We start from the raw sequence: 288,358 nt of genomic DNA on the forward strand, positions 1-288,358 counted from the left end.
CTTATGTATTTCCTGGTTTTTAGAGGTTTAAGTGTAGCTGAACTCAGCACTCGGGATCAAACTCTACCCCAGCCCCTCTTGCAGCATACCAGTTTTCAAGACACTCTCCCTACACATATAAGTTCTAGAGCCCTTAGATTATCATCGTCATCATCTGCTTATTGGGAAAAGAGGGGATTGTATCTGAGAAACCCCTTGACCAAATGACCCAACTTGCACCACTAACTCATTTCCTATTCCTGGCATGTCCTTCTACAAATAAACTTCTTTCACTTGATGAGCAGCCAAGAGACATATATCAGGGTGGGTTTTTTTTTACTCCGGACTTATCCAATATGATCTTACTGTAGATATCCCCCTCAGCGGCTTTGGCACTGCACAGCAGCAGTCTCTTCTGTGTGAAATGGAGAGTATCTGAATGTAACAAGGTGCTGAGTGATTTAGGGAAAGCAGGAAACAAGGAGAGCCTGCTGGAAGAACTGGTGGCTTCTTTCAGTCCCTTCACAGTCAAATATTCATAGATGCCTGTCCGAACGAACTTCCAAACACTGTGAGGTTTGCCGATTGCTGGAGAGAAAGCAGAGAACAGACTCCCCTCTCCCAAAATGAGTCCATCTGATTATCGGCTAAACATTTTTTTTTTAAAAGAAACCTCAAAACAAGGCAGCCCCTTATTTTTCCTCCATGCCAAGTACTAGTGCGGCTAGTGCCTCTCCTACAGTCTACGTTCCAGTTACCCTGAAGCATCACAGGTTGTCACAGCACAGCTCATCTGCTCTGCACAAGGCCAGCATATCCCCAAGGTTGGGCCAACGTGAGCCAGCAGTAAAGTCATGCACAAACAGAGCTCTCTTGTAGGTTTTTATTGTGAGGAAGCCACAGTTAAACAGATTTAAAAAATAAACAACAGGAGATTTTATACCAAGAGGAAAATAAGGCCATTCAGGCTAAACAAAAACACAGGCTTTCCAAGCTCAGATACAGAGCCACTTTTGCTAAAGAACCTAAGTTAGATGATTCCCTCACTTAAACTGTTTTCTCTTGGCTGAGTCCTCACTTAGGAAGCCTCATTAACTCAACCCTTTGCACCTGCTCCAGTGTGGGGAACAAGCTAGATTAGCCATTATCTCCCTCTCTGCTGGGGCCTATATGAACAGCTTGTGGTGATGTCACAGGAATGCAGGTAAGCAGAATGGCTATGTTAATAAATCTTAAGACATGTACAAATAGGCTCATCTACACTGTAGGTTATCAGAACATCTGCTCTCTTCTCAGTGATCAAGTCCCTGCTCAGGGGCATGATACCTGCAAGCCTCACAAATAAGTCAACCAGAATCAACATTCACTACAATACCCACTGCTCCACAGGCCTGATGCTAGCCTCACACTGGTATAACTACCATAGTTACCCTAGATTTACCCCAGTGTAAATGAGATCACATTCAGACCGTGTTTGATCTTCTCTTGTTCTGGTTGGTTTCACTTTTGACACTAGTGAGCAAACCTACAACATGCTGAGCACCTTCTGCTTTCATCCACAGAAATAGTTTGTATGGAAGAAGTTAACATAGTTTGGTGGCCGTGCAACATGGGACCACCCTTGTGCCTCTGGTCTATTCAAGTCTTTGAAGGTAACAGACACCGTACCAAAGTGCCTCCTGTGGGCTGACTTACAGACCATCTAGGAAACTGAGGGGGGGAGGAACAGATTAGCTCCAAACCCACAAGGAGTCAGCAAAAGATAGAACTCTTTCCCATCCACCACAATATCTTCCCTGGAGAGCTATTTGCAGTATTCCCGGTACATATTTTTCAATAGCGCATACATCTATTTTGATTGTAATTAGTGACAATGTTAAGCCATTATCCCCCGCACAAAATGACAAGGTTAATCGTTCTGTGAGCTCTCTCTGCTGGAGGAAGCCATTTCCCTCTCTAGTTACCATCTGTTTGAATGATCTCTAGAAACGTGCATGTGGCCAGCTGAGTCACGTATAATTATGCTCTCTAAGAGATGCTATTGTTTTATGCATGTGATTCCTGCCTGTGAACCAGAATGAATAATCATCTACTGGTCAATTTTCATTGGAAATTCTGATGCAGTAAACAATGTTGCTTTTATTATTCATAATTTATATAGTGCTATAGAGCACACTGCACTATAAAGCTGTGGGTCAGTGCCGAACAGATGTCTGCCCCAAAGGTCATACAATCTAACGGCCTAATCCTGTGAAGTGATGAGTACCCTCAACTCCCTTTGATGTCAACCAGAAATCAGATGGCTGAGAATTATTCTTTTCTGTTCCGTAGGCAGTGTTCACATCCGTCAATTGACAGTGTCTCTCAGGAGCTTTATTAAAGGTGACTCAGCAGGATCAGACAGATGCCTTGTACAGTATGATGGTTTGGGATTTGTGTGCAATAAATACTATATGTGCTATTAGTTGTCTTAGTACTGTCAAGTTGTGTACTGTATTCATACATTGTGATAATTCACTATCGGGTTTGTCAAGAAACGTTCCCAGAAAAGAGGGACAAACATTTGAAGAACAGTGCTGCAATGCACTGGCTAGATCCCCCTGTAGGCTTGCTTAGCAGGTTTCTCCAGCAATGTCCCAGTCCTATGAGGAACAGGGGGAGAACAAAAGACTCACTAGGGTTTAAAGACACCAAGATTCTCAAGAATTCAGGTGACGAAAAGGGAGTCCAGGAGAGGTTGGAGATGTCTAGGAAGACAGACCTACCAGGTTCCCTATGTAGAAGATGGAATGACTCTTGCTAAAATAGATGTGTGCATAGGCCTTTTGTTGTTTTAATTTTTTTCTCCTGTTATGCTGTGTTCTTACAGTTAAGATTAAATAATAGGGCTTTAGAAGGCTGTTTGGGTCTTCGTATTCACTACTGGCCATAACCCCTGAAGGGAAGAACTGCAGGTACACTGTCCAGCTGGCCATGCTGAGTAAGCGTGGATGGTACGCAGGGGAGTTGTAACCTAGTACCCGGATCTAAGTGTGGGAGACTCACAGGATTCCATCCCAGGGAGGTAAAGACATGTTCCTGAGACCTCAAGTGGGGGGCACTTGGACAGAAAGGGAGAGGGAATGAGAGGTACAGCTCGTCCTGAACTGTGACACACAGCTAGAGCCCAAAAAAAAAAGAAACAGTCTGTCTTTTTTCTGATCTGATGTTCTATGGGAATTTTAAGAGGTGGTCTGTCCCTCCCTACCAACCATCCACAAATGAGTTTCTTGGATTGCCAACTCTGGCACTAACCAAAGGCCTAGCAGGTTTCTGAAGCTCCTCTATATCCTGGGACCACAGCTTCAAAACTCCTCCTTAAGCTCTACCTTGGAGGGAAGAGATGTGCTGTCTACTCAACAACCATTACCACTGTGGTTTTGTGAGTTGCCCATTAGGACATGCTTTTGCAGAGTATCTTGTTACCTTCTCAGACCTGGGTAGATTGAGGAGACCCAACGCTGCACTTAAACTCAGGTTCCTGTCATGCTGCACTGCCACCAAATCACAGCCTGGCCTCTGTTATAACTTTTAAAAGACTTGCTCACTTCTGCTATCTGACCAATTGCTAAACCAGGATATTAAAGACACTCCAGTGCAGGCCACATGGTAACTGCTAGTATCCCACAAAACAGTACATATTGACTGCTACACCAAGACATTAAAAATAAAAACAGCACAGTGTGGAAGAAAACAGACTCTTCACTCTCAGGTTGGTTACAACATGTCAGAGACAATTTATTTTCCTGACACTTGCAAGGGGAGAGTACACCTAGACAGGGGTTCCCCCCGTCCCAGGCAGCTCTCTGTTAGGTAAACAATTAGGGCAAGCATTTTTTTTTGCTACCTTTGTTACAGACAATAATGATCCACAACCGCATCTTGTTTATACATATTCCTTCAGATATCTTACTTTTCTCAGCAGTTCCTGTTACAGTCTGTATTCCATTCTTATCTAACACAAGTTCAAAAAACAGTATCTCTTACAGTTTTTTTGTTCCACTCGCTTTTCACTTGCCCAGGCCCTGCCTGAAATCTCGCATTATTAGAGCTAGTGTTAGCCTGATTCTTACTTTATTCCTAAAACTTAAGATAGCTGCATTCAAATTCCCTTTATCCCTTTCTCTGCTTCCACAGGCTACATAGAAGCTGTTAGCTAACCATGAAATGGTGTGTAATGGCTAAGACAAGAGCAGGTGGTAGGCTAATCTGCTTTCCTCTTCTTAGAATAAACATATCATAGAATCTCAGGGTTGGAAGGGACCTCAGGAGGTATCTAGTCCAACCCCCTGCTCAAAACAGGACCAATCCCCAGACAGATTTTTACCCCAGTTCCCTAAATGGCCCCCTCAAGGATGAACTCACAACCCTGGGGTTAGCAGGCCAATGCTCAAAACGCTGAGCTATCCCTCCCCCGCATCTAGGTTAATTCTGTCAGTTTCAAGCAAATAGAAATAAAACCACAAACTACACAGTTAGGGACAGCTAAGCCAAATGTGGAAATATTTAAAGATATTTTTGCTTTCAAAAAAAATGTTTGAAGTCAGTGGTCATTTTAGTGCTCAGAAAAGACAAGGACTGAGGTGCTGGCTAGAGCCAACCACAGGACAGGCAGTTGTTAAGCAAACTTCCCACGCACACTGCTCTGTAAATGCAATTACCTCTGACTTGCTATTCCAGTCTTGGGACTCCACATTGCTATGCAATAAATCACAATCCCGACCTCCAACAAACCTGCTCTGTTCAACTCCAGATTTGCCAGTGACTCAAGACCTTGAACACTGCTACCATTCTAGTTCTTGTACTCTTCTGAGCAGGCATCGCCAGTCATGCCACCACAGTGCAGTGATTTCTGATGCGGAAATAGTCCATCAGGACCTAGTATGAGACCTAGCAAACTATTTTTTTACTTGTGCCCTAATCAGAATTTGAAAACAATTAACCCAGAACTGAAAGGCATTAATCTGATTTTTAACCTTTTGTTCTCATGGGACTCTGAAGATCCCAATGGAAAACACAAAAGCATTTTGGGTTACTAGGCCATACAAGAACCTTCTTTGTTCTGGGTGTGGGGAGGAGAGTCTCTCTCCTATAACCATTCTGCTTGTTTACATGGTCACCTCTGTACACACTTATGATTCCAATCGGCAAGAATCCACACATCCCATTAACTGACTAATAGGTGAGAGCAACAAGCCTGCCCTACTGTGTTAAATCAAACAAGTACAAGCGTGCATGCATCTGAGGTGCTTTGCCAACTTCACTCGCAATAACCAGAGTGAAGCCTCCATTCAACCACTTCTATTTTCAAACTAGTTTGAGACTGTTAAAACCAACTCGGCATCAAAACAACAAAGAATGCGATAACAATACATAAATTATAGACAATCCAAACTAATTTTCTCCAGCATATTTACATTTAGGCAAAATTTGAAATGAGGATTCTGTGGTTTATTAATCTAGGAAAGTCCAATTTTGACAAGTAGTCAGCAAATCCAAGCTAGCTGCACAAGCAGGTGGTTGGGTCATACAAGAGTGCAAAATCCCTAAATTAAACCAGGAGCAAACCATGGCAATCTCAAAATTCAGGACCCTCAAGATCCATCCCAGCTCACAGACTGAATTGCTTTGCTTCTGGCTGGTCTTTGATATTGGAGCTCTCAGGAAGAGTGTGCAATTCCTGTACAGAATCCTGCTCTAGTCAGCCTGATCCTCAGGAATCATGTTGTTCCTCCATCATATTTTTATAGTTTCTTTTGAAAAAGCCACACTGAAAGACATCAAGAAGAGCATTAAAAACATTAATTGGGTCCCTCTGTGTTTGTGTATGTACATTATAACAATGAGCTAAATTCTGAGTTCCCCTTATTCAGTTAAAGTCGCAGTAAGTCAGTGGAAGTTTAAGGACTGAGCAAAAGCTGAGTAAGGAACTCAGAATTTGGCCCAATTCTAATTTCTTATAGTTCTATAGCATCTTACATCCTTAAATTCATCAAAAGGTATAGGTATGTAGATATGGAATCACCCCCTGCCACAATTTTCTCCCCCCGCCTCCACATACCCCCCACACTCTACTAAAATGAAGCCACTTCTGGAGTGGAATCTGGGAGCTGTTTAACAGTTTAAGAGAAAATGAAAATGAATACTGTCTCCAGCTGAAACTGTGGAGGAAATTTTAAGAGGCTGTATTCATTTGCCTGAGTTGTAATCTGGCCAGGCCAGTAAGGCCTTGTGAAAGACCTTGGGATCCCTCAGGATTTGTTTGTTTTTTAAAACAAGTTATTTCATAACTCAGGGAAACTTTAAAAATATATTAATACACCTGCTGAAAAAACTGTAAGGGAGAACTCCAATGGTCCTGCATTCCCTCCCTCAGTAAAACATATCAGAATATCCACAGCTGAATGTGAACTCTCACTGAGGGCAGTATAGTTGCTGGATTACTGGGATCTTAACCAACAAGAATGACATGTGCTTGTAACCATGTCAACAAATATATTTACCTTAAAAAGGATGAAAATAATGAAAGCCAACAGCAAAAATCCACCAACAGAGCTTCCTATGACAACAGGCAAGGTATTGATTACTTGTGTTTTCAACAAGACGACAGTGATCTAGAACAGAATCAAGGGCGGTTTAGCAAATGCTCCAGTATAATTGCTGTGTCTTAACTAGAGGAGAGAGTTCACAGATTATAATGCCAGAAGGGACACTATACATTTGGCCATCTTAAGCTCATAATATCTGCTTGTGCCCTACTTACTAAGCAATATAGATCACTCTGTATCAGTAACCTGTCCTCTTCTTTATTTACTGCTCCCTCAATCTCTGTCTCATCTGCAAACCTTCTCAGTTTTTATGTTTATCATTTTATGGTTTCTTCAAGGTCATTGATAAAAAACATTAAGTAGTGTAGGCCAAGAACCAGTTCTCACAGGCCTCTACTAGAATAACACCTGTTCGATGACGATTCCCATTTCCAATCTGAGTCCTTTCAATTAGCCAGTTTTAATCCATTTAATGAGCACAATGCTAATTTTGTATCATTTTACTTCTAGTTAAACTCACTCAGACTCCTTAACATGTCTCTGGGTGAAGTGACTGTATCAGTGTCCCCTAATGACAACCACTACAATAAAGTTTTTCTCTTCACTGGGGGAAAAAGGTATAACTTTAAAACATGTTAACTAACGCATATTGAAATCCTAGTGAAGATAAGGCAATTGGACCTTTACTACATTAGCTGAAGCCTAGCAAGGAGCCTAGTTAACGTGTTAAAAATACACCTTTTTTTCCCCAAATACAAACGTGGCCATATTTTGTGGAAGGAGTAAATACCTCAAACTCCTCTTGCTGCAATGCTGGCAAGAAAGGAGATTATACTGAGCTGAGCTCACTGGTAAAGGTTTCCACTAATGGGAGGAAAAGGCTCAAGTATTTGCTAACTAAAAAGAAACATTGAAAAATAGAGACAATACAGTTGAGTGACAAAGGTTACTATGTCTATTGAAATGATGCTCCAGTACCACCATATATGCCCCTTGTCTTTCTTCACACTAGGCATCAGAGCACGAACAGAGCTCTATTTCCGATAATCACTCTGTGATGCTACATAGTGCATCTCTCAATGCATGACAGTTATACACTGCTTAACTGAGTTTCTCTCACTACTTTAACAGCCTCTGCTGAAACATGAATTTTCTTACATACACTGATGCAATCCCACTGATTTCCCTGGTGTTTCTCCTGAATTACACTGACGTATGTCAGCGGACAAATGGGCCTATTAAATATAACTGTAGCAAGTGGCCAATTTCCCACCTGACGTATAAAAACGTTGGGATTTCGATTCAAACAGATGATTAAGAGGGAACATGAATGCAGCTCATCTAAGATGAAACAGCTGCTCACCCTAACTGGCTGTATTTCCCACTCCCCCACCCCCATCAGGCTTCCAGGAGGTGCTTAAATCTATCTACTATAATTGAACCTTCTTTGAAGCTGACTTATATATTTGTGTTTCCAAACAGAAATTACCTTCTGGACTTAGGATCTCTCTGTGTGACTGGAAATATAGTGGGCATATTCCCAAGCAGGCAGATAACTTCTCTGTGTGCACCAATACAGGTCTGTCGCAACTTACGCGCATTTAACATGCATGATTTCAACTTTACGCGTAGGTCCGGAGTCGGGGGGCGTGGCCTCAAGCAGGGGTGGGGCATGGCCTCAAGATTTAAAGGTCATGGGGCACCAGCTCTAGCTGGGAGTCCCAGGGCCTTTAAATCACCCAGGGGGCTCCCAGCTGCAGAGATGGCTGGTAGCCCCTGGGGCGAACTAAAGGTCCGAGGCTCCAGCCACCGTGGAGCTCCGGGCCCTTTAAATGCCAGCCCCAGCCCAGCTGCCAAAGCTGCGGGCAAGATTTAAAGGGCTCCTCCGGGCTCCCCACCGCAGTGGGAAGCCCGGTGGAGCCCTTTAAACCCCGCCCACAGCTCCGGTGGTGGGGCCGGGGTGGGGGGGCATTTAAAGGGCTCCTCACCGCGGCGCGGAGGCCGGAGAAGCCCTTTAAATGTCGCCCCGGCCCAGCCGCCGGAGCTGCGCGCGGGGTTTTAAGGGCTTGGGGATATAATTTTGACTATACGTGGTTTTCGCTTTACGCGATAACCGTGGAACAGAACCCTCGCCTAAGATAAGACTTGCCTGTACATTCTCTACATTCCCTTTTGTTCTCTTTGTGGTCTGAATCCTGGTTCAGTTGAACTCAACCAATGAGTCCAGGCCCTCCTAAATCACTCTATTTTAAGAGTTCAGCAAAAACATTTGCATTTCTCCCCTCAGCTGCTTCTTTCATTTCCATCATGAGAAAGGGCCCTAGCTGCCTACATGGTGCTCGGATTGATACCTCAGCTCTGTGATTCTCTTCCTTCAGGCCCTCATATAGATGTTTGTTGAAGGTGATTTCTCCAGTGACCAGAAGATCAGTTCTATCTTTTAAGATCTACAAAACAGGGAAGGAAAAGACAAAACAAATTATTATTTTAGACCTTTCAGTTCTTCAGAGAAAATCTGGCACAATGATAGTCTAGAAAAGAGGTCCTCTGCCTTCTCCACAAACATGATGGTTTTCCAAACTCAGAACTCAGCTGTGTCAGCCAGTTCCCACTGCATCCCAATCAACTGAGTGTGTTTGAACCCGTGCTGGAGCTCGGACTGCCCAAATTCCAGATAGGATTGCACCCAAGATGCCCAGATTTTGCAGTTCTAGTTATGGGGACTGCTCATCAATTTAAGAAATTCACAAAAGGAGCATCTCTTCCCCCTACATCTCAGACCTCTCACCTCCAAATCTGTTAAGACCTGCTGGATGTTGTTCTAGCCAGAGGGTTAGAAATGGGGTAATTGCAGTCCACTCACACAGCTGAGACTCTAATGTGCTGAGGTTGTGTTACCCAGCATCCCCCTGCTCTGTTTGGACTTATGGCAGTATCAATAGTAAGACGGTACCTAGAAAATCAATGTTTACAGCACTGGAAGTACCATCCTCTGGAGGAAAAGCCTTTGTGGATAACTAGAGGAGATGGCAACATGTCTCGTAGGAGCAGAGCCTCTCCTGAGAACTGAAAGCACTATGATTAAAACTCCACCTTTTCTCTGCAGAGTCAGGAGATAACTTAGCATCTAAATGTCATTCAGGGTAAGGATTTCATAGGTGTCCCTGCAGAGATTCTATCCCACAAATGTGGATTAACAGATTTTTAGCAAGAAGAGAGAGAAGCACAGCTTCTGTGTATACCTGCTGAGAATCAATTAAAGGCAACTCAGCTATCACAGTAATATTCTCTCTGTCGGACGTGATAACGCAGTGCACACACTGGCACTGCACTTCATTGCTAGCCTGAAAGAGAAAGGGATATCAACACTGAAAATATTTCTCAAAGCAAAATTTATGGCATGGAATCAAACTATTTCACTCTAAGCAGGGGTTCACAATTGCAATTTGCATGGAAATAGTTTGAGACTTCTAGAATGTACAAGCCATTTCACACAATGCATGTTGTGTGTCTATTAAAAGCAAACCATTCTTGGTTACAGCATGCAACACCTGTTACTCCACTTTTCAATAATGCCAAGTGACTCACTGCATTGGCCACTACAAAGCCAATGTCCCAGCACAGAATCATAGGACTGGAAGGGACCTTGAGAGGTCTTCTAATCCAGTCCCCTGCATGCATGACAGGACTAAGTATTATCTAAATCACCCCTCTCAGGTGATTGTCTAACCTGCTCTTAAACATCTCCAATGATGGAGATTCCACAACCACCCTAAGCAACTTATTCTAGTGCTTAGATATGCATGGCACAGCAGATGCTGCACAGCCCTGCAGTGGTTGTCAGTACTGCCAGCAACCCTAATATCATAAGCCAAGAAAACTAAAAGGCTACATACCAAGCACCATGACAGGCTTAAATCAAGTAATCAGATACACACAAACAAGTGCCCCAACACTGAAGTTACAAGCTCACTATGTGGATCTAGGAAAATATAGACCATCAGGTCAGGACTTTCCATTTTTTTTAAATCATCCAGAACCGTTATGCGCCTGTGCGTTAAAGCCAAACTAAACTGAATCTTGGACTGAGCACACTGCTTTCACCATAGAAAGTCTATGTAATTACGTTCTATGTAAATCGACTAACAGAGTATCTGCTGGGTGCTGCAGTTCCCATTTCTGGAAAGACCAACAGTAACTAGTTTGTGTTTCCCTAGTACATCTGTGTAACAGCAGATACCAAGAAACCACTCACCTGTACTTTGGTCTCTCCAGTGCCGAAATGACAAAATTTCAAATTCTCCCTGATCGTGCAGACTGTTGTATTCTGGAAAGAGAGTAGTGGACAGTCCTGGTAGTTTCCCACACACCATTTTCACAGAGCATGCCTAATAAAATGTACAAAGAATTCCAGAAGCCCAGTCCCATTGTCTGCCACCTTCTTCCGACACAGCAGAGGAAGGGAGGCTCAAGATCAGATTGCTCACTACAGCACCAACTGGTCAGCTTAGGAGAGATGAACTCCAAAGCGTCCCTGGTCTGGTTGTCTTCACCTAGAGATGTGTGGCCACAACCTACATGCAGTATGTGGGGCAAGTGTATTGGAGGTCTAATCCCCAAGGCTTTACCTAGAGCACAAAGGACTCATCTTCACTGCGGAGTCCGCAGAACTCACTACAGCACAGACTATTTCTTGGATTACATGGTAAAGCCAAAGCTCAATCAACACTTGGGCACTCAGTACGCTCGGGGTGGGCGCTCTGTCGTTTATACAGTGCAGTACAGCCAGTCCTGCAGACACAGCTCTCTGCCCCAGGCGGTGAGAGCCTGGAGGCCTTAGCTGCTCCGTTGTCAGCAGGGCCTCAATGGGGCGGGACCAGCGAAGGACCAGTCCGTCTCCTCCCAGCGCCCCAAGTGCCCTGCGGGGAGCACTGGGAGCGAAGGCGCCTCATCATCTGAGGAGACAAAGTCACGCGGGGCACCCAGGGGCGACGGGCACGGTGCGCGTGACCGGCGCGGAGCACCCAGGGGCGACGGGCACGGTGCGCGTGACCGGCGCGGAGCACCCAGGGGCGACGGGCACGGTGCGCGTGACCGGCGCGGGGCACGGGGGAAGGTGACGGGGAGAACGGACCGGGCACGCCCGGCGCCGCACTCCTTTTGGGGGTGGGGGGTGATGACAGCCCGGGCCCAGACCCGCCCCGCGCTCGCTCCCGCCAGCGGCTGTGGAAGGAGGGGCCTGGTGGGCGGCACGCAGCCTGGCCGGTCTCGCGAGACTTGGTTTGAAATGGCGGCGGGCCGGCGCGGCGGTTCTCCCTGAGGCGCGGCCGCGCCATGGAGCGGCCTGCGAGGCCCCAGCCGCGGCTGCTCCGCACCTACGCGCGCCGGGGCGCCTCCCGGTACCGGCTGCCGCGCCCGGCGCCCTGGCTGTCGCCGCCGCTGGACTGCAAGCGGCTCTTCAGCTCCAGCTCCGCCTCCGTGGGCTCGACTTCCACCGCCTCGTCCCCCGGCTCCGAGGACCCCGACTTCCAGCCCTATCGCCGCGGCGCGCCGCCCCCGCCCGGCAGTCCCGCCCGCCTGAGGCGGCGGAGAGGCGGCAGCGAGGAGCCCAAGCAGAACCGGGCCCCCGCCGGGCCGGGCCCGCAGAGCGGCGGCTGCGCCCTGCCCGCCTCGCCGCTGCGGAGACACGTCACCCGCCGGCGCCGCCGGGGGGCGCTCCGGTCCCGGGGGCGCAGGGCGGGGCTGCGGGCGCGGCCCCCCCTGCTCTGCAGCACCCCGCAGCAGGCGCCGCCCGGGGCGGAGAGCGGGCCCCTCCCCGAGGAGGAGAGCATCCTGGGGGGCTGCCAGGAGAACGGGACCCCCGATCTCGGGAGGGCGGCCTCGGGCCGGGCCCCACGGCACGGGCCCCCCCGGAACATCCTGGCCGAGCTGAGCTCGATGGCGCCGGGGAGCAGCGTCACGGAGCCCGCGGCAGGGCTGGAGGGCAGCATGGAGCTCTTCTCCCCGCCGCTCTCCGGGGGCAGCGGCCGGGTCTCCCGTGGCCACCCGCATCGCACCGCCAGGTCAGGCAGCCCCCTGGGGGAAGACGGGCGTGGCCGGAGCCAGCCGGCGTGCACCGCCTCTCCCCAAGGTGCCCAGAGCCATGTTACCTGTAGGATATCTGGGAGCCAGTACGTCCTCCTACCCTGCGCTGCTTGGAGTCAGCCTGCAGCAGCCCAGGGAGACTCGATCCAGCTTGTTCCCTCAACACTTCCAGGTATCCACAGCCAGTCTGTCCCTGTTCTGGGCCAGCCTGTGTCACCCCATCATAAAACTGTGAGTACAGATCATGTCCAAAGACTGACCTCACAAAAGGCTCAGAGGACTACCCAGGGACCTTGCCAGATAGAAACTAGTCTGGGCCTGCAGAAAAGTGTTAAGCATCCTGGGCCTGCACTGCCCATTACGGGGAAGCCCCATGTCCTGGTACACGATAATACCAGTTCTTATGAGCCACATGATGATTTGAGAGGATACTCTGAGGAAAAGAGCAGGAACCTTAGCACAGACAAAAGCAGACACCAACTTCAGCCCTTGGTGCTCTTGAGCTCTCAGGTGGTACCAACTTGGTTAGCTAACAGGAAGATCAATAATAATAAGTTGAATGCTTGGCCCTCCTGGAGGGAAAATGATTGTCAGCAGCCAGTTTCCCCCTCTGCTCTGTCTGTAATCTCAGTAAAGAAGTCCAGAAGTAGCAAGGTCATTCCCAGAGATGGTGATGGAGGCACCAGTAGAAAGGCCTGTATCAGTGGGTTCAGCTCCAGTCGATGGGGGAAACAGGCAAGGCGCCGCCCTTTCAGACGCAAGAATTCAAAAACTCCATGGCAGCAGGCTGAGGGCTCCTTCTTTCAAGAACAAATGAGGCAAAGAGGAACAGAGAAAAATGCCCCAGAGATGTCATCTTTTCTGTGTGACTCTTCTTTCCTCAATGACTCCCAGTGGTGGGCCAGGGCTCGAGCATCTCTCACTCTTCACAAGAAAAAGAAAGTTTCCATTGAGGAAAGTGCCTGCGGCAGCATCCCTTGTACGCCTTCCTCCAAATCTCAGCTTGCAGGGTACCGTAAGTCCCCATTCATTCAAAGTGTGGGCTGCTGTAATTGGTCCACTTCCTCCGTGCTCCTGCTGACTCCCATGAAGTCTCATTCTGTTCTGGAGGTGATGCTCACAGACGCAGAAAAGGTGTATGGGGAATGCCAGCAGGTGGGTCCTATCTCCTTTGACGAATGTATTCCCCCAGATAAGATGAAGAACTGTTTGAAGATTGGAGAAGGAGTATTTGGGGAGGTGTTCCAAACAAACAGTGAGAGAGGAGCTGTGGCTTTAAAAATCATTCCTGTTGAGGGGACTGAGAGGATCAATGGAGAAGCTCAGAAGAGCTTCAGTGAGATCTTGCCAGAGATGATAATCTCAAAGGAGCTCAGCCTTTTATCCCAGGAGGTAGAGAATAGGACTGTAGGGTTCATTGACTTGTACTCTGTGCACTGTGTCCAGGGGTCATATCCCAAGCATCTTCTGAAAGCCTGGGACAAATATCACGAACTGAACGGATCTGAAAATGATCGGCCAAACCTGTTTGGAGAACAGCAGCTGTTCATGGTCCTGGAATTTGAATTTGGAGGCAGTAACTTGGAGAATATGAGGAAGCAGCTAAATTCAGTGGCAACAGCAAAAAGCCTGCTCCATCAAGTTACTGCTTCCTTGGCTGTGGCAGAGGAGGGACTGCACTTTGAGCACAGAGACTTGCATTGGGGGAATATTCTGGTGAAGAAAACCAACTTGAAAGAGCTCAGTTATACTTTGAATGGGGCAGTTTATACAATCCCCACGAAAGGAATTCATGTGAACATCATAGATTACACTCTCTCTAGGATGGAGAAAGATGGGCTAACGGTCTTCTGTGATATTTCTACTGACAAAGAGCTGTTCCAAGGAAGAGGTGACTACCAGTTTGATATCTATAGGCAGATGAAAAAAGAGAATTCCAACAACTGGGCTGACTATCACCCCCATAGCAATGTCCTGTGGCTGCACTATTTAGCAGATAAACTTCTGAAAGAGGTAAACTACAAGAGAAAGCTATCATCCTCCTCTGCCTTGAAAGGCATACAGAAACAGCTCCGAAAGTTCCACAGCGAAGTCCTGAACTTTAGCTCTGCAAGTGATGTTCTGCTCAATAGCAGCCTTTTCCACTGATCAAAATGGACCTTTGAATGAGAGATCACAAAATGGTGTCCTTGTACTGTCACTCCCTTTGCTGTATTTTTGGAATATTTTAACATTGGCACATTTGGCATGGTGCAGATAGTAAATGGTCTCTTATGTCCATGAGTTAAATATTTTTTAAGTGTTCAGCTAAAATATGTGAAGATCCATTGTTGCAAACAAAAAATGTGAAACATTTCACAGTTCAAATATTAAAATGGTTCTTCTATATGTTAAGTCCTTATTTTTAACTTTAAGCTCCTTTGCCAGCTTTAATCTTAGATCATTAAAACTGATGACTTAAATAAGCTGCAGTAAAATATAGCCTATTTTTCATTTCTCACTATGGAAAATGAAGACCTGATACATTTGAGGCATACCCTTATTGTAAAAACTTTTCTTTAAATTAGCACTTGTATAGACTCAGCTTTAAACACATGCTCTTAGGTTGGCAAACACTCTGAATAAGCAGAATGAATTTGACAGGTTACAATATGTGAACCCTGAAATAGAAAATTAGAGAAAATACTCCTGGATTCTGTAGGAAAGCCACGCTTGAATATGTTTTATCAGTAAGGCTCTGATTTGGTCATGGATATTTTTAGTAAAAGTGATAGACTGGTCATGGGCAAGAAACAAAAAATCATGGAAGCTGTGACCTGTCCCTGACTTTTACTAAAAACATCCCTGACAAAATGGGGGGGGAGGGTCCAGCACCCTGTCATCATCCCCTGCAGTGGCTGGGAAGTGGAGGGACCCCATTGCCCAGTGGCCCCTGTGGGAGAGTTGCCCCCTTGCCATCCATAATGGCAGGGGAGCTGTGGTGAGGCATCCCCGCCTGCAGCCACTGAGCAGCTTGGGTACTTCTGCCATTGCAGGGGGCACTCCAACTGCTCGTGGCAGCAGAGCTGCTGGGCAGCTCGGGTCACCGCCAGTGACCAGTGGTGTCCACTGCGACCCATGGAGGCTGGGCTGCTGCTGGATCCCCTGATGCCCACAGCAGCTGGTCTGCTATGGGGGGCCCCTGGAAGTCACAGATTCCGCAACCTCCGTGACATAATCTTAGCTTTATTTATCAGTAAGGGTCTAAACCTGCTCTCCTGAAAGTCTGTGGAAGAGGAATCGCACATTGAAAAAGTTAAAAAAAAAATAAATACCTGTGTTCCTGTTACATTTTTCATTCTTGTAATAGAATGACCTTGTATGCGGATAGGAACCAAAATCTCTAATTCGATTTGAGCTCTAAAGCGGTTTTCCCCATTGATCTACAAAGGCAAATGCACAGGATGAGAAAGTGTGAACTGTTGGCCCTAAAAAATCCAACTACATCAATGTTATTAACTTTGTACCTACATTAAACTGGAACTCTTTGTTCTCAGAGTGTCCTTGACTAACATTCACATATACTACTGGAGTTGGCCTGCAGACAAAAAGATAAATCAAACTAAATGGATCTTGCATTGTTATTGCTGCAAATTAATTCACATTATAACTGATAGAGACAGATCCCTCAAATAGAAGGGAAGGGACGTTATCGCACATCCAGTTTTAGTGAAAGTCATGTTTATCTACACTTATTTTAAAGTGACAGCATCTTGAATCTATTTAAATAGTTTCAGGTAGTAAAGATGCCCCTGAATTTCCCTGCCAATTAGGTGGTCTTACTATCACATTTTTCAGTTTCTCCCTTCTCTGTTGATACGTGAGACTCATACAAAATGAGAACCACCAACTATCTATAGTCTTGTTAAACACACAAAGTAAGAAATCTTAGGCTCTATCAATTACAGTAATCTTGTGATTCTAGTAACAATAAGGTTAATTAACATTTTTATAGAGGAACAGCAATTCATAAATAAATTATACTATAGTCTTAACGAGGTTCCCCTAATTCACTTTACCTCCAAAACAGGATTGTAAATGTCATAATAATAGCAATAGCACTTGGCTACTCCGTAAGACTTACCTGGTGAGAACTGCGGTGAAAGCATATCTGACATCAAGTATGTGTTCTTCAATTAAAGCAGTGCTATTTTCATTTACACTAAAAATAAAAGGTAAAAGACAACACATTTAGTTACCTCCTGTACTATACTTAATTCTTTTCCCTGTCACTAAAGCTTCTAAAGTTTGACATTTGCTGACAGTGACTTTATACAAGGAGAATGAAGAGAATTATTGCCACTGTATAGTCAAGAGCAGCTTTCACAGAGCTACTAGCAGTCTGAACTCCATAAATGTAATATAGTAGGAATTCTGACCTTTCCTTTAGCACTTTCTGTTTCCCCATATTTCAAATACGAGTGTAGTATGTGAGCATACAGCAATGCTCACATCTAGCATAGTTAAGGGTGTTCCCACATGTGCAAGAAGCTTGCTGGCATGGTAGAAACTCATACAAAAACCTTCCCCTTCAACTATGCTTGCGGTAGAGTTGAAAGGCAAAAAATCCAGATTTAGCTGCCTAAAGCTAGTCAAATAAAATCTTTAGTTTCCTAAAATCAGTTTCCTGATTTTCAGAAATGCTGAGCGCCTGCTCATTCCTGTGGTCTTATTTTCCACACTTCAGTCCAGCTGTTTAGGTGCTAAACTGTAGGTTTAGATTCCTATCTTGATTGAAAATGTTGACAAATGGGTCAAGTACAACTTGGTGCCCATTACTTGGGTATAAATATGGCCTTGGCTTTATTTTTAAAGGCTTACTTGCCTTCCCCCCCAACCCCCTAGAAAGCAGTCACAGATTTCCCTTCTCTCCCCCCGCCCCCCTATGAAAGAATAGGAAAGGACAGCAAAGGACTCTGAAAACGCGCTTTCCCAGGCCCTAGTTAAGTGAGTTGAGGGAATTAGTACCCACCACACCATGCCTCCCCAAAATCAATTGGGCCTCAACAAAAAATCCACTCGGCACATAGCTGGGCCTGTGTTTTTGAAAAAAGTATACACTATACACTTTTCCCTACTGATGAAGAAGGGATACTAGGTGTCCTGCAGGAAAAAGAGGGAAATCGGGACTCTGCTTAAGTAATAAGTAAATTTGGTGGCTTTCCCATTCTCTAATTTCCAAAGAGAAAATAAATTATTATCCTCAGCAGGTAGGGGAATAGTTTGTACATACATGGACATTTCTAAAAGAAGGGAGGAACAGATGAGTAGGGTTTCCATGGAGCTGGCTCCTACAGGCTGATTAATAGAGAAGTATTAAGGAAATAGAAGGTGACATATGATTTCTGTCTATAATATGACGGGTGGAAAAGCGCATTTCTTACTTTGTGACGTTAATAGTGATGTTCGCAGTCTGATCTGGAAATAAAGCTTCATCTAATTGCCAAATCACTGAAAAATGTGCCTATTATGAAGAAAAAGATTATTAAACAAAAAAAGCAAAATGAATATATGCAATTTTTTTTTTATTCTCACTGTGCTATTTACAAAATAGATTTAGTTGGGTAATTTTATTGTCCAACTTTCTCTCCAGTATGTGATACATATTACTATGTATAATGGAAAAACAGCTGAGAAACAGATATATGCAAATAGCTAGTGTGACAGTCAGGCTCCAGACACTCCACGGGGAGAATAGAGGGTTTAAACCCCCAAAAAGAAGCAGTTAAACCAAATGATTGCATACTATGTTATTTTGCTGTAAAAGTATTTTGAGTGTGGTATTTTACAGAAGCTTTTACTGTTCTGAAACTGATGGTCATCATGAGATATATACATTCATAACCATAGTGTCCATATGTATTTGTGTATAGAGAGAACTGTGCTTTGGCTCCACCTCACAGCAGGGAGGTGAGCAGTCAGATAGGGAGAGGCACCTCCCAAGCCAGATGTTTACACAAAACCGGACTCAAGTAACGATTCATGGTACAACCCAGGAACAGATAAATCATGGGCCATTAGAGTTTGTGGTAAAACACTGAGACAACTTGGAATTTCCCACTTTTCAATATCTATAAGGAACTGAAGAATAAAACTGTAAACCCTTTTAAAATAAAAGGGGTTTGAAGTGAAATCTATCCAGAAACAGGAAGAACTGTAGGTGGGAAGCTTTCTGTGAATGCTGGATTCTCTCCCCATCCAGGCTCCTGCCACAGTAGTTAGAGGGGTATGCGATAGGTAAATTGTATTAGAAAAAGGGTTTTTTATCTAATATGGATATTTAAAGCCTGAGGTTGCATCTTTATTTTTACTGGGTCACTTGCATGTTTGCTATCTCACTATTTCATCTTTGAATCTGTGGGTTTTCTATGAAGTAGACATTTATTTTTACTCCAAGCAGGTCTCTGTTGTGCAAACTGTGTGGGGACCAAAGTAAGATAGTATCTGTGGGACTGATTTCACACCTTCAGAGGTGACAAACCAGGAGGGGAAAGTCTGAGTGTTTGGTAGTTAAGAACTCAGAAATTTAGGGAGACTCAGGACAAGAAGGGCTGTTGGTGTCACTCTGCAAGGAGTAACTAAGCTGCTGAAAGCCAGAGTGAGACCTGGTGTATGTGGGCAGGCTACTGGTGTCAGGGATCTGAGCCACAGCAGCACAGCATTAAGGCACTCCAGGGTTCCAGGGCAGGCAGCGACAGAACACGTTACTGGCCTTGGGTGATCCTCAAAATATCACAGTCAGCTAGTGTGATGACCTCCATACACGAGAGTTAGTTGGGGCTAGAACGCATTACTGGCCTTGGGTGATCCTCAACATATCACAGTCAGCTAGAGTGATGACCTCCATACACGAGAGTTAGTTGAAGTTATGACCTACTTGCAAAGATAATGGTGCAGGAGCAGCTGTTGAAAATAGAATGAACACTGAGAACAGAGCTGGAAACTGACATTTGACTTACCGCTGTTTTTCTGAATATTGGATGTCCAATCTTGCAACCCATGGTGGAGAGTAAATGTGCGAATAGTTTCGGCTGATCGCAATGAATCACAGTAGAGGATGGCTGTCAAAATAGTAGGAATGCTTTTTAATATAGAAGCAAAACAGACTGGAAGATTCAACTCATTCTTCTGTGCACTCCCACAAAATGAATTTCTAACCTAGGTGTGAATAGCTCACAAGTAACATCAGGCATTAGGTGTCTTGGAGATCACAAGAGTTCTCCATTTAGGCACTGATAACATCATTGAGGTGTTCCGTTTACGGTTTCTTTTCAGGCCTCGTTTTAGGCATTTAGAGCAGGTATTTTCAATAGAGGCTATGAGTGTTGTAAAAAAACGCCTTTTATAGGCAGGCAAAGTTGATTCATCAAACTGCCAGAACACCTTATTTACATTAAAACATTGGATTGGTGTGGTTGAGATCAATAACGAATACCCACATTTGACTGGTTTTAAAAAAAAGTTCAAGTTACTCTATAGTCTCCATATATTGCACAAGAAGAACACTGCAACAAATCCAACATACAAATTATAGCCTTGCCCTGAAGACAGTCCAGTCCTTCAAAAGCTCCACTAACTATCTCTTATAAAAATTGATAAAGTAATTTAAATGTCTCATCAGTTTTAACTTGAAAAATGGGGAAATTAACTGACCCAGACTCTTTAATTCTGGCTATATTTTAGCAATAGCAAGCCCTCTGTGCTGCTGTAGTTTAATGCATTAAAACACTACTCACTTTTCAGCTGTTCCATTTTATGTATGCCATTGCTGAATACACCCTAATGTGGCTGGCTTACTCATGCAACATGAAGCAGTGTTTGAATTTTGTTTAATTTTTTTCATCATGCTGTAATTATGGCCTGTGATAGACCCAGGCCAGTTGGGAACAGCAGAGTAGTCAAAAGGAGATATACTGGCCACTGGATAAGCAGTTTTCTGTTCCCTGAGTGACCAGGGCAGGGACTGCTCCAGGCTAATGAGAACACATGACTCAAATTAACCTGCTAAGAGTCAGGTGAGGCTGTTAAGCACCTGACTCCAATTAAGGCCCCTCTGATGCTATAAAAGGGCTCACTCCAGTCAGGCCGGAGGGAGCCAGAGGAGAGGAAGTGCGTGTGAGGAACTGGGAGCAAGAGGCATGCAAGAAGTGGAGAGTGAGCAGGCACACTGCTGGAGGACTAAGGAGTGCAAGCGTTATCAGACATCAGGAGGAAGGTCCGGTGGTGAGGACAAAGAAGGTGTTGGGAGGAGACCATGGGGAATTAGCCCAGGGAGTTGAAGCTGTCGCGCAACTGTACCAGGAGGCTCTCTAGACAGCTGCAGTCACAGGGCCCTGGGCTGGAGCCCGGAGTAGAGGGTTCCCCCGAAACCTCCCAACTCCTGATCAAACACAGAGGGAGTTGACCGGACTGTGGGTTCTACCAGAAGGGAAGGTCTCTGGGCTGTTTCCTGACCCACAGGGTAAATCTGTGAGGCAAGCAAATCTGCCAGTAAGCGCAGGACCCACCAATGCAGAGGAGGAACTTTGTCACAGGCCTTAATATACTGAATAAATCCAATGCTTATAATAGCCCAAGCTCTGTTCTCGGTAATTCTGAAGCTAGAAAGTTAGTATTTGCTTTCGGTGTTCCTGATCTCAGAAATAACCTTCCTATATACCCTAAACCTTAATTTAATCTGTTAACAGGAAGGGCCACTTGACTAGGACCAGAAAAATGCAGAAAGTCTAGGAATCTATGCTGAGTATCCTGTACCTCCTTGGATTGGATCTGGAGCTCAGTTGCCACCCACTGCAAGAGCTCTTGATACTGCCTATAGATGTCAGGCAAGGATGGCAAAGACTGAATAACCACCTCATCTAGCATCGGGAGGATTCACCTGTCCGTACCATCAGTCTCAGCAGATTTGGCTCAATTTTTTTTCTTTTTTGTACCCTGAAGGAGCTGGTTGGTGTCAGCAAGGAGAGGGTAGGTGGGATTCATGCAGAGATCTAGAGTGTCTAGCATAGGGATCCCATGGACCCCAATGATGCCAGTATGAAGAGTCAACTGGTTGAGGGGGATCCCATGGCGTTGGGTACCACTGGTCCCCTGGATAATCATATCTGGGTGGAGGACAGATCTAAGACCTTCTGGAGCCTCCAACTCAGCAGATGAGAAGGTAGGTTCCAGTTCAATCGGCAAGTCATCAATACTGGTGGATGAATGCTCCAGCTGCATGGAAATAGGGAGTATTTCCATCTCCTCCAAGAAGTCTGTCCTGGAGTGCAGGATGTTCCAATGGCTGGGACTGACAGATCCGGTGCACCCCTAGTTATGGTGGACAGTGGTTCCTTGCAAGGCCAAGCCAGCACCAGAGCAGAGTCTAAGTCTGTAGCTCCCAGACAGTGCTGATTCTTTGGGTTAGTGTATCGGAACCCAAATTAGTACCAACGTATCTCTACTATTTTGTGCTAGACCTTCATGCCTAACAGGTCTGAGCAGACCTAAGTCCTTAGGACTTGTGCATGAGAATTCACCAGACTTGGACAGAATGGGGGAGGGATCTTTTGGTTTAGGAGCAGATTTTTCCTTGCGTTTGAGAGTGCTCCTTGCTCCTAATGAGAAGCCTATCCATTCTTAGCAGCTCTGGCCTCAACTCCTCTGCTCAGGCTCAGAGGGGCACTGCCCACTCACTGAGGTCATTGTAAAAGTTGGTCACTTGGCCCAGGTCTGGGTCTCAAGGCTTTCTCCATGAAATGCTTCTTTTAGTCAGAGCTCTTGAGAGGGAAGGAGCGACAAATGTTGCACTTAGTGGAGATGTGAGCCTCCCCAAGGCAGTGTAGGCAATACTGGTGTTTATTGCTCACAGAGAAGGAACCAGGGCAGAAGATCCCCCTTAAATCGCTGGTCTCTGGCCATAGTCGTTCATTGGGAGAAGCTCCCTGAGTCAGGGACTCGAGTAGGACTAATTTACACTAACTAGACAAATGAACACCACTAAGAATAATAAAAAACTATTTACAGTATATACACAGGTTTTGAAGAATAAACACCAAAGTAGCTTCGGACACAGGATTCCAACTCAGTCCATGCAGCAGTTAAGAAGGAACTGGAGCAGCATTGGTCTGCACCACTCCGTAAACGCTCTGTTCAGAGCACAAGGAAAACAATGGGAGGCACGAACCAATGGACCCGACTTGCTAGAAATGTTATCTCAAGCACATGGTGTGCATGCATACCCATGTATGGAATACATGTAAGGACCAACACTCAAAGAACTATCTGGATCTCAAATCACTGAAAGGTTCTCTACAGCCCATAAAAGGAAAAAAAATTCTCTCAACATTTATCAGTAGTTAAATAGCCTCGCTAGGAAAAGTGAGACAGCTGTTACATGAGTTGGTCAAAGTCCCAGCAAGTCAGAGGCAGTCAGGATTATAACTCAGAAGTTCCTGACTCCCAGTCCTGTGTTTAGTCCATTAGGCCACAGGGCTTCTGAAAGAATACAGTTTACTCATGCATAACTCCTGATAAAGTATACAAGAGAGCGTTACCTATTTTTCTGTGCATGATGTACCTTAATAAAGCACCTGTAGATGAGCTTTACAGGCTGCTACCTTGCCACTGGCCAAAAAGACATCCTTAGTAAATAAGCATTTATTTCAAGAGAATTTTCCTGGGCAGTGAGTGAATAACAATGGATTCTGACCCTGGCAGTCCCTTACCATCCTGGTTTTGAACCAGACAGCCACTCCATGATCTCACCTTTGGGATCATCTTTTTAAACTGTAGATTTCTAGGGTATTTCAAGACCATGGTTGTCATGTAGGAGTCATCTCCACTGTTAACTAGGGAAATGTCCATGGTCAGCTCCTTGGTGTCCCCTACCACTAATTTCTTCCTATAAGCAAGCATGAGAAATAAAACAGATGTGTTATACTTTATCAATGTTAATGTAACAAAGGGAGACAAAAACACAAATTATTTTAACAAAGTCCATATGTCATTTTATAGCAATACCCAAAATGAAATCTATAGTAAAACCATTTCAACTCACTGAGTCTGACTTCTCAAGGTTAGGTTCGCAGCACAGATAGCTTTGTTATTACAGTCCTTCTTGTAAGGCACCTGAAATTAGACAGAGGAGTGGGAACCACTGCAATGGAATCAGACTAGTTGGTCAGAACTCCCTGGTTTTAATGGGACTTTTTTTCCTCTCTTTTTTTTTTCCTGGGAGGCAGCATATTAAAAACCACGTACACTCACATGTACAAGAACCCTTTCCCCAAAACCAGGGATTCGCATAACCCTATCTAAGGGGCAAACCTCTTGCAGGACTCACTAACAGGTAACTGTTGAATTATGATGGGATTGCCAGAAAAGGGACTAATAGGAGGCTTCACAGCAACATGAAATACCTTCAGTGGGGACAAGGTCAGAATTCTGGTAATTTCCTCTGGGTCCCTTCACAATCCAGCATTCTCAGCACATTAGAAAGAGATGCTAGTTGTTAATCCTTCCATTCGTCCACTAGGAGTCATCTGAACCATTCTGTGGCCAAATCGTGTAAGTTACTTTTTTATTATTCCCCTTTCATTGCTGAAATATTATTCTAGTTTTTGAATCAGTCTGACCATATTATTTTTGACTTACTTTCTCCTTATCTTAATTTATTTAAATGCCAATATCACTTTCTTACAAGGTAAAGAAATGGAAAAAAAATAAGTAGAAAAGTTCATTTCTAGAAATGCTATACAGACTTAAAAACGAAAGTTTCTTATGTTCAGGTCAGTTCCAAACACACTGCATGTTTTACAGATGAGTCTGATTTGATTTTTCTGGAAGAACCAAATCAGGGGAAATGGCCAGTATTTTTTATCAGCAATTTGATCCTCCAATATAAATCTGGCATCTATAGCTGATACTGTCATAGCAGTCCAGTGATAATTAACCATTAGGTGATGGGTGCTTTGGTTGCTAGCAAATCAGTCTATCACCACTACAACTTAGATGATCAAACTGAATAGAAATATAATACTACGTAATGGTGCATGAGCACTCATTGCAAAGTATTGCCATGATTCATCTAGATGGCATATTTATTAGATATTGATTTGTGACCGGAGTTATCATATTAATAAACAGGAAAATGCTGCCTCATCATAGAGCTTTGCTGCATTTGTCAGAAACTGATTTAAATTCCAGACTGGCTAGTTTCAAAAACAGAGCTAAATTAGCTAATAAGAATTTCCCCTGCTCATAAAATATAAATGAGAGACCATGAGACAAAAACCACAGGTTAAAACCAGTTAATTAGAAGCTGAAATGCCCCAAATTCTGATTTAGATTTTTTTCAAAATATAATTTAGAAGATATTGTAAAATACCTCTTTTAAAATAGAAAATTATACCACTTTGTTAATAAAGAAATCTTCATTCAAATAATAGCTCTTAATAATACTACATAACATAGAGCTTTACATCTGCAAAAGCACTTCACAAACATTAACTAATGACTCCTCACCACCTTTCCAATTGAGGTGGGTTCTGTCCCCGTTTGGTAAATGGGTAAACTGAGGCACAGAGAAAGAAATAACAGTTACCTTCTCGTAACTGTTGTTCTTCGAGATGTGTTGCTCATATCCATTCCAATTAGGTGGGTGCATACACAGTTGTCAGAAAGTTTTCCCTTAGTAGCGCCCGTTGGGTCAGCTGTGGAGCCCCCTGGAGTGACACCTCTATAGCGCTCTATATATAACCCTGCCGACCTGGCGCCTCCTCAGTTCCTTCTTGCCGCCTGTGATGGTCGTTGGAACTTTGGCGTCTTGCTCAGAAAGCTCTCCACGTTTCCCGAGCTCTATTTATTTAGTGTTTGTTTTCCTTAGTTAGTTTAGCACAAGTGCATGTCAGTCGTAGCAGCCTTCCCTCGCAAGAGACAGGTGCAGGTATACCCCTACCTCAATGACTGGCTGCTCAGGGGGCGCACCAGGGAGCAGGTGCTGCTAGGTGAAAAAGTTTCCGACATCCATGCATGCAGCGCGTGCACACCTAATTGGAATCGATATGAGCAATCACTCAAAGAAGAACATCACTTGTCCAAAGTTACACAGTGAGTCAGTGGCCGAGTTGGGAAAAGAACCTAGGGACCAGATTTTCTCCATACCAGATACAGGTAACTCCTTGGAGGAAAATTGGGCCCCGGCAAGTACCTTTTTCAAGTCTTCTTAGGTCATATTGCCTTTAGCCAGGCGTAGGGAAAAGACATGCATTTGCTAAGAAATGCACAATGCCAAGATTTCTTATGATAAAGGCTTTGAATGTTGGGGCGCAAGAGGGCCAGTTGCTTCTAGGAATGTATTTTATTACCTGAAAATATGCCTCAGGTTCCCGGTATATATCAAGCATGGGAGCTGGATGATCCATGTTCTCATTGCTATTAGAGAGCTGGTAGCTGACTTTGAGAGTAATGCTAGAGAAACAGTCATAATCACACGGCTGTAATAAAACAAAATTAAGAAAAATGTGTAGGCATGACAGGTATATGGGGCTGTTAGAATGTAAATCAGTGTTTGTACATCAGTGATTCTTTGTATAACTGGCCTATATCCTAACGTGTAACTTTCCAAATGCCATCAGACAATAAAGCACAGAGGGGTAAGAAGCCAGAGATGTCTGTTTGCTTCAGTTCTTAAAATCCCTTTTTCTAACAGACATGACGTTTCACTTGAACAGAATCTCATTGCAGAGGCAGTCTTAGGCACATTCAAATGGCTGGGCACCGTTGCTGTCAACTGTATAGGGACTCCTAGGCAGCTAATGCCAATATCCCAGAATTCTAGGCATAGCCTTGGAATTACATTTTCCCGTTCAGTTATTCAGAGATTCCTTTATTCATCAAGTGCTGCACGCAAGCTGTGAAACCTACACAAAATTATACTGGAGTCCTGTCTGCTTCCAGTTACTTACTGGAGGAGGGCGGGGGGGGGAATGTAACACTTAGCACTTGTACAGCACTTTTCATACATAAATCTCCAAGTAATTTAGAAAGGCAGGTAACTGTCGTTAGTTCTCTTTTACAAATAGAGAAACTGAGCCATGAAATGTTGATCTGATTCAAACCAGATCACACTGAAGTCAGTGGCAGAGCTGGGAATAGTCACATGTACCATCCTTTGTCTACACCACACAACCTTCTACATCTCTTAGCGTTACAGGTGCAACACACAGCTCTGAGAAGGAGCTGTTTCCCCTTGGCTGTTTTACTTAGGACCTGAAAGCAAGTCTACCTGAAATTAACCTCCATCCCTTCACAATCCATCTGCTGCTTCAAGATAGGTTCATTCTGAGGCAGATTCCATACCTAGCCCTTTCTGTTCTGTTTTTTTTCTGAAGCATTATGTGGAGGCGCTCCCAGGAGAGCTACCACAATTGTCTCCTCAACAGAGATGTGCAATGCAGGGGTGGCATCATTCACTGTGGTAGAAGTGACTCCATCCCAGCTTCGGAGCTAAGCACCTAAATCACCTACCAGTATGTTGAGCAGCAGCTCAGCACACACAGGTCCATTGACCTTCTTTGCTTGGCTCAGAGTGGATTTCTGATCCTCAAAATGGGCTCTCTTTTTCTTCATCCTTACATCCAAGTCCACAGTGTAGCGAATGGATAAGTGCCAAATCTCTGGAAGCACAGATTGGGATTTTTTGTGAATTCAGAGACACCCTTCATGGGATCAATGAAACTGAAGTCTGTGAACAAAGTGCAATCAGAGCTCTAAATTGGATGGGGAAAAAGTGATGCCCACAAACCATGGGAAACAGATGCATTATTAGGTTTAGGCACGTTGCTAAAGGAATCCTAAAGGGTTAGACTCTAAGACACAAGTTGAAGTAGGAATTAAAGGATTAAAGATGCATGAAACAAATTACCAAATGTGCTAAATTGAGTAATGGGATGAAACAGTTACTCACCCCGTGCAGTAACTTCTAGATTTGTCCCCCTACGGGTGCTCCACTCTAGGTGCACCAGTGCCCCTGTGCCCAAATGGAGCATCCGCAGGGGCGCTACCCAAAGAACTTCTTGCTTTGTGTGTGGCGTCAAGCTGCTGCCAAGTGTACCTACCACAGCTGCACCTCCGGGATGTGAGGGATAAGCAATCATGAAGGATTGGTGGGAAAACAAGTAGTACAGCAACTTAGCACCACATTCTCTACTGGATTAACCAGGTGCAACTTCACCAGCCACAATAGAGCTGCATCTGCTTATGCCAGCAGCGAATTTGGCTCCTTGATTTTTAACAAGAGAAATTATTTCTCTGCATTAATTGTATATTGGAATGTGGCCCTGAAACATTATACTTCTACTGTGCAGAACAGCCTCTAGAGTCAGAGTCCCAAATCCTCATGACAGCCCTGGCCTGCAGCTTATGGTCTCATTATTATTCATATTTCATTACCTTGCTGGGATGCTTCTAAAGGTGAGCTCATATTAAAGCACAACTCTGCAGTAATGATGCTATTGTTATGGAAAACGAATATTCTCTCCGGGGTGAATCTCATAGTGACATCAAATCTGACAACTGGTCTGGAGCTGGAGGGGAAGAACAGGAACCGATAAGCAGGTAGACAAGATGGACATAAGTATAATTTCCAGACTGATGCTTTACAGGGGAAACATTCCAGGAGCACCTATCAGCAAGGAGCAAGAATTGTAAACTGGCTCTATACTATTTCACTTGATATTCTCTGCCTTCTTGAAATCTCAGCAGACAAACAGCGCTGGGCCAGACTGGTCTATTTCTAAAATTTCCACCTTTGGCTGGGAATGTCAAGAACGCAGTGAAATCTCAAAATCCAAAGGAACAGATTATCTAAACCCACCAACACTGTGGACTAAGGGTACGTCTACACTACAGGATAAATTCGAATTAGCTAAAACCGATTTTATAAAACAGATATTATAAAGTCGATTGTGCGTGTCCACACTAGGCACATTAACTCGGTGGTGTGCGTCTGTGGTCCGAGGCTAGCGTCAATTTCTGGAGCGGTGCATTGTGGGTAGCTACTGTAAAAGAATGAGGCCAATAACGTCGATTTGCGTCCACACTAACCCTAAATCGATATAGTAATATCGATTTTAGCGTTACTCCTCTCGTTTTGTAGGAGTACAGAAATCGATTTAAAGAGCCCTTTAAAGCGATATAAAAAAGAGCAGTGTAGTGTGGACGGGTGCAGCGTTAAATCGATTAACAGCGTAGTGTGGACCAGGCCTAAGAGTTTCAAAACTGGGTTTCCATTTTTGTACCTGTAATTGAATTGCAGGTGTAAATCTGGGTACTTGTACCTCTTCCAGGTTTTCAGGGCAACTCACATAGATATTGGTGCAAATTCTCTAATTTTCACGTGCAGTTCATTTTCCAGGAGCAAAAATGCAGGTGCAAATTAAACCTCATGCCTTGTGAAATGTACCCACCCTACATAAGATCATTTAGATGTCCAGGTATTAACTGAAGTTTGTAAGCTATTTACATGTCTAATGGACCTAAACTGCACATGCAGGATTGTGAGCACAAAGATAGGGGCCAATGAAGCCCTACATTACAATTGATTCAAGTTTAGTAACTAATACTTGTTCTTTCTGCATTAGAAGTTCAAAGGCAGAAGGTTTCTAACTTAACCTAAAGCCTTTACATAACAGAGAAAGATTTAGGAAGCTTCTTTATCAACAGAATAACTAATATATGTCCCAGCGATACTTTGAACAATAATGGAATCACTAAACAACATCTAGAGTACAGGTGTAATCGCTACCTACCGGAGCACAGTTACATTTCCAAACGATCCCACGGTGATATCTATGAGACCATCATCAGTGAAGTCAAAACCACCATCAATGGACTGTCCAAAATATTGGAGACCTGGAGCAACTTCAGCTGCTCTTATCCTCTGTGGGAGGAAAAGATCAACACATCTAAGATGGGATATTTCTCCAGTTAACATGGGACTGCTCTGAGTGACACCCTGTGACATTTTTGACCTATCCAGGATAGGGAACCCTAACAACTTAAGAATGGCCCTACTGGGTCAGACCAAGGGTCCATCTAGTCCAGTATCCTGTCTTCCAACAGTGGCCAGTGCCAGGCGCCCCAGAGGGAATGAACAGAACAGGTGATCATCAAGTGATCCATCCCCTGTCGCTCATTCCCACTTTCTGCAACAACGAGGAGTCTGGTGACCCCTTAAAAACTAATAGATTTATTTGGGCATAAGCTTTCATGGGTAAAAAAAACCACTTCTTCAGATACACTTCCTGCAACGGACAGGCAGACTTGCTAATGGAGGGTGTTTAGTCAGTAGGTGTGGAACCCACATTCTCAAGTGGGCATTTTAGAATCATAGATCTATAGGGTTAGAAGGGACCACAAAGGAAATCTAGTCTAACCCCTTGCCAAGATGCAGGACTTTGCCAGCCAGCTGAGCTTAAAAAGCAGCTCTGCTGAGTCAAACCTGCAGAGTCTCTTTCACACAAGTCACCTGGCACAAATCTTCACGTTTCTCACCCATACCTCCAATCTGCATTCACCACAGATGGAGTATCTTTTGATCCACATACAATGAGATTTTTGAGTACCAGTGATATACTCTGGTGTCTGCAGCATTTTTGGTAAGCAGGAAACTGCAAACCTGAGAATGAGCTGAGTCTGGTGGCTCTCATGAAAATTAGCAAATTCAAGCTGGTTTCAGATTAAAAGAAAAATCCCCAGTGCTTTATCAAGCACGCCACTTCTTTTTTCAAGGCTGATTCACTGTTTAATTAGTAATAAGGTGATTTTCCAGAGTAAAAGGAACTGCTCGTGCAAGAAGTGGAAAGCCAGGCTGGATAAAAGCCTGGATTAGATTGCCAAAACACCCCTGTGAGGCAGGAATTATTAACATCCCCATTTTAGAGATGGGTAAATCGAGGCACGGGGCAGCCAGGTGACTTGCTACTAGCTGCACAGAGTGTCAGTAATTAAAATAGAATGCAAGAGTCTTGACTCTGAACCCTCTACCAGAAGAGCATGCTCTTCCCCCCACCCCCCATTAAACCCTCAGTGCACGTATGATTCACACTGGACTCCTCCCTACCTGAGAAAAGGTGCTCCTGATCCCATTCTTATCACCATTATAGATGTAAATGCTGCCAAAGGTAGAAGAATCCAAAAGCCAATCCTCAAGCGGGGCTCCAACTGCAACGTCCACATATTCATCCTTATTGATGTCCCCAATGCTGGCCACAGTAAACCCAAACCTTGCAAAAGCAGATGGTGCCTGGACACTTAAATGTCCCACACAGGAGAAGAAACCATTCTGAAAAACACCAAGAGGTTATTCCTACTGCTCCTGAAAGCAGGGTTTTTTTAATAGTAAGGATCGAAGGTGAACAACAAAACTTTAAACAATAAATTAAAGGACTCCTCTGAAGGTCTGCTACTGGAGTCAATGAGAGCAGGAGCCAGGGTACATCTGCACCCTTACAAATAAAAATAACCAAAACATTGGAAATCAGCTGCTCCTGCACTACTCACCAACATCCAAACACTACAGATCCACCGTAAGATTTTATATTGCCATCTCCATAGTATCTGAGTGCCTTCCAAGTAAAAGCAACAGCCAATTCCTCAGGTCTGCAGTCTGCTCTACAGTAGCTGAAAACATCACATTTCCCAGACTGCTTCGTAGAAATAAGCCTCAATGGGGAGGTGCATTACTTGGCTATTGACAGATGTCTTGAACGTGCTGTGAGGCCACCAGCTGCTTTCAGCCACTCTAGAAGTGCCCTACGCAAGTCTCATTAGCTGCTTCTGAAGCGATGCTGAACATGGTTTGTCTGGGTCTACATTTCCAGTTAAACTGTCGTTCAGTTCTGGTTCAGCTAAAGGTATCAGCAGCAATAGGTCACCTTCCTAGTGTAGACAAGACTTACGTGGTGTCAGCAATGTCATCAGCACTTGCAAGGTATACACAGAACAAAAGGGTTCAGTGAGGAAACAAAGGAGGAAGTGATTGTCAAATATTTTGTTTTAAAAAGCATATGTATTAGTCTAGGCTAATCAGTCCCCTGTGTTCTATTACTGATTTGCCAGCTTCAACCATTTTTCTTTTTAAACAAGAGTTTTGCATTCACTCTCACTTTGGTTTCAGTTTAGTTTCTCTTTAATAACTCAGTAGGTACAGCATGTTTTATAACACCGGATTTCAAAGCAGAGATGTAGCATGAACCATCTTCCTGAACTGTATGCTGTGTATCCTGTACATGAACTCAGCAGATGGGCATGCTCACTGATCTACTTTTGGGGAACTCCCCTGGAAGCTGTTCCAACAGCAGTTGACATGTACATTAATATAAAACAATCATTATAAGGAATGCTGTTTCACAGAGTGGTTATGGGGGATGGAAAAAAACGGCTACAAAATAATCAGAACAGAAAGTGCTCCATTCTATGGGACAGGGTCCGTAATAACAGGTGGGATGGGAGATGGAAACAATTTCACAAACTTTTATTTCTCATCATGCTGTGTAATAAATCTACAAGAGGCCACAAAGATATCGCCATTTCTGTTACAGAGTTTCTCTTTCACAGTCTCAGCAGTAACTGAGACAGGACTGATCATTCTGTGGTCTTCTGATACAACAAGACAGTCCACAAGTTATGCATGGGCACCAAATGGATGTAATTGAGAGACTATACAGGAAAAGCACCAAGGATAAGGGTTTTATTTGTCACCATTAGCATGTGGTAACAGAAGTATTTCAAGGAACTGTTGGGAAAGCTCCCACCAAGTCAGAACTGCTGAAGCCAGTGTCTTTACCTTAAGCTGATACACATAAACTTGTCCTTCTTCCCCATGGATGTGATAAAGCGGGGCTCCCACAAGAAGGTAGTCTGTCTTCCCATCCTGGTTCACGTCCACAGAGCAGAGTTCAGAGCCAAAATAAGACCCAACCTGCACCCCAGAAAGAGTCAGGTTTTACACTGGAATTCTCAACAAACAATAATTTCATAATAATAGCCTTCTCTGGTGCCCTTTGCACCTGTCAAGGTGCTTTACAGAACTACAAATTTCTGCATAGTCATCTGTCCCTCTGTCTATATATGGATCATTTCATGACTCCTATTATCACAATGAGCCATCTTTGAGGAAAGCCCCAGTAACCAGAGTAACAGCACCAGTATCACTATCCAACAATTTCACAACGGGCGGTGGAGGATACCTTTTCCAGTTGGAGTAAATGGATTTTTTTTTGAGGGGTCAGGTATCAGAATGTACTGATAGTCAAACCCCATTTATCTGAACTTCTTTCAAACCTCCCTCTTATCCAAACTGGGCTTACATTCTTTCCCCAGTCGTTTCCCTCAGCTATCTACAACACTAGTTGTCTGAATTTTTCTAACATCCCCAAAACTTTATGGATGAACAAAGGTATACAGTCTGCTTCCTATTCTCTGCTCTTGCCATCTCTAAAGTCTACAAGAAGTCAAGGAAGGGGACAAATCCTCAGCTAGTGTAAGTTTCCACAGGCCCATTGAAATCAAGTGTCCTCTGATACTTTACACCAGCTGATGATCTGCCTCTAGAAGAAAGCAGAGGAAGTTCTGATTAGAGAAAGCACATGCTGAAAAATGGTCTGTAATGGCTGCATTTCAATAAAGACACGTGGAGTCCATCTATTTCCACTGGACTTAGTGCTTTGTCAACCCACTTGATTGGCAAAGATTGAGCAAAGCATGGGTACCTGATCTCCTTGCAGGATTTGCTTTGAGCCATCTTTCTTAAACACCAGCACTTTCCCTGTCATGCTGTGCTGTGGAGCTCCAGCCACATACCAGGCACCATCCTGTGCATTCACCACAGCCACACTGTACCCTGTGCATTTAGACAATGAGCAGAAATGACACATGATCAATACGGTGCTTTATCGCTGAGCCAAAGAGCCAATGACACAAACTTTGGATCTGGGATTTTAGCTTGGCCCATGCCCGCCACAGGTAATGGAATTCAAATCTAGATCTGGAGCAGGAACCAAAAATCCACAAAGTTTGAGGCTGTTGTGGTCCATGGTTTTGGTCTGATACCATCTCACTTAAAAGACTGATTAGGAAATAACAGGTGATGGTTACTTGTCTGAGAGAAAAAGCCAACAAAGCTCGTAAGTCTTCCCTCTTAACAGCTTGTGATGCCTAGTCTCTTGATTGAATTTGAAGCCGCAGTGCCCCAATGGGCAACAACAACTGTAGCACCAGCGTGTAAATGGCTCTGCAGTAGCAACACTCAACAAAATTTTGAACACATCCCTAGCATTTAATCACAGATCCTGAATGGTTATGTGAAATATACACATGTTGGTCCTGGCTTTAATTGCCTCTCGAGGCTGACAGGTTAAAAAGCCATCATGAAGGTGAAGGAAGCAATACTCCCTGTGGGATGCAGAAAAATAAAGTTCACTGGGTTTATGTGACAGGGAGAAGATAGCACAAGCATTATTGTGTGGGTATATAAGACACACAGTCCAGAGCACATAAAACTAAATTGAGAGATTTTTGAAGCTAAGTCAAATATCAGGAGGTACAGGACTCATGATGCTATAAAGAACTTGTGTTAATAAGCAAACATTTTACACCATTCCAGGCCAAGATTTGTAATGGTTGAGGCTCTGTTTGCTCTCCAGTATCTGCTGCACATGAAATATTTACCCATAGGCTCCAAAAAAATTCCAATCATTCTGAGAGTCGTTATACAGTAAACACATGCATATTAACAAGATGCAAACGATGCCATGGTGTATCATAATATATCAGTAAAAATGACCACTATGCTGCTGGGTAAGAAGGAAAGTGCTTCCGGCAGAGTCCCTTTCCCAGCTGCAGGAAATAAAGATCCAGCCAGTTCCTGTGAGATTTGCTGTTCTTTGGGTTAATGCTTTCAACGCTAGCACATTGTCCACTAAACACCATCCACACATTGGTATATTTGGCCTGATCCTTCTCCCATTAACTATTCTGGGAGGAGGATTGGAGCCACCACCTAATCAGATTGTCCCTGGGGTGGCGGGGGTGCTATTTACCTAGGTAGCCGTATTTTGCTTCTTTTGCTTCTTTAGTTTCATTCAGGAAAGTGGCTATCTTGGTTACCCAGTCGTACAGCAAAACTCCACCAGACCAGTCATAGGCCCCCACAGCTCCAACCAGTATGTGCTGCTGTAGAGTTCACATACGGAAAGATAGAAGAGAGGAATGAATGATAATCATTTGCCCTTCTCTTGCACCTTGTGCCCAAGGACCTCAAAGCACTTTAGCAAATATCAGTGTTTTCAGCCCTACAGCTCCCCCCGGATCTAGACTGGCACTTCTAGTCCCATTCCAGAGAGGGGAAATCTGAGGCACAGAGGTGAGGCAATCTACCCTAGGGCCAAATAAAAACCAGCAGTGTGGGAAACAGAATCTAAATCCCCTGACTCCAAGGTGTCTGCATGAAATAGAGTTAATTTTGGTAAAGATACAGCAGTTACTATCAAGTACTAGTTGATACACGTGTTAGACACTGAAATCAGATATACCAGCTAGCGAGCATACACAAGCGAAATCTTTATGTAATCAAGAGGTACCAGTGAAACAGGCTCTGGGGTGCAATGGAGATTTGACTCTTTTGGTTCTCAAACTGTAGTGTGTGTCATTACGTAGGAAATACAGAGAATCAATTCTTTCAAGCCTCTCAAAAGCAAAATAAACAGCACCATGCGCTCATCTACCAGAGTGAGATTGCAGCAGGCACTTGCCTTGTCCAAGATCTGTGCACTGAAACCAGTTTGCGCCAGCTCATATTCTGTAACATCGCCTGCCGTGCCTGAGAATCAGAAGAGGACGTAGTGAGCCATTTTCCCATTATTACTCAGACAGGATGACAAGGTACAGAAGTTTGCCCTCACCTTCTATTGCAATGATTTTCTGCTGCAGGGTTGAAAGGAGCCCATCTAAAGCTGAATAGTTGGTCACCCGGAATAAATGACTTTCATCGGGATCAGAGGCAATCAGCCGCAACTCACTTATGGCATTGGGCTTGTTAAATGCTTTTCCCACCTATGACAGAGACCAAGATCAATGAAGAAGAGCAGCACTTTGATGGAAAAATGGTGACTTTACCTAACTGCATCTGTTTGGGGGTTATAAAACCCCAGGAATCTGCACTGGGGCTCAGTCCAGTGAGTTTCCTAAGAGCTCGCGGCAGCTGCAATTTCGACTGACGTCAATAAGTTGGATGTTCTCTGTGCCTCCTAGGATCAGGCCTTTAGGAAACAGTTCCACATAACAGGCTAATGTCATATCTGCTGAAAAGTAGATTCTAGCTTCAGAGAAGGGGCAAATTTAAAAGCTAAAACTTCTCCATATAACTCTCTGCTAAAGACTTACTAGTCTGAATTTGTTTAGAAATCAGACTATCCATTAGTTTAGTCCTGCTAACAGAATTAATGTGTCCTGATTTCTGGTGTCTCGGTCTTGTAAAAATTCCGTAATAAACTTTTTATCTCCTTTCTGTAATGCAAACTCCAAATGTTCTGCTCCTGAAACCCATGTACAGAATAAAACTTCCTTCACCTATATATAATGCCTTTTGAACCAGTCTTTCTCCAGAGGTAATTACCAGCTAGAACAAAGGTGTTTTTGTTTCAGATAACTGATGCCAGTGGCCCAGTTACCAGTCCCTGGGGAGCTGCTATGGATAATAAGAATATTGAACAAAGTTGAGCTCCTATTGCTACATTTTGTTTCTTTGAAGATGAAAATAGAGTCAATTTAAAATTAAAAAAATAGTTCATTTCCATTAAAGCCCCTTTTTATTAAGCTTGGTACTGAAGGGGAAATATTCTGCCAAGTTTAGAGGCACTTTTAGCTTGAATAAGATATATTTTTGTAGACAGCGAAGATGCAAAATGCCTCAAGGCTGTCCCTACCTCTCTAAGGACCAAACAGCAGCATTGACTGATAAAGCTGATTGTGATGAACTAAGAAAGAATTAGTATTTCCATTTGTTTCTTTCCATGGGAGTTGTGTGGCTAAATTCCCCCCACTCAGCTGTGAAAACCATAGATTTTCAGGAAAGGTTTTATAAACTTTTATCTGTTCACTGTAACTTATGGCCTTCCAACATCCTGTGGAATCATGATGTACCATTCCCCTCTTTCAATGCCTTGACTGAAGGCAGCGTCTGGACTTGTCTTACCTTAGTGTGTTTTTTAAAATATATACTGAACGGATCCCACTGGCTTTACAATTTACAGTAAACTTTGCAGTATGAACACAATGCAGTGGGCCCCTGGAGGAGAGATTTAAATGTTGAGATGGAAGATGCCTGACACAGGGCAAGCAAACCAAAATGGTCATATGTGAGAGAAGGTGGGCAGGAAATGGGAGCATCAAAGATGACTGGGCATAGCAGACATCAGAACACAGCAGAGGTGTAGGGAGTCAACAAGGGTGGGGATACAAGTGAGGATGGAAGTTGCGTAGGCCTTAACGGTGAGGTAGAGAAACTTAGCTGTGACATGGAAAGAGAGAGGAACGAGTGAAGGCATCTGAGGAAAGGGTGATGTGAGTGCTGGGAGAGGAAGTCTACAAGAGACTTGAAACTGCAGCACTCCACGGAGTTGAGTTGGATTTTATTTACCTGTTGATCATATTATTAACTTGGTGAGGTAGTTTTACTTTCCACCGATTCATTTTTATACATGCTCCTCATTTCCATCACTTACCAAGTTGCCATGTGGTCAGTTTTTTCCTTTCTCTCCCCTTTGTTGCTCTCTAATGAGGGATATCAGCTACGTTCAGGGGAACAGATTAGAACAAGAGCCTTTGGATATTCCAAACTTACCCCAATGGCATAACGGTCAATTCTTGCCATTTTAGGTGAATTTATCACCGTTGTTAAATTCATTGGATCCAGGAATATTTCCCCGTCTGTCAGCACAACCATTATTTTAGCAGCATTTTTCTGGGACCCCTGGCTCTCATTGAAGATAGAATCCCTGTTAAAATTGTCATACACAGGATGAGTTTCTTGGGGCAGGGGGATGACCCCACAGATCTGTTGAAATTCCTATGAATTTCTGGCTAATAATTGTACCAAGGCCCAGAGCAGAAACTTAATTCCTCAGGACTTTTCCTTTCATATATACATAACTCAAAAATGACCAGACACCCCCTGCCCCTCCCGCAGTGAATTTAGTGCTGAGGATAATTGCCAAGTCAACAGCTCTGGAGACAGAAAGTATCTCTGGTTAGTCCACACTCTCAGATCCCTGTTCTATCCATTCGAGTAAAGGTAGTGGTATTGGAAATGACATTGCCCCGCCACCTTCCCCCCCACCATACATGCTAATATGATTGCCAGAGGGAGATGGCACTCCTCATGTTTACTCAGTTCTTGCCCTCTGTGTTGAGGCTGTGAGAAGGGAGTTAGTTTATTCCAGTTGGGGTGGTGGCTCTTGGGATGGGGACATGTATCCCAGTACGGACTGGACAGATACCAATATCTCAGTTCACATAAGCCTCTTAGCAGCCACTGCTGCTTTCACACATGGTAAAGGCTTTCATAGTCACCCCCAACCTGGGCTGGATTTGGTCCTTCAGCCTAGAGTTAAAAGCTCCATATACCATTCCCAGAGCTTTCCACTGAGAACATGTAACAGCTTGATTAACTGTATCCTGATTAGCTCAAATCCTGGTTCCATTCTTCAGGTTTGTATTGTGCATCTCCAGATGCTTTCCAGGTTTTCTTTTCATTGTCTTCTGGGTGCCCCAGGCCAGGGATTAGGTCTCACATTGTCTACTGGCTTTTAGCAGGCCAGATGACATTCTCTAAAATAGGAGGTGCAAGCCAGTAGCACAGGCCGAGGGAAGACAAATCTCCTAGTCTATTGGCCTGACTCCTCTGGTTTCCCAGTCCCATGGGTATCTGCAGCCTCTGGATAACCAGGGTCACTGAGGCAGCCCCATCATCACTGGTAGAGTCAGAAAGTGCTATAACATGTAAAATATGTTCAGTGTCCTGTCGAGGAAGGAGTGCCTCACACTGCTCAGTAGAGACCCTTCTGGCCAGTTAAGGAAATGTGACCAGATCTGGGCCCCAAATGTTCACGCATCTATTCAGAAAGTGCCTCAGCAATACAGTATCGCCATTTCTTATGTTGTTACTTACAGCACATGTTGAATGGCAGATGCTGTTTTGGTCACGTTGCACAACTGGGTGATGTTCTGAACATTCTGGAGGGTAGCGTTAGCGTTCCAACTGTCTTGCAGGTTAAACTCAGTTCTGATATCAGATCCATACTGCACCAGGGCAAAATCACACTGGAAAGAAGCATCAGGTAAGAGTTCAATACTGATAGCTGATCCAGAGGACTGGAGCTCTCAGAAACAACCAGTAAAGAAATCCCAACGAAGAGAACGGCATTAATGGGAAAAGACAAATTCAGACTGGAGATAAGGCACAATTTTAACAGTGGGACAAATTACCAAGGGTTGTGGTAGATTCTTCATTACTGGCAATTTTTAAATCAAGATTGGATGTTTTTCTAAAAGTTCTGCTCTAGCTCAGACAGGAATTAATTCAGATACGTCCTATGCCCTATGTTCTACAGGAGATCAGATCAGATGGTCAAAATGGTTTCTCTGGCCTTACAGTCTATTATGAATCTATAAAGGAGGGCCAGAAAGTAAAATCTTTTCCAGCAGAAATTGCACCTATATACTAAAGAGATGAACACAGAGAAGAAAAGAAAAGTTATGTTAGTTCAGAAAAATTAGAGCCACCATCAGATTCATATTTTGTTCTGTATTTAGTGATCAGACAGAGGAGAGCTTTAGACAAGGACAGGAAGGTTTGTTTTTTAAGTTCTTTTGTTTTCATCTTGCTTTTTTGCCATACATTCCAGCCTGCAGAGGGAATTATATGGGACTGTCCTGAATCATCAGCACTCTTTGCTGCACCATGGCTTTCCTTTGGAGCTCTCCCCTCAAAGGACTAACCTGGCCTGCCGCTGATGAGATCACTGCACAAGGTAAAGCTCTTCAAGGCTACGTTTGTACAGCACCGAGCACAATGGGGCCTTTGCCTCCAGGAGCTACCACAACACAAATAATAAATAGAAATGGTGTTATGCAGAAAGGGGCTAATGGCTGCCGGCAGGGGACTCTTGGATCCAATGACATTCACTGATTGTGTTAGAACCAATGGCTGTGCCAAGCTCTCTTTCAGGCTCAACAGAGAGAGCAATCAAGACCTTTTGGTACAATAAAACAGCTGGAGACAATGGGGATGGTTGCCCAAGGCAACAGGCTGCATGGCAGGCCAGAGCTAAACCAGATAGTTCAACAGGGGTTTCCCTGGGTACAAAGGCTGGGGCTAAGATATCAGTTGCAGGACGTGGGTATTGTAGGCAGGACGCCAGGAGAAGCAGTTGTGAGTCTGATCCTATGAGGAACCAGAGGGACAGAGATTCTTGAGCACAAAGTTCGCTGAGGACCTGGGGACTTCTGAGCCAGGAAACGGCCGACTGCTGTTTGTTCCTACTGTGTTCAGGGAAGCAAGACTGTGTGTGCATTTTGTGTAAATAAGGTAATGACACCAAGAACACACCTAAATCGTATCACTGATATCTTATCCTAACAGAAACAACCCTGCAATGCCCCGAACTTTGGCTAGTCACTCGGGCCAAAGGGGCAATGCTAATAAAGTGCAGTGGCCGCCATATTTGCAGACCAATAAGTGAAGAAGAGAGTACCTCAAAGCACTTCTCATAGAACGCTTTCATCATGTTGTAGATGAAAGCCTTGGCTCTTTCAAAATCCTCAGGATCGATGCTCCCTGATCCATCCAGAACAATGGCGATTTCTGTCCCTGAGTCTGCCAGGACACGAAAAGAATGATTTAGAAGGAGGTGGTCAGGAGTTCAGAGGTCTTGACTAGGACCATCGTTATTCCAGCATTGTGAGAAATGCATCTCATTAACCATTAACCAGCTAATGGGCGTGAAACTGCAAAGTTGCAATTGCCGTATCAGCATCCAGAGTGCAGCTGTCCTCAGCAACACAGGGAGACCCTAGGCTACGCTAATCATTGGCTATGTCTTCACTACCCGCCGTATCGGTGGGTAGCAATCGATTTCTCGGGAATCGATATATCGTGTCTCATCTAGACGCGATATATCGATCCCCGAACGAGCTCCTATCGATCCCAGAACTCCACCAACCCGAACGGCGGTAGCGGAGTCGACATGGGGAGCCGCGGACATCGATCCTGTGCCGTGAGGACGGTAGGTAATTCGATCTAAGATACTTGGACTTCAGCTATGTTATTCACGTAGCTGAAGTTGCGTATCTTAGATCAATTTCCCCCCGTAGTGTAGACCAGCCCAATTGATATCCAACAGCACAATCCCTTGACAAGATATTTCATCGCTTACATGAATCATTGTCATCATCCTCCATGTTGTTGTTATTGTTATGGTTTTCATAGCCAGATCCTGCCTCTGGTTGATATGCCGCTAGAAACAAGAAATGAAGGGGGAGGAGGAGAAAAGAAATAAAAAGTGAAAATATGCTTTGCAGCAGTGCCCTGGGCCAGGACGCCATGAAGAACCAGCCCCAGGGCTTCACACATTCAGCATCTTTCAGCCCATAGCGGGTCAGACTAAAGTACGGACTTAAGACAAGGGTATAGTAGCTACACTGCAATTGGGAAGTGTGGCTGCAGCATGGATAGCCATCCCCAAGATAGCTTTGTTTGCGTTAGCTCGCTAAATAGAGCACTGAAGGCGCAGCAGCATGGGCGAGCTGCCAAAGGATATACCCAGGGACCTGGATGGGATTGTAATTGGGCTGACACCCTGTGCTGTTGCACCTATACCGGTACTTTTACCGAGCTAGCTTGGATGCCCCTCCCAACAGCAGTGTAGATATATCCTAGGTGTGAAACCCTGGTCTCATCTAAATCAATGCATGTTTTACCATTGACTTCAGTGGGAGGAGGATTTCACCTTAGAACAGAAATGGAATTCTGAGTTGTTCAACCACTACATAGCTCCAGGTGTAACTTACCTTACGCTCACAGCAGACATTCCCGGCAGCACGTTAAAGGATCTTATGGAAGACATGTCTCTGAGAAGGAGGGTTGGTAGTAACTCTGCAACCTACTGTGTACAAGGCGTACATGACAAGGACTCGTGGCAGAACAGCATTCAATGGAAGCAATCTGCCCAGCCCATGATTGAGAGCAGAGGCACCTTGTCACAGAGCACTGGATCTTGGGTGCACGTGTGCATCTCTCAGAACCTGCTAAATCCTCTGAGTCCCTTAAAACTGGAAGTTGTAGTTACAGGTCACTTGGGGCAAAGTATAAAAGGAAGGGGAGGTTGGCTCAAATGGCAAAGGATCTGTCTTCTCCCCTTCAGGCTGCCTCAAGCAAGGGAAGCCTCTGGGGAATTATTACCCAGGGAATTTCAGCTGATTTGATTTTTGTTTTGTTTTTGTGATGCTTTGGCAGATAACGAACAAGGTCTTTAGTGGTCTGAGGGTTGGAGCTTTGTTTACATTTATTTACAAAATCACAGCACTCTTCATTGTGAAGGCTACAGAGAACGGGAGCATTTGTTTGTGGCAGGACACTGCTGCCTTTTACCTGAGGTACCCAAAATATTTCTCTCCAACACCGACAGGAAGCCGTCCAAGGCTTCATAGTCAGGCAGCTTGAACAAGTAATCTTCATCAGGGTCCGAGGCAATGAGCTGCAGCTCTTTCAGGGCCCTTTGCTTGCTGAAGACGTCGCCGACCTACGGAGAAGAAGCCAACCCCTAGGCTACAGCAGGGAAGTGGAGCAGTTTTCACACAGAGACACAAAACAAACAAATGCCCAAGAGATCCAAAAACACTCAGGGCAACAACAGAGCAAGGTGTTTGCAGCCAGGAGCCTGGATTCCAGAGGGAATCCTCATTCTGAATGATTCATCTGCAAGGAAATAGCTAATCCGAGCCACCCTTATACCAAAAGGCAAGGGAGTAATCCAGTTTCACAGACCACTTCCAATTTAGGCCCTAAGCCAGTGCAAACCCTTCTGCCCAAGAATTCACCTGAGCTCACTGGGTCAGCAGACTTTATTCTACACCACTGTGAGTGTAACCAGACTGAACAGATGGGACCATAACAATTAGCTAATGTCTACATCTAAAATTTTGCAGCGCTGGTTGTTACAGCTGTATTAGTACAGCTGTATAGGGCCAGCGCTGCAGAGTGGCCACACTTACAGCAACCAGCGCTGCAAGTGGTGTTAGATGTGGCCACACTGCAGCGCTGTTGGGCGGCTTCAAGGGAGGTTCGGGGAACGCGAGAGCAAACCGCGGCGAAGCTGGTCTCCTTTCCCGGTTTGCTCTCTCGTTCCCCGAACCCCCGAACAAGCAGGTCTCCTTCCCTGCGGTTTGCTAGGTGGTTCGCGGAACGCGAGAGCAAACCGCGGCGAAGCTGGTCTCCTTCCCCGGTTTGCTCTCGCGTTCCCGGAACCACCCAGCAAACCTCAGGGAAGGAGACCTGCTTGCTCGGGGTTCCGGGAACGCGAGAGCAAACCGGGAAAGGAGACCAGCTTCGCCGCGGTTTGCTCTCGCGTTCCCGGAACCACCCAGCAAACCGCAGGGAAGGAGACCTGCTTGTTCGGGGAGCGCGAGAGCAAACCGCGGCGAAGCTGGTCTCCTTTCCCGGTTTGCTCTCGCGTTCCCGGAGCCACCCAGCAAACCGCGGCGAAGCTGGTCTCCTTTCCCGGTTTGCTCTCGCGTTCCCGGAGCCACCCAGCAAACCGCAGGGAAGGAGACCTGCTTGCTCGGGGTTCCGGGAACGAGAGAGCAAACCGGGAAAGGAGACCAGCTTGATTACCAGAGGCTTCCTCCTTCCACGGAGGTCAAGAAAAGCGCTGGTAGGTGTCTACATTGGATTACCAGCGCTGGATCACCAGCGCTGGATCCTCTACACCCGAGACAAAACGGGAGTACGGCCAGCGCTGCAAACAGGGAGTTTGCAGCGCTGGTGATGCCCTGCAGATGTGTACACCTTCAAAGTTGCAGCGCTGTAACTCCCTCACCAGCGCTGCAACTTTCTGATGTAGACAAGCCCTAATACACTGATCATTATCACCACCTCCTTACATTGATAAAAAGGTTTTTCTCCCGGAGGATCACAAGGATTTAGTCGCACACCTTGAAGTGTGAGGGTAGGGAAAGTTTTGCTCTTCCTTTGCTTTTGTGAGAAGTGCCATGTGGACTCCAGGAAATCCCATGGAGCAGATAGCGCCTCAGGTTTTAGGATCTCATTCATACACAATAAACTCTATGGCACCAAGAAGAATGGAAGGCTGGCTGGGTCAAGGAAGTCTGGGTATTTCAGACTGGATGCTTAGGCCACCCCAGATTTCCTCTCCACTCACCCTCTCCTTATTCCCCAGCTCACTACCAAAGTTTCTGAGTACACACATCAGCGGAGGGATGTCACTCTAAACAGATAGCCCTTACACGCATGGTTATCTGCAGAAGTTGCTGCTCCCAGCAGTCCTTTCCACTTCCCTCCGTCTAATTGCTTTCCGCCTTTGAAATGAGCTACAGCAAAGGAGTTGGGCTCGCGCATCACTTCACACCTACCCCCAGGGCGTAACGTTCTATCGTGGCCATTTTTGGGGAGCTCATCACATCCGTTAAGCGCAGTGGGTCCAAAAAGATCTCCCCATCAGTCATGACAAGGATCATCCTGTGAGCACCGTTGACCGAACCGCGGCTTTCATTGAAGATCTCATCTCTGCAGAAACACAAACCCAGATGTGTTTTATGGAACACACTACATGTGCCCAGCTGCATGTCTGTCAAGGTCATCAATGGGCTGATGGTGGCTCTCTGAAATTCCAGCATGCGAGAAAGTTCCCGCTGCACTAACACATGTGGAGGACACAAGGTCATTAGCAGATGGGTTTGTGCTGTTCTCCAAGGTAATAACACTTAGCTCTTAAACAGCATGTCTCATCAAATGATCTCAGAGCGCATTACAAAGCAGGTCAGCATCATTATAACTGAGGGACAGAGAGGGGACATGCTTTGCCCGAGGTCACCCACCAGAACAGTGGCAGAGCCAGGAACAGAACCCTAGTCCTGTATTCCTGAGTCCTAGTCCTGTATTCTATCCACTATGCCTCACTCCTCCCTCCCCCAACTAGGCCAAGGGGAACTGGGAATCTGAAGGCAGGTTCTAATGTTCCTAAGGCAGCTGGGAGGGGACCCCAGCTTTGCCCTTTAACAACCCCTCTGATGGAGGATGCCTGGAACAGACCTGATGGATTCCAGGGGGAGCCACATCCAGACCCCCTCTGACCGTGGGATCTTTGCAGGAATGCATTATGAATGGAGGAAAGGGAGAGGCTCCAGGCTGGGAGAAGAAGACACAAGCGGGGGATCAGAGGGTGTTTGCAGGGAGCAATTTAAGGCGAGATATGCCACGAGCATGAAGCAGAAGAAATCCCTGGAGTTCTCGAGGGTATGTAACTCACAGCACATGCTGCAGGGCAGATGCAGTCTTGGTCACAGAGCCCAGCTGCGTTATGTTATGGACCTTGGAGAGAGCACTGGACTTGTTGCTGCTTTCCTGCAGGTCAAATTCAGTCCGGATCGCTGCTCCGTACTGTACCACAGCAAATGTAACCTGGGGAAGGCAGAATTGGTTAGGTCAGGCAAGAGACAAGGCAGCGATCCCCAGACCCCTTTCTCCAAGTGTCATGCTTAGCATTAAGTACAGTCTCTCCTCAGCTATTCTTGGCTCTACATGGAGCACACAGTAGCTACGTTTTGGATCCATCTCCCTCACAGTTTTATCCCTTTGCTTTCATCACACCCTGTATTCTGGCAGCCCCTGCTGGGACAGCTCTGCAGGTAGGAGAACAGGGTGCAGCTTCCTTTGACTCGAGAAAGGTGCTGCTGCCATTTTATCCATCTGAACTTCTAATCTGACCCAGTCTTTCGTGGCCCTGTAGGTCAGCCTCTCGACATTCCCGAGTACTAGGTTCAGTGTAATTTAATTTAATGGCTGAGAAGTCTTTTTTTCTCTTGTAGTTTATTTTCCTCAGTTGTGTTTCAAAGTACCATGGGAATTTTGTGTGATGCGCTGTCTAAAGCACCTAGACTAACCCACAAGCAAGAACGAAAACCCACCCCCATGCTGATATAGTTGCTCCTCCAACCAGCCTCCACACTCCAATTCTCCTTGTCTCTGTGTGATTTCACTCTTGCACTAAACACCTCAGGAGAGACAGATTGATACAGAACCTCTGAATATTTCAAGATCCATCATATTAAAATGTAGTTATGAACTTTTAGTTTGCCCTTTAATTAGCACCACACATCTGAGGATCTGAGAGCACTTTAACAACGAGCAGTCAATCAGCACAACAACTTTGCAAGGTACAAAGACAGAGCAAAATGCAAACTGCACTGCTTCAGCAGAACTGTTCCACAATCAAATCGAAACATGAGTAGGAGGGAGGGCAAGGAACACAGATCCCATTAACATAATTTCTCGTTGGACTTGTAGAGTGCTCAGACAGCATGGAGGCAAGCATAGTATAGAAAGAATCATCCCATTTTACAGAAGGGGACACTGAGAAACAGATGGTAAGTGAGTTGCTCAAACATTAAGTCAGAGGAAGAGTTGAGGCTAGAATCCAGATTTCTTGACTCCCAGCCTTGTGCACAACCCAGAAGAATTTCCAGTATCACTGGGAAATCACAGCCTATTCTGTCTATTGAAACATGACAGGACTCTGAGACGCCTGCCCAGGTCAGGAGGAAGAGCAGAGCACACACCTCTGGGCATTTCCTCCAGAATGACATCATCATGTTGGAGATGAAACCCTTGGCTCTTTCAAAATCCTCAGGCTCAATGCTTCCTGATCCATCCAGAACAATAGCAATCTCTGTCCCTGAGTCTGCTAGGAGAGTTAAAAGTAGACATTTGAAAGGACAACAAGACAGAGCAGCATAACGCCAAGGACAATCCTTCCCCAGTTTTACCAATTGGGAACCACATAATTAGCAATAACGAAGAAGGGGAGAGGAACAGGAATTATTTCCCCAAAATCCTATGCAACACCAGGGGCTCTGGAACCTGTGTCCAAAATGGCTGCATTTTCGCTGAGCTTCTGTTTATGCGTCTCCCCAGTCTGCAGCTTCATCAGTACTAGCAATGATGGGAGCACCATTCTGGTGTAGCTGCCGATTTTACCAGCATGTCATCCAGCCACGCTCAGAGTAGATCTAGTTGATAGTGTATTGTGGTTTACACTTGGGAACTCCACCAGTGCTACACCAACACTGAGAGACTTCCAGGAGAAGCTCGGTTACTAAATTACTACTATGAAACGCACATCACCACAAGTCAGCCTTCATCTGCCACCTTTTGAATATCACCCCTTTTCCTACCCGGCTCACTCTCAATAGTGGGTTGAAAGTTATTCAGTTCCCATCTAACACACCTCTCCACCCTGCTCCCCTGACTCATGAGACCACCTTGCCTAGTACATACCTTTGCATGCATGGTTGTTTCTTGAATTGTTGGAGGTGCTATTGCCAGCTGCGCTGATGAAGTTGTCAGTGTCAGTAATGTTGTTGATGATGTTGTTGTTGTTATTTTGGTCTCTGTTGTTAAATTTGGTCTCAACTACAGAACCAAAATAAAAAAGTTTTTAGAAACACATATTTTTAACTAACACATGTGTTGATGCAGATATGTTTCTCTATCACAACCCACCCCCAGAGAAGCTCCCAAACCAGCATTTTGGCCTGAGCACCAGAGGACAGATTTTTAAAGGTATTTAGATCCCTAAAGATTTAAATCAGTGGGAATTAGGTGCCAAGACACTTCTGAAAATCCCACTAGATGCCTGCTGGAATCCTTAGTCACCTAAATGCTTTTAAAAATCTGTCCCTCGGTGCCTGATCATGCAGGATGCACGAGGCATGTAACAGAACATAAGTACACACATCTATTCAAAAATGCCTAGGGCCAAATTCTACCCTGACATCCCCCCTGCATAACCCCAGTGAAATCCACAGAGCCACATTGGTATAACAGAGGGCAAAATTCAGCTCAAACTCTGGCTTCAGGGGAGTGGAGCTGGAATGGAACTGATGTCATGGACAGCACAGAGGCAGTTCCCATTGTCAAGGTCCCTCCCCACAGACAAGTCGCTCGCTTTGCTTCCGTACTGATTTTGCCGAGGTTAAGGAAAGCCTCCTCTTGGAAGTCTGCTGTGAGCAGGGTACAAATTCCATTCAACTCTTCTGTGACGCTAAGGGCCCGGCGCCGCTTTTTCTGCAGGCAAGCCTGTGGGGGAAGGGAGGGCAACGCTGATAAGTAATGAGCAAACTGACCAAGGACGTGCAAAGAATCCGACCGGCAACACTTCAGAATGAAGCAGACCAGGGGACCAATAATCATGCGGGGTTGTGATGGACTTCAATGCTTAACCAAAGCAAAGGGTGAGGCTTCAATCAAGGACAGCCAAGAAGTGGTGTTAGATTTAAAACATACACAAGTCAATAGGGCTCCAGAGGTAACAGCAGCACATCAGCCAAGTCCAAGTTTCTGCCAAGTTCAAACACCTTCTGCTTAGCCTCCTGTCCTCCTCCCTCTCGGGAGGGATGGCTTCTGCCAAGCACTGTTTTCCCTTGATGACTCAAAGGTACAGCCCTCCCGCAAACTGAAGAGAGGATCCTGTCCTCAAACCTTGTTACCTGCATGGCAATGCAATAACGCTCTAGCCTGCAGGCCCGCTGACTGCTAGGATGTCATCAGTACACAGCAATATTCGTTCTGATCCATTATATATCACAGCAAATGGATACTGTACATTACAAACAGATATTCCAAGCTCTGAGGATCAGCCAATCACTTACCAGGATCCAGTCTGTGCTTCTGGCTATAGCTATGCCACCATCCTGGATATTTTTTGACTTTAGAATATTTCCTAAACAGTGTTTAAAAAAATAAAATAAATCAAGCAGCAGGGGGGCGGAATTTAATTACATGGAAATTTGCCTCGGTAGGTTTTCTAGGGCCGCTCATCTCAGTGTTTCTCATCCTGGGGCAGACACGATACACTCAGGCAAAGGCTGCTAATTCAGTATGAGGGATTTAGGAATAGCCGATACAGTTAGTCCATTTGTTAATATGTTAAGTTCAACTACTATAGTGATGGGCACCCTAGAAACACACCGAGTTTTTCCATTGATTCCAATGGGCTTTGAAGCAGGATTCAAATTAGACAGTCTCCAAACACTCAGATAAGCTTCCCCCCAAACCGTGGCAGTGTGCGTTTGGATTTCTTTTCCTATCAGAGCTGAGTGATGACCTAGAATCCTTCATGTGTAAGGAACTGCTCTCTGCCTCCTGCCTGAGTCTCTCTGTGATGGCACATGCTAGTGATTGTAACATCCCCATCCTGTTCAAAATCAATTCAGAGCAACAATTGGGAAGACTGAGCCAGACTGTACCTCTCAGGCCAACTTCCTCACAGTGGAGCTCATTCGAGGTAAGACTACACTTATTCAGCCTACCAAGCTGCCTGCTTGGCTCGTCTTCTACTGTGGAAGTGGCCAAAACCCTAAAGAAAATGGAGAAATAAGAAGTAGGGGTGGGAATGAGGAAGTGGGGTCTGTTCTCATTGCAAAGTACATGGGAGAAGTCTATGTAACTCTGTCAGCTCAACCCAACCATGATGTCTTCCCCTCTACATTCCCATATGTCACGGTTGTGTCTGAACCTTTGGGTGGACTTAACTAATCACCATCACAGCCAGACAGATATGGAAGTGGGAGGTCTTTCACTCTCACTTCCCCTCTGCCTTAGCTTGGCGGCAGCTCTCTCAACCCAGATTTTAGTGCCTGGCCTTACAGCTTTTCCAGTTACAATGGAGTATGTGGACAGTGTCAACCAGTGGCTGGTCATATAAACCACCATCACTGTTCTCGATAGCTATTCTGCAAGATGCAATATGGTGTAAGACCTAAAATTTCCCAGTTTAGAGAAGAGCCTGGGATTGAATTGCCTATGGGAACATCTACCAGGTTTATCCAATTTTCTCTTGCAGACTATTGGGGAGGAGGGGACAGGGGGAGTCTTCCCACCATCCCGTTATTGTCACCAGTAAGTCCCTTCCTGTTCTATTAACAAGAGATGGGCAGGGAAGGCTTCCACCTTAATATGCTCCACCTCACCCTAGCCACCTGCACCTCCAGTCCAACTATTACCTACAGCAATGCCAGTTGCCTTAAGCTGGCGGTATGGAGGGAGACATTATTAATCTGATTCTCTACCTCTGCTGTGCTGAAGTGTCTGAAACACTAAGTCAGGTCAGGTGAGCCACGATAAAGCAACAGGTCCCAAGGTGACATGCCCGATTCCTTGGCTGGAACTGAGGGAAGCCCTACTCATCTATGCAGTGGGCAGTAAGCAGGGCAGTCAGGCACATCCCCCAGTCCCAAGAGATTCCTGCGCTGCATTGGGAAATTACAAATGCTGGGAGTATTGTCTACTTCACTCTCTGCTGAAAGAAGCAAGGGAGTTGTTGGGGTGGGTTTATTTATGTATTTATTTATTGCACTCCAAAGCTAAAACCAACCCTTCCTGCTCTATAGATACACCACTACTCTAGCTCTCTCCCCTACATTTTCTAGGTTGTCTCCATGACAACGCTTCTATCCACCTACCAGCACAGACACCTACTGCTGTTCCCCCACAAACCCAAGAGAACAAACACGGCAATCTCTGGCCAGTTACGCCGTCACATCTCACGGCAGCTGCTGGGGCGTAGCGACTGCTGCTGCTGCTGCCGCCTACAGATCAGGCCCAGGCCCTGGAAATACACATTATGGCAGGTGTGCAGCAGGAGACCAGCTGGCTATGTCTATAGTGGGGTGGTCTGGTGATGGAAGTCGCTGTCTCTACAGTGCCAGGACTTAGCTGGGGCTGGGGAAAGGGCAGTATGGAATCCAGGGGCACTTTCATGAAGAGATTAACTGAAATTGCTTTTAAAAAATACTCAAAAAACTTTGAGGTTCTAATCCATTGCCAGGTTTAAATTGTACAAAGAATTACATCTCCACACAGGCAAGATGGTGCTGTGTAATTTGCTCACAGGAGCCCGAAAGAACCAGGGATGGGCACTGGGCCCCAGAAGGGTGCATAGGAGTTCCAGAGGTGGCAATGCCTCCCATACTACAACCGCTAGTCCTACACGCCTGGGAGGAGCTTCGGGCCCTTACCAGGTCTTGTGCCCATCTGAATGCTGCAGAATCTTGGGCCAAGAGAGTGGGGCTGTGGGCGGCGTAATCCACTTCTTGCGGGTATCGATATTAAAGCTGCTCAGGGGTGTTACCGCTGCAAAAGCAACATCAGAAAGGTGACTGGCAGGGTTAGCAGTCACAACACAACCTACCAAGCTACTATTCTCCCCCTGACCTCTCTCCCTGCTCACTCCCTGCCCCCACGCCACGTGGCTGGTATAGAAACAATTAACAGTAGCAAGATTCCCCCAGTTAGATTAGATTAAAGGGAACAAACAAGGCCTTTCTTCCTCAGCTCATTAGAAAAAGGACACAGTAACTCAAGATCCTATTATCTGACACAATTTGCCCCCCCACACTTCACTTTAAACAATAAGATAAGTAGCCCTAGGGTGACCAGACAGCAAGTGTAAAAAATTGAGATGGGAGTGGGGGGTAATAGGAGCCTATATAAGAAAAAGACCCAAAAATCAGGACATCTGGTCACTCTAAGTAGCCCCTACTCAGAGACTCATAAAGGGCAGGAGGACGTGTAGTGACAGTAGGGTGACTAGACAGCAAATGTGAAAAATTGGGACAGGAGGTGGGGGGTAATAGGAGCCTATATAAGAAAAAGGCCCAAAAATTGGGACTGTCCCTATAAAATCGGGACATCTGGTCACCCTAAGTGATGGTGACCCTGAAAAATATCATGAGACAAGCCTGTAGTGTCCTGCAGAGCTCCAGACACAACCTAATACCAGGCAGCTGATACCTGGCCACAGGGAGCATGCTGAGAATGAGGAGGAAGGGAGGTCTGTGTGATTTTGGGGTAGGTTACGCACTGGGCAGCAGGAAATGTTGAAATCTAGTTGCATTACAGCTAGTTCCCACTGTCGCTTGTTGAGGGCAAGAAACCACTAGGCAAGCACTGCATCACAGATGCGTCTGATGTCCTTGATCAGAGGATTCAGTGCTGGTGAAAGAGGCTACTCAGATACAGCAGGGACAATGGCAGGATCTGCTCCCCCACCACAGTGTAGCTGCCTACAACCCACAGCTAGCTAGACCAGCTCCAAGGAGGGGAAACCCTGGATTTCAAGGGACATTCAGATCTCAATCTCTCTGCTGAGGCTGAGGGCAAATTTGTGCCAGGAGTGGTGACGCAAATGCACACCCAACCATCAAAGGGACTGAGACACAACAGCTCATTTCACATCAGGTACTGAACAGCCAGCAAAGGAGAATAACCTCTGTCCAGGATTGGTGCCCTCAAGGAGAAACCCCTTTACGTGGGCACACCACATTCTCTTCCTCTTCTCTTGGAGATGTTCATGCCAGCCAGCAATGTAGCCTACAGCACAGAACACAGAGACATGCTGCTGTGGAATCTTCCCCATGAGTTGCTGTGACCATTCGAGCCTTAAAACAGCCCAGACAGAAAACACTGCATGGTCGCCACTGATTTGTTGTATTTCACTACCCATACAACCCACAAATGTCACATCTACTCGACACTATATAACAAACTGGAAATGCTAGACAATAGGCCAACCTGAAAAACACACAAAACGTAGCCCCGCAAAGATAAATATTGTGAATTACATTATTTGGGGTCTACTGACCCATCCTATATTGACATGCTAAGAGAATTTGGAAAATTTGGCTGTATTCTGAGAGAAGAGTTCAAACCAACTCTGGATCCAAATGCAAGCGGTGTCTGAAATCCAAACCCAGGATATTATAATACCTAACTCTAACATAGCATTTTTCACCACTAGATCTTGAAGCATTTTACAAAGCAGGTCAACATCTTCTGGCACAGAGAGGTGAAGTGACTTGCCCAAGGTCAGCCAGCAGGCTAATGACAGAGATTAGAACAGAACACAGATCTCTTGAGTCCCAGTCCAGTGCTCTATCCTTTAGGCCACACTGGTCTCAGAACTGGAGCTCAATTTTGCAAATGACTCCAAACCAAAACTCTCATAGCTTGGAACAACCAAACCTCCAAACCCAGACATTGCAGTTTGAGCCCACTTCCAAATATTCATCCTAGGATTTGGCCATCTTCCCTCATGCTTTTCAGAGCGCGGGAGAGCCAAGGTCTGTTCTCTTTTATACCCACTCTCCTCCCACTGCCCTCGACTCCAGTATTATTGGGAGTGGAGTTTGATCCTGTAGCTGTGCAACAAGTTGGTGTCATTTCATAAGCTGGCTACTACAATGTAGCTGGAGGGAGAAGTGAAACATTGTGGCCAAAGCTGTTTCCCCGCCATATATCTGAATTCTGATTGCTACTTCTTCATATATAGACACAAAGCAGCTCAGGTCTCACAGTGTGGGGGTGTTTTAGGCCTCGCTTCAGCTTCCTCAGTCATGCTTTAGCGAGTGGCATGCCATTTCTTTGGAACTTAGTGGCCGGACTCACCACCCTGCTTTGCACCCTGCAGTAGCATTAACACACCTGACTCCTGCATTAATGCATCAAATTGCAGCTATTGTCACTCCAAGGCTTTTGCTCCTACTGCAGGCGGGCTTTACACCCCTGCCTCTGATGGCTGCACTGTGTACAGTTCAATCTGGGGGGAGGGGGAGGTCTTAAACTCCTAGCTGAAGCCAGCACAGAGCCCTACCTTGGTTGCTGATTTGCTGTTTGCACCAGTGTAAATGCTCTCTGATTCTACAGCTCAAACTGTCAGAAGACGGAAGCCACAAACCAAAACGTTAACTTGAAATGGCCCAAATGCACCTCTGTATTACAATATGCAAGCCTGCTGAAATCGATGGAGCTACATTGATACGACACAGGCAAATATGGCCCCTTGTCACTATTCTACAATAAAATAAATACCTTAGGGCCCCATTCTGAACTCACTTATACTGGTGTTAATCTGGAGTAATTTCACTGATTTCAGGGGAGTTACTCAAGATTGATGCCAGTGTAATTTACATCAGAATCTGGCCCTTTGGGAGTATGCACGTGCTACACGTAATTAACAGGTACCTAATACGTAAACATATATTAAATCCATGAGGAATTACCAGTATAGAATATTACAAAATGGAAATACCAACTATAAAACTTCTAACCACACTAATTGTGCTGAGTATCCGCAATCCTCCTGGATTTCGTCTTGGATCTGCAATTACACATTACAGACCTTAGCACCTTGGAATCACAAATAGTCCTGGAGAGATATTTTGCAAAAAGAAAAATGTGCCCCGTGATGTTGGTATCTTCGCACTCACTGCTTTATTGCAGCCATTTACTGCAGTTCAGATTATTTTTTGAATGGCCAGAATTTGTCCCCATTGTCAGGACGCATCATTCCAAAAAGCGTTTACCTCCTTCACACACCTGGGGTTGTGTATTGGTTGGAAACAAAAAAATCATGCAGAAATTTATACACAACAACCTGTATGTGTACAGTTCTATTATTATTAATTATTATTATTATTATTATTCAGATTTATGCTGTATTTATGCTTGGCTGCACTGTGAGGCTGAAGTCCTAAGTATTCTTATTAGTAAATGACACACAGTCAAAATGCAACACAATGAGTTCTACAATGACGCCTACAAGCCTCTTAATTTGATAACAGAGGTGCTGCCTGCAAGTCCCAACACACAATGGACTGACTGTCTTTATCTGAGTGGCCAGGCTGGAGCAGTGAAAGCTGAACTTGTGTAGCTCGTAGAGATGACATCAGTATTGTAGGGGAAGGTGACTCCAATAGACTTGCTTTTATGCAAGTGAGTTGTGGCTTTCAGGCCCCTGGTAAATTGCTGATGTTGCCCTTAGTTGGGCAAAGCTTGACCAGGGGTTGATGTATAAAGCAAGACGGCAGCTGAAGAGAAACTTCACTGTTGTAGTTGCGTCAGCACCCTGTTTGTTGTCAGGGGTATTTTAGCCATCATGCCAGGGGAGATTTTTTAAGGAGAGACCTGAAGGTGAATAATGAGGTCTTTTTGAGGATGTTTACCAAAAGCTCCTTCCAACCGTGAGGGCCAGCATGAGAGAGAGCACGAAGGGGTTTGTTTTAAACTTAAGAAGCAGGCGATGGAGGATGGCATCATAGGGGACGTGGGAGTCAACATTTTGATAGCGAATGAGAGATGGTAGGTAGGGTGGAGTGGAAGTGAAGACAAGCAGCTTATGTTTGAGGAAACAGAGAAGAGGGACCCAGTAGATAGGTTCAAAGAAAGGGGTGATATGATCAAAGTGATGGGTTAGGAGCATGATCTTTGCAGCACCATTCTCAGTGGATATGAGCGAGGCGAGATTACACTTGTCAAGACGCAAGAAAAGGATGTTGCAGTAATCAAGATGCAAAATGATGAGCGCCTGGATGAGCATTTTAGCTGGGTGGACGGATAGAAAAGGCCATATTGTAGCTATTATGCAGAAAGAACCAGCAAAATTTAGACACAGCCTGGATTTGAGGACCTTCTATCATGCTGTGTCCCCAAAACTAGGAGCAGTCTCTCGGCTATCTCTCAGCTCCTTCAAATTAACCTTTTCTACCACTCCTTCCTGCCCTCTTCACTGGTCCTCCCTCTCCTCCTTCCCCATAGCCATTGTCTCATATCTTGGCTTAGGTTTGTTCTTGTTTAACTCAGAAGTCATGCTCCCAAGATAGGGAAAACATTTACTTATGTTGGGAGAGCTCTGTGGGAGCTTACCATGCTGTATGAGATGATCGTCAGTTCACATTGTGGGTTAACGTAACAGAAGCTGTAGTTTCTCAGAGGATCCTGGGGCCAAATTCAAAAAAGTGGGTCCTACTCCCATTGAAACATAGGAAATTTCACCCATCTACACCAGGCCTGAACTTGGTTTCTTGCCATTGAGAAGGTGAACCTAGTGTGACAGATATGGTAATTTCCTGCAATATCTTTGAAAAACCTTACTGAATTAAGTTTACGTAGCTTTGGAGTCCATTTATTCAAAATGCAAAGTTTATGTATTATTGTAGAATTGTATGTAACATCTCTAGGGGGTAGATGTGAGCAATGTAAACCCTGGAAAGTGTTTATGAGCTTCAAAGAACTATTTTAAAGAATGTGCTAGACAAGAAGAACCCTTTGGGACAAAAGTGAATGGGAAATACTTGGAAGGAGGTGAATGCAAATTCTCATCTCCGGACCCAAACTTTTGAAGCTACCCCATGAGGAGAAACATCATCTACTTATTGTGTCTTCCCAGACTCTAAAGATAAAACCCTGAGCTGCATAAAGGAGCTCAGATTAATGGATGTGCACGTTCTGAGCTATTACCTGTCATGAATTTTTAACAGCAAAAAAATTACTGAAGAGAGGAGCTCTGTTGTAGGCTAAGATGGCATAGAGGTCACTGCCAGTTATTCCATTTTAGTTCAAGTTTACATGAGTTAGATCTAGACAGGGTAGGAGTTTTAATTAGTATTGTAAAAATCTCCATGCAGTGTTTACATGGTTAATAAAGATTAAAGTGACTTATAACTCCACGCTTGAGTATGTTAACCTAATGTTAGTATCCTAAAATACACCTAACAGACAATATTCTAATCTTCAATAGTTGACCTATAAAAACTATTTCAGACGCATGCAATCTAACACACGCACACAAAAATTATGTTTAAAGATCATTAAGGTTGCAAAGCCAATCATTCAGAATTTAGGAAATGCCAGAATTAATGTTACCTGTACACTCTTAATTTTCCCTCCTTAGGATTATGCATTCTGATACACATACTTTTTTTTCCCAAGGGAACCCTGCCTCATTCGATGCACCAGGATGCTCACTCTGTGAGTAGTTACGCAATATTTCTTTTTATCCTCATCATCCAGGGTGTGGCCTCAAGACTTATTCACCACACACCAGCCAAACCCTGCAAATTATTTATTTCCTCATGAACTCTTCTAAGGTATCCTCACTGCGCTGAGTGCTTCACAAACATCTGTGAATTTATCTTCACACACCTGTGATGTGCAGTGGTAGGATTAGCCCTATTTTATTAATGAGGGACTGAAGCACAGAGAGATTAAAGCCAAAATTGTCCATGTCCACTAATTTTGTGTGCCTAACATGAGATGCCCTGGGCCTGATTTCTCAGTGTGTTTAGCATTTTTATAGTGTTTTATATGTTCAAAGCCCTCCTCCAGATAACTTCAGTTGCAGCTTTGTGGGCCCGGTGCTTCACAGTCTCAAGTTGGGCACCCATAAAATAAGGAACACAAGTGGCCAATCCAGTTTTCCAGGGCAGTATTCAACTGCCTTAACCATGTGACCATCCTCTCTCTTCCCACATTCTCCTGCCTCATTCACTACACACCTTCCAATTTCTGCCACAGATGAGGAAGGGATTCTATAAACAACAGTCTCCTACACAACCCTGATTCATCCCCAGAGCATGGTTCAAACAGTGCACTGAATAAGGCAGGGGGTCTTGTGGAGGAAATTGTATATGATCACGTCAAGACTGGAACAAAATACATATGCAGAAGGGGGATGAATTAAGGTTGCTACTCCCTCCCCTTTTATCCCCTACTTCCTTGCTTCATGCGAGTCAGGCTGATTCCACCTTCTCCTCCAAGCTGCTTGGGTTCCAACAGCAGGGACATGGAAAACACAGGAGACAGTCTCCCAGGTCTCACTTCTGGCACTTGGTGACAAAAGAGCTCCGAGCTCCTGCGGGGAGTAGCTGCAGGGAGCAGCCTGGAAATGAAGCATCCTCAATGGCTCTCTGCCAGTGGTTTTCAATCTGTGGTCTGCAGACTCCTGGCGGGCTGCAGACTATGTCTAAGATTTCCAAAGTGGTCCGCACCTCCATTCAAAAAATGTTTAAATTAAAAAAGGTTGAAAGCCACTGCTCTATGCAGATAGGGTACGTGCAGTCCATTCAGCACAGAGGAGCTGCACAGGGATGGAGCAGGATCAATGCAAATGCAATCTTCAGAAAATTTAGCTGACAAACTGCAGCAAGTCTCTAAAGAGTATGTGCAAACTGTGATTTTACAGAGGCATGTTGCTTGGACAAATTTGGGAGAATTTTCACAGGGATGGCAAACAAAATATCTTTGACCTCCACCAACAAATGTTAAGTCCCTGCTCCAAAACACAGAGGCACTCAACTAAACAGTTGTAAGAATTCTCTAAGCTGAGCAAAATGCCATATTTGTCACTAATTTCATTCTCAGAAATGACTGAACAAGTTTTACTGAAACTTTCACAAAATAAATCACCAGCTTAGCATGGAAAATGTCAACCTGAATGGTTAAAGTTTGGCAAAAGTTATAAGCAACTGAAAACAGGTTCTTATAACAGTCTCTGTAACAATGACATTCTGTGGCTTCTCTGAAGTACTGAAAAATGTCAGAAGTCTGTAGGTTTTTAAACAGCTATTTGTCCTCGTTTATATTTAACTTCTTACTTCTAGAATTTCAAAGTGAATTTTCTAATTCATATCTGCCTCCTGTTTATATTATTAATCCTTATTTCAAAATAAAGGGCTGAGAAAGAGGTTCTCTTTTTATTCTAAATACTAAGTTCAGAACGCTTGATGAGAGTTCAGCCAGTCAAACCTTCACGGACAATGGATTTCTGAATGCATTTCCTGATTGGTGCAGGGACATGTATCCCTAAGGATGTTTATAAAAGGGGGAGCTGATGGACATAAAGACATTGGTCCACACTCAGCTCTGCATTACAACCGTGGAAAGATAGTAACCTCACTGACTAAATATAGCTTTTTACCAATGTAAACGAGAGCAGAATTTTCTCAGTTGATTCATCATGATTATATGGTGTCGTCTATCAATAGACCCAGGCACTTATATGATCCTCACCACTATAGTATCTGAGCACCTACCTGTCTGTCCCCTTAATACAGCTGAGCCCAGTGGATTTCACTAACATTAACTTTTTCTGGAGAATTGCAAGAAGTATAAGACACTGAAATACTCACCCCCACCATTTGCTGATCATGCTGAAATACTAGAAAACCAATAATTTTGCAACAAGAAATTTTATAAAGTGTATCTACACAAGTGCTGAAATCTTGACACTTCCAAAATACGCTGCAAGCATAAAGCACTTTACTTGGTCAGATTAAGTGACCACCTTGAGTTCTCAGATTCACAACTTTCTTTTCACAGTCCAAGACTTACTTTTTCTAATTTAGGTGGGCAAAAAATAAACAAAATTCACTTACTTATTAAGAAGAGAAGGCATGGAAGGGACCTCATAACTCTGTTCCTGGCTTTCACAACGATGCAGGACTGAAGAGACAATATCTGCACTCTGCCTGCAGATGACTCTCTCAGGACTGCTGGTTGCTGAGACACAGGCAGGTCTGTTGTGGATTTCCTAGTGGGGTTTCAGTGCATACACTAACAAAATTACATTGTAATATAGAGACAACAAACTACAGACAGACCGTTTTTACCAGTGCCTCTATCTGTAGCCTTCACCAGGGTATCCTTGTGGGTTACCTTTGAAAGTTGCTAAGTGAGGTATTCGCACTATCTATCTTCACTTTCCATGCTAGCTACTTGGAGGTGTTATCATCCTATGGAAATGCCCTGGTAACAGAGTGGAATAAACTTCAACACACACAAACAGGGATTTAAAAGGTATGTCACCTTTCAGATGTGCCTCATTACAGACATCGCTCACTTTAGACCCAGTTTTTCCTCTTTCCCACACAACGCTGCTTCTCTCTCTCTGGTTAGTATATTGTTAGTATCAGAAATGTTGGCTCCTGAAAGGGAAGTTTACTGACAATGTAGAACATGCTAAAAAAAGGAAACCTTATCACTTCCACCGCCCATGCTGCCAATCCTTTGCTCTTAGTGTCCCTCCTTTTGGGGGGTCTGTCCCACAGTTCACAGGGGCAAGGCCTAGGAGTTGGAAGGGTCCATATGTGTTCAATACCCATGCTGCATTCTACTCTGACCCAGAGGCGGATTAGGAGTTTGTGGGACCCTGGGCCAGAGCAAACCCCTTCCACCTGCTGTCCCCCCCACTCTCCCTCCCGGTGCTCCTGCCAGGGAAATGGGGTCTGGGTATGGGGGCTTGCCCTGCCTCCCTGCTCTGACCTATTTTATGACTGGATTCCAGCTGCACAGAAATAGCCGCAAGTAACTGGTTCATGTTGGCAGAGACCTGGTTTCCCCACAGTCTGGCAATGCTCAGGGGCTAGAGAAGTTCCATGACATCTGAAATCACTCAGAAAGGCAGGGAAGTAGAGGGAGCATTTCTAGAAACAGGATGGTCTTTCCCATCTTGCAGCTTCCGTGTTTATTATGCCCAACATTCTTGGGAGAGAAAAACGTACCCAGTACCAAAGGAGGTTAGTATATTATTACTTTGCTCTTTCTTAGCTCCTGTACCCCAGAGGATCACAAAGTGCTTTATAAATGTTCAACAACTAAGCTTCATGGCATGGAGGGGCAGTATCATTCCAATTTCACAGATATTTGCCTGCTCTTTTGCACAGAGAAGAAATTACATCAGAAGAGAACATGAAGCACGTGTTAGTCAGTGGGTGTGATAGTCTCACACGCACACACAGTATCCTTGTCTGTCTGGCCACACTGTGACTCAGACCGTCAGCAGGTCTGAAGCCTTCTCAGAAATGAAGAGTTTTTAAAAGCTCCAGAGGACTCATTTAAAAACCCCCCAACCTTTTCTAGAATATAATTGTATTCCTGATGGTTGCAAAGCTCACTGCTAGGTCACGAGACAACTTGCATCAGAGGTCTGCAAGCTGAATTGGTGCAGAACTAACTCCCTGCAGCTTATGCAGACTCGGCTGCAGTGTCTAGCTTTTCAAAGCTTCTCTTTCTCTCAGGGGCTGAGCCCCCCTTGGCTTGTTGGGTTTCAAAGCTTCCTTCTGCTAGCCACAAACCAGAGAATGGAAAGTACGTTATGGTAAGAATGGGGGGAGCTCTCTGTGGCTCTGTATAAGAATAGCCAATCCTACAGCACTCTGACCTCCTGAAAGGAGAACTGAAGATCCATTCTCTCCTCCTTCACAGTTTTTCCTTAGTGATTTACTGATTTCTTTTTGGCTCAGAAATTTTCAGGTGAGAGGTTAAATGATGAAACTTGCTCTGACTTAGCATTCGGATAACTGTAGCTCCTAATAACTTCTTGCTCTGGTCTTCTTCAGAAGGCATTGGAAGCAGATTCCCTTAGAAAAGAGAGCTCTCCACCCCAGTTTATTGTGGGCTATGCTTTGTTTACAGAGGACGTTCATCCTGCTGGTGTGATAGATACACCTTTGGCTTCCTCCGACTAAGAGCTCAACTTGTACAATGTGAAGAATCAATAAAATAAATGAATGTGTAAAAGATTTAAGATTCTGCATGTACCTGCCTTTTCAAATACACAGCTCCATGGAGAGACAGGAACTAAGGAAACAGAGCTTTTCCCAGCACCAGGAAATCCTGCTAGAGCTTCTTGCCCTTAGTGCTGCCGCTAGCAATGCGTACAACTTTAAAGTGATTTTGCCACGTTCACCCATAGGAGGCAGATGACAGTGATGCCTGGGGAAGTGTGATCTAGTAGCTAGAGCAGGGGTCTGAGATTAAGCAGGGAGAGTCAGCTGAGAATGTGGTAAGAACACCAGACAGTTACGTACCACAAGGGTGGGGAGGGAGGGAAAGGAATCAATCCATGCCAGTATCACTTCAGCAAAAGGACTGAGGGTCGATTAATCTCTGTATGACAACTTGCCTGGTTTCACTGTTCCACCTCCAGGCAGAGATCTGAAATGGCAGGTCTTGCTTTGCCAAATCTGCCATAGTGCGTACCCACTTTCTCCAACAGTTTAGTATTAAAATGCTTCTTTGAGCATTGCCTCTGGCTGTTCCCTCTATCAAAGATGAATTGGAAACCAAGATGAGGCATTTACAATTTCAAAAGTGGATGCAGAAATTGGCTGGAGGTCACCCTCTGTCACATTTCAGGGCTCAGGAAAATGAGGATCTGATAGCACTGGTTTGATCCCGGCCTAGGGCAAGCAGGGGCTGCGCCCAACTCTACCAACACAGTCCAACCCTGACTCGGAGCACATCATCCCCTGTGCTCCCCCACGCTGGGTCTCCTGCTCCAGGTAGTGTGTATGTGGAGCTCTAGAAACCTGTGAGACAAACTCTTTCAGTGAAATGCCCCTGGTGCACTTGATACTGTATGGAAAGTTTTCAAGCTGCCACTTTTTTTATATAGAGGACTAAACTGAGACATTATTTATCTTCCTGCTTTCCAGCAGAATTTCACAGCATGCTTCTCTCCCTGTCTGAAGTGGTCAGCATGTGAAAATCAACACAATCTTAGCAACCATTTGGAGCATGACAGAAGTCCACTAAGACCAAACAGGAAGTTGTTTAACAAAGGTGAAAAAGGCACAGGTTGCATTAGTCTCTGTATCTTCAAGAAGCTCCGATATGCAGTGCTCAGCTGCTCTCACTTCAAGAAGAGCACATCTGTGGGGAAGGGATGTCATATAAATTTGCATTTCTAAGTCACAGTTTCAATATGAAACAGCTTTCAGTGCAGCTGCTAGCAAAGCATACAACTTTCAAGTGATTTTGCCACCTTCAATTCAGATATAGGTCAGTTGTTCCGTGGCTGTCAAAATGCCTAGATTTGCCAACGTTGCTGAGATAGAAGCTTTTGCACTTAGCTTAATGTTTCAGCTTGAATACCTCATAACATACCTCTTGAAGTGAGGCACACTGTTTTGCATACAAGCCAACCTCATGCAGTCAGAAACTCTGAACAACGCTTTATGCACCTTTAATTCTAAAGCACTTCCCAGACAGATTACCTGAAATGCAGTCACATATGGGACTGAGGATAACAGTGCAGAAGGGGAAATATTTTTGGCCACAAACACTAGGACAAACTTCTGTTCTCATAAAAAGTACATGGTATCTTATGCTGTCAGCACACAGGGCCTGTGCTTGGAAAAGTATCATCCAAAAAAGCTACACACACTGAGCTACATGGAACTAAATTTTTCTGTCTCACCAGCATGAAGGGTTAAATTGACCCAACTGAAATTTTAACCCAGGCTTCAAGGGAGAAATTTCAAACCTGAGGCTTAGATTACAAAGCCATCCCATCCAGGATACACACTCCCAATCTCTCTCACACACACATCCTCTTTTTAAGCATTGTAGGAAGAAAGTATCAGGCAGAAGTTGAACAGAAATGATTTCTTCAAAGGAAATACTTTGTATGCATAAAAGCAACAGACTGAAACACAGTCTTTGATGAGACACGTTAATACTGATTACTTTTTCATCTCAATATTAGTGGCACCATAGAATGAAGAATTCATTGGGATGGGAGCAACAACGGGATTCCAATCCGAAAACATGCTACAGTCTCTTGGCTTGTTCTCTTCTAGTGGCCTCATCTCAGTCACTGGCTAATGGATGTAACAGCAATTCTTCCTCCAGTGCTGCTGAGTTTGCTTGCCCCTGTGACATCCTGTCCCGCACTTTCTTCACTGTAACAGGAGACAGAACAATGGTGGCCCTTAGTTAGCAGGCAGATGACAAAGGTAAGGAGGAGGGTATTGAGCCGGTCCTGGGGCTATTGCAGATTTACTGAAAACTAAAAAAATTCTATTTGAGGTATTTTTGAAGTGCTGTAAACCTCCCTATCCCACTCCCTGTAGGCCAGCAGCTGGAGACCAACTAAAGACGAAACAGTGAAAGGGTCGGGTTAATCCTGATGGGGCTACTACACAAGACCTGGCAGATTAAAGCAAACAATATATTTTCATTGAAAGGAACAAATCACTGTTTTCAATGTAGGGCTGCTTAACTATGCACAGTAACGCTGCACCACAGCTTAGGACAGGAGGTGGTGGTGGTGGTGGTGGGAGGAATTGTATCCACTTGAAAGTGAAGAGGATGTTCAGGCAAGTAGCATGTGATTCTACAAGTTAGAATTTGCCAAGGTGAACACCCTGACTCTTGCTGAATGTGCTCTGGGACCTTTAGCAACACCTTGGGTCTGGACCTTATTTTTACATTTCTTATAAAGGGAAACACTTGGGTCATTGGTTTAGTTTGGACTTGAAGGCACTTAACTGAATCCTCAACAGCATTTACTACAGAACATTATTTTTCTTAAGGCGTCCTCCATTCAAGTATTGAACAGACCCAAACCTACTTAGACTGTGCGCGCTGACCAGATCACAAATGAAGGTGCTATGGCTGCAGGACACTTGATAGACAGCAGTTTCACTGGGTGTATTGGGGTTGAGGGCAAGCCCACCTGAAATTTCTGGCACACAGAGTCCACCAAATAGATAACAGGCAAAGTGCACAAGCATTTTCCCAGTAGGTAGTAGAAAAGGGGCTGACATCTTCTGCTCAGCCCTGGGATGTCTTACCTAGGGATTCTATTTCCAAGTCTCTGGAGTTCCCAGGATCCTCCTTGATGACTCCCAGCTCCTTTTCCCAGTTGGCCCAGTTAATCTCCTCCACTCTGGAGACAGAAAATAGAACAATTTCCCCCATCAGCCAGTAGACAATGAGGCACGGGGGAAAAACATTCTGATCGTACAGTTGCGTGCCAAGGCTGCATCTCAATGTCATCCATTCTGATGGATGGTGGTCTCATCAGCACAGCACTAATGACTTGGCAGCAGCAGCGGTGGCTGTACCACAAAAGGCTTTCTTGCCAAGGGAGTTCTTATTTAGCTAGTAAGTCCTGTGGAGTGCGTTAGTTCTGTATCTTCCTCTGTGTTGTGAACAGTGCCGGTGTTTAAATAATAACACCCCAGTGCCTGGAAGGGCGACACACTTAACTACAGGAGTTTTCCTGCAGCAAAAAGTCTGTATGCATGGAGTAACACAATGCAATCCATAACGTCCTGGTGTTATTATCGGAGTGCTCTGGATTTGGCCCCCTCTACTGAATGAGGATAAGGGACATTCCAAGTCCCAGTCTCCCACACTTTACATGAACAAAGGGAGTGCTGCCACTTTGTGGTTCACTTAGCATGTTGCAGAGGTGTTACCAAGCAGCACTCACACAGCCAGGAAACTGAGGGTGCGTCGACATTAGTGCTCTTCCCACAGCTGGTCTAGCACCCGGACAGCTCCACCATTGGTAGTAACAGTGGAAGCGCAAGTGTAGATGAGCTGCCAGCATTTTTACCTTCTCAGAGCAGCGCAAGACGACACGTCAGTAAAATGCCTGAGGCTTGATTACACCACAGCATCCAGTATTGCTAACATCAGTGGACTTGCATGCATCCAAAACCAATGCTGGGAATAGTACAGTGCTAGCATAGACAAGGCCATGGGGAGTTTGATTCAGTAATTCCACTGCTGTGGTTCTGCAACTGACTGAAACCACTCGGACTGAGTTCAGCTGCTTCCTTTTAGGACCAAGCTTTCAGGTCAAAGGGCCCCATTCCAGGAGAAAGGGGCAGTGGAAAAGAGAATGACAGTCTCCTGGCTGTAACACAAGGCAGTAGAAGTACCAGCACTACATGATGCCTAGATACAAAGGTGATGGGGAGCATGAGAAATGCACCTACGGATACTCGACTATCTAGGAGTGAGTAGGATAATGTCTTGATTTCCCCCCAACCCAATCTCTCATATACATACACATTATATATATATATATACACATACACACACAAGAGACGGGGGGGAATCCAAACATTACCCTACTCACTCCTAGATAATCGAGTATCCATAGGTGCATTTCTTACATATGCAAGAACAAACTAGGCTCCCCCATTCACACATAATGCCAGCACGCTGACACAGAATTCAGAATGTGGGAAGCTGCCTCCACTTTCTATCTTACCTGAAACACCATCTCTCATCTTTCTTATCATCAAGGCTCACAGACAAGAAGCAGCCAGATCTCTGCCTCCTTCTTGGGCACCACAGACAGGACTTCTCTATTTCCACAATGGCAATGGCTCTCTGAGGATACAAGTCCATGTTAGAGCAGAACTGGTGCAGCCACAACCCAGGTGCTGAGCTAGCCTAAGTTCCGATCAAGTCTTCCCCATCCGCCAAGTATCGTGACTTGGAAAGGCACTTTTGTGAATGTTCCTTTGCTCTGTTACTGCTGTCAGGAAATACCCTAGGCCTGCGGGCTTAAGAAATTACTCTACACTCTGTAATCTTCTAGATAGAGAAAAAGATAGGACTGGGTTGCCAACAGTATAAAAGGGGATTTTGGACTCTGACAGATCCTGTAATTCTCTCTAGCTCCCAGACTGACAAAGCACAGCCTGTGCTGCCTAGTGGCACCCTACAAGGTCTCCCTTAGTTCAGGCAGTGACGAAGCAGTCATGGAAGGAGCTGCTAACCACATTAGAAATTCCTCCAAACCAGGGTAAGCCAACAGAAGGTATAAAACACAGACAAATCTTAATAGAAACATCTCAGGTAACAAAAGCATGACACCTGCAAAAGGGTTAAACATCTGTCTCCTAACATGGTTTTGCTCCCAGGGTGTGCTCAATCAATTAAAGTACTGTGATGCTGTCGGCTTTTATCCAGCGTTTTATTGGCTGAAGGTGCTGTCACTCAATCTGTGAGGAGAGCTTGCTTGCACCGAGCCTCTGGAAGACCAGAATCAGATCTCCCAGGTTGAGGGGTTGGAATAAATCTCCCCGTAAACTCAGCTGTTAATTTCCCTCAACAAGCACCATCTGCGCAGTGTCACTTCCTCTTCCCTTCCAGAGGCAGAAAAGTGACAAAGCACTGCTTAAAATGTACAGTCCCATCCATTAAGGTGGTGGTCACAGTCTTTACAAGTAGATCTGGAAGGCACATATCTCAGCACTTTAGATACTAAGGTGATGGGTACTATAGAAATGTGGAGAGAGAAAGACCTCATTACACTTTTACTACTTTAACTAGAACTTCAGAGCTCAGCGAAAACATGTGTCAAATCTTATATCCCAGCGCATGCCCAGCGGGAGAGAATGTGTTGTAAATGGCTCCCATAGGCCCACATTTAGCGCATATGTTGCAAGGCCTATATTGGAGACCAGGTGAGCGGTGCAACAGACTTACCTGCAGCTTCCAGACGCTCTTGCTGTAACCAGAGACATTGGTGACAGTCTCGCTCATGAGGGCGATCAGCATGTTGAGCAGGAGGATGTAGGTCAGGATCACGAACAGCAGCAACAGTAGCATGACAAAGTATTTGAATTTCACATGCTCCTGGAACTCCAGGTCCCCCATGCCGATGGTGAACTTGAAAAGCTGCAAGGAGGTGCTCAGCAGCCCACTGTACACAATGTGGCCTTTATCGCCATCCTCCGGGGTAACAGACTTGTTCTGGGAAGCCGAAGGGGCATCCCCTGTGAGGGTGACCAGAGCTGTAACAAAAGCAGAACAATTAATGTTTCTTGGCAAGTCTCCTCCTGGCAGGTCTGCCTCTAACACGGTGCAGAGTCAATCCTCACCTGCCGCAAAGCCAAAGAGGAAGATCACATAAACCATGAGGAAGCGTAGCAGGTCCCTCAGGATAGTCTGGAGACAGAGCAAAAGGCAGTGTTATTAATTACCAACAACCTCACATGAGGTTTATACAGCACAAAATCACCAAGAAAACAGGAAACTAGCGCACCTATCAAATAATGATATTTGGCTCTACATCAGTTCTGGCAACATTAACTCATTAATCCCCACAGTCCCTCGCAAGGGAGGCAGGTCAGGAAGTAGTTTTACTCCCATTCAATAGATGAGGATGTGATACAGAGGCCCACTGGTGGATCACTGCTCTGAGTCACCAACACTTATGAGGCCTGACAAAATCTGTACACCTAACTCATTGCTGTCATCATATTTATCTATAAAGAATGTTGTGAGGGACCAAAGGAAAGCTTACGCCATACTGCTCATCATAAGCATTGAGAGATGCAAGTATAGGTGTTATTTTAAAAGCTGTATGTATATACAGAAAATATTTTTAGAATCTGTGTTCCAGGCAGGTTTGATAAGCAGCTTTCACCAGACAAAGCGACGTAGATCGGCCTATCCACCCTGTCTCTAATGTAAACTAAGCATTTTGAAACCAATACAGAGGAAGTGCTATTTGCATATGAAGTCAACAGTTTGACTGGAGGAGGGAGGGAGTGAAACCAACAGGGGAGAGTGCACAGGAATCTGAGCACCCGGGGTTTTCCTGCCTCTAGAAACAAAGACAAACTTTGAAGGGAGAAAAAATGATATTTTGTGATCTATTTCACTTAGGAACATCTTTGGAGGAAGGGGGTGGTTCACAACAACCTGGATCCTGAATTGAATGAAGATCAGCAACCTCTGCATAAGGTCTTTGAAGGCGAGAAATGTTATGAGATACAGGAGAGTAGCCTGTCAAGGTTATATTAGTCTCTTAGATGCGTGTTCTGCTTCTGATTTATTATAACCATCTCTGTTTCCATAATTCTTGCTCACTTGAATCTGAGATTCTCTGTTCTTTGTAAATACACTTTTTCTTTTTATTATAAATTCATCTCAGGACTATGATATTAAGTAAAGAGTGCATCCTCAGCTGAATCAAGCAAGCTGGTGGACACGTGGTCTCTCTGGAAGCAGTGGTCCTGGTAATTACTGTGAATGTCCAGTGACGGGCTGGACACCACAGGGAGACTCTTCTGAGGTGTTTGGGGACTGCAATGCAGAGTAAAGGCTGGCAGAGTTCTGGGCAGATTGTTTGGGTGTCTAAGAGACTGGGGTGTCAGGGAGCCGGCACCCAGTTTAGCAGCAGCAAGTTTTTCTCCCTCTGAGGCAGGGGGTAACAAGATGACTCTCGGGCCTGAGTGCCCCGAGAAAGCATCACAGAGGAAGTGCAGATATAAAAGGCTGAGAGACTTGCTCAAGGTCACACAGCAAATAAGGTAACAGCGTTGAGCTCAGAACTCAGGAGTTCCTGGCTTCCAGCCCTAAGTTCTTTCCTTCAGACCCTGCTGTTTTCAAAGGTTGAATAAGACATACAGTAGAACCTCAGAGTTACAAACACTTCGGGAATGGAACTGTTCATACCCCTGAAATGTTTGTAACTGAACAAAACATTATGGTTGTTCTTTCAAAAACTTACAGCTGAACATTGACTTAATACAGCTTTGAAACTTTACTATGCAGAAGAAAAATGCTGCTTTTAACCATCTTAATTTAAATGAAACAAGAACATAAACAGTTTCCTTACCTCATCTCTGACATGCTTCTCCAATCCTGAGCACCACACACAAATCTACTCATATGGCTCAATCCAGACTTTCCAATGTTAGAAAACATTTCCTGAACAGACTGCCACTCTGTGTTATGTGTTGTGGTTTACTTTTGGGGGATTTTTTTTGTGTGACAGGCTGCTCTGAGGGACCAAGATGAGTCCCAACAAACTCATTTTTATTTGTGACCTGAGCCAGTATTTGAAAATCTGCTGCAAACTGAGCTAGTCGTCTGCCTCATGCAGCATTTCACCTCCCCCAAGAGAATACAGATACTCAAACGGCATGGAATGTCAGTGGTCACAACCTACGTATTAGCTTCTTGCACGTTTCTGATGATCCTGACAGGAGAACAGTAACTGCAGCATTTAGACAATGCCTCATGTCCCTGAGCATCTCTTACAGGGTGTTTCTCCATACTGACCTTCTGTATCATGACACAATAGATCCCAGTCCACTGGAAGCCCCGAGTGTAGTACAGCATGTTCACCCATCCCAGCAGTAAGGAGAATACCATTGTCGGCACATAGTCTTCTGAACCCACAATATACAGCACAGCTGAAAGCAGCAGCGAGAATGCCTGGAGCAAGCTGGGGGAAGGGGAGGAAGCAATCATAGTCACACAATGAGCTGAAAGTCTCAATGCCAAATCTTTTTTGTGCCACACTGGGCAAAGCCAGCTGCATCCTGCAGCGTTACCCAATGGGGTATAAAGTGGCAGCTAGTCAGACCCTGTAGTTATAGGTGAGTTAGTATCTAAATCCATCTGTAACCTACTTTCTGTACAAATATATTGTAGATTAGTTAGACGTTAGCAAAGTTCACATTATGGAAAATCTTTGAGATACTGGGCCTGACTCTCATCTCTTCTCCACCAGATACATTCACATACACCAGGTCTGATTTCAGTGGAGTTACACGCGTGAAACTGGTATAAAAATGGAGAGAATCAGACCTGTCACATATAGAAATACACACACACAAAAATTATAAAGTCTCATCCCCTTAACAAAAACACCTTGTTCTCATATAGTGCTCTTCAACCATCGATCTCAATGTGCTTTACAAAAGGAGGTCAGTGTATGATCCCCATTTTACAGACTGGGAAACTGAGGCACAGGAAGACGAAATGTAATGCCCAAGGCCATGACTTCAATGGGAGCCACTGGTGGAGCCAGAAATGGACTCCTGAGTCCCAGTCCAGTACTCTGTCCACTAGGCCACGTGGCCAAATCCCAGTCACTAAATGAGCAACTCCACATATGAAAAACGGTTACTCGCCTTTCTGTAACTGTTGTTCTTCGAGATGTGTTGCTCATATCCATTTCAGTTAGGTGCGCACGCCATGTGCACAGATGTCGGAAACTTCTTCCCTAGCAGCTACCCGTCGGGCCGGTTGTGGAGCCCCCTAGAGTGGCACCGATATGGTGCTCTATATATGACCCTGCCAGCCCAACCCCACTTCAGTTCCTTTGTGCCGGCTACTCCAACAAAGGGGAAGGTGTGGGGGAATGGAATAGATATGAGCAACACATCTCGAAGAACAACAGTTAAAGAAAGGTGAGTAACCATTTTTCCTTCTTCGAGTGCTTGCTCATATCAATTCCAGTTAGGTGACTGCCAAGCCTTACCTCGGAGGTGGGGTCGGAGTCAAGGTATTGCAGACTGAAGAACTGCCATGCTGAAGGCCGCATCATCTCAAGAGTGTTGGATGATTGTGTAGTGCGATGTGAAGGTGTCCACTGAGGCCCATGTGGCAGCCCTGCAGATCTCTTGGAGGGAAACATTTGCCAGAAAGGCTGCTGACGATGCCTGAGCTCTTGAGGAGTGAGCCGTGACAGCAGGCAGAGGGACATTTGCCAGGCTGTAGCAGGTACAGATACACGTGGTAATCCATGACGATATCCACTGTGAAGAGATCGCTGTGCCCTTCATCCGTTCCGCGACAGTGACAAACAACTGGGTCGTCTTGTGAAATGGCTTTGTGCAATCTGTATAGGGGAGAGCACCCTTCTAACATCTAGTGAGTGTAGGCGTTGTTCCCGAAGGTCGGCATGTGGTTTTGGGTAAAATACCAGCAGGAAAATGTCCTGGCTTACATGGAAACAGGATGCCACTTTCGGCTGGAAGGCTGGGTGAGGTCTCAGCTGAACTTTATCCTTATGAAAGATGGTATAACGCAGTTCACACGTGAGAGCCTGTAGTTCAGAAATTCGACGAGCCAAAGTGATGGCAACTAGGAAGGCGACCTTCCAGGAAAGGTAGAGGAGAGGGCAGAAGGCCAGAGGCTCAAAAGGAGGACCCATAAGGTAGGAAAGAACCAGGTTAAGGTCCCAGGCTGGCATGGGCAGCTTTGTCAGGGGACGGATTTTTTCCAAGCCTTTCAGGAAGCGCCGCACGACTGGATGTGCAAACACTGAGCGCCCGGCCACTGCAGGGTGGAATGCCGAAATGGCTACGAGATGAACCTTAAGGGAACCAAAGGATAGGTGCTGGTCCTTCAGGTGCATCAGGTAGTCCAGGATGCATGGGATTGAAGCTTGGAGTGGAGGCACCTGCCGCTGAGCGCACCAGATAGAAAACCTTTTCCATTTAGCTTTGTAAGTAAGTCTAGTAGAAGACTTACGGCTTTCCAGGAGCACCCGCCTTACTGAGTCTGAACAGGTGCGCTCAGCTTGGTTCAACCAGAGATCCTCCAGATCATGAGGTGGAGTGACTGAAGGTCCGGGTGCAGGAGACAGCCATGGTTCTGTGAGATGAGGTTGGGTCTGAGAGGTAAGCACAGGGGAGCCTGTATCGACAGACCCAACAGGATGGGGTACCAGCATTGACGGGGCCAGGCAGGAGCCGCCAGTATGACATCTGCCTTGTCCCAGCGGACCTTGAGGAGCACCCTGTGGACCAGCGGAAATGGCGAGAAGGTGTAAAGTAGTTGGCCAGACCATGTGATCAGGAAGGTGCCTGCAATCGCGCCTGGGCTGTGGCCTCGGAAGGAGCAGAAGGCTGGGCACTCTTTGTTGATCCGTGAAGTGAACAGGTCAATTCGGGGAAACCTCCAGATGCACAAAACAGAGTGAATGCTGTCCAGACGAATCGACCATTCATGCGTAAGGAAGCGTCTGCTCAAACTATCCACCAGTACATTTTAAACACCCAGCAGATATGAAGCTTGAAGAGTGACGGAGTGGGCTAAAACAGAATTCCCACAGAAGAAGGGCTTCTTGGCAAAGCGGAAATGACTGGGCTCCGCCTTGTTTGTTCAGATAAAACATGGCCGTGGTGTTGTCTGTCAGGACTGCCACACAGCGGTCTTGTAAGTGGGGAAGGAACTCCTGGCATGTGAGGTGGATCGCCCTGAGTTCCTTGATATTGATATGCAGGGTTAGCTCATTTTCCTGCCATAAACCCTGTGTTGTCAGGTTCCCGAGGTGTGCTCCCCATCCCAGCACAGATACCTCTGTAACCAGAGTCAGGGTGGGTTGAGGAGGATGGAACAAGACCCCGGCACCCACCATATGGGGATCCAGCCACCAGTACAGGGAGTCGAGAGTGTGGCTTGGGACTGTGAGCACCATATCTAGATTGTCGCGGCCTGGTCACTACACAGACGCTAACCACGTCTGTAAAGGCCTGAGTCTTAGTCTGGCGTGTTGCACCACGTAGGTGCAGGATGGCATGTGACCCAGCAACTTGAGGCACTGCCTCGCTGTGGTGGTGGGGAATCTGCAAAGACTGGTGACTACGTTGGCCAGAGTCAGACACCGGGCCTTTGGGAGGAAAGCCCATGCTTGGTTCACGTCCAGGACTGCCCAGATAAACTCTATTATCTGGGTTGGGGAGAGGACAGACTTGCTGATGTTCAGCAAGATGCCCAAGTGATTGAACGTGTCCGTGACCATTTGTACCTGAGATTGAACTTGATGAGACTGGCCCCATATGAGCCAGTCATTGAGGTACGGGATCACGTGCACATTATGTCAGCGAAGAAAAGCTGCCATGACAGCCATACATTTGGTGAAGACACAGGGGGCTGTGCACAAGCCAAACAGAAGGGCTGTGAACTGATAGTCCGTCTTGTGCACCACGAAATGGAGAAAATGTCTGTGGGGCAGGATAATCCAGACGTGAAAGTAAGCGTCTTTCATATTGAGGGTGGCACACCAGTCTCCCAGACCCAGTGAGGGAATAATTGTGGCCAAGGAGACCATGTGGAACTTCAGGTTGATATGTGCTTGTTGAGCTCCCTGAGGTCCAAGATGGACCTTAGGCCTCCTTTTGTCTTGGGGACGAGGAAGTAACGTGAGTAGAATCCCTTGCCCCTGAGCTCACGAGGCACTTCCTCCACTGCTCCTAGGGCAAGGAGTACTTATACCTCTTGGGTGAGAAGTTGCTTGTGAGAAGGGTCCCTGAAGAGGGACAGGGAAGGAGGGTGGAGAGGAATGGAAGTGGATAGAATATCCCGCCTCTACCGTGTGAAGGACCCAACGTCCGATGTAATGAGGGACCAGGCATGGTAGAAACGGGATATGCAGTTCAAAAAGGGATAGCTGTCTGGGTTGTGAACTGGTAGTCCATCCTCAAGCATGCTTTCAAAATGGGCGCTTAGGACCCAGAGGGGGCTTGGGTCTAGGCGGGAAAGGGCGCTGTTGGGTTGGCTGAGGTTTAAACGGCTTTCTTTGAGTTGATTTAATAGTGTTTCTTGTGTCTTTCAAGGTATGCAGCCGGGAATCAGTTTGCTCGGCGAATAGGCCTTGGAAATCAAAGGGAAGATCCTGGATTGTGTGCTGCACTTCAAGTGAAAGACCTGATGACTGGAGCCAGGTGTTCCAACACATGGTGATGCCAGATGCCAAAGTGCGTGCTGCTGTGTCTGCGGCATCGACGGAACCCTGGAGGGAGGTGCGAGCTACTAACCTGCCCTCCTTGGCAATGGCCCCCAGTTCTGCACAAGCCTCGGATGGGAGTTGTTCTTGGAACTTAAGGACCACAGAGCACAAATTATAATTATATCTAATATGGATTGCAAGCTGATTCATGATTCGGAGTGAAAGGCCACCAGTAGAATAAATTTTTCTGCCAAAGAGGTCCAGGCATCTGGCCTCCTTTGATTTAGTGGCCGGTCACTGTTGGCCCTGCCTCTCCTTTGCATTCACCGCATCCACCATGAGAGAACATGGTGCAGGATAAGTAAAGAGGTGTTTGCATCCCTTGGTGAGAACTAAATACTTGCTTTCCACCCCCTTGCTTATGGGAGGAATGGAGGCCAGAGTTTGCCAGAGTGCTTTGGCATTCGATTGAATAGTTTTGTTCATTGGGAGGGCCATCTTAGAAAGCCCTTCTGGACCTAAGATGTCTACCGTAGGGTCCTCCTCTTCCACAACTTCCTCAGCTTGGAGGTTCCTGTTTAGGGCTATGTGCCTGAGCAGCTCCTGCAGGACTCTAAGTCCATTGGGGGTGGGCCAGATGTGGACATGCTAGCCATGGCCTCATCAGGGGAAGACAAGGATGATGTTACTGGGAGAGCCAGATTGGAAGTGGTCCCTTGGTCTGTTGTGACCAGATCTTCCTGGGCGCCTGAAGTAGCCTCTCCTATGGGTGGGGCTGGCTCCATGGATTGGGCCTGGTCTGGAGGAGGGCAGCTGAGGGTTGCCTCAGGAGGCTGGGCACCTGATTGTGACAGCAGAAGGACAACAGGGGGGTGCCCTGGACCTGATGATATGCCGAGGGAGTCCAAAATTGCCACTGGGGTTGCCAGTGGGACGTTGAGGGGTCATGTTCAAGGCTTCCCGGGCCTGAATAGGGAATGTCCAAAGCCTCTGAAGCTCTCCCTGACTTAATGGAAGAGGATTGAGAGCGCGATGGCCAAGGGGGAGCAGTACGCGAGTGTGGCGAGGGAGGCACTGAGTCCCTTGACAGGCGAGGATCATACGGTGATGGGTGCCAGTATGGAGAGTGGTGCCGTAATGGTGACCGTGACTACGACCAGTGCTGTGTAGAAGAGCCGTTCCGCAATGGAGACAGCTGCTGCACCAGGGAGCAGTGCCGTGATGGAGACTGGTGCCATGCCAGGGAGTGGTGCCACGATGGAGACTGGTGCTGCTCCGGGGAGCAGTGCCGCAGTGGAGACCGGTGCTAGGCTGGGAACCTGTGTCGGGCCGGAAGCTGTGCTGGGATGATGAGCAGTGCAGTGCTGTGGATCTGTGCGCTGAATGGTGCCTGTCCAAACGGTGCCCCAAGGTCGCTTCAGGCCTATTGGAAGGTCCTCCCAAGGCTTGGTTTTTATGAGCGACCGGGGACTGGGAGCGGTGCCAGGGTGGACGCCTTTGGGGCCCGGGAGATCGTCGGTCCCGAGGGGAGCGTGGGATCTTCTGCAGAGCTGTGGACGGTACTGCTGGGGGAGCACTGCGCACCGAGGCGCTTGGTGCCGCATCTTGAGAGGGATGCAGGGCAGACTACATGAGGAGTTGCTTGAGGCGGATTTCTCTCTCTTTTCTTGTTCGAGGCTTAAACGCTTTACAGATTTTATACTTGTCAGCCTGATGGGCCTCCCCCAGACACTTAAGGCAGAAGTCCTGGGGATTGCCCATGGGCATGGGCTTGCTGCAAGAACTGCAGGGTTTGAAGCCCTGGGACAGCATGCCCCGGAGCCCCTGCAAGGCCGCTGTTGAAGGGAAGGACTCCCCCAACTACTATGCTACACTTAACACTAAGATAATTACTAACAATTAACTAACAAAGGAACTATGTACAAAGATAAGAGAAAGCTAGGGAGTAGTGGATAACTTGATAACAAGAGACCACTGTTCCAACAACTGTCACGGGCAGTAAGAAGGAACTGAAGTGGGGTCGGGCTGGCAGCGTGATATATAGAGCGCCATATGGGTGCCATACAGGGGGCCCCACAGCTGGCCCGTCGGGTAGCTGCTAGGGAAGAAGTCTCCGACATCCGTGCATGCGGCGTGCGCACCTAACTGGAATAGAAATGAGCAAGCACTCAAAGAAGTTCATATTATTATCATCTGTATTACGGTAGCACCTAGATACCCCAACCAAGGGTCAAGGCTCTATTGCACCAGGCACGGTTCAAATGAAAAAAAGAGGAAGACAGTCCCTAACCCAGAGAGCTCACAATCTAGGGTTATGACAAGAGGCAACTGGTGGAAGAAACAAGCAAAGAGTTGGCTGGAAAAATGACATAACAGCAGAACAAGCATGCTGTGTGTGAGAATGGGTCATTTCTGCTCACCACCTGCCTAGCTACCTTGTGACAGCTCAGCTGCGTCTTAACAGAAGTCTGATTTCACATTAACTTTCATTTCCCACAACCCAAAGAACGTACAGAAAGACCTCAATGCAGCCATCAGAGAACACGTTCTTCAGGCTCCGCCATCTCCTCAGAAAGTACAGAATCTATCCAAAAAGAGAGAAATCAACAGGGACAGTTCATTAACGCAGCAAGACACGTCTGAGTCCAGTCTCTGCTGGGATTATAATCTACTGCACAGCAAATGGTTTCTTCACAGCCTTTCTATTTATATCATTTGCTCCAATTACAGAAAAATTCAGACCATCCCTCTGGAAAAGGGCTCCTGGTAACAGAAAGCCAATAAAGAAATAGGAACTGAGCCACAGATTTTGTATATGTCTTTTTAATATAGTGTATCCAATAATTAATGTATATTTACCACTGTGTAACACAAAACCCCTCTTGTGATCTTTTACATTGTGCCCATCTTACAAATCCTTCCTTTCTGTCATCCTTTGCTTGCTAAAACCTGCTTACATTGCAAGCACTGATGGCAGGAACGTCTCCTTTCATTTATCTGTGAAGCTTCGTGCACATGTATGGTATTATGGAAATAAATAAGAGTGGTGTACCAGTGCCATGGGGATGGTGTTTTTACTTCAGAGCAGATAGGTTAGAAATCTTTGTACCTGAGCAATTATGAGATAAAAGCCTCCCAGGAAAACAATGATCTGTCCAGTGAGCTGCAAGAAGCCGATAGCTGTGAACTCTGCTCGAAATGGAGACTGCAACATAAAAACAAGAATATGAAGACAGCAGTGGGAGCTGTAGCCACTCAAAGCCCTTTAAACCCCTTAAACCATAGCCCCAGCATTCAAGATCACTCCACAGCATCCAAGTAAGCCAGCCCTACCTGTAACTGCAGGGGACGATGGTAAGCAAGGACCGTGAAGATGGCCATGAATATAAAATAACAGAAAAAACTTATGTAAAATCTCCTGGCAGCAAATGAGTCCCATTTGTGCTGAAGCAGTTTGTTCAGCGGCTCCAAAACCACCATCTTGTATCGATTCTAGGGTGAGAGGAAGAAAAAATAACACGTCATCAGAGATCCAGAATCACCATAAAGCTTTCTTGATCCAGTGTTGGAATTCAGTGGCCAGACTCTCAGCATGAAAGGATGCTGGCATCCTACTGGACCGGATACTGCCTGTGTCCCATAGCACTGTATTTGGAGAGATCCAGGCTAAGTCACTGCTCCATGCCAGGGAACAGAATATAAATGTCTCAAACTCCTACCTTATTGCAGATTAGCAACAAATCTGAACGGGTTTAAAAAATTAACCATATATGTAAAGCCCTCATTATTATTAATGAACAAATTCACAGACTATTTCCCTAAAATAAAACAATCTAAAATGCCAAATTAATCTGCATGATTTACATAATTTATGGTAACACTATAAAAAACTGGACAAAACCATTCTGTATTTGATTTTAAATAAGTTCTCAGGACTCACTGGTGTGTCACTGCTCTCAGCAAGGATCTCCAGGACAGAGTTTTTCTCATAACTATCTACAGAGGATAAGTCATAGAGAGACACATGGACGGGTCCATAGGTCCATTCAGTGAACTTGCGAGACAGGTGCCGGTACTCCGGATCCTTGATCTCTCTTTGGAGAATGTGTCTGAAGATCTGAAGGGAAACTTTATGTTTATTATACTAATTATACATTAGGATGTAAAATGAAATTCCCAGCATACCTGAGTTGTCTTCAAACCTGTAACCCTGCTTCCTGCATACACTTTGCAGATATGTCCTTGGTCACATATATGATCCAGCCAAGAACTTGAGGCAAACTAAGCACAGCTTCTATAAGCTCTGTCAAACGAGTAACAACTCATAACCCAGCCCAGAAGTTCCCAGCTGTGATCACATCAGCACAGCTTCTAATGGGAGGGTCTGGAAGAGGGCTTCTTCATGCCTCCTGCAGTGGCACTCCTGGAGAGTCTCACGTACAGTAACGTAGGATGCACATACATCAGACCTATCCTCTAAGCAGGGGACTCACTCCACTGTCCTCACTATTTCTAGCCATGCCCAGAGAATCACTCTTGTGGCATTTACCTCTACTTTGCCCTCCTTGGCAGCCAGTTTCAGTGGCGTTAACCCAGCCCGGTTCACTATCTCCTCGAGCTTCTCTGCTGGGTTAATCTTCGTGCCTGCCTTTAAGATCTCATCATACATCTTGCACACTAACTCGGTATTCTGCTCGGTGTCATCTGCGATCATCACCAGGGCATGGAGAACTGTGTTGCCCAGGGAATCCTGTTCCTGGAGCCTGGCTTTCTGGTAGGGGTTATCAAGGAGGTATTTTATCACATCAAACTGGTTGGTGCAGGCAGCCAAGGAGAGGGGAAGTTCACCTGGAAAGATGGAGGCAGGGTTTGGAAAAAAAACAAAAGTAATTTAAGAACATTTATTTATCTTAGTCTGCAAAGTCTTGTTACTGTAACAGTGGTGGGCTTTTTCTTGCTGAATCTCTGTATTCAGGCTTGGATGTTTTGCAGTTAATTGGTATAGAAAAAAATCCCTCGCTACTTCTGGGAGCGGCTGGACCACTTTGCCAGACTCAGGTTTTGGCTGCACCAGTCTCTCCATCTATTTTTGGGCTTAGTCCACACGTGGGAGGCTCATGTCCCTAGACAGGGACAAGTGCACACAACTGAACAGCAGGAGGCAAGCACAGTCTGGTGAAGAGGTTTAGCTACCCCAGCAGATGAGACACTTGGAGTTATGGGATGGAAGAGATTACACCAAATGCATGGAGTGGCAAATCCACATACTGCAGGGTTCCCAGATAGCAAGCTGGAGCCTGCAATGCTAGCTTACCAAAATAAAAACACACTCCTTCTTCCTTCTTCCTGAAGAATTCACCATGGGCTCTGGCGTGGACGTTGGCTTTATTCTCTACCAGCAGTTTCACTAAATCTAGGTGCCTCTTCTCTATGGCAATGTGGAGTGCAGTCTGGCCTAAGGAAACAGGCATTACAGTCAGAGCTTATGATAGTGCCAGGGATAGATGGAGCAGGAAAGGCCTTTCCAGAAACCCCCCCACATATCAAATCACCCACAGCAATACTGTCAATATGGTAAAATAATCATGGACGCCCAGACATACTGTGTGCAGGGAACTGGTGACAAATGCTGACGTTGCAACAGCGACGACTGGAAATGCAATCTGGACACCAAGCACATGAACTGTCAGACACAAACTCCCCCAAGACTATGAGGAGCTGAACAGTGTAATTTCTTTTAGAGCTACGATAAGATCTCAGATCTGACCATGAAGCAGCAATAATTATCTAGAAAGATAGAGGTAATACACATGCACACAGGGGTATGCTTCTTTAGAAATTTGCTGTTAAAAGGATAAATCCACTTGGCAGAACTCATTCATTTCTCAAATGTAACTTGTTTTCACTGAATAATACTACGTAATCTTTTTCCTTCTCCAAAACACTTTACAAACCTTAACAACAGAACCTCACCATAATCCTGGGTAAATAAGCCAGTATTACCCCCATTTCTCAGATGAGAGAACTGAGGCACAGAGAGGTTAAGTGAATTGCTCAAGGCCAGAGAAGTAGGTAGAATCATAGAATATCAGGGTTGGAAGGGACCTCAGGAGGTCATCTAGTCCAACCCCCTGCTCAAAGCAGGACCAATCCCGAGACAGATTTTTGCCCCAGGTATCAGAGACAGAATTAGAACTCAAAATGCCCAGATCCCTTTTCTGTGTCCAGGCCATCAGTATACGCAATCCACAAACAAAGAACTCCAGCATACTATCAATTACGCCTCCATCCAATTCCTGTTATTCTCCATAGCTGCTGCCTTGCTGATTATTGACCTCAAAGTCAGACACGCACTCCTGGAGAACCCTTACCTGCATAGTAACTATTGGTGCATGCAGCATTGACAAGTGGCCTTGGATTCTCAGTCTTCTGGTCTATTTCTAGCAACAGTGGGATAGTGGCATTTGTCCCATCTTTTAAATTGAGCAGTGCTTTCATTAAGCAGGTCTTACCCGTTTCAGCATCTGGTAGAGAGAAAGACAGCATGGAGAGGGCATAATTGTGCTTTGTACATGACTGCACCATCACTTTCGTCTTGCCCAGAACTTAACTGTCAATGTAGCATTAAATACATTAATTAAAAATCCCTTTCTCACAGTATTTCCAGACTGCATTAGAAGCAAAGAGCTTAGAAAAACCATACTGCTTAGCACTTTACATCCATAGATCTCAAAGAGCTTTGCACACAGGTGGGTAAAAGCAGCATTATCTTCATTTCACAGATGGAGAAAGTCGGACTGGGAAAAGGAAGCGATTTGCCTGACATAAGGCCAGTGGCAGAACTGGGAGCAGCACCCAGACCCCTGTGCTCTAGCCCTAGCCCACATCAACTCGTTTGTGGCTGCAAGAGGTTCAGAGTCCAAACTTTTGATTTGGAGGAAGGGCATATTGTGGGGAGTGGGAGTTGTGAGCCTGGAGACTTTTGGTTTGGTGCTTATTCAAAGTGAGCAACAAATCCTTTGAGCTATGCAGGTCACTATCAAGGCATGTCTGTGTTAAATCACCAGAGTACTGAGCCTGTATCTACCTGTATATCTTGAATCGGAGAGAAATTTAGAGGTCCTGCTCAAGTAATCAAGCAAACCATCCAGCTCCTCTGGGTTACCTCTCGAGACAGCACCAAAGAGTCGATCTCTATCAAACCGATTTGGGTCCTTTTGGCTACTGGAGAAATGCAAAGAGTTAACCATGCTTTAGACACTCCACAAGAGACTATGTACCAGTCTCCCGTGATGGGGGAGCTGCCAAGGTTTCACTGAAAGAAGAGTGATGGGCACGGCAGTTTGGCAGAAGAAAGAATTAAACGTTTTAAAGTTAAAGAACAAAGAGAGAGCTAACTCCCCCAACCCCTTTTTTTGTTTGTTTGTTTGTATTGGCCTCAGCACCTTCTGGTTCCAGACAGAGGTGCCCTCTCCGAGTGTGGGGGAAAGGGATAGTATGTACCCCTCGCCATCTGCGTACCACCCCCTCAGGAAGAATGCATTTTCACTCTCTTGCAAAGTTTCTGGCACCAGCTTGAATTTCACTTAGTAATGGAAGGCTTCCCAAGGGCAAATCCCACAATTACTTACTTGCTGGAAACTCCTGGTCGATAATTCAAGTTAATCATGATTTTTGGATCAAAATCACTGCTCTCTTTCTTGTAAGGAGTCTCCAGGGGGTGGGTTTCCATCCCTCCTTTGGCCCCTTTATTTTCTCCCTGTTCACCAGTTGCAGATCTACCTTCCTGGATGCTGTCATCTGTTTCTATCAAACCTATCAGCCTGTTCTGTGACAGGCCTGGCTTCTTGTACGTAGGCTTTGAGGTATCCATGTCTGGTAGGACGATACTTCAGATCATCAAAGTTGCTCCCAGTAAAAGCAGAGATCTGCAAAAGAGTGAGAGCATTCATTTGATATTGCAGCTGAATTAGCCCTCTCACTCGCAGTCCATCCTTGTCCACCCTGCTCCTTCCTTCTCTCACAAAACAACAGAGCTCCCCATAGGAGTGACCTAGAGGTTCCCAAACCATTGTCCAGGGATCCCTATGGTCTAGTGGCATCTGCACAGTGAAACGTCGTTATTTACTTGCTGAACACTTAGAGTTTACTCAGTGCTGTGCAGACGGAGAAGGTAGCACAGTCGTTGCCCCAAAGACTTTTACCATTCAAGGGCCTGTACCTGCAACTGTATCTATATGGGTGGGTCCCTTCAAAGACCTGCTGACTTCAGTGGGACTCTGCCCAGGTCTATGAGCTTGCCTGCACCCATCAGATTGGAGGATCAAGGCCTTAAATAGTCTTTGGGGCAGAGAAATAACCAAAGAGAAGTTGTAAAAGCAGCTTAGAGAGTACAGACCAGCAGGGTGTGCTTGGCAGCGTGTCCCATTTGGGAGATTATCTCATCTGCTATTGACAGATGGGGTCCTTAAATAAAATGTACTGCACAGAATCCCTTAGGACTCAGCAATAAGGGAAGGGGAGGAATACCAACATTTAGGACATGGACACCATTGCTCTTGTCTTAATGTACCCAGTAAAGGCTAGCTACCAAGTGGCCCCACGAGATAAGATTACTATCAACAGGCCTTCATCGGAAGGGAGCGTTAGGTTTGCTCAAGTTCTTTGTTTTGAAGTAGGAAAGGGGGATATATTTGCAGGGTAAACTCAGGCCTAACACACAGTATGTTCCTTGTGCACTGCTGCATCACATCCTGGGGCATGAGTATGTATGGCCTAACATCTCCTCAAAGCTGTGGCATGCTCCAGCCACTGCTATCCACAAGCACATGGGCTCTGACCCTCTGATCAACAATCTGAGCACATGCACACATCTTGTACAGTGGCTATTCCGGTAATTATTGCTCTCCTGGCCTGAGCACAGTGCAGCCTCATCGCTCCCAGCCAGGGAGAATTAAGCAAGATCTGCTGTACAACAGTGCTGAGCACTAGCCATTACTGTACCAGGCCAGCCCACCAGAATCTAATATTTCCAGCATTCTTTTTCCATCATTTTGAGCCCTCTCTTTACAAATATCTGGTTAGATCTCAGACCCATCTGTGTAAGCTCCCGCTGAACACACTGATCCACTAGAGGAGGAAATGACTGAAAGGAGCCTAAGAGGAGGCAAGGAAACACCCATGACCAATTTGAACTAAACAACATCCTTTATCAACTGTGCCTTCTGCACCTGTGCTGTCTGCAAAGAGTTAACAGGTCCTCAGGAATATCAATGCTGCAGGGTTGGAAAGCCAGGCTTCCTATTCTGTCAGGGCAGCATCACAGGAACACAGTATAAGTAAGCACTGTGCTCTAGATTAGGATGCAGAGAGCTTATTTAGATCTAGGCAGCGTATGTTTACAAGGCAATTTTCATGCACTTCACAGCAAGAGAAATGCAAAGGGACATGCAAAGAAAGTCTATATTAACCATTTTATTGTAAGTTGTAATAAGGCTTCAGTCATGCAGCTTAGGCCTCATTCTATTGCCAAGCCCCCCTATGCACATACAAACAGTCCCCTACACACCCTTTATGCCCTCTCCACAAACACTTACTGTGGCAGCCACAAAGCCTTCAGAGAGCTAAGTATTTATTACTCATACCACACCCAGGTTGCCTTTTTGTGGCTTCTTGTTCCTGAATTCTCTCTCAGCTGCAGTTTCCATCCCTTCTCGATGCTTTAAAGATGTACAGTCCTATTTACTCAGAAGGCATTTCAGGTTTTCTTTAAAAACGAAAGCAAAATGTGTCCTAAAAAGGACCTTACAAGAAATACACTCCCTTTCTGGCTCCCTGGAGAATCCAGGAGGCATTCTTTGGTCCCCAGCTGAGCTTTCCCCTGTCTATTCAAGCTGGGGGGCACCCCTTAGCTGGCTGCTAGTCAACTACCAAGCCACTCTGAATTGCACAGCACAAAGCAAGACCTGCAGTCAAATGAAGAGCACAGCACACACGCTGAGCAGGGGCTCCACCCAAGAAATGCTGCTGCCCTGATAGAGGGTTCCAGAAGAGCTTACAGAGGCTGACCCCCCCCCCAGTGCACAGGCAAATGCCAGTGATCACTAGCGAGAATGCAAAAGTGAAATGAAGATTTTAAAAAGCTCTTACGCAGAGGTAAGATTCATCTTACACTGCAGAAGAAACGGTACTCCTTTTAGCACTCACTACTGCCTGCTGCTGATGAGAAAGAACATCCCTAGGTGGAATCCTGGCTGGTGCCTGTGAAGAATCCAGGCTGCTTGTAGGGAGTAGCTATTGATTCTGCACTGGCTAGCCACTCAGTGAATAACGGAAGAGCAGCAAAGGCCTTGAGCAGGAAGTGACTAGATGGATTTTGCAGTAAGAAAGAAATCCATATTAGAGAGCCAATGAGGGCAGTTATACTGGCAATGTTTGGCTCAATCCGTACATTGCAAGTTGTATTCTTAACCCCTGGTTACTCATTCGGAGGGGTAGAGTTTTGAGGCTGTAAACCAACCACAGGAGGCTCAGGTCTGATGGGAGGTGAGTAAATTTTATCTTCGCTCTTTCTGTAGCCAGTGGTTTTCCTCACAAGTATGTCACAAGGCTTATGGATCAGCCCCAAGATGAGCAAAGCAGTCACGGAAACATCTACCACCAGCCCACTTCCTAGGAAAGCCAGTTTTTCCGCACATAGCTTCACATGCCCAAGCTGTGGCAAGGCTCGGATCAGAATGAAACAAGAACCAGCTTAACCACAATGTTAACAAGAAAGACCCACAGTATCAGCTGCACAACACGAGCCCAAGGGATAGCACAAAGGCGTCCCAGTTCTAAAGAGCTGGTCTCTGTTGCTCCAGTTTTCAGCAGCGCAGTTCAATGCGCCATTGCTCCCAAGAGATGCAGCATTGGACAAGACCCCTTGCAGACAGTCAGAGACCCCAACGCAATAATTATTTATTGTTGATAGCTGATGCTGTAATTCTGATCTCATCTACATGCTCCTTCTTGGCTGCATCATGATGGACAGCAAGGTGCTGGGACAACCGCTAGTTCCCACTCCAAAAATATGATGTATAGGGAACCCAGCTGCCATGCCAGGGCAGTTACACTGGGTGGCAGTTACACTGTGGGTGAACCCAGGACTGGAACAGCTGGAGGTGCTGCAAAGCAGTAATGAGGTGAGTTGGCAAAACTTAGAGAAGGTATTCTTAAAAACAAAATTAGTGCACAGGTGAAGGATTTCATGCTGATCATTCATTTTCAGCTTCCTTCCTCTAATGCAGATGGGGAATTTTGTTCCATTCCTCTCTCCAACATGGTCTGCTTTGACTCATTACAGCCAGACCTGAAGCAAAAATGCTGAGCTGCATATCCGAGATTAGGGTGGTAGATCCTGACTGTCGTCTTGTCTTTGTGGGTCATATCTTGCCCTGTCTGTGGGATAGTGGGGTCCTACTATGAGAAGGGAAATTCCATCCATTGACATCTTATTAAGGGAACCTTTGATGCAAGAATTGCCAGTGCAGCTGAATATGTGGTACACGTTGCCTGATCAGTCCAGCTGTAAGTTCCCAAAAATGGTATACTCCACATTCACCAGTCGCAGAGCACTTCAGCCAATGCCCTGTGGTCTCTTCAGTTCTTTCTTCTCCTCCCCCAGCAGAGTCAAAGCCTCTGGAGTTAGTGTAACCTCCATTATTTTCAGCAGTGTTGGTGCAGGATGACATTCAGAGCACCCCCCAACCACATCAGCACACCGCTTAGCTGGGCCTACAACACCCTTGAGGCCCAATATCTGGAGTGGTCCCTATTCTGCATTGCCATGCAAGATATTGAGCTCAGGGCTCAGATTCTGCTCTCTCATTACCCAACACTGCCAGAGGCCCAATGAAGTCAAGAGTAGTTCTCAGATGGAAGGACTGCAGGCACAAGACAGCATAGGGGCGATTTGGCCATTCCCCAGGGAAACATTCCAAGTTAGTATCTAGCTAGAATCTGTCTCTCACTGAAATTCTGTTAGAAGCCATAGTGCCATCCACCTGCTCAATGGTTCTGAATTAAGTCACAAGCCAGTTTCTCAGATGCCTGTGTTAATCCCTGGTGAGAAATAGAGCTGGTTCTATAATGATGTAAAGGTATTTCTCCTTTCCTTTCCTTGTTAGTAGCTTTGACTGTGCCATAGATTCCAGAAAATGACAGAAATCAGGCACAGGCAGAGAAATGCAAACAGGGCTCAGTTCTCCTCTCTCTTTCACACCAACTTTACACTGGTATAACTCCACTGGCTTTAGTAACATTACTTCTGATTTACACTGGTGTAAAAGTCCATAGAATCAGGACCAGAATTTGAACAAGACCAGGTCCTTCCGAGTTCTTTTTTCCAGGGCGACATATGAAATAGCCTCCCATCCCTATACTTTGTCATACCAAGGAATGGAACAAGTCCACAGAATTGCAATGCAAGATTTCTTTATATGAATCTGGTTTTAACATCGTACACAACAGGAGAGAGAGCATGCACAGGTATGCTGGGAGAGGAATCTCTGCCACCTGTTGGGTCAGAACAGCAAAACACACAATGCCCCAAAGAAGCTGAGGAAGGACGTGGAAAATAGGAACTTTTGGCACAGGATTTATGAAGGACAGAATTTAAACACTGAATATCACAATAGCAAATACTTCTCTTCAATCACTGCAACACTACACACACCCATAAACAACATCAGGGTATGTGTTAATATAGTTCACAGAGTGGGAAAGTTGAGGCAGAAAGGTTACCTGACTTGCCCAAGTTTATATAAGTCAGTGTCAGAGCCAAGAATAGAACCCAGGAGTCCTGACTCCCAGTGCTTTGGCTCCAGTCACAAGACTTGTCTGAGGGGAACTGATTTCTGGCCAACAAACTTATTTCACTAGTGAACAATTTCACACTTGAACTTGAGTCTATGGACGGGACAGTTTTCTATTACTCTATGAAAAAGGGTGGGGATGTAAGTAACAGAATGATAGATTATAAAGCCAGAAAGGATCATTGTGATCATCTAGTCCGACCTCCTGTATCACATGAGCCATAGAACTTCCTGGAATTAATTCCTGTTTGAACTAGAGCACAACTTTTAGTTCTTTTACATTAATGGTTGTTAAAGGAATTTAACAGACTATAAAGATTTCATGCCACTGTCCCTCTGCCCCCAGGGGAATAATTTCACAAGGTCATAGTTATGACAAAGACACCACATAAATATCCCCCACCCTCACTTTGCGAGTCTGAATGTTTCCATGTGACCAGCTGGCAGTTACACCACATCACTTGTCTCTGCTCTCCCAGACTCTAGAGACTGTGGGAAAAGGAAGCTCATGAAAGAATTATTTTTATTTGTTTACATTGTACTCAGTGCTCTGAGAGAGCAGAACCAAAGTGCACGTGCCAGGCAGAACCATTTCTTCTGCCTTGTATATGGTACTTTGCAGCTTGAAACATCAGATAAATAATTAAGAAAGTTATGATAGAAGATAAACCTCACATCTAGCATGGCTTAAGAGGGACAAGGAGAAGGGTTTTCAGATTCAGCGGTGAGCACTGATTCCTGTTATATTCCAGGGCCACAGTATCAACTAGAACTATTTTAAATAGTTAACATGAGCCGGTCTGGGCTTCCTGCTCATTTCAGTTTGTCTTGTATAGTCCAGAATGAGCAGCAGAAGAGGCCCATCACCAACAGGCTGCTGCATAACCCAATATCTGTATTAATTATTTGCAGTTAGAGGGGCAGGGGAGACACCCACTGAATGGGGGCAGAGATGCAGTGTGGTGCCCTGGAGTATGCAGCAAGCATATTATGTGGATGCTTCACCCCCAAAGGCAATATGCCCTGAACTTGACAGCTCTTGAGAATCACTACTGGGAAATGACTGTCTCAAGCTGCATTCGGATTGGCCTGTGGGCCCTCCGGATGGTGTCATACCATGCACCAGCTCCCGGTAATGCGTAGCTGGCACCTTGCCCCTGAAAAGCAACATTCTTATGCCTGGCATTGCTGGGGAGAAAGAGTTAACAGGAGGCAAAGATAATAAAAGCAGCCTGGAGGGATGAAAAAAGGAGCCATTAAACTGCTCATATTCTCCAAAGTGCCAAGCGGCCCTCTCAGATGCAAGTTGTGGTCCTGCTGCCATTTGTACTTGGAGGAAAAATCAGACTGTTCAGTATTTAATTTCACAGAAGGAAATTAGTTGAAAGTGGCTGTTGGGCCAAAAGCTGCTACTGAAAGGGCAGCCAAGCCTCTGGAGGACAGAGGAGGGCTTTTTTCTCAAACAAAACTATAATTCAAACCAGAAGAACTATCTGCACAGTGGAAGGATACATCACACAATCCACATCACACTCATACATCAATTATTTACAGAGTTTTCGTTTTTAAATTATTTTTAGTATTAATGGATCTCGTAGCATAAACCACCCCAGGGTGTGCAGTAATGGGCAACTGATGCAAGTCTTGGACAGCTGTCCTTTGACCTCATCCTACACAGAGAACCTAAAGGTGCATCAGTAGCTGACTAATGCAAATACACCCTGTCATTGCTTATTGCTCCAGTGAAGAACAGGAGATTTCAGTTTCAGGTTTCAAAGGGGCTATTCATATAAACCAAAGCAAGTTCACACAAAAAGAGCCCTTTAGGAGGATCCTTTTAACATCATAACTCTCAGTGTAGAATAAAAAAAATTAAAACTGGTTAAGAGATCGAATGAATTTAATTTATGCTGTAAAGCAAAGGGTGAAATCAACCAGCTCTTAGCAACTGATGTCAGTCAACAGATAACTAGAAGGTTGTGGTTTTAGGGGGCAGGGAGAGAGAGGGAGAGGGAGAGGGAGAGAGGTGAATAGACTTTCTAGTCTGGCTGCAGCACTAGCCACAAGGAAATAGCCTTGGTAAAGTCTGCTGTAGCAACAGGCCCTAGCAACGGTGAGACTCCTCTGCTGAGACAGTCCGAAGCAATGGCAGGTGGCTCAGGAACTCTGACATGGCTACAGAAAGCCCAAAATCATATTGAGAACTCACAGGTACTGTAGAATAAGGCACAGAAAGTCAGGACAGGTCCTGATGGGCCAAGAAGGGGTTTAACGTTTGGACTTTCCTGATCTTGTGCCAAATGCTGGAATTCCCATTTCCTGAGTCCACGGCCCTGGGAGGAGGGATTGTCTTGCAGTTAATATCAAGGGATTTGGGGGATGTGGGGCTGAGCTTCCTGCCCCTTGGGCTAAAATAACGGACTGTATACATGAGTCTTGTGCCATTGAGTCTGAATTGCAAGTCGGTTAAGGTTTCTGCTAAAGCCAGAGGCAATCTGATGTGAGTAAGCTTCAGAAACATAGAACAACCAGCACAAAAGCCAGAAAGCCCCTCTGCTAGAGAAACAAGCAAGACAATTGCCTGTAAAAATACCCAGTGATGTGATTACTGCAGAGGTTGGAGTCACAGAGGGACATTTTGGCGCTGTACTTGGGCAGCTGCTGTCCTGATGGAGCGTCTCTCTAACCTGCATGAAATCTGTGACCCCATGTGCTACTGCTGTGCCTATAGCATCTGGGCTATCTGTAACTCTGTTGTGCCTGTCTGTAATTAAATCATCTACAACACTTGAGTCCCCTAGAGGCCCAAGGAGAAAGCCTCTGCACTGCCACTTTCTAGGTCTTGTACACACTGTTGCAGTGTCAACACCCTGCCAGAGATGGCGGTTGACAGGAATACTGTAAATCTCAGGGGGATTATTGTTAGGCTTGAAGGAATGCCTGTCAGAAGGGAGTTTGTGGAGCACTTCCCCCATGCACATGTCCACCTCTGTATCCCTCTTCCTGACCCATGGAGAGCGTGGCTGTCTTCACACATTTGGGATGAACATCTAGGCCGAAGGGAGGCTGGCCTAACAGAATCCCATCTATGTCGGGCAGGAATGGCAAGACTTCACGGTGCAGTTATGTGATGCTGCCCAGCAGCAGATGACGGAGAGCCATGTCCATTTCTTCACTGACCTCTCTGCGGCAGAGAAGGCTTTCGTCCTTCAGCGAGCTGCCAATGCCATCCAAGGAGGTAACCACTTGGGAAGGGAAGAATATCCAGCCTCCCTCTTCCTTTAGCTTCTAGGTTACCACTCGGTTGTTTCATTTTTTCCCTTTCATCAAAGTACTTTATTTCGTTGTGCAGAACAAATAAGGTGCCCATTAACCTTTGGCTTCTCTCCTAGTACCTGTATGGGCATTTATACCGTGCCTATCACTGTTTTGTCTGCAAATTTGACACCATCAGCTCAGGATTAAACAAAGACTGTGAATGGCTTGCCAATTACAGAACCAGTTTCTCCTCCCTTGGTTTTCACACCTCAACTGCTAGAACAGGGCCTCATCCTCCCTGATTGAACTACCTCATTATCTCTAGCTTGCCTGCATATATATACCTGCCCCTGGAAATTTCCACTACATGCATCTGATGAAGTGGGTATTCACCCACGAAAGCTCATGCTCCAAAACGTCTGTTAGTCTATAAGGTGCCACAGGACTCTTTGCCGCTTTTACAGATCCAGACTAACACGGCTAACCCCTCTGATAATATCACTGTTGTATTTGAGTACATTGAGTTTAGCTGGGTAGTAATCAGGGCAAGATGCACACTTCTATTGCATTGGCCTGACAGCTTCTGCTAGTACTTTACTTGCTGTGTAACTCAAATGCTGCATTGCAAGAGAAAACGCCAAAAGGCTTGAGCCCTGCTGCAATAATATCTGGTGACTGTAGTTTTGTTACAATAGTTAAATGTTAGCCATACACTCATGGCTAAATCACCGAGTTACACCGCCCTATTTATTTTCCGGTTGTCTTACCATTATCCTGATAAACACTGAAGAAACCTTTTGACCGTTTCAGGAGACCCGTATAATGCCCTGATGTCTCAAGTTAGCACTTGCCTAGAGGAGCAGCTGTACATTCAAGTTGCTCATGAACTGCAAGATGGTGATCATCTGAAAAACAAGTCAGCCCTGGTTCTGGGTCACATCAAGAATGGAGTGGTACATTTACTTATCTTTTTCTAAAAGGGTTATTTTATTTGCATGAAAATTCAAAATAAAGGACTAATATGACCTACAGCTGTTCCAACCTGATGCAATTGTTGCACAGTCTAAAGACAAACCAGTTTCCTTTGTAGTCCATCTATATTGCTCCAATGGCATGAAATCTGCCAAGAATCCACCTTGTGATTTTGTCGTCAAGGTTGTAGACCAAAACTGCCGCTCTGGGACCCAAGTGGCTCAGGGCTCTCTATTTCTATGTGAAATCTAAGACGTGTTCAACGTCATCAGTGCAGAGGTCCCAGTTCAGTCCCTCTTGATTTACACTTTAGAAACTCCATCATTCTCCTCAAGAAAGACCAATACCTCCTCTCTCAACTCCAAACGCTGGTATGTGCCACCCTGTCCTTTCCTTAGTACTTGGCAAAGTCCCATTCTGATCTTGGACCTTGTCTCCATCCTCGCTCACCTAGGTGCACAGGTCACCTGCCAAACAAGTCCATCTGAAGGGACTATGAGGTAAATCAGTGCTTCCTGTCCCTTGAAACTCTGATTATCTCATCTATCCACAGCAGAGGTGCTGCCAGCAACCTGGCCAGTTCTAAACTATCAATGCCCCATGACCCACTCTCCAGCACAAAATGAACCAGAATAAATCCACTCACCCTTTCCCTGCCAAATCTTAAGCAGATGGAGCAATGCACAGACCTATAAACCAAAAGTCCTGCCTAGTGCCTGCATGTCATTCATGAAATTGCACACCAGCCTGACAGCTGCTGTATACAACTAACTTAGGCAGGAATGGGCAAACCAGACAGACAGCAGGCAGGATGGAAAAATCTGAACCAGGCTGATTTCCCATTGGCAGTCCTTATTCTTATGCTTGAAATGACTTCACTTTCCTCCTACTGTAACACTCTTGATTTTGAAAATTGTAAATAGTTCAGTGGTTATAAATGGGCTAAGTGTCTTGCCCAAGGCAGTACAGCAAATCTGTAGCAGAGTTGGGAATAAAACCCAGATGTCTGACTCCCTGTCCTTTGCTTTATCTATAAAATATAGCTGACGCCAGGCAGATCTGAAACCCTAGATTTAATTATCCTCCTTATTCTAACTGATTTTACAGATAAGGAAACTCATTTTCTCACTAGGCCTTCCACCTGAAGCAGATACTAGGGCTGCTTCTATATACCTCATGTCTGAAAACTCCCATTGAGTGGTTTCACTGGATTCCATGACTACAGCAGGGGTCCATATCATATAGAGGGAACACTTTGTACTTATACCGAAAGGCTTTAATTTAGAATTTAGCTGCTATCGGCTGTGCATTATTTTTCAGATGAATTTGCTGGAGGAAAGGCCAGCTATGAAGGTGAAATTACAAGCCTTTTTTAACAAGCCCCTCCCTGCAGACTTGAGAAGTCTCACCTGGAGGCTCTACCTGCCTAATACCAAAGGTATTTATTTATATCAATGGTTCCTTCTTTCGTTATAAAATATGTGACCATCCTAACTTCTGGGCACGTTCAGAAATCAGTCTATCCTATCTACGCCATTCATGTGTGGTATGACATCTAGGGATTAATATCTATCCACAACATATAAGACAGGGTACCTGGAGACTGATGTTCACAGTCTGAACAAATAAATGAATGAATGGAGATATACCTATCTCATAGACCTGGAAGGGACCCTGAAAGATCACTGAGTCCAGCTCCCTGCCTTCATTAGCAGGACCAAGTACTGATTTTGCCCCAGATCCCTAAGTGGCCCCCTCAAAGATTGAACTCACAACACGGGGTTTAGCAGGCCAATGCTCTAACCACTAAGCTATCCCTCCCTGTTTACAATTTACAATGACAAGTGTAAACAGCTCTGTAGTAAGATGAGGCCCTGAAACATAAACCCTGATCAGAGGCCCAGTATGAGGCCTGAGGCCTGAACTAAAGTAATGGTCAAGACTTTCCTAACATAAAGCAAAGTTAAGCTGTGAGCCAGGGGCAGGCCCTGCTCACAGAAGCTGGCAAGGAAAGGGCTGATGCTACGAAAAGAGACATACCTAAAAAGTACTGGACACCAGATATCAGAACATTCACATACTTGTACACTCCACACAGATAACAAGGAACAAGCTGACCCATCCCAACGACAGGGCCAAAAGGGTACTATGATGGATAGAGTTGTTTTGTTCGAACCAACATGTACAAGGTGAGAGGCGGCACCTTACTATGCAGAGGGGTTGTACCTTGCTACGTAGAGGGATTTCACCTCAATACGTCAGGAGTGATATGTAACTTGCTTGTACCTGCGTATAAGAATGCATCCCTGGGGCGGTGTCTTTGTCCAGTCTAGGGGGCAATGGAAAGTCCTGCCACTGACTGAGCTGAGTCCATTGTCAGGGAGCACATATGTACTAGCTAGCAGCACCTTAGCAGCACCTTGGACTTCTATGCCAGGGAAAGCTGGAGACTATGTTTCTCTTCGACAATAAACCTGGCTGACGTGCCTTCGTACTTACTAGAATCTGTGGTCATTGGGGGTTCTCTCAAGATCTGCTGTGTCAGCTATCTGTGCAGAGCTGGGACAGCACACAGAGGGAACACACGCATGCAGCTGAGTGAGATCAACATTGAACAGAGCAGAGCACCACACCGGTAGCGTCTGATGACAAGCTCCACATGGCTAGTGATGAAAATCCAGTGGTTTTTATTGGTCTGCAGAGATGTTGTTTCTTTAAATGACACACTTCAAGGGGCTCCTGGGAGGCCCTTGTTAAAATTCTGTCACCAAATTGAAGAGAGGTTTAGGGCGATCTCCCTCCATTATTTCTTCCAGGGGCTCATAAAATAGTTCTGAAGAGCACCTTTCTTGCCTTTAGAATGGATCGGTTTGCTCCAATTATTTTCAGAAGTGATCTTGCAGGGTAGCGCAGTCATTACACACATGGAGTCAAATTCTATGATAAACTGCATCCTCTGCAGCTCCACTCACATCAATGGCCCAGGATATATATTGGTACAAAGTTCAGAGAAAGATTATCATGAATGTTAGTGGATTCAATTGCACAGAGAGATCTCGTAATAAGATTAATCTGTTAATAAGAAATCTGGTGAAGAATGAGAACACATTAAAGATCAGGAAAAATTGAATCCTGTGGCTCCTTCATGGCCTCCCTTGTTCTTCTTCTTTTCAGCACGTATGGAATATCTGTCCCAAGTGGCAGTGAATAAAGCTAAATCCCCAAAGGACCAGGAGATTTTCCTGAGGTCTCAGGCTCTGCTGTCCACTGAACCCACTTTCCAGCACCTGAAAAATAACAAAGGTGAAGTCATTTGTGGTCATCTTGTGATTGTGAAGCCATGACCTTTACTTTTTGCAACCAATAAAAGATTGTGTACACCAGGGAAAAACGGATTTTGAAAAAGTTGGGGTTTTTATTTCAGTTGCAGCACGAGCCCTGCGGAATATCATCTCTTATTACCATAAACTTCAAGGCACAGCCACGAATCTGCCTGACAAGCTATTTTTTACTGGTGCCTCTGCTGCAAGTCGTCCTAGACGCTGCTGCCCCCGGCCTATCTTTGGACTCCATTTCTGCTGTTCTGGCTGAAGAGTTTATCACATTCATGAACCTTCGACCTCAGTTAATGAGGCTCTCCTCCATCAAGGTAGAGTCAAATGCCTCTCTCCTTTTCAGGGCTATCCACCTCTGGAGAAAGAGGATGCAGCTGTCTACAGAGAATTCATTGAGTCCATGTGACTGGGATCAGAGCCACATCATTCCTCTCCATCCTCCTCCATGGTTCTCCTACCCTTGGCTCTTCCTCACACGCATAGTCCCTATGCCACACGCATAGTCCCCTACAAACATATGATGAAATCTGCACTGGTTGTGCCCCACGTAGAATCAGGGGAAAGCTATGCACCCACCCTCTTCAGTTTCTCTCAATGACCTTTATAGACGAGGAGTTGCCACACACTGTGCCATTAGTTTGCCTTAGAAATTGTTTCCCTAGAATAAAACCACTTGGGTTAGAGAGGCTAATGGAGCATCAGACATTTTCCTTAGTTCTGTACAGAACCTTTTCTGAGAGCTGTATAAAGGAAAGATGTCAATAGGACATAGTTTCCCTTCTCCTCGATGCATTTTAATTTCTCACACAGATGCTGTTATTTCTTGTTCTAGGATCCCGCCAGCGCCAATATACTGGAGGAAGCAACCTCAATGTTAGAGCAAGAGGATAGGGACCTGGCCAACATCATTTGAGGCATTTACAGTCAGACAGGTAACTTTGCACGTGGTGAATAAAATAACGGAAGTATTATATGGTAATAATTGCCCACTCTCTAGGAGGTGAAACAAAAAGCCTTATCTTCCTTCACTTTGGGATTGATGCTCTGTTCATCATCTCAGAGGAAAGCTGTTCTATTAATCAGATCCTCAGCTGGTGTAAATCAGTAGAGCTCCATTGGATCTGGCCCTATAAAAGTTGTAGAATGTAAATACAGTTATCAGCTCATGAGACAACCAGCACATTAGTCTCTGAGCTTGACTGAACCTTCATATAAATTCCAACTGTTATGCAGAATCTTCTTACCCTGAACTCTTTCATTGTGTCCTAGCAGAGGAGCCTCAGGAACCTTTGCAGAGGGCATTGCAGCACATGCTCCAACCAGCCATCAGTACCGTCTTTGTGGGTAAGGCCCTTTCTGAGGCTTTCAAATGAGTCACAAGCCAACTTCTTCCAATCCTAAAATGAATCAGGCTTTGCCACATAAGGAGTAGCTTGTAAGAGAACAAAGAATGTTGTATGTTAAAAACAGTGGTACGAGATATTCCCTCCAATGGGAGGGAAGACAGAGAGATAGGGCCAAACGCATCACTGATATTAGTAAATGAAAGTCATTAATTTGGTCCTTAGGGTATAGCTACACTGCAGTCCAAGGTGTAATTACAGCACAGGTAGACATACTCGGATTGACTTGACCCATACTAGCATGGCTAACAACAGCAGTGTAAACACAGAAGCATGGGCTTCAACTCTGGCTGTATAAGCACACGGAGGACCCCAGACACGTACTCACAATGCTAGCCCATGCTGACGTCCATGCCATTGCACCGCCACTGGCTATTTTTAGCCAACCTTGCATGGATAAATCTAGCAGAGACAATCACACCTCAGATCATCTCTGGAAAGGAAAATAGAGTCAATTTGCCCACAAATCCACTCAGATGAAGCAATTTAGAAATTAACATTTGCTCAGCTATCACTCTCCCCTTTTCTACTCATTCTGGGGAACAACAAGCAATCAGTACCAAACAGAGACATAAAACAGGAGTCTGAGTTACCCATGGTTTCCTGGCAGAGGAGTGATTGTACAGCTCATTCCTGTAATGACCAGCAGACCTTCCAAACTCGGTGCATCTCATGCATACACACATCCCTGCCTGTAGTAAAAGGGTCACTCTGCACCTTTTCACAGGCTACCTGACCATGGATACACTGCTTTACATCTGGGACCAGGTAATCATTGGACTTGACCAGCCATCATATAACTGCCTCCCTGCATTCAGCACAGCCTTCATCTTATTGCTCCAGGACAATTTGAAGACATGTCAGTCGGTACGTGTCATATTTCCTTTCTCACAAAACATGAAGTTTCATTCATAAGATTCAAGTCCATGACAACTTTTATTTTAGAAAACATAGTTTGGGGTAAATAAAACATGGAGCTAAAGACACAAAGACTGTGTTTAACACTGAGGTTAGGAAGTGAGTCAGTGACAAAAAGAAAGATTAAAGAAATAATTTCAACAGAATCCTGACACAGAAGAGGGTGCAGAGATATAAAGGAAGGGCAGGGAGGAGATACCACAAAAGCTCACAGCAACTGCACTCCATTTTACTGGGACATAAATCACTGCCTATTATTTGGTTTAGCCAGGCCAGGTGGAAGCAGCTCTAAGGACTCAAGGGCCAAATTTGTCTGTGCAAGAATTTCAAGACATGATCAGAAAACACTTCTTCAGAGAACTCTCCAGCCAGCTACACGGAGATGACAGTGACCCCTTCCCAGTCCATGATCCCACACAAGGTGAGATCACATCCTGCACCGGGCACTGCACAAGACTTGCACTTGGAACAGGTGTCACAAGAACAACATACCCAGCTAGATGTAGTATGCCCATAAAGCTAGTGGATATTCCAATACTTAGATTCACCAAGCCAGTATAAAACAGCTTTGTTATTACCTTACTGGTTACACTCACAAGTCCAAACTACACAGTTCCCTTAAAGTGATCCACCCTCAGGCTTCCATCCAGGTACCCACATCAAATATGATGAAAATTTCTGTAAATCTTATTGCATCATATAAAAGAAAAGGTTCTACCAATCCCAAACAATTGGACACATTACCTCCCAGGTTAATGAATGTTTCAGATCTTACTCAAATACACGCTACAGCGAATTCTTATTAACTAAACTAAAATTTATTAAAAAACAAAAGATATGAGTTCAATTCATTGAGGTTCAGAGTCATAGCAGAAATGGTGAGCTTTGTAGTTGCAAAGAGTTCTTTCAGAAATAGTTCTTAATTTTATAGTCCAATTCTCATAACCAGGGTGTACCAGCATAACTGGGACCTCAGTCTTGTGACTCAAACTTCCCCTGATGAAGCCTAAGCAGATCTGAGATGACAAAATCAGGACTCAAGGATCTTTTATACAATTTAATATATTTTGACAAGTTGGAGTTCCTCAGGGAACAAAAGGTAATTAAGATGACTTTGAAGGAGGTCCATCACCAGTACTTAGCTATATGAATTAACATAAGGCCATTTGCTTATTCCTCCACCATTCACAGTACATTTAAAAAAGAGATGAATATCGAGATATCCCGTGTTTACAATTCATTTAAATGATATAATTTTTTTTTACCTCTGAATTATCAGAATACAGAACAGACAGGGACTGTTGATAACACTGTGGACCCTACTCATACATATGTAAATACACAAAACCACAAACATCTCCCTACTCTTTTGAGGGTTATTTATTTTGCAGGATGTTTAACCCTTTCTAGCCATGCATGCATCACAACTATCAAAACCACCACAGTTAAGGAGCTGTTACAGCATAGTCTGGTCTCACCTGTGCAGATGGACCCAAATTATGTTTTAACCTTGTTAATGGATTGTGCTACTGCTCCTATCAGATCTGTAAGACAATTCAATAACGGGCTCATACCAGGCAAATGCAGACCTAGTTATAAGGCAGAACACTACTATGATGTAACAAGACATGATAGATCTTGGTTTACAGACAAGTACTATGTTTCTCCTATATCCAAAAAAGGAACCATATGTTCTCAGTCTTATTCCAGATTACAGGAAAAACAGCAAGAAAGAAAAAGTAAAGTCTCTGCCAGGGAAAGCACAATACATGCATCTCCTCTATACAGGCTGCAGCAACTCAGAAGAAAATGGCCACTGCCTCTGCACTTAGGAAGAGTTCTTACAAATGTAAAAGTGCAAAATACATAAAATGTAACCAACACTACTGTCCCTTAAAAAACCCTGACTTTCTGTTCCATGGGAATGCTATCATGCCAGTAGAAAGGAAGTTGGTGAATAAATGCTCTTAAAACAACCTGGGCAGGAAGCCCCAGTAACTGATGTTGGATGGAGGAGCACTTAACATTACCAGTGATTTGTTAGCAGATTTCACAGTATTTTCTAAAAGCATCTTTCAGCCACAAGTATTTGGAATTTTTCCTAGAGAATTCTATAATCGGGCTATTGAATATATACACATGCAGATGAAGCAGTATGTACTCTGCATGGAACTTCTATCAACTCAGATCTAGATTCATGTCTAATATGTCTGTGGGAACTGATGCTGTTATCTGGCTCTCTCTGTGTGCTCCTCAGAAAGCTGACAATTGCCATGTTTTTGCTGTTTTTATTTTCCTTTCCACAGCTTTGCATCCCTGGAGCTACTTGTACAGAGTACCCGTACCTCCAAGAACCAGACCTCAGGACAGAAGACAGGCAAGGTAGCTCTAGTGGGCATTATACTGTCACCTGCATATCACAGGGCAAGAGCTTTCTTACCAGGACTTTGAGTCATATTTAGAGATGACAGTAGATGTAACTATACAGTACTCATCTATTTCTCTACATTACTGTCAGGGCTGTGACTATTAAAATGGGTAGTTCACTCCAAGACTGGTCAAGACTGCTGCCTTTAACATCTCAAATGGCCCTGAATGTACCATACATACCCAATGCAGCAGTACAGACCTGGGGGTGCTATCAATGACACAGCCCAGCAAGGGCACAGAGGGGAAGGCACCAAGAGCAGTTTTCAAAGGGGAACAAATATACACTTCTACATTACAGAAGAAACCATGTTTGCATTTTTGCAAGGGGCACTATACCATACATGAGAGTGGGTGCAGAGCAGCTCCATCCTTGCCTTGCTCTGCCTTCAGGGCTGGGATAGAAGAGATGCAGGGTGCCTATTAAAAAGGGTTAGAGAGCTGTAAACCAGCAGAGTCTGTCAGTGTACTTCAAAGACATGGGGTTTTCCTCCCAAGTGTCTATTGGCAGGAGTTGGAGGTAAACAGGTTTTAATCAAATGATTTTAAGCCAACAGCTATCAAAAGTCCTTGATATGCTACCACCAAAAAAATATCCTCTAAAGCTTACTGCCCAAATCCCCCTCCTTGGAGAGGCCTGACTTAGTCTGTTTGCTGCTAACCATAGGTCTCCTACTTCTGCCTGTGAGGCAAATTTATGGCATTGTGCTGCATTTGGCTCCTGATTGTTCCCCTCAGGAGCCCCACCTTATTATACCAACAGCTTTCACCTGTGCAGCTATGAGCCATGAGACTTGAACAGAGAAATCAACTCTCCATCTGCTGGATTCAATGTAGGACCTCCCAGCACCCTGAGAATTTTTGCCTGACTTTAAGGGATCAGCTGTAAAATGTATGGGTGGCGAGGGGGGCAGTTTGAGTTAGATTTTGACTCAAATCTTGCAATGAGCTTCATGCAAGCAGAGGCCTACAGAGAGCTCATTGCATAAGCCTGGGAGTAGTTTCACAGGGTTTTTTTTGGTAAATTCTAAAGAAGAGAGTTGAAGGGAAAGGGGAATTTAAATCTTTTCCTAAGGTGTTTGGGTCACAAACCCAACAGCACTGGGCTAAGTGTGTGTGAGAGCCAGAGAATGAAATTGATTGTAAACAGTGAAAAAGACGGTTACTCACCTTTGTAACTGTTGTTCTTCGAGATGTGTTGCTCACATCCATTCCAGTTAGGTGTGCGCGCCGCGCGTGCACGCTCGTCGGAAACTTTTTACCCTAGCAACTCCAGTGGGCCGGCAGGTCGCCCCCTAGAGTGGCGCCGCCATGGCGCTCGATATATACCCCTGCCGGCCCACCCGCTCCTCAGTTCCTTCTTGCCGGCTACTCCGACAGTGGGGAAGGAGGGCGGGTGTGGAATGGATGTGAGCAACACATCTCGAAGAACAACAGTTACAAAGGTGAGTAACCGTCTTTTCTTCTTCGAGTGATTGCTCACATCCATTCCAGTTAGGTGAATCCCAAGCCATACCTAGGCGGTGGGGTCGGAGTGAGAAGTAGCGGCATGGAGCACTGCAGATCCGAAGGCCGCGTCCTCTCTTGACTGCTGGACCAGGGCGTAGTGGGAAGCAAAGGTGTGGACCGATGACCAGGTCGCTGCCCGACAGATTTCCTGGATGGGCACACGGGCGAGGAAAGCCAGCGACGACGCCTGCACCCTGGTAGAATGCGCAGTCACACGGCCCGTAGGGACGTGGGCCAAGTCATAGCAGGTCCTGATACAGGACGTTACCCACGAGGATAACCTCTGCGAAGAAATGGGAAGCCCCTTCATGCGGTCCGCTACTGCCACGAAAAGCTGGGGGGATTTGCGGAACGGTTTGGTCCTCTCCACATAGAACGCGAGAGCCCTACGGACATCAAGCGAGTGGAGCTGTTGCTCCCTGCCTGAAGAGTGAGGTTTCGGGAAAAAAACCGGGAGGAATATCTCTTGGTTGACGTGGAAGGCTGAGACCACCTTGGGGAGAAAGGCAGGGTGTGGCCTCAGCTGCACCTTATCTTTATGGAAGACTGTATACGGGGGGTCTACCGTGAGAACCCGGAGTTCCGACACCCGTCTAGCTGAGGTGATAGCTACTAGAAAGGCAGTCTTCCAAGAGAGATAGAGTAGGGAGCAAGTAGCTAACGGCTCGAAGGGGGGCCCCATGAGCCGAGACAACACCAGGTTAAGATCCCAGGTTGGGGCAGGGAGTCGGACGTTAGGGTACAAACGTTCCAGCCCCTTCAGGAATCTAGTCACCGTCGGGTGAGAAAAAACGGAGCGGCCATCCCCACCCGGGTGAAAGGTGGAGATAGCCGCCAGGTGGACCCGCAAGGACGATATCGCCAGGCCCTGTTGTTTGAGGGACCAAATATAGTCTAAAATATTGGCCACCGAAACTTCCATCGGGCGGAGACCTTTCTCCACGCACCAACAGGAGAAACGCTTCCACTTGGCCGAGTATGTCGCTCTAGTGGAAGGCTTCCTGCTGCCCAAGAGTACCTCCCGTACCGGGGTGGAGCAGCGCAGTTCAGAACTGGTCAGCCACGCAGGAGCCACGCCGCTAGGTGCAGCGACTGCAGGTCCGGGTGACAGAGAGTCCCGTGTTCCTGGGTGATCAGGTCCGGGTGAAGGGGCAGGGGAACTGGGTCGGCTATGGCCAGGTCCAGCAACATGGGGTACCAATGCTGCCTGGGCCACGCCGGGGCTACCATGATCACGCGGGCCCTGTCCCTGCGCACCTTCAGAAGGACCCTGTGGACCAGCGGGAACGGGGGAAACGCGTAGAACAAGTGGGTCGTCCACGGAATAAGGAAGGCATCTGCTATAGACCCGGGTTCCCTGCCCTGAAAAGAGCAGAACGCCTGGCATTTCCTGTTCCCCCCGGATGCGAAGAGGTCCACACGGGGACAACCCCACCTCTGGAAGATCGAGAGGGCGACGTCCGGGCGAAGGGACCACTCGTGTGAGAGGAAGGATCTGCTCAGGCGGTCCGCCAGCGTGTTCCGTACTCCGGGGAGAAAGGAAGCCGTGAGGTGAATGAAGTGGGCTACACAAAAGTCCCAGAGTTGCATCGCCTCGTGACATAGGGGAGAGGATCTGGTGCCGCCCTGCTTGTTGATATAGTACATGGTCGTCGTGTTGTCGGTAAACACCGCGACACAAAGACCCCGAAGCTGGTGACAGAACGTTTGACAAGCAAGGCGGACCGCTCTCAACTCCCGCATGTTGATGTGCAGCTTCACCTCCTGCGGGGACCACAGGCCCTGTGTTCTCAGGGATCCCAGGTGGGCCCCCCAGCCAAGATCTGAGGCATCCGTCGTTAGGGACACCGAGGGCTGGGGTGGGTGGAATGGGAGCCCCGCACACACTACGGACTGGTCTAGCCACCAGCTGAGAGAATCCAACACCCCCTGGGGAATTGTGATCAGCATGTCTAGTGGTTGCCTTGCCGACTGGTAATGTGCGATGAGCCACGACTGGAGGGGCCTCATGCGGAGCCGAGCGTAACCGGTCACAAATGTGCATGCTGCCATGTGGCCTAACAGGGTTAGACATGTCCGTATTGATGTTAAGGGGGCTGCCCGCAATCGCTGAACGATCGCCGACAACGCCTGGAACCTTGGCAACGGCAGAAGGGCCCTGGCCACTGTGGAGTCCAGGACGGCCCCGATGAACTCCACCCTCTGCGTGGGGAGCAGGGTGGACTTGCCTACATTGATCATGAGGCCCAAGGTAGCAAACAGGCCGGTGATCCTGCGGACGTGGCTGCAAACCTGTAGCTCCGACATGCCCTGAATTAACCAGTCGTCTAGGTAAGGGAACACGTGGATACGACTGCGCCGAAGATGTGCCACAACGACGGCCATGCATTTTGTGAATACCCTCGGAGCCGTAGAAAGGCCAAATGGGAGGACTGCAAATTGGTAGTGAAGGCGGCCCACCACGAATCGAAGGAAACGTCTGTGGTGTGGCCAAATGGCAATGTGAAAATAAGCGTCCTGCATGTCGAGGGCGGCATACCAGTCTCCCGGATCCAGGGATGGGATAATGGTCCCCAGGGATACCATGCGGAACTTCAACTTCACTAGGTACTTGTTGAGCTCTCGCAGGTCGAGGATAGGCCTGAGGCCTCCCTTGGCCTTGGGGATCAGAAAGTAGCGGGAACAAAACCCCTTGCCTTTCTCGTTTTCCGGAACCACCTCTATAGCTCCTTTGTTGAGGAGCGTCTGTACCTCCTGCCGAAGGAATTGCTCGTGAGAGGGGTCCCTGAAGAGGGACGAGGAAGGGGGGCGGGAGGGAGGAAATGATATAAACTGCAGGCGGTATCCCATCTGCACCGTGCGTAAGACCCAGCGGTCCGATGTTATTTGGGTCCACGCCGGGAGGAAAAACGAAAGGCGGTTGGAAAACGAGGGGGAAGGATCAGTGGGGGAAACTGTTATTGCGCCCTCGGGCGCACCTTCAAAACGAAGGCTTGGGCCCAGGCGGGGGCTTGGAGGAGCTTTGATTCTGCCCCCCTTGGTTCCCCGAATGTCTACGCCTTCCATTCCTGCTGCGGCGCCTATTAAGGTCCTGCCGCTGGCGGAACTGGGGGTATGGCCTACGCTGCTGTTGCTGCTGCGGCCGGAAGGGTCTGCGCTGCGTTCCCGGCGTGTGCATCCCAAGGGAGCGCATAATGACCCGATTGTCTTTAAGACTTTTCAGTCTGGGGTCTGTCTTTTCTGAAAACAGGCCCTGGCCTTCGAACGGGAGGTCCTGGATGGTGTATTGGAGCTCCGGTGGAAGGCCAGAAACCTGAAGCCAGGAGATGCGGCGCATCGCTACCCCCGAGGCGAGGGTGTGGGCAGCCGAGTCTGCAGCGTCCAAAGAGGCCTGTAACGAGGTTCGTGCAACCTTCTTGCCCTCGTCAAGAATGGCCGCAAATTCTTGACGGGCCTCTTGTGGCAGCAGCTCTTTAAACTTGTCCGCTGCCACCCATGAGTTAAAAGCATATCTGCTAAGAAGGGCTTGCTGATTTGAAACCCTGAGCTGAAGGGCCCCAGCCGAATAGACCTTGCGGCCGAGGAGGTCCATACGCCTGGCCTCCTTGGATTTGGGGGCTGGGGCTTCCTGTCCGTGGCGCTCCCTCTCGTTCACCGACTGCACCACCAGGGAACACGGTGTCGGGTGAACGTGGAGGTACTCGTAGCCCTTGGAGGGGGCCATGTACTTCCTCTCGACGCCCCTCGCCGTAGGGGGGATGGAGGCCGGTGACTGCCAGATTGTATTGGCGTTGGCCTGGATCGTCCTAATGAAGGGTAGGGCGACCCTGGTGGGAGCATCGGATGAGAGGATGCTGACAACGGGGTCCTCGATCTCAGAGACCTCCTCGGCTTGCAAACTCAGATTCTGTGCTACTCGCCTAAGGAGGTCTTGGTGTGCCCTGAGATCTAGCGGAGGAGGGCTACTGGAGGAAGTGCCAGCCACCGCTTCGTCGGGAGAGGAGGATGAGGAGACCCCTGGCAAGAAAGTGTCCAGTGGGGGGTCCCCCCTCAGCCCTCGCCTCTGTCTCAGGAGCAAGACCAGGGTCTTGCTGCTTCGATCCTTCCTCTCCATCAGGGGAGGGAGGGGGGCGAGACAACGAAGCCTCTGGCACCCTGTGCTCCGCCGTTGCAGGCCTAGCAGGAAGCTGTTGGGGGCCCTGGGCTTGATGGTACGCCCAGGGTGTCCAAAACCCCCACTGCTGCGGACCCTGGTCCTGTTGCGGAGGGTCCTGGAATAATGCCGCCTGTCTGTCGGTGCCCAGCGCATATACGCTGTCCGCTTGAGATGACACCGACGGCTGTCTGGAAGGCCATGGCGGGGCCGACCGCGGCTGATAAGAGTCTGCGCGGTTCGGCACCGAAGATCTTCTCGGTGCCGGGGATCGGTACCGGGAGTCATACCGGCGCCGGGATCGGGACCGGGTTCTGTCTCGGTGCCGGGATCTGGACCGGTACCGGCCGCTGCTTCGGTGCCGGGATCGGGACCGGGACCTGCCACCGACGTGGTGCCGGGAGGTCGACCGGGACCGGGACCTGCCACAGCTCGGTGCCGGGAGGTCGACCGGCGCGGTGAATGACGGCGAGACTGGCTCCTAGAGTCACGGTGCCGGTATCGACAGCTGGAGTCAGACCGTGACCGTCTGGAGGTCGATCGGCGCCGCGAGTGCGACCGGTACCGCCAAGGGGAGCGGTGCCGGGACTGCGAGTGGCGGCGGGATCTCGAGCTACCGTGGCGTCGGGACCTCGATCGCGAGCGTGAGTCCCGAGACGGTGCTGTCATCATGGGCTTGCCCCTAGATGCTACCCGCACCGGAGGTACCGGGGGGTGGCGGCTGAGTTGACTCAGTCAGGGCGATAAGGTCCCGTGCCGAGGCGAAGGTCTCCGGAGTGGATGGGACCAATAGCTCAACCCCAGATCTTATGGGGGAGCTTGGCAGTACCGGACTCGACGGACCCACCGGGCCCGGAGTCGACGGTGCCGGTAGCGCCGCGGCCGATGTCGATGCCGGGCGCTCCATTCGAGTCTGCCTGGCTGGAGTAGCAGACGTTGATGGTCTCGTTTCTGCACCCGGTGCCGGGGAAGGTCGGTGCCGGGGAGTCTTTCCGGTGCCGGTGCGATCCGGTGCCGGCGTCGAGATCACGGCCTGCAAAGCTGCTGGGTCAAGTGCCGCTTCCATTAGGAGAGTCCTGAGTCTTTGGTCTCTCTCCTTCTTTGTTCTGGGCTTAAAAGCCTTGCAAATGCGGCACTTGTCCGACCTGTGCGATTCCCCCAGGCACTTTAGACACGCGTCGTGAGGGTCGCTGGTTGGCATAGGCTTTTTACAGGCTGCACATTGCTTAAAGCCCGGTGAACCAGGCATGAGCCCGGTGCTGGGTGCCGGGAAGGGCTACAGCCCAGACCGGCGAACAACTATATACAAATACTATTTACACTACAAACTAATTAACTAACTATACTTAACCACTAACTAACAACTGTAGTAACAACGGTAGTAACAAGGAGAGCTAGGGACGTGGAGGACAGCAATGCCGCGCTCCACAGTTCCAACGACCGACACGGCGGTAAGAAGGAACTGAGGAGCGGGTGGGCCGGCAGGGGTATATATCGAGCGCCATGGCGGCGCCACTCTAGGGGGCGACCTGCCGGCCCACTGGAGTTGCTAGGGTAAAAAGTTTCCGACGAGCGTGCACACGCGGCGCGCACACCTAACTGGAATGGATGTGAGCAATCACTCGAAGAAGAACTGGTCCTTCTAGCTTCATTATTATCCAACCTCCATGAACAGCAAAAAGTATACAAAGAGTCCCACTTTATACCTGGAACTGAAACAGATTTACTAGCCTTACCTCTAAGGAGCCTAGGGGATAATGCACATTGGAGGCCCTGCAATACCAGCCTGTGATATCCTACCCACCCTGTGGGTAGATGGAGTTAGAGAAGCTGTCTTAACCACTGACTTCAAAAGTTTCTCTCCCTCTTCCTCTTCCCCCATTCTCCTAGAGTGTCCTTCCGTAAATACAATCATTAACAACAAACGTTAGCACCATCCACTGGCAGCCTCCCATACTCCACTTTATTATCAATGCTATAAGTATGCTAATAAGCAAATCATTACTCCTCAAGTGGTTTGTCAGGTTAATGCTCTCTGCTAAGCAGATGACTGAGCTGCAGTCCTGATATTTACACACTTCTATATTTAAACCTAACACTAGCAGAACAATCAGAATGAAAGCGTTGCAGCTGTGTTGGTCCTGGATATTACAGAGACAAGTTGGGTAATATCTTTTATTAGACCAACTTCTGTTGGAGAGACAAGCTTTCGAATATACACAGAACTCAAAGAAGACCTGAAGAAGTTAGTCCAATAAAATATATTACTCTCCCACCTTGTCTCTTTAATCAGAATTAAATGCAGTTTTACTTAACCTTCTGAATTTATGGGAACTCCCTGCAAGCCTGGGGCATCTTAAATGTTCCAGGAACTAAAACAATGTAGAATTCTGGAGACCCATCCCAGCACATTTGGAAGAGGAAATTCACTCTCAACTAGAAAAGGGAGAAATTGAGAGTTTAAATAAAATTCCTTTTGTGCTTTTAAACTAGAGTCCACGCTTGCTCTGCGGATCAGTAGCTTCTTTTAAGTAGCACTATGCACTGTAGTGTCCTAAAGGGACATGGGAAAGCAAAGCAGCAGTAGCACTGGGTGTATGTGGTCAATTCAATTCTAAGATTCATCTCCTTGCTTTTAGAAGTGCTAATCGGTGGAACCTATTTACATACATAACTCCCTCACATGCACACACACATCCAGTTGCGATTGTATCAGGATCTAAGCTTGAGGCATCTGACTGATAGTGAGTGGTTGCACTGTTAACTCCTAAACATTTTGCAGTTAGTGGTGTATATCCCTACTGTTCTAGGGTATGAGGTGATAACTTCTTTCCTTTCAGGAGAAAAGGTTCTAAGGAAGACTAATGCATTCACTGGCATTAGCTCAGCGGTGTGCAGTTACCTAATGCAAGCACCACTAAGGAGAGCAAGCCCAAGAGCATACTCCTGGCTCCCCAGGCCTCTAGCCAGCAGTGCTTGCCTTCTTGAGGAGCAGACCAAGAAAAGACAATCTAAACAAGAACACCAGCTTCGAAGCCATGTGCATGGTTACTCTTGAAGCCAGATATGACTCAGAGGCACTGAAAAGAATAAAACAGTAGGGGGGAGGAAAAGGTATATTTGGGGCTGTGTCTCGGATGTAGGAGTAGAGGTGGAAATCCACACATACTTATTTAAAAAAAATCAGTATGTTCTGGTTTGCAGAGCGGAGTGTGAGATGTTTCAAAGGCAGCACATGGAGAGACTGAAACAGGAAGAAAGGTTGCAAAGGTTTAGAGAAGAGGAACAAAAGAGGTAAAAAGACAAAAGAAACTTCAAAACAATCCCAGTCTTCCCAGATATAGGACTACAATTACACTTTCCCATCACTCTGCTCCCCTTTATGACTCTCTCCTCTTAGCCCCTTGGCTCCCCATCATATGCCACCTCGTCTGATTCCCACCAAAGAATCTATTTTATTGCTAACTAGCAGCACGGAAGTGGCTGTACCCCTTCTCCAAGCACTCATTTTTCATATAATATGCAGGGGAGGCATCTTAAATACTGTCTGAAACTCCTCCCCTGTGTATGTTACGTGATCTATACTTTCTAAAAAACAGTCTCACCATCTGAAATTAACTATTTAATGAAATTATAGGCAACAAGAGGGCAAACTACTACAGCTTCTGGAAGAGACTAAAGGAACCTTTGAAGCACAAAGGGTCTATCTGGAAGAACAGCTATCACAAGTACTATTTGGAGAAATGGAGAGGAAGAGGAACTGCATGGCTGATACAGGATATGAGCCAAACTGGAGTTGTAATTACCTCCTTCCCCCCCCCCCCCCCATAGCAGTAGCTGTATGGAAATAACATGCTTTCAGCCATAAACCCTTACATTTCTACAGAGCTTTATTCTGAAGGATCCTAACCGGCTTTAGTCTGCAATATATCAGAGCCACTTTCCTCTTCATGGAAATAGTCTCTCTGTGGTGGGATATAGCAGTCAATCTCTAGCGGTAGCACCACACAACAACGTCCTTTGGAAGAGAGGAAAAGCTTTTCCAACTGAAGCTGCAGAAGGAACTTAATTACTGTAGGCAACATGCAATTATTTGAGTTGAAACGTGGCCTGGATATCTTGCAAAAGATACCATCAGACATTTAATGACAAGTTGCTAAGGCCTAATTTTTATGTATTGTCTAAAGAGGGCATCTCCAATAGCACATCAGCTCCCCTGTCCCCCACTGTCCTAATATGGAACTCTTAGCAAGAACTCCAGAAATCTGCCCAACATAATTTTAATTCCAATAGGATACAAACCCGAACATCATTATAGAAATTAGGGCTGACAATTAATCGCAGTTAGCTCACACGATTAACTAAAAAAATTAATTGTGATTAAAAAAATTGTAGTTTTAATTGCACTGTTAAACAATAGAATACCAATTTAAATGTATTAAATATGTTGGATGTTTTTCTGCATTTTCACATGTATTGTATTGTTTGTTGTAACTGAAATCAAAATGTGTATTATTTTTATTAGAAATATTTGCACTGTAAAAATGATTAACGAAAGTAATATTATTTTTCACTTAACTTCATACAAGTGCTGTAGTGCAATCTCTTTGTCATGAAAGTGCAACTTGCAAATTATATATTTTTTTTGTTACGTAACTGCACTCAAAAACAAAATGTAAAACTTCAGAGCCTAAAAGGCCACTCAGTCCTACTTCTTGTTCACCCAATCGCTAAAACAAACACGTTTGTTTACATTTACAGGAGATAATGCTGCCCTCTTCTTATTTACAATGTCACCAGAAAGTGAGAACAGGCATTTGCGTGGCACTTTTGTAGCAAGGTATTTACGTGCCAGATATGCTAAATATTCGTATGCCTCATCATGCTTCAGCCACCATTCCATAAAACATGCTTCCAGGCCGATGACACTCGTTAGAAAAATTAGTTAATTAAATTTGTGACTGAAGTCCTTGGGGGAGAATTGTATGTCCCTTGCTCTGTTTCCCCCGCATTCTGCCATATATTTCATGTTATAGAAGTCCTGGATGATGACCCAGCACATGTTGTTCATTTTAAGAACACTTTCACTGCGGATTTGACAAAATGCAAAGAAGGTACCAATGTGAGATTTCTAAAGACAGCTACAGCACTCAGCCCAAGGTTTAAGAATCTGAAATGCCTTCCAAAATCTGAGAAGGACGAGGTGTAGAGAATACTTTCAGAAGTATTAAAAGAGCAACACTCTGATGCGGAAACTATAGAACCCAAAAAAGAAAACAAACCCTCTTGTGGTGGCATCGGACTCAATGAAAATGAATGTGTGCCAGTCCACACTACTTTGGATGGTTATGTAAATAAACTTGTTAGTATGAGCGATTGGCTGAACAAGAAGTAGGACTGAGTGGACTTGCAAGCTCTAAAGTTTTACATTTTTTTATTTTTGAATGCAGATTTTTTTTGTACATAATTCTACATTTGTAAGTTCAACTTTCATGATAAAGAGATTGCACTACAGTACTTGTATTAGGTAAACTGAAAAATACTATTTCTTTTGTTTTTTTACAGTGAAAATATTTATAATAAAAATATAAAGTGAGCACTGTACACTTTATATTCTGTGTTGTAACTGAAATTGATAAATTTGAAAATGTAGAAAACATCCAAAAATATTTAAATAAATGGTATTCTATTGTGGCTGAACAGTGCGATTAATTGAGATTAATTTTTTTAATCGTGCAATCGTGATTAATTTTTTTAATCATTTGACAGCCCTAATAGAAATGTTTTCTGTGCTTGTTCTCTTGTAGTGTTGCAACAGAATTTTCACTGACCTTTGCCTTCCTGATCACTGCTGGTAAACTAGATGCCAAAAGACACAACTGGCTTTTGATGTCTAGATTATTTACTCACTTTTGCCATCCCAAATTACATCTTCCAGGAGAAACAATTGTGCTGTGAAATACAGAGGAAGGCAGAGGCACAGATCAATGGGCTGCAAGCTGAAATCAAAAGACTCATGGAGAAGAGGGTAATAAAAAAGCTGAATTTATTAAAATAAGCCCAATGGACACTGCTAAGTACTACGCGTCATAAAGAGCCCATGAGGGCTATAGCCAACTCTTAAGAACATTCTGTTTAGAAATGTTGATTCTTAAATAATTTATTTTTCTTCCCTCAGTATCATCAGGTACTTAATACATGAAAACAAGGTCTTTACTAATTAAGCTTTTGTTATTCTCCATCATATTTTTAATTCCACTTGTGACATAATCATTTCCACAGCAACCAGTTTATAATCCTCAGAAACTTGTGGTAACTTGTTTGCTAGTTTGGGTTGTTCTGATTAGCATCTTTGTCTTATGTCTTGGTCTTGAGGAATTCCATTCAATGGATAAACTATATTTGAATTAAATGAGCCTTTTATAGAGCTGGAGCAGAGGGCTGGGGGCTCAATACTCCTGGATTCTAATCTTGTCTCAGTATATGTCTTTTTGCAAGTCACAGATCCCTTCTATGCCTTAGTTTACACATCTCCAAAGTAGGAATAATAACTACTATGGCATATCCTACTGAGGTTATGAAGTTTAATATTTATGTGTGTCCTAAGATATCTGAATGAAGGGCACTACAGAAGAGCAATTTATTATAAATAACCTAATTTAACTCCTTTCAATATTCCAAATTTATTAGTCACTCATAGAGAAAACGTACTTATCTGGTGCTGCATTGATTCTGCCTTGTACTAACATTGATGCAAATGAATGTTCTGTCAACAATGCTGCCAAACAGCCCAACCTTCCAGAGGTAGCTCAGAGAACCCTTGTTCAATAGACTGGGAGAGGTACCTTTGTGGAAGAAGTGAAACTCTCCCAGGCCCACTCTGTCTTGTCTGATATTCAAAAGCTGGCCTGCCACAGCTCTGACATGGATCTTCAGGGGGAGACATAGTGAAAGCAGAGAGCTAATCTCAAAGCTGTTTAAAAAAATCTTGATTTGGGATGTTGCTTTCTGTTTCTCTTGTAGCTTTCTATTGATGCATACTCAGAGGGAAGGTAAGATACTGTGCGATATGCTACCAAAGAGAACACTGGGGGGTGGGGGTGGTTGTCTTAGTCAAGGTAACATCCCCAAGACTTTCCACAGTTGTTTTGCAATGCACCAGAGTAATTAATGCCTTACAAAATCCCATATGAAATACAGCAAACTACAATGTAACAAATATTTTAACAATTCCAGCCAAATATTTCTAAGTCATATGACCAAAAGTGGGAAGAGGATTCATTCTCTAGAACCGTGGGACAAAATTTCCATAGAACTGGAGGACTGAATGGCTCAGGGGATTGGTAATGATATACGGACACTTTCAGTCATTTGTTCCACTCAGAGACAGTATGGCCCAATGGATGGAAAACTAGACTCAGGAGACTTGTGTTCTATTCCTGGCTCTGCCATCAGTCTGCTGAGTGACCTAGGACAAGTCACTTCACCTCGCTGGGCCTCAGTTTCTCCATCTGTAAAATAAGGATAATGACACAAACCACTGGCTGGAAGTTGACGATAGCCAAGTTAAGACTGGAAATAAGGCATACATTTTTAACAGTGAGGGTAATCATCTATTGGAACAATTTACCAGGGGCTGTGGCAGATTCTCCATCATTGCTTTTTAAATCTAGATTGGATGTTTTTCTAGAAGATATGCTCTAGGAATGATTTTGGAGCAGTTCTCTGGCCTTTGTTATACAGGAGGCCAGATTAGATAATCACAGTGCTCCCTTCTGGATTTGGAATCTATGAATACACACCAAGATGAAAGCAGATCAAAATCATTATTATCTAAGTACTTATTGTACCTGATACATGTTTTGCAGCCCCTGTTAAATGAGCTGGTGGAATGGAGTCCTCCTCATAAACTCCAACAACATAAGAAGAGCCCTGCACGGATACAAATTTATATCCATGGATGCAGATATCCACAGATATAAATTGGTATCCACGGAACCGCAGAGCTCTCCTGGGAACTGCAGCAGTGAAAGGAGCAGAACGTGGGGCTGCTGCTCCTAGGAGCCAGCACCCTATGCCAGGAGGTCCCGCAGTGCGGCTGTACCGCCCCCAGCCCTGCCCCTGTCCCTTCCACGCAGCTGTCTGAGTCTCCCATCTGGGAGCGTGTGTGCTGTTTGAACACAAGAGCACAACTAGGGACAGCTGCCAGTGAGCCTGGTGCCCACCCCAGTGGGCAGGGCTGGGGGCAGTACAGCTGTGCCAGAAGAGCTTCCGGGACAGGGCGCTAGCTCCTGGGAGCAGTGGCCTCACATTATGCTCATTTTGCCGCTGCAGTTCCTGGGAGAGCCCTGAGGTTCCACCGATACCAATTTATATCTGTGGATTTAAATTTGTATCCGAACAGGGCTCTAAACATAAGTGGCACTAACTGGCACCTTTAAACTGATAGGTTAAGGATTAAGAGTGTGATTCACAAAGGGCATGGAGACTGAGCTATCCACTGCCCCTATATGTTTTCTTCCAGATGAGAGTTATGGTACACTAGTTGGGAGTGCATTGAAAGATTGCACTGCTGCTGCCCATGCTGTACCCATTCTATGGATAAGAGAAGACACCAGTTTTCAGGATTGTCAAGCCAATGTGTTTCATAAGCATCAAATTCACTTAAAAATAAAAACTGAAAATCTGTATTGTTTATATAGGTTCATTTTTATGTTATCTGTGATGTTATGCCTCAAGCAAAAGGAAGGACTCAGATACCATCTCTCTTCTAGCCTGATCTGGAATTAATTCACCTCTGTTATTGTCCCTCTTTATGCACAAGTATGTAGGACAAAGAAAGGACAGGGAGTGAAAAGGAGGGGATGGTCGGACAACGAAAGGCAGGTTGTCACCCACCATTCAGACAGAAAACACATTGCCTCAGTATCAGAAAAAAAGGTGTGATAGAAAGCAGCAGCAAAGGGACTTCAGGAAAACAAATACAGCATGTGTCACAGTGGAGTGTGCCTTTGGAATATAGAATGTGTCTCTACTCTCTTATAGCCTCATAGCACCTGCACCTTCACTGCAGTCCCTGACTCCATCTCAGACATTGCATCCTCAACCTTCCCCAGTACAACCAGCACCTCCTACAGGTTAGTGCAAGTTACATGGCTCTTATCACGTACACACCTATATCATAAAGGCTCTGATGGGGACATGAAGAGTACCCTAGGGAAAAATCTGATCAGCTCTTATTTGTACAATCAGTGATGCTCCACATTCCTTCCAGCTTTGAAGGGCTGGGGCTGAGCTTTGAAATCAGCTGAGGACTAGGGCTGCCTTTGAAATCAGTCAAACCTGCTCTTCAGTATCCCAGAGGAGTTAGCTAGGTGTTTCTCTTCCCAGGAAGGCCTAACAATACTGCACAATTAATTTGTGGAGCTCATTGCTACAACATATTACTGAAGCCAAGAGCTTATCAGGGTTAGGTTTTTTTAAAAGTATCAGGCATTATATATGAATCATTAGAACATCAACAGCTACCCTAGGCTGGACTTCCCTATCCCTTCTGTGGCATTTTTCCTTGGAGGGAGTTATTTAGTCTAGAGCAGGGGTTCTCACACTTAATTGCACCGTGACCCTGTTTTGACAACAGAAATTACTTCACGACCCCAGGAGGGGGGACAGAAGCCTAAGCCTGCCCAAGCCCCACAGCCCCAGGTGGGGGGCCAAAGCCCAAACTCCACTGCTCTGTGCAGGGGGCCAAAGCTGAACCTTGAGGGCTTCAGCCCCAGACAGGGGGCCTGCAACCTGAGCTCTGCCGCCCAGGGCTGAAGCCCTCGGGCTTTGGCTTTGTCCCTGGGCAGAGGGGCTCAGACTTCAGCCCTGGGCCCCAGCAAGTCCAAGCCAGGCCTGCCAACCCCATTCAAAGGGGGCTGCAACCCACTCTGGGGTCCCAATCCACAGTTTGAGAACTGCTGGTCTACAGTTACCAAATATGACCAGTATCAGACAGGTAGCCGTGTTAGTCTGGATCTCTAAAAGCAGCAAAGAGTCCTGTGGCACCTTATAGACTAACAGATGTTTTGGAGCATGAGCTTTCGTGGGTGAATACCCACTTCGTCGGATGCATGAGGCAGAGGGGCTCATGGGGGGGTATACCGTGGGTGAGATCAAGATACAGTCACCAAGCAATGAGGGTACATCACTCATACAAAAAGTTACAGACAGTCATGGGTATAAATAAGCAGGCCGGGTAATGGGGATAGGATGACCCTCACATGGTGGAGTTCAGTTCGGTTTGGTGGGTTCATGCATCTGACGAAGTGGGTATTCACCCACGAGAACTCATGCTCCAAAACGTCTGTTAGTCTATAAGGTGCCACAGGACTCTTTGCTGCTTTTACAAACATAACCAGGATAGCTCTTTAACTCACTCACCACCAGTGGCAGCTGCTTTAGCTACAGTATAGTGCACTATTTCACTAGCATGGAAAGATTAAGCCGGAGATATTTTTGAAGCACGAGAGAGGGACAAATAAAAATAAATATAAAATATAAACTTTCACGTTTTAGAGCAAAGCCAGAAACTAAAAGCCTGGGATTAGGAAAAAACTTTTGTGGAAGATCATTCCATAACTGTCTGTCAGGGAGTTTTGTGGAAACCTTTCCTCATCAGGGTTGAGCCTCATAACCCGTACGTTATTCATCTCTAAAGAGATTAAGAAATGTATTCCTGGACTGAAAGGTGGTGAGTCTACATTTGTACCCTTTGCTTTAGTTACAGATGGCACAAACAGGACCAGGGAAATTCATGGCAAAACAGCAAAAACCATAACATTGGATCTACTTGAACAGCTAATGCAGGCTGCAAACACAAGTAAGTAATATGGTTTTCTAAAAAGCTATAAATCAAATAAAGTCCCTGAAATATCTGTTGACTGATCATATTTCTCTTTTTACCTATGGTTTCAAATATAGTTTTCTGTTATGATTACTATATATATCGCATATGTTGTTTGCAGTACAGAAAAGTGACTTACCAGTAACTGGAGTTTAGGTATATCGCCTCTATCCATCCATACCATGGATAAGTGGTTCAGAAGCATCTCAAAACAGTGATTGCTATAGCCTTGCTCCACTTGTGCAACCCAATGGACATGTTAGACAAATAATTCTATACCTGGCGTGTCAGGTACATAATGGCTCTGGACAAATCCTGTTATAGTCACTGCACTGAAAAAAAAAAAGCTGATTTACATAAATATCAGGATATCCCTTTACTAGTACCAGTGAATGTCATATCTAAAATTCAGATACTACTAAATATATCCTCTGACAGGACTGGATTAATAACCAGGGCTCTAACTTCTCATGGTATTAATTTAAACTATAAAATTCCATCAATTTTAGCATTATGATATTTGAAGCTCCCAGGCCAAATCCTCTCCTAATTCGGACTTCTATTACTATGTCTATCTAATCTAGCTACATGCTAACAAGAATTATCAGTTGACTGAAGTATTTTGATAGAAAACTACTTGGCGAATTTGCTCTCTTCTGCATGGCTATCCAAGGAAAGGATTTATAAAGTAGAGCACATTATCCCAACTATTTTCAAGATGCTACAAGCTTCTGGTGCTGGGCAGTGCATATCTTAATAGACAAAGCCTCCAAGTCTTTCTAGGTCCAAAACAGCATTTCTATCTAGTTCTATCTCCTCAGCAATGATCCTGTTCTAAAGGAACCGCCCATCTGTAAAGTTAAGAGGGTACCTGCATTCTTCTCTAGGTGTAAATATCCTTTCACTTGATGTGTCTTTTCTGTCTCTGTATTTGTAGCCTGCTGAACAAAACTTGCAATGATAATCAAATGTCAGTGAAAATGTAAAAATCAAGCTTTTTTTTTTTTTTTAAATCAGCACTTCTGTGGAACAATGATGACATCCCGTGCGTTAAAATGTAATTGCTTCTGCTTAAGAAAATAGGCCCTCAGGGGAGGTTCTCCAAGCCAATGTGTCTAGTTAACCCGAAAGAGAGTTGCAGGCCTGCACTGAGAGAACCGGCTCCAATGATTTACATTAAGGTGGGTATTAACAGGGTATTAACAGCTTGTCTTGTTTAAAACAGCACTATTCCAAATAAGCTTCAAAAATACAATTATATTCCATAAGGAATTAAAATTGTTGTAAATTTACTTTTCTGATGCCCAGTGTCCAAAAGGAATTTATTTTGTGTTTTTCAGTTGCTAATGGGAGCAATGCAGCTGAGTAGGATTCTTTGAATGCAGCTACCAAAGAACATATTTGGAACTACAACCAAGACTGCAAAAATGCACACCCTTAGCCTCTCTCCCCTTAATGATATAACCCTATGGTTATGCAGTGTACATTTGAGAGGGAGAGTACTGCTTACCTTCTATCAGTGACTACTGCAGCAGTGTAAATGATGCAGCCACTTAATCCTCAATCATATTCAGGCCTGGACTACAAAGTTGCAGCAGTTTATATAAGGGTGTGATTTTTAAAAAAACTGATTTAACAGGGCACATATTTGTAGGTGGACTAGAATTAGATTTCCTGCTCGTCTCTCTCGCTCTCCAGGCTGGTCCCCAACATGGTGCTCAGGGGCACCAGGGCGCCTCCCAGGGCATCTATGTGCACCCACGTACTGGCTGGCAGACAAGCATCCGTCGAAATGCCACCAAAAAGCAGCGTCATCAAGAGGCGTCACCACCAAATGCCGCTGATTTTCAGTGGCATTTCGGCAGCGATACCTTTTGATGTTGCCGCTTCTAGGCAGATACTTGTCCGCCGGCCACGGTCCTCGGTGGCTTGTCGTCTGGTGCCTGCCACCTGGAAAAGGTTGGGGATCACTGACATATGCAGGGCATTCAGCTCTTGAAATGGTTAGAGTGTTCTATTGAAAATGGTGGACAATTTAACAATGGCACTGGAAGAATCACCCAATCATCTTTACTGATGTAAGATTATGACAACACAGAGCTCTGAAACATCATAAAGGATGGGGAAAGAAACCCAAGAAAAAGGACATGTGGCCCAAAAATAAGCCACCAAGGTCAGGAAAAAATCCACCATGTTTCAATACTAATGTCCTTCCTGAAAAGTAACAGTGTAAGGTAATGTTTTTAATTTAAATATATATTTGATATATATGTAAACAATCTTGCATTAGGAAATGAACAATTGGCTGGGAGAGTTGGTAGCTTAAGAGGGACATTAATGCAAGTAGGCCATTGATACGCAAGAAGAGACCACGCAAATAGATGTCAAATAAAACACTGATAAACAAATACCCTACTGCTTAGTTTATATTTTGAGATTGTTACAGAACAGTAAAACAGTCCTTTTTTAGAGGTTTCCAAACAAACCTTTTTAAAGGTGTTTGACTATTTCTACAACTCAAAGGCTTCGTTGAGTAAGATGTAAATTATTAAATATTGCTACAATATTGTGTCTCCAATTTAAGAGTTCCTTTTTTGCCTTAACAGATTGAAGTATTTGGGCACCAGATAAACACAGAAAACAGAGAAAGCATTCCAGAACCCAAAAGACAACTAAGGGAAAAATTAACTGCAGCTATCAAAAGACATGCAGACGCCCATTACAGAGCCCAGTCTGTAGCAGGGAGGATGTTATCAGAGCCTGATTATATGGGTGTGATGATCTGTACCTCAGGGAAACACCCAGCATCCCCGTTCATCCTTGTAAAATGGTTGTGTGGTATCCAACAGTTTGTCATGTTGGGTATCTTCAGAAGGCTTATGATGCACTGAGCATTGTTGTTACAGTAATGTTATAGGTTATAATTTCATGTATGCAGTTATGAGGCTGAAAATATATCCTCATGGCTTAAAATAAGCCCAAGCAAAAATTCTCCAAGAGCAGAGAGGCAGTTCACACCTCATCAGGGCAGGAATGGGACAAGCCCAGCCTCCCAGGAACAAAGAACACTGGCCTAGGCAGCAACAAAAGAATGTTAGACTCTCCAGGGAGTCACCCCCCTTCCTTTGGTCAGTTTGGAACTGTGATGACATAATGTTCACCTGACTCTGAAGGGGCAAGCACAAAGCCAAGAGGAAAGAAAGGCCATGATAAAAGGGAGACACATTTGCCATGCTCTTCCTCTTTCACCTACATCTAGACACCACCACACCAAGCAACTGCAGACCTGATCAAAGGAGAGAGCTGGGCTGAAGAGCAACTAGCCAACCTGGAGTGAGAAGCATCTAAGTTTGTAAAGGCACTGAATGTGTTACAATCAGCTTAGAATGCATTTTACTTTTATTTCATTTGACCAAATCTGACGTTTTGACTTATAATGGCTAAAATTTATCTTTATCTTTAATAAATCTGTTTATTCTACCTAAAGCAGTGCATTTGGTTTGAAGTGCATCACAGACTCCCCTTGGGATAACAAGCCTGGTACATATCAATTTGTTAAATTAACAAACTCCTAAAAGCTTACAGCATCCAGCAGGCATAACGGAACGCAGCAAGACAGATTCCTAGGGTTCTCTAGGACTGGAGATATGCGCTAGTATCATTCAGTTGCAAGTAGCTGGGAGCAGCTTACATACCAAAGGCTGTGCATGAACAGCCTAGGTGTGTGTGTGTGTTGGGGGGGGGGGGGGCGCGGCGGGTTTGAACAAGAGAGCATGGTAAGGCTGGCTCCCAGAGTCAAGGATTGGAGTGACCTAGCAGATCACTGAGCCAGATAATGCCAGAGGGGAATGTTACTATGTATTATAAATATTCCATTTTTTAAAATTAGCTTAAAAATTAAGGTGATTAGCAGTACAGAAACCAAATTCTGAGTTTGGCTACTAATCTTGTCAATTTAGCCTACTGTTCTTGTTACTGGGATCTGAGAATAATATGTATTATAGATGGGGCTGCTAGTGTGTTAAGGTTGTTCCTGTCCACTTCCCATTTTAAGACCCTGTTTTCAGTTGCTTGTAACTTTTATGCACATGTACATATCTCCAAAATCCCAGAAAAACTGACAAGACCTTTTTTAGCATTAATCTTTTGCAACAGCCCTATTATAGTGGGGAACAGTTTTGCTACGAACTCAGTACAAGAACTGTATCATACTACTATACTAGCTGGCTGTCACAGCACTTCACAAATTAAATGCTATCCCCATTTCACTTCTGGGAAAAGACAGCATAAAGTGACTCACCCAACTGCATGCAGCAAAGTCACTGACAACATAAAAGAAACCAACCATTCCCAGGTCAAGTCATTTTCAGTCATTTTAATTACGTCTGTAGAGGGGAACCTAATTTTCCTCTACTCTTGTGTAAATGTTTTGCTGAGATGAAAACTATTGACAAAGGGGAGTCACATCAAACTGTTTTACACTTTGGTGCAGAAGTTAAGAGTCTGTAGGCTGTAAGCGTAAATTACATGTATTTTGTTCATAGGATAATACCCTTTGCTGTTGACATATTGATAATGTAACTCCCCACAGAAATGTTTAAGGTTGAAATGCCCTCAACCTATAATTGTTATAGGAAATATCCCACCTATTTATGAAAAACCCACAAAATGAAAGTGACGTTTCCTCAACAGCAGCTGCTGATACTGTTACATTATATTCTGTAAGCTTTTTATTATGAGTTTTTAGTTGTGTGCATTTATGCCCTATAAATTACACAATAGGGAGTTACCATACAGTATATTTCCAACACCCACATTTGTTGAAGCAAACAACACTGGATCAGCTCTCATGTAAAGCACTCTTTTTACTCAAGGAAAGTATGGTTGACTGAAGTAATAGGCAAACTATTGGCACAGAAACACTCCAAATTATCTATCACACAACACCTTGGACTAGTATAATAGTAGCCTTTTATGAAATGTAGCACTATTAATGTACCAAATGTGAAAACCTATGGCAACATTAGCTGTTACAAAGCTAGGAAGACTTTCAGTCTCTGTTCAAAACCAGGGCCAGTTTCATGTGTTTTTAATACTACGTGTGCATGAGTGGTCTAATCACCTTCACTGATTTTTATTAAACTGTAAAAATCCAGTGATGCATTTTCTTCAGTATTGCTGATGCAATCTACAGATTGAAAGCAAGAAACAGCAAAGAACTGAGAATACATTCAGTTCTCCTAGTCCCTTCTGTTCCCATTAAGGAAACTCAAGTGTCAAACAGCAAGACTCACTTGGCTTTTTCCTTAAAAGATTAGTATAAGCAACATTATTAAAGTGGGCATAGTCCAGAGGAGAAGCAGCTTCTGCTACTAAGCACTGCATAAGAACACAAAAGACATCTATTCTATCGTGTATAGCCAAACAGAAGAACTAGACTCTGCTCAAGAGACTGGAGAAGGGTTATAGTAACATCCTTAAACATAGCAGTGCAAGTTCTGTAACAAGGGAAGAATAGTCTAAAATGAGAGTTAGAATCTTAGGTTGCATAATTCTGATATGTTGAAAGAAAGCTCAACATCAGTTATTAGTAGTGAGCCTCCAAACAAATTTCCATGGAACAGTTTTATTACCATGTGAAGACTGCTAAGTGAAACTATAGCACATTTTACCCAAAGACCACCAGGTAATGTGCAACAAAAATCTTTATTAGCATTCACAGACTGTTCAGCATTTTCTGCAACTTGTATTTAACTTACAATATTAAGACATTAAAGGGCTACAGTGCAAAAACAAATGCTATGGCAATAATGTAAAGCAAGGTCCACAATAACTAACAGCCACCCCTCAGACGCAGCACAAGGTGGAGAGTGGATTCCTTCTGGATGTTGTAGTCAGACAGGGTGCGGCCATCTTCCAGCTGCTTGCCTGCAAAGATCAGCCTCTGCTGGTCAGGTGGGATGCCTTCTTTGTCCTGGATCTTAGCCTTGACATTCTCAATAGTGTCACTGGGTTCAACCTCTAGGGTTATGGTCTTGCCAGTCAGGGTCTTCACAAAGATCTGCATACCACCTCTCAGACGCAGCACAAGATGGAGAGTGGATTCCTTCTGGATGTTATAGTCAGACAGGGTGCGGCCATCTTCCAGCTGCTTGCCTGCAAAGATCAGCCTCTGCTGGTCAGGTGGGATGCCTTCTTTGTCCTGGATCTTAGCCTTGACATTCTCAATAGTGTCACTGGGTTCAACCTCTAGGGTGATGGTCTTGCCAGTCAGGGTCTTCACAAAGATCTGCATACCACCTCTCAGACGCAGCACAAGATGGAGAGTGGATTCCTTCTGGATGTTGTAGTCAGACAGGGTGCGGGCCATCTTCCAGCTGCTTGCCTGCAAAGATCAGCCTCTGCTGGTCAGGTGGGATGCCTTCTTTGTCCTGGATCTTAGCCTTGACATTCTCAATAGTGTCACTGGGTTCAACCTCTAGGGTGATGGTCTTGCCAGTCAGGGTCTTCACAAAGATCTGCATACCACCTCTCAGACGCAGCACAAGATGGAGAGTGGGATTCCTTCTGGATGTTGTAGTCAGACAGGGTGCGGCCATCTTCCAGCTGCTTGCCTGCAAAGATCAGCCTCTGCTGGTCAGGTGGGATGCCTTCTTTGTCCTGGATCTTAGCCTTGACATTCTCAATAGTGTCACTGGGCTCAACCTCTAGGGTGATGGTCTTGCCAGTCAGGGTCTTCACAAAGATCTGCATCTTGAACTGTACAGAAAAAGGTATCAGAAAGAGTTCCAACTTCCTATACTGATTAACTTGCTACAGAGCACAATGAAGAACCTCATATACAGATACCAAAGCTTCACACCAACATTTCAGTATGAAAACTGAACCCAAACACACAAAACCAGTAAATAATCAGTATCAAAACCTCTTCCCTGCCCTCTATATTTAAATAAAGGACATTTTTGATGAGAGATTTCCATGACTGGTTCCCCACCACCCCTTATGTTGCTGGCTTGAGAAAATGTCTGTCTCCTAGCCACTAGGGAGGAAGTCAGACGTTATCAGGTTAAATGCTTGCCCCAACCGGGAACACTTCGCGGCTTTGCCAGCGCTCCCGTCGTCTAGGGAGAGAAAACTGTACCACCTTCCCACCCGCGTCCTCGGCACCTTTACCTACCCGGGCAGCCCGCCCGCCCCACCCCACCCCACCCACAGCAGGTCGCCCTCATCCCGCTCTCCGTGACCCTTCTAAACAACACACACAGGTTACCGGAGCTTGGGACCGTCCCGTCCCTCCTCAGTCACAATGACCCCCAATGACTCAGCACTCTTCCCTTCCGGGCAGGCAAAGCAACGGCAGCGCGCAGCCTCCGCCATCTTAGACCGGGTCCCCTCCCTCCATAACATGCTCAGACACAGAGAGGAAAACGCCAGAGACTGTGCCCGTAACTCCCCCCCCCCCCCCCGCAAGCGGCTCTGTGAGTTCCCTACACCAATCGCCCCCATCTCCCTAGCGAATAGGCTTCCTCAGTTTCCCCTTCACATAGCCCTGTATCGCTTCTTACCGTTAACCTCGCGCGGCCTGGACACTTTATGTGGAAGGCTGGAAAATTCGCCTGCCTGACACGAAATCACTCAGACCAGTTCTGACGAGAAACTACGCTGCTTGCGCCTCACCCGCTCCTATTTATAAGACTGCTGACGCCAAATGCCGACCCCTTCACGCACAGATAGTGTCAGTGCGCTGCAGAAAATAGTCCCAAGCAACGGCCCTGCACCAAAGAGGGATACAGGCTCTTCCCCCTCACAGATCCTTTTCTAAAGTCTCAGGGGATGTCTATTCCTCCCTGTGAGAAATCCACAGCTCTCCCTCCGAATAATCGAACTCTCTAAAGCGCGGAGGGATCTCGGGGTACGGTGAAAAAGCTACCGGACACCTCTAGAAGCTTCGTAGACTGTTGGAGGACGGTAGGCGGGGTTATGTCAGTTGTCGGCGGTGATTGGTGCAGAAGCAGAGAGACTGGTCATTGATTGGCTCACAGAGCGAGATGAGCGAGGCTACGGAGAAAGCTCTGGAACTGGGGGGGGAGAGAGAGAGGGAGACGGGTGATTCTCGTCGCTGATTGGTGCGGGGTGAGGTAAGCTTTGTTGCTAAGGCTCGCCGCCTCAGAGCCGCAGATTGGGATTGGGGGAGGGGGCGCGGGAGCGGGAAGAGAAGCGATATTGCGCGCGGGGAAAACAGTGGCCTGCAGTGTTGGGGGAGGGGCATGGGGGGCCCTCATGGAGGTGGTTTTCCTGAGGAGCTATGGGGTGGAGGCTGGGACGCAGCAAGGCCAATGGCTTTCCTCCCCTCCCCTGGCAGCCAGGCCGGGGGAGGGCTTAGGTTATGGCAGGGTCCGTGCTGTTATGTGGCTTCCCTGAGCAGGGGCCTGCAAACCATTAGTGCCACCTGCTCTGGCCAACAGCCACCTCCCAGGAGCCAGAAACTTTGGCAACAGCTGAGTGAGGAGCACCAAGGCGTGTGGTGCTGAGAAGCTGGGATGGTTTCATGTCCAGTGGGATGTGTAAGCCCATCCGTTAAACTGGCTCGAGGGGCCGCTGTGTGAATGTGCCTGGGTCTGTTTAAACTGGGCTTGGTTTATTATTTTAACTCAAATAACCTGCCCATTAGACGCAAATGAGAGTAGGGAACTTGTGGGTTTGCACTCACAAAGTTAAACTGGTGCAAGGCCTGACGCTGCTGAGTAGTGAAAAGCCAAGCCAGTCCTTCTCTTGGACCCAGTGTAGTCATGCCAGCACAAAGTTGGTGTGAAAGGCAATCATATATATGAGGCTTTGTGTACAGTACACACTTCAGTATAACTATGTTGCTCAGGGGTACAATGTAGTTATACTGAGTTTAACACACACAAACACCCCTGTGCAGACAGCGCTATGTTGGTGGGAGAACTTCTCCCTCTGACATGGGTACTGCCTCTCACAGAAGGGAGTTACTAAGATGAGACAGCTCTCTTCCATTGGCTTAGAACGTCTTCACCAGACATGCTACAGCGGCACAGCTCCAAATGTGTAGTAGAGACCTGCCCTAATAATGTTTTACACTCACACTGCATTCTAAACAAGTAAGTTAAGTCCGTTCATTCATGTCTGAATACTGGAGACATAGCAGAATTTTCATAAGTCTTCTCCATCCATCACTAATTTGGCACACTCAGCAGCTAATATCTCAGTGATCTGCTGCACACTATCTGTCCACCCTGCTGGTCTTCCCCACCTATGATGATCCACTACCATTACTTCCATTATTACTTTTTTGGAGTTACTTCCATCACTACACCTAATGGGACCAAAGTACATAAGTTTGTGCCTGTTGACTTTAGAGAGCAGAGTCTACTTCTCTCCATTAATGTTTCTAACACAAACATTCATATTTTTTCTATCCAGAAGATACACAGGGTGCATTCTGCAGTACTGTAAATGACTATATGTAGTGCAGGGAACTGGGGGATCAGGCCCCTTGTGTCAGAAACATGTTCCCTGCCTGTGTTTCCCCCAACATATCTTACTGGTCTTTAATTCTTTAGGCACATTTTTCTGTATATCTGGACAAATTCTTTATCATCTCTTTGTTTGTGCTTGTGTGTTTCCAGAGTCCTTAACAATTGTCAAGCTTACCCTAATTTGGAGTGTGTGGGGGGGGAACCTTTTCTGAACATTAGGGTAAAATGCAAAAATGGTAACTGTTGTGTCCTGGAATATTCTGTGTTACTATTTTTATGTGTGTTGCTATTGTGAAAAACACAAGCAGCCCAGGAACAGTAGAAGCTTCTTAGAAGAACGGGAAAATTTCATTATTTGGAACTTAGTCAGTTGAGTATAAGTATCTGTGCATGCCCATTTGTCATACTCATGATTCATGTCTTTCTAATCATATTAGCTTCTATTTCCTGGACTATTTTTCTTCCACAATTAAAGCATATTTCAAACTTTATTTTGTTATTGGGAGGTTATGAAACAGCATAGTGATTAAATGCTGCAATCAGACATTCAAACTAGCATTTACCAGGCTTTTTAAGAGAAAGTTCTGACCAGGTCATGTAACAACTTCCTCATGTGACCTGACATGAAATTGTTGTTCATATTAACTGAGCTTCATTCGGTCCTTGAACCTGGGTTCAGGGCCGGTGCAAGGACGTTTCGCGCCCTAGGCGAAACTTCCACCTTGCGCCCTCCCCCCCTCCACGCCCCTGCCCTGAGGCGCCCCCCCTGGCAGCAGCTCCCCCCCTCCGCCCTGAGGCGCCCCCCTTGCAGCAGCTCCCACCCTCCGCCCTGAGGCACCCCCCTGCCCCAGCTCACTCCTGCTCTGCGCATGAGCACCCTGAGCACGCTGTTGCTGCTTCGCTTCTCCCACCTCCCAGGTTTGCGGCGCCTAAGCTGATTGGCGCCGCAAGCCTGGGAGGCGGGAGAAGTGAAGCAGCTCACCCCTGCCCCGCCTCCTCCTTGAGCACGCCGTGGCTGCTTCACTTCTCCCGCCTTCCAGGCTTGCGGCACCAATCAGTTTAGGCGCCGCAAGCCTGGCAGGCGGGAGAAGTGAAGCAGCCACGGTGTGCTCGGGGAGGAGGCACGGCAGGGGTGAGTTGGAGCGGGGAGTTCCCCTGCGTGCTGCCCCTCCCTACTTGCTGCAGGTGGCCCTCCCCGCGCTCCCCTGCCCCAGCTCCCTCTGCCTAAATGCCGGTGGCGACCAGGGCGGCCGAAGATTCGGCCGCTGCGGTTGCTGCCGAACAAAATGGCGCACCCCCCCCCCAAATCCTAGCGCCCTAGGCGACCACCTAGGTCGCCTAAATGCTTGCACCGGCCCTTCCTGGGTTATACCAAGGGTTTGCTAGATCCAAAAATCTGTCACATGGTGGTGTTCAGTTTACTGCTAGTTCTTTCTGTGGACCAGAATTAAATTGTAGTTCAACAAAAACATGAGTAGATCTAGCAGAATTGACACTTTTTCTCACTCAAACACAAGCTGGAATCTGTACAAAGTTACACCTTTCATATTTTTTTTGCCTTGACTAATACACCTTTGGTGTTCCTTAATATAACAAGTTTTGCTTCTGCTGGAACCGACCTTCCCAGTTTACAATGAAAGGAAATGAACCTATCCAGAATAATACAATTAAAAAACAAACATATAGAAACACACAGTACACATTGTAAACAAAGAGGAAGAAAAGCTAGAAAAACAGTCACAGCAGGAAAATCAGAGAGAGACTTATTTAGGGCAATAACCACTGCCCTGAAATATTATATGTAGATGTATGACAAATCACAATGTTTAAGCAGTGTTATATTTTGTTTTCCTTTAACATTTCTGACTTTCCTCCATGGGTGTCTGTTTTGTTTGTGTTTCATTCCTAGTAGGTTATTATTTTCCTGTATATAGTGCTAAAAGTGGGCTAAATGTTTGATCCATGGGAGCCCTGTATGTACTGAACTAAATTAAAGGGTTTAAAACGCAGTATAAAACATAATGAGCAAGTGACACCTGTTCTGTGTAGACTGGAATAAAAATGGTAGAAGCAGGAAAGAGTTTTTAAACTGTTTTAATTTAAATATCCAGCCTCAATAAATAAAATTAGAACAAAGATCTTTGTATAGAGATCCAGAATCTATCAGAATAATACCTTGGAGCAGTAGAAAGGAGAATGAGGTTCAGTGTAAAATATGAAAAATTGTGGAAAGGCAAAGCTGCGAAGTTGGAGGGAGAGTCTCTAATTGTGAAATAATTTTAAGGTAGATTTTAAAGCATCTCCGTCTTGTGATGAAGAATTTTACAATGTGTTTCTCACCGATTTTTTTTTATCTCACTTTGATGAAGAGGAAAAGTGGATCTCTAGGGCTGTGGTAGGGATGCAGAATATCTGTGGGTGGGAGGTATCTCTGTAATTGTTTCTCTATGATGAATAAACCAGAAGACACCAGAGTCTCTTTTATTGTTTTTAGGTGTGGCTCCCAATAATATCAGCTAAACTGCTTCCACTCAGTTACTGTTGGTTTTCTTTTTACCTATTCAAAACAGTCTGATCTTAAAATAACTTCTTGTTGACTGTTTCAGAATAATTGATGCTTCATGGAAGTGTCATTCTATTAAGCTAGTACAGGGATATGCATGCCCACACAGAATGCAGACTTCACATTCAAAATAACAATGGTGTTTATGTGAACTATGGTGAAATTATCTCTCTCCCCAACGCACACACACACACACGCTCGCTCTCTCTCGCTCTCTCTCTTACTTTTCTCAGGTAACTAGATGTCCAAATAAGATAAACAATTACTTGGGCTTTGTGCAAAGAACTTGGGGGAGGGGGTGGAGGTTGGAGGAATGGAATTGACCACCACAACGTGCATGTGGGCCACATAGCTACCATTCTAGCTTTGGGCTGGATTAGCATTTGCTCTTGCTTTGCACCTCCTGGATTTGGTGCACTGGATTCACATAATTGTGGATTCAGTGGCCTCTTCTTTTGCCCTTCTACCTTGTCTTTCTACCATGTTCCATCTTATTTGGAGTCAGCATAGAACTCACCTCTGTGCTGGGCAGAGGGTAGAGGTGCCTCTCTTGTGCATCCCATCCACCCTTCTGTTCTTTTCCTCTCTGTGCAAAGCAAATTCAAGGCCTGTTCTATACTTAAAAATTAGATCAACCTAGTTATGTTGATCAAGACTGTGAAAAATGTCATGCCCTGAGTGCTGTCATTAGGCCAACCTAACTCTAAGTTGATGTAGATATGGCTAGGTCAATAGAAGAATTCTATTGCCTCTCAGGGAGCTGGAAAAATCCTTTCCATGGCTGTAGCTGTGCTACTGTAGCAGCTGTAGTATAGACATGCCTCAGGGCTGACGTGGTGCACTCTGGACCTGGACACATTCCCTATATACACAGAGGATTTAACTCTGCCCTTTTATTATCTTGATACTCTGGATGGCACTTTCTTGTTATGGCAGTCACAAGCCTGTGTTTGTTTTATGTGTAATATGCCAGATTCTGTTTCATTTACAACAATGTGAATCCAGGCAACTCAACTGGAGTCTGGTATATAGCTGAAAACAGAGTTTGGTCTCATGAGTTAGTAAATGACAGTTTCAGCCTTAGCTCAAAATTTCTGTTGGTGCAAGAAACAAGCTTTTGAGTTTACACAGCTTGTCTCAGGCTTTGTCTGCACTGGAACTTTGTCGGCAAAACTTTGTTGCTCAGGGCTGTTAAAAAAAACCACACTCACCTCAGATGACAAAAGTTTTATCAACGAAAAGCACGGGTGTGAACAGCACTTTGTCAGCAGGAGTGCTCTCCTACCAGCAAAGCTGTTGCCACTCATTGGGGGTGGAAGATTGTTGTCTGCAGGAGAGCTCTCTCCTGCCGACAAACAGCAGCTACCCTGCGTGCCTTTTAGCCGCACAGCTGTGTTGCTAAAAGGTGCAAAGTGTAAATAAAGCCTTAGGGCTAGTCTACACTGGCAACTTTAAAGCGCTGCCATGGCAGCACTTTAACGTGCCTTGTGGAGTTGCGTCTCTAAAAAAACACTTCCATGGGGGGCGTAGCTCCCAGCGCTTGTGTACTGTCTACACTGGCGCTTTACAGCACTGAAACTTGCAGCACTCGGGTGTGTTTTTTCACACCACTGAGCGAGAAAGATGCAGCACTGTGAAGTGTCAGTGTAGACAAGCCCTTAGTTTCTCATCAACAGAAGTTGGTCCAATACAAGATATTACCTCACCCACCTTGCTTCTCTAATATCCTGAGACAAACCTGCCTGTATACAAATAAGATAAACACAGATTAGGCAGGTCTGGATGTCCTTCATTCTTCAGGTAACATAGTTTTCTTTCTATAAAGTATAAGCATTTTTTTTCATATGTTGTACTGAAAATTTTATGTGAAAAAGTATCACCAACCACCAGCTGACTAATAATATATAAAGAATTGTAAGTCTGGAAAAAATCCAGATCTTGTGACTGGCTTGACTGCACAGGTGGCTACAACATTTGCTGGATCATGGGACATAGTTAGGAACACAGCTTCCTTGTATAGTGATTTCAAAAGTAGGTCATCGGGCAGTACTACAGAACAACCCACTTGCTGAAAAGAGGGCTCCATGATCACAAGAAATTTATCAGACAGATTTGTACATTCTGGAGCACAAGATGGTCAGTTATTTGGGTCCACTACGGGTTTCCTTCAATTAATCAAGTTCCACTATGGTATAAACAAGAAAATGCCTTTACAAATCTTTGTACAAGTATTTGTAGCACTTATGTTCCCAGTAGATTTATAAAGATGTCATCAATTTTATAACACAGTTCTGTGTTAATATTTTGTGCCTAAGGTAACCGTTACAGTTAGGGTGACCAGACACAAATGTGAAAAATTGGGACAGAGGGTGGGGGGTAATAGGAGCCTATGTAAGAAAAAGACCCACAAATCGTGACTGTTCCTATAAAATTGGGACATCTGGTCACCCTAGTTACAGTCCACTGTAAATAATTATTTTTCTCAATTTTCAGTTTGTTTACTACATGCTCTTGAGGGCATTTTGGATGTGCTCCAACTTGCTGCAGTTAGGAAAGACTTTTTGTTGACTTTAATGCAAGTTGGGTCAGGCCCTAAGTTTAATGATCACTTTAACTCTGTAGTCATGCGGCTCTTTTACCCAGCAACAGGAGACAGATATATTGTTAAAAATAGGAACATATTATTGTAAAACACACAAAATTGGGAGGGGGAATTGGGCAGGCATAGGATCTGAAACTATTTTAAATTTTTGTTAATGAACATGATTTCAAGTTGATGATACCTCTTTAACAATGTATAAGAGCTAGTCCAACAAAGTAGAAGAACTCCATTCAGAAGCAGCTTTCTTCCATTGACCCAGTGATAGGGCTTATGGAGGAAGTTGTATTTTATCCTCATGAGCCAGGACAGATTGACTCATAACCCTCTTGATGAGAGAGAATCACCCAAAATACTTCTGTAAAAGCAGCAAAGAGTCCTGTGGCACCTTATAGACTAACAGACGTTTTGGAGCATGAGCTTTTGTGGGTGAATACCCACTTAGTCGGATGCATGTAGTGGAAATTTCCAGGGGCAGGTGTATGTATATGCAAGCAAGAAGCAGGGATCTCTTTATATATAGATATAGATATAGATAGATAGATAGCTGCCCCTGGAAATTTCCACTACATGCATCCGACTAAGTGGTTATTCACCCACGAAAGCTCATGCTCCAAAACGTCTGTTAGTCTATAAGGTGCCACAGGACTCTTTGCTGCTTTTACAGATCCAGACTAACACAGCTACCTCTCTGATGCCAAAATACTTCCCCTCTCCCCCTCCCCATATTAAGGTTCAATCTCAGGCAATATTTTTCTCCACCAGTGTGCTGGTTTTGTAGTACTGATTTCCATTATTTATGCCTCTTTATATATTAAGTATATTGTTATCTATAGGCTACTTCTAATACTCTGGCCTCTAGAGTGAAAGTGAAAATCAGTATCTATATTTCCTAACTTCTCTTTAGCGCACTAGTACCCAGCTGCTTTCAGTGCTTTCAGTGCTGCTCCTCCAGTATAAATTCCCTTGCAGACAGAATCACAGGCTGAACTCCCAAGTCTGTGTTCTGCTGAGTCACCATTACATACTCAGAGCAAAGGGAGTACAGAAAGGCACCTTTGTACCTTTAATAATTAAACACATCAGCTATACCTGGGAGTGAACTTTGAACATCACAAGATACGAGGAGAGCGTTTAATGAATTTTCTGGACTGTTCTCCTCCATGGCCTGTAGGACATCTTTCTGAAAATGATCACTTTTCCTTCTTGGTTGTCTCAGATTTTATAGCAAAGTATTCCCCATCAGGCTATTGACTCCTGCATGCATTCATGGGAGTTCAGTGCACCCACTACTGCTTGAAACAAGATGGAGCATTGTGTTCTGCGCCGGGCAGTTGCTATGGGCCGCACCCCACATTACAAATGAATGAGGCCACATTGTAGAACTACTCCATCGACTGCATTTGGCTCATGGGCCCCAATTTGGCCCCACTGACTTTTCCTCCCAGAATATGATGTGACTAAAATGAAATCTAGTATGACTGTAGAAGATCTGGGAGTGGTTCAGATAAGTAGCTATAGCTGAGCAGTTCTGGTATGGGTCAGAATTTGTCACATGCAGTATAGTTACAGTGATTCAGCTGGGATAAACGAGTAACCAGTACATAGTTTAATACTAGGAATGAGAATAACAGGAAATCATGCCTCCAGTAACCTTTTCTGTCTGTCAGAAAAACAGAGCAGTTGAGCCATGGGGTTGTTATTCTAGTTCTGCCATATACTGTTTCAGGAAGCGATGCATACTTTGCAGGATCACATGTTTTTCAAAGCTGTTTTTCAGGTCAGGCAGTTTTGATGGTGGTTTAATCATGATTCAGTTGCTCAAACATATTCAGGATTGAGAAACTATGACAATTAAGCAGTGCCCTGTCTATATTACCTGTATATAGTGAGTATCAGACTGGCAGCTCAGCTGTGTTTAGTGCTGTCTGTTCCATTTCATGAAATTTTCAGGATCTTTTCAGTGCTTTTAAGTTGTAAACACCAAATTTTATTTGGGGTATAACCCAAGTGAGACAAATCCACTCCCCGCCAATACCTGTTACAGAAGGTTTAGCCTACCAGTGAACTTTTTTTCTGTTAAACCAGTTTGAATGCTGATAGGTTCTTACAGTCCCTCCCATCCACCCATGTTTTGTTGCATCCTATGTATTTTTGTGTTTCAGATATTGAGTCATAAGATTTTTTTTAATTGCACAATTCTGACTGGTGCTTTTTCATCTTCCTGTGCTTTTTTAAAACAAATTTAATGTACTCTCCTGATTGAGATTTTATTCTTTAGTTCTAAAGCTCTATTGACCATGACCATGGGAACCCTTGTATCAAGAATTATGGTTAAACACAGTTCTCTGGAAAGATGCCGACCTGATTTCTAATCCCAGAGTAGACAGGGCCAAAAGATTGTTTTTTCCTGATGTCCTGTCCTAAACTGCAGTTCAGTATTACTGTGTGCTATTAAAGAGCTGCCATGTTTCAAATCACAGGTCTCTGTATATCAGAGGTGGGTGAAATAATCCCTGAATGTAGTATGTATATCGCTTAAAGTTTGTAAAAAGCTTTGGAATTCTTCAGGATGTGAGGATACACTTATAATTAAAGTAAATACCCCACCCTAATGCTTACACAACGACAGGCAAGTGGCATTCCTGTCATTAACATGGGATGTGAGCTTATTGTTAAGAATTTCAAGATTAATTCTCATAGTCCTGGCATGTAGATCCCATCAGTGTTAATTATTCTAGCCCATTAAACTAGGCAAGTAGGCTTAATTTCTCGATTATGGTGAAACATGCTGTACAGGACTCCCTGGTGTCACCTGTTTTAAACAGGCTTGTATTCAATGTCAGCTATACGTAATGCTGAATCACCACTACCTTGCTAGATGTGTATCAGCATTAACCATGAGGGGATGTGACAAGTCCCCGTTTCTAGGATTAGTCAGGTAATAGACAATGGTTATCAGTTTGCAACAGATACCAAGGTGGACACTGCATAGTGACAGCCAGTGTGGAAAGGTAGCCAAGTGACGGGAGAGAGCAGGGTGTCTCTTGGGCCAGGATGGAGGGAAGGAGCTGATGTGCGTGTGTAAGGTGTCTCTAGCACCAAGGATTGAGTAAAAGGAAGGAGCTGAGTCACAGGAGGGAATGGGGGGGGTCTCTGGAACTGGAGATGAAGTGGAAGGGAGTCAGGTAGTGGGAGGGAGCTGATGAAGAACTGGGACAAGTTGGAGGGAGGGAACCAGGTCAAACCTAAAGTGGTCACTGCCAGGGCTGGTTCAGGACTGAGGGTTTATATGTGTGTACTGAATAAATCCAGCAATAGGAGTCACCCTCTCTTTACCGCCCAGGGAAGTTACTCTGAATTTGGCTCCTCTAGGGGCTCTGAACGTAGTACACACTGTTCCTTCAGCCGCTGCCCTGGGCTCATCTATAACATTTGCCTGTCTGGATCTGTGTATCTATAGCCTTCACTCAGGTTCAGTTGAGTCTGCAACTAAAAATACCTCCTGTTTGCTTGCACAGGCAGGTCTTTGCTGTTAGTGTGATCCTGTGATATTACATGATACTGCAGACACCTCATTCATGTAGGAGCTCTGTCTTTTGTTAGACTGTGTACAGCTCTCGCTAAAATAACTAGTGATGTGTCATCACTATCAGGTGGGGAGAATGCCTGTTGGTGGAGGTGTTATGCTGAAAAAACATGCATTTTCCCCCCTAATCATAATCGGGAGCTAGCAGCCTGCAGCAGCTGCTTTTATTCACAGAGTAGAGAAACTCTAGCAACAGACTGTCATGCTTTTACTTACTTATAGACTTTTCTGTTGTGCTCATCACTGTAGTGTCAGAGTATCTCATCCGCACTGATTAATTCATCCTCTTAGCCCCATTGACTTCTGATATGGTTGCCTTTCTGAAAAATGGGGCCTGGGTGTCTGATCTTGGACTCTCAAAAACTGAGACACCCCAAAGCAATGGCCCCTTCTGAACATTTTTGCCTATACATCTGGCTGAAGATCATGCACTGGCAGAGCTAAGAATACCGCTCAGGTCTCCTGAATCCTGGTCCAGTGCTTCGAACACAAGATCATCCTTTCTGTCCAGCAAGGTTTTGTAATTCACCAGGATTAATATTATACCTGATCTCCAGAAAAAAAACACATCTGTTTCACATGAGATATCACCTCTTTGGCTCTCAAACTTCCATAAAAAACTCTGATAACAGATCATTGCACCTACAAAAATCACTCCCTAGATAAAGAGGTGGCAGTACTTGAGATGACATGGGGATTTCTGGAGTGATGTCTACAACTTCTAAATTCAGGCCCAGCAAACTGGATTTTGCCCTAGATTTCACAGTATGTTTGGTGAAATGAAGGTAGAACATAAGAACGGCCATACTGGGTCAGACCAAATGTCCATCTAGACCAGTATCCTGTCTACTGACAGTGGCCAGTGCCAGGTGCCCTAGAGGGAATGAACAGAACAGGTAATCATCAATTGATCCATCCCCTGTTGCCCATTCCCAGCTTCTGGGACATCATCTGTCTCCTACTTCCTGCCTTCCCATTATATCTCTCCACTCTTTAGCCCTGGTAACCCCACACGTATCAGATCATGCAAAATAGAAGACAAAACAATACTAATACTTACCACTTCTATAACAGCTTCCATTCAAGGATCTCAAAGCCCTTTACAAGATGCGTATGTATTACTATCCCCATTTTACAGATGAATAAACTGGTATGGAAAGGTCTCTGTAACTTGCCCAAGGTCACACAGTGAATCAGTGCAGAGTCAAAGGCAGAACAAGGTTCCTGACTCCCAGTTTTCTGATTTCAAATACAAAGTAGGCAGACTCCAGATAGAGAGCAATGGGGGTGGGGAGGGGCTCATGGACAATGTGTGTCACAGAAGCCCACGAGGAAGCATTTCCAAGCTGCACCTGAGCTATACTATTTTAGGAGTATAAATTACACTTACTGGAAACTAGACATTGCATTTCAAACTGATCTTTCCTGGGGAAAATTTTGAAAACTATACACATTCCACCCTTCTTTTACAGTGAAAGAGGGACAGCAACTGCCCTTGCTGCAAAGCCCTGACTGATTCAGGTAACCCTCGGAGGAAAATAGTTTTAAATATGAGAATGTTTCCTTGTAAGGAATTGTCCAACTTGCTTCTGTGAAAAACAGATCAAGTCAAATCTTGCTGTGTGTCTGTGGAGATGTGGGCAGAGCTCAGCTCATCGGAAGAAATGGCTCTAAAATAATCAATGTGAATTTGTAACACAAGCTGGCGGTCATGAGGTAGACTCTAGGTTGGAGGGAGCTCATTCTGGTTTCCAATTAATTAGATTGTTCGCTTGGTTGGACCAGTTCAGTGAGGTGGAAAAAACGTGAGTCTCAGAAATATTTGTTTTTTTTATCAGAAGGGCTCAGAGCCTGAGCGGAAGCACCCTTGCTCTTCTGTGCTCTGAAAAGGGGTAACTTTGGTGCCAGATTGATTGATGGCCTTGAAGACTGAAATCCTCTTTCCTCAAGATAACAGCAGACAAAGCTCCCCGCCCCCCACTATGGCTCAGTCCTGACCACCAATCCTTCTAATCACTGCGGCTGATCTGTGAGTGGGGCCAACTTTGATGTAAGGCTTTGGTGATGATGGAGCTGGCATGAGATCCATGAAGCTGAAGTAACACAGGGCTCTGCCCCATGGGGTCATTACCCACTCAGAAAACGTTTAAACACTGGAGCCACCTTAATGTTACCAGATCCTGCCAGTTTGGGCCTCAGCATTCCATATTCTACTATCCAAATGGAGGACAAGTGTAGCTACTGCTACTGTACCAACCTCACACACATGGCCAAACCCTGGCACATCAGTGCTGCACAAACCTGGATGATCTCTGTATAATCAGTGAAATTTTAGGGCTTGGAGCCAAATATTGGCAGGATTGAAGTGCTAGATCTTGGTATTTGCAGTGGCCTCAACTGGGATGTGTTATGTGTTTGTTGTAAATGGTACATCTACCCTTTATGCAATAGAATTAGGGGGTCTCATCACTGTCTGGATTCCGGTGCCAGATCTAGGTATTGTGGCACTGTTGTACTGGATATGGGGGCTGGATGCAATAGGAGGGACTAGGTTTTGTTCTCTGTAAATCGTGGAATTTTGGGGAGAAGGGGGGCGTGTCAAAAACTGTCAGGATCCAGCTTTCTCCTTCCCCTCCTTTCCTCACTCCCCAGGATTTGGCACCAAATCCTCCCAGTCCACGTGACTCCGGACTCTGAAGCAGCAGCTCCGGAGTGTCCCTTTGCACCTAAACTCCAGATCACAATAAGGGAGCGGGGCCCAGCCGCCAGCTCTCTGGTTACTGGGGTGCAGGGCGCATGGGGAAAGCCAAGGCAGGCTCTGTCCGGAAATCTCGGGGGAGAAGCCCAGCCGCAGCGTCCCCGGCTGCTGCCGCCCGCTCCCTCCGGGGGAAGGAGAGCAGCCGGCTAGGCGAGCAGCCCGCGGCTCCCCGGGAGAGCCCAGGCGAGCCGCCGCTGTCTCCCCCGGCCTTCTGCCTGCTCGATCTGGGCGCGCAGAGGGAGCGCTGGGTGAAGTTTCAGGAGAGGCAAAGCCTGACTTGTGAGGAGGCAGCCAGACTCCTGCTGGACACCTTGTGAGTAAAGGAGGGGGACGGGAGTCCCCAGGCGCTGAGCTCTTCCTCCCGAGACAGGGCAGAAACGAACCCCACGCCCCTAAGCGAGCTGCGCTGTCACTGGCGCGCTGCTGCGGGTCGGTGGTGCAGGGTTGCATGTTGCTTGGGGCTCACCTACATTTTTTAAATCTCCCCTCCTGGCCCCAGGGGTAGGGCCCTCTCTGAGTGCAGCACCGGTTTGGGCAGGAATCTCTCGCGCCCCAGGATTTCTCTGGAGGCAACAATGTGGTTGTGCAGATTATTTTATTTGCGTTATTTTTTGTGGCCCATCTGCACGGTTTTGACACGCTCCTCTGAAGTCAATGGGAGCGGGCAAGTGATTGCTAGAGCTGGGGTCAGGACAGAATATTTTTCTTCCCTAGACCCCCATCTACCCTGTGGCTTTAAAGGGGGCTGCACCCCCTTGGGCTTAGCTGGGTGTAACCCACGACTGCTAGACCTCCTTCTCTCCATTTTTGCGTTCTGTGTCTGGTATAAACCTACAATTCGGTACTTTTAGACAAAAGACATTAATGTATCTATGTAACTAAACACCAAACCCTCACTAGGAATGCTGATTCCAGCCAGGCTAGTGCTGGTCTGAGAAGTGCCTGGTTAATAATAAATTGAGTCAGAAGGGTCATACATCTACAACCCATGCTTCTGTGGGTTTGGAGAGAGAGAATGGATTCTATGGGAAGTTAACAGCAAACTTTCTCTTGCTCAATAAGTAAGCCAATACATGGAGGCTAAGCCTTCCAAAAACATGTTTTTTTGCAGGACTCATCCAGCTACCTTTCTTTTGATTCTTAATGACAATGCAAATAAGCGTTATCTGGCAGTGTTATCCAGACATTTTGCATTTAGATTTATCTAAGTGTTTCTAAAATGCTTATCAATTTAATATCTAGATGTTGATTTTGGTAATAATGTGGGAGGCTCATTGCACACTTCTTACAACCACATCCAGAGAAGTTGTCATGGCTAGACATACAGCAGCTCTGACTGGACAAATATCTCTGCTTTGGATTCAGATTTAGGGACCAAGTACAGTGTGGGATTTAGTCAGACTACGTAATTATCTTCAAAAAGGCTTTCTTTTGTATTTCTGTAGTTTCTCAGCCCAGAATCTCTGCCCCGTGTCACATTTGCTGTACTTGAAGCTTGTCCATATGATTCTGCAATGTAATATTCCTAGTGTCAACATTTTTACAGTAATAAACATTGGCTTTCGTGGAGCCACACAATTTATTTTCTTTCCATGGAATTTATGGGCTGTTACTCTTAATCTGTTCATGTTTCAGGGACCTCACATCAAAGGGAAGTAAAAATCCTCTTATCCTGTTCTTTTCTGTTGTCTACAGTGACACATCTACCAAGCTCATATTCTAATCCTGCTGTCCCATCTGAACGTGTAATATAGTTATATTTTTGTTATTCCCATTAATAAATTTGAACAAACTGTCAGTACATGCAATTGATAATAGGAAAAGGGACTTCATATTTTTGTGTCTGACCTGGCATGTCGATTTTGCTAGGTTACCATGGTAAAGTCCTAAGGGAGTGAAGGAAATACACAAAGGAGAGTATCCTTGAGTCTGTGAGTGCAGCTGGGAGACTTAAAAAACATATTAAAATGTTTTAAACTAATTAAATCCTACTTATCGTCTCTGTTTCCAGCTCCTGAAATGGAAGCAAGTTAGTGATGCTTTCTATCTAGAAAGAACATCAGACTGGAGCAGAATTGGTGGGAACATGGGAAAATTCTATTCTTAATTTCACTGGTGTAATCCTGACATAATTTGACTGAATTCTATGAGTTACTCTAGATTTACTACTGTAACTGAGGTCAGAATTTGGACATGTGTTTGGGGGAAGGTGGGTCTGCTTCAGTTTGGCCCCCATTGCTGAGTGGATAATGACTCTGGTAGAGTTGACTGTGACACTACAAAATCTCAGTGCTTCCTTGGCCAACAAGAAATGTCTGATCACAAATCCTCTCTTTGTGTGCGTGTACCTTTTCTCCGTCCAGTGAGTACAGAGGCCTGGTGAAGCACACAGGAGGCTGTCACTGTGGAGCTATCCGCTTCGAGGTTTGGGCATCAACAGATCTGCACATTTTTGACTGCAAGTGAGTGGTTTTTATTTGAATCTGAATAGCCAAATACTTTGCCCTTCTCTAGCACTTCCCATCCAAAGATCTCAAAGTGTTTACGAAACAGAAATCCACTGGAATTTGGTATAGTACAGAACAGATGTCTAACCTATTTCCTGTAGGCTGCAGCCCCAGCTGAGTTCAGATCCACCAGTAGGTCAGTACTGTTGATTTCAGGTGCTGGTTCTGCAAGTGCACAATGTGCTGATTGCCAGAGAAAGGAAGGTGCTGTGCACTTCTACTTTCTGGGCAGCACAGTGGCAACTTCGTGTTTTCTTTATGCCCTAGCTGAAGGGGTGAGGCTGTGGCAAAAGCTGCAGTTGTCAGGGAGATAACAAGTGCTTGGAAAACAGCTCAGAACAGGGAGACTGTAGCAGTGTTGGGGCTACAGGGATCCTTACTGAGATCGCTACTTGGTGTGTGATTTCAGGCAATTTTAGCAGATTGTTGAGGATGGGATCTGCCTCTCATAGGCCAGAAACAGTAGGCATAAAAAAAGTCAAAGAAATTCCCAGTTTTTAAGCTTTGTGGAATACTAGCTATGGCCCTAATACAATGTGCAATTAAATCCAGAAGAGAAATTCCATTGACTTCAACTGCTCAATCTGGGGAAAATATTAAATGTCCTTTATGCAAGTGGAAATTCAGATCAAAGTGACTTGCTCATTACAATTTGGTAAGATGTGATGATTATTATTACATAGTCTACAACTACTACAGTTAATAATTACACAGACTTCCTCTGTGATCCTGGAAAGTCACTACATCTATGCCTCAGTTTCTTCAGCCACACAATGAAGACAGTAATACTTGCCTATCCTGCATGGATGCTGTGAAGCTAAATAAATTTCATGAGATCCATGAATGGAAGGTTCTAAACACATGCGAAGTGTTATATTTAGTATCATTATTAACAGTAATATCTTACATATATACAGAATTTTATTGTGGAAAGCATTTTACAAACTCCTATACATACAGGAACCACTTACCCCACTACTAAAATGTAGCCATATCTGGAGTAAAACATGGCAGATGTTTAACAGGATTCTGCACATCAAGGAGTACAGAATACCAGCTCCATATGGGACTGCAGAGGGAACTATAGGTAAGCAGAGTGCAAAAACTTACATTGGAATTCAGCCACAGTTTCATGATTCATACCTGTGCTTGTACAAAAATTGTCAAGGTTTTAACAACCAGAAATGCTGGGAACCTCTGTTTTATACTTCATCAAAACAAAATGCTTTCCAACAGTTCTCTCAAGGGTGTGGGGTTTGATCCTTTCTTGGCATTCTCTTATCAAATGGACAAAACATTACTACCAACATGTGGTGAGGGATATATATTCAAGTCCTATAAAATAGTCTAATTTCAGTATGGTCTTTCCACCGACTCAGAATTAGTTTCTCTCTATCCCAGATGTCACTACAAATCTGTTTCCCTTGTTTGCAAAGTAATTAATATTGGTAGCATTTGGATTAAGTTGGCAAACTTTACATGAATTTCTCAAGGCCACAATTTAGCGTTGATCTATCCACTGAGAGTTGTACTATGGAGAGAAGAGAGTTATGTAGCTCTCAGTGTAGATAAGCTTACTTTCCATATTACAGGAAAACATAAGTCTCTAGGTGAATACATGCACACACAAATACATATGCCATAGTTGCAGTCTGGCCACTCCTGGCATCAAACCTGATGTTTGCAATGTTGTAGCCTTGTTGATCCCAGGATATTAGAGACACAACGTGGGTGAATTAATATCATTTATTAGACCAACTTCTATTGAATCTCTTGTCTCTCTGATATCCACCCTGATGACAACCAGGTAAAAATAATTATAGTTTTCAGTGAAATCTAACTTGTTGAGAGCTTTAGGCTAGATATGATTGTTACATTGCAGGTTATAACTGCCTATAGAATAGTCATGTTTTTTTTCTTTTTCTTTCCCCTTGTACAGTTGCAGTATTTGCATAAAGAAACAGAACAGACACTTCATTGTCCCAGCTTCACACTTCAAGCTGCTGAAGGTAGGTTAGGGTTTATGAGTGCAGTGGGTGTGGGTACCTGTAAAGATATTTGATTCTGAAAGGTTCAGGTGGTGGTCAGCTTTGTATCATAAATTTGCCTGTGTCTGTCTGGAGAGATGTGTTTGGAGATATGAAAAATCCATTTGGATCCCAGGAGCCTGGCTGTATGTGTTTGTTAGAGTGTCTCAGAATGGAAGTTCCGTGTTTGAAAAGTGACTATACCTGTTCAAAAGATGAGGCAGGGTTGTATGTACACCCCAGGAGTGGCAGTGCCACCAGGTAAATGTGCCAAGTCCCTGTTACATTGACGACAAAGAGCATTACTGTCACACTCCTACTCCTAATGGGCTAAGGACCTGAGCAAAAGCCCATCGCAATCTGTATGAGTCTTGATTTATTGGGCTGTGGATTGGGTCCCAGCGCATTGCTATAAAGAATTCTGCCTCTATTTTAGATCAGCTTCAGACTCCCTTAACTTGATTTTTAAATTCTGATTACAGGCTTAACTCTTTTACATTTTAATTGTTACAAGGGCATCTTACAGGTTAGGCTCTTGGATTCCAAGTTTTCTGAGGACTGTAGCTCTTAGATTAATTTTTCTCGGCTTCTAGCACCATTTGATTTGATTTTCTTTTATAGTTGGATGGTCTCAGATAAACACAGAAATTTTTGTCCACTGCTTCTGGGAGGAAAACCCCCAGTTATGTTTACTTTGGAACATTTAAAAAAAACAACTAAGCACTTTATAATAGACCTGCTGTAATAGAGAGTTCAGTGACTGCATTTCAGTGGTCAGAAAGTAAAGCCATGGCAATTGTTAGGCTTGTCTGGGTGAAAGGTGTTTGTGAAAATAAAGCACAGAGGGTAGGGAAAGGAGATTAATATCTGGAACAGAGTAGCATGCATGCTGTATTCTTACCTCTAATTCACATAAAGACATAGCAGGTGGTATTTTAGACTAGTCTTAATTAGGCTGCTGTTTTTGTGCCTGCAATTTTACATTTATTAATTACAAGCCTGTGGAATGTAAGTGACAAAAAATGACCCATTTTTGGGTACGTGGCAAACCTTCATTGTGTATTTTTTTGCCTAGGGTGCTGATAACATAACAACGTACACCTTCAACACACACTGTGCTCAGCACACATTTTGTAAGACCTGCGGCGTGCAGAGCTTTTACACCCCTCGTTCTAACCCAGATGGTTACGGTAGGTAAACAGAACAGGGAAGAAACCTGGTAGATCTATGGCAACACAAATTCACCCCCCGCTGCACTTGTATAATGACCATGATGACCATCAGCACTCTGCCAAGAGCAGTAGCACAATAATTGTGCATCATACAGCTTGCTTCTAAAGTACTGAACATCTGAAGCTGCAACTTTCAATGGCACCTCCTTATTGTGTAAGTCTTAACTGTGACCAATGGGCCACTGGCCATCTCAGGTTTCTCACCTGCTGCAGCTGTATCGACACTATCACCACCTCTGAGACTCACTGCCCATGAAGCTGAGAGAAAAGCTCTCCTTGGCTTCAAAGGGAAAGTTTCTCTCTGTATTCCTCTCTCTTCTCAAGGAATAGCCCCCCACTGCCTGGATGAGGGCACTGTGCGCAGCACCATCATGGAGGAGATCAATGGCAAAGAGTGGGAGAAGGCAATGAAGGAACATAAGACCATCAGGAGCATGTCAAAACCATGATACAGCCTCAGTGCACCAAAGTGCTCAGCTTGGAGCACTGCCATTGGCAGGCCATCATGTAACCTCTATTTCAAGTTCTCCTGTGCCAAGCTGTTCAGGAAGTATATCTTTTTTGGTTTTTTTAAATAAATCTTTCTGTGCTGTTTTTTCCCTCCTTTCATTTTACATTCATTTGTCAGACCACACCAGTTCCATAACTTACCCAACAGCTGTGGTTTTCCCTCTTTGCCTTATTCTGACACTGCCCCTATCCGCAGCACAGTTCAAATCACATTAGTCAGAACAAGGTTCTTACATCTATTGCAAGATTCTACCATGTTGTCTTTGGCTCGTGCAGACACATCTCAGATGTGTTATTATCTGGTGTACACCAGTGGTTCTCAGCCAGGGGTCTGGGGCCCGCTGAGGGCCATGAACCGGGTTCAGCAGGTCTACCAAGCAGGACCAGTGTTAGACTCAACGGGGCCCAGGGCAGAAAGCCTAAGCCCTGCCAAAGCCTGAGCAACTTAGCTTCACAGGATGCCGTGTGGCACAGGGCCCCAGGCAGTTGCTCTGCTGGCTACCCTTTAATGTTGGCCCCGGCTTTTATATGCAGAAAACAAGCCTTTGTGGCACAGATGGGATGTGGAGTTTTCATAGCATGCTGGGAGGGCCTCAGAAAGAAAAAGGGTGAGAACCTCTGGTTTACACAACCGTACTACATGAAATAACATCTCCTTACCCAGGGAAAAATTCTGCTCTTACACTCGTCTCTCCCTAGATTTCACTGAAGTTACTCTGGATTCAGAGCTATACCAGGCTGATGCTGGCATTACAGGCTCCAGTTGAGCACGTTCTTATGTACGTGTTTAACTTTCAACACAAGAGTAGTGCCATAGAATGCATATGTGCTTAAGTGCTCTGTTGAATAAGGATGGTCTGACTCATGGACTTAAAGATAGCTGTGTGTAGGGTTGCCTAGTGCTGGCTCCGCAGCTCCCATTGGCCAGGAACTGCAACCAATGGGAGATGCGGGTGTGGGCTTGAGGGCAGCACGTGGAACCTCCCTGGTCGCCTATGTGCCGAGGGGATGTAGGGACCTGGCAGCTGCTTCCTGGGAGCCGCAGTAAGCACTGCCGGGACTCAGCACCCCGAACCCCCTGCCCCAGCCTGGAGTCCCCTCCTGCACCCAAACTCCCTCCTGAAGCCTATACCTTTACCCCCCCAACACCATACCCCAGCCCTGAGCCCCCTTCTGCACCCCAAACCCCTCATCCCAAGCCCTACCCCAGAGCCCACAGCTCCAGCTGAAGCCTGTGCCCCCTCTTCCACCCCAAACCCCTCATCCTCAGCCCCACCTCAAAGCCTGCACCCCCAGCCGGTCTTCACCCACACTTGCACCCCAACCCCCTGTTCCAGCCCAGAGCCCCTTCCTGCACCCCAACCCTGTCATCGGCCTCACCCCAAAGCCTGTACCCCCAGCCAGAGCCAGAGCCCTCCCCCCCTACCCCAACCCCATGCCCCAGCCCGGTGAGAGTGAGGGTGGGGGAGAGTGAGCAATGGAGGGGGGATGGAGTGAGCGGGGGTGGGTCATGGGGCGGGACAGGGGTGTTCGGCTTTGTGCAATTAGAAAGTTGGCAACCCTAGCTGTGTGCTTACGTACTGAGAGTACAGTTCTGCCCTAGTATCTTTTTAATAGCTATGTTTGGGAGGGTGTTGTGATTTGAGTAAGGAATTAGGAGTCAGTAATTTGAGCTCTGATCCTAGCAGTGCAACGACTTGCTCTGTGTCCTTGGGCAAGCTGCTTATCTCATCTTTCCACTGGGGTTTATAGTCTTTATATCCCTATCTCCCACAGGTGCGATGAAGAGTAACTCGATGATGAGTGCAAAGCGCTATGTAAATGCTGAGTATTATTTAGTTTGCTCCAGTGTGAAGTCCTCCTTTAAGATTCCAATTATTACTAAAATCTATGTAGACTTAAAAATTACAAGTCAATATTTTAAAATTGGCCTCTCTGTAACTTTCCTGCTGAATCTGTGGGTTGCAAAACCCAGAACCCAACACTTCCTCCTGGCAACTAAGAGGAAGGGGGCAGGTTTTCAAATGGTGCATCTGGAATTTTTATGTCTACATATTTATTCTCTCAAAGAACTGGCTGGCGCCCTCTCACTTGTAACTTCATTCGTACACCCCGCACATCCTGGTGAAGAACAGCTTAGGTTCAGCGGATCTCAAAGACTTTGTTTGGAAGCAGGAATAAATATTAGTGTTTCACGAGGTACGGTCCAGCAGAGTAAAGCTCGTATCACAGGGTGGCTTAGAGGGTCGAGATGGAAAGAACAATAAGAGTTCAGTGCAATTATATTAGTCTGTATAATTTTTAATATTTTATCCCTAAAATTTTGGCATTTTAAAGTCAAGAAACCAGCCCTCCATTAGCAGGAACTGGCTGACTGACAGGCAGGTCTGTGTGGTTCAGTGTTACAGCCTGAGGGCTGTGAGGATCCTGGTTCAAACCCCAAGGGACAATGTGTGTCCTTAGACAAGTCACTCCTGATGCCTGATCTTTACAGCAGAGGGAAATGGATAAAAAGCAGGAATCACCAGGTGGTCATCTGGTCCTGGTCTCCCTGGGGAAACCCATTGTAAAAGCACATACAATACATGCTGTATCCTAAACACCTCCAAAATTCTACTTCACTACTAATTAGACTCAGATCAATCTGATTTGCTGGTGGTTCTAAGACCAGTTGTGCTATTACAATGGGAGTTCAGTAATTGTTTGAACCCAGGCTGTCAGGCAAAGGACACCTAGAAGGATGTAAATACTGTATGTTTCAATCTGAAAGGCTGCAGGGAACCCAGAAGGTGGAATTCTGTCCTCTTCTTGAGACATTAAAGAAGCAAGAGCTTTCAATAGTGCTTGGTCAGGCAGAGCCTCTCTTTTCTTTGTTTCCCTTCTCTGGTCTCTGAATGCCCCTGGAAGTGTGTATGATTCTCCTTTCCTTTACAGAAGGCAAAGTGAATTGATCACCATGAAGCGTGAGAACAGGATATAGGTGTGGCGGAACCAGAGAAGCTGGCTGTGATGGCACCGCATGGCTCTCTAGAAAGATAAAAATATGCAAGAAAACATTATACCTTCCAAACCCATTCGGAAGACAGCTTTCAGGGCTTTCTGTAAAGTTCTCTATTAGATATACAGTGAAATCTGTCTTCAGTGACCCATCAAAGGACCAGCACAAACACAGCTTAGCAGCGGTGGGATTCTGACTAAACTCAAACAATGCTATACTGGAATCACTGGGGCTATTTTCAAGTGGTTGCATATGACCAGAAGTTCTAGTTGAGGCCCATTTCATATATTTATGACATGCCACTTGGAAAGTAAGTTTCAGTAGGAAGGTCAGATTCAAGGTTCTAGCCACTGTGGCTTGAAATATCAGAGGACTTTTTGTACTTGGAACTTTCTGTTACTACCCTCACAAATACAACAGTGCTATGAGTGTTACTTGTCGATTAGGAGCACTGTTTGCTCTGTAATGTTTACTTTAATATACTGTGGCGGGAGCTCTAATCATATGGTGATAAGAGGTTTCTTGACTAGAATGTAGAGAGATTTCACACAGCAGAATAACCCAAAGTGTGCCCAAAAAACAGGGAAACTTGCTAAAAGCCTGCTGCCACAAGTAGTCATACAACACAGAGAGCATATCAAGATAGAATCCTGCATGCTGGGAACTGTACTGTCCACAGTCCACATCACTATCAAATATAAGAGCGCACTCTGACCACCCAGGGTCTAAGAGCTGCAAATCTGCCCAATCCCATCATCTGAATGGCATACAAAGCAACTTGTCTTGACAAGTAAATATTCCTAGAAGCAAATCCACTGATGCTTCATAAATCAAAGACTGATTATAAATAAATCATAAATCAAAGAACTAGTTAAATGAATGGAGGATAGGTCCATCAATGGCTTTTAGCCAGGATTGGCAGGAATGGTGTCCCTAGCGTCTGTTTGCCAGAAGCTGGGAATGGGCGGCAGGGGATGGATCACTTGATGATTACTTGTTCTGTTCATTCCCTCTGGGGCACCTGGCATTGGCCACTGTCAGTAGACAGGATACTGGACTAGATGGACCTTTGGTCTGACCCAGTATGGCCATTCTTATGACTGTCTGAAATGTGCCAGTTACACTCCATGTGCAGTATATATATTTTTAAGTTCTACATGCATGAGGCACTTTTGGTTGAAGCCCTCACAATGATTCTGAAATGCTCAAACAGGCTGGGCAGGAAAAATGCATCTCACCTTGGCTTGTTCAGACTCCTCCTTGGTTAGTATAAAGAGAACATCCTGGGACTGGAGGCAGCTAATGGGCACATCCAGGATGGAGATATACTTCCGGAGGAGGTTTACTGACTTGAGTGTAAGGACCTGGCACCCTGAGCAGAGCAACAGGAGAAAGAATGCAAAACAACAAGATGATTACAAGCTCACAGCATCACGACAGTAGGCAAAGCTCCCAGCCTCCTGTGCGACAGCCCACCAGGAGTTCAAATTCTGTCAGAACCTACTTTTGTGCCATGTGAATTTCCATTCAATTCTGTTTGCGTCTTAGCTATTCTGCTGAGAGCAAACTTAGATTCCCAAGAAGGATACCTGGGTTTAAAGGGTGGATGCCTTTTTATGACAATCTAAATTATTTCTGAGCTTATTTAGGCACAGTCCTGTTCTCACTGAAATGCATGGGAAGGACCTCTGAATGCCAACACTGTATCATTTGAAGGTAGTTAAACAAGCAGCCCTAGCTTCATTTGACTGTCCATCCAGTCCAATTTTCAACATGCTTTGCTACATAAATGAGCGTTTTCAGGGTCCACCAATGATTGCATGAGATATTAACACAGGCAGGTGATTATATGTTAATAGGAGCTCAAAACCCATCACCTGGATGTTTGTCGTGCAGGGGGTGAAAGGAGCATGCAGAACAGATTCAGCTATGGTTCATATATTTCCCCTGATTCTAAGAAATCTTTGAACTCAAAAGTTAATTGCTAAATTTCTTTCATGGCTAAATTGTATTTATTGATAAGCTCAGCTGCTGGTCCCATTAAGGAATTGTAGCTCTTTGGGAAAGTGCCTTGAGATGTTCTGACACTTCAGAAGCTGACGTTATTATGTTCTTTAGGCATTACTTTGAGTTTGACAGATGAGAACAGTCACATTGTATAGATATAGTAGGATCTGCAATCAGATGCACTGCAGCATGCCCCTGCAATCTGAATGAAACGCGGAAGGGAGGGTGCAAAGAGAGGCCTGAACTGTCTCAACATCTGTATGTTGCAGAGAAACTAAATGGATTCTTTGCTTCAGTCTTCACGACTGAGGATGTTAGGGAGATTCCAAACCTGAGCTGGCTTTTGTAGGTGACAAATCTGAGGAACAGTCACAGATTGAAGTGTCACTAGAGGAGGTTTTGGAATTAATTGATAAACTCAACATTAACAAGTCACCGGGACCAGATGGCATTCACCCAAGAGTTCTGAAAGAACTCAAATGTGAAGTTGCGGAACTATTAACTAAGGTTTGTAACCTGTCCTTTAAATCGGCTTCGGTACCCAAATGACTGGAAGTTAGCTAATGTAACGCCAATATTTAAAAAGGGCTCTAGAGGGGATCCCGGCAATTACAGACCGGTAAGTCTAACGTCAGTACCGGGCAAATTAGTCGAAACCATCGTTAAGAATAAAATTGTCAGACACATAGAAAAACATAAACTGTTGAGCAATAGTCAACATGGTTTCTGTAAAGGGAAATCGTGTCTTGCTAATCTATTAGAGTTCTTTGAAGGGGTCAACAAACATGTGGACAAGGGGGATCCAGTGGACATAGTGTACTTAGATTTCCAGAAAGCCTTGACAAGGTCCCTCACCAAAGGCTCTTACGTAAATTAAACTGTCATGGGATAAAAGGGAAGGTCCTTTCATGGACTGAGAACTGGTTAAAAGACAGGGAACAATGGGTAGGAATTAATGGTAAATTCTCAGAATGGAGAAGGGTAACTAGTGGTGTTCCCCAAGGGTCAGTCCTAGGACCAATCCTATTCAATTTATTCATAAATTATCTGGAGAAAGAGGTAAACAGTGAGGTGGCAAAGTTTGCAGATGATACTAAACTACTCAAGATAGTTAAGCCCAAAGCAGATTGTGAAGAACTTAAAAAAGATCTCACAAAACTAAGTGATTGGGCAACAAAATGGCAAATGAAATTTAATGTGGATAAATGTAAAGTAATGCACATTGGAAAAAATAACCCCAACTATACATACAATATGATGGGGGCTAATTTAGCTACAGCGAGTCAGGAAAAAGATCTTGGCGTCATCGTGGATAGTTCTCTGAAGATGTCCACACAGTGCGCAGAAGCGGTCAAAAAAGCAAACAGGATGTTAGGAATCATTAAAAAGGGGATAGAGAATAAGACTGAGAATATATTATTGCCCTTATATAAATCAATGGTACGCCCACATCTCGAATACTGTGTACAGATGTGGTCTCCTCACCTCACAAAAGATATTCTAGCACTAGAAAAGGTTCAGAAAAGGGCAACTAAAATGATTAGGGGTTTGGAAAGGGTCCCATACAAGGAAAGATTAAAGAGGCTAGGACTCTTCAGCTTGGAAAAGAGGAGACTAAGGGGGGATATGATAGAGGTATATAAAATCATGAGTGATGTGGAGAAAGTGGATAAGGAAAAGTTATTTACTTATTCCCATAATACAAGAACTAGGGGCCACCAAATGAAATTAATAGGCAGGAAGTTTAAAACAAATAAAAGGAAGTTCTTCTTCACATAGCGCACAGTCAACTTGTGGAACTCGTACCTGAGGAGGTTGTGAAGGCTGGGACTATAACAGTGTTTAAAAGGGAACTGAATAAATTCATGGTGGCTAAGTCCATAAATGGCTATTAGCCAGGAAGGGTAAAGAATGGTGTCCCTAGCCCCTGTTTGTCAGAGGATGGAGATGGATGGCAGGAGAGAGATCACTTGATCATTGCCTGTTAGGTTCACTCCCTCTGGGGCACCTGGCATTGGCCACTGTCGGTAGACAGATACTGGGCTAGATGGACCTTTGGTTTGACCCGGTACAGCTGTTCTTATGTTCTGTATCATTTTAACTCCAGGAGAACCCGAGATCACACATCTAATACAGCTTCAGTTGGGGCCTGAGGTCCTTCTCCGTTGTCATTATGTTCTCACAGGGCACAAGGGTCACAAAGTGAACATGAAGCAACTTGATAGTTCTCAGATAAATGGGACATGATGCTGAAATCCAGGCGTGGCTCACTGTTCTCTGAGGGAAGAAGTTAGCTGAGGTTTGACTGACTCCAAGACAAGGAGAGAACAGAGACCTTCCTCCTAAAAGTCCCTAGGGAACGTGCATTCGTCATTCTGTGCCCAATAAAGTAGTTGGGAGCTTGGGGTGCTGCCTTTGTGCTATGAGTTCTCTAGAAAGACACATATTACTAACTAAGGGCCTGGTGCTGGGGGTGCATAACACTGACTTGCACTGATTTCATAGGATCAAGCACAAGTTAGTTTCACTGAAACCCACCATTCTACTGCCAAAGTGTCTCAGGTCCAGGGTGGGAAAGCAAGAGCTCTTGTGCATACACTGAGCGAGCTATCTGTGGAATTTCTGGAGAGGGGCAGGGGGAAAAGCCACACAGAGGTCTCTGAGGTGTAGAATGAGGGGAGCAACATGCTGATAAGACATTTAGAAGGAAGCTGTGGAATATTCTGGGCCGAGGAACAAAGAATGGAGACAGGGCAAGACCTCCGACTTTCTCCAGCCTCACAAATGAGTCGGTGCATATGCTTGCCCCTTGCCTATTCCTAGGAGTGGCACCAACCCACTTTCTAGCTTTGCTTTTATTTCATCAGAGACCATCAGTGAAAGAACATTGTACGTTTTCTGGAAAGCTCTCCTTCCAGCACCGCCTCCAGGCCCCTCAATTCCTCTTGCTCCCTCCAAAAGAAAGGTGAAGGGATTTTCCCCACCTTTCCACTCCATAATCATAATCGTAATTGTTCCTCCTTTTGCATTAGTCATTGGTTATTAGATGATTTTTGCTTAGATTATGACCAAAGCTTAGCCAACACAATTTAACTAGATCAGCACTAACCTCTCCCAGCCTTCTTTCTGGAAGGGTTTCAGCTGGATATCTCCTGAGGGGTTAGTCACTGGCAGGCTTGACAGAGCAGAGATGGCTTTCAGCATTACCTTCTGCAGCTGCAAGGGCACAGGGCTGGCAGGTCAGAGGGCAACAGCAAGTTTCCATCCTGACCCAGTGGTGCTAGAATAGAGAGTGACACAAGGTACGTGATCTGGAGTATTCACAGAAGTGTCACATTAGTTCACATTGCTGCAGGCTCTGACCTGACGGAGGAAGTCGGATGTTACCAGATAAGCCAGAGTAAATATTGTCCAGAAGGTGATCGATAGTTAATATTGACATTAGAAAAATAGCCAGGTCATAAAGAGACATTTCCAGCAGATGGCGCTCTCCAATGATAATTGTAGATGGAAGAAAGCACCCATCAGATACAAACTAGTGCTCCAATTTACCAGATGGCAGCAAGCTCAGAAGCCTACCTTTCAGCACATTCATCACGTCAAAGCTGTACCATGTACCTGGTCCATTCCTGTTGAAGTGGCTGCAATTCAGTGAAACACTGGCCTGTTGAAGGTCACTGCACCTTCTCTGCAGCAGGTGGCTGGTGCAGGGACCTGCTGTCTTTACCAGGCAACTTACAACTAGGCCACGTGGAAGTACTGGACACCAGAAGCCCTGAAACCTGTGTGCCAGGGATACTTTGTACCACTCTCCTTCCCTTAGACCCTCTGCTGTGCAGGAGAAACACTGGGTGAGAACGTGGGGCAGAGGCTTAGGCTTTTCTCCTGGACCTGACAATAAGGCCGAAACCCCATTTCAGACCTGAGTTTAATGTCTGGCTCATCTCACTGGTCATCCCCATCAACAGGGAAGGTGTGTAATGCTTTCCAGGCTGCTGAGTGTATTCAGCTCAATGCTGTGAAGGTGGCTCCCAGCGAGAGGGGATGGTAATACAGATTGAAGTGACTTGGTGGTGCAGAAAGTGGCTTCTGTTCATTTACCTCCAAGAAAGTCAATGTCTTGTTTCCAAGAAGTGAATTGTTTTACTGTTCTTTAACTCCAGGACTTGTCGAGCCTCCTTAAGTGCCCCTGAAAATCTGCAGGCACATCCATTGCATGTACGCAAACCAGCAGTGTCAACCCATTCTGCAGTCACCATTAAGGAGACCCGTGAAAGCCTGGCCTCTCAGATCCATTTGTGTTCAGTCAGTAGGGGATGTGGATGGAGAACTTGCTGGTTGTACCCAGGAGATCCTCTGGGCTGCTCAAATGTAGAAATCTGCTTGCTGGGTGACTCTGGCTGGAGAGGTCTGGATCATGCCCTGCTGTGTGGAAGGGCAGAGGACAGCCACTGAAATGGACTTCCTTGCCCTGGCGTTCCACATTTCCACCAGCCACCTGTTTGCATCTCAGCCTTTTCCAGTGGGGGTACAAAAAGCAAACATAGTGCAATGGGCCTTTTCTTTTCCTGGATCGCTGTTTACAAGCCTTGGCAGAGCCTCTGGGGCTCCTAGGTGCAAAGTCAGGGAGAGAGGGATGGCCGTGGGTTAAACACTGATGGACTGTGACGTCTGGGATGCTCCCCCATTCCCTAGTATTTTCTAAGAAATACTAATTCATCTGCAAGCACATTGCCCTTTGCTTCCCAATCCCTAGCAGCTGGGAGGGCTCACTACCTGCTACTGGAAAGCAAAATCATTGCAAGTGAATTTTGTGCAGGTGAAAGGTGCCAGTTTACCACCCTACAGGCTGAAGTCCTCTATGCACAGAGCGGGAACAGCTTAGGCCGGTCCAATTTAAACCTTAAGTAAAGGAGCTGTTTGCGTTAGCAATCCGACCAGGGTCATGAGGCACCACCAGCAGAGATCACTTTGAATGAGAAGGAGATAAAACGATGTTAGTAGGGAATGTACAGTCCAGCTACAGAGGGGAAGGGCTCAGAGACTCAAAGTCCTTCCTGCCAGCCAGGGTAGGAGAAAGGGAATGTCCAAGTAGAGCCATTGAGGGGCCTGCTCACCTGACACCCTCAGGTGAAGACCTGTGGAGGAGACAGTTGTGACTGTGACCCCAGGGTAGATTTAAGATTGTTAGTCAGCTGCTTTCCCAATTGGCTGGGCTAATGTGACCTCTCTAGCTAGTGGATCAGCTGCTGGAGGTCTGAAGCCCAGTCAGCTTGGCTTTCTGTTTCAACAAATGTATGCAACACGTGTGCCTGGAATGAAGTAGGCTCTTAGCAGAGCTGTCTCTGACAGGCGGCTCGCAGTGCTCCTGCTAGATGTTAGTGCACTGGCTTTTCTGGCTGGGAGCTGGTTGTAGGCTGCACCGTCGATATGTGTGTATCAGCTGTCCCCAGCTCCTGAATCAGGCCTACTTGCTCAGAGCTAGCTGGGAAGACACAGCTTCAGTTTAAAAGCTACCTGCTATGGCCACACTCGCTATGGGAATTAGGAAGCAAAGTGGGATGCTCGGGGTACTCATTTGCATACCCCTACCCAAAATGCCCTCCTAGCTCAGGGATACAGTGCAAGACTATTTGCAGAATGATTTTCTGTGGACTCTTTGATTCCATGGGCTTACACAGGTTCAATGGCACACAGGTCCATAGGTGGCGAGTTATATGGGCTCGAGGTGCCCGGGTTCCAGGAATATTCAGGGCCAGGTGCCCTGCTCCAGCAATATTTGGAGCTGGGTCTCTCCCCCGGCCCTGTCTGGATCGGGCGCCAGCCCCGGCGGGTCTCCCCCCACCACCCCGCCCCATCGCATCCCTGCCTGGAGCGGGTCCCGGCCTCCACCTTCCACCCCTCCCCCTGCGTCCCCCCTCCGCCGCGGTCCCTGCCTGCTCACAGATTGGCTCCCGGCAGAACTGCTGTCTGCTGCCCCAGGGTCCTAGCGCCCGCCATCTACTAATAGCAAGGCAGGCTGCCCTTACCCTGCTCTTCTGCCTTAGCCCTGAGCCTCTCCAACGCCTCAAACCCTCATCCTCAGCCCCAACCCTCATCCCCCTGCACCCTGATCCTCTGCCCCAGCCAGAGCCCTCATTCCCCTGCACCCGAATCCTCATCCCCAGCCACAGCTCTCATCCCCCTGCACCCTAATCCTCTGTTCCAGCCAGAGCCTTCATCCCCCCGCACCCTGAGCCTCTGCCCCAGCTCTGAGCCCCCCCCGCATCATGAACCCCTCATCCTCAGCCCCAACCCTCATTCCCCTGCAGCCTGATCCTCTGCCCCAGTGTGCACCACCTCCCCCTTTCTACCTCCCCAGCCGAGCCTGCACCCACACTCCGTCCCAAAGCCTGCACCCCTCATCCCCTCCTGCACACCCATCCCGCCCTAGCCCACAGCCTGCACCCAGCACCCAAACTCCCTCCCAGAGCCTGCACCTCACCCCTTCCTACACCCCCACCACCAGCCCAGAGCCTGCACCCCTCTCCCCTTTCTACACCCCCACCACCAGCCCAGAGCCTGCACCCAAACTCCATCCCAAAGCCTGCAGCCCTCACCCCCTCCTGCACACCCACTCCGTGCCCCAGCCTGGAGCCTGCACCCAGCACCCAAACTCCTTCCCAAAGCCTGCACCCGTCCTGCACCCTAATCCCCAGCCCAAGACCTGCACCCCAGACCTCCCCACTGAAACCCCGCCCAGAGCCTTAGGCAGGTGGAGGCGGAGTTTGAGGGGCAGAGTTGGGGGGGGGTGGGTTCTGGGCACCACCAAAATTTCTACAAACTAGCCTCCCATGCACAAGTCCCAGTTCCTGGCAAGGGAGCAGGCCATTTCCTTGGGCTGAGTGTGCTTTTTAGCTGTGCTCCAGACAGCCTAGGCAGGCCCCGACGTCACTCTCATTTCATTAAGCCCTTCTGATGCATGGCCCTGCATGCCTGCCAGATCAAATTATAAATACCGGGAATTTCAATGAGACTGGAACTATATTTGGAAAGGCTTAATGTAAGCAGCAACATGGGAGCTCCCTACTCCTTTGGCATTTGTAGGTCATGTAAGATGTGATGTAATCAGAGCAGCTAGCCTCATGCATATCTTCAGAAGCCCACTGGCGCTGCCAGAGAAACTGAGGCGCCATCTGTGCTGGTTTTATCCTGATTAGTTTTAGACACAGTCTGTCTGGCATGAGAGGGCAGGGCCAAACTATGCTTAAACCGAGCCTAGTCAAACTCATTAGCCTGTTGAAGTGGGTTCATCATAGATGGGGTCTGACATATTTGCCTCCTTGCAGCATGGCAGTAGGCACTTGTTTTTCATTGTTCCCAGCACTTTGCAGCTACCTCTCTCTGGGCAATACTCAGCACACACACAGCTCTTTGCCCATTTAAAATGCTGCATGGACATAGCCCCCCAGACCCCCATGGGGAGAGGGCAGTGTGAACATTCCCATTCGCAGATGGGACACTCAAGGCACAGCCAGGGGACGTGACCTGACCGTGGCCACAGAGGGGCAGAGTCAGGATAAAAGAGTGGGAGATTCTGGCTTCTGGGCCCACGCTCACTCCATTACATGGGTGACCTCGACCTTTAACCCAGGGGTAGGCAACCTATGGCACGGGTGCCAAAGGTGGCACGCGAGCTGATTTTTAATGGCACTCACACTGCCTGGGTCCTGGCCACTGGTCCGGGGGGCTCTGCATTTTATTTAATTTTAAATGAAGCTTCTTAAACATTTTTAAAAGCTTATTTACTTTACATACAACAATAGTTTAGTTATATATTATAGACTTACAGAAAGAGACCTTCGAAAAACGTTAAAATGTATTACCGGCACACAAAACCTTAAATTAGAGTGAATGAATGAAGACTCGGCACACCACTTCCGAAAGGTTGCTGACCCCTGATTTGACCAGTAGGGAAGCTGAGGCAACTCTCTATGACACCCACAACCCTTCTCATCCACAAAGTATTTGAGATTAGGGTAATGGCAGCAAAGTGGGGATGGTTTCTGGATGCTAGGTGGGGATGACCGGACTGGCTGGGGATCTCCGTGCCCCGGGGGCAGAGCTGACTCCTCTATGAGTTCCTTCCCAGAGCAGATCACTGGGAGGAGTTGGGGAGAGATAAGGGCTGAGGATCTGCTCTGGGATTGGGTAGCATGGAGTAAAAGCATCAGCAGGAGGGTGGTTAGGATGCATGTTGCTCTTCCTCTCCTCTGCTTTGGCTACTGCTGTCCCGCAGTGTGGACAGGGGCCTTTGCTGAGACCCCTGTTAGCCAAACAGTATGACAGACCATTCCTCCAGTTAGCATCCATAGCACAGTTTTAATATATGCTTCTCATAACTGCCCATGTTGGTGAGTGAACCTGAGCTAGGATAATATAGCTAGGACTGCGTTTAAACTTGGCTATAAAACCATTCTCAGGAATGATGTTATTGAGTTAAGAGTTCTCCATCTGTCTGCATTGCTAAAGCTCTTTTCACCTTCATGTCTAGGCCTAATATTGTATCTAAAAACAGACAAATCAAAAGAACTGGAGAGTGAGGCAGAAGCCTGGAAACAGCAGCCATCTGCACACAGCAAGAGGCCAAGAAGCAGAGCTGGTGTCACACAATCCAGACAGGACAAACACATAGGGTGAGAAGAGTGTGCCTTTGAGCCTAACCCACCTCCTGTGGGAGGCCAGCCTGAGTCACGCTAATGCCAAGGCCCACAAGAAGGGACTGCACAGGAGCATGAGCTCAGGAAAAAGCATGAAAAAGCAACCAGGAGTTCAGCTGCAGATTTCATTTGCATTGCAAAGAAGAGGTGGATTATTCCAGTGGGGACTTGGACAGAACATGAAAGTCAATAGATAGGTCATGTCTGCAGTGTCACTGATGCTATTGTTTAAACATGTGTGACATACCTTCAGGTAACTTCCCCTCTGACTGCAGGTACCTGTGAATTGAAACAGAAACCATGGTGAACATATAGTGAGGCCACTCGAATCCTTCTTTAAATATGTATAAGCACTAAGGGCTAAATCACACACAGCTGAAAACACACAATGGCAGCCCCTAAAATAAGCTTTCTGGAGCAGACACTGGATGTCTCAGCTCCCACTGACCCTGGAAGATAGCAGGTATGGTTCCCCACAAATGAATTTGCTCCTAATCCATCACTACTTTCCTTGGCCTCACTGCTGGACGGCTGGTGGGGCAGGGCATAAGCTCTCCCCACCTACAATATAGGAAACTCTGCAAGAAGCGACCAAATACCACTTGTTCTTTAGGGTCCTGTCTCTAACAACTTGGGACACTGGCTCAGCAGTAGCACCCCTCTAGCAAGCCATGCTGAATAGAGGACTTGCTAGGGAAGTGCTAGCCAGATTTCCCCAGCCCATGTCGACAGGACTCTGCATATTTAATCTAATCATGTCCCTCTGTCCACAAGCGCAAGTGTTTGAACCCACTTCTGTTTCCATTGTTCGAACCAGCTTGTGAATAGACACTGGTTCTGGCCTTGCCCAGAGCAGTTGCTCTCTTTTTCACTCAGTGACGGAGTCTGCGGGTTTAGTGACTTCGTTCTGGGGAGAGGTGCCCTACAGAGAGCCCTGCAGACAGTTATCTTCTAGTTATCCAAAGAGCGGAGACAGCATGGGCAACAGCAGGGCAAGCTTCCCCCATGCTGTCCCCACAGTGGGCCTCAATCCCAACACAGAAGGACTTCTCAAAAGAAAAAAAAAGTCTTTAGAAAACAGAGCAGATGGGGCTCAGTTCAGTGGTGTTATTTACATCAATAAGTCCGGGTGGGTGTCACATACTGAAGGAGTGGGAGGGTGGTTAGCCTCATTCCCCTTTAACGTTACTGTTTTTCCTGCTACAACTTTGCCATTCCCCCTCTGTGTGTAACTCACAACAGCTTACACTCATAACACCATTTACATCTCCACTGATTTTGGCCCAGCCTGCTTGTTGCTGGACCTGTAGATTTCCAGTAGATGGCAGCAGGAGTTACATAGCTAGGCTTGTTCTTGTTGAAGGAAAAACAAAATAGAAAATGGACCATTTGGGTGAAAAAAAAGGTTATTTAAGCCTGTGTAATATTTAAAGAGATTGTTATTGTCTCTTACTGGTGCATTTCATGTGTAAATCAACCTGGGCAAACGTACATTGTATGTAAACTACATTGTGCCTCTAGTCATTTTCAAACTATGATTATCTCTAGTTACTGGTTAGTTTCGAGGAAAGGGATTAGCCACACAGGCATAGACAAAATAGGAAGTGCTGGGTGATGAATACACAAAGCAATTCAAAGCAAAAGTCAAGCCAGAAATAAATGCAGGACATGGCAGTATTCAAAAGCAGTGATCAGGAGACCATTGCCCTAAACAGATTCTTCCAGGAATGTTCTTTCCTTCTCCAGAGCTAAGATCCATCGCACAACAGCTCTTGGTACTTCCAGTCTAGCAAACCATCCTTGTAATAATTCTTCAGTCACCCTCCTCTCCACCGTTAAAGTCCCACTATTCAGACTCCTCTCATGGACTTTCTGCTCTGCCACCAGAGCCAGAGTGACAGTCAGGACATTTACTATCTGTAAATAAAAGGCATCCAACATCCAACAGGATTCTTAAGGTAACAAACAGAAGAGCTGCCCCAGGAGTGGACTAGTAATAATCATCATCACTGGCCACAAACTATAGCAGCAAGGAGCCTGCCTGGAGAAGCCCCAGTTAAGAGCAGCAGGCACAATCAGCAGGGAAGGAAAGCAGCAGTAGCAGAATAGGGGATTTGTGCACACAAAGGTTCAGGAGGAAAAAGCACCACTGGAAATTCAAGTTCTGTTTTGATTAACATGGAAGGTCCTCAGTGCTGGTACTGCAACCCCTCTCTGCTCTCACCTGGAAGAGCTGCTCTACTGGTGACCTTATTACCTCCATCCTGAGCCAACACTATATCACTGGCTAGGCAAGGTACAGTGCAATGTTACTGTAAGGTACACATGGTTGTAATGCTGCAGAGAAATCAACAGGCTCATCCATTCATGCCTCTTAGGACTATAGATGGGAATGAACTGTGCTTGCAGAGAAAGCGAGAGAGAGAGAGAGAGAGGCAAAGCTCTACCTCCCACTCAAGCCCCTATATACTAACAAATATTCCTCCCGCAAATCAATCTTCTAGCTCCCTCCCACGCCCCTCCTGCAGCTCTCTCCAGGGAACACTTCCAAGTAGGGGAGAGGTTGCAGCGCTTTGCTGTTGCCATTTGGGGAATGTTGTTTTACAGACTGGACGTGCTGTGGTTTGGGTGAAATGTAAGAGTCTGGCATGAGGTCATGACAAGGGAAGATACAAATGGGATCCTTTGGGAGCTTTTTTCCATGGGTTGTTTCCTGAGAGACTTTAATTATTATTATTATTTTGAAGTGATGCTGCAGTGAGACCAACCACAGACGGAAGCAGTTGAAACTCATCCACTGAACACCAGAATGCCCCAACCCGATTTATAGCCATTTACCAAGTGACAGCGGGTCCCTGGCTGTGCTTCTCTGTTATGCTCCTGGCAAGTTCCAAGACAGGCACCTTCCATATCTCCTTCTGGGGGAGGGAGGAAAAGCAGGATCCCTGCAGCAAAGGATTCAAAGAGTCTCCGAAGGCCTGCAGGGAACCCAAGAAATCTCTCTGCATTAAAAGATTCCTGCAGCCTCAGCTCCCCTTAAAATCAATGGGGAATTGAGGGCCCTTAGCACATCATAGCTCAGCAATTTGCAAGATTAGGACCTCATTGTTTAAGCAGTTTCCATTGGGTCAAATTCTGAGGTTCTTATTTTTATTCAGTCAGTACTCCTGCCAGTGAAGTGTATGAGCCAGCTCCTGAGCAGCCCTAAGCACATGCAAATTCCACTGAAGTCAATAAGGAGTGAGTAAAAAGCGAGTGAGGATTTCAGGGGTTGGCTCACAGGGAACTTGGAGAGCAGGAAACTCCACTGAAAGGGAAGCATAGTCAGAGTCCCAGTGGGTAGATTGCTGTGTTGGTGACACTGCTCAGAGAGAAACTGTTCCATGAAATCCATGACTTCACTCTAAGAAGGTCCCATTGTGGGGAACTCTACACTGTATTCAATGGGCTATCTGCTAAGGCATACTGAGGAAATACAGTTTGCAGGAGCATAGCAGGGAATGCAAGGCACAGCTGGGGCTCCGTTTAGGTTCCTGTCCCCTAATCTGCCCAATTAATCTGATGAAATAGATGTGGAGCAGGAAGAGCAGCCAATCTCCTAGGAGTCCCAGGGATGTTACATACAGCGAGAGATTTGCCAGATGTTGAATGTTTACAGTCTGAAATATCTCCCCCACCCTAACTGGACTGGTCAGCTGCATTTCCCCTGCACCCTGAACTGCACTGTGTAGGCAAAGCACAGTTTAAAACATTCATACAATCGACACTCATTCATATTTCAGCAACAAAGGATGGGGCCTCGCCAATTCAGTGTAATCTGGAGAAGGGGTGACCCAGGGATCTTCCAGTTCACAAATGACGGAGCTGCTTCATTGCTCACACTGCCTTCGCCTCCGCACTGTGTGGGGGTGGAGTGTGGAAAGGTTACAGCTTCAATCAGCTACATGAACAAACTGCTAAAATCTTAATGATCTGGGGGAGGCCATTCCCAGAGGGATCTATTATTTTTGTTTAAGCATGGTCACTGTTACCAAGGAAACAGCTTTGCTGAGTACTAACAAATTTGGTGCCTTCTGCTCAGTTTATTGTTTGTGGCTCTCAGCTCGTGGGGGAGGCACCAGAACAACCTCGGCACAATAAAGAATGAGGAAGGGGCTGGAAGCAGAAGGAAAGAGGCGAGATTCAGAACGGGAATTTATAAGCTGGCAATCGGGATGATGTAATACAGCTGTGGGCTGACTCTCCAAGGAAAGTGGTGAAAGCCCAATCATTTGAGACCGCAAACACCAGGCTGGACAGAACACTAGAAAAACATATAGTGGGGGGCCATTTTACCCAGGCTCCATGGAGATGGGCTGCATGGACCTTAGATGGCACGCCTGTCTCTAACCTCCTTGATTCTCCCCATCCCTTGGAATTAGTAAAACTAGACTAGAAAAAACACTGGAACATATACAATACAGAACAACCTTGACTCTGCAAGGAGGGACTGCAACATGAGGTCCCGGCACCAGAAGGAAGACATTCAGGCCTCAGCCATTCCTCCTTCGGACTCTCAGAGCTAGAACACAGACAGATACTAAATCACTCAAAATGAATCATCCCAGGAAATCCTTCTCCAGGATGGAGTGAAGAGGCATCCAGGAAAGGGGAGGAGGGTGACATGGGAAAACACAGGGCTACATGATGTTTTCACTTACATGGGGTAAATCAGGAGTAACGCCATTGAAATTAATGGGGCACAGTTGTGTAAAACCGGTGTAAGATCAGAATCGGGCCCAAGCTCTCCATCAGTGTGGGAAGATGTCCAAGACAAAGGGAGCAGTGGGGTGCCACATACTATCATCCATCTAATCATCTGAAGAGGAACCTGCTATTTGCACATTGTATCTCTAAGCATGAGCTGGAATTCGTATGTCATAAGGAAATTCTGTAGAGTTTTGCAGAGTAAGGTCTGCAGGATTTGGCTGGATACTGGCCATTTTCTTTACCTATTTGCAATTGGCATTTAATTAAACCCCGTACCTGAATATATCCCAATACAATGTACATGGGACAGGAAATGCCCTTCTCTTTTGTACACGTCCCAAATACAAATCAGCTCTCCCATGGCAGCCATACACAGCACATAAAAGATCCAAGCAAGGGCACTTAACCATAACAAAGCATCAATGACACTCAAACAGCATCATTATCAGCTCATAAATGATAAAACACTAAGCTCCCAAATACCATCTCCACAGGGCTTCATTTAGAACCCACCGCTGAGTTTACAGCCATTTGGATGCAAACTGGAGGAGTTAGATCGTTTTTCCGAATGGAATTGACAATAATTGCTCAACTAATGATACCTTGATGTAGCTTTCTACGTGGCATCGTTGATATAAGTTTTATGGATGCAGTTGCTATAACAACATAATGCACAGTGTATAAATATAGCAACTCCTATTTTCCACTCAGTTTGCTCTGGTCTTAGCAGCGAAGGGATTGTTCTTTCATATTCTAAATGGGAAGAGATGGATTTCACTGGAGGAAGTGGGTGTGCAAACCCCAGTACAGAACGTTCCATTTTATCTTAAGCCAACAAAACACACATTCACTAGGCAGAAGGGTCTGTTTAAAATGGAAATGCCCTGTGACTCATGCAAACCAAAATCACCTTGATGCCATCCATGACATCAGTGTAAAACCCCATCTTTATAAAACAAAAGTGCTTCAAATCATCAACTTCTAAAACACAGGTTCTCAAACTTGTCCATCACATGCATCTCATCAGTAATCATGTTTATCCTCCTAGTGTGTAGGGACCAACCGAGAACCCAATGTACTAGGCACTGTACAGCAGAATAGTAGACAGTGCATGCCATGAACTACTTACAGGCTAAATAACTTCATGTTAAAAGAGGCTTGTCTCATTGTCACCTCCCCTCTTGTTCATGATGGGATGGAGCCACCTCTCATTTCCGATCCTAAAGCATCCTTGTGGCGACTGCGGCAGTAGCTTATGAGGAGGAGGCGGTGTATGAGGACAGCATAAATGTATTGTTAGCTGGCTTCAGTGTAATAAAATAGTCACATTCTCTCCTTTTGTTCTTCATTTTGTCTCTCCTTTCCACTGCTCTGTCTCTCTCAGGAGTAACCATTGTTATGTGACTAGCCAGCTCTTCATGGACCACCTACAAGTGCTCTGTGGCCACCAGTTAGCCACAGAATACAGTGGCACTTGAAAAGGTTCAGAAAAGGACAACTAAAATGATTAGAGATTTGGAGAGGGTCCCATATGAGGAAAGATTAAAGAGGTTAGGCCTCTTCAGCTTGGAAAAGAGGAGACTAAGGGGGGACATGATAGAGGTATATAAAATCATGAGTGATGTGGAGAAAGTGGATAAGGAAAAGTTATTTACTTATTCCCATAATACAAGAACTAGGGGCACCAAATGAAATTAATGGGCAGCAGGTTTAAAACAAATAAAAGGAAGTTCTTCATGCAGTGCGCAGTCAGCTTGTGGAACTCCTTGCCTGAGGAGGTTGTGAAGGCTGGGACTATAACAGTGTTTAAAAGAGAACTGGATAAATTCCTAGTGGTTAAGTCCATAAATGGCTATAAGCCAGGATGGGTAAGGAATGGTGTCCCTAGCCTCTGTTTGTCAGAGGATGGAGATGGATGGCAGGAGAGAGATCACTTGATCATTGCCTGTTAGGTTCACCTCCCTCTGGGGCACCTGGCATTGGCCACCGTCGGTAGACAGATACTGGGCTAGATGGACCTTTGGTCTGACCCAGTATGGCCATTCTTATGTTCTTATGTTAGAAATCATGCTATAAAACTAAGCCAATCAGTGCCATTTGATGGATGCAAAATGAGTCTGGTGAGTCTTATCAGCCACAGATGTCACCCCTGCCCCTACAACAGGCTGTGTTCTTGTCAGTCTCCCCAGACTGAATGGGTGATGAAGCTTCAACCTCACATCCTTTAGAGGCTGGTGCAGGGGGCCGGATGGGATAACTTGCACTGCTGCTGTCCACACCATGCCTGTTCTGTGGAATGATTTCAGCCTCCAGCACTGTCAAACTAACACTTCTCAGTAGCAGACTCTTGTATACTTACACATTTAAAAGGCAAAAACTTGGATAAGGCAGGTGGCTTAATCACTGGGCCATTAGGGCATGTAGCTTTGCAAACAGGGGAGGAACCATGGTTTGTTTCTGGAGCCACCTCTTCTGACAGAGACATGGGAAACATCCAGCCCCTCTTGGCGAGAGGGCGAGTTCCTGGGACATGGGAGCTTTAAGCATGCTGGGGAGAAGAGAGGACTCTCCCAGGACTTCCTTCCAAAGAATCCCAAAGCACTGGCACTGGAAGATGGTGGGTGGGGCCCATTACAGGGACTGTGTCCATCACTTCATTCTTATGTGAAAAGAAATCTGTAAAAAAAAAAGTTACTTTTCTGTTGGTTTGGGGCTGCATTCAAAATCGCCACAGGAAGATTTCAAGCAAAACGCTAATGTATGCTTTTTATTTCTTGCTGAAAAACAAATCCTCCCCACAAGTCCTGAAATTGTATAGCTATCCACAAATCTGGGGCTTGGACACATATGCAATAGCAGCAACTGGACCAGCCACAAAAGCTGTATGTTGGGAGACTGGTGTATGAGAGAATCCTGGGGTTGGTCATGCAGCCAACTCCACCCCTGCCTTTGGAGGGCATGGGGCAGAAGTAACAGGGTCAAACGGGGTGCAAAATCATTTAATTAATTGGAATAGCACCCCAATTTACCTTTTCCATCTACAAGAGTGGTGGGGGGACCCTGCAAGACATGGTTTGAAAGACTAATTGTGTTAGTCCAATGAAAGTACCATACGTGGTACTAGCTGACACGGAGACAGGAAGGGAAGAGGGTTAATTTGATCTCTTTCCTGCTTTTTTCCCCATACAATTATATGGGGGGTAGTGGCAGGCAGGAACATCAGTGTGTGTGAAAGGTCACTACACATGCGCTGCAGCTGTCTGAAAGCTGTATGTGTGAGAACTTTATCAGGGCACAGAACCCATGAGTGATGTGGTCATGCTCTAGTTCCTCTGTGAGACAGGCTGCCCCCCACAAAAAATGAAAGAAGCAGCAGCCACTAAAAATAAAACTTAACCCCTCAGTAGCTGCGGAGCTGCTGGATTAAATGAATGAGAGCACAAAGTGACTCTGTCTTTGGGGAGAAGACACATATTAAAGAGAACAAAAACAGCCAGGAGTCTGGTGGCACCTTAAAGACTAACAGATTTATTTATTTGGGCATAAGCTTTTGAGGGTAAAAAACCCACTTCTTTTTACCCACGAAAGCTTATGCCCAAATACATCTGTTAGTCTTTAAGGTGCCACCGGACTCCTCGTTGTTTTTGTGGACACAGACTAACATGGCTGCCCCGCTGATGTTAAAGAGATGCACGCCTGCTAGATGGCAGGGGATGGAGTTCAGAGGCCAGAGTCTCTTCCATTCAAACATTTTTCATAATCCATCAGTGCACAAGGGATGTGAGTTGTGCATTATATTTTGGTGAAAGTGCATTCATAACACAAAGCTAGGCGTCAGAAAGTGTAGCTACGAAGGGGCCCAGAACAGGATCAGCAGAGTAGGGGCTTGTAAGCCCACAATGAAGGGCATGAGCGGAGAAACACGTGGAGAGCGGAGAAGTAGAACAGATGGGGTGCACAGGTCACAAGTGCATTGGCAGAGTTTTGGGCAGTTCCCACAACTGGAATAGCAGAGGGTGCTGCATTTCGGGATTGAGGTGAATCGGTGGAGTCCATGCAGTCCTTGGCTCTAGTATGAATATTTTACTTGCACAGGCACCACATGCACTCGGTTTCAAATAGCATTTTGGCAAGGCGTGCAACAGACTGTACGGCACATTGTACCTTAGAGCCGTGTAAAGGGCGATGTGGTTAGCGTGGCCGCTCACTCCTCCCGCATCAAAGGTTATCAGCTGCAAAAAAAACCCACAGAACACAGTTATTTAGCGGAGGAGCAGAGTGTGCAGTAAAAGGTTGTAACTACATTCTAGGGGGTTGGGCATTTGTGTAACTCAGCATTGTCCCGGCCAGAAGTCTTCAGTGAGTCCTGTGTTTGTAAAGCAATGAGCACAATGGAATTCTGGTCCATGACTAGGGCTCTGAGGTGCTACAGTAATACAAATCATACACACAATAAAATAATAATAATTCAGACACCCTGGTGCTGAGAGAAGGATAAAAGCCTCGACAGAAAGATGAGAAGCGTCACTTCCTGAGAATCAGGATACGCATGTTACTAATAATAATCAGACCTTACAGTTACTCTGAAGAAATTCTCTCTTATAAACTCCTGGTTACTGGATCCAGGAGAATCTACTATAAAAGCCACTTTCTCCTGGAGATGACAGATTACTGGGAGGCATGTGAACTACAGGGCAAGACTGCGCTTTGCTAGGCCCTAGATCATGACATTATAATGCAGGCAGGAATAGCAGGCTCCATAAATCACTTTTTTGCCTGTAATGGGAATGCACTTCAGGATCACACTGTGAAAAAAAAGACGGTTACTCACCTTTGTAACTGTTGTTCTTCGAGATGTGTTGCTCACATCCATTCCAGTTAGGTGTGCGCGCCGCGCGTGCACGTTCGTCGGAAACTTTTTTACCCTAGCAACTCCAGTGGGCCGGCAGGTCGCCCCCTGGAGTGGCGCCGCCATGGCGCCCAATATATATCCCTGCCGGCCCACCCGCTCCTCGGTTCCTTCTTGCCGGCGACTCCGACAGTGGGGAAGGAGGGCGGGTGTGGAATGGATGTGAGCAACACATCTCGAAGAACAACAGTTACAAAGGTGAGTAACCGTCTTTTCTTCTTCGAGTGATTGCTCACATCCATTCCAGTTAGGTGAATCCCAAGCCATACCTAGGCGGTGGGGTCGGAGCGAGAAGTCGCGGCATGGAGCACAGCAGATCCGAAGGCCGCATCCTCTCTAGACTGCTGGACCAGGGCGTAGTGGGAAGCAAAGGTGTGGACCGATGACCAGGTCGCTGCCCGACAGATTTCCTGGATGGGCACACGGGCAAGGAAAGCCAGCGACGACGCCTGTGCCCTGGTAGAATGCGCAGTCACACGGCCCGTAGGGACGTGGGCCAAGTCATAGCAGGTCCTGATACAGGACGTTACCCATGAGGATAACCTCTGGGAGGAGATAGGAAGCCCTTTCATGCGGTCCGCTACCGCCACGAAAAGCTGGGGGGATTTGCGGAAGGGCTTAGTCCTCTCCACGTAAAACGCGAGAGCCCTACGGACATCAAGCGAGTGGAGCTGCTGCTCCCTGCCTGAGGAGTGAGGTTTCGGGAAAAAAACCGGGAGGAATATCTCTTGGTTGACGTGGAAGGCTGAGACCACCTTGGGGAGAAAAGCAGGGTGTGGTCTCAGCTGCACCTTGTCCTTGTGGAAGACCGTATATGGGGGGTCTACCACAAGAGCCCGGAGTTCCGACACCCGTCTAGCTGAGGTGATAGCTACTAGAAAGGCCGTCTTCCAAGAGAGGTAAAGCAGGGAGCAAGTAGCTAACGGCTCAAAGGGGGGCCCCATGAGCCGGGACAACACCAGGTTAAGATCCCAGGTTGGAGCAGGGGGACGGACGTTAGGGTATAAACGTTCCAGCCCCTTAAGGAATCTAGACACCGTCGGGTGGGAAAAAACAGAGCGACCATCCGCACCCGGGTGAAAGGTGGAGATAGCTGCTAGGTGGACTCGTAACGACGATATGGCCAGACCTTGCCCTTTGAGGGACCAAATGTAGTCTAAGATGTCGGCTACTGAAACTTCCATAGGGCGGAGATTTCTCTCCACGCACCAATAGGAGAAGCGCTTCCATTTGGCCAAATATGTCGCTCTTGTGGACGGCTTCCTGCTGCCCAAGAGCACCTCCCTCACCGGCGTGGAACAGCGCAGCTCAGAGCCAGTCAGCCACGCAGGAGCCACGCCGCTAGGTGCAGCGACTGCAGGTCCGGGTGACAGAGGGTCCCATGCTCCTGGGTAATCAGGTCCGGATGAAGGGGCAGGGGAACTGGGTCGGCTATGGTCAGGTCCAGCAGCATGGGGTACCAGTGCTGTCTGGGCCATGCCGGGGCTACCATGATCACGTGAGCCCTGTCCCTGCGCACCTTCAGAAGGACCCTGTGGACCAACGGGAATGGGGGAAACGCATAGTACAGGTGGGTCGACCACTGGATGAGGAAGGCATCCGCTATCGACCCGGGCTCCCTGCCCTGAAAGGAGCAGAACGCTTGGCACTTCCTGTTCCCCTTGGACGCGAAGAGGTCCACCCGGGGATAACCCTACCTCCGGAAGATGGAGAGGGCGACGTCTGGACGAAGGGACCACTCGTGTGACAGGAAGGATCTGCTCAATCGATCCGCCAGCGTGTTCCGTACTCCGGGGAGGAAGGAAGCCATGAGGTGAATGGAGTGGGCTACACAAAAGTCCCAGAGTCGTATCGCCTCGTGGCACAGGGAGGAGGATCTGGTGCCGCCCTGCTTGTTGATATAATACATGGTCATCGTGTTGTCGGTGAACACCGCGACACAACGACCCTGGAGCTGATGACAGAACGTTTGACAAGCAAGACGGACCGCTCTCAACTCCCGCATGTTGATGTGTAGCCCCACCTCCTCCTGGGACCACAGGCCCTGCGTCCTCAGGGTCCCTGCGTGGGCCCCCCAGCCGAGATCTGAGGCATCTGTTGTTAGGGACACCGAGGGCTGAGATGGGTGGAAGGGGAGACCCGCACACAACACTGACTGGTCCAGCCACCAGCCGAGAGAATCTAAGACCCTCTGGGGGATCGTGATTAACATATCTAGTGGCTGTCTTGTCGGTCTGTAATGACTGATGAGCCACAACTGGAGTGGCCTCATGCGGAGCCGAGCGTAATTGGTCACGAAAGTACAGGCCGCCATGTGGCCTAACCGGGTTAGACACGTCCTCACTGACGTCAAGGGGGCTGTCTGTAGTCGTTGCACGATTGCCGACAAGGCCTGGAACCGCTGCAATGGCAGCAAGGCCCTGCCCACAGTGGCGTCCAGGACGGCCCCGATGAATTCCACCCTTTGTGTGGGGGCCAGGGTGGACTTGTCTGTGTTCACCAAGAGGCCCAGAGTGGCGAACATGTCGGTGATCACACGGACATGGCTGCAGACTTGTTGTTCCGACGTGCCCCGAATTAACCAATCGTCCAGATACGGGAACACGTGGATACGACTGCGCCGAAGCTGCGCCACAACAACTGCCATGCATTTCGTAAACACTCTCGGGGCCGTGGACAAGCCAAATGGGAGGACTGCAAATTGGTAATGCAGAGACCCCACAACGAAGCGAAGGAAACGTCTGTGGGGTGGCCAGATAGCAATGTGAAAATACGCGTCCTGCATGTCGAGGGCGGCGTACCAGTCTCCCGGATCCAGGGATGGGATAATGGTCCCCAAGGAAACCATGCGGAACTTCAACTTCACCAGGTACTTGTTGAGCTCTCGCAGGTCGAGGATAGGCCTGAGGCCTCCCTTGGCCTTGGGGATCAGAAAGTAGCGGGAATAAAACCCCTTGCCTTTCTCGTTCTCCGGCACCGCCTGTATAGCTCCTTTGCCGAGGAGCGTCTGCACCTCCTGCCGAAGGAATTGCTCGTGAGAGGGGTCCCTGAAGAGGGACGAGGAAGGGGGGCGGGGAGGAGGAAATGAAACAAACTGCAGGCGGTATCCCGACTGCACCGTGCGTAAGACCCAGCGGTCTGATGTTATTAGGGACCACGCTGGGAGGAAAAACGAAAGGCGGTTGGAAAACGGGGGGAAAGGATCCATTGGGGAAACTGTTACTGCGCCCTCGGGCGCACCTTCAAAATGAAGGCTTGGGTCCAGGCGGGGGCTTAGAGGAGCCTTGGTTTTGCCCCCCTTGGTTCCCCGAGTGCCTGCGCCTTCCGTTCCTGCCGCGGCGCCTGTTAAGGTCCTGCCGCTGGCGGAACTGGGAATACGGCCTGCGCTGTTGTTGTTGTTGCTGCGGCCGGAAGGGTCTGCGTTGCGTCACTGGTGTGTGCATCCCAAGTGACCGCATGATGACTCGGTTGTCTTTCAGACTCTTGAGTCTGGGGTCTGTCTTGTCCGAGAATAATCCTTGGCCTTCGAAAGGAAGGTCCTGTATAGTGTGCTGGAGCTCCGGCGGAAGGCCGGAAACCTGTAGCCAGGAGAGGCGACGCATTGTTACACCCGACGCGAGGGTACGGGCAGCCGAATCCGCAGCGTCCAAAGAGGCTTGCAAGGACGTGCGTGCGACCTTCTTGCCTTCCTCTAAGATGGCCGTAAACTCCTGACGAGCATCTTGTGGCAGCAGCTCCTTGAATTTATCTGCTGCCACCCAGGAGTTGAAGGCGTATCTGCTTAACAGGGCCTGCTGGTTGGAGACCCTGAGCTGCAGCGCCCCAGCCGAGTACACCTTACGGCCGAGGAGATCCATCCGCCTGGCCTCCCTGGATTTGGGGGCTGGAGCCTCCTGACCGTGACGCTCTTTATCGTTGACGGATTGGACCACCAGGGAACACGGAGTCGGGTGTACGTGGAGGTACTCGTAGCCCTTGGAAGGAGCCATGTACTTCCTCTCGACGCCCTTCGCAGTGGGAGGAATGGAGGCCGGAGACTGCCAGATGGTGTTGGCGTTGGCCTGGATGGTTCGTATGAACGGCAGGGCGACCCTGGTGGGAGCGTCTGCCGAGAGGATGGTCACAATAGGGTCCTCTACCTCCGAGACCTCCTCGGCTTGCAGACTCAGATTTTGGGCTACTCGCCTGAGGAGGTCCTGGTGCGCCCTGAGGTCCAGCGGGGGGGGGCTGTTGGAGGAGGTCCCAGCCACCGCTTCATCAGGGGAGGAGGATGAGGAGACCCCCGGCAAGAGAGTGTCTAAAGGGGGGTCTCCCTCGGCCCTCGCCTCTGCCTCAGGAGCCAAAGCGGAGTCTTGATGCTTGGACCCTTCCTCCCCATCCGGGGAGGGAGGGGGGCGAGACAACGAGGCTTCAGGTGCCCTGCGCTCCGCAGTCGCCGGCCTAGCAGGGAGCTGTTGGGGGCCCTGGGCCTGATGATATGCCCAGGGTGTCCAGAAACCCCATTGCTGCGGGCCTTGGTCCTGCTGTGGAGGCTCACTGAACAGCGCCGCCTGCCGGTCGGTGCCCAGCGCGTACCCACTGTCCGTTAATGAAGACACGGACGGCTGTCTAGAGGGCCATGGCGGGGCGGACCCTGGATGGTAAGGGTCCGCGCGGGCCGGCACGGGCGATCATCTCGGTGCCGGGGACCGGTGCCGGGAGTCGTATCGGTGCCGGGACCGGGACCGGGTTCTGTCATGCCGGGATCGGGACCTGCCACCGGTTCGGTGCCGGGAGGTCGACCGGGACCGGGACCTGCCACCAGCTCGGCGCCGGGAGGTCGACCGGTGCGGCGAATGTCTGGATCGGCTCCTGGAATCGCGGTGCCGGTAACGGCGGCTGGAGTCTGACCGCGATCGTCTCGATGTCGACCGGCGCCGCGAGTGCGACCGGTACCGCTGAGGGGAGCGGTGCCGGGACTGCGAGCGGCGGCGGGATCTGGAGCGACCGTGACGTCGGGACCTGGATCGAGAACGTGAGTCCCGAGACGGTGCCGACATCATAGGCTTGCCTCTGGACACGACCCGCACCGGAGGTACCGGGGGTGGTAGCTGAGTGGGCTCGGTCATGGCTATGAGGTCCCGTGCCGAGGCGAAGGTCTCTGGTGTGGATGGCACCACTATCTCGACCCCAGATGTCATGGGGGAGCTTGGCGGCACCGGACTCGACGGACCCGCCGGGCCCGGAGTCGACGGTGCCGGCGGCGCCGCGGCCGATGTTGAGGCCGGGCGCTCCACTCGGGTCTGCCTGGCCGGAGTAATGGACTTCGACGGCCTAGGCTCTGTCCCCGGTGCCGGAGAAGGTCGGTGCCGGGGAGTCTTCTCGGTGCCGGTGCGATCCAGTGCCGGCGCCGACATCCCGGCCTGCGAAGCCGCCGGGTCAAGTGCTGCCTCCATAAGGAGAGTCCGGAGCCTTTGATCCCTCTCCTTCTTAGTCCTTGGCTTAAAAGCCTTGCAGATGCGGCACTTGTCGGATCTGTGCGATTCCCCCAGGCACTTCAGGCACGCGTCGTGGGGATCGCTGGTAGGCATGGGCTTCTTGCAGGCCGCACACTGCTTGAAGCCCGGCGAACCAGGCATGAGCCCGGTGCCGGGTGCCGGGAAGGGCTAAGCCCCCTGCGAAGAACTATTTACAAACTACTTATCACTTAACTACCACTATCTACACTTAACAATCTAATTAACAACTACAATAGAGATAACGATAGAGAACAAGGAGAGCTAGGGACGTGGAGGACAGCTATGCCGCGCTCCACAGTTCCAACGACCGACACGGCGGTAAGAAGGAACTGAGGAGCGGGTGGGCCGGCAGGGATATATATTGGGCGCCATGGCGGCGCCACTCCAGGGGGCGACCTGCCGGCCCACTGGAGTTGCTAGGGTAAAAAAGTTTCCGACGAACGTGCACGCGCGGCGCGCACACCTAACTGGAATGGATGTGAGCAATCACTCGAAGAAGAACAGCCTGTTACTGGAATACATTATTTTAACCAACCAGCTAACAGTGTCCTGGGTTTGACTAAGGCAGGCTCTTGGTCAGGCTGGAACAATAGATTATTATTTGTCTGCACCGGGAAAGGTTTTATTTCATTATTCAAAGGTAGTGTGGGCTGTGGGCTGCAAAAAAATCAACACCTCCCTAGTGTCTCCTTCCTTGCCCAGCCTGTTCTGTCCCTTCAGTACTGGGAGGAAATGCCACTGCCTTGCTTACTCACAACTGTTCCTTTCTCCAAATCAGTTTCACAGGCAACGCCCAAAGCACTGGGTAAAAGGTTGAGGGAAGATCAAACAGTCTCCCCACCTGCTTTGCAACCCGCTGCTCCACCCACCCAACAGGAAGAGCAGCAAAGGCATCCCTTTCAAACACAGAAGGTGCTTTGTGAACAACAGTCGAAGACAGACTACACTTTCTCGCTCAGAGATGTGAAAAAACACCCCCCTGAGCAGTGCAAGTTTCAGCGCTGTAAAGTGGCAGTGTAGACAGTGCACCGGCGTTGGGAGGCTCCCAGCGCTGGTAGCTACTCCCCTCGTGATGCCGCAAGCTACTCCCCTCGTGAGCTACTTTTCCAGTGCTGGTGCTGCAACAACACGGCCACATTAAAGCGCTGCCGCGGCAGCACTTTACCGTTGGTAGTGAAGACAGACCCTAAGACAGATCCAGAAAACACAGGCAGTGAACAAGCCTTTTGTAAATACTCTCCACCCTCTGAGAGTCCCCAGTTATACTTTTCATTTTGCTCAGCAGCTGTAATTTGGTGCAGTGAGTTTGGCTACCCAGCAGAAGAATTAACTGGATCATTATTTGACTCTTTAAACTATGTTTGGTGGGAGCCCCACTGGTTTTTACCAGACATTAAGAGTTGTTTCCTTGATATCTCTTTCACACCGAGTCAATTTGCACAACAGAGTGCTGCCCCTTTTTCTGTACTTTGGTATCTGTTTGCGAGGCTATTCCCACTGAAGGCATGGTTCTGTGAGGTACTGAGCTTGCCTGATCCTCTCAGATTTCAGCGCCTACGTTATGTCACATGATCAGGCCCTAAGGCAGGGAGCTGGCAGAGTTACTGTAAAACATCAGGCAGTGCAATGAATTCACATGGAGCTCTATACACCAGAGATAAGACCCTGTCCTTGCCCCAAAGAACTAACAGTCTCAATTCACCTTCACACTGAGTCGTACATTTCTTATGTCACAATTAGTCCCAATGATTTTAATCGGAGTAGCAAGGTGCTACCCCACATTAGTAAGAGTGGGAGAACGTGGCCCTAGGACAGGACATATTGACAGACACACACAGCAGCTTGTACTTTAAAAAAACCTACCAAATCAAACCACACTTCACTGCACCACGCATCTTCCTCTGTGGAGAGGTTGAGAGAATAAACCACCCATGCCAACCGTTAGTCACCTCACTTAGGCTATGGAATGGCCTAAGGTCGTTAAAAGCTGTGAGTGTACACATAGCTACTGGAAGGGGCTCAGATCCTGGGGGGATGGGGGCGAGATAAGAATCTCTGTCTATCATACATAATTACAGTAACAAATAGCTTAAATTGGGATAGTATCTGAATGGGGCTGATTTTCAAATGATGTTGCTTAACTCATGCCATGGTATTTGCATGTGAATCTACTGTGCCTACAAGCATGCAGATGTGTGTGCAATTATGCACTGTACTCATCCAGTGACCTGTCTTGTAGGAGAAACACATATGGGTGTACATTTTACCTGCATAATTTAGGTGATTACCTTTGAAATGTTAGCCCTGTATTCACAGGTATCACTTCATTCACTGCTGACATGCAGCTGTGACTGACATGTCTAGTATGTAGTGTTTAGGGTCTATCACACAGGCCACTGATTTCATATAGTCTGGCTGCTGTATTAATTACTGCTAGCATTCTGGAAGCATGCAGCAATCACATTTAAATGCATTCTCCTGGCCCCTGGGAATTTATTTTATAATCTGACTTTCCAGTTTGTCTCTCACATGCTGGAGATAACTTTCAAAGAGGAACTTTTGCTCATTCCATACAATGCACCAGTTACGTGTTTGGTTTAAAAACATAACCCAAACCTGTTGATGACGAAAGCAAGCAAGCAATCAGGATAGGACAGGACAACCTGCACATCTTGATTCTGCCTGGGCTGGAACACAGGCTTGACTATTTCTGCGATCAGGAGGCTGGGATAGGAAATATTCTTGACATGGAAATTTGTTCAGTGGAATCTTTGGGGGTTTCCTTCTCTACGTCTGCTCTGAAAAGGGAGCCGTTGCTGTTGGTACTGATGTGTTTTCTTTTTCTGGATGACTTTGGTATCTAGGAGATGGAACTTTCACTGGTGGAAGCCAGCAATGCAGCCAACATAAACAAGGAATGAGAAATCCCTTCCAGAGGGGGTGGGGAGCACAGAGGAAATCTGCTCAATTACCAGCAGAAGAGCTAAGAGCTCAAGAGTCTGAGCTTCCTCTGCAAATCATGCACACTGGAGAAGAAAAACATTAGAAGTTGTGGGTCTCCTGACTGTTGCTGGCACCGTCTAATATTTTAAAATGCAGCTCACCTTTCCTCAAGGAGACCGACGGAATAGATGTTTCCTTTCTGTGGAGCAGATTCTCTGTTCTTTTCTAGGAAGTGGGTCATGCAAGAAAACACTGTAGGAGCAACCTGCTTTTATAGCCCCATTTCCTCCACATATAATTTTTACGGGCCTGGAAAGGTCATTAGAAATTACACTCCAGGCTGTCACCTCTTTGGCCCTTTGTGGGGCAAGTTTTTGGAAGACATCCAGCTGGATTTGGAGAGCACTTTGGCCCCCTCCCACATCCTGTTAAACAAGAGAAGCTATAATTTAATATAATGGGCTATTGGGCAAAAATCAAACCACAGTCTGCGTCGCAGCGCTGGCTGCACTGGAGCTGCAGATGTCTGAGTGAGTGCCAGCTCTTTAGGAAAGCCCACAGGACCTTTCATTCTCTCGCCTGCCTCAAACACACCTGATAAAACTACAGCACAAAGAAAGGTGGGAGAAAGCAGGGATGGCATAGATTCTTGCAAGAGGTGCATTCTTGTACAGCAAACTGTGCATGCTGCATTATGTTCCCAGTGTCCTGCAAAGCGATAAAAAGTACTTTCTACACTAGAATATCAAATTTGAGTCTCTTGAATTTCAGGAGCTGGTGGGGTTCTGATTCCAAACCCCGGATCTGAACCCAACGTCCAGAGTTTGTATTCCAGGTTGAATTCCAAAACCAGAAGGGGCTTGGCCGGTTTGGACGTGGCCCAAGATTATGGGAATCTTTCTAGAGCAGTTGAAGTTGAGACATTTCCACCAGTCCCAAATGAAGAGCAACTCATAAGATTCTGGTTCCTTTGAACCCCAGCTCTAGCTCTGCCCCAACACAATCTGAATGCTAGCTCCTTACCAAGCCTCCGATAACACTGTTCCCTGAGACTCTGACTAGCAGACATTGCATCATCTAGAGGTTGTCTGAGGCCCAAGCAAAACCATGTAACGTGCGGTACATACACTAGGTACTTCCTAATCCAGATCGAGACAGACTGGCTTTGGCTGATTCTCCTGCAGTACTGGCTTTTGCTTAGAAATCCAGCAGTTAGGAAATCATTTCCAAAGTTTCTAAATTAGTTTTGGCTTTGAGTTTACTAACCTTTAATTTCTGTGTCTCCACTATTTAACGCTGAGCTAGGATGACACATGTCCCTGTAGCTCTCAAAGAGATTGAGTTACTCACTGACTTCCAGGGCAATTGGGGGAAATGAGTAACTATGTAATAGCACAGAAATACACAGAATATAGTGTGACTCTCTCTCCCACAATCCCTCCTTTCAGACATGCTGGAACTCTAGCATGTCTCCCCATGGCCAAATGACACAGGAGTTCTGTAAATACGAGATATTGTTCTCTATGCAATGATTATGGAGAAGAGCTGGGCTAAGGTCTGATGCCTGTCTTAATGGGCAAAAAAGGTGTGTGTTTTTTAGTCATGTTAAGTTGACTGAGTTAGCTTAACATGTGTGAAGCCATGTTAGCCTGTAACTCAACCAGGCTTTTCAGTCATGCTAAGATACGTCAGCCAAGACAATGTGACTGAAACACCCAACGCTTTTTGCCCATCAAGTCCAGGGCCCTAGTCTCTGGAAAGCAACGCCCCCCCAAAGTGCAGACAAGAGCTACCTGTAGCCCACACCGCGGAGTTTTACAAAGTAGAAGACACCCAAGTTGCAGGTGCTCAACGAAACGAATCAACCGCTTGTTTTCATTGTTGGGAAACTCTATTCCTACTCCTGATTTAGGGAAGTTACAAGAACCAGCGACTATCTGGGCCATGGGCATTTATTCTGGAGGCTTAAAATTATGTAAATATATATGCAAATCTGATGCCACTGACTCCTGGCCCTCTGTGGCAGTGACAAAGATTCATTTGTCTGGGAAACACATCTCCATTTACACAGACCAAGCTCAGAGCAGTTCAGTGAACTGTTTGAACATGTCCAGATAGAGGGATGCAGTGGGTCCCAAAAGCCATGGATCTAGACAGTCAGGATCCATTGCTTTCATCATTAACAAGGCTACATGCCATGCTAGCAGCACAGCATGAAGGACACTTGTGATGTTCGTGTTTCATGCTTTGAAAACAATGCACGTGATTTTTCAACTCACGCTATATAACTGCAAGGCTTAAGCCTCCTATGCCCTCTGCACCACACAAAGCTTGCATTTAATTTCCTCTGAGACAGAGCTCCAACCCTTCCTCATTATTCAGGAGAAGTTTTAGTGGATTCAGGATTTCTACTGGGACTTCAGAGGGTCTACCCTGCTGCCCAAGAGAGTAAAAAACATGCAGTGCAAGTCCTCTTGTGATAAGAACTTTCAGATCATATTAAAACTCCTGACTATTCACAGGGCCAAAATACACTGAATGACTGTAGGAAAGCTGCATCTGACTTCCCTGTGCACAGCACTGAATTTCATGGATAATTAGCCTCAGAATCAATACAGAATTGGAAGCATGAGCTGTCTCTTGTTAAAGAACTTTCAGTTCTTGTGTTACAAGACTCAGAGTGACTCTGATTCACAGTATCTGCTTTCCTTTGTTGTTTTGCATATTGCCGTGGGGTTTGTTTTTAATTTTTTGTGAGTTTAGTGCTAAAGAAACATGAGGGACTGTAACAGTGCCAACTCACCGCCACGGCACCTCTTGCTGGTTGTGCTGGGAATTAGCTCTCGGACCGTCAGGGTGCCTTTTACTAGCGGTGTCCTACTTGCTGTTGCTTCCACTTCCTCCACCATCTCCACCATCTGGACCCACGTCACTCCCAGACTGCTGGGTTCTCTTCGGGACCCATCCTTCCGTCTGAGCCCCAGCCTGCTGTCTCCCCCCCTTTCGGGGGACAGGTGGTCCTCAGCTTCTTCCACTTCCCTTAGCCGCCAACTGCAGTCTCTAGTCTAGCCCCTGGCTTCAGGCGCAAATTGCAGTCTGGATTTAGGCCACTCTCCTCATTGGCAAGTAGGGATAAAGGAAGGGGGGAACCCAGGCCCACCTGCAACTCTGGGTCCTGGCCCAGGGACCCTATAGCTGGTCGCCACTTACTGCCTCTCTTCCTATTCCCCCAGCCTACTTTCCCTGGGCCATTTCCCCCATAGCCCCAGCACCTTCCCTGCCCTTGCTTCAGGGCCTCAGTCTGGCCATGGTCAGCCAAGAGCTCCCCTATTGCTCTGCTACCCTGCCCAGCACTACAGTATAATTCCCCTCTATTCGGCATTGGTGAGGCCTCATCTGGATACTGTGTCCAGTTTTGGGCCCCAAACTACAAGGAGGATGTGGAAAAATTCGAAAGAGTCCTGCGGAGGGCAACAAAAATGATTAGGGGACTGGAGCACGTGACTTATGAGGAGAGGCTGAGGGAACTGGGATTGTTTAGTTTGCAGAATTGAAGAATGAGGGGGGATTTGATAGCTGCTGTCAAATATCTGAAAGGGGGTTCCAAAGAGGATGGATCTAGACTGTTCTCAGTGGTACCAGATGATAGAACAAGGAGTAATGGTCTCAAGTTGCAGTGAGGGAGGTTTAGGTTGGATATTAGAAAAAACTTTTTCACTGGGAGGGTGGTGAAGCACTGGAACACGTTACCTAAGGACGTGGTGGAATCTTCTTCCTTAGAGGTTTTTAAGGTCAGGATTGACGAAGCCCTGGCTGGGATGATTTAGTTGGGGACTGGTCCTGCTTGGAGCAAGGGGTTGGACTAGATACCTCCTGAGGTCCCTTCCAACCCTGATATTCTATGATTCTATGACAGTCCTTTCCCTCCAGGGAGAGACTGCCTCTTACTCTGCTGAGAAGCCCTTTATATATGGGCTGCACCAGCAAGCCTTCTCCTTCTCTCCTCTCTCAATAAACCCTTTCCTGATTGGCTGGATGCTGCACAGCCTCTCCAAGGCTGCCTTAACTCTGCTCCTGACTGTGTGGGGCAGCCACCCCAACACAGGGACTATCATGCCAGACTACAGCCAGGCTTAGTGAAGAGATCTAGAGTAAAGCACTATGTAGTGAGGAAACATGCACGTTTCCTCACTACATAGTGCTTTAATCCTGTTCTGTAGAAATCCTACTGTTTCAGTCCTGGGCTCCCACACAGACCATGCAATGCACTTGAGTCCTGACCAGCAATCCCCCTGGGATTCCAGTCCTGAGTCCCAACACACAACTCTGCCAACATATCTCAAACCCTGACCCTCAGACAATCCTGAGTTTTTCATAGATGAAGACTAGTGAAACATTGTGGTTTTAAGATGTAAACAAACATCCACTAGTGACTAGGGCAGAGGTGGGCAAACTACGGCCCACGAGCTGGACCATCCTGCCCGGTCTTGAGCTCCTGGACGGGGAGGCTAGTCCTCGACTCCTCCCCAGCTGTCCCCCTTCCCCCGGAGCCATGCCACCTCATGGGCAGTGCTCTGGGTGGCAGCGCTGCGCACTCCTGCCGAGCAGCGCGGCAGCGTGTCTGGCTCCCGGCCGGGTAGCGCGGCTACCAGACATGCTGCACTGAGCATTATGTAAGGGGGCCGGGGTCCCGGGGGGCAGTCAGGGAGCAAGGGGCAGTTGGATGGAGTGGAGGTTCTGGGGGGTGGTCAGGGGATGGGGGGGTTGGATAAGCATGGGGGCCCTGGGGGGCCTCTCAGGGATTGGGGTGTGGATAGGGGTCAGGGGATGGGGAACGGGGAGGCTGGATAGGCGTGGGGTCTCGGGAGGCCCGTCAAGGGGCGAGGGTGTGGATAGCGGTCAGAGCAGTCAGGGGACTGGGAGCAGGGAGGATTGGATAGGGGGTGAGGGTGGTTAGGGATGGGGGTCCCGGGAAGGGGCAGTTAGAGGACAAGGAGCAGGGGGGGTTGGATGGGTCAGGGGCTCTGAGAGAGGCAGTCGGGGGCGGGAAGTGGGAGGGGGCGGATGGGGGCAGGGGGCAGGGGCCAGGCTGTTTAGGGAGGCACAGGCTTCCCTACCCGGCCCTCCATACCGTTTTGAAACCCCAGTGTGACCCTTGGGCCAAAAAGTTTGCTCACCCCTGGACTAGGGTAAGACCTCTCCAAGCTCATTTCACTTGTGTAACTGTCAGGAATTGAGCCCAGGTCTCTGGAGGTGAAAGATCCATCCATTAATCTACAGTGTCATCCTTTCCCATTTTATTTAATAAGGCTGTTTTATTTGTTCTGGTCTTTTTGTAGGTGTTAAAGTATTTGGAAGAGGGTTAGTCTGATTTTGTTTTACCTATAAAAGAGTTTTGTGAGAGTTTCTGGAATCTACAGAGGAGTAGACACAAAGCTGCACAAATGCTCACACGTAAACTTGAAATCACAAGAAGCAAGCCTAATTTTGGGCTGCACTGCAGGCTTCCTACAATTAATGAACTTGGTGCTCATTTATGGTGAAACTTACCAGTTTCAGAGGAGCTTTGCCCTGAGTTTTTGAGTTTGACAATGAATTTCAGTGAAGGCTGGTGACATCTTAGAGAAGATTAGTAAAATGACCACATAAAGGTGCCTTGTAGGGCTGAATTACAACAATGGGTAAAGATCGTAATGTAACCTGATTCAAAACAAGGTAGACACCATCTCCTTTCCCCTACCCACCTGGCCCAAGGAGCCTCCAATAGTAAAATTCTAAGCAAAACTCTACAAAAAATAAACCTTTTAAAAAGGGAGCAAACAATCTGGAGTAGTGACGGCATGGAATGTTTTGGGCAAAATCGCTTTGCTGCATATTACCAGGTTGATGTAGTTGGTTTCTATGTGCTCTAGCACAAAGGTAGAGAGGAGATGCGTGTCCCATTCAACAGCTGGATCATCTGGAAGGTCCCTGGAAATGAAAAACACGATCAGGCACTTCACGGCTCCCCGCAGTATCCATAATATGCTGAAGTACAGATCTTGCTTCTCCGAGATTGGAAGCAAGATAATTTTATCAACCACAGAAAACCATCCAAAAACTTAGCACTGAAAGTTCTCCAAGGTCTAACAAGTAACATGTATGTTGGTAGGGCTGGAAGGGAAGCACAGCAGTCCAGTCAATATTTTTCCCACTTTGTTAAGATTTTAACTTGTTATTGTTTTTAAATTAGATTTCTCACCACCACCACCTATTTTCTTTGATCAACATCTATTTGTTTAATGATTCCTGCTTTCTGCTCCATTCCATCAAAGTTCTTACCCTTTTCACAGAAAGGAAACATCCATCCTCTCTTTATTTAAATACTTCCTTAAAACACAATTTACCCAGAAAGCCTTTCCAATAAAATCTACTGATGAATTACATATTAAAAGTAATGGATCAAATTCTGCTCTGATCCCATTATCTTAGTGTGCTTTGCACCTGCACTGTGTCTAACTATTCCATCTGTGCATTTTAGGTTGCAAGCTCCTTGGGGCAGAGATCATGGGCCAAACACTGGTCTCAATAACACTGCCGTAAATCCAGAAGTCACTCCACTAAAGTCAACAGAATTATTCCATATTTACAGTGATGTAACTGAGAGAATATGATCCCCAGTCACTATGCACTGCCAGGTGTCAAGCACACTATTGGTGTTCACTACTTTAATAATACATATAATAATTTATCATTAGCAATAATATTCCCTAAGGCTGCTGAAGACCCACGAGGATCTGTGGAACTCTTCTTTCTCTCTTCCTGTCCGGTAACAGTTTGATTATTGCCTTGAGGCAGCTTAGCAGCCAAGAGAATGCATAACCTTTTTGCACTGACACAATGGTTTGGATTCAGAATGGTCCCAGCTGTTTGCTGCTGAGCGTAGAAGTCCCATTTCCCAGTACGCTTGTCTCTTTGCTCGTTCCCAGGACAACAGGGATGATAACATCTGCATCAGAGCAATGGAACAGTGTCTCCTCAGACATAGCTCAGCGCATTTCCAAGGTCAAGCTCTTAGACTGTGTCTACACTAGGGGATTTTTGGCAAAAATTTCCCACCGCTGCTAACATGGGCAGTGGCAAGAAGGGGAGCCCTACAGACGGGCTGCCAGCATTTGCACTACTGTGCTGTCTAGCCCTGTTCAGCGCTGATTTAAATAATATGGAGTTAGAAGTACCAGCAGCATGGGTAGCCTTTTCTATATGAGCATTCTCAATCTTGCTACCCTCCTTGGAGCTGCACTGGTCTTAGCAACAGTGGAACATTTTTGCCAATTCCCCCTAGTACATGAGGTACTCAAGTTTCATCACAGGGGTGAAGCCTAGACTTAACGGGTTGTGGGGGTTGCCAGAAGCCTGAAGGCTTCAATCTAATCTGCATAAAATCAGACACTTTAGAGTCTCATCTTTAATGTAGAAATGAGCTCACTGATTTAAAATTTGTATTAAAGCTAAATGATATAATACACAGGTTAAGAAAAGAGTGTCTGTACATCTGGGTATAGTGCGTAGAGTATCCAAAAATACAAAGTTTGTTTTAACAGTCATAAGATAAAGTCATAATCAGCAAGAACCCAAATGTAGGTGAATAAATTTAACAACACAGTTTTGATATTAGCATCCAAATCTTCGGGTACATCATCATGAAAAGTTATACAGAGCTGGTTGTGGAAAGGAAATACATCAATGAGTGAAGATAGTCCCTCAGTAATTGAGAATGCAGAGTAGGTTATCTGTTAGAAAATACAATCCATCATGGAAGCATTTCAGTTACTTTCCCGACTGCGCTTCTCATTGGCACTCCAGCTCATCCCTCCTGGTATTGCCGATGTCCAGTGATGTGTTCTAGGTAGATGTCCTACTACTGGCCCCACCAAGTCACAAGACGTTGCTTGGATCAAAATAGAGCATGGCTTAAAAGGCTAATTAGATTATCCCAAGCAGCATATGCACGGAACAAGATCTAAAACTAAGTCTTCTATTGTTTTAGTAGCTTGAAGGGTGCATTTGAGGATGCACCATGCTTAGTATACTAATATTTAAGTTGTGCATTAGGCTCAGTGGGATTTTTTGCTGCCCACAGCAGTTTGTTCTTTCTTCATCCATCTGACTTTGTAATGGCAGTTCTCTAAAAACTGACCTAGGAAAGTGGAGACAGAGAAAAAGTGTCCTGTGAAAACACCAGATGAGCTCCAACCCACGAGAGGTCAGGAAGGAAACATGGCAACTGGAAATGACAATGTTTAAAAGGATGTTAGTATCCCAGCAGCAGTGTTTGGTTTTACTGAGCCTTCTCTGAAGAGGCTCTGGGCAATGGAGCAGGTTTTAACTAGTTTGGACAGAAAAAGGTCACCCTAGTTCAATGAAAATCAACAGCTGGAGGCAATGGTTCAGAATCTCTGAAAACAAACCAGTCTGAAGGCATGGGGAAATTAACCTTGTGCATGCTGAACTGATTAAAGTGAGCACATTTTGCAAGCAGCTATGCTTCTCTCCATTTATCAAGGCCCCATGAAGCGGGTCATTCATGCCCTGCAACTAAGAGGAATTTTTTCCTGCATCATATCACCTGCCAGCAGCAAAGAGACCAAAGCTGATACACACACTCATGCACATGCAGTTTGTAACTAATTAATCCTCACAACACCGCAAACTAGTATTAGCCTCATTTTGCAGACAGAGAAACTGACACAGAAAATAAGGTGGACCAACTTTTCTCTTGGCGAGAGAGACAAGCTTTGGAGCCAGACAGAGCTCTTCTTCAGCTCTGGGAAAGGTACTCCCAGCCAAGGAATTGTTTAGCACAAGTAGTCAGCACATATTGTAAGGGACCATTCAAGGCTGAGTTCCCATTAACACCTCTGCAGTCACAGGACAAAAAGAGGGGGTTAGTGGGTAACAGACTGTGTAATAAGCCAGTTGTTCTCAACCAGGGGTACACATACTCCTAGGGGTATGCAGAGGTCTTCCAGAGAGTACAGCAACTCAGCTAGATAGTTGCCTAGTTTTATGACAGGCTACATATAAAGCACTAGCAAAATCAGTACAAACTAAAATTTCAAACAATGATTTGTTTACACTGCTTTATACACTGAAATGTAAGTACAATATTTACACTCCAATCAGTTTATTTTATAATTATAGGGTAAAGATGAGAAAGTCAGCAATTTTTCAGTAACAGTGTTCTGTGACACTTTTGTATTTTTATGTCTGATTCTGTAAGCAAATAGTTTTTAAATGAGGGAGTTTTTAAACTTGGGGTACACGCAAGACAAATCAGACTCCTGAAAGGGGGACAGTAATCTGGAAAAGTTCAGAACCACTGTAATACATCATAAATCCAGTTCAATCCATGATTTTTAATGTCTGGCAGAGTGATGCACTGAAGCTCCCAGGCTCGTCTTTTGAAAGTGTTGTGCAGGTTTCCTTTGAGGATGAGGACTGAGAGGTCAAATACAGAGTGATCACTGTGTGACACAGACATTAAGTAACACATCCAAACCCACAAAGAGAAGCCAGTAGCAGAGCTGGGACCAGAACTCAAAATCATCCCCCGGGTATCTAGTCGCCCAGCCCCAGGAACTGTCTTTTGCTAAGTGTTTGAACAGCACCCAGCATATGTAAATTCTTGGCACTGCCACAATACAAATAAATACAAATAACCATGGACTCTGCTTAAACTACTAGACCAGATTACCATTCTATTTAATATACATGTAAACATATTCTTATTAATACCTTAAAAGTCAATCTCAGCCAAATCTGAAGCACAGTGACCTTTTGAACAATAAAAATGGGTTATATCTGATTGTTTATATAACTTCAGGGCTGATGATCAGAGCCATTTCGCATTTAAAAGGTTAACTCTAGCTTTCTGACTGTAGCTGATAATGTCTCTCAGCTCAAGGTCACAAGGCTGAGATAAAGGGCTGTAATGGAGTGAAAATTAGCACATTCCCTGGAGCTGACTGGAGCCTGTCCCAGGAGACACCCCCTTCCCACACCTTCTCTGTCCTTTGCCCCAGACAGCTCCTTGTTGGTGCTGCCAACCACGGGGATGGATCAAGATATAAATCACTGTTGGAAAGGGTTCCTGGATCAAATCGCTGTAGGGGTGGGGGTGTAGGAAGGGTTCAGTCAGGCAGCCTGATTTCAACCCAAGGCTTCTGGCCAAGAAGTGACATTTACAGGCATTCCAAATCACAGGCATTGAATGCAAAGGATTGTTCATAGCTTGGGAGCCTCAGTGACTGAGGGCATGAACAGCCGGCCACGATGACGCAAGGCTTTGGTCATGCAATAGGAAGATTTTGCCCCAGAATTAAGCTTGTTCCAGTTTTTATAACATTTTCAGTGAATCTGGGTTTTGCTGCTGCTCTGTCAAGTGTATTCAGTGCTGGACTGAGAGCATTGGAGAGGGAGGGTATGTCTACACTGCAAAAAAAACCAACCATCCATGGCAGAGAGTCTCAGAGCCTGGGTCAACTGACTTGCACTCATGCTATGGGGCTAAAACAGTGTAGATGTTATTGCTTGGGATGGACCCCAGGTTCTGAAACCTGGCGAGGGGGGTTGGTCTCAGAGCCTGTGCTTCTGCCTGAGCGGGAATGTCTACACTCCTATGTGTGTGAGCCCAAGGCAGGTGGCTTGGGCTCTGAGACTCGCTGCCGTAGGTGCTGTTTGGCAGCATAGATGTACCCAGAGGGTGGGATGTTCAAATGCACCTAATGTTGGCCTAACTATGCTTACTGACCTTAGCAGGAGCAGTCAGGCCAACTCAAAGGGCTTCTGAAAACCCTACCTATCCCCCTTGTATTTGTCCTCTCCATGAAATAATTACATCCTTGCAGCTACTACCCCTGTTCTTCCCCCACACTGCAATGGTGCAGAGCAATGGAGAGGTGGACCACACAGTATTTAGACCTGGCTGTAGCATCCAGGGGATTTGAGAGCCACCAGTGGGCCACAGCAAACCACATAAGGAAATTAAATCAAAAGGCAATTCCTTTGTTTTGGTTAGACTTTGCCCAGCGAGCTCGACCTGTACACCTGTACACAGCTGCATCTTCATAACAAAAGAAATTAAACAAATCTCTAGGGAAAAAATGAGAATGGAAGCACTGTATGCTACACTGTTTGTGTGTCTCCCTTCTCTTGCTTGCTTTTGTCTGCTGGATGTTGTCCCTTGTTTATTGTTGCCTCAGGGCTTGGACCATCTTACCTCTAGCTCAGTGCGTCACTAACCTTGAGCATGAAGCCAGCAGCACTGGCCCTGCCAGAGGGGTTAGTTTTTGTAAGATAACTTTTATATTTTAACAAACTTCACAGTTAAGGCAGATTTGAGAAGAGCAGCCATGTTGGAGAGACTCCTTTGTGTCCCTGATGGAAACTTTAAAAGCTTCACCTACTACACGTGGCCCAGCTCTACCTTTCTTCTATGACATCCTGTTCACTTCCTGACCAGCTTTCTTATGTTCAGCTTCTAACAGAGCTGCACCCAATGCATTGTATGTGCTTCTTTTTTCAGAGTTTTCTATGGAATTTGCTCTGATCACGAGCCAGAGTCCTATGATCGCTTCAAAGATTAAGTTGAACTAAACAGCCAGTTTGGATGAAGTCCATGTGATTTAATAAAGGGCAAATGGCTGTCCCATATGGTACACTTGTGTTTACAATACACTTGGGTCTGTCACTCCCTAAGATTGCTGAGAACAGGCAACGCCCAGGCCTCTGGGACACTGTTCTAGTGCCTCCTACTGGATGACAGGCTGCCTGGAGAGAGCAGTATGGATGGGGGTCTGTTAGGAAGCCTTCTCAGCCTTGTGGGGCCTTTACAGGTAGTGACAGGAAAGTGGAGTGGGGTGGAAATGGGGTTCCTGGAATTACTACTCTCCTCCCCTCACCAAACATATCAAACACCAGAGCAAAACCTTCCAGATACTCTGGGTAATCTGATTTTTCATTCCACTGAACTCCAAAAGGATAAAAATGAAAGGATTTGCTCATTGAGTCTAACTTCCTTACTAGCTCTTTGTCCTCCAGCATGACCCTAATCAATGCAAGGCTAGTGACCAGGAAACAACTTTTGCATGGATTTCTTTTCCCCTCAAAGAATGACATTACATTAAATCAGCACAGAGGTTGGTAGATTAATGGTAGACTACGCAGGAAACAGGTGAACTGCTGTTCAGTAGTTCCCAGCTGCGAACAATGACGGCAGTGTGTTTGTTTGAATAAAGCACACCCTTTGTATAAAGTTAAGATAAAGGAATTTCTGAACATCTGGGTGATTGAATCTGGACCAGAAAGCAAAAGATCCCACACAATAAAATGACGCTAGCACACAATTAGTGAAGAGGCTGTGTGATGACCAGAGGCAATCAGCGAGTGACCTTTAGTCAATTTATCGGAAAGTCTGAGTTAACAGCAATGATCATGTCAGCCTCTGAAGAGTGAAATGTGAAACTATTTTCTAGATTATACTGAGATGAATGGAGACAGGCTAGCCCTAGAGTCTCAGACAGAGCTTGCACGCACCTATGTTAACAGGTACTTATGAATATCACATCCCACTACTGACAATTACAGACAGGGAGGAAATACCACAGCTAGGGTGCATGCACATCTCTGACTCAAGTAAAAAGAAGGAAGGCCACCCAGGGACTGCAAATCCAGCATATCCAATGTCACATTACACTGAAGAACAGGTGCTGCACAACTGTTGAAAAGGTTGACACCTATCTCTTAGCACCTGGCTGGGATGAACATGGAAAAACACAAATGTCTGAGAAGGCCTTGGGAAATTACTGACAGAATTGAAGCCAAAAACCATGGCACACTGACCACAGGGAATAAAACAGGGGGTTGGCAATGACTATCCAATGACAAGCAACCTACTGAGAGGCCAATCCTGAAATCTTTATTCCAAGCGACTTCCAGTTAGATATTTCTAAGAATTGAGTAAGGGCTTCAGGATTTGGCCCAGCTGTGGAATAAGCTCCCAAGGGGAGGGGTGGAAACCCCAACGCTTGAAACATTTTGAAATAAAACAGGGCAGACCACTAAAAATCCTGGAGAGAACAATCTCACAAAGGAAGGAGGCTAGACCAGATCAGCCATCATAGTTCTCTTCCTTCTCTAACGTCTATGATCTGGATCTAAGGGTCTACATTCAATGGTCAATTCTTCAAGCCTTGGTGCATACTACATAGGTCAGTACCGACATGAATACTGTGGGTATGTTGGGTAATGCTCATGTGTGAAGAGGATACGTGTATCTAGACATTATTCACCGATACCAGTTCTTACAACTTCATCTAAAGTCCATATAAGCTCTGTGTTCTTGTCCACTGGTCTATGTAAAATCTCATTGCAGCTGTCAGTCAGTATTCCATGGACCTACCATAAATTTACTAAAAGCCGAGGGTGATCTAGCTCGTTAAGTAATACATTTTTGTCCCGGGCATGATCATAAGTTTCTGTTTGAGAAATAAGAGTGGGCTGTAGTTTAAATTTAACAAGGTTGCTAGAAAACACAGGATCATTTGTCACGCAGGAAGTTCTCCAAGCGTCCCCGTACTTGTCTAATTTTTTAAAATGAATTATTGATGATTTCTCAGCAGAGCTGAATGTCTATTCACGGAGATGAGACAATTGCTTATCATAATTTGAAATCTGGTATTTATTTGACGTCTGTGCCTCTGAGCCCTGTTGATAAATTACAGCACAAAGCTCTGTAGGAACAAGTTCATATTCATTGCCTTTAAACAGAAAAAAATGGTGTTGGCTGGCAAGAGTGGAAATGTCCAGAGATCACGGTTGTAAAAGCTATCTTGGAAAAATAATATATTAAAAATTAGGCCTTGTCTACACTAGAAAATTAGATCATCATAACTATGTCACTCAGGTGTGAAAAATCCATAACCCCAAGTGATGCAGTTAAGCCAACCTAAGTCCCCATGTAGACAGTGCTAGGTTAGTGGAAGAATTCTTCTGTTTATCTAGCTACTGCCTCTCGGGGAGGTGGAATACCTACCCCAATCCCTCCCATCGGCATAGGTAGTGTCTACACTGCAGCACTACAGCGATGCAGCTGTGCCACAGTAGCATTTTAAGTGTAGACAAGCCTGTAGAGGGAGAGGAGGCAGGCAGGTCTAGCAGTTAGAGCAGGAGACAGTGTCAGAAGAACTGGATTCTATTCCTGACTCAAGTCACTAGTTTTAGTTACAGTGCTTCATGCCCCACTTTCCACATCTGTAAAATGGGAATAATAAGATGTATGCACCTATATAATGCACTTGGAAAAGCCTTATGGAAGTAGTATTGTAACTAGATCTGAAAAGCACATCTCCTCAGCCACATGGCTATAATGAGCACATCAGATCTGTCCTGCACTCTCTACACTGGCATCGCATAGAAAAACAAATCAAGGTCAAGCCTCAGTCCTTCTCTTCCAGGTGCTCCATGGCCTGTGCCTAGCATATCCATAAGACTGCCTAAAGTGCTAGAATGAAAACAGGAATTTAGGACCATCCCAAACTTCACTACCTTGCACTTCAAGTGCCAGATGCATTTCTTTGAACAGGCATCTCTAATATAAACATATAGCAATGTGTCTGTGTGTGTGCACACGGGTTTGTTATATTATTTACAAAAATCCAAAACAAGAACAATTCACTGCACATGCTTCTCTCCCGGGGACAATAATGAGAGACCAAACAAGTGACAGATGTTAGTCATGTTGCTTAATATGCAAGTGGGAGGTGCTTATATACAGTACTGTGGTGTTGAGCAGTCTAAAACCCTGGATAGAACAGCATAGTAGTAATCTGGGAGGCATTACTGATTAATTTATTGCATAACTAATGGAGGGCCAAGTACTTCTTTGTCATGGACGGATTTCGAATTCAGCTGCCAGAGAAAGGGAGGAGCTTGTTTAATTCAGTCTGACCTGCCATCATCAAAATCTACCATGGATAGTTTACGTGAGCTGCACAATGAGACAAGTCTCACAAGGAACCAAGGTGGCCACTTCTGCTAGGGACAGCAGTAACAGGACAACCAAGTACAGTTACTGAAAAATAATTTAATAAATTGAAAAATAAAGCAGATTCCCACACTTTATCTTATACCCTCATCAGTTACTTTCCCCCCCCCATTACACTTCCTGCTTCCAAATGTACTAACATTCATTTTGCTCACCCACTGAATGCCACATCAGGGCCAGTTATGCTACTTTACCACATACAGCCATTTTCTGGCCAGCTTAGACTACCACATACATCATCACTGAATTTGGCCCAAAGACTCCGATGGCACCTTTGACAGCAGGTCTCAGTTTAGCCTGTGGTTTCCGATACAACTACACACACAGGAAGACAGCCCTGCTGCAGGCTGTATGCTGAAGGGCTGGAAGCTTCACTTTCGTTTTACAAAAGCTCACAGTTGGCAGAATCTGCTGGGGCCACCACAGACAACACTCAACCAAGCATTGGCTCAGTTGACTCCCAAAGTTCACTGAAAACACCAACTGGAAACAAGACTTAACAAAACCGGTTTTTGGCCCCATGAGGTTTAATACTGCCATGCTGAAATATGAAAAGCCTTCCTCCTCCAGCCTGCTGGAATATGCTTTAGCCAGCAGATGATAACATGGCCTGTAATAAGCTGGAGATTTTCTATGGTTCACCTCTCTGAAAGGTATAAAGCAAAGCACATCATTATGGCTCCCCCTCCATATAATAAGCACTGCTAATACCAGGAAAACAAAACACTAATGATTGCCAGCCCTGTCTTGGTTTGTGTGTTTGTTGGGAAAGTACAGTAGTGGTCACTCTCCAAAATGCCTGACGTCATTGACTAATACAGATCCATTAGCATCATTCAACGATCTCACCTGCAGACTTCTCATAAGAGAAATGTCTTTAAATACTAGCCTCTGTTTGTCAGAGGATAGAGATGGATGGCAGGAGAGAGATCACTTGATCACTGCCTGTTAGGTTCACTCCCTCTGGGGCACCTGGCATTGGCCACTGTCGGTAGACAGATACTGGGCTAGATGGACCTTTGGTCTGACCTGGTACGGCCATTCTTATGTTCTTAGCTGTTTTGCACCTTAAAGCAACATTGCTGGGAAAGGAACATACAACACAGCACCCCAGTTCAATACCTTCCTAGGGCCGAAATGACATTTGAGATGTTAAGTGTAATAGGTCTGCCACATTATCTTGCTGCTTCCAAAACATCTATCATAAAACTAAAGGATTTCAACCATCTGTTCCATCACCTCTCACTCTGCTCTAATCATTAGTAAGACCTTTCCTATTTATTGTAATACCCTTAATCCCCATTGACACATCTGGCATTAAATGTAGTGCACATGCAACACCCTATACGATTCCACCTGTAACACTACATTAGTTACTGATAGAAAATATTACTCAGATGTGTTCAGCACATTTGAACTATAGTAGGTGAGCATATGTATTCATCTATTTGTTTTATAGAGCAAGTGTCTAAACCACATATCTCAGGGCATGTGGACATTATTTAATTAAACATACATTATAGGTCAGAGTTGCTTCCAATACTGGAGAATAATACAAGATCCAAAGTGCCACTGAAGTATTTGATACAGAACTCAAGGGTGCATAGAGCTCTGTGTGGGTTCCTATCCTAGGGTGTATTTTGCCCTGTTTGCCCAAGAAACAAATGAAAAATACATTCCCTCTTGTCCACATGACCCTTCAGTTCAGAGCATGTAGAGTTGATCCTAAACCAAGAAAAGGTGGATGAACCTAATCAACAACTGGTTTTAACAAGTTAAGGCTGCCAAATGCCATAATGGTCACTTTGCTGCTTACCCATAACCACTCTCAATTACCCAAAAACAGTGGGGACAGAACTCAGATCATGAGGCTTCAAAAGCACAGGCCCTATCCTACCATTTGAGCTAAAGGAGAAGTCTCATTACTAGCATTATTGGGTCTATGAGACACAGCTGAGCGGTTCTGTATCCATCCACGAACAGTGTACATAATCAGTCATTATTATTATTATTACTATTCTTATTTGTATTATAACACCCAGGAACCCACTGCGCTAGGTGCTGTACAAAAAGAACAAAAAGGTGGTCCCTGGCCCACAGAGCTCACAATCTAAGCACTGTTATATATCAAAAGCAAAAGAATAATATAGGGCACAGCTGGGCAGGGAACCCAAAACCTAGACCCAGCTGAGCAGACATCAGATATATACACTGCTCTTACCTTCCTCAACCTGGTCCAGTAAAAGCCTTAAAAAATGAAAACAAAATGGTTTTGGTGGCAGAGGGGCAAAGTGAGTTAACCCACTGTGGAAACAGAATTTGGAATCCTGGCACCACTTCCTCTTGAAACAGACTTTTCTAGTTTCAGCATACCAGGCAGGTTTCAGGCACCACACAGAGCAGGTGGGGTACCTTGTCAGGTGGAACAGGAACCCAGTGTCTTCCAACTGGCTTTTTACTACCAGGTTGGCACACAATGTTCCTGAACAGGATCCTGCCCTGCATCATAATGTGCTCAATATGCCACATGAGAAAGGGGACAGACTGCAGGGGAAGGAACAGGAAGTCTCTCCTTGCAGCCAGCAAAATCGTGCTGAGGGGAATGACTGAAATACAGCATCCCACATGTGCCAAGCAAATTCAGCAAGCATTTCATCATGATCTTAATACTGGTCTTGTCTACTCTCTGAATAATAAATACCCCGTGTTATACAGGCAGCCACCAGTGGTCTGATCCTGCTCCATTCAGGTCAAGGGGAGTTTTGTAAACCACTGACAGTCAGGATTGGACTCTAACTGAAGAGGTCCTAAAGCACAGCCACTCCTGGCCCAAAGGTGGCCCATCATTAGAGCCCTACCGAATTCATGGCCATGAAAAATGTGTCATGGATCGTGAAATCTGGTCTCTCCTGTGAAATCTGGTCTTTTATGTATTTTTACCCTAACTATACAGATTTCACAGGGAGACCAGTGTTTCTCAAACTGGGGGTCCCAACCCAAAAGAGGGTTGTGGGAGGGTCACAAGGTTACTGTAGGGGGGCTACAGTATTGCCACCCTTACTTCTGAGCTGCCTTCAGAGTTGTGCAGCTGGAGAAAAGCGGCTGTTGGCTCTGAAAGCAGTACCCCACCAGCAGCAGCCCAGAAGTTAGGGTTGCAATGCCATACCATGCCACCCTCACTTCTGTGCTGCTTCCTTCAGAGCTGGGGCAGGACCCCATACAGTTAAAACACCGTGAAATTTCAGATTTAAATATTTGAAATAATGAAATGTATGATTTTTAAAATCCTATGACCATGAAATTGACCAAAATGGACTGTGAATTTGGTAGGGCCCTACCCATCCTGTCTGAATAAACACACAGCCTGAGATTGCTGGACTAAGTTGACCAGTTGATGACCAAATCCAGCCATCAGCAATTTTGATTTATCTAGGGGGAAAAAAAGCACCAGAAAACATTCTGGTCACAGGCATTTATATTTGAAGTCAACATTTATGTACATTTACATTAAAATCAGATGTAGCCCTTGCAGAGCACTGGCAAGTTGCCAAACATAGCCCTCAAGTTCACAATATTTTAGCATCCCTGCACTATATTGACTCCATCCAAGGAGCGCTAGCCCCTAAGCTACGCAGAGCCAGGAATCCATTTGATCTGCTGTCTCAAAGGGGAATGTTCTTTGTTAAAATCATAATATACGTGAAGAGCTAAAAACAGGGTGCTGAGATCTCTCTAGCCGGTCACACATTTTACTGGTGCTCCAGAGTCACTTGCATATACAACGAGATGAAATCCCTATCCCACTAACGGATTGATCCTGCAGCTGACACGAGAAGTCCTTACTCATATAAGCAACCCCATCACAGGCACAATCCTGCAAGCCTGACCCATGTGAGTAGCCCTGTTGTACAGTCACATGAGTAAGGGCTGGGCTGGTCCTGCCATTGACTGGGAGGACCCCTACCCCACTGGCTGGGAGCTGTGCCACTGACTTCCACAGGAACCTGATAGGATTCAATGTTCGTAACTTTATTCTGTAACAGCTAAGAGGGACTCAGCAATAATGAATTAAAAGAGTAACATGGAATGGCCTTTATTATTAAGCCATCTCACTCTCTGCATCTGATTTAATGGGAACGTTATGTAATGGCTTTGCTAGAGCAACAGCTCCAATGATCTATAGTAACCCCCATTGCTGCTTGCTGCTCCAGAATGCAAACATCTCATTGCCGCAGGGACTATGATGTAGCTGTTGAACTTTGGCCCACTATAAAGCCTCCCACTTTGATTGGCAAGGCTTTCTAAAGGCTGTTTACTCTAGTCATGTGATAGGGGGAGAGGGAGACTTCTGGCAGTCTATCAGGAGCCAGCAGTATGTCTCGGACAAGCCGGAATTGCCAAAGGGTTCAAATGGATTAACTCATTCAGGCTGGGGTTTCACGCTACCGTCAGCTCGCGAAGGGTCCAGGAAAAGGAAATCCTGCACAGTGTCAAAGATATTTCACTTGAGGCAACGCGCCCCCATGGCAGCACTGCAGGGACCTGAGTAGCAGTAGGAAATTATTTTTTTTATTTCAGGACTTTATTTTGCAATGGGGAAAAAAAATTCAATAAGCTTTAAACTAGGGGTAAAAAAAGGCCATTTAAAAAATGGCAGCAAGGAATAACCAGCTAGAGGTGGGAGCAGAATTTCCTATCAGAAGCACTGTCTGCTAGGGATACACACTCCTCAGTGATTTGGATACCTGGGAACGAGAGGATAAGATGACATCCAACTATGCATAGTTTGCTCTTCTGGAGCACCTTTAACCCCAGGCTCTAAAAGTACTGTACAAACATCAGTTAAACTATACAACATCTCTGAGGCAGGGAAGTTGTATTCTAAGAGTGCCCTATTCAGAACTGTTACCGTGTTCCTATGGAACATCCCAAAACAGGGCAGTATCCATAAGCTACAGCCATGAGTCAGTATACAAGGAGCACTACTGCTGCTGAGCACTTCTATAGCCCTTTATGTTTTCAGTGTTCCAGACACTAACCAATTAATCGCAACACCCTGTGAAATTGATATTGGAAAGTAGGAAAGTAATATCATCCCCATTTTATAATAGAGGCATAGGGAGCTCTAGGGAATTGGCTAAGGCTACTCACTGAATCAGTGGCAGAATCAGGAATAGCCCTTGTAGGTTCCTGGCTCCCTGTTCAATCCAGTGCACCACAGTACTCCTCAAACCATAGAGTTTCATCACCATAGTTCACTTAGGAAGGAAATTTTGCTACCTTGAGCAAGTCACATGTGGCAGGATTTTCAAAAGACCTCTTGTGGGTGCCCTACAGAGGACCGAGATGACAAGTTCAGAGTGTTCAGGTAGCCCAGGGAGTTTTCAAAGCAAAATGTGGGTAGTTTTTGTTCTGTGAAAAATCTACTTTCCTTTCTGGGTGCCTAAACTGTCTGGAGCTCTGGCAGAGCTGGGTACCTGGCCAGTGGGATTTTCAATCCTCCCCAGTATATGGCACCTGTACCTTATTAGGGCTTTCAGTGACATAGCTGTACTGCTGCAGCTGCACTGCTGTAAGGCCTCTCATGTAGCTGCTCTATGCTCTATAAGGCAGTATGGAAATAGCCGAACTTTCTTCATGAATTTTCATTTCTGTCCCTGGCCATTTTTCACTCCACCAATTTTGCTTTTCTCAGCATTTGTGTCCAGGCTTTCATATTGAAAATAACTATATTCCTTCAGGATGAAATTCATCCTGGAGCAGAGGCCCTATGGACTCCTTAAATCCTTAATAATATTTAGTAAAATATTAACTATTTCTAAAATACAAAATGATACATGGCCCAAGCCAAGTTTTGATAACCCTTTATACACATACACACACGTCATAGAGACTTTAAAGAAGGTAATACAGGAGAGCTGCTTATCCTGTGCTGAATGACAATGATGAGAGAATTACTTAACTGTGGGGAAATGAAGTGCCTGATTAAAATGAGAGGGCACTGCACATAACATGTATATCATGTGTTTGCTGTGCCATAGGTAATATATGAGGTGTCAGAAGAAGGGGATGACAGCTGGCATGCAATTCTAGTTAAAGTATAAGTGTGCAGTGTTTTCATATACCCTCCAGTTGGTACTGAAAGGTCAGACATAATAAAAACCATCCAAAATTTCACTCAGTCTATGAAAATTTGATGTTTCAGATTCCCACACTGCAGAGACAAAGCAGGGTTGTTATCACATCTGGCTAACGAAGAAGCAGGAGACAGGAGGGAAGATGCATAGCAATTTCCAGCAAAGCATTCACATCTCGTCCATCCCTGATCTCTATTTAAATGAAATTATAAAAAAGCTTCTGGAACAAAATGACAACATTCAATACTTTTTGCTTCTAGTGTAGTTCAGAACAGATGTGAGGATGTTGCAAATGAGAACACACACCAATAGTTTATTTTATTAAGCTCTAACCTGCAGTGTGAACAGCAGGTCTTGTGACAGCACTGCTTGTACAGATATCTGGGGGAGATGGGGTTCTAAAGTACTCAGCACTGACCTGCCTCTAAAGTATAATTTTATCACCCTTTTACCCAATGTAACAAAGGCTCCTATATATTTTATTAACAAGTCATTAACATAATTTGCCTCTTGATCAAATATCTCATTGTTTTCCTCTACTATGTGGAGAACAACATTGGCTTGTTATTGTAGGGCTCCTCATAAACCCTGGGCTGCTGGCATTTATAGTTGTGGTTTGTTTGTTTAAAGAAAGTGAACATTTTGAGGAGGTGGTGAAGGAACATCTATACTTTGCAGACAGTTCTAAGAAGAAAAAGGATGTTAAATGTATTCCCAACCCAGAGACAATCCCCTTAAGCAATATTTTTAGGCATTTGCCCATATCTTTGTACACAGTCACTTCTAATCTAAACTTTGCACTGGACTTGAGAAACTTGATTATTCAGTACGGGATAACTGAGTTTTGGCCAAGGGGAACAAAACCCTTTAGTTTTATGTGAAGTCAAAACAACAAAGGTTTCTCTGGTCACGTAATTAAAGAGGGCAGATCTGCTAAGAGAAAATGAACTACAGAAACTTACATGGTTACAGAGGGAGCTTTTCTGTCCTTCTTATGGCATGACAGCTCTCCCTCACTGACCCTTTCCAGCCCTGAAGCATGTGCGATGGGATAGCTCATCAGTCACCAGTGATTGTTACAGGGAGGGATGTCTCAACGGTGGTCTTCACTATGTCACTGCCTTCTCCACTATAATCTCAGTTGCTCCTTTTGCCCTCTTGCTTAGCTGCATCTCTGACACCTTCCTGCAGGCTGCTGCAAGCAGGAACAAGAATGATACATGGGATACCTAACAATCAGCACTGGGAATAGACAGGAGTCCTGTTATGTGAAGTTCCAAGCTTACACTCATTTGAAGAGAGCCCCAAAGTTGCTCTTGAATTCACTTTGCTTCTCCACTTGAACACAGAGAGGAGCAGATCCTGAAAAACACTGCTGTTATTGCCATACCGATATACCTCACATCAGGGCAAATGCTAGAAATTTAGGACGGCATATTCATGTTGGACCCAAGTTCCTCGAGGCTGCAAAAATCCAGTGGCAAAGACAGTGGGTCCATTATGAGAGGGGACTGTCAATCCCTCCATGCAGGAGAACGAGGTGCCACCTTTTCTTATGGAAGTAATGATTAGGTCCTTACTCAAGAAATCATTTTATGACATTGCCCAGACACTCATATCCTTTCTGGAGTTCATGGATTTCCTTGACCACCATTACTCCACCATTACGCCTGTGTTTAGTCCACCTTTTTTTTTTTTTTTTTCTTCACTGAGGAGATCCAGAGGGTGATGTTGGACAATCGTCCACCTTCACCAAGAGCCCTCTCCTGTGGGGTACTACGGTTCTATTCTGTCGGCCCTTTTGTACAACATGTATACAAGGTTGGTGTGGGAGACTAGGAGGTGGCATGGGCTGCAGCATCTCCGCAATGCTGACTTCACTCTGCTTTACCTCTTCAGCTGACGGACCAAGCCAATGCAGGTGACTAGTTTGGCAAGAACTGGGCTTGGATAAGGCTGAGCTGTTTGAAATTATTCCCAGATCAGACTGACTTTGTAACAGTGAATAGCAACAGGAGGAAGTGGTGGAGATAACTAATGTTCCTTCACTGTGGGGAGTTTCCCTGTCTTCTGTCACTCAGGTTCACAACACAGTGTCCTGCTGGATTTCCAGCTGCTTCAGGATGCCTAGGTACCACAGTGCTTTTCAGCATTTCTGTTTGGCCAGGCTGTGTCCTCTTTTTTGGTCCGGACTTTAACATGGCAATCCATACCACTGTCACCTTGAGGTTGGATCACTGCAATGTATTGTGCCACAGAACGCAGAACGCAGTGTTCTGTTTGTAAACAGATATGCACATTCCATCAGAGCTCTAGGATCTGTAATGGCTTCTGCTTTGTTTTGGGGTGCAATTTACAGTGTGTGTTTTCACCTATTAAGCCTTATACAGATTGGGTCCTAGTTTCTTTAGAGATTGTCTCTCTCCATGTATGAGACTGCAGCAGCTGAGATCATCTGAAGCATTTAAGCAAACAATCCCTAGTAAAATCGTATCATCATAATTTTTTTAATAATAATTATACTGAGCACTAAATGGAGGCATTTTATTCATTTAAATGAACAGACTCAATATAGAATTTTGACTCACTGGACTGAAACTTCATGCTGTGTGAAACAAACCTGACAGATGCTATGGATGGTATTTGCCAGGGAGTTGGGTAATTACTAGGTGAGCTGCATTTTAAAGGTATATTCGCAGACTAAAAATCACAGTTTTGTCTGAAAATGTTTGCACTCCTATGCTTCCTATAACAGAAAGAGATTAAGGAAAAATTATACGTAGTGATTTTACCAGCACCTTGTGTATAGTCAGTTTCACTGTTTCCCTTAACTTGGGCTGTAAGCTTTAAGGGGCTGGGATTCACTTTTTATTATGCGTGTGTACATGCCTAGAACATTTGATCAGTAATTGGGGTCTGCAGATGCTATCCCCATGCAAATATTAAATAACAATAGATTAATTAGTCAGTTTCCCTTGTTGGATGTCTGCATCTTTCACACAGCAAAGTAGGGGAGAAAACACATTTTAAAAAATAGAAAAACGTTGTTGCAAAGCCATAAAATTGGATGGGGGCATCAGAGGCAGGTGTAGGATCTGAAACCACTTTTAACTCCAAATTATTGACTTGATTTTAAGCTGACCATGTCCCTTTTATGTTCTCTGTCCTGACATTAGTCTACCCTGCTTTGCACACTGCACTATGAACTTTAATACAATAAAGTGTAAACTCACACACCCTTATTTGGTGTTGCAGTTTACATGTCCTTTATGGGATCTCACAAACAGACTGCCAAATTTCTAAACCTGGTTACTTCCTTTGCCGTCCAAAACAGACAAAGGTTGTTTCAGTTCATTGCTAAAGCACTGGAGCGTGTTCAGATCTCAGCTGACTAGAGAGAGCCTATAATGCCCTGAGGCAAGAGAGACTGTCAACACAGCTGTCCCATTCAGCCATCTCCTGTGTGTTAATACAATCATCATGCTGGGCAATCTCTGAACCAAAATGGGAACTCTGAAATGGAATGGGGCAAAAGACAAGAACTGCAAGTAGACCAGTCAGACAAAAAAAGATGTACAGGGTTTGATTAAAAGCTTAGATCAAGTCTGTTAGATCAGAAGTTAAAAAATTGACCTACAGTACTGGGCGCATTGCACATATCACTCAATCATATATCAAGGAGCACAAGGTTTTCTGTATTGCCCATTGTTCTCACCGAATGGGAGAAAAGAAACAAACACTTTAATAATAATAATGCCTGGCACTTCTAGGGCATCTGTCATCTAAGGAGCTCAAAGTGCTTTACAAACATTCTGGAAGTCAGCCTTCCTATCCTCCTTTGAGGTACGGGAGGCATTATCCTCATTTTTCAGATTGGGAAATTGTGGCACTGAGAAACTAAGGGTGAAATCCTGGTGTTACTGAAGGAAGTGGCAAAACTTCCACCGGCTTCAGCAGAGCCAGGATTTCCCCCCAAGGACACGTCTACACTGCAGTCCAAGATGTGACTGCAGCACGAGTAGATGGACCCATGCTAGCACAACTAAAAATAGCAGCACGAGCTTCAGCATGGGCTAGCAATGAGAGTATGTCCCTGGGATTCCTGAGGTGCTTATATAGCCCTCATTGAAGCCTGTGCCACCATGTCTGCTCTGCTATTTTTAGCTATGCTAACACAGGTAAAGCTAGTGCAGCTATGTCCGTCAGTGGTGCAATCACACACTGCAGATATACCCATAATGACTTGCTTACAATCACACGCAGACACTAGCAGACACAAGAACAGATCCCAGAAGTTCTGAGTTCCAGTCTTGGCATGCAATCACCAACATAAGAACGGCCACACTGGGTCAGACCAACAGTCCATCTAGCCCAGTATCCTGTCTACTGACAGTGGCCAATGCAAGGTGCTTCAGAGGGAATGAACAGAATAAGCAATCCTCAAGTGATCCACGTCCCCTGTTGTCCACTCTCACTGCTTCTGGCAATTTACAGTGTTGCTAGACAAGATTATCTCCCAAACACAAACATCTCTGCAACTCATATAGTTAAACTTTCCCAGTGGGATCTCTGTGAATGCAGAGCAATTCTAAACCTGAATAATCTAGATTACATTTCTTAAACACTAAATTTCTCTACTCCCTTTTTAATTAATTTTCTGTTCATTTGAGGCTTAAGAAATGATTGGCTAAGTAAATCTCTACTCCTATATCTTCGTTTATTTCAAATACAGTCACAAAACTGATGAAAGTTCCCCCAAATATGAGCACTATCAAACTTTTCTGCTTCTTATGTCCATGCTTTGGGGATTTTAATCATGGATAGAGTATCACACTTTTACAGCTCAGGATGAAAAGCACATTGGTATAAGCCAAAATACCATTGAAATTGGAGACTTGCCAAGACATCTAATATCCTATCACAGAAATCTGAAATTTTATTTTTTCTTTGAGTCACTTATAAAGAATGTACTTAATGGAGCACGTAAAAAATCAGCCACAATAAATCAGAATCTGCAGATCCATGGGGAAAAAGTCGCAGGGTGTGTTTCACTTCTTATGCCTTGTCTCTTTCAATTAGGGTCCTCAAATGCCTGATGATTGTCTGTGACTCTACAGAAGTGACTTCCTTCCAGGAAAATTCAACTAACTGCAGTCTGAATGGTGCTCAACGCGACAGTAATAATCCTCTGTAGTGGAATAACACTTTTCACCTTCAAAGCACTTTACAACTGTTGGGCCCAATCCTGCATTCCTCCAGCACCTCAAATCCCCATTGACAGTGAACATTTTGATTGAACAATGGAGAATAAGGCCTACTAGCTAATTAATTCTCATGGATGTTGGTAATTATCATCCTCTTCCCGATTTTCATAGATTTTAAGGCCAGATGAAACCATCTAGACTGACCATCTGCATAGCATGGCCCAAAGAACCTCACCCCATAAGCTCTACATCAACCCAATGACTTCTGTTTGAGCTATAGCATATATATCAGAAAGATGTGCAATCTTGATTTAAAACCAGCACATGGTAGAGAATCCTCCCATCCATTGGTAATTTGTTCCAATGGTTAATTCGCCTCACTGTAAAAATGTGTGCCTTATTTCTAGTCTGAATTTGTCTAGTTTCAGCTCCCAACCATTGGATCTCTTTCTACCCGATTAGAGAGCCATCTATTATCAGACATCTCTTCCTTCTGCAGGTATTTGCAGACCATGATCAAGTCACTAGTTAACATTCTCTTGGATAAACTAAATAGGTCGAGCTTCTTATGCCTCCCACTATGAAGCATATTTTCCAGATCTTGAATCATTCTTGTATCAGAGGGGTAGCCGTGTTAGTCTGGATCTGTAAAAGCAGCAAAGAGTCCTGTGGCACCTTATAGACTAACAGAGGTTTTGGAGCATGAGCTTTCGTGGGTGAATATCCACTTCGTCAGATGCATGTCATTCTTGTAGCTCTTTTTTGAATCCTTTTTAATTTTTCAACATTCTTTTTGAAGTGTTGACACCACAGCAGGACACACTATTCCAGTAACAGTCTTGAGAATGCAATATGCAGAGGTAATACCATCTCCCTACTCCTACTTGTTATTCCCTTGCTTATACATCTGAAGATCACATTCACGCTCTCCACTACAGCACTGCACTAGGAGCTCATGTTCAACTGTTTATCTACAGTTAACCCTCAGTCCTTTGCAGTTTCATTTTAAACTAGAGTACCATCCCCCATCTTGTCAGTGTGACCTATCTTCTTTGTCCCTAGATTTATGACCCTGCATTTGGCAGTAGTAAAATGCATGCTGTGCCAATCACCCATCTTACCAAGTGACCCAGGGTCAGTCTATATAACTGATCTATCCTCGTCATTATTTAGCACTCCATCCATCTTTATGTCATCTGCAGTTTTTACTAATAATGATTTTATATTTTCTTCCAGATCATTGATAGTGATATGAATAGCACTGGACCAAGAACAGATCCCCATTCCCTCTAGAAGCACCCCAACTGGATGATGATTCACCAATTACAATTACTTTTTGAGATCTATCACCTCACCAGTTTTTCATCCATTTAATACGTTCATTTTGTATCGTACTATTTTTTTTAAACAGCGTTGTCATGCAGGAGTAAGTGAAATGCCTTGCAGAAGTCTAAGGGTCTAGATAGACAACAGTTAATGGATCAGCAAGTCAGGCATTAGCCAACAGGTTGGACCAACAGCGATATGAAAATCATTGCTCACTACCTTTCCACCACTGAATCAAAGCTTGCGGACTAAGCTTGTGAACTAGCTCATCTGGATTCAGCATTTGTCCTTGAGATAGTGTTGCCAGCATTTGCAACTCTGCTCCTAACCCAATATAACCCAGTAGTAACCTTATCAGGCCAGGCATGGGGAATATTGGGTGAGGGGTGGGAGGAAACACAGCCCGGCTGAATGAGGAGGAGAGCTGTTCTTCTAAATGTTAATGGGTTAAGAATAGAAAGGTCAAATGCCTGTGTTATCTGAAGGCCCCAGTGCTAATGGGCACTGCATCACAGCAATCAGGGCAGCAGCTTGGAATAAATGTCAGGAGTTAGTTACTGTAGCTGTAAACAACGAAAGTCCAATGGCAGGACTGGGAAGCCAAGCCATTTCAAGAAATGCCAGCCAGCAAGAAAGTTCATTTGGCAGGTCCGAGTGTTTGTTTGTTACCCACTTAATAAAGCAAACCCTGAAACGGGGTTAGGGGATAGCTTGTAAACTGTGTGAAGGTAGCAGCGAGCTCTATATGGAATGGCAGTGTGAGTACCAATAGGCTTAACAGTTTCAGGAGAGATATCATGTTCTTATGCTGATAGGCCATTGCTCCTGCAGGGACTTACTGAATTATCTGAAATGGGGGATGTAGAGTTCATCAGGGGTAAATCCTTCCCTACCACTCTGCAGCTGCAGAGTGCTCAAAGAGCAGTAGAAACTGTTTCCCCATGCTTATTCTGATGGTGCCCAATACCACGTAAAATGCTGAGGAGGAATAACATCTACAAATGAAGCAAGACTTAATTTATTTTATCCCACGTGAAAGGCAATCAGGGATCCTAGTCATGCCCTTACTGATTGCATTATCACCATTAAAACAGTTATTTTCCACAGTAAAGATAGTAACAAAACAAAGACAAACCAACCAACCCAAAACTAACAAACATCAAAACAACAACAAAATAACCCTGCAGTATTGGTCCCTGAAAAACAGTTGTAGTTCTGTGCCCTAATGTTTGTTCGGCAAAGTGAATACTCGGCAGTTAGCTAGCCTGGCCTTTAACCCTAGCCATGGGAGAGAACATCATAACCTACTTACACTCGCAGGCTGCATCATTTATGCAGCAGAGCTCCCACATGGAGACAAAAAGCTTATTTTGGTCACTGGCATTATTCGACATCTGTTTACCCAGCAGACTGCTGCAAGCATCTGTTCTTTTGCTGACGTAGATGCAGTGCTGTTCTGCATTTCAGTCTAGGAACTGAACAGTGTATTCTCTTGAAGGAACACAAAAATATGATAGAAGACATTTTTCTGACCTGCATAGCAGTTACTCAGTGTGCAATTAAAACAGTTGCCATGTTCCATCCCAGAGGCTGTTGCATTTGCAGTGGTGACTCTACTCTGTATATAATTTAAAAAGTCTTTTGGACTCGTTTGGAAGAGAGTCTTCATATAAATGTAAGATTTTATTCTAATTCTTTATAGTACTATAATTTGACTACATTGCTTTGCTATACGAGAGCCAGCAAGCCTCTGTTAAGAACCCACTCCTCAACTATACAGAGAAAGGAATCCAATACATGCTTGGTTCTGGTGCTACTCTACTAAAGGCCTGCGAATGCTCAACACTTTCCCCTGCTTTTAAAACTCCAGGCTGAGGGTCCCATGTCACAGCCATCTCTAGTTTCTGTGATTAAAGGTCAGTTAGGAAAGTTAAAGGTTTAATAAGACCCTTATTCCAGTTTGGGGAGTAATTAATAAAATTCAAAATCCATCAGCAACATACTAATCATTTTATGTCACCATTTAGAATTTGCATGAAAGAAAAATGCTTTATGTCTTTGGAGTGAGCTAAGGAGATTCTCGTCTAACTCCTTCTGTTTTGACTGAGTTCACAGCACTTTCCAAAATGCTGCCTCAGCTTGAGCTCTTTAGAGAGAGAGAGAGTGAGAGAGAGTGTGTGTGTGTGTGTGTGTGCACGCGTGCTCATGTATGCACCTAAGTCTGTGCCTGGCATAGGCTGTTATGTCTTTGGTTCTCAGTTACAGATGTCAGCTGAACATAAGAGCACAATATTTATTAGCAAAGTCCAACTTTCTCCATTCCAGTTTTACACGATCATGTTTGTTTCAGTTGAAACAGTTAAACCATTTAAACATTTAAAGGCAAGGAGTGACTGAAATTTGCAGCCCAGTAACATATTAAAAGTGTGCTCAGGGGAGAGCTTTTGTGGTTCTTTCTGATCCCTATTCACTAGCACTGCTGTTTCTAAGCTGTCATCATTAGGAAATAGTTGATATTCTTCTCTTTAGTTTAAATCCAAGAATGGCATTTGCATTATCACCATAATAAACCTTTACACTGGATTCTGCATTTTCATTATTCTGTCTGGGAAAGTCACAAGGATTTCCCCTCCCCTAAATGTCCCATCTGTAGGGGATGGTTGTGAAACTCCATTATTTCCAAGAATTGCTGGCAAGCCAGTGAGTCTGTTCTCAGTACTGCCTGTATTTTCCTTGTTCAGCTTTAAAAGCCAAACTTGGTTTGCAAAAATGTCTGGGTTTCTTAGTGCCAGAACTGAATAAAGACGGGTACAGTACAGAATTAGATGTTTTTATTATGCTGAAAATCCATTAAATCATATTCAAGTCTGTAAAACAATGAGAGCATACATTTGGAAATAAATATTCAGCCTTAAATCCTAACAGTCAGAATTTCCTAAACATTTAAAATAACCATTCTAACCTACACTATCTTTACCTAATGACTGTCTTTCAAAGCAAAGAGGTTTTTTTTTTAAGTCAGAGACACAGGGGTTCTCAATAACCCTTATTTAGTAGAGTTAAGAGAATCTGTGAAGAAAGTGAGCCCAGTTCTCAAATGTGTATAATGTCTGCCAGAATTACTTGAGTAAACAGATCTAAAGAACACAGATGTGTATTTACAGGGAGTTACAAAGAGAATACACTCCAAAGTCTGCAGTTAACTAGGGTTTGATGTCCAAGACAGAGGTAAACAAATGGTGATGTCTAGAAGAGGCTGAATGACACCAGGCAATTCAAGTCTTTGTATAGCACTGCGGATAGAAAAGTATGGCAAAAAGGGACCCAGTGAAATGCAGTTCATAGTGCCAGATGCTGATCTTCATAATGCTGATGTAATTCCAATGACAGCAATGAAGTTACGAGAAAATTACACTGGTGTTACAGAGATCAGAATCTGATCCTGTCCAAACAAATGCAATAAATCACACAGGCTATAAGAAGCATCATTAGTAGATGTGTCGGGGTAAATATGAAAATCAAGGAGGTCCCTCTTCAAACACTTTTTGTGACCAATGAGATTCAAATCTTACTGTTCCTTTCCTCCAAATACAGTAGAGCCTTCTGAGCTCCTGGATCACTTGTGACAGACAGCTCTAAAAATGGTTTTACAAACTCACTAGTGCTTGAGCTCCTATGGGTAAATACTTCCTTACGTTCAATATGCGAAAGCCATGATGTACACACAGAGTGATGTTTGAGGACTGGTTTCTGGGAAGAGGAAATTGACTATACACAATGTCAGCTGAATTCATTCCTAAATGAAAACCATATTGGGCTGTCAAGCACGATAATAAAAACCTGCTGACCTAGTTTCCTGCAGAATCAAATTCTTCGCCTTCCCTGCTCCCATTTCAAACCTAAATTAGATTTCACTCTTTACAGAAAGAAATTAACCCTTTGAGTCTAAAGAAAAAAAACTAGTGACAATATTTAGTATTTAAGTAGCAATTTCACACCTTCGAGATAATATAAAAACAGTAATAAGTTAATCTTCACAACACCCCAAAAAATAGGAATTATCAGATGTGAAAACTGAAGCACAGGGGGGCTGTCCAAGGTCATACAGCTTGGCAGAGCTGGGAAGAGAATCCAAGCTTTCTGGCTTTCAGCCCTCTGCTTTAACCATCTAGCAATGTTGCCTTTCCACATAGTCTTTCTCTGCAAACATAAGTTCTTCATTGATTCTAGTGGAAAACACAACTGAGCTTCACTTTTCCAATATAGTTTAGTCAAACAGCTACAGAAAGGACCATTGTTCTTCCCAAGTTTTGTAATTTCAGCTATCTGGCATGGGCTCACAAGATGAGAGCTGACTGTATTTGCTCCAACTGTTTAATTAAAGCATTCCCTTTTAATGGATTAAATTCCTTGGTGATACAACATTTCATATGCAGGGACGCCTGGGGGAGTTCTGGGATGGTCACAGAATGCACAAACAACGGATGTGTCATGTCAAAACCCAGCCAAGAGAATACAAATGAGAAGTCTCGCTGTACAGGGCACTTCAGAGTCAGGCCTTGGATCATGCTGCAGCATGGAACAAGGTGAACACGCACTTGGGAACGGAGATTCTGAAGCATGTTTTGATTCTGAAAGAGGCTAGGAACACCCTCCATTACTGCATCTAATGATACAAGCAGTCAGACAGGCTTTCAATCACCTGCTGAGACAGGTTTTCATTCAGGAAAAGAAAGGAGGAAACAACTCCTATAGTTAACCCTTATGTAGCTCTGCAAAAAAAATTCTGTGCAGTGGAGTGGCCCAAGTGCAAACTGCAGATCAAATCTGAGTCATGGGGTTCTCCACTGCAGCCTTCAGCTATCATCTTCAAAACAAGTAGGTGATTCTGTACAGACTATAGTTTTCAGCGTGTGATGCTCCATCTTTAAGTGAGATGGCTCTTCCCAGATCAAGAGAACACATAATATTCTGGGAGCCGTAGTCTCTGCCAGCTACCACTCCATATCCAAGATAAGGATGATAGCAATCTACTCTATTTCATGAAAATCAGGTGCTACCCTTGGGCTCCTGGAAAACTGCCAATAGAAACCTCTTCTAAGCAAAGTTTGGATTCCTCTGCTTTGTGAAATAAGAATATACACCAGATTGATAGCCTGATATTTGGAGACAAAAAAAACTGGACCTCAAGTCCTACTGAGGAAAACAGAAAGGAGCATAAACTCTGGCAGGTAAAATGTAAAAGTATAATTTGGCAGGCCAAAAAAGAATTTGAAGAGCTATTATCAAAAGACACAAAAACTAAACAGCAAAAATTTGTTTAAGTACATCAGAACCAGAAAGCGTGCCAAACAATCAGAAGGGCCACTGAACAACTGAGGTGCTAAAGGAGCTCAAGGAAGACAAGGCCACAGCAGAATAGCTAAATTAATTATTTGCATCAGTCTTCACTGCAGAAGATGTGAGGGAGATTCCCACTTCTGAGCCATTCATTTTACATAACAGATCTGAAGAACTGTCCCAGACTGAGGTAGAAATTGAGGAAGTTATATAACAAATTGATACATTAAACAGTAATGAGTCACTAGCACCAGTTAGTATTCACTCAAGAGTTCCGAAGGAACTCAAATACGAATTGCAGAACTACTGACTGTGGTATGTAACCTATCACTTAAATTAGCCTCTGTACCAGATGCCTGGAGGACAACTAATGTAATGTAAATTTTTAAAAAAGGCTTCAGGGGCAATCCTGGCAATTATAGGCCAGTGAGCCTAATTTCAGTACCAGGCAAACTGGTTGAAAGTATAATAAAGAACAGAATTATCAGACATACAGATGAACACAATATGTTAGTAGCCACTGGATGTTAAACACAGTGAATGCCAGTGAAAATTAGGTAGGATCACAGGCTAAAATAGGGAAATAATATGTTAAAAAGTACTTAGATGAGTTAGATGTCTTCAAGTCACCAGGACCTGATGAAATATATCCTAGAATACTCAAGGAACTGACTGAGGAGATATCTGAGCCATTAGTGATTATCTTCGAAAAGTCATGGAAGACGGGAGAGATTTCAGAGGACTGGAAAAGGGCAAATATAGTGTCCATCTATAAACAGGGAAATAAGGACAACTCTGGAATTACAGAGCAGTACCTGGAAACATAATGGAGCAAATAATTAAGCAAACAATTTGGGAACACCTAGGAGATAATAAGGTGATAAGTAAGAATCAGTATGAATTTGTCAAAAACAAATCATGTCAAACCAACCTAGTAACTTTCTTTGACAGGGTAACAAGCCTTGTGGATGCGGGGCAGCAGTAGATATGGTATATCTTGACCAGGGCCGGCTCCAGGGGTTTGGCCGCCCCAAGAAGAAAAAAAAAAAAAACCAAAAAAAAAAAAACCGCGATTGCGATCTGCGGTAATTCAGCGGGAGGTCCTTTGCTCTGAGCAGGAGTGAGGGACCCTCCGCCGAATTGCCTTAGAATACGTGAAAGTGCCGCCCCTCTCCGGAGTTGCCGCCCCAAGCACCTGCTTGATAAGCTGGTGCCTGGAGCTGGCCCTGATCTTGACTTTAGTAAAGCTTTTGATACTGTCTTGCATGACCTTCTCATAAACAAGCTAGGGAAATACAAACCAGATGGAGCTACTACAAAGTGGGTGAATAAGTGGTTGGAAAACCGTTCCAAGAGAGTAGTTATCAGTGGTTCACAGTCAAGCTGCGGGGGCATATTGAGTGGGGTCCCATGGGGTCAGTGTTGGGTCTGGTTCTGTCAATATCTTCATCAATGATTTTGAAAATGGCATAGAGAGTACACTTACAAAGTCTGCAGATGATACCAAGCTGGGAGGAGTTGCAAGTACTTTGGAGGATAGGATTAAAATTCAAAATGATCTGGACAAACTGGAGAAACTGTCTGAAGTAAATAGGATGAAATTCAATAAGGACAAAGGCAAAGTACTCCATGTAGGAAGGAACAGTCAGTTTCACACATACAAAATGAGAAATAAGTGCCTAGGAAGAAGTACTGCAGAAAGGGATCTGGTGGGGATAGTGTATAATAAACTAGATATGAGTCAACAGTGTAACACTGTTGCAAAAAAAAAAAAAAAAAAAGCAAACATCATTCTGGGATGTATTAGCAGGAGTGTTGTAAACAAGACACGAGAAGTAATTCTTCCATTCTACTCTGTGCTGATTAGGCCTCATTGGGAGTACAGTGTCCACTTCTGGGTGTCACATTTCAGGAAAGATGTGGACAAACTGGAGAAAGTGCAGAGAAGAGCAACAAAAATAATTAAAGGTCTAGAACACATGACCTACGAGGCAAGATTGAAAAAATTTGGTTTGTTTAGTCTGGAGAAGAGAAGACTGAGAGGGGACATGATAACAGTTTTCAAGTATATAAAAGGTTGTTACAAGGAGGAGGGAGAAAAATTGTTCTCCTTAATGTCTGAGGGTAGAGCAAGAAGCAATGGGCTTAAATTGCAGCAAGGGCAGTTTAGGTTGGACATCAGAAAAAACTTCCTAACTGTCATGGTGGTTAAGCACTGGAATAAATTGCCTAGGGAGCTTGTGGAATCTCCATCACTGGCGATTTTTAAGAGCAGGTTACACAATAACCTGTCGAGGATGGTCTAGAGAGACCACTGGTTCCCAAACTTGTTCCACTGCTTGTGAAGGGAAAGCCCCTGGCGGGCTGGGCCCGTTTGTGTACCTGCTGGGTCTGCAGGTTCGGCTGATCGTGGCTCCCAGTGGCCACAGTTCGCTGCTCCAGGCCACTGGGACCTGCGATGGGCTGAGCCTGCGGACGCAGCAGGCACACAAACCAGCCCGGCCTGCCAGGGGCTTTCCCTGCACAAGCGGCGGAACAAGTTTGGGAACCACTGGTCTAGACAATACTTAGTCCTGCCATGAGTGCAGCGGAGTGTACTAGATGACCTCTCGAGGTCTCTTACAGTCCTACGGTTCTATCTTGGGGAAGGGTCAACATGGCTTTTTAAAAGGAAATCATGCCTCACCAATCCACTAGAATTCTTTGAGGGTGTCAACAAGCACGTGAACAAGGGTGATCCAGTTGATCTGGTGTGCTTGGACTTTCAGAAAGCCTTTTGCAAGATCACACACCAAAGGCTTTAAGCAAAGTAAGCAGTCATGGGATAAGAGGGATCAGTAACTGGTTAAAAGACAGAAACACAAAGGGTAGGAATAAAATGATCAGTTTTCACAATGGAAAGTGGTAAATAATGGAGCCCTCAAGGATCTGTAATGGGACCTGTGCTGTTCAACATATTCATAAAACATTTGGAAAAGCAGGTGAACAGTGAGGTGACAACATTTGCAGATGCTACAAAATTACTCCAGATAGTTATGTCCAAAGCTGACTGCAAAGAGTTACAAAGGGATCTCATAAAACTGGGTGACTGGGCAAGAAAATGGCAGATGAAAGTCAAAGTTGATAAGTGCAAAGTAATGCACACTGGAAAGCATAATCCTGGTGTGCTTAAACCTCTGACTGCCAGAAGCTGGGACTGGACAACAGGGGATGGATCAGTCAAGAATTGTCCTGTTTATTCCCTCTGATGCACCTGGCACTGGCCACTGTCAGAGGACAGGGTACTAGGCTAGATGGACCTAGCTTGACCTAGTAAGGCCATTCTTGTGTTCTTATGATATCAGTCCTCACTTTTTGAGTTGACTGAGGAAAGATGTTAAGAGAGTACTGGCTTGGAAGAGACCAGTTAAAACCCAGCAACTAGCACTGATTCTTTCTGTTAACTTGAAAGTGATGAATGGGAAATCTAGAGACTATGTACCCTGTTTCAGTGAGAGACATAGTTCAGTCTATTCCAGGGTTGCAGCATTTTACATAAGTAAACCCCATAAAGGTTCCTGAAAAAACAAGAGCCTAAGTTCTCCAATGCCTCATTATTAACGTTGGCTAGAATGTGAAAAGTGACTACAGAAAAAGGGTATCTTCTTACTCAACCCATCTGCTTCCTGTGGGGCTTTGAGTTGTATCTTTTCATTTTATTGACACAAAAAAGTTTTATTCCTATTGTCTTTCAGAGGAAGAACAGGCTGGATTCAATTCTGGCTCACACATCATAAACAACGTTAGCCAAATCCCAACTGCAGAAGCTTTATTTCTGGTAAGGATGTCGGGGGCAGAAAGACACAGCTGGATTTTCAGATCCCAGACTGAGTCTGCAGTGCTGGCAGTTAGACAAACCGGTGTTTGAGTTGTATGTAAACAGAGACAATTTGAACAGGAAGATCATTATGAGAAAATACATTTTATGCAATGTCCATTGTACAGTCACTTTTCCAACTCTATCTATATTAACATTTCTAAAGCAAGACTTTGTCTCCTCTAGTTGACTGCTAGAATCCCAAATCTTTGTCCATTGAAGTAAATGGCAAAACTCCCACTGACTTCAACTGGACCAGGAAGTGCCCCTAAGGAAAGAAATGCAGGTCTGAGACAAGCTTTGTGAAATATCCTCCAGATCAAAGAGTGCTACCTAAAAGAAACAGGCCCAGTGTAGGCCAAGAGGTAGGTTTTGTAAAAATAAAACTCAAGATCAATAGAAACGTTGCTACTAAAATTCCAAAGAAAAGAGTCTCTGCAGTGGCTCCAGTCCAAACACTGAATTTGTACTGGTGCATGAGACCCTGAAAATGTACACGCCTAGTCTAATTTTATTATCCCAGATGAGTTAAATGTACACTGCCAACCATTTTTCAAATATGATTTTTAACCCAACACTGGCTCTTTAAATAAAAGAGCTGGAAAAGTCCCTGGTTAAATGCTTTGCAACTTTTTTTAGGATGATGAGAAGTTTTAAGGAATTTCCTCCATTCCCCCACCCTTTACTGCCCCTCTCAAAGGCCCCAGGGCTGAGGAGACCCACCTTCTGGAGCTCATAATCTCTGCTCTTTTACTCAGCTGGAGAGGGGTTTACTTGAGAATATTGCAATGTGCGTCCACCCGCCCCTCAGGAGCACTATGGCCAGCTCAGGAGATGCTTTGTGTTTTTAATGGGAATTTTGAAAATAAACTGAAGAAAGTCAGGATGATGATGCTGGCACTTGGCCACACAGTGGGTCGTGTGGTTTAAAGTAGCTCTACTGTCTTCGAAATCATGCCTTGTACTTGAAAAGAGATAATCTTTAGCCATTAAATGGCCTAATAAGAGCTTCACGCCCAAGGCTCTTCTCCGAAGGTTATTCTATAAACAGTAAAATCTCTAATGACTCTCTCGTGTCTACCAAAGTTAGACAAAGATAAAGAGGCACTATAACAAGAGATTTGTTTCATGAAGAATATAGCATTAATAATAAAGGCCTATGGGCAGAGCTGCTATATACTTCTAGACTCCCAGAGTCTATGTGGCAGCACAGAGGTAATCTCTACAATTTTCCCAACAAACAAATGAACAAACACATTAACTAGAAGGAAGGGCCAAATCCTCTAAGAATTCCGATCCTTGAGCACCCTGGGAATTGAGGCAGCTCAGCACCTCACCGGACTGAACTGGGGGTGTGAATAACTGCACATTGCATAAAGTCAGCCCTGTTTGCACCATGGTAGCTTCTCAACACAGTGAACATGCAGCCAGTCATACAGTGTAGATGCAACTGGACTGTCCCCCCAACCTGTGCTATAACCTTGGAACATGCAATTACTCATTTCATACTGTAATTGGGCCTTACTGAAACAGACCTGAGACGATGCAAGGGAACTACATGGTTCGTGGTGAACAAGCAGTTAACTCAAACCCTTTGCACAAGCACTGGGATAGGACAATAAGACTGGTTACTGAAGAGAAAGATAGGTATCTATGTCTTTTTTCCCCCACTGGGTAAGTTTTCCAGCTAAGGGGCTTTAGGGCTGGGTTGAATCCCAGGCTAGGGAATTTTCTGTTTACTTTTTCTGCTCAGGATAATGTATTGTGATTGCTTGTTATAAATGTTATTCCCTTAAGAAAAGACTTTGCTGACTGTGACCATTTTATTTTCTCTGCTGAATCATCCCAACACCAAGGTAGGTGTGCCGTAACTTCAGGTAGATGCTATCATGAGTCTCTAGCAGAGATGTTTGCAAAACATGGTAGCATATACTGTAAATGTAGCAAATCTTCCAAGTGTGGAAGGGAAGCACTTTTCATTCTGCAGCTGTCACTCCTTGTGTTCATAGCTGGGGACTGTTGGCAAAACATGCTTTGTTGTTTCACAACATAAATGGGAAAATAAATAGGGTGTTACAATTAGTCAAGTTTAAAAGGAGACTCATGGGTATAATTGTTGAAAACAACTTTAATCTGATGACTGTCCGTCTCAAGTAATTTGGTGCTTCCCAATTAGCTCTTTTAATTGGGCTAATTGTACAAGTTCTACAGGGCTGGATGGAGATAAACAATTTCAGTAATATTTTGAATATGCTGAGGATAATTTTAGATACAGGACAGATGGTGCACTAGGAACACAGGGGCGGCAGTGTGTTCAGCTTAGTGTGAGGAACATCTTTCATTGCTCTCCAGAGAACCAAGTGCTGACAAATAGGACCGCTATCTACCCCCACCAGACAGAGGTAGTATTGCCACAACACAGGGCATTGGAGAGAGCAGTGGTGGAGGAAACAAAGAGGCAGAGGAGAGTGAGGGATCCCAGAGAACATCCTGAACACTACTCAGAAGTGGGGTATTTCTATGATGAGAGACAAAACAGGAGCCCTGTCCATTAAACATTCCATGGCAGGTTCTGCAACAGTTGGGATGTTAAACTGTTGTGTCCTGACCAAATTCCCACAAGGGCATCTCTACCCAGCTTCCCTAAATTCCCTCTGTGGTTTCAGTTCCTCATTTCCTGTCCAAAACAGAAGAAGAAATGGGGCATAATACCTGGATCTTACGGACCAAGTGGACAGAGAAAACAAGACAGAGACCAGAAATGGCCATAGAAAGATCTACATACAGATGAGAGGCTTTAAAGGAATTTGGCTCCTTGGAGTAATGGGACTATATAAATGTAAATATTCTACTGTTATTTATTTTAATTATTGCTGGATTTCTAATCATACTGCTGGACTTTTTAAACATGCTATGAAGCCATTCCACAGGCATGGTTATATTCAGCCCCATCTTTTTTGCAAAGTACCAACAGTGTGTTGCACTGGTAACTGGAAAAGCAAGAGACAGTTTAGGAGACAGACGCGGGGTTGCAAACCCAACGGGGTTCGATATATGACAGAGGTGACTGTGTAAATCTCAGAGGGAAAGGGAGACAGTTATCCCATGTAACACTATGCTGCTAGAAAACAGTGGTATCAGGCAGCCTTAATGAGGAGAGGCAGATTTGATAAAAGCAACTACCTTCATAGAAAAACTAGAGCACCAATAGCTTCGAGAAACCACAAGCATTTTCAGCTCTGGGGTATAATTGCATTTTAATCAACATCAAGGAGAATATAGAGGAGCACAAGAACCTTTGGCCTTAATAATTCTCTATGAAGTCATCCAATTCAACAGGAATTATTACCACCACCACCAGTTAAGAAAACATGTAAGGTTTGCTTCCCAAAGCAGTTCTGGTTTTGTTAAGTGAATGTGATCATAAAATGCAGTGGTATATATGGCCTTTAAGAGTTACACCAGTTCTATGCCACAAGAATACCTTTCTCTGTGATTTACTACTTTCCGTTTATTAACATATATGCTTTATACTCAGATTATCTCCATGACATAGGCCAGGCCACCTCCTTTTGCATCTCAGCCTGTCTGTGGCTACCTTTGGAGGAATAATAATGTATTTCAAAGTACTTAACAAACATTAATTAAGCCACATACACACAACACCCCCTACGCCTCCTGCGAGGCAGAGAAGTGAACACAAGTTCCATTTCACAGATAAAAATACTGAGGGACAGAAAGGACAAGTGACTTGCCCAAAGTCACCCAGCAAATCAGTGGCACAGCTGGGAATAGAGCATGGTAATCCTCACTCTTGACCCTGCTTCTCTGAGCATTAGACCATGCTGCAAGTTCGGACTGGAATACTTGGTGTTATTGATGTGTTACTGTACCAAGCAGGGGCTATTTACACTGACATTCATGTGGAATGTAAATTTAGCACATCATTTTCATAGCATCTCTCGCTGTTAATTTACTGCCTTCATAGTGTCCATTTGGGCAACTTACTAGCACCATCAAAAATGTCTGCCGTGTCTATTTTTAGTGGAGATGGACAGCAGTTGAAACCCTGAGTAGCCTATTGGAAATCAGCAAAACCAAACAGACACTCCTCTCCTCAGGGGCACAGTTGATTAAGTTAACAAAACAGAGGCTCCTGTTAGGTGCTGGGAAGTTCAGTTGTTTGTATCATAGAAAAATGAAAACAGAGAATGATTGGCAGAGCTCAGACCTGTTTTCTACATGCCTTTGAAGCATATAGAATACTTGTGGGGAAGATCAAAAACAACAATAATTGCAAAATCTCAAGGCTTTAACTGTTACCACAACAATGAGGGGGTCTATGTGTGATTTCTATGGCTATCTTAAAACGAGGAGGTGAGTGGATTTCCCCGCCCCATGCCCTTGGTCCTGAAGGCAAAGTCCGACTTTATCAGATTTCTAAAGCACATTTGTTAGGTTCTCTTAATATTGCCTTACCAGGGCTGACTACCTTGATTCATCTCAATTAATATTAACTCTACACAGGCCGGAGGAGGAGGGAGGGGCTATGGACTAAAATGTCTAACAGATTTTTCCATCACAACTTTCTATATTGATTATCTAATATTTTGTTTCATGTTTAGCAGTTTTTACTTTGCTAAAAAAATCTTGGGCATTAACAAGCTGAAGTCATGCAAGTAAAAAATGTGGTTCTTTGCATTTGTTCTGATCGGGCTTCTACAAACTCCTTTTGTCTTTTATTAACTCTCCTCCACTTCCCCTCTGCTTTTAGTCAGAACTTTTGGCCTCTTTGGCTAGCTTCCTCTCTCTATATCAAACCCTGCTGTGACTCTGCAGAAACAGGGTCTGAAAAGGTCTGTGTTTACATCTGAAGTGGGGTTCTCACGTGTTTTGAAAAGCCCCAACTGATAAATGAGAGCTCATCCCTCTCAGGGGGTGATCTGGGGGACGTGTCCCTTTAACACTGAAAGGGTGGCTATCCCGGTTGCCACAGCCCCTTCTCCATTGTGAAAAATCGAGGAGATTAATGATGCTGGAAAGCTGAGAAAGGAGATGGGCTCACAAGAGCTCCAATGAAGTCAAAGGGGCAGGTTTCTATTCTGGGAAAAACATCAAACTTATGACAAAACAGCTAAACAAAACTTACTCCAATAAAGCCATTGCACTGGAATGTAATTTTCCTGGAGGGCAAAGGATAGCTTCCTAACCCCAAAAAGAGCTTTAAAAAACCAACTATCAATAGGACCAAGATTTTCAAAATAAGGAGACTGAAGTTAGGCACCTAAATAAATGGACTAATTTTCCAAAGTGCTGCCAGTGATTTCAGCAGGTGCTGTATGCCCAGCACTTTTGAAAACCAGGCCATTTATTTAGAAGCCTAAATAAGGATTTAGGAGCCTAACTTTAGACATCTATTTATGAAACTCTTGCCCTAGATCCTTTAATGATACAGAAAAAGTTTTTTTTTTAAACACACATTATTACAATGCCTCCCCAAAACAAAACTGCATACAAAATTCAAGAGTCCTACCACATTTAAGTGAAACCTGTCTGAAGCGATCACATAAGGTCTCAACAAATCACTTGCTTAACAAAGGCTGTTTTCTAATAAAGGTGGAACAGAACTGTACTCAACTGAATGGGGTTATTATGAAATGGTCTCAAACCAGGAGGTTGCTTACTTTATAATACACTGAATTTCTACAGCACCTTTCACCTGAGGATCTCTAATCCTTACTACAAACATCCTTATTGATTAAAGAAAATCTTTATAAATATTAAAGAAGCTTCTCAGCACTATTGTGAGGTAAATAAGGGATATAGCAATCACTTAATTCCTCCCAGAAATATGCAGCCATTGGAACTGATGCAATTCTAAAGCCCAATTCTTCTACCACTTAGTAGCAAAAGTATTAAATTGACTTTAATAGTGCAGAGTTGGGCTGGCAACACTGAAGGGCGAAGATAGCACAAACTGAACGGCACTCTTGGAGAGTACACCATTGCAGGGACTCTCAAACTTTATTGCACCGTGACCTGCTTCTGACAACAAAAATTACTACATGACCCTAGGAGTGGGGACAGAAGCCTGAGCCCGCCCGAGCCCCGTGGCCCAGAATGGGGGGCCAAAGCCAAAGCCTGAGCTCCACTGCCCCGTGCAGGGGGCCCAAAACCAAAGCCCAAGGGCTTCAGCCCCAGGAAGGGGGCCTGTAACCTGACCCCCGCCACCCAAGGCTGAAGCCCTCAGGCTTCGACCCCAAGTGGTGTGGCTTCAGCTTTGGCTCTTGGCCACAGCAAATCTAAGCCAGATCTGGGGACCCTACTAAAAAACAGGTTGCGACTCATTCTGGGGTCCCAACCCACAGTCTGAGAACTGCTGGGCTAGAGGGAGTGGTTTAGCAGTCTATCAAGCCAGTATATCAGGGCTGATCCTGCCAGGTACAGAGCACTGTCAATTCCTACTGCCCTTAAAGTGTTGAATGTGATGCAAACTAGAGTGCAAGGAACAAGGGTCTCATGTTGCTCTCTAGTGACTCCTTTTGGCCAGTTTAAGGTACCAAGTTGATAAACTGAAGAGAGAGCGATGTCTGGTCTTCCCCGGCCAGATTATGGGGTCAGAAAAAAGGAAATGGCAGGGGAAATTGAGGAGATGCTCCTCCCCAAAAAATCACAAACACACCCAGTGAGAAAGCCTTAGGTTTGAGATGGAACAAGGAAAGAACTGGCATGAAATTCTGGCTCACTGAAGTCAAATGGGAGTTTTGATGTGGGACTTCAATGAGGTCAGGATTTCACCCCTGTTCTTTTTCACTGGCATGCTTTATGGTTCATCTCTTCGGCAGATCCTGTTAATTCACAGTAATTAATCCTATTTATATTATGTGTGTCCCCAGCACTTGTACATTAGGCACATTAGAGCAATTCAAATCAATAAGGCCATCTACACTCAGACAAACACAATAAAATTAAACTGGTAGAGTCTGACTCATTATTTAAATGCATTACTTTTGGATAAAAATTTTCAAATCCTAATCCAAAGGTTCACATTTCCAGTTACATAAACTCATCCTTTGAGCACTTTTTAGATTCTTCTGATCATCACAAATCTGACACACACTCTGTTTATTTAAGGATATATTTTTCCCATGACCTTTCAGTCACTTCCTTCCACCAAGTAAGAGGAGCTCATTAGAAATGAAACAGGAGGAAGTGCAGTAAAGTGTGTTTACCTTGGTAGGGGGAAAAAAACAGATCCAACAACAATGAACCATTATATGAAAAATAAGTTTGAGTCTCTCAGCAGCCTGATATCAAACCTGGAGACCTTGTGATCTGCCTGGGCAAATGTGCTGCATTGTCTAACCAGAACCCTTTTTGGACTGGAGAGGAATAGTAAAAAACGAATAAGAAATGGAATTTCCATGGAAACTTGGAAGCAGATCTAGTGTTATTTGCAGTACAAGCCTTTGTACTTTAAGTGGAATGTCTTCTAGTTTACACAAATCCCAGCTATTATTTTCTCTGCAGCGCAAGTTTGGGCCAAACACTGTCACATTAAAGCTGTGCCAGTCGATTTTATCTTGTGCCCAGCATGACTATCCGCATAAAGTTAGAGACACTGCTACAAAGAGTGGTCTGGTATTTATTTTGCCAGAAGCCAACAAAACTTCCCTTAGCAAAAGGAGATTTGGGGTTCTTTTTTGCTAGTCCTCAACAGAAGGTGAAACCAACCAAGAAAATGTCTCTTGTTTACATCTGACACCACAGACTGGCAGTCAGCCAGAGCCTTGGCAGATGTGCCCTGCATTAATGGGAACTTAACTAGTTATTCATATTAGGTCAATTACATGTTAATACTTTCCATGTACCTTGGGGTGAGACACACATTGTTGCAATCTCAGGACCTATATTTACAGGTAAATTAGTTGAGGAAATGTATCAAAACTGTTATATTTCATGAGCTTTAACAGATGGCCTTTGTCGTCCCAGCTATAAAATTATGCCTGACAGGTTAGAGCTTTAGCTTTCTTTATTGCTAGCCACAGTCTTGTGGTCAGTGAACTGCACATTTATCACACAATTGAGATTTGTGCTGCCGGTGTTTTTATGATTCTTTGGGGAAATCTTTAGCTTTGTTGAAATTACAGCTATTGCACCAAAGTCAGACATTGATCTTTACTTAAGGCTTTGAAATATCCCATTCTAGTTCACTGTTTTTACTGTACCAAGGGCAATTAAATCAGGAGAACAGCATTAACTTCAGTGGTATTTTGGTTTTCTAAATTAGAATTCTCCTCCCAAGAAAGAAATCACCCAGGAAATACTTTGCAATCACCTTAGGAAATCATAATTAATAAATGTGACTGGGCTACCTGATAATATATCCCTGATTTCTACCACATCACCTCAGACTGTTTTACCCGTCAGCCTGACCTTAGACAGAAAAGCCTTAATTTCAGAGAGAAGGACTGATCTACAATTCCTTTAACTGGTGCTGTTGCAGTCTGCTACAGGGGTAGGAGGTGTGGGGTAGGAGAAGGACATGCCTGCGATTAGCACCAGTTCCTAAGGATTGATTGCCGATTACAAGGCCATCCCAGTTCACATCATCACATTAACATCTCTGTTCAGTGCCTGAAAGCAGGGACCATGCAGTCTTACAATACCTGGGAAAGCTAAATTGCATTGAAGCACTCGCATCTGAAAGCTTTTCTCAGTAAAGCAGAGGCTCTAATGGGTAACTGTGCACACACCATCCTGCACTCCCTGCTGTGTTTGTGATAGGATGGAAAAGAAAAGCAAAAGGAAAAAATCAGGTTGGTTCATAGTAGAATAATTCATATTCTAACTTCCAGGCTCAGAGAAATTCAATTTACAAGATACAGAATAGCTCCACATGTTATACAGCTGCCCCTTATTACTGTAAACTAAGGGCATGCTGTTGCAAGCTGCTGAGCATCTCTTGCATAGTAGCGAGCACTTGAAACCTGCACTGAGACTTTAATGGGATTGGAAAGTGCTCACCACCTGACAGGATTGGAGCCTAAGGAAGTGCTTGTAGGAGGCTTCTTAATGCACCAAAATAACCTGACATTTTCTCTCCCATCCTCTTGTCTGTTCTGGCTCCCCCAGCCAGGAATAATCTCCTTATCTGATACGCTCAAACTTCCAAGGCCTTGGTAATGACTCGTGACCTGATCATTGGTTTTGGAAATAAGAATATCTCCCTCTCTGGATGACAGACACTACATACAGACAGGCAGAGTTAGTGATAAAGCCAAGAGGATTGCACAAGGCATCTTTTGCATAAAAGGTTCCTCTTTTCACATTTTTACTGCAGTCATTTTATTCTACACTTCCAAAATAAGGGTAGACAACAGAAGCACTGCCCTGTCTCCTGAAAACTCAAAGCTATTTTTTTATTTTCAAGAATCTCTTCACATCTCAGGCTGATCCTTATCTAGGCCAAGCAACCCATTTTGTGTGTGTGTCTAAATGAAGCACTGGTGAAAAGTGAAGCCCTGGAGACTTAACTCCTCTATTTATCCCTTAAAAGGCAATGGCAGAGCAAGTTTCCCCACATCTCTCTGCCAGTGTGACTGTACCTGCCTTTGACAGGGTCACCCATGAAGGGAGGGGCCAGGTTCTTCATGGCCCATTCAATTTTTACCATCTCTGCTTAAGCATTCAGCAAGGGGACCCACTGTGGTGGTGAGTTTTGTGATGTGGACATTTTTCTACTGAGAACTAGTCTGACACATTCATTCACAGAGACCACTGAACAGTCACTGCCAACTCAAGGGTTAAAAAATTATGAGTCATGCTCTCAGAATCATGAGATTGGCTTTAAAATAATAAATATTGAGTTCTTTATAGTTGCCTTTTGATTTTTTAACTCTTTGGTTCACATTTTCAAGCTTTTTTCAGGATATAGTAAGAAGGGCTAGAAACTTGCTTTTTTTTTTTTTTAAAATGAAAGTTTAGATTCTCATATAATCACATGACTCCGGGAGCTGTCTCTTTAAGAAAAAACACCAACTGTCATGAGATAAAAATCACAATAGTCAGCAACACTGCAGTCAGCACATGGTAACAACTTTCAGTCCCTATTTAACTGGTCTGGTTTTAAATCAGTGACCTAGATATGAAAATGCTATATCTCATTAAAAATCTCCTCCAATCACCCCCATCTTTATTCACCTTACTTCCCTAGAGGTTTTGTATGGCGATCACTCTCCTTCTGACAAAATTAGACTGCATGGAATTTATTTCAGAATTCCTCAGTGATGCTGCTTCCTTAGCTACAGTACTCACTGTTGGATAAACAAGATCTTCTCCCTTGCACAGGGGCTGAAATTGCCTTCGCAGCACTTTTACCTCAGTGCATTGAAAAACTTGGGTCTCTTAACTAGGCTTCTGGGACAGCCAATGTTGCCAACTCTCATGATTTTGTTATGAGTCTCATGATAATTATTGTCTTCCTTAAAGCCCCAGCTCCTGGAGTCAAGTGGATATGTGATGATTTCAGCCTTCATTCTTCAAGTAAAAGTAAGTTTCTAGCCCTCGTGGCTATGGAGAAAGCTTCAAAATGTGACACTCGTGCACCGTAAAGGCTCAAAAACCAGAAACCCAATTAAAAAAAAGTCAATTCTATTATTTTTACACACCTCTTCCTTCTCAGATTTTGGAAGGCACTTCCGATTCCTAAACCTTGAGTCGAGTGCTGTAGCTATCTTTAGAAATCTCACATTGGTATCTTCTGTGCATTTTGTCAAATTTGCAGAAAAAGTATTCTTAAAATGAACAATGTGCTGAGTCATCATCCAAGACTATTATATTATGAAATATATGGCAGAATGTGGGGAAAAACAGAGCCAGAGACATACAATTCTCCTCCCCAAGGAATGCGGTCACAAATTTAATACATGATTTTTTTTTAATGAGCGTCATCAGCATGGAGGCATGTCCTCTGGAGTGGTAGCCAAAGCATGAAGAGTCATACGAATGTATAGCATATCTGGCACATAAATACCTTGCAATGCCGTCTATAAAAATCCCATATGAATGCTTGTTCTCACTTTCTGGTGACATTGTAAATAAGAAGTGGGCAGCAGTATCTCCCATAAATGTAAACAAACTTGTTTGTCTTAGCGATCGGCTGAACAAGAAGTAGGACTGAGTGGACTTGCAGGCTCTAAAGTTTTGCACTGTTTTGGTTTTGAGTGCAGTTATGTAAAAAAAATCTACATTTGTATGTTGCATTTTCATTATAAAGAGATTGCACTACAGTATTTTTATGAGGTGATTGAAAAATACTATTTATTTTATCATTTTTACAGTGCAAATATTTGTAATCAAAATAATATAAAGTGAGCAACTTACACTTTGAATTCTGTGTTGTAACTGAAATCAATATATTTGAAAACATAGAAAAATATCCAAAAATATTTAATAAATTTCAATTGGTATTCTATTGTTTAACAGTGTGATTAAAACTACGATTAATCATGATTAATTTTTTTTATCACGATAATTTTTTTATTTAACCGCGTGAGTTAACTGCGCTTAATCGACAGCCCTACATATTATTAATAAAATTATTTTTAATGTACATGTTTTTGTTCCACTCTCTAACTGTCTTTTTACTCGGTTGTGGGAAATGAGTTTAAATAGCAGAAATTAACTTGGAAATCCTGGAGTCTGAGCCCTGTGCAGCTCAGGAGATGAAGCCTGGTTGGGGTCTGGGGCAAAGTCATCTTTACGCCATCTTTATGTCCACTAAGACAGATCCCCAGCTGGTATAAATTGTTGGAGTCAGGACAATTCACACCAGCTGAGGAGCTGCGCCTCTGAATTCTTTACCTGGCCTGTAGTGCCCAGCGCAACTAATTAACAGCCCAACAATTGCTCTAAGTTATTAGTGTCTTGAACGGGCAGTCTGTTGGCCATTCCCTCTCCTGGGCATGCTGCTACGTCAAGGCGAGTCCCCAGCAAGGAGACCCTTTATGTTGGAATGTGGCCCACAATTAGGGCCACTAGTTATATACTGGATTTAGGCTGTTTTTAACTGAGGAAGCATGTATAGTAATTGCCTTAAGTGCCCATCCAAAAATCAGCAGAAAGCAGTTGCTTAGTACAGATGTTTTTAAAATGCTGAACAAACACTGTCCTGGAAATCCTGGGGCTGCTTTAAAGGATTCCTTATGATCAGAGGGTTGCCTAATGAGAGGTTGGGTCCTTGGTGTAAATTCCACTCTAGGCTGATTGAGTGATGCTTAGGTTTTGTGTGAGTATGTAAAAAGAAAGTGTCATGTATGGCTTTATATGCAACCTCAGCCATGTCAATCAACTTTACACTTCAAGTATGCTTCCGTTTTATACACTGAAAATTCTACTAACTCAATTTTAGATTATGCAAAGAAAAAGGAAGCAGCATGACTCAGCTCCACGCTACAATGGCTGGAGCAGATCCAGACCTAGCAATCCTTTGGGTTTTCCTTTTCCTTACCAAAATACAAGTTTGCAGCTAGGATAATGTAAAGCATGCAGTGTTTGGGTAAGGAACGCAAAATGGGCAGGTGCCTCCCTGGTCCTTGAGTCAAGCAGGAACTCTTCACATTTATGGGAAATTCTCTGCTGCAGAATTAGGATGAAAGCACGAAATACAGAAGGGCTCAGAATTTACCCACTGCCAAACTGCCAAAGAGGAGCAACCTTCTGAAAATGTCACCTCCTTCCTAGCTATAGAATTTCAAGGAAGGTTAATGGCAATAGTGATGGTAATAATAATAAATAACGCTTTGTACTGCTATAGTGACTTCCATCTGAGGCTATCAAAAAACTGAACAGGCGTGAATTCATTAAGCCTCACCTCAGGCCGAACTGGTAAATACTTTAACTATAATCCCCATTTTACAGAAGTGGAAACTGAAGCATAGGGAGGTTAATGATTTGCCCAAAGTCACTCAGTGAATCACTGGTGGTGCTGGAATAAGACTCAGGAATCCTTATTTCCATTGCCTCGTTCTAACAGCAAGACAAAACTGCATCTTTATAAACCTTAACTGTCTAAAAAACATTCCTGCTCCTCTCACCATTTTGTTTCCCAGAAATGAGGGAATATACATCTTGGAAGTAAACTCAGCACACTAAGGAACTCTGATGCGCTTGTGTATCAACAGTATTCAAAACAGCATCCTCAAGTCCTTAACTCAGTCCTCACTCAGCTTCTAACAGTGTCAACGTGAGTTACAAGTGCTCTGCAGCACTCAGGATTTGGCTCATAAAAAGGGATCAGATGTCTGAGTAAGAACTGAGTAACAACTTCAGGAGTTGGCCCTTTCACTTGCTGGCATCTGATGATGAAGTTAGGTCTTTACAGTTTATTAAGGTCCTAATTTTTTATCTCACATTCAAGTTAATACCTACCTCTGTGTCTTTCAGACACTTGCCTCCATTGTGAAGATCACACATCAGTCATTTTTTACATAAACTGTAATCAGGAGAGGTTATAAAGGCTCTTATTTTTAAACTACCTGCACTTCATCTAATAAGGAAACCAAAGTATTGCTTGCATAAAACAATGCTCTGGGTTGTATATATAGGTGAGAATGCGTGAACAGTGTCAGGAAGCTTGCATCATATACTAACCAATTGCACATTGTACTGGAGAGGTCACCAGCCAGCTGGACCACCACTTCTATTTTTTTGAGTATCCTTTTTGTAAATTTTAAGAGATACTTGCTTCATTTACAGGATATTGTCTGTTCCTTTACACTTTGCCAATCTCAGTGACTTGCCTTTTCCCCCGCCAGTACTGACTGTTGCAATACAGCAACACTGCAAAACAGAGTTACCCAAAAGCAGCTCAAGAGAAGGGAAGGGGAGCAGCTCTCCATTCAGTTAAAAGGGGGACTCCCAATAAACACATATCTTATCTGACCCAAAAAAGTCTGTTGAACTAAAATGAAAAGTCAGACCTAAACCCTCAAAAGCCAGGGAATTCAGGCGTGTTGACTCTGGGGCCTTAACTCAAGAGAAAACAAAGAACCATAGGAATATAGGACTGGAAAGGATCTTGAGAGGTCATCTAGTCCAGCCCTATGTGCGGCAGCAGGACCAAGCAAACCTAGACCATACCTGATAGGTACTTGTCCAACCTCTTCTTAAAAACCTCCAGTGATGGGAATTCCACAACCTCCCTTGGAAGTTGGTTCCAGAGTTTAACTACGCTTATTATTGTTAGAATGTTTTTCCTAATATCTAACCTAAATCTCCCTTGCTGAAGACTTGAGTCCATTACTACTTATCCCATCTTCACTGAACATGGAGAATATTTGATCTCCTTCCTCTTTTTAACAGCTCTTAACATATTTGAAGACTGTTATCAGGCTGACCCCCCGAATCTTCTTTTCTCAATACTAAACATGCCCAGTTTTTTAAAGCTTTCCTCATAGATCAGGTTTTCTAAACCGTTTATGATTTTGTTGCTTTCCTCTGGACTCTCTCCAATTTGCCCATAACTGTCTTGCAGCGTGGGGCCCAGAACCGGACACAGTACTCCAGCTGAGGCCTCATCAGTGTCGAGTAGAGCAAGACAATTACCTCCTATGTCATGCATACAACACTCCTGTTTAATACACCCCAGAATGGTATTTGCCTTTTTTACAACTGCAACATATTGTGGACTCAAACTCAATTTGTGATCCACTAGAATCCCCAGATCGTCTTTAGCAGTACTACCACCATGCTGGTTATTTTCTATTTTGTAGTTGTGCAATAAGCAAAGTACTTTGCATTTATCTTTATTGAATTTCATCTTGTTGAATTCACACCACTTCTCCAATTTATCAATGTTATTTTGAATTCTAATCCTGTCTTCCAAGGTGCTTGCAATCCCACCCATCTTGGTGTCATCTGCAAATTTTATAAGCAATACTCTCTACATAATTATCCAAGTTATTAATTAAAATATTGAGTAGTACCAGACCCAGGACAGACTCCTGTGGGACTCTACTAGATTCGCTCTCCCAGTTTGACTGAATTTCACTTTGAGTATGGTCTTTCAAACAGTTGTGCAGCCACCTTATAAATTCATCTAGACTGGATTTCCCTAGTTTGCTTATGAGAATATCATGTGGGACTGTGTCAAAAGCTTTACTAAAATCAAGATATATCATATCTACTGCTTTCTCCCTATCCACTAGGCCAATAACCCTGTCAAAGAAAGAAATTAGGCTGGCATGGCATGACTTGTGCTTGACAAATCCATTCTGGCTATTCCTTATATTGTTTCATATTTTGTTGCATGTTAAGAACAAAGGTCAGCTTGGGTCCTGGATATTTAGTCTGGCTTTTCTAGCTTTTATGGGTTTAAATCATGCCTTTACAGTTAATTGTATGTTTGTTTTTTAATAAAAAATGTTCTTTATTGTTTTTATGATGCATCTGACGAAGTGGGTATTCACCCACGAAAGCTCATGCTCCAAAACGTCTGTTAGTCTATAAGGTGCCACAGGATTCTTTGCTGTTTTTATGATGGTTCTTCAAAACTAAAACAACTATCTGTTCATTGTTTCCTGTACATTTATCCTCCATTTCTAATATCAGACATCAGCCTGTACTCGCATGGAGGTGTAATGAGTGACATAATGGGTCTCTACAATCACTGGGTTCTATGATTCACTAATTCAGCATGTTAAACTGCCTCTCCAGAAGAAAGTTTCTAAAGTAATCATAAACACAGGAAGGCTGACTTCATCATCTACCCTCATGTCCACACAGCACTGAAAAGAATAAGGCCATGTCTATACTAGCATTTATGTTGGCAAAACTCAGGGATGTGAAAAATATACCCCCCTGAGCGACATAAATTTTGCTGGCATAAGCGCTCATGTGCACAGGGCTATGTCGGCGGGAGACCCTCTCCCACCAACATAGCTACGGCCACTCGTTGAGCTGGTTTTATTATGTTGACGGGAGAGCTCTCTCCAATTGGCATAACGTGGCTACAGGAGTGCTCTTACAGCAGCACAGCTGTGCCACTGTAAGCTTGTAAGTATAGACATAGCCTAAGGATCTTGTGCAGACATCTAGTCCATAGCATTAGGAAATTATGTTATCACCTGGTTATGTCTTGACTCTAATACACAATTCATTCTTGCATGTGTAGGTGGGACTATGCTATGTTATAAATATGTTACGGGATACTGCTACAGCCCAGCCTCTATAGGGCTATAACTTGGTCTCAGATACGCAGACCAGATCAAACCACATTAGAAAATGATTTCACAATCTGGGGCCAGACTAGTGTAAATCAACATAAGTATAACTAAAACCAATGAAGCTAAAGCAGTTTACATCAGCTGAGGATCTGGCTAATGGTACTGTCAGCACAGACATACCTCTAATGCCCTGCCCACACTATGGCTAAAGTTGTGCTAACAACAATTCAGTTTAATCTCAGTTGTTACTACCATGAGTCCCTTGACCAGCGTGGACAGGAATTCTTTTAAAGAATTGTAGACACCATAAATATCCAGAGGCCCAGTCCCAACACAACTCCAATTCATAGACAGGATCTTAACTGACATGCCCAAATCTTTAGCTTGAGTATGGAGAATAGGTAAGGGCCCATCTACACTATTAGTTGTAACTACATTGTAATCAAGTCAGAGAACAGCTGTATTTTAATGCTGTAACCAGTCCCCTGATACAGTCATATCTGTAGCACAGACTTGCTTATAGATGACTTGGTGTGAGGGGTCATCTATAACAGTTTGGCTAGCACAGTACTCGGGGGGGGGGGGGCAGGGAATAATATAACTATGCTGCCCAGATCCACTGAGCTAGAACCCAGCTAGCATGGGAACTTGTCATGTTTTCAGCTGCTTTGTGGGCAGACCTTAACTGAAAGGATCTGAGCACCAAGATATATTGGAATTCATGTCCAAACGACCTAGATTTCCTTACACGGTACTGAAGAGTTAGCCAATAAATGTTACACTACACTTCCATTTGACTGATAATGAAGTTCACAGCATGGGACACTAGGTTAAACTTCTACTAGATTTCCAAGGCCAGGGTGCATTAGTTGATATTTCCTATTTACAGACAACAATGGGATTCTGCTATAATTAAAAAATGGTTACCTGTGGTCAATAACTGTTACATTGGAAGAAGGGATCCCCAAAACAGCACAACTCTGTACAAGCTCTTTCTTACGAATCTCCCCTTGATTGTAGTAATTTCCTGAAAATAACAAATGCAGTAACACTATTTACTTTATTTCAATTTAGCATGGAACAAACATCTCCATCCTCAAATCCTCAAGCATATGTAGAACCACATGTAAGATCTGAAAGTACTTAGTACTAGGGCTCCCCACCTGAGGAAGAGGTACATTATGGGGAGCAAAGTCCTATAGCTTATACTCAGGAAATACTCCCTTTGGCCCAGTGTAAAGTTTTAGGACCCAATACACCCACATTCCCGCCTTGTCTTCAAATGGAGTTGCACTTTCATCTCTTAGAGCAGAGTTTGACTCTTTATAACGAATGAGTTCTCTTGGTTGGAACACAGGAATCTGCCATACCAAATCAGATCAATGGTCCATCTAGTCCAGTATCCTGTCTCTGACAGCGGCCAGTAGCAGATCCTTCAATAGAAGATGCAAGAAAGCCCATAATGGATAATTATGGAATAACCTACTCTTAGGGAATTTTTTTTCCTCTCTCCTCCCTCAATCTATTAATGTCTGGCTTATATCCCGAAGCATGAGGGTTTATAGCGCTCTTATGTTTTTATCCTTTTTAGTGTTACAGTGAACGATCTTATTATCCATATAAATAGATGTCTAATCCCTTTCTTACTACTACTAAACTCCTCAATGATATTTCGTTGCAGTGAGTTCCATGGGTTAGTTACGCTTCGAGTAAAAAAGTATGTTATCCTTGTAAAGTAATAAAATTCCAGCAAGTATATAAACTGAAGTCTCTGTTCTCACATGTTACCGTATGGAAATCACTGATATCTCATGATGTTAAAACCATTTGTCAAGGCCTTTTTACAAATATAGGGGAATTCACCATTCCAATGAGAGAGGACCAAAAGCTCTTGCTATTTGACAATAGCTAGGTGGCCTCTGTTAAATGAGATGGTACGCTGCAGTCCAGTTTTTCGCAGACAAGTATCTACAACACAACTGGTGATAATTGGTCTCCTTAGGAGAGACCAGAAACTGAACTCCTCCCTCACTACCAGAGGTGGTAGGTCAGACTCAGTGTTGACATAAATCAGTGTAGTTGCACTGACTTCAACAGAACTACACTAATTTACACCAACTCAAGATTAGGTCCTCAGACTTCAGAACAGCAGTGTGTCAGTACTGGGTAAGAAACATGCCTATCTAATACTTATGATTTAACTGACAATTAAAGGGGCTTAAGTTTCCAGTATGGTCATGAGCACCTTGCATGAGCACTAATATTCACATAAAACTGGAATACTGCAATAATGAAGCACTGTCAACATTAACGAGACACGTATGAGATTTCCTATCATTATAAACTCTGTGTTGAGAAACTAATTCCTCAGAAGTCTGCACTGTTTCTAAAACAAGTATACTAAGTAATGTTCATGCAGGAGCTAACAGAGCAGAATTGAAAAGCACTTACAGAACCAAGAAAGGAATGTTAAAACATGTTAAAACCGCATTTAGAAAACAGCATTCTGTAAAACTTTTAATAGACACAATGAGACCAAGGCTAGCATGGAACTAGGATTCATTAACTTAAGACACAGGCTGCTTCTTGGTTTAATTATTTTCTTCTCATTCTGCTTTCATGTTACCTGGTCTGTCTGTTAGCAAAAACAATGAGGAGTCCTTGTGGCACCTTAGAGACTTACAAATTTATTTGGGCATAAGCTTTCATGGGCTAGAACCCACTTCATCAGATGCATGGAGTGGAAAATACAGAAAAGGATGGAGGTTGCCTTACCAAGTGTGAGGTCAGTCTAATGAGATAAATCTATTAACAGCAGGATACCAAGGGAGGAAAAATAACTTTTGAAGTGGTAATGAGAGTGGCCAATTACAGATGGTTGACAAGAAGGTGTGAGTAACAGTAGGGAGAAATTAGTATTGGGGAAATTAGGTTTAGGTTTTGCAATGACCCAACCACTCCTTTATTCAGGCCTAATCTGATGGTATCCAGTTTGCAAATTAATTCCAGTTCTTCAGCTTCATGTTGAAGTCTGTTTTTGAAGTTTTCTGTTGAAAAATTGCCACTTAACATGAATCATGAAAAATCCAGGTTAGAGTTTAGCTGGCCTCAGAAGGGGTGCTGCCCTGCGCAACATGGCAATTGCCACCAGGTATAAATTCTGAGCAATAAAATTAAAAAGTACTGCAGAGTTTGAATGTGTGATTCCAGTTTGTAGTCAGCTATTCTGAATTACACTGAACTTTTTACTATTGTGGGGTGAGTCTTCAGAAACTAGCATTCATCTGGTGAAGTGCTGCAATCTGAGCTGTCAAAATCAGCTTTATATGATGCTCAGAGTGAAACATTAACCTCAGAAGAGACAACTTTTCTTATCACAATAAATTTTAGACTCTTACTGCAGCCCAGAAATGTGTGTCTTCAGGAGGCTCTGATACTGATCATCCATGGAAGGGATGACTTACTGAGCTAAACCTCAGGTTGGAACTCTACAGCTTTCCTAGAGGCAGAAGTTCAGATCCCAGAAGGATCAACTCAAACCTACGTCCTTCCTAGGTAGTTTTAAATACTTCTGTATAGTTTACTCTGTGAGAGTCTTTAAGAGACAGAGATTCTGCTTCTAATTCTTGGATCTTAATGATATCAGGATACTATTAGAAGAAGCGAGGATTTTCCTCAGCAACAGTTTACTCTGCTATTATGCAATGTTCTGTATGCTAGGCCACGTCCAGACTAGGGTATTAAAATCAATTTTAGATACGCAACTTCAGCTACGTGAATAACGTAGCTGAAGTCGAATTTCTAAAATCGAGTTACTCACCCGTCCAGACGGCGCGGCATCGATGTCCGCGGCTCTCCGTGTCGATTCCGGAACTCCGTTCGGGTTGATGGAGTTCCGGAATTGATGTAAGCGCGCTCGGGGATCGATACATCGCGTCCAGACTAGACGCGATATATCGATCCCCGAGCAATCGATTTTAACCCGCCGATGCCGCGGGTTAGTCTGGACGTGGGCCTAGTGAGTTGCTGACCTCCACTGCAGACATAGCTATGCTTCAGTGACAATGTATGTATACGGGGCCAATTTCTGTCCTTGGATTACACATACACAACTTCCACTGAAGTTGTGGGTTGAGATTCATATATATCTGAGAACAGAATGTGATCCACATTTGTGAAATACCTTAGGATGACAGGCACTACATAAACGCAAAATAGCATTATTGGGCAGCCATTGGTACCGAAAAGCATTGAGTGGCTAGTACTCCTGAACCTCAACCATGGAACTCAGTAAGGTGGCAGCTACTAATGAGAGCTATTGGAGTGTTAGTGCCACCAGTTATTCACCCTGGACTGTATGACCAACAACAATTTGCTCACAGTGCTCTAATTCTAATGCATTCTAGTGGCATTTTTGGTTGTGATCCAACAACTGAAAGTGTGGTGGTTTCTAAGTACCCATTTTGCCTCCATTTTAAAATTGCACAGAAGAAAATAATGGGAACCTTAATACAGTGTCTGATCAGCCTCATCTATTGCACAAACAAATGAAGCACCAACCATCTGAATCACAGGATCCTACAGAGGGCCCCTTCTCCCATCAAAAAATGACTCAGACGTGCATTTGATACTACATAGTTTCTAATAATGAAATTCATGACAAAAAGATTCTTGATCCTTAACTCACATTATAAGCTCCTTGGGGCAGGAACCCTATCTATTATGTCTGTGCAGTGCCATGCACACTATAATGTTTTATAAACAATCATATGCTTATGCTTCTACACAACTAAATGTCTTTCTTTTCATTTCTTTGTGCTATTATCTAAGCCATTGTAAAGTGTTTTGGGAGGTACAATTGGCATGGAACTCACTACCTCAGATATTGTTTTATTACACTTTTTACCAGTGGTTCCTAACCACTGATATCTGTCACAGTACTTCAGGATTCGGGGAATGGTCCTCTGGATGTACCACACACCTTAATTATTAGCCTCTCTTCTGGTTTCTATGAGTTACCACGGCCCACTTTGCATTAAATGATACATGTTCTAGCCTGCTATCAAGTGGGGACTGCATCAAACTATAGTCTCACAAGAGTTGTCTGAAGGGTCAGTTAGAGTGCAGATGTTTCTTGAGCACTATAAACTGAATAGCATGGTGACATTTTAATGCATCACCATCATATTGCGTCAGGCACAACGGTGCAATATTGTGTTTTGTCACAGTGTACTGATATTTTGTAAGCGACACTACAATGTATCATGATAGGACAATTACTTCACAATAGAGTGCACATCTACTACAAGGCCACACAACATTGTGAAATTGTAACATACAGCGTGATGTTGTGGTGTACTGAAGTAATAATGTGGTAAACTAGGGTTGTCTCCAGTATTGTCCTGGAGTCGCCAGGAAATGAAGATTCATCTTTAATTAAAAATTATATAATGTGATGAAAACTCCAGGAATACGGCCAAGCAAAATTGGCAACCTTGGGTATGACACAACTCAGTTACATTATATCATCGTGAAGCGGGGTGTATCATGAGGATGTCGGCTACAGCACAAAAGCCTGATTGGATGATGTCACCATGGCATGCAACACAGGGTAATGACATCATGGCACGATGATGTCACAGCATGAGGTGTCACTGAGTGCAGTGTTGGCATTTCCCTCATCTGGTCAGTGTTGGCCAGACCCACCCCCCCATTCCTCTTTCTCACCGTCACGCTCCCTCCTCCCTCACCTGAAGAGCAGCACAGCAGCCAGAGTTGGGCCCGAAGCCTGCCCAGGCTGAGGATTGTGGGAGCAAAGAACATTGCTTCGTCATCAGGGTGCGCCGTCACGACCAGGGCTCGTACGTCATCGGCCCGCGGCGGTCCCGCCGCACACAGGGTTCGGTGTCCCCAACCCGCGCCGCGTCGTCGCAGCCAGCGCGAGGCTAGCCACACCAGCGTAAGCAGCGCCACCAGGAACGAACCCAGCGGCGCCAGCCCCATAGCGACCGAAACCAGAAGGGACCAGGTCGTTCCGGGCGGGAACAAGGACAAGCGGCAGAAAGGTTCCGCGCCTCGAAGGGCTTTTCCCTGAGCAAGGCTCTCTTCTTTGAGTGAACCCAGGAGGGAGTGACAGGGATAATACGCAGGGCTCGCTTTCTTCCTTTACTGCCCTTCCAGAACTGGCCCACCACATGTCCCCCTTTGGGGAGTGGAAAACGAGCCCCCTGCGGGAACTCCACCCAGAAAGGATTCATGCACAGAGAAAAGAGTTCCAGCCTCCTCAATATCCCCCTCACTCCACAGGCTCCTAATGGGACATCAGAAAAGGCCACACCAAAGCCACAATGGGACCCACATGCATGTGGTTGTCACCCCACCCTTTAAAAATCACCTCTACCAATGAGTGTATTTTGCTTTTACCACAATAAATTAATTAACAATGCTTATAATAACTTGTATCGCTATAGTCCCAAGAATGTGCCAGATGACATACCAGCCTCATGGGAAGTACAGTCCTGCTCCAAAGAGTTTACACACCAAGTTCTTCCCTCCTGGTTTGGAGGTTTGCAGTCAGGTCCAAGTGGATGGACCCTTGAATTCTACTGAAATCTGGGATCTACTCATGCAGATCCAGTTGCAGGATTATGACCTTATGTTGTAAACTGGTTAATGCAAGGACTGTATTTATTGTGTCTTGGACAGCACCAAATACATGAAGTTGACACTTAAATAATAATTAATATAATAAATGTAGGACTTGAGGTCATATAATTTGTTTATCCTATTGCTGCCTTCTAATGTAGATTACAGAAGCCATGTGAGTTGGTTATAATCTTTTAAATCATATAGAACTGAAGGAGCAGTAGGGTAAGAGGAGCATGCTGTCTGAGATTCCAGACATGTTCAGAGCTCTGTGATGCACGACTATTATAACTGTGACAACATGAAATAGAAGGCATTTGGATGCTGATTGGAGGTTGAAGTTACCATGAGAGGGAGATGGAGGGAATAGAGAAAAAGGAAAAAATATATAAATTAAAATTAGAAAAATAATAAAATATATTAGGAATGTTTTTCCTGGGGATGTGCAAGGTAAAAGAGTCAGCAAGGGTAACATCTGAACCACTTGGACAAAAGGTTGTAGAGCAGGACAAGGACTACAGTTTGGGGAAAATCAACATTACAAAAGCTAAAAACTAAAAATACATGTACATTTGACATCCTACCTGCAGCTTATCTTGTTTTTACTGTTTATGTTGTCTGTTTAGGACCTGAAGCTGTAGATATTTGTGCACATGCTTAACTTTACACATTGTGAATAAACCTATTGAAATCAATAGAACCACTCACAGTCCAGAAAATTAACCATTTAAGTGTTTCCAGGTTTAGTATTATAGATTGTAAACACTTTAGGGCAGGGACTGTCAGATCTCAAACTTGTACAGCACTTTAACACAATGGGGTCCCATTACTGCAATATAAATACATTTTAATATAATAAAAATAATAAAGTACACCCAGATGCTAGAGTGTCAACCACCAAATAAATATCTGCAGTAATTATATGGACCATCACACCCGCACAAACATTGAAACAGGGCCCTTCACACCCAATGGGGCCTACATTAGCATGGAAACAGAGACTCTTACTCCCTAAAATATTAAAAACTACATCCACCAGAAGTCCCTTTTTTCCTGTGAAGGATGCCTGAGAATTGGGACCTCTCTATGGTGTTATCACACTTAAAATTTATTTACTCAAATAAATGTGTTAATCTCTAAGGTGCCACAAGTACTCCTGTTCTTTTTGCGGATACAGACTAACAGGGTTGCTACTCTGAAACCTGACATTTAAAATGGTCCATTTAAAAAAAATTAGATAATATATTTCCAGTGGGCAACCTGAAAAAAGGGATATTTAAAAAGAAAAACTGACATTTTAATTGCCTCACTAAGACATTTAAAAATCCTTCCTCACTAGAGGAAGATGCTTGAGAAAAATAGCACAAAATTAATTACAAAATGTGAGTCTCCCTGAAATGGAGACTTGGCAGGACTATTTCTCTGTTTTTTCCTCTCTCCCCTTGCCCCTCAACCTATACAGCATGTATGAAACATTCACTGTGTAAAATATATTGCAGACTTGCCAAGTCTCATTCCGTGTCAGAGGGCGACTCCCTTAACGTAGGACTAATTTTTAAGGTAGTTCTAAAAATTATCTTTCTCTTGTGTTGAAGGGTTTTGCTGTGCTCCTCTAATTGGAATAATTAATTTCTCACTCATTCACATTTTCACATCTTAACAGCCTTGCAGATGGATTTTTAAAAAACATACTGTGTGCATTGATAATATGTAAAGCTCTTTTCTCCCCTTTGCTGTATTCACTCTTATTTTAATCACACTGACATTGTTCATGTATGGGATTTGGATTTGCCTTCTCTGTTTATATGCCCCCAACCTATACAGCATTGACAAACATTTAATCTATAATAAAATATATTGATTTGACCTTATTTGGAGTGTGTATAGAAAGACAGTTTTTCTGGGCATGATCCCATTAGTTTAATACAATATCCCCATAAAAATAAAGGATCATCTGTCTAGTGCAGGCTCTGCTCCTGCATACAGGGTCTTGGCAAGCAGAACTATCGCTCACCCGCTAACGTTTAATGCACAGGTCGCATCATCAGGCGTTGGAATTGCTAGTTTTGAGATGACAACACTCGGTCTGCTCATGTTAGTGCAACATATTGTCCTGTAAAAGACTACAAATGATTACAATCTCTCCCCTCCCCGCCGAGCAAGTGTCACCCTGTTACCCTCTCCCCCACTGCTTAGTGTCCCCACCCACTATCAATGGCTGGCACCTGCCTCACGTCCTTTCTCTCCTTCCCACGGTGAGTTCCCCGTCATGTTCTTCCCCCGCCCGCCTTTGCCTAGACAGACCCCACCCTATAGCCATGGCTCTGCTCCCCCAGTCTCTGCCCCCCTTGCCGCTCCCCACTAAACAGCGAAGGCGGCCTCCCCACGCCCCTCTGTGAGTCTCCCCTACGGCCATGCCGCGGGCACCCTACTCCTTCGCCCCCCCTCCCGGGGGGGAGTCCTTTACCGCTGCACAGACGGACGGGTCCTGGCAGCAGTATAGTGACAACCCCTCCTTCCGCTGCCCAGGAACGGATCGTCCCAGTCTGGTGTTACTGGGGCTCCCATGGAGAACAGGAAAAGGCCGAGTGTTTGTGATCCGCCCCTTAGAGTGGGCAGAAAATGAGAAACGGGTCTATGTCTGTGCGGGTTTTTTATATAGCTGTTAGGACCCAGCCAAAGGGGGAGGAGCCGCCCAAGCCGGGGGGAGGGGAGACAAGATGGCGGCGACGGAGGAGCTGAGGCTGAGGTGAGAGACTCCGCGAGTCCCGACCCTAGTTAGAGTCGGCCGTCTGCTCCGTTCCAGCGCCGCGCTGCCGGTAAGAGGGGGAGGGTTTCGCCGGGCAACTGGGGGGAGGCGCTACCGCCGTTTCCGGCATCGAGGCCTAGCGCGGCAGCTGTAGGGAGGCGGGGGCTCTGGCCGTTCCCGACCTCCCCGGGGACAGGAGAAGTAATGTTCGGCTGCCACCCCCTCCCGGAGCGGTGGGGCGGGAGAGTAGGGAACCCGGGTGGGGGCGGCCTGGGACGGGCGGGGGGTGTGCAGAAGAAGGGGGGGCTGGATGGGGATTTCGGGCGGGGGGGCTGGAGAGACTCGCCCATAAGGAGGTGGTGGTGGGGGGGGGGTGAGCTGTGAATGGCGCGTGGGGCGGGGGTGGGGTAGGTGTTTAGAGATGAGGGGCTTAGGTTGGGGTGTAGCAGCGCTGGCTGCTGCCAGCAGGTTTCTGGAGAAATTCCAGAGCATCGCTCTTCTCCTGGGTGTCGGTCCCTCCTTGGGAGGGGAGGAGGAGGAGGAGCAGGGGTGCCGACAACTGAACCACCCGGGAACGTGGAGAGGAGTGCGGGGTTGTTCGATGTACTGTAGTTAGTTTCTGAAGATGTCCTGTTTACACAAGCTGCGGGTGGGAAAGTGCAGTTGCTGCCCTAGAGCTGCCTGCCTTAGTCCTACACGGGGGTGGGAGTGGTGTTGCTGCTGATGCCGATGCTGACACTGAATTGTTGATTTAGGAACTGTAAACATCCCCAGTGTCTGTCATCTCTGTGATGTTGTAGGAGACAATGGAAGTGGCTTATTCTAATTGTCCAAACTTGATGGTAGAGAACTCTGTGCCTATTTAGCTGCTACTTTTCAAAACTGGTATTGTGTATAAATATATTATGTTAATTGTAATTGGTCATCAGTCCAGTTTAACATTACCTACTCTTAATATTAAACAAGCATAAACACACATGCGCTTTTGAATAGACTGTTTTTGCTGCCTGAAGTTCTTGTTTTTCATGCTTAGAAAAAGGTGGCCTTTAACAATCCTATTTACTTCATAATTGCGAAGAACTATGTAACCTAAGAGAAAAAACAATAGTGGAGCCAGGCTGTTGATATTTCCCTTATCACTAGTGAGTTAACTTGGAATGCTAAGCTTTGTGTCAATATCTTTACATTGTATGCGATTTTAGACCTACCGAGTCCATGGGTAATGAGTATTGGACCTATACTGGATTAATGTATTTTATTTTATTTTTTGTTATAGACTTTATTATTTGAGGAGAAGTTGTGCTATATTCTCTTTTTAACATAATGATAATTTGGTGATGAGGACCTGAATAAAAAAGATACTACAGTAATATGTCTGTTCACATAACGACTGTGTCCAGATCTTATTTTTTGTTGGCCGTAGTCTGCATAGTAAAACGCCAGTTTTTTGCTTAAACAACTATGAAGTTTGAAAAAGGAGTATAGAATATTTGAAGTGGATTTCTAATCTGCTGAAGTCTAGTATGCGTGTGTTGGGGGAAGGTACAAACTTGTTCTAAAGCTAGGAAAGTTCAGATAAGTGGATTCTTTGTAGCTGTTTTCAACTGGAATAATTTGTGAATGTGCCATTAATTTTTCTTGGCATTGCTCTCTCATATAGATTCCTTGGCAAGGTTAAATTGTTGATATAAATTAGTCTACAAGTAATATGTTTTTTAATTTGAAAGTGTTTTGTATGTTATTGCTCATTTAAATATACTACTAATGCCTAGGAATAAGCAACATTTGTGAGCTTTCTTGCTGTTGGAGTTATAACTTGCATTTGGAAGTGGACAAAGAAAGTGCTGCAATGAATGTTTTCTCCTTATTTAGTTTCATGTATTCAGTAGGTTAGAATACAATGCAGATAACAATGGCTGACCAGAATGTATTTTGAACGTGTAGTGAAGGGTTTGCTCATGCTAAAATATCAAAATATGTCATAGTCTTAGCGGGATAGAAATTAATACATTCTAAATGCTCTCAGAACCCATATAGGTTTCTTCTTTTGTCATCCACACCAGGCTTTCTGAAATTTAACAGAATTCTAATGCAAAATTCCATTCATTCTGATCTTTTTATTTAAAAGGACACTCAACTAGAAATCTGATCTCAAAAAAATGAGGTCATAGTAGCTACACCTGCTGTCAAATCACTTTCTTCAGTTTCTCTTCACCAGTTGTTGTGGCCTTATAAATATTTTAGAAGACTGAAAGATGTAATTATCTTCCCAGTGAGTGTAGGTGAGAGACTTACAAACAGGGGAAATGGACTCTACCAAACTATATTCAAATGTACAATAAAAAAAAATTTCCCTTGATCTTTCAGTTATATTTATCTTTGTAATCTACTGTTACAAGTAACAACTATCAGCCAGAACTGTGTTTTTATTGACTGTCACATTAACTTTTTCTCTGTGTAACATACGTCTCATATCTCTTCGTTTGGAGTGGGTCTAGTTTTCTTTAGAACTCTGGGCCATTTTTGTGTGCAATATATTTAGTCTATCTTTCTCTTTTATTTGTTGTGCTCTCCTTAAATTTGCTTTTTCATTGGGGATTTATTTCCTTAAGTAGCCAAAACATTATTCATTTTTTCTTTTAATAAATATAGCTAACTTAAAAAAAAATTGAGCTTTAATGATCATTGAAGTTGGAAGCCAGGTACAGTGCATGCAAGTGCAATGCAGCACAATACAATTCTCAGTAAGAATACTACCCATATAGTGGTTTCATAACATGAACAAGTATTTCCTGAATGCTAGTCTGATGCTCTTATACTCATTTGTGAACTTTAGTCAAATCTGAACCAAAGTCACAAGTGAAAAATGAATAAATTTAACTTCATGTGCCTCATAATCCTTCCACTGTAAATGATCCAGATGAAAATTCTGACCTATGCACCATTGCTGTCTGTAAATATTTACTTTGGTCTATTTCTAAATTATGCATATAGTCCAGAATGTGCTCAATACATTTCCCACTTACAATGACATTGTCTGCTTCTCTATCTAGAAATAATGTTGTGTGTGTGATGCTAAAATCCTCACTATGTTGCCTTGATTTTTATCCATTCTCTCTGATAAATTGCTACAAGTTTGAAGTCACCTGGACCTCATGGAGCTTCACCATGGAGTATTAGTCTACATGCAGAGAATTCCAATTTACTTTGGAGCTAAGGATCTCTCAGGATACTTGTATGTCCTTGAATCACCACATGTCCAAAACACTTAAACAGTACTCCCCAATTACTCCTAGACTACTTTGATATGCAGTGTTTTTGTTTCTTAATGCTTGAGGAGGATGTTGGTCTATGTGGTTTTTTTAAAGTGACTGACTTCACCTCTTTATGACTTAAACGGTTATTGCAAAATAGAGATCTTATATTTGTATGAAGGTGCATTAGTCAACCTCTGAAAAAGTCCTATTGTGCAACTGCTCGAAACAGTAAAAAACGCAGTTCAGACAAGTAAAATTTAATCACTGCCGGCTGGACTTAAATCCTGGGTGCTTTGGTTGACCGGATTATCTAAAGCTGAAAATAATAACTTTCTCACTGTCCTTGTGTGAATACCTCTAAAAGAAAAAAAAAAATCAGAAGAAATAGACTTATCCCTCATGGTGTGATGCTTTCTTAAAGTCATTCCATTGTTTCCTTCCCCTAGTTCAAGGGAAGTGAATTTGGTTAATTCTGTCAGCAGTCATCTTGAAGTGATACTGTATGTGCTCATCCCTGGGAAAGAGAGTAAAAATAGCCTCCATAGGTGTTTTTTGTTCATTTGTTTTTATTTTTGCTCTAGGGAAACTAGTGGTGATGCATTGTGAAAAGCTACTTTAGTAAGTTATCGGCTGAGTTCCTGTAGAAACTTTACTGAAGCTGCCATGAAGGGCAACAAATTCGCAAACCATGTATGCGAGCATCCTCATTTCAAGGCATATGACTAACAAATGCTGAACATGGTTTTAACTTGTATCCAAAGCATTTCATTAAATAAAAACTTACCTATCCCTCTCTTAAAGTGTATACCTACTGATTCACGTTTTATTTGGAGACATTAAAAGGTTAAATTCATTACAACTACAAAACTCTATTCATCCAAAAAAAGGGTGAGTGGGTAATGGTGCAAAACTGCAACCTACAACTAATTAGTATTCTTAGTCATGACAAGATTTAGGAGAGATACTTTCAATAAAAAAAGCACATCCTTGACTGGTAGCCATTGTAGATTTTTATCTTGGATTAATATATTATTTTAAAATGTTGTTGTCTAATTATTAGATGTCTTTTTTCTGATATACTGGCTGTTCATGTAAGAAGAGTAAAACTTGTGGCCTTCATTATTTTTGTCACACCATCAACATAGTACCTCTACTGGTCGCCATGCATAATCTGTGTCAGAGTTTGCAAGTTGCTGTGGTTACCCTGAAATCTGTGGTCTGAGCCTTCCAAAAGGATTGCACGTGTACCTGTTCATGCTTTCTGTTAAATAGCACATACCTCAAACACAGTGCTGAACACAATAAATAGAAATAATCCTTTTCTCTGGAATACCACTTTTCAATTTGGTATAGTATTTGATAAGAAGTTTGGTATTGCTTTTAAATTCTTTGAAAATTCTAACTTTATTTTTGTATCTAGAGTCTAAGCCTGAATTTGTCTTGAGCCCAATTGAACTTGTACTTTCCTCTGCTTCTATGCACTCTGTGAAACACTGTGTGCTTGATACCCAAGGGCCAATCTCCACATGCCTTTGCATACCTCTTGACAGGACAACCATCTGAACTTATTAGTGGTAAAGATTCTGTGGTTTCTTTACTCTTTTATTGTAGATCTTAATGGTATTTTTTAAATACTTGTTAAATGTCAATCTCATAGTTTTTTATGGGTGGAGTGCACTATACTGTATATGACCTAGAGATTATTATTGTACTAATGAAAGGCTATAATTTTTGAAAGTTCCATTTTTTACAAGAAAACTAAATTATTTCAAAATACACTATTCCACCTAATTTAATAAATCAACAGAGGCAGTGGGATTTACACTTGGACTGCTATTTTGTTCTTAAATTGCCTCAATGTGAATTAATGATTGCAGTGGTCCTAGAGCAGGGGTGTGCAATTTTTTTGTCTCGAGGGCCACATCTGGGAATAGAAAGTGCATGGTGGGCCATGAATGCTCATGAAATTGGGGTTGGGGGTTGCAGGCTCTGGGGTGGGGCCAGCAATGAGGAGTTCAGGGTGCATGAAGGGGCTCCGGGCACGGGAGTAGCGTTTGTGTGTGTGGGGCGGGGGGGAATGAGGGCTCTGGCTGGGGTGGTGGTGGGCAGGCCTGGGGATGAGGAGTTTGGGGTGTAGGAGGGTGCTCCAGGCTGGGAAGGAGAGGTATCAGGGCCACAGCAGGGGGTTGGGGTGCAGGACGGGGTGCAGGCTCCGGCTGGGAGTGGGGGCTCTTGGATGGGGCTGGAGATCATAGAATCATAGACTTTAAGATCAGGAAGGACCATTATGATTGTCTAGTCTGACCTCCTGCAGAATGCAAGCCACAGAATCTCTCACCCACTCCTGTATCAAACCCCTAACCTGTGTCTGAGCTATTGAAGTCATAGATGAGGAGTTTGGGGTGCAGGAGGGTGCTCTGGGCTGGGATCAAGGGGGGCAGGAGGGGGATCAGGGCTGGGGTAGGTGGTTGGGGTGTGGGGAGAGGCTGTGGGGTGCTGGCTCCAGGCGGCACTTATCTCAAGTGGCTCCTGGAAGCAGCAGCCATGTCCCCATTTTGGCTCCTATGTGGAGCCATGGCCAGGCAGCTGTGCCCACTTCTCTGTCTGCAGTGCCACCCCTGCAGCTTCAGTTGGCCACAGTTCCCGGCCAATGGGAGTTGTGTGGGTGGTGGCAGCGTGCAGAGTGGAGCCCCCTGGCTGCCCCTACACATAGGCACTGGAGCGGGGCCAGGCCGCTGCTTCTGGGAGCTGTGTGGAACAGCCCCCGACCCTGCACCCCAGCTGGAGCGCTGCAGCACCGGAGTAGGGGGAAGTCCCAGACCTCACTCCCCAGCTGGAGCTCGAGGACCAGCTGGCAGGCTGTAATTTGCCCACTCCTGTCCTAGGGTGCTCTAAGATAAATTTCTCAGTGCTGAATTATGAGGTGACTTCAGGCTGGAGTACTTATTTTAACCCTTAATTTCTTTGGTTTTGTTGGAATAAGTCAGTTTCCTAACAGACTATTTAAGTCTATTAATTGTATGTGTAATGCAGTCCTTTTAAATGAGTTCCTAGTAAGAAACTGCTTTAAGTATTTGTTACATTTAAAGAAGCAAATCTGCTGCATAACAGTTTATAGTTTGAAACATTGTTGGGCAAAAATGTATTTACAACAGGAATAACTTCAATGGCTGTCATAGTTTTAAGTTTTCCTAGTGCTCATTATAGTATATTTCAAGGCAGCTCATAACAGAAAAACTTAGTTTCACATTGTATGAACTTGCATTAGTGAGCATCTTCCATATCGTGAATTAAAATTTCTCTCCAGAAAACTGTTTAAAGCAATAAGTTCTACTGCTTTAAAGCTCTTGTTTGGTCTTTTTCCAAGTGTTTGGCAGTGGTCTTTTCAAAAGAACTCCAATCATCTGATCCTCTGGATTAGCGTTTTGGGCAATATTGGGTCTATTTAAGTGTACTGGTATAGTTAGTCACTGTGATTGCTCCTCATCTTCTAGTTTCCTCTGAAATGTTTAGTTTATTAATACTACATCATAATTTGTCAAGTCAATATCTCTTTAATGATCAAATTCAAATAGTCTTTAAAATCTGATAGTTTTGATATCCATTAGAGGGAGAGATGGGGCGTGGTAGGAGGATGCAGGTTGGAGAACTGTGACCAAACAGTGAACTTCCTGCATGTCCCATTTATTTAAAAACAGTTTTAGCTAGAGATAGCCTGTCATCAGAAAATCAATCTTCTATGTCATAATTATTTTCGATATGTGTCTAAGCTCTTGGTCAAGCATCGAAAAAGCAGACCGTGTGTCTTCTACACAATCATCCTTCCTTTTTTATATTTCTTATTTATGAGGGTTGAGATCATGTGACACAATGCTTCTAAGCCCAAATGAAGCCGGAGCAATTCATCTTCAAATTCAAGGTTCTGTGAACTTTGCCATCATGCTGTTTGGACTGATTATTATTACTTATTTTCTAGATAGCAATTTTTCAGGAATGACTTCCAGTTTTCAGTTCACGAGGGCTCTCTTCTCCTATTTGGAACCAATGGGAGTGGAGATGTGGTGGAGAGGGAGACCAGGAGATGCATAAAATGTCTTCAGAATGAAAGCTGTCTAATATTGCATGCTTGTCATGTGAAAATTCATATGAAATTTGGAAAACCATAATACTTAACTATAAGTGTTGAACTATTCCCTCATTGGTTGTATCTAACCCATCACCTGGCACAAATTTAACCATACTTTAATCAAGAAAATGTTTACACCCTCCCCACTCTAACCAGTGAGTGGAGGACTTCGCCATATCTCATGGTTTCATGTTGTGGTGACCTTCCTTGGCCAATAGGTGCTGAGTGGATATATATGAATGCCAGTCCTTCATTAGCCACAGGTGTAGCTGAAGAGGGATGAAGTGTTTCATCCCTCAGAGGCTGCCTTTGCAGCCAGCAAATGAGAAACTAGAAACTGAACTGTACTTCTTGTTTGCTAGCCAATGGCCTGACTTTGTAAATGTTAACTTTTGCTTGAGTATATACTCTTCTAGAACAACACACATTTTTTTCAAGGTAAGAGAGTTGCTGATTAGATACTACTTAACTGATGTAAATGCAGTCTGAGTTCCCTTTCCTTAGGAGCAGATTATGTTTCAAACATTACATGGCCTAATTACCTTTCACATGGTCTTCCATTTAATGCACCGTAGCTTCATTTAACCCAGGCCTTGCATTTCTGTTCACATTAACAACTTTTATTTAACATCCTAAATTACAGCATAGAGATTAGAATACAATTTTGCTGGATAAGAGCATTTGTAAATTGTACCCTATTAGCTCCATAACTTTTTTGCTTTGGTGGAACATTACTTTTAAACTTACTTTCCAGAAATGAGTTAAACTGGTAATTTAAATTATATTATAGCTTTAAAAATCCTGTGAAATTGGTCCAAATTATTTAACCTGCAACAGTGTTCAACTTTCAGAATTGCAGTGAAAATTTGTTCTTAATCAAACTTGAATTATTAATATTAAAAGATTGAATAATGTTTCAGAAGTATTTTTATTAAAGTGTGTTAGGAATTTAACAGTACTGTAGTCTGTGTTCATGGAAATGTCCTGTTCATAATCAGAATTTTTATGTATTTATATTTTGCAGTCTGAGTGTAGCTGGAAAAGTCATGCTGATATTTCATATTTGGGATAATATATGACATCTTCTTTTTGGCTGCTGTAATGCTCTTTGGCTTTTGTCATTCCTGTTACTGGCTATATTAGTCTACTCTGTTTTCTTCTCATGTCACTTACAATGTGAACCAGACACAATCTGTAGTTAGTACTTCGGGTATTCAGGAGTACAGCAACCCTGCCATAATGGGGAATGCATAATCTCTCAATTTCCTAAAGGGCCCTCACTGTGAGATCTTTGGCCTTAGACGCTATTGTTAAAAGTGGCCTTAGAAACAAGCTATTGTTAAAACTGGCTTTAGAAGTTATTGTTAAAACGTTGCCTTCTTAAAGAAGAGATTCTTGTAAAGAGTAACCTATGATTTAAATGTTGCACGAAGACCCTCCATGCTTCTAATAACGTTTTTGTTGTTGAAATACAAATATATGTTTGTTGATTAAGAAGTTAATTTTTCCTGCTGGCTACATCTGCAAACAACAATAAGCAGTAGAAGTGTAGTTCATGGATATGCAAATAAAACTACATAGTCAAAGCTTTCATTGGGGAAAGAGGAAAAAGATTCTTACCCTTCTAAACCTGCAGTTAAAAGCAAAGAATTTGTATTTTGCTCATGATTTAATTTCTTGACTTTGTTTTCCCATATCACAGCTGCTCTCAAATAATATTGTACTTGTTATTTATTTGTATTATCACAGTGCTAGAGCACTAGTCATGGACCAGGAACCCACCTGTTTTGGAAGGACAGTAATAATTCCTTCCTAATAAGTAATTGATACTGTTTATTGACTTTAACCCAGTGATGTTCTGCAGCATTGATTAATTTCAGTTGGACTCACTATAACAAATAGAAATCCAAATTATTTATAAATGTCTACCCTTCCGCATGCCTGCACCTTTTCCCTCTTTCCTACCAGCACAGAGTGAGTGCTCAGTAATTTTTTTCTTCCAATTCCTTTTGCCCCAGGATGAGTGACTGAGACTGGGGAGTAAAATATGCATTTTTTTAAGATACCCTTGTTTGGTTGTTTCAGTGCTGTGACTTCTTGCAGAACTGTTTGCCTGGTACTTGCTAGTTCTCAGTCCATGAAAGTCCACATCAGGTGACCTTCAGTGCAGTGTATAAGAACTCATAATATTTTTGCCCAGTTTTTCTAGAAGTAGGTTTGCAGGATGGAGAGTGAGTAACAGTATAACTGAGTGGGTAGGGAGATCTTTGTGGTCTTTGTTAAAGTTTCTAGTTATATTTTTAATTAAACAGGACAGAATCCAGGTCAGGTTTCTGTAGTTCAAAAAATAAGTATATCATTTCTAAGCTATAAATTTTTTTAGATAGCTCAAGAGAAAGATTACTTTCTGTTGTCCAAGAACAGCTCTTGTAAGCAGCATAAGGATGAGTGACATTACCCATTGTACCACAAAAACAGAGACAGAAATTAACTTTTTTTCAAATGTTAGTCAAATTCTGTTTTGATACTGAAATGGTAACACTCAGTAAGATAAGGAAAGGTTTGTATCAGGACAGGAAGGCTGGAATTATAGCACATACTGCACTGTTACACAGACACACACACCTGTGTTAATCTTAGTCAATAAGATCCTCATATTTGTTGCAGGTTTAAGAGGGAAACTTTAAGGGAAAAGAGCTACCTGTAAGTAAAGTTCTTGTTACTAAATGGCTTATCCAATTTTTCGTAGGTCTTGGCTACCTAGGGAAATTGACTGGAATAGCTGTTCCATAATAGTTCCCCATGTGGACACTTTATTTTGGTATTGTGCAGTAATTATTCCAGAATAAAGTGATGATTTTTTAAAATCCCAGAGTAGTATCCACACAGGGAACTCTTCTACAATAGCTTATCTGGCAATAACTTGTATTGTGGTCTGTTTTCCCCATAAAGACAAGGCCTTAGTGTAGAATCCTTTGGTAATTAAGTTTAGACTTGACTGTAGAAGGAATATAAATGTAAGATGAAAAGTATAGTTGAGAGAGGATACTGTGGAGCCATACTGGTTTTCTAGATTTGACACTGAAAATGCTATTGCTTGCCGACTCTTCAGAGACAAGTGGAACATATACAGTGTGCTTGCAGTATTAAATCATGTTAGGCTATTTGTACAAATATTGGTCTGACGCAGTTCTGTTGATCCAATTGATTCTGTGTACGCATAGATTAAAATGGTTTAGGGTGAACAGATCAAATGTAACATTTTTCTAACCATAAATTAGAACTCTGTAATTGAAAGTGTGTGTGTGTGGGATGGGAATGTGAATACTTTTCGTGATTTTTTTTTTTTTAAAAGCTTCACTTTGCATGTTGCAGTTAACTGTGAATCACTATATTCAGCTTTTAAAAGTAACTCTCACTTTTAGTAATTGCCCCGTTGTGATTTCAGGAGTTGGACTGCTAGAATTCTCAGTAGTTTAAACGGTCTCTCTCCAAGTTCTTCTCAATGAAGATTTAAATCAGCTGTCTCCACACACCCACTCACCTCTTTCCCCCTCCCTAAATAAAATATATTTCAAGTCTGAAAGTCCAAAATCGCTCCAAGTTTTTTCTTGCTAATGAGTTACATTAGAATGTTGGTGTAAATACCTTCTGAATGCTATCATAGTATTTAACTCTTTCTAAAACTCTAGCTGCTCTTTCTGAGTTTCCCTGGAACATAATTTTTGTCAATACTAGTAAATGTCTTACTTCATGTATGATGATTTCTTAATATTTGTAGTTTAAATATGTTAACTGGATTTAATTGATATATTTTAAAGTTCCTTGAGTAATTGGAAAGAGAGAAACTCAGGAGTATTGTTTTATGTGACTTTCTTGGACAATATAGTACTATTCTCAGTCGTGCTTTTAGGGGCCCCTAAAGCTTAAGACATTTCTAATTAACTAAGCAGCATGATTATAAAATGTTAATAGGACCTTATGTACCTCATAACTTGGTATCTTAATAGAGATAGGAATGGCAATTTTTGTGGTTGTACCCTTTCTACAAAAAAAAAAAAAAAGTTGTACATAACTATTTAAGATTAAAGTCCTAAAGGAACAGTTCAGATTTTTTTTTAGGTTTCTTGTCACAGAAAATGAAGTCAGTGCAAACTTATAGAATTACAACAAAAGAAAACAAGTAGCTTACAATAAAATGCTAATTAAAATAAAATGACAATGCATTATTTTAATTCATCATGATAGCATATGTCCAAGGCCCTCGACATGAACATGTCATTCTGAGATTTTGAGGCCAAAGTAATAAATGATTCATAGCGCTTATGAAAAGGATCTTAACGTTTTTAAAAAATACATTTTTATTCTACAGAAGTGTTTTCCCAGTTACAATATAGAACCTAAAATGGGTAGTGCCTTTATGTGAATTACTGATGTTGATCTATTAAAGAAATCAATTACATTTTTTAAAAAAGTGCAGTAAGATTTAAGGATTCTTTTCAATCTCTTGTCATTGTCTCCAACAGAATGCACACTGAAAGGAGTGAAGTGAAGTATATCTCCTGCATTTCTTGTATGTAAAGCACAGTATAAATGAGTGTGTTTAGAAACCAACCTTCTGATTGGTTCCTGAGTTGAAGCAAAGAGTGCTCTGTTTTGGAGTTGGCCTCTTATGCTAATGTTTCTGTAGCTAAATGTACTAATTTCTTGTCCATTTCTGTAATACTTAGCAGGGAGGTTTTTTGTTCTAAGACTCAGTGGTCTGAAACAGCTATCAGTGGGAGCCCTAACTATCTGTAAAAAGAACAAGAGTATTTGTGGCTTTTTAGAGACTAACAAATTTATTTGAGCATAAGCTTTCGTGGGCTAAAACACACTTCATCGGATGCATGCAGTGGAAAATACAGTAGGAAGATAGATCACACACACACACACACACACACAATGGGTGTTACCATACACATTATAACAAAAGTGATGAGTTAAGGTGAGCTGAAGCATCCGATGAAGTGGGCTGTAGTCCACGAAAGCTTATGCTCAAATAAATGTGTTAGTTTCTAAGGTGCCACAATTACGCCTGTTCTTTTTGCGGATACAGACTACCATGGCTGCTACTCTGAAACCTAACTATCTGTGGGTTTTTTTTGTTTTGTTTTTTAACTAAAATTCTTCATTGCTATCTTATGACTCCATTGATAATGAAGCAGGAAACTAGTGACTGCAGAGCTGATAACTTGCATGGAATAGATCTGACTCTGAATACCATATATAAACGGACTGAGACTGGTAAAAATGAGTTGTCATCAGTCTGGAGTGTTAGGAGTTGTATTACAAAGCTGAAGTCCAAGTGTGGTATTTCTGGGTTTGGAAAGATAATTGATCCAACTTGACTAAAAAATTTATTTTTTTTTAAAATTGATTTTTACTGTTTCTATTTCCTTTTGTGTTGGGTAGCTTTCAGAGATGTTAATTTGCTATTTATGCATTACTTGTTAGATATAGATTATGATTAGCTGACAATATGAAAACATTTTCAGTGGAAGTTTCTGGCAAATAAGTGTATCCTGTTTTAGAGACCTATCAGTTATCCAACCTGTGTGATTGACATATGCAACTCTTGTTAGCATTAATAAAGTTCTGTGTAACTTTACCCATGTTGATGGCACACTAGACCAGGGGTTCTCAGGACAAAAATTTGGTGGCCTCAGAGTGTGGCCACTAACTCTTGTTGGTGGCCGCTCTTAAGACCTCTTAGTCTTTTTCCTAAAATACTTACGTAACTTTGTGGAAATCCAAATAAATATGCACATGTACATGTCCAAATCATTGTAGTTTATTTATTGCTAGCTAGTAAGTCTGTTGTGAAAAGTGATATTTACAAACATACAAGTATCACATTTTACAGCAGACTTACTTAGCCTTGGCAAGCTTGGAGATAAATTAAGCCCCGGATGGAAAGTTGGGGGAGGCAGCGGGGGGCTGGACCCTAAACCCCCATGGCCAGAGCCCAAAGCCCTGCAGCCTGGGCCCAGGGACGGAGTGTTGGTTGCTGGGGCCTGCCACTGTGCAGTAAGAGCTTGGGGCTGGAGCCCAAAGCCCCATCCCAGGGCTAAAGCCCAAAGCCTGAGCGCCGCCACCACCCCTGGGAAGGTGAGGAATTCACTGGCTGCCTGCTTCTCCAGCATTGTGCCCCAGGTGTCTCCAGAGGTGGCAGGACCCAACCCCTACTGATGTCCCCAGCAACCAACACCAAGGTGGTGTATCTAGGAGCAATAGGGAGGGGAGGGGTCACTACTTTGGTCACTCCCCCCAAAAAAACCCACACAGCCCAGGAGTCTGTGGCCACAAGAAAAGCCCCTGGTGGCCGCATTTTTGCACTAGACCTCTTAAGCTTATTGGTGCAGAATTCTGTATTGTACTGCAATAACCAGATTTTATAGGTCTCCACTTGGAACACGTGTTGTGAAATCATTTTCTTGCACAAATAACTCAAATAACTATCACAGGAACATGCATACTTTTAAAACTTAGACAGTAATGTCAACAGTCAATCTTTTGTGGCATCTATCAGGAACTTTGGGCAGCTTGAATTTAAACTTAAATTAGTTTTCTGATTATTCCTACCTAGCTGTGTTCCCCTATAGTTTCCTTGTGGCTTTGACCACAGATCTCCTACTCCTCTTCTCACAGTATCACCATTTCCCAGTCATTTTTGTCGTCATCCTCCTCCTCCTCCTCCCAACAACTTAAGCTTCTCTTATTTCCCTGTTCCCATCTATCTTCCCCAGCCCTTTTTTGTCAGTTCAGATCCATAGCTCTCCATAGTTGCTGCCTCCTTCTCTCTGGTGACATCTACATCTATACCACACTTTTCCCTGGCACTATCTCCTTGGCCCTGATTCTCCCACCCCCTCACTTCATTCCTGTTCCCATCTCCCTCTAGAATACTCAGTCCATCAAAAAAAAGTAGGGGAGGATGCCCCCAAAATTGCAATACTATCCACCACAATCTCATCATCTCCTACTGCCTCATCTATACCAGAAAGTTAAGTCAACACAAATCAGCTTGTGTCAATCTATTAATGTATTTGTCTACACTCAAATTTGTTTCTGGTCAACATAAATGTCTGTTATGGTGATTGAGTAAAACTTTCTCCCCAAACAGTGGAGAGCCATGGTAGACCTAATTTGGTCAGCACAACATGAGTGTAGACACTGCGTGACCTGTGTTGACCCTAATAGTCTTCCAGCCACTGTCCAATAGTGCCCCAGTCTCTGCAGCAGTGACCATCTGCTCACAATTTTAAACTCCACTGCATAGGAGTAACATAGACTGGAATGCTTCCAAACCCTGTTCTCCCCCCCCCCCACGTTTTTGAAATATCTTTTCCTGATTGTAAACCATGGGAAGCATACCTAGAAACTCACCTTTGTTTGTGTCTGCCGTACCATGGCTCCACATACACACAGGCATTAGACACACGCCTGCGTGCAGCAGCAAGAAGAATTAAATCTCCTGGGGGTGTGTGTGTGTGTGTGTGTGTGGGGAAGACTGCAAGCACAGCTGTGGAACAGCTGTAGAAACATGGACATGTATGAATGGATGTCACGGGGGATGTAGGAAAAGGGGTGCATTGGGGATTAGAAGCAGTGCCACATGAAAGCAAATGAACTTTGCCAGGGATACCACAAGGTGAGGAAGGGCAACAAGAAATCTGGTGCTGCCCTCAAAGACCTGGCACACTTGCAATGAACTTCATGCCGTACTTGACGGTGGCCCCACCGTCTGTGGACACCTTGGAGGAGCCTGAGTGAAGACTTCTGCCATGAAGAGGGAGGGGGAGGAGGAGATGCGATGGGGGACACCAACTATGCTGTAATCCAAGAAGACCTGTTTGGAACTCCACAGGAGTCTCGCCAGTCCCACCAGGAGAGCGTAGAAGAGCCTGCTGATGAAGGGGAAAGGAGGTAAGTGTATGTGCAGAGTTTTCCTTACAATGTTTATTTGCTTTTGCTTTCTTCCTCCCCCAACCTTTGTGCCATTTAAAGGTGGTGCCCGGCCCAGCTCCAGTGTACAAGACCAAGGGATCAACTTTTCATTGTTTTACTAGTATATTATGAGAAATAAAGATAGGAAATAAATTCAAAACAAATTCCTGACCAGTACCGACATTCAGATTACACAGTCTACATTGATTCAGTGTCCTGTGCTCAGATAGAGATAGAACAAAGCGTGATAGTCTGCATCTGCTTTTGATTCCCTTGTTGGAATAGGGGGGCTATGAGGAGCACCTTGGCCGCGTGAATAGGGCTATCCCTCTTATCCTCATAAGAACTCGATGAAACTTGAATGGAGATACTCTGCCATCCTCTCCTGAAGGTTTCTAGGGATGGCAGCCTTATTTCTTTTTCTTTGATACGACACTTTCCCATGCCATTTTGGTTCAAGTTTGCCTGGTTCATTGCAGCAAACAGGGTAGTGACATACTGGCCAGGGCAGCTTTGGGAGGCTAGTAGCAGCTTGGTTCTCTCTGCCTTTGTGACTCTCAGGAATGAGCTATCAGCTGAAATCACTACTGACTGTGAAAAATAGTACCGGTATTTACTGCCATTGTTCTGTACTTGTAATGGAATAGGGTCTAAAAATGTATGGGTTCATGCACAGAAATTCCCCCCCAGTCCCGATCCTCTATGCCAGGCCATACTCACCGTGCCTGGCGCTGGAGAGCAGTGCTGTGGTGAGATGTTCAAAAGCTGAATTGTCAATCAGCATTAAAGTATTTATGGAAACAAGAGAAAGGAGTTTTGAAACTTAATCTTTCCCTTTCGAACTGTAAATTTAATGGTGCATATGCCCGTTTTTTATCAGCAACTTCTGGTGTGGTGGCCTTGAAGTGCCTCCTTTACCCATGCAGAATGCCTAACCCTGGTGAGGAGAAGGAAGAGCACTAGGGAGGATGTGTTCAAGATCCTGCAAGCCAGAGGTTCATAGGACTGAACAAAGATCTTGGAGGGCCACTGTGACCAAGAGCATGAGAAGAACAGAGAGGATAGGCAAAAGGCCCAGGTGTGCCAGGAGGACAAGTAGTGGAAAATGCACTGCGGCATAATGAGTCTTCTCAGGAAACCCAAGGGGTGCAGATGCTGGCTCACCTACATGTCCAAAAATCCTAGACTCATCAGTCTTTCCACTGTTTGGAGAACTCAGTGCTTCCTGCTCCCTACATCTCCAAGATACCATGTGGGATCATGGAACACTTGCTTACCCCTACCACTCTACTCAAGAGGAACAACAAGGAAAAACACAGCTTCCTATACAGAGACCTGTGAAAACCACAGATTGGTGCATGCAAAGCTGCCACTGACTACATTGAACTTCTTTTTTGTTTACACAAATGAATGTAAATGTTGACTTCCTTTTCAACAGAAATTTAAAAAGTTTCACCCCATTAAATTATGTTAAGTTTGTATAATGTATGTATATGTTTGTACTCTGATTTTATGCACCTAATTTTTGCACTCAGATTGTTTATTAATTCACAAGTATTATGGAATGCATAACTGCAGTCAAGAAATCGAACTACTTATAAACGCACCACAGAATTCGTAACGTCGGTGAAACATGCAGCCGTATTTATAAATGTATTGCATGCACAATACAATTCATAGCAACAGGCAAAGCCCCAGGCCCAACAGTATTTATAACTTGCAAGAGGCACAACACAATATATATTAACAGGCAACCTCCCCAAAATACATTATTTAAATGACATGAGCCAGATGCCAGAGAACACTACAGTGGCTGACTGTGAAGCATCCCTCAAATACATAGTTCCACGTTGAGCTCTTCTAATAGCACTGGTGTCTGGCAGTTCAAATTCAGGGAGAGACATTCTACCTCACCCCTCCACCTTGGTGGCAGTTTTTCTCCCTTTTCCTCACATATATTATGCAGCACACATATAACCATTAGGATGTTTTCCTTGCTGTGACCTAGTGAGTAAAGAATGCCAGCACCCCTCAGTGTACCAGAAGTACATTCCGTAGACATTCTGCACCTGCTGAGCTGATATTTGAATCTTTCCTTGGTGCCATCTTGATGGCCAGTGGCTGGGTCTCTGTTGGCATTTCCACATTTCCAGTGTTAATCCACTGCTCAGGAAAGACTGACCCTGCCTGCAACTTCCTGAACAGTCCTTAAAGACACAGGTATCTTGCACCTACCCTGACCAATCTACGTAAATATCAGTGAATCAACTCCCGTGATCCACTAGCACTTACATAACCGTGGAAAAGTATCCTTTTTTGTTGATGTACTCAATAGCAAGGTTGGCTGGTGCCAAAATAGGGAGATCTGTTCCATCTATCTTCCCACGGCAGTTCAGGAACCCCATAGTTGCAAATCCATCCACTATGCCTTGCCTTCCACTAATCACAGCCTGGCACAGCTGGAGGCAATTAATGACCTTATACACTTGCATGACAGTGGCCCCCACGGTGGATTTCCCAACTCCAAAATGATTTCCCCCGACCAGTAGCAGTCTGGATTTGCAAGCTTCCAGGTCGTGATTGCCACTTGTTTTTCCACTGTCAATATGGGCCTTGTTTTGCTATCTCTGTGGTGGAGGGCTGGTCCAAGCTCAGCATGCAACTCCAGGAATGTGACTTTTTGCATCTGAAAGTTCTGCAGCCACTGTTCATCGTCCCAAAGGTGCATTATAATGTGCTTCCACTTGCAAATGCTTGTTTCTCAGCACCAGAATTAGTGCTCCACTGTCTGCAGCTGCTCCATGAATGCCACCAGCAACCTGGGATTTTTTTCACTAAGTCCATTAACAAATTCTTCTTAAGGATATCCTCGTGTTCCCCATTGTGATCCCATTGTTTCAGTACTTCCTGCAGGTCTACAAATACAGGAGAATCATTTGTTGTGGTAGCAATATTCATGATAATAGTGCTGAGGTCACTGGGATAACCCTACTCATGGTGTACTGTGCTTTATATCCATGCAAGCACTCCTGGTGAGTATGTACATTGCCAATGCAATCAGCCAAGTATGCACATGCACAGGTGATGTACGAACTTCATTGGCTGTTTTATGATGTAAATTGTGTGGACCAAAGTTTGTGGAGTAGACATGGTCTCCATTCTCCACCTCTTGGCTCACTGTGACCTGGATTACTCCTGACGCTATTTCTGCAACTTTTTTTTTTCCTCTAGCCTCTTCTGTTGCTCCTATTTTTGACAATAATAAAAAATAGCTTTACGGCTTGAGAACTTGCAAGTTGGCATGTTTCTAGTTCACAATGAGGAAGTCACTGGAAAAAAACAAATGACTGAGCATTTTCACATGTACAGTGTGAACTTTCTAAGGTTGTCAATGTTGCCATGGAGTGTGAACACCATTGGGGAGTTAGAGGGAGGATAGTCATGCCTCTTTTCTCTACACCCTCTCCCCATCCCTTTCTACCACTCTCAACCTGAGACTCGCAGATTCTGTTCCCCTAATAAAACTTGCATCTTTGCATGCCATTGCTCAACAACAGAGACAAGATGTGCTGCCTGTAAGTTTTCACACACACTTTTGTTTTGCTTGTTTCCTTTTTTTGTTTTCCTGATGCCTTAAAGGAATGTGGTCAAATTAAATATATATTTTTAATAAATTTACTAAAACCAGAAATTTAAAAATTCAGATTTTTTCCCATTTATGCTGTTTGTTACATCGTGATTTCACTTAGCTGAGATACTGAATGGAGACTATTCACTTCTCTTTGATAAGTCAGTTTGTGGTCAGGTTTTATTTGCATTTTGTCAGACTAATGCCTCATGTGCATCTCTAGCACAATGTAATGTTTGAGTTGCCAAAGCTACCATGGAATGTCTACCGAGCTTTTTTTTTTTTTTTTTTTAATATTTGTTTTTTAAATTTGATTTTATGTTTTATGGAAGTTTTTGTTTTCAGAAACCCAAATTCTGGGCCAGATTTGGCCCAGAAAGCATCCCTTGGATTCTACTTTGTCTCGTTTAGACAGCCACAAATCAGGAAATAGAGAAAAGCATTCAAGGATTTTATATCTCACCTGTACCCTCACGTGTGGATTAAAGTAGTATTTTAAAAATCATGATCACTTTCTCATTTTTTTCCTGCTAAATTCAGTACTCATAACACTTAATGTGTAATATTGTGCAAGACCAAGGAGATATACTGCATGAAACATACTTGTCAAACAGGTTGGAACAACATACTACAGATATGCCACTGGGCAACAGATTGGTACTAAGGAAAAAAAGCTGGCATGTGTATATGTTTTGTATTTAACAACTAAGACTGTAGAGACTATATAAGAATACTTAAGTTAGTTGTTCATGGTGACTTACGTTGCTAAGCAGATGGGCTGCTGAATTTTCTCAGCTCTTTCAGGGTGTGTGCATTCGTTCTTGGATGCAAGTGATAACTGAGTACAGAGGTCACAAGTGCATGCATCACCATATCCAGATCTGCCCCACAGATGGGGGCATGCTCTTCTGGTTAGTTGCAGATGAAAGTGGGTAGTTTTTTGTTGCCATAGCTATTCGGATATCCTGTCTCAATAAGAATTTCCAAGACTGCGGACTGCTTTAAATTATCTTCGGACAGGTTCTCGGTAATGGAGTTTGTATGTTTGTGTTTAAAAAAGGCTAGTTCTTCAAAGCTCCTTCCTACAAGCCTTCCCTCAGTCTTGGATGGGTTCTCTGCAAACTAGATACCTTTTAGTTTGCACCAGCAGCATCTACACAGGGCAATAAGAGTACAACACTTTAGAGCACTTTGCAGTTCATATCACTGTAGTCCATACTGGAGTGAAGTGTAGACATAGCCTGAGACTGCTAACAAGGCTGCCATTTTTAATAATGGCTTTTATGTGTGCCTGTCTACCTAAGAACTAAGGCTGTCAAGCTGCCATTCAATAGTAATAACTTCTTGTAGGGTCCAATAGGACTGGTGATGTAGTGAGTACTGACCCATCTGGCCTCAAGATTCACTTAATAAGGAAGTACAGAGCCACTGATATCCATTTGAAAAAAAAAAAAAGTTCCCAAAGAGGTGAATTTAGCTCACTACACCATTTATCCTAAGGTAATTACCACCATAAGAACATAACATAAGAACATAACGGCCGTACTGGGTCAGACCAAAGGTCCATCTAGCCCAGTATCTGTCTACCGACAGTGGCCAATGCCAGGTGCCCCAGAGGGAGTGAAGCTAACAGGCAATGATCAAGTGATCTCTCTCCTGTCATCCATCTCCATCCTCTGATGAACAGAGGCTTGGGACACCATTTTTACCCTTCCTGGCTAATAGCCATTTATGGACTTAGCCACCATGAATTTATCCAGTTCCTTTTTAAACATTGTTGTAGTCCATACCATTTGGCTATATAAGAACTCCTTTAAGTGACCTATTTAAAATGACTGTTAAAATGATGGAGTCTGACAATATAATTCTCAAACTCTTTTGTAGCTAATGCTGACCCCTCTGTGTCTGAGCCCATTTAAGAACAGCTAACAGGATTCAAACTAGAGCAACCTACTGAATAAATGTATCGGGTGCGTGGGGAAGCTTTTACTGGTAATGGTTGTTTTGCTTAGGTGACTATGGTTATAATGTGTTGGAAGTACATCTGGTACTTCATTGCTTATCAGTGTTCTTTTTTCCCCTTTAGGCGGTTTCCTAGAAACATGGTTTCTTGCTCGTGTTGATCTCACAGTTTGTGAAGACTCCTTCTCTGATAATGTCAAGTTCGGGCTACCCTCCTAACCAAGGAGCGTTCAGCACAGAACAGAATCGTTATCCTACTCACTCTGTCCAGTACACCTTCTCTAACCCTCGACATCAGCAGGTAAGGAGCAGATAGCATGCAGATTACAACCTGAACCTATCATTTGGGTATTTTGCTCACGCCAAATGTGTATTTTTACCTACTTAATCCTAGGCCACGGATGTTTTGAAAAACAGTGAAATTTCAGAGTATTGAACCTAAATAAAACTGATGAGGGGAATTTACATATTTTATGTTCTGTCTTCCTTTGATGGAATTTGTCCAGTTCACCAAGGTTAATAGCTCTAATTAAACAAAATGTGGGATATGGTTTTAAATGTTTCTGGCCACATTTTAATACCTTATCTAAAAGGTGTCCCTTCCAGCATTTTATTGCTCCCTAACTCCATAATGAGGTATTGAGTCAAAGGGGTTTGAGTTTATCCTTACTTCCTGCAGCACTGTAGCTTGTGAAATCTGGTGAGATCCCAGCCCAAGGTGGTAGGACTGTTACGATGATATATTAGTAGTAGTCTACCAAAATATTAAAACCATGCAGGCATCCTAAGTGAAATGTTCAGATTGTCAGTTATGTGCTACTTCCTATTTTCATTTCTGTAAATTCCCTCAAGAAAAATGTTATCTGTTTCAGTGTTTAGTTAGTCTTAGTGTGCAAAGTGAGTGGATATTTATTTGGCAAATAGAGAATCTTCTGTCTAAAATAAGGCAGTCTTTTTTGATTCTCACTTCCTCTGGTTTTATTTTTAATGTTGAAAACTCAAATGTAAATATATGTAAACCAGAGTGGAATGACAGAGGAGACATTTTGACCACTGAGCAAAGCTGCTGCCAATTTTGGTTTGCTAAATAGTTGGTCAAAAGTTTTTTCTTTATTTGTTTTTTTCTTCTGGAAAATGTTAGATTTTATAAACTGCACACATCTTCCCTTTGTTGGCTTGGCACTCTTGGGATAAAATCAAGAGGATTTAAATGTCTTTTTTGAATATAGTACCCTATATTGTGAAATTAATACAACTTTTCTATTTTTGTGGTGGGTTTTGTCCTAATTGGAACACACAATCCCAGAGGAACTCATTGAAAATCATTCTTTTTTTGGTCTTACTTTTAATCTAGTAATGCTTAATTACTAGACTAGGTGTAGCCAACATGGAAAAAAGGCTGGATTTCTGTGCAATGGAAACGCTAATTTTTCAACAATATGCAAAGATGACTTATATAATCTTTGACAAATCTAATAACATTTTCTGAGTTAAAAAGTGACATGTCAAATCCTGTGACAGAATGGTTCCTATAAGTGCCGTAGGAGGTCAGTCTCAGGAAAGGAGGGTGTGTGTCTACTCTGGGACCCAGGAGCTCTCCATGAGAGCTTACCATTGCCTAGCTCCTCCTCTTTCTTCCCTATAAGAAAGTTGAACTAGATCCCTGGGTATGCCAGAGCAATACTTAGTACACATGGATGTGTGTGTGGGGAGTAATGTGGGTTTACAGTACTACTTTCCCACTGATTTCCTCCACCCCACCCCCAATCATTGAGAGGTAGCAGGAGCCAAACTGGCCCTTGGGGCAAGTTATTCAACTTGGGCAGCTCTAGCTTGTGTCCATGAATAGTGGTCTCCAAAGTGCTGTTCTGCTTGATAGGATTACCAAGATGAATTGCACTCTGGCCTTGCCCTCACCCCCATCCTGCCCTAGGACATGCCCATGCTGGGCTTAAACTTTAGCTCTTACCAAAGGATCTTCCAAAATGGAGAATTTGTGTGGTAACTGGACAGTTTAAAGCCACTCGTATGTTGAGTTCTCATTCTTCAGTGGATAGTGTTCTGTACTCATGATATAGTATTGGGGATATAAAACTTTTTCTTTCCAATCGTGTCTAAAATAATAGTTTTAAAAGCTTACTGGCCCTGAGAATATCTGTGCTGTATCTTTGCATCTGTTCCCATGTGATTGTAGCAGCTAATCTCCCATGAACAACTGGAGCTAAATATTAATGTCATACCATTTGCAAGTTGTTATTCCAAGCTTTCATATGGCACAGAGCTTTCATTTCTCATAATCTCTGAGTTTAAATCTGTGTCAAGCTTTGGTTAGCAAAGCTCTTCTGGCACTTGTCCAGAACTGAGCATACTGAGTCCTGGACCTCAAACTTGTCTAGTTTAGTCACTCTACGTGTCTGCCAGTGTATAGATGCAAACATTTTTCCCTAGACAGGTCTGAATATATTCACTAGGAATGACTATGTGAATTTCACTCTTATTTTCTTTATATTGCCCCCATTTCCAGACCACCTCTCTCTTTTTTGGGCTCCAAATTACTTTGTAATTCCTGTGATAGTGGATTTTATGACTCTATTTCTCTAATCTGTTTCTTTTGGAGATCCAAAAAATGTCTCAAAGAAACTTGCCATTTTAAGAGTTGGCTGTTGGCTTGAATTAAGCTGAGAGAATCCGTTCTTGATTTGCAAGAATTGTTCAGAAACCATGATTCCTTCATCTCCTGAGTATTTTGGCTCAGTGTCATAACTTTTGAATTTTCATTCTTGCTTAAATGTCAGGACTATTTTTCATTTAGGAGTTTGCAGTTCCTGATTATCGTTCTTCTCATCTGGAAGTCAGTCAAGCAACTCAGCTCTTGCAGCAGCAGCAGCAGCAGCAGCAACTTCGTCGACGGCCTTCCTTGCTTTCTGAATTTCACCCAGGCTCTGACAGGTAAGGGCATTCTGTTTTACTTTTAGATGCAAGAGAAATCTGTTATGAGTTGAACCAGACTTTATAAAAGGTATATATTCATAGTTAAATAGTCTGCTTCCACATTTCTTGCTTAAGGACTTAGATTTATTAAGCACAGGGTTCTCCATTAGCTAACAGTATTGGTTTGTTTATGGTATTTGACAGTATTTTAGATTTGCCTTGTTTAAAACCCGTTGCACAACTCCCCAGCCCACTTGGCTTAAATAAGATGTTTGTTTCCTAGATAGGAAGTAACACCTGTGCTTCATTTCCCCCCACCTCTCCCAACGACTTTCTTAGCAAGCAACTGAGAACCCTCGTGCATATCACAAACTAGTTCTTTAGAAATATTTTGGCCATAAGTGTGTAATGTTTATTTCTTTGAGATACAGTGACAAGTGAAGTTATACAGCAAAATTAAAGAATCATCACAGTGTGAATATTATCCATCATGTTTCCTAGATTTCACTGGGATAAAATTCATACACTTGAATATTCAGCAGAGGGTATATGTCTGTCTAGGTAAGTAAGAAGCAGCAGAGCTAGTTGGGTTGTTTCATTTGTCATAACAGTATAAAATACTTAAATGTGGTGCAAAAATGCAAGCAATTGGTGGTGATTTTTGGCAACAAAGTAGTAAAACAATTTACATCACTTGACATAGTTCAGAGTCAAATGTTCTTGGGACTGTTTTGCAAGTTTGTTTATTAAACCAGTCTTGCTTGTATGGTAAATAGATATGACTGCTGTTTTGGCTCCAGCAGATTAATATTGCAGTGCTATAGTTGACTGCTACTGTCATGAAAGTGTCTGTCTCTCTTTTTTTAATTAAAAACGGTTTGCTTTATAGTAACTAAATATGTTTTGCACTGATGTAACTTAAGGCAGTAAATGCCAGCTAAATACTGATTAATGTTTATTAAATAATTGTATTTACCTGGATTTACAACTAAGAGGTATGCGGTGTGCTTTGAATACCAGACTTGAAAATAATCATAAAGATTAATTCAGCCACAGATCTGACTGAGATTTTAATTGTCTGAATACGTTTTAGATACTGGGAATGCCCAACTGTGTAGGGGACAGTTAAGTATCGTGATTGTTTTGCTCACTCATTGGTATAATCACATTCTGATGCACAGAGGTATGCATGTGATACTCCTTGAAGTGAGGTGAAATTATACTCCTGCCTTGCACTTACACTACATCAGATGCAGTGTTGCTCATGGCTCACTCTGATCACAGATCAGAAGTGGTCTGTGCTGATCATTACTCTGGTGGTATTTAGTGTGTAAAATAGATGAATAGCCCCCGACTCTGGATGCTAAATTGAAATATTCCCAGAAATAATTACCAAATACTGGGTCTGAGATTAACTAGTTGTCTTCATCTTGCAATTTACAAAGAAGAAAACTGGATTTGGTTTAGTGCCATCTAAGTACCAGAGTGCTTTGATAACCTGCAGTAGGTAAAAGGACAAAAAACTGTTCTCAAATTGTGAAAAGCTCATCCACCAGTTTTGGCAAAATACAGGAAGCTACTGTCATCTCTTCTAATGAAATCTTCTGAGAAGGTGGTGAAGCATATGAGATATCTTACTGACATCCTGTGTAATTCACTGCAAAGAAGCTAGTGATGCTGCTGTTTTGCTTTGGAAAAAAATTAGCAGGAAGAGTCACTAAATCACTTCCGAGCCCCCAACATAGATGGTAGAGCACTACTGACAAGTACTTGAACTTGAGAGTGTGATGTAGACCAAGTTTCAGATAACTCCAGTTACTAATTTAGGTACTTTTTATATGTATTTAAAATTTCTTCAGAAGAAAAAATTAATTGAACTACTGTGCTTTTGCATAATTTTGTGGAATGCAATACTAAACTTACTGATGTGAAGTCTTTGATGCTCTTTCTTGACTCAAACCTGTTTTCAGATACACTTGTAGTAATGGCATAAGTTTCGTGGTCTTCTGTGAAGTGATGGGCATTTAAATGATACCTTTGTGGGCTTAAATGAACTTTTAGTCAAAATCCATTTAAAAAAAAAAAGCCAATTTTCTGCAATATACCACTTAAAAACTTTTGCCCGCCTTACTAGTCAGAAAGTGTTTTGTGACACTCTTCCCTATAGTCTTGGAAATGGGATACAACAATTAAATAATGCACCATATAGAGTTTTTTTTTTTTTTTGATGTATATTTTTAATTGTTTTTACAATCTCTTTTGTTCCTTAGGCCTCAGGAAAGGAGAACTGGCTATGAGCAACAATTTCACCCAGGTCCATCACAGACTGATCATGATTCGTTGGAATCTAAGCGACCCCGTCTTGAACAAGTTTCAGATTCCCATTTTCAGCGTGTTAGTGCTGCTGCTGTCCTGCCTTTAGTACATCCTCTACAGGAGGGATTGCGATCTGCAGATATTAAGAAGGTAAAAACAGTTTTTGTTGCAGTATTGAAGCTCTGCCTTAATATGTTAGAAAATTGATTACATGACTATTTTAAAGATTGATGTGGCTGAAAATAGTATTACAATTTTTAAATAGTATTACAAATTACACCATTTCTGTGATGAGCCATTTGAATATTGACTGCTCACTTTTTAGAAACCTGTTTTGTTCACAAGCATAGTTGCAAAGTATAGTAGTGTGCTCACTAGCTGTGTGTTGGAGTAGTAAAAAAAAAAAAAAAAATCCCAGTAAGTTGCATAATATGCTTGAAGGTTAATTGTTTCTAGTACAGAATGTTGGAACACTCAACTTATAGCTGCCACTTGAGTTTAATTTAAAAAAAATAATTTCAGCAATATTATATGTAGGTTTCTGTTGAAAAAGTATTAGTGTAGTGATCTCTGCTCCAGTCCTAAACTGCCAGCAGATGGTGACAGACAAAACAGCTGAAATGCCTTTCCCTCTGCAGATCTCCAAGACACTTCCTTGCATTTGGAAATATAATAGGCCTAGAATGCAGCCTATTTATTTAATTGAAAAGTCTTGCCCTTCTATGACTTTGCATGAAAGACTTTGAGAGGCAGAGTTGCCCAGTGATTGCTAGATTGGGGCTTAGGACCCCTGTACTTTATTCCTGGCTTTTCCACTATTCTGCAATACACTAAACCTTTCTTTTGCCTCTGTTTCCCCTCATACCATATGAGGTCTGCTTGGATTGTAAGATCGTTAGGTGAACAGTATCTAATGTGTTTGTGCACATGGAGCCCACTCTGGACTGGTTCTCTATACTGTACCATAAAGCAAATAATAAATAATGTAGACTAATTTAGGAACGTTAAGTTTTTGTTCCATCTTTCACAATGGAAATAGGTCTTTGCATTGATCTGGAATAACACGGTTCATAATAGGTAACTTACAAAGGACTACCTTTCCCTGTATGAGTAAGAGTTCCCTTTTTGCAGAAAATATTGGGAGAAACCTGACTACAGGTCTCTTAACTCCTTCATTGGACATTTTAACCATGTTAAGGAGAAGACAGTATTCTCTGCTAGCTAGAGCAGATGTGGGCAAACTATGGCCCATGGGCCACATCTGTCCCACGGGACCGTCCTGCCTGGCCCCTGAGCTCCTGGCCAGGGAGCCTAGTCCTTGGCCCTCCCCCGCAACCATGCTGCTGCCCGAGCCGTGCTCTGGCCCACCGCTCCCGCTGGGCAGGGCGGGAAGTGCAGCTGACTCTGGCCGGGTGTTGTGGCTGTGAGCTCCTGCTGCTGATAAGGGGGCCGGGAGTGGGGGGCGGGGGGAATGGGGGGTCCTGGGGAGCAGTCAGGGAGGAGGGGGCCATTGGATGGGGCGGAGGTTCTAGGGGTGGTGGTCAGGGAATGGGGAACAGGGAGGGTTGGTAGTGCGTGTCCCAGGGGGCCTGTCAGGGGGTGGGGATGTGGATAGGGCTTGGGAAGGCGGTCAGGGGACAGGGAGCAGGGGGGTTTAGATAAGGGGGTGGGATCCTGAGGGGCAGTTAGCGGTGGGGAGTACCGGGAGGGGGTGGTCAGGGGAGGAGGAGCAGAAGGTGGTTGGATAGGGGGTGGGAATCCCGGGGGGCTGTTAGGGGGTGGGGGTGTGGATAGGGGTCAGGGCAGTCAGGGGACAGGGATCAGGGGGGTTGGATGGGGCGAGGGTCCAGGGGTCAGGGAACAAGGAGTGGAGGGGTTGGATGGGTTGGGGTTTCTGAGGGGGGTTGGGAGGAGAAGGATAGGGAACGGGGGTCAGGCTGTATGGGGAGGCACAGCCTTCCCTACCTCGCCCTCCATACAGTTGAGCAACCCCAATGTGGCCCTCAGGCCAAAAAGTTTGCCTGCCCCTGAGCTAGAGCAAGGGATTGTAAGTCAGGTGACTGGAGTTCTGTTTCTGACTGTGCCATTGACATGCTCAAGGTTACGCAGCAAGTCACTTAGCCTTTTTGTACCTAAATTTTTTCCATCTGTAAAATGGTGCAACCTACCTACAAGTTGTTAAGTTTTAATGAATGAGATGCTTTAATCCCTAGCTGAAAGGTACTATAAAATATAATTTGACGAAGTATTTCTCTAGATTGAGCATGAATTATAAACAATGGCCAAGTTTTTAAAATGAGTGTGCCTAAAGTTAAGCCTGGTCTATACACTCAGATTGCACTAACTGAATCTATTTCTAAGTCAGTCTAGTTAAATGTATGTAGTTCCCCTCTGTGGATGCTCTTAAGTCAGATAAAGATTGAATATATCTGTGGTAGAAACTTGAGTTAACCTGTTGTAATTTCTGTGTGTAGAGACTAACCCCAGGTTTCCTAAATTTATACATAAACTCTTAAAAAAGTGGACTGAGTTTTTGAACAGTGGCTTAAATGGAATATGCCAGTTGCTCAGCATTTTAGAAAATGAGGCAATTTATTTTTATTAGATGCCTAAGTATGGATTCAAAAGTTAATGGATGGTACCCATTTTTAACAAATTTTGGATATTGTATTTTTGTACTGCCTTTAATTATTTACTGCGGCTTTTCATATTCTAAATACAGCTCCTTTCTGTGAGCTTAAGTAAAATCATGTTAACTTGATACAGTATCTTGTTCTGTTGCATTGCAGAGGTAAGCTCAAAGGGGCATTGGACGAGCCAATCAGATGTGCGCAATATTATGTTTTAATTTAGTTATGAATAATTTTTATCCAAGTAGTGTACTGAAATGCATCATCTCAATCTTATACACAGTTTAAGGTACCTTCAGGAAATATGGAACTAAAACACTTAATTTGTTTCAGTGAGACTGGTTTGAATAAGGCATACATTTTCCAGGTTAGCCCTGGTCTACATTGAGGGGTGAATAGCATAGCTTAAGTCAGAGTATCTTAGGTCAACTTACCTGGCCGCGAGGACGGCGGCGAGTCGACTGCTGCCGCTCCCCCATCGACTCCGTTTCCGCCTCTCGCGAGCTGGAGTTCCGGAGTCAACAGGGAGCGCGTTCGGGGCTCTATTTATCTGCATCTAGACAAGATGCGATAAATCGATCCCCAATAGATTGATATGTACCTGCCGATGCGGTGGGTAGTGAAGACCTGCCCTTAGTCATCAGTGCATGTCTGCAGAGATCTACTCTTTAAACTGAATGCCCGTGAAGAGTTGAAGATGTCCCTGATGGGGCCCTATACTTGTAAATGTAACTAGAAACTAAGTTTTTTAAGATTGTGATCTTTTTGTTAATTCCAGGGCTGTATGAAATAAAAATGACAGGAAAAACTGAGTACTTTTAGAAACTTTAAATTTACTTCAGAATTATCAGTGTTAAAATGATTCTAGGCAGTAGTGTAGGTGGCTGAAAGCTTTGGTCAATTTTATCTTTATTTATAGTTGGACAACTTTATGTATTAAGATTTGAGACTACGTCTGGAGATTGTAACATAACTAATTTATCTGTCTTTAAGTATTATGTAAGAGAACATGATAAAATTGTTCCTTGTTTATTTAAGGAACCAGCTTTTGGAGGCAAGCATGAAGGGCCATCTTCTCCAGTCTCTGGTCAGCCCTGTGGAGAGGACCAGAATGCATCACCTTCAAAACTGTCAAAAGAAGAGTTGATACAGAGCATGGATCGTGTAGATCGAGAAATTGCAAAAGTGGAACAGCAGATTCTTAAATTGAAGAAAAAGCAAGTAAGTCAATTACAGAGAACACCATAACCAGTGCTTTTTGTTTTCAGTTGGCAGAACACAATATTAGTGTCTGCAAAAATAAATAAACCAAATTGCTTAATTACAATTGAAGAGTCAAAGTTCTTGTTCTGTAAGCAATGTGTACTATATAAACTTCTAAATGGGTTGGATGTAATAATCTAGTTCAGAGGTTCCCAAGCTTTTCTTATTGTGTACACCCATCCAGATTTAACAGCTACCCACGTACCCACTTCCAGATTTACCAGTTGTCTGCATACCCCTACCCTTCTCATCACTGATGCTTTTCCTTCTTAACGCTATCTGTCTTTAGCCATCTGTCCATGTTTCACTGTTATGTACAGATATAGTTATAGTGTGACATACAACTGAAAAAAACCGTCACTAAGTTCTGAGCTCAGTTAGACTGAACGGTTGCTTGGCAACTGAACCCGCTTTGTATGGTGATTGGAGGTGAGGGCTGTGTACATCAGCATCTCTGCATATCTTTGTTCTCATTGTTACATCTTGAAGTAAATTAACTACCATATGTTATATAACAAATTCCCACAGAGTTTTAAAGTTTCATCTGAGTAGCCTATTATGAAAATGCAAATAAAAAAGTAAATAAAATCCACCATTACGTAATTTCTCCATGTACCCCCCAGAGATATCTCACGTACCACAGTTTGGGAACTCCTGATGTACTTCATAAATGCAGGCAGTTTTTCCATGAATCTTGTTTGTAAGTTAAATAAATAAATAAATAAATGTAGAGATGTTAAGAGTAAAACTGCTTACTTAGAAAAATTTTGGTAACATTAAATTTTAAGGTCTTGAATTCATTAATCTTAAGAATTTTTTTTTACACACTTTTTTTTAGTAAAGCAATATATTTTAATGCAGGACTGACTTTTGTAACTGTTCTGTTGTAAATTTGCTTAGATGAGTAGCTATATAGTAAAAGAGCAACAACTTCAAACTAAATGCTGCATTATGGTCTTATGAGTTCTTATTCCAGCTTGTTAGACCCTAGATTAGAACAGCAAAAGAGAACTTGACTGGCTCTCTTACAATATTTACTGATACATTAGCACTTGTGATTTGCTTCTGTCACTTCCTTGGGTACAAAATCAGTGACTGGTTATGAAGATTGCTTGGATATGGATATGGATATGGATAAAATTAGGACCATTAATTGAACTCCTGACATAAAACTAAAAAAAAAAAAAAATTGTATTGTAAGTTCTGAGGTACTTTTAAATGAACTGTAAAGTTAGGACTTGATCCTGTTCTCGGTATGTGGTATTTTATAAAATCTTAAAAGCTGATTTCTTATACAACGTGATAACACAGCAAATCACGTATAAGGGGGTAGACATAGCCATTACATTGGAGGTGTATGTTTTTCTTTATTGTATATTTCTGGCTTGCAGGAGGGAAGGATATTTACAGCACAAAGATAAACTGACATTGATTCATATATAAAGGAATGTTTTGATGAGAGAGGCAAATCACGAGGTTAATTGCTGTGAAAAACAAATATTGTATATATTTGTTTGATGTTACTATAACCTTTTAAACTTCTGTGTGTGTGTTCAGTAAGTTATTTCTGCCATGAAGTATCATTGTGGATTGTTAGAATAATGATGACAGGAGTTACTTCAAATAAGGAGTTCAAAAGCATATCAGCAGCCAAGATTTTAAGTATATTATTTTAATATACTGTCAAACTTTTTGGGGAAGTATTGCCTTAGCATGAAAGCTCGAGACAATTGGTGTTCCTTGGCTTTAATTTTTTGATTGAAAGTTAAATATTTTTATTGATAAAAGCACAGTGCTGTGCTGTAGTTTAGTTGAATCAGACGTGTTTCAGTTTGACAGATGTGGGCGCACCTCAAAAAGGTTTAGTTTACAAATATTAGTGGAAAAATACTGTCTTGTTGCCAGTTCTATTGGCACTAACCCCTGTTCGTTCATACCTTGCCAATTAAATGATGAAATGACAGGCACAGCAAACTGTTGATCAGATGCATATTTTATCTCTGGTGACTAATTACTGGTTAGGGTAACATGGTACGGATGGCTGATTTTCTTTCTCTCGTCTCTTAGCAACAACTCGAAGAAGAAGCTGCTAAACCTCCAGAGCCAGAGAGGCCTGTCTCCCCTCCTCCAGTGGAACAGAAACACCGCAGTATTGTCCAAATTATTTATGATGAAAATCGGGTAAGCTTGCATCTTAGATTTGGTTGGCTGAGCATGATTATATATAATCTTACACCATGTGCTACATTCCTCATTGTGTGCTGATTCAGACTTTTAAATATGCTGCAGTCTTTTCATATTTTAATCATTTTGATTATTTTTCAATCAGAACATAGTAACTTCTTTTTTTAATGACAAATGCTTGCATGAGATTTTCATTCCGAATCTCAGAATGTTTTGAGCCTTGAAGGTGTTTGACAAACAAAAGCAATGAATATGAGTCCGTGTGACCCCAATCTCTGGACTGGTGCTGTGATAACATTTTAGTGCCTCATGGAGTTTGATCTCTTGCCTTGTCTTTAATCACATAAATACTGACAAGCCTGACTGAGTGGTAAATTCTCATTTAAATTTTGTAGATGAGTAATATGGGGTGTAACGTGGTGTTCCATGCCTTTTTAAAAAAGTCTGAGTTCTGACACTTAAGGATTTGGGTGAATGGATGAATGTAAAGATGAAATATTTGGGCAAACTTTTAGAGCTGCTTATGCTGCATTAGTGGCTAATAAAGAGCAGAAGTTCAGTGATGCCAAAACTGCAGCAACTCTGATCTACCAGATCCCTGGTCTGTTAGTCTGCTGAACAGCTCTTGAAGTCCATTTCTTGGTTTTCCTAGGGATTTTTGGGTTGGGGACTATAAGTATAGGGGGTAACTAAGAGTGCCTTATTGTTTTGGTTAGTTACATGGGCAAAATATGAGTGGGTTTAATGGTACTTCATGTGCATTTTAAAATAGTTGTGGAGAGTCTCAGAACTCTGGACAGGTGTTTATACCTTTTCTACATTTTCTTACTGTTTTAATTTATAACAGTGGCCCTCTTCGGTGAGGGTTTTAATTCTTCAAAGATTCAGGTTCTTTTCCTTTCCACCCTCTGTCCCAATCACATTTTTTAGGAAATGCTGTATTTGAAATATTAACATTTCTAAAATCAAAGATTTGTTCAACTCAGCAAGGGCAGGGTCTGTCTTCATTGTATGTCTTGTACAATCCTAAGCATATTGATAGTGCATAGCTTGGCATGCATTTTGCCAAGTGCAGATATAACCAAGTTATTTCTGCTGCCTGCTACACAAATATTGTGACATTTGTGTATGCAATACTTGTTTGGTTATCTTTTTCTGCAGTTTTGCAAGAAAGTAGTCCCCTTTGCAGCATCATGGTTAGAGGGTGGATGTTGTAAGGGTATAACTCTTGATTTTAATGCTCAGCTGTACTTAAAGAATGTAACTCAACTAAGAGAGATAAAGTTCAGTTCCAGGATGTGTTTTGAGACCAAACAAACCATTTTTACCAGGGTAATTTTATACCATTCTTCTGATATGTAATTACTTTGTACAGCTGTGGGTTCCAAAATATTTGTCATTTTTCTGAGTTCAGAATAGTACATGTAGAAAAGTAGTAGAATTTAGTAGAGCACACTTTCTAAAAATAACGTCTGGGGTTTTTTTGTTTAATTTTTGCTGGCATGTGAACCCCCAGGGATAACTTGTAGAACTGATAACTTGCAGAGAGGAAGCAGCTTAAAAATAAGTGTATTTCATAGTCTGTTTGCTAAAGAAAGGGTTTAGAAGGATAGGTGGATTAAATGAACTTGTGAAAGCTGGATGAGTAACTCTCTCTGTTCCCTTAGGAACAAGATAGTATTTTTTGCCCTTTCACAAAGCACTGTGGGTGGATGTGTTGAGTTAATCTGTAGTGATATGTAGCTTAAAAAAAAGGCATATTGGACATATGGGTTGATTTTATTTTTTGTATATTGCTCCTTGTCTTTACCTTATAATGACTACCTTAACTCAGCCTTTCTAAATCATGCTTCTCAGGCTATGGAGCACATTTTCCCTGCCTTCAAATAATTATTTGCAGTCTGACCCACTGTGTGCTAGTTGCTTTCCAAACACCTAAGAAGGATGGTTCCTGCACAGATGAGCTCACAGCTTAAAAGTCAGACAAGTAGATAGAGGTCTAGGGAATAACCAGAGACAATTTATTTATGTTAACTTGATTCACTGTAGAGAATGGGTGGATGAGGTAATACTTTCATTGGACCAACTTCTGTTGGTGAGAGAGACAAGCTTTTGAGGTACACAGATTCACTATAGGCAATGTGGCAGAAGCAAGTTACAAGAGACTTAAATATGGATGGGGGATTTTTCTTTGCAGATGACCTTGGGGCAAGGTGTTAAAGATAGTTTCGACAGTCCAATTTGCATTATTACTGAATAAAACTGCATTAATATTTAGACAATACAAAATATCTTTCACAGAAAAAAGCAGAAGAAGCTCATAAAATTTTTGAAGGGCTTGGTCCAAAAGTTGAACTGGTAAGTTCTTTTATTGCCTGTCTTGCTTTTCTTTCTGTGATTCTTCTCCCAAGATGAACAGACATAAGAAAGTATGATTGCATAACTTAAACTTATGGCTTTAAAAAAAAGCCTAGATTTTTTTTTTTTAAATATAATTGACTTACTTTATATATGGTCTTGAGGGCTTGTATGTCTGTCCATTTCTGTAATTAAGGCCTTGTCTACTCTACCTCGGTAAGTCAACCTAAGTTACACTACTCCAGCTACATGAATAACGTAACTGGAGTTGGTGTAGCTTGGGTTAATTTTACTGCGGTGTCTACATCGTGCTGCGTCAATGAGAGACACTCTCCCATTGACATACATTACTCTTCTTCTTCCCGTGGAGTCGACTGGAGAGCGCTTTGCCATCGATTTAGCGGTAAGTGCAGACATGGCCTAAGACAATTCTTTGAATGTTTCCAAACATTAAATGATGTGCACAGGCCAGGGGAGACAATGTAGTTATAATGTACCAGAAATTTAAAGTGGCTGACGTAGTATAACTTTTTTTTTTAAATGGGCTAGCAACCCAACCCCCTGATTACTTAAAACACATCTTTTTTAAAACTTGTCAGGTGTTCGGCCAGTTCACTAAAAAACTTAAGCACGTGCATATGTTCATCCTGATTCCTGCAAAATATGTAAGCATGTAACCCTTAAAAAGCCTGAGCAGTCCTATTGATTTAAGTGGGACTTATATAGCATATACATAAGTACACTGCTGAATCAAGGGCTCAATGATCTGACTGACTCAGTTTGTAATTTTTGGTAAGCAAATTTTAATAAACTTGAAATACAAGTGTTTTTAAAATGTTTGAGTCAACTTTATTTGAAAATGAATTATTTAGTCTAGTGATCACTTTATAGTATCAGACTAAATCCAATGACCTAGAGAAACCCTTTAACTCCTGTTCATTTTAGGTCATTGCATCTCACAGGTCGGGCATTCTGTTTGCTTTAACATGTTGTGGATTTGTAGAATTAAACACAAGTGTAATGTTCTTAATGTATATGCCAATCCATTTTGTAGCCACTTTACAACCAACCATCAGACACAAAGGTGTACCATGAAAACATCAAAACGTAAGTACCAAACATCTTGTAATGGTACTTTTTTAAAAGGCCCTAGAGCAAAACATCCTATTTTTTACATACCAATGTCACTACGTTTTATTGTAACAAAGAAAACATTGAAACTTCAAAATCTCACTTGCTTTCTATGATTTATGAAACATTTTCCTTTTTCAATTATTTTAGCTAGCTCAATGAAAATAGACAATTTCTAGCCCATTCCGTTTTCAGATTTTTGTGTACTAGAACAATCCTGCAACACCTGGGTTGCAGATACTGCAGGAGAATGAAAAACACTTTTTTTTCCACTGGAATTTTTTAAAATGAAAACATTTATATTTGTCTTAGGTTTTGGAAGAGTTTTCTGTGGCAGGCTCTGAATTGTGTCACTGCGTGCTACACTTCTCCACTATTTGTTACTTAGGACAAACTAAATTCAGCTTCATGAAGTTGACTGCTTTGTCTTCTGGTAGAAAGTGTGGATTTTGAAAGTTAACATTCATTGATTTCTTGCTATCTCTTTGTCAAAATAGTAATAGCCTCATGCTTTATGATCAAGTAAGGAACTGAAGTACCATTTATGTGGCTAAATCATTCTTTAGCATGGTTAATCATCTTAAGCTTTATGCCCAATCAGTATTGAGCCCTTCTCTCAACACCCTGCAGACATTATGGTGAGCGGGCTGTGAGGAAAGAAAATGTTGATTAAAATGGTACTTCCATCCTGCTAGAAGGCAACATTGCCTTTTCCCTACAAAATGCCATAACTAAATAGAGAAGGATTTCAGAAACTTTCATTGTTATATCAAAATGATTAAGGCTTTAGCCCTATGTTTCCAGTGACATTTTGGAATATCTGAGTGCCTTTGAGTTTACAACAAAACAGTCTGTGCCTATACAGGAAGAGTCTCGTATACAATTCCTCTGTCTCCAGGCTATGTACCTGTAGTGTTCATGAGGGATTCCACAGAGGGTGTACAGTGCTTTCAATTTATACCTGTTTTCTGGGACAAACAACTGTTTGGAAAATATTGTTTTATACTGTGATACTTCTAGCAGGATACCCCTCATGACCTAGGAAACTCAAGGAGAATAATCTTTCATGATTTTTGTAGGATAGTAGGCATCTGTAACTCTAAGACTAAGCAGTTTCAGATGTAGCTGAAATCTACAGTGCTGACCAGGGTTATTAGATTATTCAATGATAACTTATCTAGTATGAGCCAGGAGTTTTTCCCAAAATAAAGATTTTTATTTAAAGTCAAAATTACTCTTTTCTAGTAATGGTTTTTGTAAGGTCACTTACTGATAAGTGGCTTTGATATAATAATGAATATATTTGATGCTAGGATATCCTGAGGTTACGTATAATGGCTTGCAATATACTGGGTATATAAATGTTAATTGTTGAGTGTCTTGTGAATTGGGGAAAGGTGCTGTTTGCATTGAGGAGTGGGATGCTTCCCAGGAACTATTTTATAAATGTTTAATCTAGGAATTATTTTGAGGGAGTTCTATGGCCCGTGCTATTCAGGAGGTCAGACTAGATGATTGATTTGCGCTTCTCTTTTGGGCTATGTATTTTTAAGATTTTGTTTAATTTGTAGCCTGCATCAGGCTTTTATAACCAAGATATAGGCCCTCTGGAAAAAAATCACTCGAAGTTTTTGAGACAACCTTAACTTTAGCTGCAGTATTAAAGCCAGAATAAGTCTTGTTGATAAACTATACCTACTTCATAAGGTACTCTCTGGAAGGCAGATCTTTTTTGCATATGCAACCGGTGGTCCTCTATTTACTTTCTAGATACTGTGGAGAATTCTAAAAATAAGCCACCTCTGGTACAGTTTAGCCCTTACATTTTAATAATTAAAAAAAATCCCATCCCATTTCCTAATCAGCCTTACCAACCTTTCCCAGTTTGGTGTGCATGCTGATGTTTCTTCCTTCAATATAAAATTTCTCATTACCCTGAGAATGGTTTGGAAGAGTATACTTTAAACTTAAATACACAAAACTCTCTTCTAAATACTGTATTTTCTTGAAATACAAAGTGGAAAACAGTATTGAAAGTGAAATATAATAGTAGAATTTGCAGAGCAGAAAGTTATTTTATACTTGTGGGAGGAAATTCAAGAATATACACCTCTACCCTGATATAACGCTGTCCTCGGGAGCCAAAAAATCTTACTGCTGGAGCGCACAGCAGGCCCCCCCCCCCCCCCCCCGGCAAGAGCTGCTTTACTGCGTTATATCCAAATTCGCGTTATATTGGGGTAGAGGTGTATGTGCAAATGTTACGAAAAAATTAACATTCAGGGAGTCTGGTACATGCATATGACAATGAGTAAGCTGGTGAATTTTTTAGAATTTTTCATCTTATTTATATCTTTAAATGTAGAAGACAAAATTAAAAAAGATAGATTCATTATAATAAAGAACTCTGTACAAGGGACATTGAATTTTCAGGAATAATATATTACAAAGTAAAATACATATCAGTGTCACAGTTTAGTTAGCTTTGTGTACCAATACCAAATCGCGATGACATAGGTGATTATTACATGTACTTGTAAACTTATACCTTTGAGTGAATGAGTTGCAAAGGCCCATCAGAACTTTGCCACGTTCAGTGATTAGTCCCATCCTGTCCATCTGTGGCGAGGAGACTCCTAGGCTTACATAGGTTGGCTGGGGTCCTCTTAATCAGTCTCTTGGCCAATCCTTCCTTCTTCAGGGATAGCTTGTGTTGCATATAATAGGATTTTAGTTTCATGGCTTTTTTTCTGCAATATCAAACATCTTCTGAGGTGCAAGCAAGAAAAAGAAACATTAGATGAATCAGCCATCCATATTTTCAGTAACTTATTTTGAAGATCCCTGATGTTGCTAAAGTCTGTGATTAAAATGTAACTTTTTAAAACTCTTTTCCAATTCTTTTGTTTTCTAGAAACCAAGTGATGAGGAAAAAGCTGATTTTGTTTTTTAAGAGAAGAAATCATGCAAGGAAACAAAGGGTAATGCTGCAATATTTTTGTGGAAGTTAGAGTATTGACAGATAGGTAGTGTCCAGTTGGGCATGTTGACTCAAATGCTTATTTACATGTATATACAAAAATCAGTTTTGTATAAATCTGCACATTCCAGGTTAATATTAGTATTCTTTGCATATTTGTGTTTAGCAGTAGGCTATGTTAGAAATACTAGTGGCTTCGAGAATGTGCATGTAGACTGAAGTGGAAGGGCTGCATTTGTACTTGGTAACTTGTGCATGAATGAAATGTTTTTCTATTCAAGTTACTGTGCATCTATATACTGCTGCTAGAAATTCATTTCATAATGTTACATCAGTTGATGAATACCAGACAATTCATTGGTGAACAGTGTAAAATAGTTACTGTACCTCACCAGCAGAGTTTTTCAAACTGAATGATATACTCCAGTTTTCATTTTTAAATGCTCTCCTGCTTAACCTAAACTTAAAGGGGTGCAAGCAAGTTAAAATACATTTGTAAAACTAACTTCTGTACATGTGGTGTTAGTAAAATCTGAGATGATTTAAAAAAAAATCTTCTCTATTTCATTCTCTACCTTTTATGCTGTTTCTCTACTCTTTTGCATTTAATTTTGTGTGGGTGATGAAAATAAACTAGTCAATTTTGCTTTCTCATTCTCAGGTTCGGCAAGGTTTTGGTTTGCAAATACTGCAGAGAATTCAGACAATTTTTTGCTTCTTTTATGAAAACCCATTTTTATCCAAAACCTAAATTTTAGGCCTAAATTGCTTGTTAGTACCCTCCAAATCCAGATGAACTTGAAAATTAAGGCTGTGAATCAAAATTCCTATTTATCTGATTGGGAATCCAGTTAATAACATCACTGTATGATAAAGCTTAAGCATTCATTTTGAAGTAAATGAGAATTTTTAGATAACTTTCTGTGAAATAGCAAACAAGCAAATTTTAAATGCTTTTAAAAAAGGCTTACGATCAGTTTCCAATGTCTTATTGTAATTGCCATGGCAGGTCCCTCCTCAAACTCCTTTCCCTGTATGGTAACTATTTGGTGAAGAGAGAAAACATTATTCAAAACTTTAGTCTTAAAGTCTGAAAGCATTTTTACTCCAGTGTGTGTATGTTAGATACCAGTGTTGTTATCAGAGCACTGTTTTACAAATTCCATTATAGGGAGTGACATCTTTTTTGGCCTTGCATGATGTCTGAAACAGCACTTTTTAAATAAATGAAAAGTTAAACATCACTTCATCTCCATCCTGGAATCTCTTTGCGTTTACAGTACTCTTTCCTTCAGATGGCTCTAGTTTTCCAGGGGCAGCCATTCCTTTCCTGACACTGAGGTCAGGGATATATTTCACTTATTCCAAACCCATCCCTTTAGTAGATGACAACACAAAAAAACCTTGGTATGGACAACATCAGTTACTGAAGAACCAGCAATAACATTTCTCAAATACCACAGAGAGACGCACAGTATAAGAACCTAGTTAAATAATTAAATCTGCAGGAGTTGTTTTGTCAGTGATGAAGCCACTTCCTACCTCCTTAAAATTGGGCACATCACCTATAAAGTAAAGAGCCATCAGGCTGGTAGGAATTTCCTTTATGCATTTCTGAACCCAGCGTCTCTTGTAAGGCAACATATCAGAGCGTTGGGTTAGTGAAATGCTGATAGTTTATTGGGGTTTAATTCCATCACTTTTATTTTTGGAATTTAACAGGAACAGAAAATCTGTCAACGTTATGATCAACTGATGGAGGCATGGGAGAAGAAAGTAGATAGGATAGAAAATAATCCCCGCAGGAAAGCTAAAGAAAGTAAAACAAGAGAGTACTATGAGAAACAGTTCCCAGAAATCCGAAAGCAAAGAGAACAGCAAGAACGATTTCAAAGGTAATACCACACAATCTAAATATTCCTCTAAAATACCATCATGATTTGTTTCTAAATTCTATCAAATACAGAATGTTTCAGCTTAATGGTAAGTCTTTCATTTGTCTCCAGTATAATATTTTGAAAACATCTCTTTCAGATTCTCAGTTTAGGGGGCAAAGTGAAATGACAGTTTGTTCAGGGGGGCAGGAATAGCTCAGTGGTTTGAGCACTGGCCTGCTATACCCAGGGTTGTGAGTTCAGTCCTCGAGGGGACCATTTGGGTATTGGTCCTGCTTTGAGCAGGGGGTTGGACTAGATGATTTCCTGAAGTCCCTTACAACCCTAATGATCCATGATTCTATGTAACTGAACACATCACGTTATTAGTTCCCTAGGTTTCATGGCATCAGGTTCAAACTTCCCTTCACCTTTAAGGACCTTCACAATTTTGCCCTTACTGCTTATCCACTCTTGTCTCTTACCACATCTCCCCATTCTGTTTTGCCAACAGTGCCAGCCTCATTAGTTTGTTTATTGGTATCTTAGACTGCTCTACCTTCTTTCACCTTTTCCCTTTTTCCCTGTCACCTGCTCTTCAAATCCCTCATCAAACCTCACTCCTGCCATGATACCTGTAAGAAATTGGCTAGTTTGAAGGATAGATTGTAATAGTGAGAGAACTTGCATGAGGAATGCTATTCACATGCATAAGCATTTGCAGAAGTGGACGTTAATTTTATAAGTTATGCACAGAGCTCCAGCTTTGCATGGAGAAATTTAATTTCAGGCCTAGAAGTCAATTCATAGCTAATATTTTTCTGTCAGATGTCTGTATCTTTCCTTTGTGTCTCATGACAATTGATGTTCACTAGACTAATGCGCACAAGGACAAAGTTACATGATTTTTCCTTAAATTATGTTTATTAAGTGACTTATAGCAAGCTTTACATGTTTCATCTGTCAGGAAGCTGTGGTTACTGAAATACAGTGTTGTAATTTAACTCCTTGCTGTTTAAGATATCTCTTGGATTAAGATTAAGAAAACTTGCATTGTATTCATCCTCCATTGTCTTCTATGTACAAGTCACTTTTTTGGGGAATATGACAGTTTAACGTTATATAGTACTTGTAGACAGTGGGTTTAAATATTTTTTAAAATGCTTTAAAAATAGAATTAGACCAAATTTGTTTCATATTTTCCATTGCACCTGGGTTCTCTAGGTATATTAAAACAATTTCAAAAACTTAAAATTTAGACTTCAGAAGAATAGACTTAAATCTTCCAGACCCATAAAGAATTCATCCTATCTTCTCTCCTAAACAATCTTCTTCCATGACCTCAGAAAAAGCTTGCAGAAGCCAACAGATCTTATAGTGTATTCTTGGGGTCCCCTGCTCTGTGTTCCAGTGGATCAAGGAGAGGACAAGGGAAAGCAAATTATTGCATTAATAAAGATTACCTATAAGAGGCTTCTATTTTTGAGTGCTATTTTAAAAAATAAAAAATGAAATACTATTTATGCTTGGATTGTAAGCTCCTGGGTGCAGGGACTGTCTTTTGGTTATGTGTTTTAGTGTCTAGCATAATGGGATCCTTGTCTATGCTTGGGATCTGTAAGTGCTTCCTCAGTTAAGACCCAATTAGTATTTGGACCCAATGTAATAGATTTGACTGCTTTCATTAATATTTTAGTGATGGAAAAGGCCCATTAGGATGTTTTGTCTATCTTGCTGTTGGGGCCAGGTTGTGCCCTGTTGCACATGTTCTAGTGACTTAAACTTTAAAATATTGACCATCAAAAAGTCCACTTTCTGGTGAGATTAGTGTGATTTTTAGTTGAGAGAGAGAACTGACTGGGAGATGGTCTGCAATTTATAACACCTCTTCAAATTAAAAATTAAATATTTTTTCTTTAGTAAAGTGAGCATTAGTAGTAACTTGTTTTGGTAATTAATTGACTAAATCTGTGCAAGGCAAATTTGAACATATTCCCAGGTCTCTCTTGTGAAATAGAAACTGTTTTTTGCAGAATGCATTGTTTAAGGACAAAACAATTTCCATACCACTGCTATAACAATTCTAATACTTAGCTATAAGTGTGTGTGTAAGGTGGGATTTTCAAAAGTATTCATCTTTGGCCTAACTGCTCCCACTGAAGTAATGATAAAACTCCTCTGATTCTTGTAGGATTGACACCAGAAACTCTACCGTGTGCCTTTTTGCTGAGCATGAGGCCTCCCAAATCCACATCTAAAATTCATTAGCCATTTAAAAGTGCAATGTGTAACCTACATTGGGTATTTCGTGATGCTACTTTTCTAGTTACCTGTCTCTCAAATGAGCTATATTTTAACTTATCTGAAATGTTTTCTCATGTGAAATCTCAACATATGGATCTTTTTTAAAAACTAGGGTTGGCCAAAGAGGGGCTGGCCTTTCAGCAACTATTGCTAGAAGTGAACATGAGATTTCTGAAATCATTGATGGACTCTCTGAGCAGGAGGTGAGGCCATTGTTTGTTTCAATTTATCAAAGCAGCAAATTATTTATTTCACCCTTCTACTCAGATGTTGATAATCCACTTTGGATTTTCTTCCTTTATGAGCTTGTTTTAGATTAGTTCAAGATACCCTTTGTGAGTTTTATCATGACCTGGATCTTTGCTCTCATGTATCTTCCTTTTAGGGTCTAGACTTCGCCATCACAGCTTTGCTGTGGTAGACCTAGGGTGTGAAACTTTCCTTTGACATCTAATTTCTCCCTACTTGTAAGAGACTCCTGAAAACCTTTCCTTTTAAAAGGCTTTTTTGTTATAACAGCTGTTAATGATGTGTAGTACTATTCCTTCATCCCCTTCAGTTATGTGAATATTAATTGGGATGGCCACAACTTCTGAAGGAGAGAAAATAAAATTGTGTGAAAGGATTAAGATGGGTGAATCTGTGTACTGTGTTGCCCATGAGAACCATTTAATAAATAACATAGGAACCATAAACATTCATAGAAACTGTCTTATTTTGCCTATAGAACAACGAAAAACAAATGCGTCAGCTCTCTGTCATTCCTCCCATGATGTTTGATGCAGAACAAAGACGAGTGAAGTTTATTAATATGAATGGTCTGATGGAGGACCCCATGAAGGTGTATAAAGACAGACAGTTCATGAATGTCTGGACAGACCACGAGAAGGAGATATTTAAGGAAAAGTAATTAGTCTTTTATCTTTGTTTTTATTACACTGCAAGTGACAGGTGAATGTCAGTGACAGGTGAATGTCTAAGTGTATAGTAAACATTAATAACAATATTCATTTTCAGCTCACTCTTGTTACAAACTCATGTGGTGATATTTCATCAGGGAGCCAAGGCTCTCGGATTACTACAGCAGAATGCTCTGTGTGGATGGAATACTACGTAGCTTTAGACTTGTTCATGCATTTTCCTATTGGGTCAGGCATCAACCACTTGCTTATTTCTACTTCTTTTTGCTTTGTCTTTAGACAGGAAACTTGGTAAAAGATGTTTTAATTTACTAAACAGATTAAAATAATTAAGCCAAGTAGTTGTAGTTTTTGACTATATTAACCTATAGCGTGGTTTAATTTGAATATGCTTAAATCAGTAATGTGAAAACTACACACTTAGGTTAAACTAGCTTCTTTTTTGGAAATGAATGAGTTCTTGATGGAACACAATTGTTTGACTTCTTTGTCTATGTGATTATATATAGTTGTCAGAATTTAAAAGTAATTTCTGATTTTATAAAAGGTTTGTCCAACATCCCAAGAACTTTGGTCTAATTGCCTCCTACCTGGAAAGAAAGGTAAGGCATTTTTAGAACGTAAATACTACATGAAGTGTGGTCTCTTACTTTTCTAATGTAAGTCACTTTTACTGTAACTTTTAACCCAAGCAGAAAAAATATTATTCCAAAACCAAATCTCCTATTAGCTGCAAAGTCAGTAATTATATGTCAGCAGAAATAAAACAATGATGCAAAACAAGTTGCATGTTAAACATCTAACAAAGCTCAATAGTGTTTACTTTCATGGATAAAAGAGTAAAAGAAAATGGCATTTTGCAAGATGTTTTGTTTGAAATAGGTAAGTTGCATCTCACCTTTTGGTTAGCAACAGAACTGACTCTTCCTGCTAGCATGCTTGTTCTAAGATCCTGAATCTGCACTATTAAAGTCAGTGGTATTTCACTGAGAGTAGGGTCAGCCTTTTAAGTCAGAGCTGAGGTTCTGCACAGCCTATGTAAGGAATGATTCCCAATTTAGGACCAATCAAGATACTTTTGACAGAGCATCTCAAATACTAATAGCTATTATGATAAATGGAGGCTTTCCCACTGTTAATTATATAATGTAAGTTAAATCATAAAGAATAAACCAGCTGCAGGGTATTATGAAAATACATGTGCTTAGGTTTGATCTTGTAGGATAGCTGTTTTTTTCTGTTTGTATGCATTAATCAATTTAATTGCTGAGCAAAATTCTAACACCTTCTCTGAATCCAGTGACTAGAATAGTATGAATAGTTGAATGACATCATATTTAATGTATTTAATAGGGTTTGACTTTTGAATTACAGAAACTGATTTTTCCTCTTTCATTTTAGAATGTTCCAGACTGTGTTTTGTATTATTATTTGACCAAGAAAAATGAGAATTATAAAGCCCTTGTACGAAGAAATTATGGCAAACGTAGAGGAAGAAACCAGGTATGTTGCTTATGTTTCAGTGACTCTTTGAATGCACATGTGAACCAAGTAAAATAATAACTATCTTTTTGTGTATTGTTGAGTGATCAAGCACATTGCATAAGAAATGACTAAAAATAGGAAAACATAGGATTTTAGAAACTACCATTTTTAGTCCTTTCTGAAATAAGAAATGGATTCCATAATTCTGGGTTTTCAAGTAACTTTTTATAAAAGTATTGTCTTCATAAATCTTTGCTTTGCTCATTTGTGGCTTTCATTTTGACAATTCATTTTGTTTGAGCACCCAACAATACAAATTGAGGTCAGATTTATTAGTAAATCATATGGCGGAGCCAACGGAAATTAGGTCGGACATACGATGTTCATTGGAAAATACATAACCACTTCACACATCAGTGTCTGTCAAAAAGCAGAAATTAATGGCGATCATTTTCTGGTGGTCAGGAGGAAAGTCAAACTGACATTTTGTAGCAAGAAGAAAAATAGACCAGTTACGTTAATATATGTAAATTAACCAATTTGCTGATTCAGGAAGAATTTACTTGGAAGTATTGGAATTCTTTAAAGAGGAAGAGAATAATGTATTATGAGAAATACTTAGTAGGCTGCCAGGGTTAACATGGAAATTGGAAAGTAATGTAAAGAAAATTGAAGAGACTTAAAATTTTTGTTGGAAAATGGGAAGAGAGGAGGAGAACACTATATTGGATGTGGGACAAGTCAGTTTCAGAAGAGCAGAGAATACATTCAGCTAAAAAGCATTTTGTAAAGTGTCAAGAGAGGAAGCAAATGTGTTGGCATAGGCAGAGTAATGAAGAAAGCATGGCCTGCAGATAAAATAAATAGTCAAAGAACTGTATGTAATGACTACATGAATGGCAAAGATTGAAACCTTTGAATCCTTAAACTGATACTGACAACCAGAAATGATAGTGGACAAAACTCCTTGACGGAATATGAAACGCTTTATGGAAACTGCAGTTTAATTTTGTCAGTTTCTCAGTGTCTTTTTTAGACAGATGAAATTATAGAACTATTGTGGTTGGAAGATCCCCAAGTCTTCGTCTTTAGTTTGTCTCAGAAATGACTAGTCTGCAGAAATCAGTTGCATCCTGGTAACATTACTGAAAAGGAAGAATTGGTGAAACTTCCAAGTATTGTGGCTGCACAGATCTGGGGTGATTTGTAAGTTGGGGAATTGAGTGAACCTCAAATGCAGATCAAAGAAATATGGCTTAACGGTACAAGGCATTGATCATATTAGCTATAGCAAACGGGGAGATTTAGCTGCCAATAGGAGACAGAAAACTCTTGATAGCAGTTTAACCAATCATTGCTAGTTAAGGCAGATCTTGTAGTGATGTACTGCAAGAAACCTGCCACCTCTCACCATCCTGTAGGACTGTGCCCTTCTGCCCAAAGCATTTAACTATTCCTTTAATGGCTAGTCCAGAGGTGTTCTAATTCATTCTTGTATTGAAATACTTTAGGGTCATATAAATTTATGTAAAAATCCATGCAGTAAAATTCTGTTAAATTTTAAATTGGCATATTGACTTGGACAAACTTTTTGAATGAAGGAAAGAGGGAAGGAATTCTCTTGCTGAGAGAGTTAATCTAATTAGTGATTAGCATAGAATACTCTCGCATGAAAACAGATGGGAACACGCCAGCTGTAAACCTGCTCCAACATACCTATTAAAATAGACAACCCTTCACAGGTCTGTCCTTACTATTGTGATGAAGCTGTTTGAATTAAATTCCTGCTAGTATAAAAAAAGGCCATCTCACAGGAGGTTTTTTCCTCCCTTGCCACAGTGGCCACACATCTCAGTGTGCGTCAACAGATCTTTGATCAGAGCTAAGCACCCTATGACAAATCATTGACTACTAGATCAGGAGATTGTGTTGAGACATTACATACTTTGCCAGCTCTTCTCTGAAAACATTAATCATTGTGGATATTTTGTTACAAATTGTACTGAAGTCTATCAGTGTGTGATTTTATGATGGCGTCAGATTCTGGGAGAGGGTTGGGGGTGCGGTGCTTACCTGGGACTCCGGGACAGGCCGGGGGACCTCTGCATTTCTGCCCCCTTGCACTGCCCCTGCAGAGTCCCATTGGCCGCAGGGGCACTCAAGGTGGGAGCAGTGCATGGAGGCACAGCCCTGCCCCACCTCTGGGCCACAGGGAGGGGCCAGCAGCCACCGAAGCGAACAGGCAGACATCGCTCAGCTCTGCTGCGCTGCCGGAGCCCCTGAGGGACCCTAAAATTGCTGGAGCCCTGTGGGCTACATTGGGGAGGCTCGCCAGCTGCAGATGGCCCACAGGCTAGGAGTTTGAGACCCCTACTTTATACTGACAGTCTGCTGCTGATTATAATTAATATTTAGACATAACTTGCATTCAAAAAACTAGTACAGTTTGATCATATTTTTTGTTGCTCTATAACACTTAAGTCTTCAGAACTAGTAAACTGCATTTGAGCATGAAGGTGGGGTATATGCTATTTCATCCTAAAGTCAGTAGTGCTTTAGTTCTTGTGTACAGTAGTTAATGTATCACTATTACTATAGTCAGGACCTGTTATTTGCAGGATAACTCACTGTAACCTTTCTAAACTCTCACTGATTTGAATAATTGTACAATTTAACTCATATTCTGTGTTCAAACATGTAACTAGCTTTGAATTAAAAGCAATATTTTATATGGTGAAACAATTTGTGGTATAGAGGGCAACATTAAATGTACAAGATCTGGTTTATGAACTTTCATGTCTTTAGCTCTGACCTGTTGCTTGAATATCTGATTAAAGTACATAAATTACCTCCTTAAAAGTAACTACTCTGTTTTGTGCAGTAGTCAGTTTGGAAACTTGTGTAGATACACCAAAGTAATATTAAAAAACGTCAAAGTAAATAGGCATATTGCAGACCTAGTTGTTCGTCAAATTTTAACTTTTAGTGTTAAGACGTTTTTGAAGTATGCAGGAACCAAAACCTGTCAGAACTAGGAAATTTTACTTGTACGACGTTAAAGGAGCAAAAGCAGTATAAGTTGAATATGGTTAAAACAAAACTATGCTCTGGCAGAGTCTGGCCCTCATTCTGTGACGATTGACTTGTAGTTTCATGGAAGGCACTGGGACTACTTGTGTGAGACAAGTTAAATGCTGCCTAATTCTTAGATATGGGGGCCATAGTTTGCCAGTTGTCAGCCCAGATTAAATATTTAATGGACAAGTTATAAACATCAGAATTATGAGAAACTCTTCGTGAGTCTTGTATATACATGAAGTGGCAAGAACACATTGGTATCTGAATCATGGTATATATGAAGAATGCTAAAATATATTTTAGATTTTTCTGTTGAATCCTGTCTTGCTCAGCTCTGAATTGTGTTGCTTTCTTTCAGAATGTGTTAATAGTTAGTAAACCCAATTTGTAGTAAGGATTTCTGTTTATAGAGTAAATTACAGAAAATTATGTTCTAGAACTGTCAAATACCTGTACTTATGCTTATAGTTATTGTGGTTATTAATATAATTTCCTTAGCCCTAACTGCAATGTAAACACTTGTATTTTCTAGCAGTTGAAAGCCTTGAGAAATCACATTATTTTGTTTGCCTGGAGCCTTTGTTTTATGAGTGTAAATGTAATTATTTTTCACCTTTTGGGGGAAAAATGACTATTGGGCTATAATACCTGAAACAACATGATGAATACACTAAACCTTAATTTGCGTCACTTTTTCAGTCCAATGGAGGGTGATATTTTTCACTGTAAATGGAAAAACTACTCATGAGTACCCATTAAAAGATTAGAGCAAACAGGAGACTCTTCTCCACTATTAATTGACCTTATCCTTTCCAGCTTCCCAGCAAGGTAGTGGGGTTTAGGATGCACCCCAGGATCTTTTTGCACTGGCAATAGAGTAACTTCAAAAGAAGCATCCCAGAATATAGGGTCATAGAAGTTAGAAGCGAGGCAGATGATAATGCAGTGAAACAGATAGCAAGTGCAGGTAGGATACAATTCTCCAGTAGAGGGCATCAATATATTACACTGGCACAGCTATTACTCATGGTTATGATTTAAAAACCTAAATCTTTTCTTAGCCAGTACAATTGCAACCATTTAAACTTGGCCAACATCAGCATAGGTCTCAAAATGGATGTTTATTTTGAAGGTCCTGAGTACTGGATTATGGCATATGAAGTTCTTAAGAAATGTGGAGTTTATTGTGTCATAAGAGACATGTTTTTGTTTAGTTAAAGTAAATCTAGAAGGGGAAAGACTTGCATGGGGAGGTAACATGACAAGTGTCTGCCTTGTAACACACGAGTTTTTTAAAATAAAGCAAATGTGTTTTTTACTTCAGAATAGAAAGTGGAGTAGCATGGATGCAAATGCAAAGTCTAGTTGAAAACTGCCAACTAGTGGGAAGGGATATTCTGATAGTTAAGTCTCAAAATTTAGTCTATTCTTTAAAAAGGATGCTCACCAGAGAACTTCCAGCTTTATCACTACCTTCTGTGAAGTGATCATTACAGGCTATGTGAATCCTGATATATACTGGAAACACAGAAGTAACAGCTATCAAGGCACAGCAACAAACAGTTTCTGTTTGATTTGCACACGAAGAGGAAGAGCAGCATTACATTAACCACTTCAAAGTGAAACGAGAGGATCTAGTTGCTTGTATTTCAGAACGCCATCCAATGGTTTATGATCTTGTTGGTTTGGTTGCTCCAGCAGTTTTTGAAGCAAAATTATTGATCAGCTGAGAGGGAAATAATAATTTTATTACAGAACCTTCCTCAAATTGGCCATTGAAGGGTGTAGTGTGTATATCTATAAATTAGATGGACTGAATAAAGTCTGTTTTAGTAGAAAAGCAGAAGATTAATTTGAGTGGTTAGCAGTATTTTTAAGGCTCTCTTGGAATAAAATTTGAAAGGGGGCTGGTGAGAAATATTAGTCAGTAATTTGAAATGTACTTTTCCATAGTATAGCTGCATTGTCAGCATAAATTTATGTCTGTGGGCCAACCCATATGTCTTTGCAGCAGGTGGTACAGTCCAGTGATTTGACCCGGCAGAAACTTACTTTATTTCTGTGACAGCCAATCAAGCACAGCTCAGTGGGGATTACCTTGAGTAACCCCTGTGAGATTAGAAGCTTGCATGTGAGATGGGCAACTCTTCTATAGGCAGCTTAAGTGGCAGGATGACAAAGTTTCCTGGAATAAACGCGTTGCTGGGTCAGCCACCCCATGCTAAGGAGCTATTGATGGTGCTGTGGGTTTTGTGCTTTTGAGTTTTATTTTGCATTAGAGCCCGACCCCTGTGCTGTGGATAGTAAGAGTTTTAATCGAGAGATGAACGTGCAGGTACGTCGTTGACTGAGGCTTCAGCTGTTTAAGGTTTGTGTTTCAGCCTGCCTTTGCCCTATAGAGCATTGCATGCTAGAAAAATTCACTGTGAAAAAAACAGATTTAAACCTGTTATTGACAATGTGCAGAGTTAAATTAGGCAGATAAA

At 44.0% G+C, this 288,358-nt stretch overlaps 7 protein-coding genes across 26 annotated transcripts in view; 3 read left to right on the plus strand and 4 right to left on the minus strand.

The window, feature by feature from the left end:
- Positions 1 to 5,350: 5,350 nt before the first annotated feature.
- On the minus strand, positions 5,351 to 59,321 carry ITGAE (integrin subunit alpha E). 3 transcript variants are annotated; one of them, XM_050929667.1, is made up of 36 exons: positions 59,235 to 59,321; positions 51,042 to 51,156; positions 49,272 to 49,381; positions 48,675 to 48,745; positions 47,985 to 48,102; positions 47,302 to 47,436; positions 46,584 to 46,705; positions 45,275 to 45,426; positions 44,379 to 44,532; positions 42,379 to 42,529; positions 41,165 to 41,245; positions 40,484 to 40,605; positions 38,899 to 39,050; positions 37,573 to 37,726; positions 35,633 to 35,783; positions 35,483 to 35,550; positions 34,772 to 34,904; positions 33,443 to 33,573; positions 32,518 to 32,652; positions 30,793 to 31,014; positions 29,480 to 29,610; positions 28,122 to 28,255; positions 27,198 to 27,346; positions 26,036 to 26,164; positions 23,728 to 23,798; positions 23,436 to 23,571; positions 19,649 to 19,750; positions 18,074 to 18,153; positions 16,774 to 16,851; positions 16,161 to 16,227; positions 15,965 to 16,072; positions 10,822 to 10,893; positions 9,809 to 9,910; positions 8,918 to 9,013; positions 6,522 to 6,632; positions 5,351 to 5,788 (listed from the first exon to the last, which is right to left on the minus strand). In XM_050929667.1, exons 1-36 carry the CDS (start codon positions 59,266 to 59,268, stop codon positions 5,732 to 5,734), a joined length of 4,134 nt encoding a protein of 1,377 aa, XP_050785624.1. In that variant the 5' UTR covers positions 59,269 to 59,321; the 3' UTR covers positions 5,351 to 5,731. The 3 variants fall into 3 exon arrangements, with proteins under 3 accessions (XP_050785624.1, XP_050785623.1, XP_050785625.1); XM_050929666.1 differs by having other exon boundaries at positions 46,584 to 46,708; XM_050929668.1 differs by lacking the exon at positions 9,809 to 9,910 and having other exon boundaries at positions 46,584 to 46,708.
- Positions 11,788 to 15,843, plus strand: HASPIN (histone H3 associated protein kinase). Its single transcript, XM_050929669.1, has one exon. The coding sequence runs from the start codon at positions 11,901 to 11,903 to the stop codon at positions 14,796 to 14,798; it is 2,898 nt and encodes a 965-aa protein (XP_050785626.1). The 5' UTR covers positions 11,788 to 11,900; the 3' UTR covers positions 14,799 to 15,843.
- A 3,482-nt stretch (positions 59,322 to 62,803) lies between the features above and the next one.
- Positions 62,804 to 117,039, minus strand: LOC127037375 (transient receptor potential cation channel subfamily V member 2-like). Of its 9 annotated transcripts, none has more exons than XM_050929003.1 (17): positions 106,649 to 106,758; positions 93,667 to 94,454; positions 81,715 to 82,011; positions 81,171 to 81,307; positions 80,455 to 80,607; positions 79,398 to 79,538; positions 78,633 to 78,931; positions 78,024 to 78,200; positions 77,417 to 77,575; positions 77,193 to 77,288; positions 76,597 to 76,667; positions 69,682 to 69,847; positions 67,491 to 67,557; positions 67,096 to 67,403; positions 65,870 to 65,991; positions 64,437 to 64,531; positions 62,804 to 63,542 (listed from the first exon to the last, which is right to left on the minus strand). In XM_050929003.1, the coding sequence occupies exons 3-17, from the start codon at positions 81,954 to 81,956 to the stop codon at positions 63,451 to 63,453; spliced, it is 2,325 nt and encodes a 774-aa protein (XP_050784960.1). In that variant the 5' UTR covers positions 81,957 to 82,011; positions 93,667 to 94,454; positions 106,649 to 106,758; the 3' UTR covers positions 62,804 to 63,450. The 9 variants fall into 9 exon arrangements, with proteins under 9 accessions (XP_050784960.1, XP_050784958.1, XP_050784959.1 ...); XM_050929001.1 differs by lacking the exon at positions 106,649 to 106,758 and adding an exon at positions 95,747 to 95,834; XM_050929002.1 differs by lacking the exons at positions 93,667 to 94,454; positions 106,649 to 106,758 and adding an exon at positions 115,940 to 117,039.
- A 4,448-nt stretch (positions 117,040 to 121,487) lies between these two features.
- On the minus strand, positions 121,488 to 123,447 carry UBB (ubiquitin B). Its single transcript, XM_050929014.1, is given in 4 exon segments — positions 121,488 to 122,167; positions 122,169 to 122,357; positions 122,359 to 122,559; positions 123,366 to 123,447. Coding segments are annotated over 3 exon segments (918 nt in total). The 5' UTR covers positions 122,554 to 122,559; positions 123,366 to 123,447; the 3' UTR covers positions 121,488 to 121,633.
- A 13,272-nt stretch (positions 123,448 to 136,719) lies between these two features.
- On the plus strand, positions 136,720 to 143,169 carry CENPV (centromere protein V). Its single transcript, XM_050929034.1, has 5 exons — positions 136,720 to 137,122; positions 139,173 to 139,271; positions 141,256 to 141,325; positions 142,419 to 142,533; positions 142,900 to 143,169. The coding sequence occupies exons 1-5, from the start codon at positions 136,848 to 136,850 to the stop codon at positions 143,022 to 143,024; spliced, it is 684 nt and encodes a 227-aa protein (XP_050784991.1). The 5' UTR covers positions 136,720 to 136,847; the 3' UTR covers positions 143,025 to 143,169.
- A 2,196-nt stretch (positions 143,170 to 145,365) lies between these two features.
- PIGL (phosphatidylinositol glycan anchor biosynthesis class L) lies at positions 145,366 to 234,112 on the minus strand. Of its 9 annotated transcripts, none has more exons than XM_050929027.1 (8): positions 233,813 to 234,112; positions 228,990 to 229,089; positions 180,768 to 180,858; positions 165,703 to 165,770; positions 161,259 to 161,350; positions 159,628 to 159,767; positions 157,037 to 157,068; positions 146,028 to 146,112 (listed from the first exon to the last, which is right to left on the minus strand). In XM_050929027.1, exons 1-7 carry the CDS (start codon positions 234,063 to 234,065, stop codon positions 157,039 to 157,041), a joined length of 774 nt encoding a protein of 257 aa, XP_050784984.1. In that variant the 5' UTR covers positions 234,066 to 234,112; the 3' UTR covers positions 146,028 to 146,112; positions 157,037 to 157,038. The 9 variants fall into 9 exon arrangements, 8 of the variants coding, with proteins under 8 accessions (XP_050784989.1, XP_050784988.1, XP_050784981.1 ...); XM_050929026.1 differs by lacking the exon at positions 146,028 to 146,112 and adding an exon at positions 147,357 to 147,455 and having other exon boundaries at positions 233,813 to 234,111; XM_050929029.1 differs by lacking the exon at positions 146,028 to 146,112 and adding an exon at positions 147,357 to 147,455 and having other exon boundaries at positions 159,628 to 159,734; positions 233,813 to 234,110.
- A 3,295-nt stretch (positions 234,113 to 237,407) lies between these two features.
- The window catches only part of NCOR1 (nuclear receptor corepressor 1), a 101,911-nt gene continuing 50,960 nt past the window's right edge, over positions 237,408 to 288,358 (plus strand). The window contains exons 1-15 of one of the 2 annotated variants that reach the window (XM_050928996.1): positions 237,408 to 237,526; positions 258,543 to 258,719; positions 261,231 to 261,367; positions 261,851 to 261,910; positions 263,620 to 263,815; positions 267,334 to 267,516; positions 269,626 to 269,739; positions 272,044 to 272,100; positions 273,155 to 273,207; positions 276,146 to 276,212; positions 277,934 to 278,106; positions 280,502 to 280,592; positions 281,117 to 281,295; positions 281,857 to 281,911; positions 282,711 to 282,812. In XM_050928996.1, coding sequence (XP_050784953.1) covers positions 258,612 to 258,719; positions 261,231 to 261,367; positions 261,851 to 261,910; positions 263,620 to 263,815; positions 267,334 to 267,516; positions 269,626 to 269,739; positions 272,044 to 272,100; positions 273,155 to 273,207; positions 276,146 to 276,212; positions 277,934 to 278,106; positions 280,502 to 280,592; positions 281,117 to 281,295; positions 281,857 to 281,911; positions 282,711 to 282,812 — 1,575 coding nt within the window. In that variant the 5' untranslated portion in view covers positions 237,408 to 237,526; positions 258,543 to 258,611. The remainder of the gene's footprint in view (positions 237,527 to 258,542; positions 258,720 to 261,230; positions 261,368 to 261,850; positions 261,911 to 263,619; positions 263,816 to 267,333; positions 267,517 to 269,625; positions 269,740 to 272,043; positions 272,101 to 273,154; positions 273,208 to 276,145; positions 276,213 to 277,933; positions 278,107 to 280,501; positions 280,593 to 281,116; positions 281,296 to 281,856; positions 281,912 to 282,710; positions 282,813 to 288,358) is intronic. The other variant, XM_050928997.1, reaches the window with a different exon arrangement.

This window comes from Gopherus flavomarginatus, chromosome 19, assembly GCF_025201925.1.
Source record: "Gopherus flavomarginatus isolate rGopFla2 chromosome 19, rGopFla2.mat.asm, whole genome shotgun sequence".
Classification (NCBI taxonomy): Eukaryota; Metazoa; Chordata; order Testudines; family Testudinidae; genus Gopherus; species Gopherus flavomarginatus.

Coding starts and splice junctions, on each gene's coding strand:
- HASPIN (XM_050929669.1), top strand. CDS start 11,901: ATGGAGCGGCCTGCGAGGCCCCAGCCGCGGCTGCTCCGCACCTACGCG.
- ITGAE (XM_050929666.1), bottom strand. CDS start 59,268: ATGAGGTCCCTTCCATGCCTTCTCTTCTTAATAA. Junction 31,015..32,517: donor TTTATGTGTATCAGCTTAAG/GTAAAGACACTG, acceptor GGTGTTTTTCAG/AATGGTTTCTTCTCCTGTGT. Junction 6,633..8,917: donor AAGAGAATCACAGAGCTGAG/GTATCAATCCGA, acceptor ATTCTGTTCTAG/ATCACTGTCGTCTTGTTGAA.
- LOC127037375 (XM_050929002.1), bottom strand. CDS start 81,956: ATGGATACCTCAAAGCCTACGTACAAGAAGCCAGGCCTGTCACAGAAC. Junction 81,308..81,714: donor CGACCAGGAGTTTCCAGCAA/GTAAGTAATTGT, acceptor GCATTTCTCCAG/TAGCCAAAAGGACCCAAATC. Junction 65,992..67,095: donor AGAGCGTCTGGAAGCTGCAG/GTAAGTCTGTTG, acceptor TTGTATCCTCAG/AGAGCCATTGCCATTGTGGA.
- CENPV (XM_050929034.1), top strand. CDS start 136,848: ATGGGGAAAGCCAAGGCAGGCTCTGTCCGGAAATCTCGGGGGAGAAGC. Junction 137,123..139,172: donor AGACTCCTGCTGGACACCTT/GTGAGTAAAGGA, acceptor TTCTCCGTCCAG/TGAGTACAGAGGCCTGGTGA. Junction 141,326..142,418: donor CACACTTCAAGCTGCTGAAG/GTAGGTTAGGGT, acceptor TTTTTTGCCTAG/GGTGCTGATAACATAACAAC.
- PIGL (XM_050929024.1), bottom strand. CDS start 234,065: ATGGGGCTGGCGCCGCTGGGTTCGTTCCTGGTGGCGCTGCTTACGCTG. Junction 180,859..228,989: donor GTAACAGTTATTGACCACAG/GTAACCATTTTT, acceptor TTTCATTTCCAG/GGACCTTCCAGATGATCCAG. Junction 165,771..180,767: donor AAACCAACTACATCAACCTG/GTAATATGCAGC, acceptor TTTTTTTTGCAG/CTGATAACCTTTGATGCGGG.